This window comes from Peromyscus californicus, unplaced genomic scaffold, assembly GCF_007827085.1.
Source record: "Peromyscus californicus insignis strain IS unplaced genomic scaffold, ASM782708v3 Scaffold_10__1_contigs__length_136768540, whole genome shotgun sequence".
NCBI classification, from domain to species: domain Eukaryota; kingdom Metazoa; phylum Chordata; class Mammalia; order Rodentia; family Cricetidae; genus Peromyscus; species Peromyscus californicus.
In genome coordinates this window covers 86,519,797-86,808,154 of record NW_026294391.1, presented here as the reverse complement: position 1 = coordinate 86,808,154, position 288,358 = coordinate 86,519,797, and the positions used below count along the sequence as shown (strand labels likewise).

Sequence of the window (288,358 nt, the reverse complement as noted above, 5' to 3'; positions counted from 1 at the left end):
ACGCAGCGTCTACTTCACCCTTTGAACCAGAGGCGGCTGGCAGCGGTTTAAAAGAAAAATCTAGGTTCAGAGAGATTCCTCTGGGTTGAGTTCCAGTTTGTGGTCGAAACTGAGAATCCCAAGCTTCACAGATGCAAAAACAAAATCAGCGAACCTTTTTTTCTTCCTTCCTTTCTTTTTTTCCTTTCTTTCTTTCTTTCTCTCTCTCTCTCTCTCTCTCTCTCTCTCTCTCTCTCTCTCTCTCTCTCTCTCTCTCTCTCTCTTTCGATAAACTGGCGGCAGAGTACGTGTAAAGAAATATTTAATGCTCCCAAGAATGTTCATATTACAGGAACCCGTTGTTTTCCAGCACTTGACACATTTGAGGAGCAAGGTTACGACTCCTTACCTTCGTGGAAGCTCGCTCCACAGGCACAAAGGGCCCACCGAACAATTTCTGGGTCTTATCTCCAAATGCCCCTAGAATTGCCTCCCTCGGCACCACTTCTTTTTCTGGGATCATTTGCCAGCTTTCTCCCTCCACAGGTTTCCTAAGGAAACTGAAGGGCCGCACACATAGGAATCTTCTGCAGCGGTGCTTTAACTATCTTGTGAAAGGTTTTGTATAGAAAAGTAAAATTTCCATTTCTGAGTGTGTAACTTGAAGTCAAAGCGATCTGATTTTTTTAAAATATAATTTAAGGACTGTGGAGTTAGGGAATTAGAAGTTTCTTTTTTTCTTTTTTCTTTTTTTTAAGAGAGGATCTCATGAAGCACAAGCCTTGAACCCACTATGTAGCTGAGGCTGGCCTTGAACTCGGCAATCTCCTGCCTCTGCCTCTCAAATATTGGAATTACAGATATTCACTACCACACCACACCAACTCTCAGAAGACTTGTGAATTGGCTACTTCAGATCCAAGTATCTAAATGTCTGGGGAATTTTATAGCTAAATTTCATTTGTGTATACAATCTAAAAGTGTAATAAATATATTTATCATTTTAAAAAGGAATTTTTAGCTAAAAGGTGTATTTTAGGGATTCTGTTTAGTATATGAGAACTGCCAACATCACTCCTTTTGTTCGCTGGGACCATTATTTAGTATAGTAAAGGTTACTTCAACATAAGCACTGAATTATCACAACAATCTCATAAAACGGCTACTACTCATCCAGTCCACAGGTAGCTTACAGGGACCTGTTCCACGAGAAGATAATTTACATCCCAAGACGGGTGGCCAGGAGCGGTGCAAAGTGTTCTCGCAATACTCTGAGTAGCACAGAAATTTCGACTCGTGAATTGTTTTAGGAATTTCAACAGAATGTGTCCCTGCTGGAGATGACCAAAGGTAACCAAAGCCAGCCAGAAACAGACACAGGGGGTCAGAGGGACACGATGCAGTAGCTTAGAAACCCAGCACTACTTGATCCCAAACCTCCGGTTGGAAGCGATTCAGATAAAGCTCTGGTGCAAAGGGAAGGGACCTAGACCGAAGCAGAGCCTCAGATCCAGGCTTGAAGTCCCCTTACAACACACACACTGCCTGGAACATCCTTATTTACACCTTTGAATTAAGGCATAAGTTATAAAGTGAAGCCTTTGTAGTGAAACTTCAAAGTTGCCTGGCCTCCTGTGAACGAAGGGCTCTCGTTTGTGTTTAAGAAAAAAAAGTGAGGTTGTTAATAAAAGTGACTGTAAAAGTAGGACAGATCGTGTGGTGACAAACACAGGGACTACAATTACAAAATATTTTAATATTAAGAATATTAACACACCGTGAAGCACTTGCGCACATCTTTTGGAAAATTATACAGCCCTTTTAAATTTGACCCGCCATTTTCTAGACAGGGGGGGAAAACGGAAAAATAGTCCCAGAAAGGGGGGGGGGCGGGAAGGGCGAAGGGAGAGGCAGAGCACTCTCCCGCCTTTAGAGTTACTCCTGAATTCAAATTAGGCGCGCTTTCGGTGTAAGCGAAAAACACAGAGCAAGTTTCTGCAAAGCACCCTGCACTAAGAGCAAGCAACCCAGGCAAAGGCGCCACACGCCAGGAACCGAAGGAAGGGTCCCGCAAACCTTCTTTGGCGCGTTAAGAATTTGGCAGATTTCTGGCGCCGGTTAATTCCTAAAAAAAATCTAAATAAAAAAATACGAAGCTCTGGGAGCATTTGAAGGGGCGCACAGGGTTTCTTGCAAGGTGTCTCTGACCTAAGCGCACCAACCAGCGCCACCCAGGAATTCGCTGCAAGTTCTTCTGCAGAGGAAACTCGCTACACTCTGGGAAAGCTTCGTGAACTCTGATTTTAAATCCACCTCAGACAGCCTCCTGCCTAAACATAGGTCCAATTCAGACTCTAGGTGAGAGCAGTACGAAATCAAAAGTCCTCGAAAGCCAGAAAACTGACCCATTTTGTTAGGATGCCGGTTCCCAATCCCTGTTTCAATGTCTTTTCCTTGTGGGAAATAGATGACAAGGGGCCAGTGCGTGCTTCAGAACATTGGAAATGGAGTTAGGAACACGGGGTAAATACTTCGGGTTTTACGAGCTGATGCGAACTCGTAGCCACTAAATTGGGATTCACAACCCTGTGCAGCCCGGTCTTGCCGCTAGGGCACCCGGACGGAGTCCAGAAGTCAGTTAACTAGTTGCAAATGGAAGCAGATCTCTGCGCGCAGTGAGCTCAAAGTCTAACCGGCACTAACGCCGGCTGGCGCCTGATCACCCGCGCACCCCCTACGGGTCCCACCCACTCCAAGTTGACAGACTCCTATTTCTTACAGGGGGCGTCCAGCGGAAGCACACCACGTAAAATCTGAGCCCTACGTGCCAGCGACACTATAAAAGGGGCGTGACTCCCAGCCGAGAGCCACTCTGGACCGGGAACGGCTGCTGGCAGCACCTCTAGCCTACGTCTCCGCAGTGTCTCAGACGCCGGGAAGGAAATGGCAGAAGCCAGCGACTCAGCCCACAACGCTTCAGCCCACAGCGCTCAAACTGTGGAATATCTCAAGTGCAGCTGCACCTATTGCACTGACTTCAACAACTTGGGAGGACCAGGACCAGTGAAGGAGGAAACATTTCAGGGTCAGTGCCTCAAGGAGAACTTGGGAAGGAATTTTTTTTTTTTTGCGCGAGCGCCTCCCTGCCGCGACACCTCCCCCTCCCCCGCGCGCACCTCCCCTGAGTCCGCTAAGCCCGAATTAAGTTCCCTCGGCGAGCGCGCGCCAAACCGACGAAGCACCGCAAAGCTCGACGACCTTCATGGTCGCCATGGCTCCTTTAGAGCAGCCCTCACTCTTCCTGTCCTAGCACCCTGGGCTCCAACGCCCCGGTTTTTCTTTTTTGCTTTCTCCCTTCTCCAGATTCACAACCTAGCTTGAGCTCGACGATTTTGGCTGGCGCAGACTTCGGGGAAAATACAGAATTTGATACAACTTACTTCTCCAACTTTGGAGCTGGCCAGAAGGAGGAAGACTTGGGTAGATACCACTGTGAACTCCTAGAGGGAACTTAATTCGGGCTTAGCAGATGCAGGGGAGGTGCGCGCGGGGGAGGGGGAGGTGTCGTGGCAGGGAGGCGCGCAACAGGTGCAGTCACTGCCACCCCTCTAGAGGGAGTCCCTCACCTTCCCCTTCCCGCGCGCAGTTTGAGCGCCAACGCGCTGGTCTTTTTGTTTGTGCTTTTCCCCTTCCCCAGACACTCAGATCACCTTGGCCTCAACATTTCTGGAAGGAGCAAACTACCAGGAAAACGCAGGATTCGAACCCGCTAATGGAGAAGCAACTGCCCCTGTTGCTGAAGCACCGAGAGCCTGGGAGGGGGTCGAAAACCTTGAGCTTGGAGGCAGCTTCCCGAAGCCCAACATTCAGCAGGAGAAGGAGGCTGTTGCCCCCATGCAGCAGCCCCCGCCAGAGTCCATGCCGCAGCCTCCTCTGCGGCCCCGGGTGCAAGTTCCTATGCCCAGGGTGCAGGCCCCAGTGCAGCCTCCGCTGCCCCCGATGCAGCCTGCTGTGCATCCTCCCATGCAGCCCCTGCCTCAACCGAAGCCCCGCCGCTACCGTATCTCCTTCACTCAGCTTCAACTGCGGGAGCTGGAGGCATATTTCCAGCGCATCCAGTACCCGGACCTGTTTGCTCGGTGAGCGGGTTTTTTTTTTCTTTTTTCTTTTTTTTTTCCTGCGGGTGGTGCCTAGTTCGATGGCGGGCTCGGGGCTTTGCTGGGTTGTAGCTCTCCAGAGGCGGGAACCAGCTAGGGGGCGTCAAGAGCCTGGGATCCATCTTAGAGAGTGCGCACCCGCCAGAATTGGCGGCAGGGGGGGAGGGTTTGCAGCTCCGGGGTGGGACGACAGGGGGCGGGGGGGGGGGGGAAATGGGAGGGCGGGCTAGGGCGGGGGGAGGGGCGGGGGGGGAAGGTGGGGGCTGGGGGAGGGACGGGGAGAATGGGGAGGGACACAGCTCCGGGGTGGAACGACAGGGGGCGGGGGGAACTGGGGGGGCGGGCTAGGGCGGGGGGAGGGGCGGGGGGTGAAAGGCGGGGGCTGGGGGAGGGACGCAGCTCCGGGGTGGGACGACAGGGGGCGGGGGAACTGGGGGGGCGGGCTAGGGCGGGGGGAGGGGCGGGGGGGTGAAAGGCGGGGGCTGGGGGAGGGACGGGGAGAATGGGGAGGGACGTGAGGAGCTCGTTCGTTCGTGGTGGAGACTGAACCCGCTTTACTTAAAATGTTGGTTGGGGGCGGGGAGGAGAACACGTTGAGCCAGGAGCTCGAGGTGGAGCTGGAACCCGCTTTACTTAAAATGTATGTGGTGCGTTCAGCATAAGTTTTTTCTTTTTTTCTTTCTTTTTTTTTTTTTTTTTGCAGTTTGGCATTTTTTAAATATTATAGGAAAAAATTACTTTCCGCATTAAAACCCTTTGATTTTTGCGCGCTAGACGAGCACCACATTGGGTGCCAGTAAGGCGCAGCTACACCTGGCGCTCCCACCTTGCCCTGCAAAGTGCTGAAATTTCCTAAGTCTTTGATGCGCTGTTGGGGGAAGAGCCTACTCATTCTAGCCCGGGTGAAATGAGGGACTGGCTGGTGTACTAATGAAATCATAGCCCCTCTCTGACTTCGAGGCAGCAATCAGCCTTCAGATTGGGAACAGAAAAGAATAATTTCCATTGGTCACACTTGGGCCTAAGTAGTTTTGTGCTTCCTTCTTTGAGAGTTTACCTAGCCCTCTTAGATTAAACAGAAATATTCAGGTCCAAAGCACCTCTTGGGGGTTGAGAATTTAGCTTCGTGTTAAAAGAGTTCTTGCCTAGGAAGCTCAAAGTCCGGAGTTGAGTCCCAAGCAGCAAGACCCTGGTAGGGGTGGGGAAGTGGAAGTAGCACTTTATGGGTAACTTGGCATTTTGGTTTTTGTACAGAAGAACCTCTCAAGAAAAAGATTATTCTCGAAGATTATTCGCTGCTGTTTCACAAACAGAAAGTCATATTTAGTTAACTAACTACCAGATATTCCCCCTTTTTTAAATTTTAAATTGAAGACATAACTTGTGAATAGGAAGCCACCCGCTAAATCAAGTCTCTGTGTATTATAGAAAACTGCACTGGGAGGTGGAGTTAGATTTAATGTACATCCATATCTTTCTTTTTAGCTACAACTCCAATACTAACCATTATTTATTTTCTCCCATCAGAATGAATCTTGCCCAACGCCTGGGTTTGCCTGAATCCAGAGTGCAGGTTAGTAAATTTTTGAAAAACAATTAAGTAAGATGGGTATTCTAAAACACATTTTAGGTTATGTTTTGTCCTGGGCATTCTCAAGTTGGTGTTTTTCTGTTGTCTTTTCTGGTTTTGGCAAAAGAATTCTATATTTTGACTCTGTGTGTGTGTGTGTGTGTGTGTGTGTGTGTGTGTGTGTGTGTGTGTGTGTGTGTGTAATGCTGCGGATTGAACGCTGGGCCTCCCAAATGCTGTATAGCTGGCTACCAAGCTACATCCATGGCATTTTCCTAGCATATGTAAGGTTCAGGGCTCATCCCGAGCCCTGCAAACAAACAAAAACAGAATTAACAATTTCATATTGTTTCACTAACCTTTGAAGGATAGAAAAGTTATAAATATGTAGTCTGAGATAGATATCTTTGTAGATTCCATACAACTTCAACTTTATGAAACTACAAATAAAGTTCAAGTAACTTTTCTATTCAGAATTTTTTTCACATTTAAAGAGCAAATTTTATTTTTTAAATTGACAGAAAAACTATTAGAAGTCCAAATGATGTGCCTGTTTTATTTTACTGTGATGATCATTATATTTAATGGTAACCTAATTGATCAAGTGGTCAAGGGTTCCAGAAATGATATTGAAGTAAGCATCTGGTTATTTGGAGTCCAAAGGGCAAAGACAATTTTTTATATCTAAGATTTTGTTTTCTTTTTTGGCGGTATTTTTTAATGTAAGTTTTCTGTAATCTGACTGGAAAGTGCTCTCAGGTTTCTTATCTGTGTTAATGTGAAATATCTTTTCCATTTATTGAGGTGTTTGTAAATTTTCTATCATGAAATAAAAAAGGTAATATAAAATAAAAATATATAGGGTTATGGGGAAAATGTTAAAAACATAATTGTATCAAATAAGTATTTAATAGAAAATCTGGATAGGCTCCTTTTGTTATAGAGTGGGTATGTGGTGGAAATAGCTGCATATCTGTTTGGGGGACATATAGAAAACTGCCCCCAACAAAGCTGGCCACTGAATTAGGGCATCTAGCTCAGATTGAGAGGCCAACAAAGCAGATTTCAGGGAAAAGAAAAACTTAAGTTTTTCTGAGTGGCACGTAAGGCGTGCGCACACTCGCATAAACATACCAGCTTCTTAAGTTTTCCCAGTCTCTCAGATTTCTGAAGATGTACCAGAAAACTAAAAATAAGGAAAGAAAATGTTCTTAACTGTTTGGAAACGCCACCCCCTGAATTTCCTTCCCCCAGGAAACTTAAAATCTTGTAAACACCTTTTTTTTTTTACAAGCTTTTCATCACCATGGGGTGACAGTATTTCTAGTACAAAGGGGAAGGGAATGGTTGGGTAACTAGTTCAACACTTCTTTACCTTGTTTACCAGATAGTAGCATTACCAGCAAGGACCCCCGTAGAATTTATAAGCTACACCTCCATCTAAGGCCCAGAAAATAGTTAAAGAATATTAAAGAGGGAGAAGAGAAATACAGCAATATTTCAAACTACACACCAGGCTAGTTCTAATTTCAGTGGCAGGTAGGGTTTTTTCCTATTATGACATTACTTGTCCAATATCCTAAACAAATCTTTTTCCCTCTGATTGAAGGTTTGGTTTCAGAACAGAAGGGCCAAGTGGAGACAACTTCAGCGGACACATATATACAGAAACATGATTCCAGTTGCCATGAGTCCCCCCGTGGGCTTATACATTGATGATCAGTATGGTCCCATCCCTATTGTGGAGGTTATTTGGAAATATCACCCTGTGCTGCCACAGCCCATGGATCCTCTTATGCTGCCTCTTCCACCCATGCACCCTCCACCATTCAGGGCTCCTGTACCACCTAGGCCATTCCATCCACCTCCATTTCCCTGGCCACATGTGCCACCTAATGTTCAAGTGCCCAATGCAGCTATGGGATATGACCCCGCCCGCAATGGCCAGTTTGTAGGTCATACACACTGAAGCCTACATCAGTTTTTCCAAACTGTTTTCCAATGGGATTTATATTGTTTACAGACATTGTTAAGCATAACTCAGCGAGCACTTATTAAATGAAATGGTGTCCAAAGTTAGTGCCTTATTTTCTGTAAAGTTGCAAGTTTATGTTCAATAAAGTTTGGTTTAGCAGCATATTGGCTTTGAGAGTTATATCAGGTTAAGGGTATGGGTGTAAATTGCTAAGGGAATGAAATTTAAGCAGAATATTGAAGAGCCTCTTTTTATAAGATAGTATCCCTAGGTTACTATTTCAATAGGACATGTTTATCATGAAATTTTCCAAGTGCCAGAAGCAAGTATACATGGAGTAACACATTTTGTCTCTCTGAACATCTCACCCTCTCCATTTACATTACTATTTTACCCAGGTGAGAGCACATGCATGTGCCAGATGGTCTGGGAGTGTTGCTGAAAAGAAAGCAGTTATTTTTAAGCAGGGTTGTGTTGCCGTCAATCAAAGGAACTCACAACAAACCCTGGACTCTGGAAACATTCTAGAAAGTTCCTCACCACTCTTTGGGGGGGGGGAGTAGCAGCCAATCATCGACCAGTGTCCGAATTTTGTAAATTATTGCTTTCTAACTTGTGGAGGGGGTGGCAAATGGAGTCATTCTGGCTCTAGAGTTCTGCCATTTTAGAAAAATGAAAGCTAGCTCTCCAAGACTGGAAAGGGGCCCAGAGAGATAGATCAGAAGGTAAAAGCACTTGAGATGCAAGCCTGGCCACCTCAATTTGATCCCTGGAACTCACAACAGAAGGAAAAAAAACTAGCTCGCCACATTTGTCCTCTGACCTCCAAACATGCACTGTGGCACTCAGTGCACATCACACACACATAAATAAAAATTTAAAACATCATAAAAAGACCATAGGCTGGGAGTGGTGGCTCATATCTTCAATTCCAGACACTTCAAAAGCAGAATCAGGCAGTTCTCTGATTTCCAGGCCAGCCTAGTCTATACAATGAGTACCAGGCCAGCCAGAGAAACATACACAGACCCTGTTTGTTTTTTAAATAAAATAAATTTAAGAACCATAAGATGATATTGCTCACTTTCCTTACTCATAGGCAGGAGAGCTGGTTGCTATAGACTTCCCAGGTAAAAAGCAGAAATTTCACCATTTTATATATATATATATATATATATATATATATATATATATATATATATAACATTAAACCACCTGGACAGAATCCCAGTCCTACGGTGAAACACTAAAAGGAAATCTGCTGGTTTAATGCTGCTCCCATCAAAGGATAGTACCCTGGGTAATGTTTTAGAATAATTCTTGAAAGGCAGCACAGTCACCTCTAGAGTAATAAAAAGAAAGTGCATGAGATCATAGGTTCTCTTCTCAGAACTGAAACTCAAAAATTATCAGAATGCTGTTTTATTTATACTGTCTTTATGACAGTCTACCCAGGAAGAAAACAGCCAAAACCATTGCAGCATGGAGGCAGGGGACCAGACTCATAATTTTTAAAACGTTAAACTTTTTAAAGTAAGAGGTTTAAATGTGAATGATTGCCAATTATTTTATGAGCATGATTGTACTATGAAATTATTGTAGGTCCTTCAGATAAAATTGTTGTATCTATACCAGACTTTCCACTTACAGGAGCTAGAGACTATCACCAATCACTAATGTGGCGCAGGGGTGCACACGTGTGTGACCAGCATTTAGGAACCTGCAGAGGCAACACAGTGGGCATAGTGAGACTCCACCTCAAAACTAGAGAGAAAAAAGGAAAAGGGAGGGAGAGACAGCGAGAGAAAGTCAGATAGAAGGGGCTTGTTTGTTCAGGAAAACATACAGTTCAGTGTTTTAAATTTGTATTACATTTTACTTATTTATTCATCTCTCTCTCTCTCTCTCTCTCTCTCTCTCTCTCTCTCTCTCTCTCACACACACACACACACACACACACACACACACACACACACACACACACACACACCATGGCACTCGGTGGAGGTCAGAGGACAAGTTGTGGGAATCAGCTCTCTCATTTCACTACCTGGGACCTTCATCTGCTGAGCCATCTCACCCAACCAAATCCCAGTTTTCATGGCTCACCCAATACTTTTCATTCCTTTTCCCCCCTCCACATCTGTGGATTTCAAACATTACCCAAAGCAGTTGTCTATGTAATGGGAAACTTTGCAGCAAGGACAGCATCACTGCACCATAGGCTCCAACCCACTTCGAGGAAGGAACATCCAGGCATACCCATGTATACCCAATGTTGTCCTTTCCCAGAGATTTTGAAATCCAATCATTCTAACTTCTTGTTGTTTCCCCTCTGAACCATGGGGTTTTGGTACAAATAAAATTTTCAGGACCCCATCATGCCTTGATACCTTCAGGCTCAAAGCCAAACAGTATCCAACAAAAAATTCCCACACTTGACCTGAAGAGATGGCTCAGAGGTTAAGAATACTGGCTGCTCTTCCAGAGGACCCGGATCAATTCCCAGGACCCACGTGGCAGCCCACAGTTATCTATAACTATAGTCCCAGGGAATTGTGTATCCTCTTCTGAGCTCTGAAAGCACCAAGTACATATGTGATCCACAAACATGCAGGCAAAACATCCACACACATAAAAAGAAATAAAAAATTAAATTCTCATAATTGACTCTCATATCCAATCTGACACACACGAACATTGAACTTATTTCTTCTCTTTGGTAGCTTGGTAGCTGGGAAAGTAAAAATGTGAATACTCTTTCATAATGTATGAGGGCTTCGAGAGACATGCACACTATTTTTAAAAATCATACAGATCTCAGCAGATTAATGCTTTCTTCAGTCTAGGTTTTAAATGTTTATTATTATCATTATTATTATTAGTGTGTGTGCATGTGTGCTACAGCACATACATGGAGGTTAAAGGATAACTTGGACTCAGGTTATTAGATTTGGCATCAAGTACCTTTATCTGCTGAGCCATCTCACTAGCCTCAAACAAGGTTTTTTTTTCTTTTTGTTTTTTTTTTTTTTTGCAAGACAGCGTTTCTCTGTGTAACAGTCCTGCTGTGCTGGAACTCGATCTGTAGACCAGGCTGGCCTCGAACTCACAGAGATCTGCCTGCTTCTGCCTCCCAAGTACTGACATTAAAGGCGTGTGCCACCACAGCCTGTCTTTCAAACTAGGTTTTAACAGAGAAATATTGTGCCAGGCATGGTGGCACAATACTGTAATCCCAGCATCCAGTAAACAGAGGCAGTTGTATCACAGATTTGAGACCAATTTGTTCTACATAGTGAGTTCTAAGTCTTCTTTTTTCCAAAAGAAGGGTTGGGGAAAATATCCTAAAATAACCTCATATAAAACCTTCCTCTTAAAAAATACAGAGACAGCCAGCCAAACTAGTGGAAACCCATGAACCTCCAATAGCTGAAGAGCCCCCATGGTACTGGACTAGGCCCTCTGGATAAGTGAGACAGTTGATTATTAGCTTGAACTGTTTAGGAGGCCCTCAGGCAGTGAGACCTGGACCTGTCCCTAGTGCATGAGCCGGCTTTTTGGAGCCTAGGGCCTATGCAGGGACACTTTGTGCTGTCTTGGTGCAGGGAGGAGGGTCTTGGACCTGCCTCAGCTGAATGTACCAGGCTCTGCTGACTCCCCATGGGAGACCTTGGCTTGGAGGAGGTGGGAATGGGGGGTGGGTTGGGGGGAAAGGCTGGGGGGTGGGAGGAGGGAGGACAGAGGAATCTGTGGTTGATATGTAAAATGAATAGAAAATCTCTTAATAAAAAAGGAGAAAAAAAACTTCCTCTTAAAGTGCATTTCAAATTTCCACAAGGCAGAGATCAGAAATACATCATCCTAATATAAGGAAATTAATTTTTCATTGTTTAGAAACTAACCATCTTATATTTACCAGTACCAAGTGATTTGCAGGTATTAGTTTGGACTGAAAAGTTACAAACACGAAGTCAGGAGACTTGGTAATTATACTGTCGTCTTATAATTCTGAACGTGCTCTTGTCCTCTAAAATTGTTTTACACTGAAGAACACAGGCTGGGAAACGCTCAACAACAGTAATTGTCATCTCCAAAGTATTCAAACAGAAGGCAGGAAGTATTTGACTAGGAATAACAAGCTTTTACTTATTAAATTTAGATGTATATAACCTGGAAAAATTTCCAAACCAAAGTAATCAGAACTTTGGAGATCCTAATCTGAAAGTGATTGAGAATCAAAATTTTAAGCCATGGTTTGAACTGCAAGTACTTAGGAAAGAGGACAAAGAAGGAAGAACCAAGAAATAATTAATTACCTAAGAACAAAAGATTTGCAGGCTGGCAGGATGGCTCACCAAGTAAACAAACATCCTTACTAACAAGCCTGACAACCTGAGCTCCTGACAATCCCCAGGAGCTGCATGGCGAAGGAATTCCTGCAAGTTGTTCTCTGACGTCCATATATGAGCTATGGCATGCGCGCGCACGCACTCGAGCGCGCACGCGCGCACACACACACACACACACACACACACACACACACACACGGGGGGGGGGCTGCCCGTCCCTGCACACCCACATGCTAAATAAATAAATCATAAATAAATGTTAAAAAAGAATAAAAGTGAAGTACTTCCCTTGAAACAGGCGGGAAGATTATTATTTAACCAAGGAGGAAAATTACTATAAATATATACAAAACAGAGGAGCAGACCTTGTTTTGAATTGTTTTCAAAGAACAAACATTTGCCTTGTGCAGCATTGTACCTAATATTGGGAATGCTGTGGGCACAAGCGGATCTGTCGGGGATTTTTTTTTTCCTTCAGGAGCATGTTTATTGTGTTTGAGATGATACATCAGTGGTCTCTGAGCGACAACGGGTAAAAGGAAATCCTCTCATCACAAACTGACAAAAGTAAAACATTTTCACGACAGCATGAACCACATACTCAGAAATAGATCTGGGCTTAATACAAATGACATGATTCCTAGTCATTTACAGCTCCTTTTATAACTTCATACAGATAATGAAGTAGGCTAAAATGCACTATAATATTTAGTACACTTCAGGACCAGTATCCTTAGTACATCACAACATATATTTTGATATCCCGAAGATGCAAAACTTGCAAGTAGGCATTTTAAACGTAATTAATCTACAGTTACGAAGTTCTACTCTTGATAGCATTTACCTTTTGGGGGAGTCTCCCAGTCTCCAAAGGATAAAGGCAGAGAGTAGAAACAGATACACGGAAGTCCGTATTAGGGTACAAAGATCCGCACCACCATGGGAAGAGGCCTTCTGCTCCTTTACACTGCATACAAACATGAGAATTATGTTGTGTATCTCTTGGTCCACTGTCTATCCTGTCGTGTTCTGCCCTATTGGTCAAATACTGAGTGGCTGTGCTTCCAACCAGAGGATCCGCAGGGTTGCAGTCTGTCAAAAGGGAACAAATAGAGAGCAAAACCTTTGAAATAGTCAAAGCAGGACTCCAGTTGTCTTTTAGAATATCCAGGCAGATGATTCCCTGACTGTTGATGGGGCAGTGATAGATTCTGGTGCAGAAGGTAACCTTTGGTGGCTTAAATGGATAATCTGAAGAAAACGTGATATCCAGGGGGAAAAAAATCACCTTCATATAAAGAACCTGGTGGACCTCCATTTATAAATGTTATCTCCTTTAGGCCCAGGACTGCAGTTGGGAGGAGGATCAAGGGTGATTTCAGCTGGCTCCTTCTGAATTTTTTTTAGCACTAGTGGATAACTTAGCAGTCGCTTTGCTAGAAAATTTGGTGTTTTTCTTCTGCTGGGTGGCAGAAGGTTTTCTTTCTTCCCGTTCCTCAGGCTCTGGAGCTGCAGGGTCTCACTGCTCCGCATCTGAACTGCCACTGCTGGGGCTGGGGCTCTCATCAGCAGACCTTTGCCTATCACGGGACATCCCAAGGAAGTTATCTCTGGAAAAACTTCTCGGATGGACGCCCGCCCGCCGGGCCGGCTCGTGCGCCGCGGGGAGGGAGAGGGCGGAGGAGCCTTCTGTTGAGGAAATGAAGGCAGCTGGGGGGCGGGGGGATGGGGAAAAAAGCCGCCGCCGCCGCCGCCTAGGCTCTGGTCCAGGAGTGTAGAACGCGGGAGTCGCAGGCGGCCTTGCAGAGCCGCCCCGCGCTCAGGAGCCACAGCAGGGTGAGCGCTCCGCCTTCCTGCGAGCTCTGCAGGGACCGGGAGCTTCTCCACCCACAACCCGCTCGCGCGGTTAGCCACCCGCCGCCCGGCTAGGCTGGGCTCGGCTGGGCTCGGCTCGGCTCCTCCCGCCTGTTAGGGATTTTCATCCAAACTTTTAGGCCTGGTTCGATTACTTTCACAGTTGTTGAAGGCCTCAAAGTAAAGTACAGTGCCCAGACAAAGCCCTTAACTGTGCTTCCTGATTGATAATTCAAGTCGGTCTCACTTTAATTGTAGCCCAGGACCTTCGGTTGACAGAAGAGGAAAAGTTGGTACTAACTGGCCCAAACAGTTTGGCCAAGGAGTTCTCAAACCTTGAGTGGACAAACCCACTGGAGGAAACTGCTATGTTGATACAAATCTCATCATAAACCTCCTTTCCCAAAAACAGTGCAAGATATTTCAGGAGGGAGGATTTATTTGAGACCTCCGTACTGCCCTTCTCAAATTTTCAAGCTAGTTGGAAGCCAGCAAGAGAACGAGTCCTTAGCCCAGTATCTCTTTCCTAACAAATGCGTTTGTGGTTTCTTTTGAGGTACCTTCACACAACATTACCTTAATTTCCCATATGAGACAGATAGATGTTCCCCAGTCTCTTAGGGAAAGGTTGAGAACTGGATTCCAGCCCTATTTTTTCACGACACTGTTCCAAGAATTGCATTTTTTTTTCTGCTGAGAGACATCTGATTTAAAGGAAGGATGGGGGAGGACGCTTTCAGTCACCCTGTACCCTCCCTTCATCTTGCACAGGAGACAGCAGGGGGCTGGGACAGTGCAATGACCTGTCTAACCAGAAAAGGCCAGCCTCTGCGTAATCATGTGCTTCCCTGGGGCCAAAGACTGCCCAAAGAGGAGAAGCCGCAGCAGCCCAGGTACAGCTCAGTGCTTATCCAGTCTATCTGCCCAGAATGCTGTCTTTAAAAACAGACTGGAATCTCCTCCTCAAGCTTAGGCACCGGGCCACTTCACCTCTAGGAAAAGCAAGCAATTTCTCTGGAGGACATGCAGTATCTTGGTGTCCATTCACCAGCTCTGAACAACAGCGGCTTGAGAGAGTGATGCAGTTTGTACCCCCTCACAAAAGGCCGAGTGTGCTCTCACTTCCCCTGATCCCCTTGGAAAGCTGTCTTGCCGGCTGGCTCCACAACACATAAGCAGCAGCCAGTTCTGGGCTTGTGTTGAATTAACTTTTTTTTTTTTAAGTAGGCAAGTAGTTTGGAAACTGTCATTATACAATTTGTATTCACTTTGAAATGTTATTTATGCTTTGCCTTGATCAATGCCAGGCTTCTCAGATGTCAGTGTGGTGTTGTGGAGCCAGGACTTAAAGTAAAATTGGTCAAAATATAACTTTCAACGGCACCCCAACGGTCTGTCCGGCTCCCCATGCAAAGCATAGATCGTAAGGAGACTGGATTCCCAACATTTACTCGCAAATATTTTTAGACTCCAGGAATGCAAAAAGGTTTCTGAAAGCACACTCTGTTGTGCTTCACAAACAAAGGGACACAAGTGATTGACGAAGTGGCATACAGACATGGGTAGCATAAATGATACACCTGGACCCTTCAGAAACAGCCACCACAGAAAGCCAGGGCTTCTGAGGAATGTAGTGCTCAAACATAATTTTCCATTTCAGGTCTAAGAATCTTGGATCTTGGTTTAGATAAAATAGAAACTACTAAAATAGTCTATCCAGTTATCCTTGTACACGAGATACAAATAAATAGAGCAGAAGAGATTTTGACAGCCAGAGTAGAAAATCGGATTGTAGTGATCCACCAGAGAACGAAATCCTTGTTTGTGGCTGGGTTTAGGGAGCTCTGTGGTGAATGAGAATTGTCACATGGTTGCCGTCTCGTGGAGGTAGACAGTGCAGGCCAGGGAGGTAGTTCTGGCTATCTGGACTTAACAAAAGAAAAGAAAAATGGGAGCGGCCTCGGCGGCCTCGGAAGCGGCAGCGGCAGCGGCGGAGCAGTCTGATCTCTTTAAACCGCCCGCTGGCGCCCCCGCGCCCGCTCCCGCCCTGGCCGGCGCCAAGCAGGCGGCCCGCGACCTCGCCCTGCGGCCCCCGCCGCCGGCCGGGACATGGCAGCCAACATGTACAGGGTCGGAGACGATGTCTACTTTGAAAACTCCTCCAGCAACCCGCACCTGATCCGCAGGATTGAAGAGCTCAATAAGACAGCCAACTCGGGAATGTGGAGGGGAGGCCAAGGTAGTGTTTCTACAGAAGGCCGGACATTTCCAACAGTCTCATCGCCCTGGCTGACAAGCATGCAACCCTGTCAGTCTGCTATAGAGCCGGACCCGGGTGGGGGGCGGACACCAGCGAGGAAGGGGAAGTGGAGGAAGAGATAGAGAAGCCAGAGATGGTGGACCTGCCTGAGAAACTTAAGCCTCAGCTGCAGCATCGGGAACTATTCCTCTCTCAGCAGTTGGAGTCACTGCCTGCCACCCACATCAGAGGCAAAGGCAGTGTTACCCTGCTCAGTGAGACTGAGTCACTCGAATCTTACCTGGAGCGTGAGAATTTCTTCTTCTATTCTCTAGTCTATGGCCCACAACAGAAGACCCTCCTGGCTGACAAAGGGGAGATCCAAGTAGGAAACCGGTACCAGGCTGACATCACTGACTTGCTGAAAGAAGGTGAGGAGGATGGCTGTGATCAGTCGAAACTGGAGACCAAGGTGTGAGAAGCCCATAATCCGCTTGTGAATAAGCAGATTGACCAGTTTCTTGTAGTGGCCCGCTCCGTGGACCCTGGATTGCAGCAGCTCCGTGCGGAAGCCTAGCCTGCACATAAGTGCCATAGCAGCCTCCCGAGACATTATTACCCTGTTCCACGCCATGGACACACTGCACAAGAACATCTACAACATCTCCAAGGCTATCTCAGCCCTCGTGCCTCAGGGTAGGCCGATGCTCTGCAGGGATGAGATGGAGGAGTCGTCAGCATCAGAAGCCAACCTTTTTGAGGAAGCTCTGGAAAAATACGGGAGAAATTTCACAGACATTTAACAAGATTTTCTCCCATGGAAATCGCTCACCAGCATCATTGAATATTACTACATGTGGAAGACCACCAACAGATACGTCCAGCAGTGTCGCCTCTGCGCATCTTGCCGGACATATTGGAAGAAATATGGTGGCTTGAAAATGCCAACCCAGTTAGATGGAGAGAGGCCGGGACCAAACCACAATAACGTGAGTCCCCCTGGCATCCCAGCCCGGAGCAGTGGGAGCCCCAAGTTTGCCATGAAGACAAGGCAGGCCTTCTACCTGCATACTACCAAGTTGACACGCATTGCCCGGCGCTTGTGCCGTGAGATGCTACGCCCATGGCATGCCGCACGCCACCCCTACATGCCCATCAACAGCGCAGCTGCCTGAAGCTTCCCAGAGCCCACTGGCGCTGAAGCAGGTAGTGTGGAAGCCCCTGGAGGCTGTGCTCCGGTACCTTGAGACCCATCCCTGCCCCCCTAAGCCTGACCCTGTGAAGAGTTCATCCAGTGTGCTCAGCAGTCTGACCCCTGCTAAGTCAGCCCCTGTTATCAACAATGGCTCCCCCACCATCTTGGGCTAGAGGAGCTGCCAGCAGCACAATGGGGTGGATGGCAACAGGAAGAAGAGCCTCTTGATGCCCAGTAGGGGTCTGGCAAACCTTGGACAGACCAGGCACAAGGGACCAAGTCGGAATTTCCTGCTCAATGGGAAGTCCTACCCGACTAAAGTGTGCCTAATCCTTGGTGGCTCGCTGCCTCCTGTCAAGCGGCGGCGAATGAACTGGATTGACGCCACAGACGACGCATTTTACATGGCCACTGAGGAGAGGAGGAAAATCCGCAAGCTGCTCTCGTCCTCAGAAACCAAGCATGCTGCCCGCTGCTGGCCCTATAAGCCCAGTGCCCTGCGCCAGAGCCAGGCCTTGCCGCTGCGGCCACTCCCACCTGCACTAGTCAAGGATGAGCCCATTGTTATTGAGGACTAGGCGGCCACCTACAGTGTGGCCTGCCTGGGCCCCTCCATCAGCCCCAGAGTATCCAGTGAGGCCTGCAGAGGCCAAGCGGCCTCCCTACCCCACCAGACTGCTGCCCACCCCACCCTCTGTTTCCATCTTAGTGCGTCATCCTCCAGACCCTATCAGAAGGTGGCTCTAGGTGACATAAATGTACAGGACTGCTATGTTATATGTAATCCACCACTGATTAAACTGTCATCGTGTGGTGTGTAATGTGATATCAGACTTCCATATGTCAATTAAGTAGAATCACACTTGTCAAAAATACAGGCTCATCTGGATTGTACACGTTTTTTTTTTTTTTTTTTTTTTTTTTTTTAAAGGAAAAGCACCAGGAGATTCTGCTGTTCCTATTTGTCTTTTTACATTTTAATTTCCATTTATTTGCTTTGGCTGCTCTTTACACTGTTTTGAACTTTGTACCACCATTTAGACAGGCGTTAGCTTCATTCAGACTAACTGCCTATATCTTTTTCATCTGTTGTACTAGCAAGGAATCTGTAACCAGCCTGACTCTGCAGCACTACTGTGTCATCATAATAGATACCCATGTTATGCTCATTTCTGACCCATATTTTGCTTGTGCTATTCTATCCTTGTTCTTCCTCTAGCTGAATTATTCAGGGACTGCCTGTTTGGAGCCTGCCCTTTCTTTCACACTCCCCTCCTCCTTTTTTTCGTTTATCAAGCTCACTTACCCAGGCAGAAAATTTCCTTTCTCCCATCTTGCCAGAAAGACACTGAAATTACAGATGGAAGGTACTACAGTTTACTTTACGTGGTCTCTGGGGGTTCAAACATATTACCCACTGAGCCATCTCCCCAGCCCCAGTATCCATGTTTTTCACTGCTGATTTATCACCCAGTGTTTCCACCTGTGTGTCTAATCTTTTCTGACCCCCCATTGTTGGAGCCCACTAGGTTTCTTAGTGGCTGTACCCAGTAGGACTGCACGAGAGGGTGACTGGACCACAGGCCTGGGTGCCAGGTGTTTGCAAGGGTCTATCTAGCAAGGGGAAGATCTTTTGCTCCACCCCTTGGCATTGTTATAAATAACCCTTTGGAATAAAGCTCTGGGCAGGTGAATAAGGGATCCAGGCCCACCTAAGTCTGTCCTGTGTTTTCTCTCTCTATTTCTAACTCTCTTATCCCTCAATCCTCAAGAGTTCCGGGGGTAAATAAGTGTGGGGGCTGGTCCCCCACAGATGGCACTGGAACAGGGACAAAGAAAAAAGATAAAAAAGAAAAAAATATCCTTAGGGCTCGGCAAAATGATTGCAGGGGGCGTTGCAAGTGTAGGCATGCCGCTAAGGAATTGAAAAATGAAGGCAACAGTATTTTATTCTGGGGTGTATAGGGAAGGCAGTGAAATGCCATGAGGTCGCAGCGTTAGATCTCTCTCTCTCTCTCTCTCTCTCTCTCTCTCTCTCTCTCTCTCTCTCTCTCTCTCTCTCTCTCTCTGTCCTATTTATAAAAAATAAGGAAGGTAGAGTGTAGCAATATAGTGCAGGACCTATCCAATGTAACTAAGACTTAGGTAAGGTTTAGGCTTAAGTGAGACTTAGGTAAGGTTTATAAATATAGGTTTATGGTAGCCCTACAGAGAGTTTGCTAAGAGATTCTTCCTAATGCAAGTTAGTTAAGAGTAAGAAGTAATATATCTCTTTTAGATGTTTGCTAAGTTAGAAAAAGTACTGGAGTAGTCCTATAAAATGTAAGTTTATTATGTATGCTTGAATGATAGAATATAGACTTAAATAGGTCATAGATTTAATATAAAATGAGTAAGAAAAATGTAGGTTTAGAATATATAGGCCTTAGGTATAAGGATATGGTGAAAAAAGTAATTTAGAGTAGGTTTTCCCAACTTGGGACTCGGAGAGCAATGTCCATGGTGGACTGTGTGAACGTGGCAGTTCCAGAAAGCCACCAATAACAACAAGAAACAGCTCCAAAGACTGCCAGCTTCAGAAAATAGCAGCCAGAAGGTCACGGAAGCTGAAATCCTCAAGGCATCAGTGTCGTGCAGATGGCAGATGCACGAGGATCTACAAGCTTTCTACCGAAAGAAAGCCACGGTGAAAAATGAACAAACTAAGCTACGAGAGAGGCTACTGACAAGCAACAGTTTGGAAAGCCCTGCAGAGATGCTGCGTTGCGGGAAAGGTGAACAGCAAGATTCTGCAACCTTTGAGACAGCGAGAAAGGCGAACGGTGGAGAAAGCCCAGCGGTTTGCGTTGCCTTGGGAAAGATGAACAGCTAGCAGAGCAGCAGTGAACAGCAGAGACCAAACTGCTTCCAGGATGGGATGGAAAAGCGGTGTCAGTGCTGGACAAACAGCTGAGACACGGGGGAACTGCTGGGTGCTCCAGGCTGAACAGCCAAACCAAAACTGCAAAAACTGCGAGACACGGGGGAACTGCTGCGTGCTCCAGGCTGAACAGCCAAACCAAAACTGCAAAAACTGCTGACTGCTACGGAGGATTCCAGACCAGGTTTGCTGAGCACTTGGACTGTCAGCGGTGCAGGTAATGGATCTTTCCTCCGAAAGCTGGGGTTGCTGTGGGAAGGTCACAGTTTCAGCTCATGGCAGCTGAAGGAGCCTTGAGCCTGTGTGGCTCTAGCCTGGTCCAGGACTGGTTCAGGAAGGCTACAGACTGCAAAGCACAACGGTAGCTGAAATCGGAGGTTTCAGAGAGACTTGCTTGAACTGAGACGTTTTGATTGTGGGACTTCTATTTGGAACTGTTTGCTTCAGAGTCATTACGACTCTGACAGCTATACACAGACTTAAGGGCAGCTGACAATCCAGGCCCTGACTATGAGCGCTCAAAGGAACTTTTAGAAATGGTACCAGAACTCTTTTTGAACTTTTGAACTTAAAAAATAAAATGGACAGTAATGATTTCATTACAGTGGGACAGTTTGAATTTACTTATGCATCTATACTATATCAACAGGTGATGACTTATGAACTGCTTATGGAACTGTCTATGTGAAAACGGAACTGTTTAAATAGAAAAGTTTTTTTTAAGCAAAGGGAATGTTAATATTCTTTAGCATATTTAATTTAAAAAATATTTTCGTGTTACTTGAGTGAATTAATGTTATGTTTTGTATAGTTCTAAATTGTAAGTTGAGAGTAGGCTTGTAGAAATTATGTTAACCTATTGATATTGATGCACCATGGTTTGGTGAAGTTAAGAAAGTATTTAAGTTTAAGATGTATACATCAGAAGTTTATCCTATGTTTTGTTAGCAAGAAATATTGAGTTTGCTTTAAGATGTAAGATTGAGAAAATTGTAACTATGCATAGCAATATTTATATTAGAATTATGTTAACCTGTTTGTCTTTAAGTTTGATGCACTTGCATCAAGAATTTTTTCTTTTAAAATATAAAGAAGAGGGAACTGTTGGAGCCCACTAAGTTTCCTAGTGGCTGTACCCAGCAGAACTGCACGGGAGGGTGATTGGACCACGGGCTTGTATACCAGGTGTTTGTAAGGGTCTAACTAGCAAGGGGAGGCATTGTTATAAATAGCCCTTTGGAATAAAGCCCTGGGCCGGTGGATAAGGATCCAGACCACCCTAGTCTATCCTGTGTTTTCTCTGTTTCTCCCTCCATATTTCTAAGTCTCTTATCCCTCAATCCTCAAGAGTTCCTGGGGTAAATAAGTGTGGGGGCTGGTCCCCCACACCCCATTGCACCTATAATTAACAATAATAATGATACTGGTAACATTTTTTTCTGAAGGTTTACAACATTCCAAATACTATACTAGGCAGTTTGCATGAATTATGATTACCACTGTTTTGTGACTGGGGAAACTAAGATTCCAAGAGGTTAAATAAATGGGCCAAACCACAGCTGAGACAAGTGACTCTGATAAACCCCAAACCAGACTTTGTCACCTCAATTTATACATAATCTTTGAATCAAGCATTTCATTCAGTTTGCTAGACTTCTTAAATTTGAGAGGAAAATGGACTAATGAATGTTTTCACAATTTTCACCAAAAGATGGAAATAAACAAAAACATGGATTTCTTGCTGATTTTCAGTTCATCAGAGGACTCCAGTAAAAATAATCCATTTTTTAGCCACCCTAATGTATTAAGAATCTAACTTACTATCCCATCATGCAATATTTCTGAGTGCCATTTAAGTATGTAAAAATCAATGGATATAAACTTAAGGATTTTGCTCCTTTTATCCTTTTTTATTTTGGAAAGCCTTCATACAAATGACATTTTTCATACATTTATAACATTATGCTGGTTGTCACTCATTTCCCTCCGCTCCCCCCTTCCTCCTTTCCTTCTGTCCTTGGTAGTCTCCTTCCTCCCACCAAGTGGTGTTTTCTGGTCCCATGTATTCCATCACCCTCCTTATTCTTTTCTCCCCTTCTTCCTCCCTTTATATCAATAGCTCCTTTCTCTTTTTGTATTCTACAAATATATATATGAATATATATATTTGAATCTACAATCCATATATGAGAGATATCATTCATATTTGTCTTTCTGATTGTGGCTTAGTTTGCTGAACGTAATGATTTCTAGTCCCATTCATTATCCTGAAAATGTCATGGTTACTCATTCAACTTTACATCTATGTCCTTTATCATGTATGTGATTTGTAGTCTGCCATGTGTATTTTTTTCCCCACTCTTTGACTTTTAACTCAGCCATATGACTTGCTTTACACTTAAATTACAAGAAATGGCAGCATACCAATCTCAAAGCTAGACTTTAAGAGGCAATGCGTGTTTTTGCATTTGAGATATAATTTATATAAAATACAATTCACCAATGTACAAAATGCTTCTCTCTTCTCTCCCCTCCCTTCACTTCTGTCTCTCCCTCTCCTCTACCCCACCCTAACTGGCTTTTGCTATGTACTCCAGGTTATAATTCCAAGTGCTAGGATTACAGGTTTGCACCACCATACCAGGCCTCACAGCATGATTTCTTAAAGTGACCAAATTATTTGACATTGCTACAGTAATTTATTTTTTCACATCTTCATCAACACTCATTAATCTTTTTAAAGCTATAGTAATGCTAGTGTGTGCAGGATGATATTTCAGTGTGGGTTTGCATTTAATTTCTCTAAGACTTAATAATAGTAAGCTTTTTTTTTCATCTTTATTGACCATATTATCTTTTGAGAACTGTCTATAGAGATCCACTCTTCACTTCCCTCTTGTGCTTCTGCTATGGTCATCAGAAGGACTTTCACTGAAAATACAGTTCTTCTTTATCCTGTGCCCAGAGTAAACATACCTAGAGAAAATCTGAACCCATCAGCAGCAGTAAAGGAACTCCATACATACCTTGGAGCACAGTCTCCTAACCTAAGTGCCTTGATCAAACAGCCATTAATTAATGTTTAAAAAACAAATGCTAATTGTTGTGACCAGTTGAATTTTGTACTTTATTGTTATTCAGTATTAGTTGACTAATATTAGAAAGAAGCGAAGTAGGTGATATTACTCATTATAGAATACAATATCTGTATAGAAATTCTTTCCCTCCTACTTAGCCTCCACCAACAGGTACACATTCTCTGCAATTAGGGACACATCTCATCATGCCCTAAGTACCTTTAGAATAATTTCGTGACACAGTTGTTAGTACATTACTATCATTTCTTTCCCTGACACCACACACACACAAAAATAATAGTAAGGGGGTGAGAAAGAGTAATGGAATACATGTGACATGAAAGCAAGAGGGAGACTACCTGGGGAAAAGGAAGGGAAGGAGCAAGAAGGGGCAGTGGGTATGGGGAGGGCAGTGGGGGTTGAGAAGAATTAGAAGAAAGTATAATATGGTACATAGGAACAAAAATACCATAACAACACCCATTACTTTATATGTTCATTTAAAATTAATTTTTTAAAGTTTAAACATGTTCAAAGAAAGAAGTTCCTAAACAATAAAAATAAAAATAAAAATCTAAAAATTCAGTAAGGGAGTTAAAAGTAATTTACTAAACTAAGCATGTTGGCTCACACCTATATTCCAGCTCTCAGGACACTGAGTCAAATGAGTTCAAGGTCAGTATGAGCTACATAGTAGTAATTCCATGCCAGTCTGGACTACAGAGTAAGACCTTGTCTTAAAGGACAACTAAACACACAAAAGAGTAATTTACTGAGAGATCATTTCTTTGGTCCCTAAGATCAACTGCTTTTTAGAGCACAGATAAATCTGACAGAAAATGGGGATGACAATAGCATCTAGAAGCAGTTAATAAAACCAAAATAGCCGGGCGGTGGTGGCGCACGCCTTTAATCCCAGCACTCGGGAGGCAGAGGCCGGCGGATCTCTGTGAGTTCGAGGCCAGCCTGGTCTACAGAGTGAGTTCCAGGAAAGGCGCAAAGCTACACAGAGAAACCCTGTCTCGAAAAACCAAAAAATAAAAAAAATAAAAAAAAATAAAAAAAAATAAAAAAAAAAAATAAAACCAAAATACAATCAGCATGCATTACAAGGTGTATAGTAAACATTTTCCCAGAGCCTTTCTGTTTTTAAATTTCCCCAAGCCTTCAGAGTCTCAGTTTCTGTCAATATAAGGAATGTTGCCAGGTATAGTGGGTCACTCCTGTAGTCCCAGTATTTGGGAGACTGAGTTAGGAATGCCTTGTCCACGAGGCCCACCTGAGCTACATAGTGAGTTCCAGACCAGCCAGGCCTAGTGTGAAACTCTGTTTCAAAACAAAACAGAATATGGAATATTACTCCTTAAAAATTAACAACAAAACAAAGCATGTCTTTAACTTTAAGATGACTCTCAATAAAAAAAAGTCAGATTCAAAGCAAAGCTGGTTTCTGGTTTCTCCGCTTGAGTCTATCTCATGTAAACTTCTGAGCTGCTGAGGAACAAGGTTGAAGCACTCAAAATTCAGTGAAACTACCAAATTAACAGGCAAAAAAAAAAATCCACAAAAAAGCCAGGTGGGTTGGTGCTCGCCTTTATTCCCAGTACTCCGGAGGCAGAGGCAGGTGATCTCTGTGAGTGCAAGACCAGTCTGGTCTACAGAGCGAGTTCCAGGACAGCTAGGGCTGCTACACAGAGAAACCGTGTCTCAAAACAAACAAACAAACAAACAAACAAACACCCACTTGATCATCTTAAGTAGAAAAGAAAGTACTTTATTAAAATCTAACCGCCAAGCCACAGCTCCTCACCATGCCTTTTGGCTTGGGTGGGCAGAAATCAATCAGCAGTCCCACAGCGCCCGTGGTCTGGTACCATTATTGTGAGTGAGTACAGGGTGAGGAATTGGAAGAGAGAAAGAGGCAGAATGGTTCATGAAGTGGGGAGAGAGGCGATCTTGTGAGTGAGGTGAGGAACGGGCTGATGTAGATGGCCTGCTTGCTACCCAGGACTATGGGTGAGGTCCAGGCATGGGCTATTGCTAACGCAGCCATGGGTGTCTGTGGCTCCTGTTTCCTCCAAGGGCCCTGCAGATGCCGGGAGTCTAGGCTGCCACCTGCAGCCATGTTAGTGTCTGAAGAATGGGACCCCATACCGATCTGAGAGGCCTGCACTGCTATCGGGGGACCAAGGTGATGTCCAGGCCCGAAACGCTGCCAAATACCATGTCTGGGTCCATGATACAACCACAGGCGGGGTCTGTGTTGATAGCCTTAGCCCATGTTGCCACCAAGGGCCACTTGGACGTCAAGGGTCTGGGGCCACCACCTAGGCCGTGTCAGTATCCCAGTGCTGTGCCTCTGCTGGAGCTGTACAGATCTGAGTGGCCTGCACTACCACCCAGGGCTATGGTGTTGTCTGGGCCTGGGCTACTGACAAGGCCCAAGTCTGGGTCTGTAGCCCTACTGCAGCTGAGGTCTGAGGTCTGTCTTTGTGGCTCCTATTACCACCCAAGGCAGTGAGGATAGGGCTGCACAGAGTCGGCCCCACCCCTCTCTGGCCCTAGGGAGAACTGGTCCTGCCGCAGCACCTACCGACGACACGGCAGGAAAAACTGGTCCCAGGGTCCCAGGTCACAGAGTGGGAGAGCTGACCCTGTGGACGGTAGGCAGGGTGGGGGTGGGGTGTGTGTGTGTGTCTGAGGGCTAGGTGATCCAGCCTCCAGAATGTATGTGGGAGACCTGATCCCACCCCTCCCCTTCCCTCCCCACCTGTGACAGTGATAGAGCTGACCCTGAGGTCATGAGAATGGGAGAGCTGACAGGGTCCCTCACTGGCTGCAGCACACAGGAGAGCGGGCATTACACCTCACCTGGACCACACAGTAGAGTTGACCCTATTGGCTGGGATGCAGGCGAGCCTGCCCTGAGGGCATGAGAGCAGGAGAGGTGACCTGCCCCTCACCACCATATTCCCCCTACAGCAATCGGGAGAGTGGGTCCTGTACCTCGCCTAGGGAAAATGGTAGAGCTGGCCCTGCAGGGGTGAGTGCAGGCAAGTTGGACCAGGGGCTTGAGAGCGGGAGAACTGACTCTGCTCCTTGCTGTCTGCTGCATCGGGTGAGCTAGCTAGGGCAGTGCTGGAGTGCTCCCCCTGGTGGTGATGATGAGAGAAAGCTGGCGGGCTGACCAACCCAGCTACCACCCAGGCCCAGAACCAGGGCTATGAGTTAGCCCACCCTACATCCATCTCATCTATGAACTGCAGGAGCAGGTGAAGGGGCTGAACCTGCAGATCCAAAGCTACAGGATGACACAGGATAACAGGATATCTGAGAGAAATCCCAGTGAGGGCCCATTATCAATAATGCAGCAGAAGCCAGAGGTCTCAGACCAGACCAATGACTCAGCAATGAACACTTGCAGATAAAGATGTGTGGACTGAAGGGTATAGTGACTCACGTGTGTGTGTGCGTGCGTGTGTGTGTGTGTGTGTGTGTGTGTGTGTGTGTGTGTGTGTGTGTGTTTGGTTTTTGCTTGTACTTTAAATTTTGTTTTGTTTTGGGGGGAGGTTGCAAGGGCAGAGGGCAAATGTGAGAGAGTGGGGAGATGTGTGGGATTGGGATGCATAATGTCAAATCCACAAAGAATCAATAAAAAGGTTTTTTAAAGAATAATCTGATGACGAGGGAAAGAAAAACAGAAAGATTTAAAATAATTCTGATTGCCTTATGAAGGGAAAATGTGTACATAAAATTAGATAAATATAAGAACAAAAAACAAATAAAAATATGAAACTTAAAAAAAAATCTAACCTCCATTTTCAAAAAGATTTCTAGCTAGTTTCTTTGCTTTGTTTTAACACAGGATCCTCATTTTGTAGTCCAGGCTGACCTAGAATCCAGGTTGCCCCCACCTCAGTCTCCCAAGTGCTTCCATTACAGGTATGTGCCAACATTCCCAGCTTCAAATTCTATTGAACTTTTTCCTCTTCTTTTGAGACAGGGCCTCTACATAGTTCAGGTTTACCTACAACTCACTGTGTAACCCAGGTTGGCTTTGAACTTGAATTTATTTTCCAGCCTCAGCTTTCCAAGTGCAGGGATCACAGGAGTACACTGCCATACCTGATTCAAATTCCATTTTTAAAAAAAATCTCAGTATTACAGGAGTAGATTATAAATTCCTTTCAGCTATTGAAGGACAACTCTAACAAGCAGTTACTTACATATTAGCAATGTTGGGATGAATCAATGGGTTACCATGGGAAGTACTTTGTTAGAAGATCGGGATCTCTCTGACTAGCTTGCTCTGTGTCAGCCTTAGATACCCTCCATTACGTATGATGCAACATAAAGCCATCACCAGATGCAGAGCATATAGTCTCCAGAACTGTGAACTAAATATACCTCTATTCTTATTGAATTACTCTGTAGGTACTGTTACAGCAACAGAAAATGGAGTCCAGCACAAGAAGGCTTCACACCTTCTCTGCTCCTGCTTCTGTATAATAATATGACTCAAGATGGGGGATGTAGCTGTCTCGGTACAGTGCTTGCCTAGCAGTAACAAAACCCCGAGTTTGATCCCCAGTGCCATATAAACTGAACTTGTTGGTGCACACCTATAATCCCAGCACTTGGGGAGTGGAGCCAGGAGGATGAAAAATTCAAGGTCATTCTCAGCTACATAGTAAGTTGGAGGCCAGCCTGAGAAACATGAGACCTTTTGTTTTAAACGAGTAAACACATAAACAAACTCTTTGATTTGAGGCATCCTCCTTTTTCTCTTTCTGACAGTGCAACAGTTTTGATAAAGCTGACTGATTGAGATATACGAAATTGCCAGAGAAAGGCCACGTTGTGAATGTCCCCTCACCAAGATCAGTCCTGTTGCAGTTCTACTGTCCCAGGCTGTACCTTCTTGGCTCAGTCTCTGAAGGAGGGTTAGAATCCTGTTTGTTACTGAGTCATCTTGCTGTCTCAAGGGGACGATATATGTAGAAAACCATGTACCACACTGTATGCCTACTTAAAACCATTTAAGTCAAAACCAGTTGTGTTCACTGAAAAGACAGGCTGGCAGACGGGCCTCAATTATCAGTGTTTGCATCTACACTAGATTGTTTTGTACATGCAACAAGCAGTTGAAAGAGCAACATGATGTCTGGCAGGTCCTGAAAAGCATCCCTTGCTGTGAGTAATTTCAATTAAGCACTATCATCGTTCACGAATTTATGTTGTTTTGAATAAACATAAAAGGGCCTCCAAGATGTAAGCAGACACTAATCACTTTTAGTTCCGTAACTTCTTGTCATTTTGTACTTTCCCCGAGTTGTGTCTTAGTCATTATAGTGTCTTGGGCAGCAAAAGATTTAAATAATCTTTAAATAATTTACATGTTCCTTCTCTACTCACTCCATCAAGTTCAGCAGCTTTAAATGTGTTATGACAGAAGACTTTGAAAAAGAATTTGTCATAAATGCAAGGGGAAGATGAACTAAGACATCAAGAGAACCAAAAAACACAAGTACCTGATTTCAGAAGGTAACTTGAATATGTCTTATTTATTGCCATTTGTAATATCACCACATGTCTTAGAATTTTGACCTTGAGAGATCGCTAAGGATCATGCAGTCTCATTTACCCTTTTAGATGGGTAAATTGAGAGCTCTATCCTTCACTTGTCTCGGGCTTAGACTCTAAAGCTAGCCGCTTAAATCATGTTACACTTAGAAAATGGAAATTCTGACAATTCTGACCTTATTGACCTATTCCTCCAGTCTCCCACTTCTTTGTTCTGCTTTCTCTGTTCCCACTGGAGAGATTCACTGTTTTCATGTACTGAATTGTATTTTACTCAGACTCAGGGTCCTAACTCAGCCTGGCATCAAGTCCGGGTTATTTCATTTTGAGAGATTCTCTTCCTCTTCCTCCTCTCTTTCTCATTTTATTTTTTGAATCAAGAGCTCACTATGTAGCCCTGGCCTTTAACTCACAGAAATCTGCCTGCCTTTGCCTCCTGAATGCTAGGATTAAAGGTATTCACCATTCCTGGCCCCTCTTTCTTCTCTCTCTCTCTCTCTCTCTCTCTCTCTCTCTCTCTCTCTCTCTCTCTCTCTCTCTCTCTCTCTCTCTCTCTCTCTCTCTCTGAGGTATGATAGTGCCATAAAGGCTTTGTCCACCCAGAACACACTATACAGACCACACTGGTCTTGAACTTTCGGTGATCCTCCTGTTTCTGACTCACAAATGTTAGGATTATAGGTGTGTGTCACCATGCCTGACCTCTTTCCTTCTTTCTGTGTCATTTATCTGAAACTAGACTAGTAGCCTATTTCCAAATGCACATATTTTCACTTATCCTCACCATCACCATTAATCTCCGTGAAGTAATCTTAATATATTAGAAATTCTCCTTCAATTAATCAATTAATTCTAATTAACAAATTAGAAATGCACCCTCCTCTTTCATAGCTCTTAATTTAAATACAACTTAGGAAGAAATGTTTGATTCCAAGGGCCTTCATGCATAGGCTACAAATGCTTTACCGCTGAACTACATCCCCAGCACTCAATCGGTGAGCTTTTTATCATCATGATCCATTCGCGTATCTCTGATTCAAGCAAAGGCCATGATTTAGTATGCACCCAGTAAGCGAAACAGTGCAGTGAAAAGCTAATGTGAACCACGCATGTCAAATTCACTAGTAATCACAACTTTAAAAAATAAAGATAAAACCCAACTCTATATTTTATTTTATTTTATTTTTTTTAAAAAGCTCAATTTTTTTAAAGATTTATTTATTTATTTATTATGTATACAGTGTTCTGTCTGCACGTATCCCTGCAAGCCAGAAGAGGGCACCAGATCTCATGATAGATGGTGGTGAGCCACCATGTGGTTGCTGGGAATTGAACTCAGGACCTTTGGAAGAGCAGCCAGTGCTCTTAACCTCTGAGCCATCTCTCCAGCCCTCTATATTTTAATTATCAAAAATATCGTGCAAAGCATATAATAAAATCGTTTTACTTTTAAAAATTATGTTTTGCCTGCATTTATGCCTGTTTACTACATTCATGCCTGGTGCCCATGGAGGCCAGAAGAGGGTGTCAGCTCCCCTGGAGCTGGAGCTATAGATGGTTCTGAAACACCATGTAGGTGTTGGCATCTCAAACTGAGTCTTCTGCTGAGACATTTCACCAGTCACTCAAAATATTACTGAGATTTCCTATTCTTTTATAAAATGTCTCTGAAACCAGGTGTACCCTTTAAGTTGACAGCACACATCAATTAGGACTAGTCTCATTCCAAGTTTCCAGTAGCCCCATTTTGCTAGTGGCTATGATGTTAGACAATAAAATCTAGGAAGGAGTCTTGTGCTGGAGTTCAAATCTCAGCTCTAACTTAGAGCTGTGTGATCTGTACTAATAGTTTAACCACCCTGTGCCTAATACATCTGTAAGATATGGGAACAACAGTACCAACCTCACAGGGTAGCGTGAAGAGTAAATGGGAAACTGTACGTAGAGTGCTGGCTCATGTAGTCCAGCTCACAGGAAATGAGCCATTATTTTTAGTATTATCTTTGCAGCTACTGAAATATCTCTACAATTTATGCGTGTCTATTAAATTGAATTGAAATCTCAATGAGTTAATGGATTAAAAATTAAAATTAAATTAAAAATGACTGCTGCAGGAGCATGGTGACATACACCTGTAATCACAACACTCAGGATGCTGACGCAGGAGGGCTGTGTGTTCCAAGGCTACCTGGGCTACAAAATGTGATCTTGTTGGCTAAGTTAGGGGAATTGCCTGAGCACAGGATTGCAAAGGCCAGCTTAGATAACACAGTGAGGTCCCATCTCAAGAAAATAAAAGTGAAATACACTTATTTATTTTTTAATGGCCCCATTGGAAATATCTGCTAGCAGTCACAGATGACCAAACTTGGCCCAAACTATGATAACCTGAGTTTTTAAAACTATAAATGTCTGGGCCCACTGGCCAATGATTCTGTTGTATTTATGTACTAAGTAGTATTTCGTGGGGCTTGGACATTGTTTCCTCTGAAAGCTCTCCAGGGGATGCTACTGCACAGCCAAAACTAGGAGCCACTGGTCCAGTTATATTGTTTTAAATTGTGATTCTCTATTTTTAATTTATTTACTTTTTTTAAAAAAAAAAGGTTTTTTTTTTCATTTTACATACCAATCCCAGTTCCCCCTCCCTCCCTTTCTCCCATCCCCCACCTCCCCCAGTCCCACCCCCATCCACTCCTCAGAGAGGGTAAGACCTCCCTTGAGGAGTCAACAAAGTCTGGCTTATCAAATTGAGGCAGGACCAAGCCCCTCCCCCCTGTGTCAAGACTGAGCAAGGTATCCCACCCTAGGGAATGTGTTCCAAAAAGCCATTTCATGCACCCGGGATAAGTCCTGGTCCCACTGCCAGGGGCTCCCCAAACAGATCTAGCCACATAACTGTCACCCACATTCAGAAGGCCTAGTTCGGTCCCCTGCATGTTCCCCAGCTGACAGGTCAGAGTCCATGTGCTCCCACCAGCTTGGGTCTGCTGTCTCTGTGGTTTTCTCTATCATGATCTTGATCTCACTTGCTCCTTGATCCCTCTTCCTTCTCTTCAACTGAACTCCAGGAGCTCAGCTCAGTGCTTAGTTGTGGATCACTGCATCTGCTTCCATCAGTTACTGGGTGTAAAACCGTGATTCTTTTTCTTATTTATTTATTTTTAAATTTCTTCAAGACAAGTTCTATGTGGCCCTAGTTTTCCTGGAACTAGCCCTATAGACCAGGTTAGCTTAAAACTCAGAGATTTTCCTGCCTCTGCCTCCTGAGTTCTGGGATTAAAGGGATGTGCCACCATGCCCAGCCTTGAAACATTATTCTTAGAGAATACCCAGATCAGTTATGAGACACTTACCAAAAAGAGCAGGTTTCCAGGTTATATGGCAAGAAACAGTCAAAAGTATTTGGGGGTGGGGAGATAGCTCAGTTGATAGAGTGCTTATTACCCAAGTATGAAGACCTAAGTTCAACTCCTAGAACCCACCTAAAGATGTCAGGAATGGTGGTAGATGGCTGCAACCCCAGGGCTTGGGAGGTACAAACAGGATTCCTTGTGCTTGCTGGCTAGCCAGCCTAACCAAATCAGTGTGCTTCAGGTTCAGCAAGAGACCCCATGTCAAAAAAAAAAAAAGTGGAGAGCAATTCAGGAAGACACTGGTGCTGCCTTCTGGCCTCAACATGCATGTGCATACTTGCTGAATGCACCTACACCCACTTGCACATACTTGAACACATACACATATATGCCTCCCCCACACAAAATTGTCTGGGAATTTGAAGTACACGGAGTTTTACCTCTTGAAAACATTCCTCAGATGATTTTGCCTTCCTAGCATTCTTCCTACCCCTTCATCTAAATACACACACACACACATCTTCCAAGCTAAACAACTACACGTGTTTAGTTAGGGAGTGGCTCAAGGTCATTGGTCTCTGGACAAAAAAAGTTTCTTACTAGATTGGGGATATAGCTCAATTGTAGCATTCCTGTGTAGTGCATTCAAAGCCCTAGATTTGATCCCTAGCCCTGTACATGATAACTCCTTTCCCTATTCACTGCATCCTCCCACCTCCACTGGACCTTCTCCCAATGGCTGCTACATGGTTGAAATTTGAACTCATTCCTATGGTAAGCCCTGGTTTTTACCATATCACCCATCCCACAGCAGCAGGAGGACTTCACAGAGAAGGCTGCATCAGACACAGGCCTTGAGGGATATCGGGAAGCATTTCTCAGGCAGGAGTGGTAAGAAGATGCTAGCATTTGAGCAAGAACATAAGTAACTATTGGAAGGTCAAAGCATAGACTCCAGGAAGAGAGACTCAAAGTCTAATCCTACACCCTAGTTCCATCCATGAGCTCACCACTCCTTTCATGTCATCACCCCTCCAGCCTTTTCTGCCTTACAAAAACTACTTCATAGCTACTGAGTTAGGAGCCTCTGTTCCCTTCATTGTGGTCAAGAGAAGCCGGTACAGGAATAATAACAATTTCTCCCCTCTGCCAGGCACCTTCTGTTTGGGCAGATGTCTAGTGGCAACCATTTGATTTCTTTCCTTCCAGTCCTCTGCCCTGACAGGCTTTTCAAAGCTCTTCTTCAAGACTGCTAAGTTGTTAGAAATCACTGTTCTCACCAGTGGGTGCTCTGTTTGGTATACCTAGTTGAAGATGGTTTAGCCAGTTCCCAGGTCACATTGAAAAATAAACACACAAACTCACCTCTAAAACCTCAGTCCCAGCTGCTCTCAAGTCATCTACATGATCTTAAATCAGTGATTTTTGGTGTAGTTTGAGGAAGACAAGCATCAGAGTCACCTGGAGGAAGATATAAAATACAGATTCCTAGGCTCTACAGAGACCTACTATATCAAAAATCTCCAGGTATGGAGCCTAGGAATCTGAATCTTTTCTCCTCTCTCAGTTGCCAATTTTCTTGGTTATGAATGGGTAATGAGAATATTGAAGGGTCTATAGAAAAAATTTCAGTGGCAGTGCCAACAAAAAAATTTAAACACATCACTCTGTTTTACTTATTATCATACCGTTCCCCTTCAGTTATGAAAGACAGAGCCCAGATATTTACAGAAGTGGTGTCTTCAGATTATAATAGTTTAAGACAATTTGACTAATCTCATTATGGGACTGTATTAAGAGGAAGCAATGGAATGGTACATTGTCTTTCCTGGGGGCTATTCATTTTTTAAGCAGGAATTCTAGGAAATAAAATTTTAATGTGTAAATGGCCTCGGAATAGAATTTCAGTCCTATGACAGACTAATGGAAGCAGAGCAAGCCATTGAGATGGAAGGAAACAGAGAGAGGAAATATAGGAAAAGTGGAATAATTCTGTTGATGTGTCCTGTTGGCAATGAATTTATAAAGGGACTAAATATTTATGCTGCTCCCTTGGAGCAAGCCTTGAAAGACATTACTATGTAATGGGTAGAATTCTTCAACCTGAAACTCCTGGGCTACATTGCATCTTGCTCTTGGGAAATGGACATACCTGTAAAATGTGTCATGGATATGACTATGCTTCCAGGACTCCAGCAGGACCTTGGCAAGGACAAAAGGCTAGGTTATCAAATCCAATGGGGGTAGTTGGTGACTGACTGGATCTATTTGACAGCCTTAGTGATCCTCCCTTCTTTTGTCTTTGTGAGTATTAAGGTAAATCTATTGTTGTCAATGATGGTGTTTGAAGGGGAAAAATTTGGGTTTTTTAAGAATGAGTGGGTTTGCCTAGAGGAAGAATACCACATTTTAACTTGATAAGCCACATAATTGTGTTCAACAAGAATCTGTAAAGCAACCATTTTGCATTCAGTGTCCTGTTCAGAGATGTCTCTTTGCCCTGCCAGGTCCCCAGGCCAGGAGTAGATGACAGCCTCTTAACCGTCTCTTGCAGGCCAAAAGCTTGCATTTCTCATCTTCACTATTCCCCAATCTTAAGTGACCCATTACTCAGTAGATCACTTTCCATTAAGTGCACCTGTGTATGACTACATGCAGAGGCCAGAGGCCAATGCCCAGTGGCCTCCTGTCACTCTCCACTACGCTTTTTGAGATGGTACCTCTCTTGCTGAACCTGAACCTCCTATTCCGCTAGACTGGACAATCAGTAAACTCTGCAGACCCACCTGGCTTTTTCTTTCTGTGCTGGGGTTACAGGTGCGTGTCTCTGCTCCAAGCTTTTCTGTGAGTGTTAGGGAGCCAAAGTCATGTCCTCAAACATTTATAGTAATCACCTTATCCACTGACCCATCTCCCAAGCCCCTTCACAATCCTTCTGACTCCTGAAGTTAGTCTATTTGTTTCCTTTCTCCTTTTACTCTCTCTAAACCCTATTCCTTAGAATTTTAGAATGCAAACCTTAAGAAAGAAAATGGGTCTGACCACACACACACACACACACACACACACACACACACACACACTCAGTAGATAGACACTCAAAATGTGTTTAATAAGTGAGTGGGATACTTGGGAGATAGAGCCAGATTTTACAGGACATGCCAATGTCTCAGAAGAGGAAATGGCTTTCCAGATAGGGAGTTGGGAAGAGCAAATGAACTCAATTTGCTCATAACACAAGGGTCATGTTAGGGAACAATAAGCACTGTGATTAGAGGGACAGGAGAAATAGGAAGGAAGATCAAGGAAATGGACTGGAAAGCCACATACACTGGAATGGGGATTTTTCATGATCCAAAAAATTAGTGTGCACATAATCAAGGCAGCTGAAATTCTAGTACGGCATGGGGAGGGGCTCACAAAGCTCCATATGTGGCTGAGAAACTATTGGCAATTGGTAGAGGGAGTGTTAGTTTTCTTTGCCTGTGGCCTGTGATACACTGCCATGTTCCAGTAGATGGACCTACATCCATACACACTCTGACAACATTACATGGACTCAATGAGTGTAGGAAAGAGTCCACAAAGTTGAGAGCGAAAAGTGGATGGGTGAGCTATAGGAGTTGGGGAGGAGGAAGTAGGGGGTGGATTTGATGAAAATACATTGTTTTCATGTATGCAAATCTCAAACAATAAGTTTTCTAAAGTGCAAAAATTAGTTATTGAGTAGAACGAAATGATGGAAACAGTATTCAATGCAGCCTATCCTAAAAGAACAAACTGAACTAAAATCTGGCCCATTACATACATGCATTCCTCAAATAAGCCCTTCGTGGAAAACACAAGCTACTACAAAGAAGGCCTTGCCCTTTGTATGCCTCTCTTTCCTCTTCTGTAAAACAGGAAGCTCAAGCAATATCACCAATGATAATGACATGATTAGGATTTTATCACTGGGCAATGATCCATATAAAAACTGAATGAAAGAAAAAGAAGAAAAGGCTACAAATTTTAAAGGGAGAAAGGAGGGTATTTGGAGGGAAGGAAAAAAACAATGTAATTATATATATATATATATATATATATATATATATATATATATATATATATATATATATATATATATATATAATGTGTATAGTGTTCTGTCTGCATGTGTCCCTGCAGGCCAGAAGAGGGCACTAGATCTCATTACAGATGGCTTGTTGGGAATTGAACTCAGGACCTGAGGAGCAGCCAGTGCTCTTAACCTCTGAGCCATCTCTCCAGCCCCACAATGTAATTACATTATAACCTCAAAAATAAAAGATATAATTATAAAAAACGGGATGAGGTAAATATTATGATTGGTACCATTTTACATAACAAGAAATGGTGTGTCAGGGAGGAAGTGACAGAATTCGAATCCAAATCTGGTACAAAGTTCCATTAACCCTGTCTGTAACAGAAGCTTCCAAAATAAAATCTCATATTTAAATGTATTTTGGAGAAGGTTTCACGTTAAAAGAGGCAAAATCAGCCAGGTGGGGTAGTAGACACACGACTCAGAAAAGTGAATCTAGTTAAAGGCCTGCCTGGACTACATAATGAGTTTGAGGCCAGCTCGGGCTACATGAGACTGTCATTTAAAAGAGGGGGTGGAGCATCAAGTCAGGTTAGAATAGGACATCTGTGGGCACCACAGCATCAAATGAAAATGCTATAATTGTACTCCGGACTGACTGTAGGCAACCTGATTGTTTTGAGACACTGTGGTGAAGCATCACAAGCGAAAGTTTGTTGTTGTCGATCTTGTTTTTTTGTTTTGTTTTGTTTTGGAGTCAGGGTTTCTCTGTGTAGCCCTAGGTGTCCTGGAACTAGCTCTGTAGATCAGGCTGGCCTCAGATTCAGAGAGCTGCCTGCCTCTGCCTCCTGAGTGCTGGGATTAAAGGCAGACCAAAGGTTTTAAAAATGAAATAAATGACTTGGAATCACAGAGCAATTAGTTTCCGGGAGTATAATGTGATCAGGTTATAGAATCTCTCTGAGCCTCCACTGCCTGGTCTACTGAATAGATATGATTGGTGTAACTCCACATCTCGAAGCCGTGAAGTTTAAATATACTGGCATAGGAAGCTGCCAATGTAGAAGACAAAACATCAGTTTTAGAAGCAGATGGATATAGCTCCAAAGTTAGCTGTGTGACTGTGGATGGGATATTTTTTCCTTTCTAAATACTGTTTAGTTTTTAGGCTTTATCTTAATCATTTGTATGTGCGCATGTCTATGTGTGGGTATGTGTATGTGAATGCAGGTACCCTGAGGTCAGAGGTATCAAATCTTCCTGGAGCTGGAGTTACAGACTGTTGTGAGTCACTTGACATAGGGGTAGGGAACTAAACTCAGGGCCTACAGAAGAGCATTCTTGTCTCTCTTAACTGCTGAGCCATCTTTCTAGCCCCGAATACTGGTTTCTTTATGATGTGCAAAAACGTGAGAAATAATGCAGCTCATTCTCTTGATAAATATTTGTAAAATGCTAAGCACTGTACTCCATTTTCGGCTGAAAAGCTAAATAATCTTTGTTTTTAAGAATCCTACAGGAACTGGAGTGATGGCTCACAGGCTCACTGGCTGCTCTTCCAGAAGTCCTGAGTTCAATTCCCAGAAAACACATGGTGGGTCACAACCATCTATAATGAGATCTGGTGCCCTCTTCTGGCATGCAGGCATACACGCAGGCAGAATACCGCATACATAATAAATAAATAAATCTTAAAAAAAATAATCTTACATCCAGCTGGGCTGTGGTGGCACATGCCTTTAATCCCAGTACTCAGGAGGCAGAGGCAGGTGGAGCTCTGTGAGTTCAAGACCAGCCTGACCCACAAAGTGAGTTCCCGGACAGCTAGGGCTGTTACACAGAGAAATCCTGTCTCAAAAACAAACAAACAAACCAAAACCCTTACATCCAGGCACAGTGACATATGCTGGAAATCCCAGCACCTGATAAGCTGAGGCAAGAGGGTTTATAGGACTTTGAGTCTAACCTGGGCTACAGAATAAGTTCTAGGCCCTGCCTTGGCTACAGAATGATACTCTTTCTCAAAAAGGGAGAGAGGGAGGAGGAGAGATAGAAAGGGAGACACATTTTTCTAGCATGAAATGACAAACAGACATAATACATTAGTGCCAGTACTATGCTACAACCAGGGACCAAAGAAAGGAGTCGATAATTTGGTGTGAGGACAAGGCTGCAGAGAGGAGGCAGGGAATAACAAGATTCAAATTAGATATTTTAGGCATCATATGAAAGTGTGTTAAAGTAGGTTTAAAATGCTAAATGATGTATAGATAATAAAATTTTGTTTGCTTTCTTTCCTGTGGTACTGGGAATTGAACCCATACATACTAGGCAGCATTCTACCATTGAGCTCTATCCACAGTCCTCTTTTTATTTATTAAGGCAGGAGCTCACCACATTACCCAGGCTGGACTTGAACTTATTTTGCAGCCTCCTCAGCCCTTGAACTTGCAATCCTCCTGCCTCAGCCTTTGTAGCCACTGGGATCACAGGTCTGGAACACCAAGTCCAACTGAGATTTAGGACTTTTTAGACCAAGTCTCAAATTCTTGGCCTGATCAATCAGTCCTCCAGCCTCAGCTTCTGGGACTACTGAGTAGGAGCATGTGCTACCACACCTAGATATTTTTGTTTTACAAGTATAACACATACAGAAAGGTACAGAGGAAATAAATGCACAGTTGAATGCATTGCCACAAATTACAAATGTATAAAGTACCATGAAGTCCTCAACGGCACCTAAGGTGTTTCCCCCGATACCCACCCCCATTACTATTCCTTTCTTCTCCAAAAGCTAGCATCATCTTCACCTTTCAAACAAGTGGCCAGGAATTCAGAGATGGCTCAGTGGTTAAGAGCACTTGATGATTCTTCCCGAGGACCCAGGTTCGATTCCCAGTACTTTGTAACTTTGCCTGGGTTGATGTCTGTTCAATACAAATAGGGTGACAACAACAGACCATAAATATTCCATCCAAGTTCAAGTTGACAAACCAAGGAATTTATTACTTCTGAAGCAACAACTTCTGAAACAAGAAAAGCCCCACTGTAGCACAGGTGACAATCTCCCCAAAGGCTAAGAATGTAATATTAAAATATGCATGTATTCAGCAATAGTCAATATTGTTAAATATTGCACATCCTTCATCCCAACTGGATCTATGCTATTTTTAAGCTATGTAAATTATTGCTTGCTTTTTTAAAAAAAGACAGGGTCTCACAATGTAGCCCTGGTTGGCCTGTAACTAGCTATGTTAAAGAGGCTGATTTTGAACTCTCAGACATCTGTTTGCCTCTGTCTCCTGAGTGCTGGGATTGAAGGCCTGCACCATCACACTAGGGTTTTTTTTTTTCCCAATAATTCCACAGAGTAGATACTTTTAAATCTGTGCATGTTTTAGATTCCACCCATGTTTTTCTTTTGGAACTTGCCACTATGTTTATTTTTCACTGTTTTGGAATGAAATTAACATACAATTAAATACACAAATCTGTGGTGATAGTTTAATTTGCTGAAATGTGATTTTATTTGTATGTTAATAAATAAAGTTTGCCTGGAGATCAGAGGTCATTAGAGGAGAGCCAGGAGTAGAAGTCAGGTAGTGGTAGCCCACACCCTTAACCGATCACATGGCAGACAGAGTCTCTGTGTGGTCAAGGACACAGCCAAGCTTGGTGACCCTTGAGTCTTTTATCCCAGTACCAACCATAGAGACCAGGAGGTCTGTATAGACAGGCAGTGACGAGGAAGTCATGTGGCTGGGCTTAGAGCCAATGAGAAGGCAGAACAGGAAAGCAATAAAATGATGCAAGACACACAGGGAAAAGGTCTCTCAGGGGAAGGACGACAGCTAGTGGTAAGCTAAAGGGAGTCGTGGCTCTTGCTCTGATCGCTTAGACTTTAACTCTGTATTTGGCTCTGTGTTTCTTATTTAATAAGACTGCTTAGAATTTCGTCTACAATTGGTGCCCATGTGGCAAGAGTTCATTAAAAACCGTTGGTGGTTACAGGCCCCCGGCTCAGCCAGGGGTTACAGGCCCCAGGCCCGGCCAGAGCTATAATCGGTCTGGTCCAGCAGCACACGGTCAGAGCTGCACCAACTGTAGCTGCAGCAGCTACACACAGCGGGAGCAGCTTGCGGCCAGATCACCAACTCACCTGGACTGCAGAATTTATCCCTGATAAGTCAGAATTACCTTCACTATTTATTCAGTTATAAGATACAATCAGGAATAGGAAGCATCCTTTATATATAACTCACATCCAATCCCATATAGGTCTGCCAGGCCCTCTAGCAAAAGGTAATGATGAGATTGATAAATTATTGATGGGAAATGTGCTGGAGGCCTCAGAATTTCATAAAAAACACCATGTCAATAGGAAAGGTTTAAAAAAGGATTTTTCCATAACCTGGCAACAAGCCAAAGAAATAGTAAAGAAATGTCCTACATGTTCCTTTTACAATCAGACACCATTACCAGCAGGATGTAACCCAAAGGGTACTCAGAGGAATGAAATCTGGCAGATGGATGTGTTTCACTTTGCAGAATTTGGAAAATTGAAATATGTACACCATACCATTGACACTTATTCAGGATTTCAATGGGCAACTGCTTTGAGTTCTGAAAAAGCTGATTCTGTAATCACTCATTTGCTAGAAGTTTTGGACATCATGGGTATACCTGCACAAATCAAAACTGACAATGATCCAGCATATGTCTCTGTTAAAATGAAACAGTTTTTTGCTTATTATAATATAAACCATGTTACAGGTATACCACATAATCCTAGAGGTCAAGCAGTTATAGAAAGATCAAACAGAACTCTAAAGGATATGCTAAATCAACAGAAAGGGGTAACAAAAAACTCCAGAAATAGACTGCATAATGCTCTATTAACTTTGAATTTTCTTAATGCCAATGAGAAAGGAACAACAGCTGCAGAAAGACATTGGATAATAGAAAAAACTACAGAATTAAATCAGCCTATATACTTTAAGGATGTGCTGACCTCAGAATGGAAAACAGGATATGTGTTACATTGGGGACAAGGTTTTGCTTTTGTTTCTACAGGAGAAGATAAGTTGTGAATACCATCAAAATTGATAAAGGTTCGATTTGAGAAAGACCTCTTAATTAGAAGAGGTGATAGTTCATCAACCAGCATGACCATCCAATTTAAACTAACTTATACCATTAACACATGCTTTTTCATTTAGTCAGATATAACTTGCCAAAAGGGAACCTCCCCAAAGTTAGTCTTGGGGAAAGGTTTTTGTTTTTGTCTTTTAGGAGAATGAAGGCTAAGGAATCTGAAGAACACTGGACAAATGAGACATCTGAAGAAAAAGGACAAATCATCTAGAAAAAAGGTCCCAAGAAAAAGAGTAAAATGGCCTATTGGTATATCATCTATAAAATTTCATAAGTTTTCCTAAATGTTTGTTTCTGCTCTTCTCTAAAGACATTTAACACAAATGGTCTTCTTGCAGTCCCAGTTCAATTAAAAATTAAAGCTGGCTTTGGAGTTGGAGAATGGCTCTCTCCTTCTTTAAACCCAAGAATATTGTCAAAAGGAAAATGCAAACTCCCTGTATCATGCCAGAAGAAAGAGCCATCTTCTGATATGGGACAGGAAAAAACAAAACAAAAAAAATTAAGGGACTATTCTATTGCTACTAATCTCAATTCTTTGATCCTATTCTGATTCTTTAAACTTTTCTTAAAGTATGAATTTTATATCAAAATTTACAAGATTTATATATATAAATTTGTTAAGATATTAATGGTCATATAGAGTACTGCTTCAATTAGCTGCCTATACATGTCTTTGTGTTCGAGTCTCTATCAGTTTTCTGCAGGAAATCATGGCCAGGCCTAACATCAAATTTGAAGTCTCCAGGAAGAAGATGGGGCCCCACCACAACAATGACACATGGACAATAATAATATCATTAAGCTGACAAACATCATCTACAGATCAGCTTTGGACTACAAACTGCCCAGAGCAATTTTGAGATGGCTAGCTGAGATGATTCAGTTTCACAGACTACTTGAATAAGGACTTGGGATGAGCCCTGAACTTTGGCATTATGTAGAGACTGGACAACAAAGGATATAGATACCTTTCGTAGAATTTGACAATTAACCCAAATTTTTTCTTTTCAGAATAAAGATGCCTTTGCCCATGACCATCAGGAAGCAAGTTTAAGAACACAACACCCCCATTCCCAAAGAGGTAGTGTGGGGTGGGTGTTTTTTGGTCTTTTAATGGTTTGGGGTCTGGGATAATTTTCATTGTTTAGGAGGGATGATTACAGGTTGTTGTTAATGGTTATAAAAAGGGCTAAGCAAAGGAGATTAGATTTAAGGTTCTTGTTTTTAAAAAAAGATATATAGAAATGATAGAATAGAGGGTAGATTATTGAATCTACTCTGAAAAGTAAAGAGAAGATATAGATACAATATAGATAAAAAGATAGATTATTGAATCTACTTTTAAAAGGCAATTACTAGTTTTAAATACTTTACATTGGATTGGATTTTTGTATATTGTACACAAATTATATATATTGAGATTGATATTGTTAGTAAATGCTATACATATATTTCTAATCTTTTTCAAGATATTGTACTTATACAGTTTATTTAACAATGTAATGCAATTTGCTAATCCTTGAATGTTATTATTACCAACTATTAGGATATAAAGAAATGAAAGTTAGTAGTTAGACATTACAATCAAACTTGTAGTCATATTAGGTATGTTTTCAAGGTTGAGCAGATATATTTTAGATAGACAGGTCATCTTCAAACCCTTTAGAGATCTACAGAATATAGCATTTAAAATGTTTTAACAACTTAGAAATTTTTTCTTTTTTTATGACTATGAGACATATTGGCTCCTGACAGTACCAATCTACTTCAGAAAAAATATGGGCATTGAAGAAACTACATATGGAGTTAACTTTCATTGTGGCAAAAGTTAGCCACTGGGCAACAAGTATCCTTGAATCGACTGCTGACAAACAGGACAAAGTGGACAGACAGGACACGAAACAAAGGACTACTGATTCTTGCCAAGACAAGTGTGGTTGTGGCTTTATCAAAAGACATCTTCTGAGGCCAGGACAATATGGCACCATCCCTGAAGTGGCCTTTGCAATCCGGAAAAGGTACAGTGATCCTTTCTTCGAAGGCAGCTGAACAGGCAGTGGGCCGATGGCTTCTGATGTGCAGTGGAACAGCAGCTGAAACAGTTATTCTTGAAAGAGTAACTAAGCTGACAGAGTCTAACCTCTCAATGGTAGACTGGCATTTAAAATCATCACCACACACTTTTCTTGCTTTCCTGTTTCCCTTGAAATTTTTGTTGAGGAAATTGAGTCGTTTATCCAGTTGAAGAACTGACTATGGATCAACTTACATCCTTTCCTTTCAGCTCAGTTTATTCAAACTTGAACCAAATATGTCCTTAACCACATATAAACTAGACCATCAAAACTTGTACTTTACAAGGCCAGAGAGATGGTTCAGTGGTTAAGAGCACTTGCTGCTCTTCTAGAAAACCTGAATTTAGATCCTAGCACCCATATCAATTCAAAAGTGCCTGTAACTCCAGCTCCAGGGGATCTGACAACCTCTTCTGGCCTATGCAGGCACCCATATACAAATGGCATAAACACACACACAACCAAAAATATGAATCTTATGAAAAAAAACTTATACTTCTTCCAGCAATAGAAAAAGTACCCATTTTATATTAGTGCCAATACTGACAATTGATGGCTACTGGGAGAGGGATAGTCAGTTTTCTTTAGGGATAAGGACCCTGAGAGGTTACCCAGGCTCCAAAAGATGGTCCTACAGGTATGCACAAACAGGCATCATTGAGTAGATTCTATGTTGTTTTTTTTTCATTTATTGTTTTTATTTTCAGGAGTTGAAACAAAAATTTAAGAGTTTTTCTTTTCTCTTTTATGAGTTTTAAAAAAGAACACATGAAATTGAGAGGGAAAAGTGGGAGGGCATATATAGGAGGAATTAGAGGGAAGGGAATGGAGGGGTGGATTTTATCAAAGCACATTATATGCATGTATGAAATTCTCAAACAGGAGACTGCAACTGTTCCCTGAGACAGAGCCCACCAGCACCTGATTGGACCAAGAGGTGAGTCTTTATCCTCATACCTGAACACCCCAGCCCCTATGCTTTGGGCCCAGGGTCACAACCCTGTGCCCCACACCACCACCCATTGCAGTCCCAGTTTCAGGCCAGTTGGCAGGCAGACCTCCTGCAGGCAGGTAAGACTACCACCATCCCCCATCAGACCCTGTAACCCACAAGCCCCACCTCCCCCAAATCCCACCCACCCACCCTCTGAGACTGCAACTGTTCCCTGAGACAGAGCCTGCCAGTGCTCGATTGGACCCGAGGTGAGTCTTTGTCTAGGTGGGGCCCAAGGGCACAACCCTGTGCCCCCACACCACCACCCATTTCAGTTCCAGTCTCAAGCCAATAGGCAGGCCTCCTGCAGATAGGTCAGACTACCACCATCCCCCATCACACCCTGTAACCCACAAGCCCCGTCTCCCCCAAATCCCACCCACCCTCCAAGACTGCAAGTGTTCCCTGAGACACAGCCTGCCAGAGCCAGACTGGACTAAGAGCTGCTCCCTGGGACAAAGAGTGCATCAGCACCAATTAGACCAAGAGCTCCCACTGGACCAAGAGTATCAATCAGACCAAGAGAGCCTCCCTCAGACATAGACACCGCTTGTACCAAGTGGAGAAAGAGATGGGTAGACGCCAGTGCAAAAATACAGTCAACAACATAAAAACCAATATGGCTCCATCAGAACCTACATCAGCAAGACTTGAACATCCCAACATGGAAGAAACAGAAGAAATCGACCTTAAAAATGACCTTAAGAAGATGATATAGATCTTTAAAGAGGAAATGAAAAATTCTCTTGAAGAATCCAAGGAAAAGTCAAACAAAAAATGGGAAGAATTCAGTAAATCCCTTAGAGAAAGTCAAGAGAAAGCAATTAAACAAGTGAGGGAAACAGTTCAAGATTTGAAAACTGAAATGGAGACAATAAAGAAGACACAAACTGAGGGAATGGTGGAAGTGGATAATCTGAGTAAACGAACAGGAACTACAGATGCAAGTATAACCAACAGAATGCAAGACATGGAAGAGCGGATCTCTGGCATTGAAGGTACGATAGAGGAAATAGAATCATCAGTCAATGAAAACACTAAAGCCAACAAAGTCATGACCCAAAATGTCCAGGAAATTTGGGACACCATGAAAAGACCAAACCTAAGAATAATAGGGATAGAAGAAGAAAAATACCAACTCAAAGGCACAGAAAATATTTTCAACAAAAACAAAGAAGAAAACTTTCCCAACCTAAAGAAGGAAATGCCTATAAAGATACAAGAAGGTTATAGAACACCAAATAGACTGGATCCAAAGAAAATTCCCCTCACCACATAATAATCAAACCACTCAACATACAGAATAAAGAAAAAATATTAAGAGCTGCAAAGGCAGACATATAAGAATAACACCTGACTTCTCAATGGAGACTCTAAAAGCCAGGAGATCCTGGACAGATATTATGCAGACACTAAGAGACCATGGATGCCAACTCAGACTATTATACCCAGTAACACTCTCAATCAACATTGACGGAGTAAACAAAATATTCCATGATAAAACCAGATTTAAACACTATCTTTCCACAAATCCAGCCCTACAGAAAGCACTAGAAGGAAAAATCCAACCTAAGGAAGTTAGATACACCCCATGAAAACACAGGCAATAATAAATAGTTCCACACCAACAAATACCAAAGAAGGGAAACATACAACACTACCACCAAAAAAATAACAGGAATTAACAATCACTGGTCATTAATATCCATTAATATCAATGGTCTCAATTCACCTATAAAAAGACACAGGCTAACAGAATGGATACAAAAACAAGATCCAATCATTTGCTGCATACAAGAAACACACCTCAACTTCAAAGACAGACACTACATCAGAATAAAAGGCTGGGAAAAGACTTTCCAATCAAATAGATTTAAGAAGCAATCTGGTGTAGCTATCCTAATAGCTAATAAAATAGACTTCAAACTAAAATCAACTGAAAGAGATCGGGAAGGACATTACATATTTATCACAGGGAAAATCCAACAAGATGAAGTCTCAATTCTGAATATTTATGCCCCAAATATAAGGGCATACTAATTGTGAGGGAAGGGATGGCCAGACTGCAACCCACAGCTCCAGAGAGGCTAGCTAACAGGGAAAGACCCTAGGAGGGACACATGGATGGCCCATCGAAGAAGAAGTAGAGATCTACATGAGCAGACTGGGAGTGCGGGGGTTGGCTGAGGGTGAGGAGTGGGGCATAAGAACATAGGGAAATGGGAGGATCGAGCTGGAACAGGGGCAGAGTGGGAGGGCAGGGAGGGAGACACCATGATAGATGAGAACATCATGGGAATAGGAAGAGGCAGGGTGCCGGGGAGGCTCTAAGGAATCCACAAGGATGACCCCACATGGGAGTGCTGGCAGGGGTCTAGAGGGTGCTTGGACTGGTCTACTCTGTTGTCCAGTCTAGTGAATACCCTGTCATCATAGAGCCTTTGTCCAGTGACTGATGGAGACAGATGCAGAGATCCACGTCTAGGCGCCAGGCTAAGCTCCAGGAATCCAATCAATGAGAGAGAGGAGGGATTCTGCAGGTGGTGGATGTTGAGATCATGATGAGAAGACATGCAGAGATGACTGGCCACACTAGTGGAAGCCCATGAACTGTACAGTAGTGGCCATGGAGCCCCCATGGGACTGGAATAGGCCCTCTGGATACGGAAGACGGTTGTTTGGCTCGAACTGTTTGGGAGGCACCCAGGCAGGGGAATCAGGATCCATCCCTGGTGCATGGGCAGGCTTTTGGGAGCCTGGTGCCTGTGGTGTGACACCTTGTGCAGCCTTGGTGCAGTGGGGAGGGGCTTGGACCTGCCTAGGCTCAGTGTGCCAGGCTCTGCTGACTCCCCATGGGAGACCTTGATTTGGGGGATGTGGGGTGGCTTGGGAGGGAGGGCTGGAGGGTGGGAGGAGGGAGGAGGGGGGATCTGTGGGTGGTATGTAGAGTGAGTAGAAAATTTCTTAATAAAGAAAAATGGAGAGAAAAAAAGAAAATTCTCAAACAAAAATTAAAATGGATATGTTAATGCATGCCTATAATACCAATACATAGGTGGTGGAGACAGAAATAGCAGAAGTTCAAGATTATCCTCAGCTACCTAGAGAATTTGAGGCAAGCCTGGGATACATGAGATGCTGTGTCAAAACAGCAACAGAAACAAAAGAAAAAGACACAACATATATAAAGTAGAACAAGTGGAAAATTTAAACCTGAGGATAAGTTAGGTCTGGTGGCACAGGCTGGTAACCCCCTACGCTCAGGAAGCTGAAGGCAGAAGGATTGCAAATCCACAATCTGACTGGGCCACACACTGAGGATAGCACTAAATATTTTTAAGAAATATTAGTTGGGCGGTGGTGGTGCTTTAATCCCAGCACTAGGGAGGCAGAGGCAGGCCTCTGTGAGTTCGAAGTCAGCCTGGTCTACAGAGCGAGCTCCAGGAAAGGTGCAAAGCTACACAGAGAAACCCTGTCTTGAAAAACTGAAGGAAGGAAGAAATATATGCATTAACATAGGGAAAATACATGATTAATTTGAATTTTTAGCTGAAAATATTTCTTTCAGAAATTAAGGAAATCAGTTTGTCTCTGTCTGGTTACACCTTTTCGTCATACGTACTATAGCATTGATCTTAATTTCCCTAGCTTTTAAAGGGACTGACTGTATTTCCAGTGTGGGGAGAAATATCTTGAGGACTGTCTCCTTTAGGTTATTCTCATAGTTACTGCTGAAAAGGCAATTGTCTGAATGCACAGGACATAAACTGAATTGATACTGATGGACAAACTTGATCAGGGATGAGTCACCAAGAAAACCGACTAATCACAAATTAATGCCAACATTAAGAGACCATTCTGCCCTTGCCAGGCACATAGCCAGCTCTAAATTTATAAGCTAATATGTTCATTCTTGCTACAAGCAGTCATTATTAATTGCATGGTATTTTTTTATTTAAAATTTTTTTCATTTTACATACCAACCCCAGTTCCCCCTTCTTCTCCCCTCCCACTCTCCCCCTCCTCCCCATCCCACCCCTCTTCCACTCCTCAGAGGGAGTAAGGCCTCCCTTAGGTAGTCAACAAAGTCTAGCGTACCAAGATGAGGCAGGGTATAGTCCCTCCCCGCTGCATCAAGGCTGAGCAAGGTATCCCACCATAGGGAATGGGCTCCAAAAAGCCAGTTCATGCTCCTGCGAAAAGTCCTGCTCTCATTGCCAGGGGCCCCACAAACAGATCAAGCCACATAACTGTCACTCACATTCAGAGGGCCTAGTTCAGTCCCATGTAGGCTCCCTAGCTGTCAGTCTAGAGACCATGAGCTCCCACCAATTCAGGTCAGCTGTCTCTGTGGGTTTCCCTGTCATGATCTTGACCCCCCTTGCTCATATGATCCCCCCTCCCTCTCTTCAACTGATCTCTAGGAGCTCAGCCTGGTGCTTGGTTGTGGATCACTAATTGTGTATTTTTTGTTCTGTTTATGATCCCTTTCTGTACGTTTTGGCATATTATTATAAAGTATTAAACAAACATAAAATAACAGGATACTTTTATAGCGGCAATTAATGAGGCAATTCCATGTAGTTTATCTGATAGTCAAAAGGGGTTTATTTTGAGTTAACTTAACAAGCAAAGGGAGTTGGTTACCTGATCCAGGAGGGGTGGGCCCCGGTCCAACTTGGTTCTCTGGAGAACTCTGACTTGGTCCGCAGTACCAGCATCCAGCATCCAGGATCACAAGGTAGCCAAGAGATAGCCAGCCCATAAGCATTTCAGGTCTTAAGGGGTCCCTGTCTTGGCCACGCCCTAGGCGGGGGCAGGTACCTAGCAGTTATCTGCTGCCTACTAGGGGTGGTGCTTCAAGGGTGAAGTACAGACAACCACCCCTACATAATTTGCATAAATTTTGAAAAATGTTCTAAGAAAACTAGTGGAGAATACCAATAACTTCATATATATATATATATATATATATATATATATATATATATGTTTTTTTGAGACAAAGTTTCTCTTGTGTAGCTTTGGAGCCTTTCCTGGAACTCACTCTGTAGCCCAGGCTGGCCTCGAACTCACAGAGATCTGCCTGCCTCTGCCTCCCAAGTGCTGGGATTAAAGGCATGTACCACCGCCGCCTGTCTCAATAATATATTTATTGCTTTATCTTGTGATGATTAGGACTCACAACCTTATTAGGTATCATTATTATAATCTAAATACTTTAGAAAGAAACAGAGATCTAAAAAGTAAACATGTTAATGGCTTTAAAAAAAATACTTCCCCCAAATATGAGAAAATAGTGACAACACTCAGATTAACAAAGCCATAACTAATATCAAGTCACTATCATTCTTCATACATGCAAGACACTATTGTGGATGTAAAAGTGAAAGTGTGGACTAGCAGGGAAGATAGGAAAAGGAACCTAACTGTAAGGCAGAATGACATATAAGGTAAATAAACATAAAGTGTATATTTTAGTAGAAGAACTACATCCTAAGATAAGTTAGGGTTGCCTTAAAATGAACTAGACAAAAACTCCAGAAGTACCTGTATGTGAGCTATGGCCAGACCAGAACAAAGTCTTTGCTGATCTTTAATAAAATGACCAAAATTACGGTGTGGAAATGCTTTCCATTTAATGGAATGTGTCTTGGTTCTCTTTTGTGAAACTCTGAAAACCAGTGCAAAAGTCAGACTGTGTGTTTTTGTTTACCACTCATCCCCTGGAGCTTACCACAATGCCTAGCAATTAGTAGGCATTCCAGAAGTATTCCTCAATAAATGAATGAGGAAGCAGCATCTGTTTCCATTCGGAGAATGAGAAAAATCTGACAGAAAAGTTGTTTCATTTCTGTTCTGTAAATGATGTATCATTTACCTACTGTCAAATAATGAACTACCCCAAAATTCAGCATAACTTCTGTACTATATTATAGCAGAGTCCCTAAGACAAGATGCTGTATATGCTGAGATGGGCACTCTGTATCAGGTCTTCTCACAAGGCTGCCATCATCACAAGGATTCACTGGCAAGGATCTGTAGCTTGAGTTTTCCTGCCTGGCCCACAGTCAGGACAAATCTCTGTCACCCGCCAGTCCCACAGCCACTCAGAGTAAACACAGAGACTTATATTGGTTACAAACTGTATGGCCATGGCAGGCTTCTTGCTAACTGTTCTTATATCTTAAATTAATCCATTTCTATTAATCTATATCTTGCCATGTGACTTGTGGCTTACCGGTACTTTACATCTTCCTTGTCCTGATGGTAGCTGGCAGTGTCTCCCCCACCCAGCTTTCTGTTCTTTTAATTCTCCTCTCTGTTAGTCCCGCCTATACTTCCTGCCTGGCCACTGCCAATCAGTGATTTATTCATTGACCAATCAGCAACACATTTGACATACAGACCATCCCACAGCACTTAATGCACCAACAATGCTGAGAAACATTAGGTGACTGTCCAGGCTGCCAGCTGTCTCGGTCTACTCTCGCAAGATTCCTAAAAGTTGCTTACATCCATCTACCATTTCTCAGGTACCATTATATTCCTTCTCAGGTCTTTGATGGGATTGAAGACTAGCAGTTATAGTTACAACTTAGTAGATAAAACATATTAAGTATTAGATTCAGGTTCTTTAGGATAGGACACCTTTTGGAATGATCTTTGTAACATGCCATTTACCTATGCTCTATACTTCTCTGGACTTTAGTATGTGTTTCTTGCTTGATATTGTTTGCATTGGTTGTACTTCCATCTTATCTAGGTCATTATCCCTCATTATTCCTGGACAATATTTGATAACCATTCCTTTGTATATAGTCTTGTATTAGGTTAGAACTTTCTTATTTAGACAAAAAGGGGGAGATGTAGTGGGTAGCCATTCCAGCTTTGATCTGGAAGTTCCAACCCCCATTGAGACTTCGGCAACTGTCACGCCTACAAGGCGGGTCCAAGGGAGGCGCCTGGGGACCCGAGATCTGGATCGGCGGGCGCTCTCTCTGTGGCAGGACCCTGGATAGTGGAGGTGGACCGAGCAGAGCTCCAGAGAACACCGCTGGACTGTGATACACCTTCCCCAGACTCCGTGACCTACCTATCCCTTAATTTGTAAGTTACGCCATTAAATAAATCTCCTTTTAACTACGTGGAGTGGCCTTAATAATTTCACCAATAAGGATCTACTTTGTACCTTACTCACCTGACTGCTGCCATGGTTCTGTCCTCCACAAGATATTGCCACAGGCCTCCTCCAGCTCTCTGCCAGGTAATCTTCTCCCCAGAGTACCGCATTGCATAGGAGCTTACTTTATCAATAACCAATGGAGAGGAAAGGCCAAAGTGCTAACAATAAGAGAATAAGGAAGTCAACTGTCATGGCTTTCCTCCCATAATCTAATCACAGGAGTCATAGCCAAAAAGTGACGACTTTTGCTGTTTTGTTTGTATGGGGAGATAGAGGCATATGTTCTCTCCTGTGTCTGCTATAACAATACTTACAAGGCCCAAGAAATGAAAACAGCTTAAGTGTCTCTCAGTGAATGAATAAAGAAAATGTCGTGCACATACATGATGGAGTACTATATAGCCATAAAGAATGATGTCCTCTCAGTCAGGCACAGAGAGACAGGCCTCACTCAATATGGGATCTAATGTTTTGCAGGATGATTGTTACTATAAGGAAGAGAGCTGGAGGCAGGGCATGCCAAAGGTTGACCAAATGACAAGTTATAGTTAGATAAGAATAAATTCTGGCCGGGCAGTAGTGGTGAACACCTTTAATTCCAGCAGGAAGCAGAGGCAGGCAGGTCTCTGAGTTCGAGGCCAGCCTGATATAAAGAGTAAGTTCCAGGATACAGACAGAAACCCTGTCTTGAAAAACATAACAAAACAAAAAGAGAATAAATTCTGACATTCCATTGCTCAGTAGGATGACTATAGATAATATAATATATATTTCAGAAAGGTAGGGGGAAAGGGCTTTGAATGTATTCATCATAAAGAAATATTTGATTCATACATATTTACCCCAATTATATATTTAATAATATATACATATATCAAACCATTACAATATACTCCATAAATACATACAATTTATGTGTCAGTTAAAAGTATGTTTTAATTAAGGATGGGGATGTAGCTCAGTTGATAGGGCACTTGCTTAGCATGCATGAGGTCCTGAGTTTAATGCCCAGCATACCATAAAAATAGCAGCATTTAGGAGGTAGGAACAGATCAATGTCAGCTGGGGCTACATGAGAGACCCTTTCTCAAAAATAAAACAAAACGAAATATGGTGTCCATAGCCTGAAAATCTTGAATAATAAACAACACAGTACTGAATCACAACTCAAAGGAACTAGTGGCCCAGGAGATGGCTAGTGGGTAAAATGTTTGCTGGGTGAGCATTAAGACCTGAGTACAGGTCCCCAGTGCCCATATAAAGGCTGGGTGTGGTAGCATATGCATGTAATGCTATCACTGGGAAGGGCAGAAACAGGCAAATCCCTGGAGCTTGCTGGCCAGTTGGTCTAGCTGTAATACTGAGCTCAGGGTTCAGTGAAAGGCTCTGCTTCTAAAAATAAGGTGGATCCCAGCACTGAGGAGGCAGAGACAAACAGATCTCTGTGAATTTGAGGCCAGCCTGGTCTACATAGGGAGTTTCAGGCCAGCTCGGGCTACAAGGTGAGGCACTAACTAAAAAATAAATAAACAAAACAAGGTGGAAACAGAGGAAGAAACCAACCATCATCTTCTAGCCTCCACATGTGTATGCATTAGCCTGTGTACCTCACACATATGAACACACACACACACACACACACACACACACACACACACACACACACACACACAAAGGGAATGGGAGAAACCAGTATTTTCTAAAAGATTTCTACATGTTTCTGATGTTCAGGGGAAGAGGAAAATACTATTCCAGTGGTTCTCAAATTTAAATATGCATCAGAATCATCTAGAAGGCTTACTACCATACAGATCACTGGGCTGGAGATGTAGCTCAACTGGTAGAACACCAACCTAGCATGGATCAGAACGAGGGTTTGAACCCCAGCACCAGATTAAAAGAGAACAGCCTGCTGAACTTCATTCCCAGAATTTATTGCTCAATAGGTTTGGGACAGAGTCCAAGAATTTGGAGCCTCTTATAAGCGATTCTGATCTTGCTAGCCCATATACTTGTGTGTATGCCTGTCTTAGTGTGGAGGTATGTACATATGCATTTACATGTGTGGGAAGAAGCCAGAATTTGATGCTGAGCATCCTCCTCAATCACTCTCCATCTTATTTTCTGAAGACAGGGTCTCTGACTCAATCTGAAACTCACTGATTCAGTTAAGACTGTCTGGTCAGCAAATCCCCAGGATCCACCTCTCTCCCTCCCAGTTCTGGGATTACAGTTCTGTGCAGTTAGTTGAGCTGGGCTTTTTTTTTAAATGTGATTTTAGGAGACTGAACTTAAATCCTCACAATTACATGACACACACTTTACTGGGACACCCCTTTACCCCAACAAGTTTGGTCCCTATAGTAGAATCTTTTGATCTAGGCAGACAAAAACTGACCACCATCCAAAAAACCCCTCAAATATGCAGAGGAGCCTGAGAATAAAGCTTTTGGGGCCAACCACTCCAAAGAAAGCAAATTTACGATAAAAACTTTGGGCTGAGGGTGTAGAATGGTACTTCTACTTTTGGATTCTGAATTGGCTATATCTACATCACTGAACAGTTTGCAGCAGATAATCCCTTTCAGCTTAGGTGTAAATTCTCCCATTTTTACAATGGAAGGAGGGAGAAACAAAGATTGTGCTGTATCCACAGCTGTTCACTGGACAAAGAGCACCAGCATCACACAGGAATTTCTGACCTGAGGGGAGGGGAACAACACCTAAGAAGGCTGCTTAGATGAACTGACAGAGCATGAACCACCCCTGCAAACATCTGTTTCTATGCAGGCGAAAGGCTACAGTCAGCCTTAAAAAGACAAGGCTCTCCTTGCAGTGAATGAAGATAAAGGCAAACTCCCATGGCTGCACAAAATGCTGACAATAAAGGACAGTTGAGGGCTCGGACTCTGAGAAAACATTTATACCACTTGCATAAAGCTCAGGAAATATTGTGAGAGGAGGAAGGAAGAATACAAGAGCTGCAGGATGAGGAAGGGGGCTGCTGCAAAATAGCATTCTCTAAGCAGGCTATGCACACGAGAACCACAATCTCACAGTAGCTGTGCATCTGGCACAGGGTCCACCTAAGTCAGACCCTCCTAAGAGTCAGCTATGAAGGTAGAAAAAAACCCATGGGGCCTACCACACACTGCTGATGTGTTGGCAAACAACAGATTCTGGAGGAGGGGAGAAGCATGGCATCAAATTGTGTACCAACCTGTGAGTCCACCAGGCTCTGATGGATGGTTCTAAACTCAGGCTCACATGGACAGTCCTGATTAAACTTTCCATGGGACACTAAAGGACAAAACAAATCAATAGGGAAAAGAGATTTATAGAGGGGTGCTGGTATGGCCCAGAGGAAGATGGGAGAATGTGGGAGTGGGAAGAAAGAGGGACCAAAAATACAGAGTGTGCATGTATGAAAGTGTAAAAGAACAAACTTTACTAATAGAAAAAAAAGCAAATTTTCAAGCCCAGCCCTAAATCTCCTAGCAGCTCCAGGGCTGGCTACCATTATTGCTGGAATAAGCCTCCTGGGAATTATGATACACTACTTAAGGTTGCAAACCACCACAGTGGATGATCTACAAAATCCCTGCAAACTCTCAAGTTGTATAATTTAACTGGTAACTATACAGTCTGATAAGTTAAAATTTAAAAAAATCCAATAGTCTCAGAAATGTTCTTAAACACAAGGGGGAAAGCTAAAAACCTCCATTTCCTTATATCTTCCATATGACCCTAATGAAATAATCTTTACCATTTGGGTTAACTTTGACTAAGGAAATTCTGTGTGTGTGTGTGTGTGTGTGTGTGTGTGTGTGTGTGTGATGTGCATACATGTCTGGGTGAGTACACACATGTAGAGGGGCTAAGTGTACTTGTGAGTGCATGTATGGAGGTCTAATTTCCATCAGGTGTCTTCCTTGATTGCACTCCACTTCATTTACTGAGTCAGGGTTTCTTGCTGAATTCACTGATTCCAGCTAGTCTAGCGAGCCAACTTACTCTAAGGATCCCATCTCTGCTTCCCAAGTGCTAGGATTATAGGCAGCTGCTATGCCTATAGCCTGGCTTGTGTGGCTTTCATCTGGGCTCTGGAGATTTGCTACGGTCCTTATGCTTTCATGCCAAGCACTGTATCCACCGATCCATCCCCTCAGCCTATGAGAAGAAAATTCTTGGATATAGAGGCACATCAAACAGCAAAGACATCCTTCAAGTTACTGTGAACTATTCCCTTCCTTCTGCCTGGGAACTCAAATCATTCTATGACTTTTAACAACATACTGAAGAGAACAACTGGGAATTTGTTTATATACAAAAAGCAATAGATATGGTACTTCAATACACATGGGTGGGGGTCTATGCCTGTGAATGCAGCTCAGTTGGTAGAGTGCTTGCCTGGCATGCACGAGGTTCTGGGTTCCAGTCCTATCACTGCATAAAAACAGGTGCGTTGGTGCATGACTGTAATCCCAGTGCTCAGGAGGTAAGGTGGAGGCAGGAAGATCAAAAGCTCAGGGTAGGATGCATTCCATAAAACCTTGTCTTGAAAAGTGAGAGAAAAAGGTGAGAGAGGGCAGAGGCCAAGATACTTCCAGAACTCCTCAAGCAACAGAAAAAGTACTCATTTTATATTAGTGTCGACAACATGCAGAATTATTGTTGAAATTAGTAACAATAATGGTTATGGTTTTTATTGCAAATAAATAGAACACTTGACATTAGGAAGTATTTTTATAGATATGATTATATACATGTGTGTATAACACATATAATAGAAGTACATTTATCTCTTAAAAAAATCACAGACTGAGATGAAATTCTGTCACCTGGGTTTAGCTTTTGTAGCATTAGAGGAGCTACTCTCAACCTGTGGGTCTTGACCCCTTAAATGACCCTTTCACAGTCATTACCTGAGATCATCAGAAAAACACAGATATTTACATCACAATTCATAACAGTAGCAAAATTACAGTTATGAAGTAGCAACAAAAATAATTTTAGCAGCGGGGGTCACCACAACATGAGGAACTGTACTAAAGGGTCACAGTATTAGGAAGGTTGAGAACCCTTGCTTTAGAGGGTAGAATGAGTAGATCAATGGGGAAAGGTTAGAAAGAAAGATTGGCTGGGGTGACAAGGTTGAAGTAGGTATGCGTATGTGGGGATTCATTGTTCTAGCTACCTGAAGCTTTTTTATAGCACAGAGTTGAAATTACATAAACCCAGTCATCTGCTCATTTTAAAAGAATATATAGTAATTATAGCATCCTAATGAATGTCGAGCTAAAAAAAAAAAATCACCCCTCTTTATAAAGTGAGTGACATTGGACCTAAATCTAGTAACCGCCAGCCCACCACAAAAACCCCAGATAATGCAATATAACATTCTACTTACCATGAGATGCAAACTAATAGCAAGAGGGTAGAATATTGTCAGGTTCAAGAAGCAGAGACTCTATTAGAATCTCCTACCACGAGAATTAATAAAGAAACACTGATTCTGTAACTCACACTTCTTTATATTTGTAAGAATAGTGGTATTAAATTAAAATGTAATTCCGCCATTTCTCCCTCCTGTCTCCCCCTCCCATGTCTGACCCCACCCTCCCTCCCAAACTCATGGCTTCCTTCTTCTTCTCTAACCATTGTTGCTACATATACTTATACACAAATCAACATATAATGCATCCTACTGAATCTGATCAGTGTTGCCTCCATGTGTGTATATGTCCAGGGCTGAGCATTCAGTATTAGATTGTCTTCAAAATGTCTGTACTTGATTCTGTGTCCTAATACTGTCATTAACAGATTTATGTCGAAAGAAGAACTCACAGAGAAAGCTGCATGACAGTCTCTTTGTAATAAAAAAACTAAGAAACTGTGGGGTCAGGGGTACAGCTCAAGAGTAAGAGCACTGGTTTAACATGTTCAAGGGCCCAGGTTCAACCCCACCAAACCCATCAAAACCAACTAATGAAAGAAACTCTTGACTATGAGAAATAGTATCAGAGAAACTCTTCCACTAAACCACCAGCTTCCCAACTCTGGCAATGGTTTTAATAAAAGAGAAAACAAATGCATTTTACTTGCTCTCTCATACCAATCATTACCACCTTCGTGGGCAGCAGTTCTTAGCCACTGATTATTGTTAACTGGTGGAATGATAATGACCGCTAGAGAAACCATCAAATCTCTATAAGCAGCATGATCCACAAGAATTCTCTGTGATTGTGGAACATTAAAAAAATTTTTTTTTGTTATTTTGTTTTTATGAGACAGGGTCTCTATAGCCCTGGCTGGCCTGAAACTCATAGAGATCCAGCTGCCTCTGCTACCCAAATGCTGTGATTAAAGGTGTGCACCACCATGCTCAACATTGTGGAACGTTTTTTAGATTCTGTGTTTTCCAAAACAAAAATTAGCCTAAAGCCACACGTGGCCATTGGACACTTGAAGTATTGCTGTATGACTAAGGAACAAATTTTGAACTTTACTAAATTTCAGTTCATTTATGTAGTCACATATGTCTAAATGCCTACCATAAGTACAGTACAGCCATGGAGTACCTTAAAAAAAGAAACACACACACATACAGGTTTTACTTATTATCTAACATTTATTAAAAATGGAAGATTACAGACAGCATGAGTAAGACTGCCTTTTTCATTAAACAAGCTTAATTAATCTACCTTTGACTAATAAATGAACATAGTTACTAACACAAACCATTTTGAGAATAAGTCTATGCCAATCTGAGAAACTTAAAAAAAAAAAAAAAAAAAAAAGCTAAGATTTTTTCCAAAGCAGAAAACAACCATAGACGTCCCTCTAGTGGCAAGAAATAACATTGTTGATCAAAAAACAAACCAAAACAAAACAAAAACTTACAAAACAAAAACAAAAAAATCAGAGTGGCACCTGAATCTACACATACAACTGATCATAGACATTTCTTTTCTGGAAACTTAACTTTAAAAGATTCTACAGCAATATATAAAGAAAATAGATCGTTTTGTCAACAACAACAAAAAAACCAGCCTAATTTTCACTCACTGTGTGAATGATAATCTCTCTAGAAATCTGACCTCTTCAGAAAAAAATGTTTTGCTCATGACTTTTGGGAGACTGAGACTCTCACAAAAAAAAGTTTATAGAGTCCAATCAAACTGTGAACCAAAGATGAGGACAATTCTCTGTTAGTGGGAAATGCTCAGGGATGGAACTTGGAGAGGAGCTGATTCAGAGTATAAAGTAGTAAGCAGCAGTGGGTTTTTTAAAAGAGATAATTAAGATGGAATAATTAACACAATTCTTAATGACCAAAATGACTCCTTTTGTTCTGATATTGGGTTCAAAAGACAGTTCTGCCACATAGCAAGCTTCAGTTACAACCATAATACTTGCTTAGACATAAGGGCTAAAATATTTCATGTGCAAAGAACTCAAAATAGAAACCAAATGTGTTATAACTATCATTATCCCCTCACATAGCTTTGAGAACAACAAGCAGGTTTTATATACACTGTAGTAAGTACAGAATGTACAGAAGACTGTTGCATATACAAAATGGCATTAATATAGAATATATTTTTCAGGAACACAGGGAAAAGTCCTGGTTAACAATCTGATACTTTACAATATGTAAGACTACTTGCAGATTCTCCAAGCCAGTCACCTTCCTACTTACTTTGGTTATGATACTGATGCTACATAACTAATTTTTGAAAAGTGGCGAGAGTTCCATAATTTGCAACTCTTAACCCTCTGTGAAATGTTTCACATGTACTTGTGTTTATTGTTAATTTCTTTTGGTAACAGATTAAATTGCCAACACAAAGATTCATGGACAATATGTTTTATCTAAATTAGAGTACTCAATCAGGAAATTAAATTCACCCACTACAGGAAGAGACACTCTCAGCTCCATTCTATAAAATCCCCGAAATCTCAATGTAAAGCCAAGAGGTCAGTTTCAGTTTAAGATCAAGCAACTTCACAGAACAAGCCATGGCTCTTCTGGACAATTCAGCATCTTACCTGTGTACTTGTCATCTGTACACATTAATTATACAATTACCTTGACATAGTCAAAACAGATATGCATTAATTAAGCAATTCTTCCCCTTCCCACCCCATCCATCAGCACAAAAAAGAATACAGATTTCCACAGGTTCCATTCACCACAGAGATGTAACAGAAGAAACCTGACAATAAAGAAAAACTACTACATACTGAAATCATCAAAGACCACACTGGGTTTTCCGAGTTTAGCATGAACGTCAAATTAAAATGCAATTTGCCATTTTCTGGTCTAGGTTGAAACATCAATAACCTCAATTCAAAAATTAATTGGGCAGGGAGCTGCAAACAAACAGTACTTAAGAAATGGAAATTTAATTGTAGTGAGCCAATTTGGATCTTGAGCTGTGGCATGCAACTGCCTTACTCTTAACAACCAGTTAGAGGAATTGTCAGAGTTTCTTCTAAGTCTCATAGAGAACGTAAATTATTTTTCAGAGACCAAATTTAAATATTCCAAGGATTGTGTTCCAAATACTATACTGACAGAAATGCGTAGCTCAAAATACCCTAGAGGCTTCTTACATATTTAATAATGTTCAATTTTAAGATAAAATTTATCTCACTTCATTCAAGTTTAAACCTACTGCAATGTTACCATACTAGATTTTCACTCAAATATTTATTTCCTAATAGTCCCTTTCGAGATGGATTTATCTCTAACTTAAATATGTTGAATGTCAGTGCATTCAACATTCACACTACTATTGAACACAAAAGAATACTATCAGCTAAGTCAAACTGACTTCACCCTCCATCAATTCTCAAGAATTGAAGACAGAGTGCTAAGAGGTACTGTGTTAAAGGAGAGAGGACAGGGTGGCCCGACGATTACACAGATGAATCCAAGGAATCCCTAAAGTTAACAGAAGAAAATACCTTGCTAGATAATCTTGCTTCTCCAAGAGTTTTTGTCTAGACCCTAAAAATTCTCTTTCATGATATATGTTACCTAGTTTAAAAAGGTATATTCCCCAGACATGTCTGAGTTCCAAACACCAGGGAAGCTAAGGGGAAACGATCACAAGTTCCAGACCAGCCTGGACAACATAAGCAAGTTCAAGGCTAGACTGAAGTATATAGGGAGACCCTGTCTCAGAAAGAAAAGAAATAAAAAGTATCCTGGCCTCAGACTTTTTTCCCCCAGTGGAAAAAAATAGGTTAACTAAAACTTTACGTAAATGCAAGGCTCTTCAATAATCTGGTGGATCAAAACTAGTTTTAAGCAAATTAGTCTAAGATCTGAAGGTTTTTATTTCATTTTATACTCTACTACTACTGATTGGTAAGTTTTGTTTACTAATATCCAAACCCCATGAGCATTATATGAACCAAATTATAACATTCTGATTATTTGAGTCTGGAAAAGCCTGATATTGATGAAAATGACAAAATTCACCACCTTTAAGGCACATGAGGCTACAGAGAAGCCATGAAAAAGTCTGCTAAGAGAATCCAAAACAAACAAGACGTCTATAGAGTTTATGTAATAATATTTTTGGCTTAAATATGAAGATATACAATAAATTTTACAATTTTTAAAGCTCATCAGAATCTGGATACCTTTATACAATAATTTCTCATAATTTTTCCTTTTGAGGGAATTTACCACCTTTAAAAGCTAAACGAAAAATGAGATGTCTATGCACACTATAGGTCATTATTTTATAAGTCAGCTTCTGGGATTTAATTCAGCAATATCTAACTTACCCAAAAAAACAGAGGAACTCAACAAAACTGCCACTATCTACCACAGAATGAAGAAAAAGTATCATTTTACTCTAAGTTCTTGGTAAGATAGAATGAACTAGCCCTTTACAACCTACTACATTCTAGAACACCACCATCATTTAATCATTTGCAAAACTGTATAAAAATACATGCCATTTTGCTTAACTCATTGCTCACACTTTTAAAAGCTGTATTAAGGACTGACATACTCTTCCAAGACCCCTAATCAAAAGTCTCTGGATAAATCTGCAAAGAGGAGACTAATTCACTCCACCGTGAGTTTTGTACAGAAGACAAATTTTGTACACTGGAGCAAATTCTGGACTTCTCGTTCATTCACTTATTTATCCATACATATCTACAATCTACTTCGATCATATTCACCCACCATCTATTGCCCTCCTTTCCTTTTTCACTAGAGCCTTTCCTCTTCCCAAATAGTGCCCCCTTCCAATTTCATGAGTTGCATTTCACTAAATCTAGATTCCACATGTAAAAGAAAACCGCAATGTTTGTCTGAGTCTGGCTTGCTTTGTTTAACATGATGATCTCTATCTATCCATTTTCCTGCAAATGGCATAATTCCAGTCTTCTTTATGGCTGAATACAAACAACTATGCTCTGTATATATGTCACATTTTCTTTATTCATCTGCTTCTAGGCATCCATTTATTGACTACTGGGAACACTGAGTACTGTGATAAACATGGAAGTACAAGTATTCCTGTCATATGCTGAGTTCATTTATTTTGAGCATATACTCAGGGATGGTATAGCTGGATGACAATATAGTTCCATTTGTAGTTTTTTTTTAAAAGAACTTTCATATTGATTTCCACTGGTACAACCAGTTTATATTATCAGCAGCAGTATAAACAGATTCCTTCCTACCCTCTACTCTCACCAGTATGTGCTCTTGGTTTCCTTGATTATAGCCATTATGACTGGAGGAAGACAGAATCTCAACAGTTTTGATTTGCATTTCCCTGATTTTCCTTTTAATTGATTAAGTAGGCTTTCCATTGAAAAGGAAAAAAAGATACTGACTTGAATTTGTTTTAAAATATACCTCAAAGAGATACCAAATTTAATAAATTACCACCTATTTCAACAATTCTCTCTGAATTATCTACATGAAACATCCTAACAGATAACAGACCACAGCACAATAACAAAGACAGAAGAGACTTTGTCTTTTTGTGATAGTTTCTATTTTGGAGGGAAAAGAAAGGCTTTAATCTCTATCTCTTAGATCACAAACAAGTCCAGTAGTTCCACTTTTTCCTTTTAAATGAAAGTAGTGTTTTCAATCTCCTCCAAATAGACTTTATATTCTGGTTCTACCATTTAGAGTGAATCTGGACTTACACAAAATTTCACGACACATTTCTATAAATACACAAACCTTTACAGACATTAAAAATCTGCCAATGGCACTTTGGTAAACTTATTCAATATTGACTTAAGTTAAATCTAAGTTAAGAAGACTACATGATTTTGGGGAGCATAGAGGAATTGGTCTTAAATTATATCCGGAACCAGTTTTGGATTTTCTTCTACTGAGCATCAACAAATAAATAGTTTGCAACTGTATGATGAAAAAAATGTTGCTCTGTATCTCAATGCTGCCCATCTTTGTTGGACAACAGAAAGAGCATGTGGATACTTCCTCTGTGAGATTTTGCTAAGGCTAAGGGAAGGCGGAGAGTTCAGATGTATTTACTTCTCTTCTTTGTTCTATTTCTGTGTTGGACGGGAAAACAGAGTACACCTTTCATCAAGTATTCTAGGGCCCGACCCTAAGATCTCTTTGGTCCCTCTAAACTAGACTGGAGTACCAAAGGAGGTAGGAGGAAAGTCAGAAATACTACTTGAGCCGAAAGCACACATATTCATGCTTTTACTTTAGTAGCATTTAAAATTCTGATCTTAGTGGGCACTCAAAAGTTACAGCCAGACCACAGACCTCAGCAATGCTGCAAGGTACTAATTTTTACCCTCAGTTTCAATTCTCTAACCCTCTAAAGAAGCAAAATGAAATAAGAATTTTTATGTATGCAAAACTTTAGTAGCACTATGTAGCCCAGGCTGGCTTTGAACTAGCAATTCCCACCTCAGCTTCCTGAATGCTAGGATTAAAGGCATGTGCTAACACACCAGGATTAAATCTTCACTTTTAATTTAGTAAAATTTAAGCCTTTATATCAACTAAAAATGAAGAGATTTAAGTTGTTAATCTTTTTGAAGAACTAAAGTTAAATAGTATTGAAACCCTATTAACCTCCGAACTCTATATAGTCTTTTCAAAATATTCATTACACAATCAGTTTGCCTTCTAAATGCTATAATAGAAATGAAAATCAGAAAGCAAATTGATTGTCAGTAGTCTCGGTTTCTATCTCCTCTAGCCTGTGTAAATGCTCAAAGACTTATAGAAGAAGAGAAGGAGTCAGACTATTTCTAAGTTCATGACAATGAACTCTTTGAAAACATTGAAGAAACTCCATGATTTCACATTTAGACTTAGAATCCTATTAGGAATCCACAAAGGTATTTTCTATACTCCACTGCTTTGTAGACTCACAGCAGTTTCTGAAGTTTGGTAGAACTCTAAGTGGTCTATCAGTCAATTTTTAACATTAACCTGTTCACATGCCTGTAAGCTGTTAAACCAAATATAAAAAATTGAGATGTGCTGCATAAAACAATTTTGATGGAGAAAAACAGATAAATTATCTAGTTTAGAGATTATCTGACAGCCTAAAATGTAAGAATGCATTGGGAAAGTTTGATTGGTATCATTGCTTAATCGGAGTCTTCATTTGAAAATTAATCAACACAGCATTAAGTCTAAAATTTCGCTAGTGTAGCATTATTTTCTCAGTAGTTATTACTTGCAGAAATAATTCTCACTTGACATAAAGTATAGAAAAACAAAAAAACACATCTGATTGGAAAAGATTAGGGCCTTTTCTTATACCTTTGCATTAACACTTAATGGAAATGGAACTAAACCTAATGAAGGCACTATTGTAAACAGCAATGCATACCTTATGCGCACCCTCACCTCAAAAAAGATTCGCCCCTAGGAACTGATAATTATACTACGGCCCTCTTGAAAAAAAAAGTAAACTAAGAAATCTTATCATTAAGAAGGGAGCTGAATTGCGGACCCTACACATATAGTGACAAAATAAACTACTTGTACTTTAAAATCCCCCAAACTGTAAATGTACTAGTCTTTGAAAAGCCCACTTAATCACCATAAAGTTAAAGTAGTTAAGACATTTACCAGTGGTTCTTAAATCAGAATGTGCACGAGAATAACTTGGCATTGGTTAAAACACAGTGCTGCCCAAAATCCACACTGTCTGTGGGTCTGGGATGGGGTTCAAATGCAATTCTAACATCTTTTCGGGTGATGCTGAAGCTGCAGGTACTGGGACTACCCTCTGAGAACCACTGGCCTAAATTATGAATGGTACATCAGCACAACCGTAACCAAACTTTTGGTCAAGATACATGTAAACCAAGGAGGACAGAAGAATGCTTAGGAAGAATGCTGATAAATTCACCCTATTACATCAAAACATCAACATCTGCTTCGTGGTCTTCTTCAGTCACTTTCAAGGACAGTACCTCTTCATTAAGGAAGAGCCCACTAAGCCTCTCCTTCCGGGCCTGCCTCTGCTCCTTCAGCTGCCTCTTGCGGAAGGCCTTCTGCTGTAATTTTCGCTGCTTGGATCGTTTCTGTGAAAGCGAAAAGTATAAAGTCAGTAAGGTTTAGATATTGCTATATGCAGCCCAGGATTTTGTGGCTCAAATTCTCTATTTTCTAAAATTTTCGGAGTTAAGTTTCTCTGCAGAGTGATTCTTTTTTTTTTTTTTTTTGGTTTTTCGAGACAGGGTTTCTCTGTGTAGCTTTGCGCCTTTCCTGGGACTCACTTGTTAGCCCAGGCTGGCCTCGAACTCACAGAGATCCGCCTGGCTCTGCCTCCCGGGTGCTGGGATTAAAGGCGTGTGCCACCACCGCCCGGCTGCAGAGTGATTCTAACACCAACAAGTAATCCACTGGTTTAGATGTAAAAAAAAAAATTAAGATTCTATTTTTATGGCATTTGACTAGTGACTCTTTTGGCTAGGAAGGGTTAATACTTCATCATTTGGGCTAGCTGTGGATAACAAAATACTGTGAAGAATTGTATTTTTAAAATTGAATTAGGGTGTATTGGCATCAACACAGCAAAAAAAAAACACTGGAGCACAACACTGAATATAAAATGCGGAAAATATTGCCCAAATCCCTAATGCTTATGCTTTCAAGGTACATTTTACACCAGAGTAATAAAAATCTTCCAATGGCTGTGAAAGAATCACACCTTCCTAATATCAGGCAAATGCTATCTTAAAAGCCTGTTAGGAACCCAGTAGATACTTAATCCTCATCACTGGTAAACTAATACCAAAAGAGAATGACCACACATCCGGTGAAATCCCTTGGTAACCATCAAAGATGGCTGTTTCTTCTACTTTGACGAAAACAAAAACAATACAAAATGGGGAAGGAATCATTGCGTATCTTCTGATAACCACTGGGTTTCCAAAGAGTTAAAGAGATTCCCTTTTCATCTTTAAATTGGCTCCACTCTGTGCCATGCAAGGAACCATTCATACTCCCATGCTGAGCTACATAACCATTCCATGTACACTTCTACTTCCTTTTACAAGTGCCCAACAACAAGTTTAATAACAACAAAAGAATAGAACTAGATTACAGAAAGCATTATTATACTTTTTAATTAGTCAAGGAACAGTTAAGGTTAAAACATCAAGAAAACACTGAAAACACACACACGCGCGCGCGCGCACACGCGCACACACAACAGTTTTAGGAGCTAATAGACAGCAACATTAGCAACATAGTGAGATTCACTCAGTAGTGAGTTGCAATCTTGAGAATTAGCTATTATTTTCATATTTCCAATATTTCTTACTGAAAATGAACATAAAAATCAGAGAAGATTGAAGGTGGCATGGTTGTGGTTTAAGAGTATTGGAAAGCACTAGTAAGCCTTGAGTCCTTTCCTCAACAGCAGTGCATTCTGTTTGTTCCATCAAAACCAAAACCCACAGGCATCCAGAGAGCGGGACAATTTTTAGTTAGCAAGAGATTTAAATGAGAGCGTACTAAGGTTACTATTAGAAGGGAAAGTTTTGTATTGATGAGATACTTTACTTTTGAATCCCGAATCCGCTCTGCCGCACTTGCAGACAGGTTGCTGTCACTATGTGCTCGACTCATGTTGGCACTGGAGTTTGAAGCCGAGTTTCCCACACTGGAGCCACTGCTGCTTGCAGAACTGACCATGCTGGCACTGCTGCTGCTGGCGCTGGCGCTGGCACCGCTCACGCCACTGGTGCTTGCACAGCTGAAGTTGCTTCTCTTCCAGGCCTCCCTTGCAGGCCGCTGACGAGGGCTATGCTCCTTGATATAGTTTCTGACCTTAGGACGGACACATGGACAAGCACTGTTAAGTATTGCACCTTGATAGTCCATCCTCAAGATGCTGGAGAAAAAAACAATCATAGTGTGTTTACTCTGAAAGATTCCCAAAGTGCTTCAGATGTATAAAGGAGGTGGAATAGAAAGTCATAAGAAATATCTGCCGGGCGGTGGTGATGCACGCCTTTAATCCCAGCACTCGGGAGGCAGAGCCAGGTGTATCTCTATGAGTTCGAGGCCAGCCTGGTCTACAGAGCAAGATCCAGGAAAGGCACCAGAGAAACCCTGTCTCGAAAAACAAAAAAAAAATCTAAATATAGAAATAAATAAATACCAAGTCAGGTGCATTAACTCTTGCACTTAGAAGGCTGAGGCAGGAGGGTTGCAACTAGTTTCTGCCCAGCCTGAGTTTAATATTGCACTCTAAGCCAGTCTGGACTACAGATTGAAACTGTTTCAAAACAATACTCAAGAGAAGGGCAGGGGAGAAAGAGCATGAAGGAAAGGAAGGGTAGGGAAGAAGGGAGGAGAAGAAGGAGGACCAAAATACCAGCAGTGTTCACAACTCTAGCAAACACACAGACCTGTATTTTAAAGATATAAAATTACTTAGCAAATTCTATTGGCCTTCAGAATTTGAATTTTAAGAAAAGAACACTGAAACAGAAACAATAAAATAAAACTGATGTGGTTATACATTTTAAAAGATTTACACTAAAGATGAGTTAAGTATACTAATGATTTTATGTCTGACTAGTGTGTACTTTCCCCTAATTTTTAGTGAGGGGGATAATGGTACCTGATTTTAAATGTAACACATCAAATTACCATACTAGAGAAACAAGCTGAAATGTGGAAAAATATTCCCTGTTGTGAGAAATGAGAGATTTTTCACAAATGCTAAATGCAAGACACTAGAAGTAGAGAATTGAAAGCCTTTCAATTAAAGCATGCATCAGAGAAAAGGTGCAACAAAAATGTTATTTGGAAGGGATTGGAAGTGTGCATTTCAACACGTGGGAGAAAAAGTTCCTTAGCTTTCACTGTGCACAGGCTCTTAGTCCACAAGACTACTCAAATCCTCAGCACAGATGCCTGCCCACCTGCGAATGTTGTTAAGTAGAACTTGGAGGTTTCAGTTTTCATTTTGGCTTTGAGACATTCAGGATCTCATGTATTCCAGTCAGGCCTTGAAGTCTCTCACTAATCAAGGACAATCCTGATCCTCCTAGCTCTGCATCCCAAGTGCTAGGATTATGGAGTGTGCTACTACTCTAGGTTTTAATTAGTACTTTGAGTCTGATAATTCATCTGCTGTAAACTGAGTTAACGCAAACCTGTGCCTTAGTTCAGCCATCCTTTAAGTGGTAAAATAAGTTTCAAGACCTATATAACTAACTAAAAGCAGCTTCTAGATCTTCACTCACCAAAAAGGTATTGCTATGTGAGTCACACAAAACTTCTTAAAACCATATGCTCTCAAATATTACTGTCATTTTTTTCTTTTTCTTTGCAGTTCTGGGGATAGAATTCAGGGCTCTGTGCATGTTATACTCTACCACTGAGGTACAACTCTTAGCTTAGCATCATTTTTTTCTAATGTTACATCTCATGGCAGTGATTCTGGTCTTAATAGTATATGAGTATGAATACGATTACGTAAGCCTACATTTTATAAGATGGTGGCAACTTCAATAGGTAAACAATCTATATTTACTTTACATACCTGCTTCAGTTTTTCATCTGTGAGACAGTTAAGTTCAATAATAAACTCACTGTCAGTAGGGGAGATCTGAGCAGAAGGATCAATGATTTTAATAATATCAAGTTGCTCCCGAAGGCCCATCTCAGTACTGACTTTACGGCTCAGATACTCAATATATTCCACCTATGTGAAGAAAAATTACAACAAATAATATCATTGTTAATATCTGACCTTTACTATGTGAATTATGACACATTTTAGACATTAGAAGCATTATTTTGCCCAAGAAAGCTGATTATTTCTTAGGATCATTGCTAAGATGTCATAATTTCATTTGTTTCCTAGAAAAAAAAAACGTTAAAACTCAATTTCAGACTTATTAAGCAATTCACATAATTCAGTGGCTACAAAGAGGAAATTAAAGGAAGTTCTACATCCTCTCTACATAGAAGCTTTTTTCCACATACACTTTTAATTAAGAATGTCAACATATTTACCTGCTCATCATTTGTCATCGCACTCCAAGCAAGTTCATCTAGATTCCGGTGCTTGTTTTTCTTTTTAGGAAGCAGGCAAGGTGAACTGGGAATACTGGGTATGATGTCAGAAAGTACATCACTTCCACTGGCAATGTCACTGCCTGGTAACTTTAGAAAAGTAAGAAGTACAGGGGTTAAAGAGATTGAAAGCTGCATTTGAAAATGGAAGCATGTTTTATACATCAATTAAGAGCTACTTTAGCCATGCACAGTTGGTTACCCATGCCTGTAATCCCCATACTCAGGAAGTAGAGAGGGGCAATTAGGAGTCTGAGGACAGCCAGAGCTACAGAGCCAATCTCAGGTCACCCTAGAGTATAGAATATTGTGTGTCAAAAACAAAATAATTACTTCAATACAAGACTAAGGTAACTATACAATCAGGATCTTTCAGGTAGATCAATCCTGAACCATACCTATTTTCTACAAAAAGGACCAATGTCAGGATATTCTCTTTGAAGATATCCCAAGAAAATGTACTTTCTAAAAAGCATAGATTGTAAGTAAGAATTACTAAAATGCTAATTTAAGTTCCACTTGTCACTAAGGTTTTTAATTTATAGCCACAATATTATCAGAGCCCATAAAACATGATGAGTAAGCAGTACTGATCTCTATCACAGGAGACCTGAGCGAGCTGCCACTAACTGACTTTATTCAAGATACATAATTCCATGAATTCTTCTCAAGTGCATAGTACTGAATATATAAGAACAACTAAAGTAATTTAAAATATGCTACTAATATAAAGCAAAAACTCTTTCAAGAATAGAAACATTAGAAAAGGAAATAAGACAAAAGAAGACAATGTGTAGACAAAGGAGAAATAAAACCTAAACCCAAAACACAGAAAAATCAAATCAAATCCGATTAAAGCAAGACAAGTATCAAGACTATTATACTGCCTCTAAAAAGAGTGGATTAAACAGCTTTATTAATGTATACTTGATAAACAAAAACTACATCATGTATAATTTGATGTATTTGAACATGTATATACACCCACGAAACCAAAACATGTCACATCAAAGTGATAAGCATATAAATATCCTCTAAAATTAGTTAATTTAATGTAATATTTTTTAAGATACTAATCAAAAAATAGGTAAAATCTGGGACTGCAATGAGAGAGAGGGGAGGTATTCTGCAGGCGGGGGCCGTCGAGTTCATGATGGGAGGATGTGCAGAGATGACCGGCCACACTAGTGGAAGCCCATGAACTGTGGACTGGTGGCTGTGGAGCCCCCATGGGACTGGACTAGGCCCTCTGGATGCAGAAGACAGTTGTTTGGCTCGAACTGTTGGGGGACAGCCAGGCAGGGGGATCGGGATCTGTCCCTGGTGCATGGACAGGCTTCTGGGAATCCTGTGCCTGTGGTGTGACACCTTGCACAGCCTTGGTGCAGTGGGGAGGGACTTGGACCTGACTAGGCTCAGTGTGCTGGGCTCTGCTGACTCCCCATGGGAGACCTCGATTTGGGGGATGGGAGGAGGGAGGAGGTGGGATCTGTGGGTGATATGTGGAGTGAGTAGAAAATTTCTTAATAAAGAAAAATTTAAAAAAGAAATATATGGAGAATGAAATAAAAAATAGGTAAAAATCTTTTCTTAGCAATTTTCAAAGAATATATTCATGATTACAAGCTACATCAACTTTTATTGGTTTTTGGGTCTCTAGATATTGCAACTATATTTGACTCTGGATGATTTCTAGGCCTTGAATTTTCCAAAAGAGCAGAACTTTAGTACTAAAAACTATTGCTTTCCTATGGATTTGAAATTCTAATACATATATGGCACTATAATAGGTACAGGGGAGTCAACAGAGTGGAAATTATGCTCCTCACATGAAAATTGTATACTTTGGAAGGTAACACAATACCATCCATATACAATTGCACAATGTAGCACATGATGGACGTAAAAAGAGAGACAGGCAGATCCTTGGGGTTCACTGGCCAGTCAGCCTAGCTTAACTGATGAGCTTCAGGTCAATTAGAGACAGTATCTCAAAAGATGTGGATGGTATTCCTGAGACACACACACTAAGCCTAACAGACTGTGAATCTCGTTTGTCAAATTGACTGGATAAGGAATCAATTTTCCTTACTGGATTATTTAAAGTGGGAAGATCCACCCTAAACGTGGGTGGCAGTTCAGATAAGAGAAAGATTTAAAAGATAGAAGAAAGCAGCTTTCTTTTTGCCTGCTTGATTTCACTTTTACTAGCAACTTTGTCTAATTCTGTTGCTATTCCTGCAGCTGTATTCCTTTGCTGATATTAGAAGCCAGTTTTGGGCTTTCAACACAGACTGAAGACTAGTGGCTTTCCATGCTACGAAACCACAAAACACTGTTGTACAAGCACAAGAACAGACACCGGCATTAAGGCAATGGAATTGTGAGTCCAAAAATAAACCCATTTGCAACAGTCTGCCAAGACTACTCAATGAGAAATACAATAGACTTTTTAGCAAATGATGCTGAATTAAAAAACAACAACAACAACTAGAAATCAACACCCACAGCAATGAATTTGTATAAACTGAGAATAAAAGAGAAATTCTTCTCTAGCTATCGTACGGGGCATGTACTGAAAAACTACACAAACATTACACTCAGTGGAAAAGATTGCAAACTTTTCCTTCCAACTAGGAAAAACAGATAGGCTTTCCCCAGTTTCAGGTTTTTTTGAGGTGTGTGTGTGGGGGGAGGGAACATATGCAAATAAATAAATCAAAATACATCAAAGGCCTACACATAAGAACTAAATCTCTAAAACCCTAAGAAGAAACAGGTAATCTTCATGATCTTGGGTAAAGCACTTTTTAATACAACATCATAAGCACAATAAAGAAAAAACACATGCATAGGACCTTATCTAAATTAAAAACCATTTGCTGTACATGGTAGAAGCCTGAAAGATTTAGCACTGAGTCAGGAGGGTCCTGAGTTGAAGGCCAGCTTCTGCTGGGTAGCAAGATCCTGTCTAAATAAATTTTGTTTATCAAAGGGTGTTATTAAAGTAAAATACACTTCAAGTGAATAAACAATCTAAAAAAGGGGAAATTCCATAAAATATATATTTAGTAAGAAAAAATATAGAAAAAGGGTTTACAATTAATCAGACATCAATAAACACTGGCAAAGGATTTAAATAGGTATTTCTTTAAAGAACATATAAAAATGATGTAAGTAATGAAAAGATGCTGAATGTTAGTCATTAAAGAAATGTAAAACAAAACCACAATATGACACCACTTCACACTCACTATGATGGCTGAAATAAAAAAGATAAACATCAATATAGACCGAGATGGAGAAACTGAAATCAGCCCCAGAAAGGAATAAAGTACTGTTACAGGCTACAATATGGATGAACCTTGAAAACAGCACAGCAGATAAGAAGCTTGATACAACAGCCATATATAATCGTGTAAGTCCATTTACACAAAAAGAACGGCACATCTAAGGTCAGCAGGATAGCTCAGAGGGTAAAGGAACTTACACTCCAGCCTGCGAACCTAGGTTTGATCTCTGGGATGCACAAAGTAGAAGGAGAGAACTCACACCTACGTTGTTCTCCAACCTCCACATGTATGTTGTGGTGCATGAACCCACACATGCACACACACACACACACACACACACACACGCACACGCACACGCACACGCACACGCACACGCACACGCGCATGCATGCACGCACACACTAAAAATAATTTAAAAAAAACATATTTTAGAGATAAATCTATAGGACAGATCGGTGTTTGCCAGATGACAAAGGAAGAGAGGAAGTGAAGCTCTGTACTTAACAGGCATACAGTCCCTTTTGCGAGGTTACAGAAATACCCTGGAATTAGTGGTGATACTTATACAACATTGTGAGTATATTAATGAGCATAAAATTATATGTTTTTAAATTACTTAAATGGTGAACGCTAAGATTTTTAAGGTTAAAAAAACATGGATTTGAAGTATATTTGCATCTCTATGTAGAACAGAGTTGAAATTATACAAAAACAAAACTGGGGGCGGTGCATGTCTTTTTCCTCTTTAAAACCTTAGTTCAGTGTAGCACTCCTTATAGCACGTATATACACAAAACTGAAGCCAACTACAAAACATTATGACGGACATAGCTCTGAAAAAGAATGAGATAGTCCATTATCTGACAAAATCATACAAATATTGAATGAAATATTTGTATATGAACATCCATGCTTTGTGTATATGAACATACACCTGTATCTGTAAAAGCACTTCACTTCACAGTGGTACCCAGAAGGGTTTTTGAGACTTTTAATTTACCACCCCATGTTATTTGATATTTCATAAAAATAGTTTTAATGCAAATAATGTCTGAACCCTTTTTAAAAATAAGTTCCCACATTTAGATGACTTTAAAAATAGCAGGGGGCCGGGCGGTGGTGGCGCACGCCTTTAATCCCAGCACTCGGGAGGCAGAGCCAGGCGAATCTCTGTGAGTTCGAGGCCAGCCTGGGCTACCAAGTGAGTTCCAGGAAAAGGCACAAAGCTACACAGAGAAACCCTGTCTCAAAAAAAACCAAAAAAAAAAAAAAAAATAGCAGGGATTCCAGTTTATTTGTTGAATAAAACATGTACTATATGCAAGGGAAGCTTCTTTTTACAATCATAAAATGGATGCTCCAATAAAGCAACACACATTTTCTGATATATCATACTCATTATAATGCAGTATTTTCAAACATCTTGCCACAAAGACATTTTACATATTACATAAGCCACAAGAAGAAAAAAATTATTGTAGGTAGAAAAACATCTATATATAAAAAGTATATAAGTTGATAAACTACAGTGTACTTCTGCTAAGAGAACCAAAAATTACATGCCTTTGATAGAAATGGTTTATCATATTTGATATCTAACATAATCTGATATGTGTCTTCTAAGCACATGAATGCTATCAATTATGAAGGAGGGAGAATACATTTGCATAGTAAAGTACTGGGTATTTAATACATGAAAATCTACAAAAGAATGACTGTGGGATCAGAATTCTAAAATGGGTAATAGCAAAATTATAGAATGTCCATTCCATCTATTTCCTAACTGTACGACAAGATTTCAAAAAAATTGACTTCACCAAAACTCCAAGGTGGCATCAGTCATACTAATGAAAGCAAAGAAGGCCCTGGATGTTAAACTGGGAGAGCTGCCATACTGGATACTGATGTAGGATTTCATCCCCAAAGTCATTTCTGAAGCATTTCAGATTGGTTATGAGCAGTATTACAAAAAGAATGTCAGCACAAGCAAAGAGACCATCACTAGGGTTAGCATGGTGCTAACCTATAGCTTATGTGTGTTTCATCTACTTGGAGCTAACAACTTATGTTTCTTACAAGAAACTCAATTATGAGCAATGGTACCAGTACTACTGAAAAGGAACCAGAATAGAAGACACTCTGTACTTCTTAACATGACTTCCTGCCAGCTCCCAATCATGAAGAATTCAAATTACACTGAATCTTTTCATATCCTGAGAATTAATGTCCAATGAGAGGTGACTGGCACATGTAAAAAATAAAATTAAGGGCTGGAGAGATGGCTCAGAGGTTAAGAGCACTGGCTGCTCTTACGGAGGTCCTGAGTTCAATTCCCAGCAGCCACATGGTGGCTCACAACCATCTATAATGAGCTCTGGTGCCCTCTTCTGGCTTTCAGGCATACATGCAGGTAGAATACTGTGTACATAATAAACAAGTAAATCTTTTTTAAAAATTAACATAAATACTTGGAGGTAGGAATGAAATATTTGAAAGAAGAATTTACACCTTGACTTATTTAATAATGATGTTAACAAGTGTGTGTGTGTGGGGGGACCTTACCTGCCACTCAAAACCCACTTTATGTTACAATGTTAGTAAGAAGGAAAAAAATTCTTACCTGCCACTCAAATTCACTATCTGACCAATCCCAGTAAGTGCTGATAGAGGAGGAGACATCGCTGCAGACACTTCCTTCGGGGAATAGGTCAAAAGAAGTGAAGTCTTGATCATCCAACAGGGAATAGCAATCATCTTGATCTCCCACAGAAACCGATGAAAATAGCTCCTCGCTACATTCTGAGCTTGCAACACTTGTCCCACAAGAAGTGAGGTTCCACCTTCAAAACCACAAGAAAAATCACATCAGGAATCCCAGAACCCACACAATTTGAAGGCATTAGCAAAACCCACTTATGATATTTGTGAAGAATGTCTTTTGTAGTCTGAGGGTAGTATATTTTTTAAAGCTTTTACCCTTTAAAGAAATATACTAAGGGCTGGAGAGATGGTTTGGTTACTGTGAGGAGTATATCACAACACATACAGAAAACTAACACATACAAAAAACCCACTAAATACATGGCAGTTATTACTATTATTAAAGAATGAGGTCATCCACTTCAGGCCAGACAAAAGGAACACAAAGAAAAGGAACACAAAGTAGACAGAAGTTCAAGTGCCTCTTAAATGATTATTCATATTCTCATTCTCTCCCTCTCTCTCCCTCTCCCCCCCCCTCTCCCTTGCTCCACCCCTGTGTGTGCAGGTGCCCATGGAGGGCAGAAGAGGGTGTCAGACACCTGGAGCTGGAGCTACAGGCCACTGTTAACCACCTGAGCTAACTGACGTGGGTGCTGGGAACTGAACTCGGGTTTATGGAAGAGCAGCAAGTTCTCTTAACCACTGAGCCATTTCTCTGGCCCTTTAAAGAACTTTTATTAATGTTATATAGCCTCACTCTAAAGGTGTCTGAAGAAGATTAACATATTTAGTACACTATCGAGCAAGACCTACGACTTTAGCTTCTTGGTGCTTTTTTCCCACGTGCCCATATATTTTAGTATCCCACTTTCACTTACCACTCATTATATACTAAATATTTTAAGTAAACCATACATATATCTTACCTGACATGTTTGGGACTAGATGTGTTTTAAGACTTCAAATGTTTCTTTAATCTTTGGAAATTTTTTGTATGTACACATATTAAGATATGTTGGAGATGAGACCCAAGTCTAAATATAAAACCAATTTATGTGGGGCTGCTCTTCCAGAAGACCAGTTTTGATTGCCAACACTCACATGGCAGTTCACAATCATCTATAACTCCTTCCAGGGAGTCCAGCACTGTCTGGCCTTTACAGATACGAGGCACACTCATGATACACAGACATACATGAATTCCAACCACTCACACACATAAAAATAAACTAACATTTTCAACATGCACCCTATACACATAACGTAAAGGTAGTCTTATACACTGTGTATTTATTATGTTTATTTAAAGAGTGTGTGTGTGAGTGTGTGTGTGTTTGTGTGTGTGCGTGCGCGTGTGTGTGCGTGCGCGTGCGTGCGTGTGTGTGTGTGTGTGTGTGTGTGTGTGTGTGTGTGTGTGTGTGTGTTTTCAGTTAGAGGACAACTTGCAGGAGTTGTCTCCCCTTCCACCATGTGGGTCCCTAGGACAGAACTCAGGTCATCAGCCTTGGCTCGTGCTAAGTGCCCTTACCTGCAGGGCCATATACAGTATTTTTTTTTCCGAGATAGGGTTTTTCTGTATACAACTAACTCAGAGATCCACCTGCCTCTACCTGCGTCTCTGTCTCCTGAGTGATGGGATTAAAGGCATGCACCACCACCACCTAATGAAATATAAAGTATTTTTAATGCACCTATATTTTGACTACATCCTATCATATGAAGTCAGAATGGAATTTTCTACTTCAGTGGCAATGGTGTTCAAAAAATTCTAGACTAGGGATTTTTCCATAAATTATGTTCAACCTGTGTATTGTATGAAAGCATTTCAATCTTATATAGTAGTCAACTGAACTGAATACATCATGATTTATTTATTTTCTCAATAATAAATATGTAGGCTGTTTCCATTTTTTTATAATATTGAGATGAGTCGTGTGTGTGTGTGTGTGTGTGTGTGTGTGTGTGTGTGTGTGTGTGTGTATACTTGTGTGGCAGTAGTACAAGTAACTGAACCTAGAGATTCACACAGGCCAACAAACCTTCTATAACTGAGTTATATTCCTGGTTTTCTGGCTGTCTTTTGATACCTTTATTTTAAGGATAGATTTCACTAAGTTGCACAGACTAGAAGAGAACTCACTCTGTAGCCCAGGAAGGTCTTCAGCTTGCAATCTCTCTACCTCAGCTTTCCCAATAGCTGAGATTACAGTCCTGTGCCATCAATCCAGCTGAAATTAGCTTTTTCGTTTATAATTATTTAGCCAAAGGAAAGTTCTCCTAGGCTAGGCTACTTGAGCAGTAACTACTGGATCAAAGAATATATGTAATTCTAAGGTTCATGGTACATTTAATCAAAAAGGTTTCTGGGATGGTAAGATAGCTCAGAGGGAAAGGAAGTCTGATGACCTGAGTTCCATCCTTAGAACCCATATAAAGGTGGAAGGAGAGAAGCCCACAAAGGTGTCCTGTGACCTCCATTGTGTCTATGCCTACACACACACACACACACACACACACACACACACACACTAATGAATGAATAAATTTTTAAAATATATAAAATAGCTTTTGTTTAATTTTGGGAGTCCACAACTGACTGAGTTTCCCAGTTTGAATCTGAAGTCTATTCTGAATCAATGGAGTTCAAGCTTGTTTGCTCCAGGGCTGTGAGAAAGTCCTGATTAGCCTGCAGAGTCTCCTTGAAGGGCTGTGAGAAAGTCCTGATCAGCCCATGGGAAGGAACATACTATCTAGCTAGACGCAGCCTGCTGATGCCAGCCAGAGGTACACTGAGATAGAAAATGAAACCGCCTGCTCCTTCATGCAAGGCAGGATAAATAGTGGTTGAATGCCTGCGCTGTGCATTGCTCTACCTCTGTCCTTCAAAACTGTATATAAGCTGGCTGTGAAATAAGCTCAGGACTGTCCGGCATTGACCGGCAGTCCTCATGACTCTTTTCTGTCTTCTTTATTGTCTCTACAATCCACACGACTCTACCCACCTACCCAGCTGATTGTCGGCAGGCTCTGCCATTTAATGTGTTTAAAAATGTGTGTCTGGGGCTGGAGAGATGGCTCAGAGGTTAAGAGCACTGGCTGCTCTTCCTGAGGACCTGAGTTCAATTCCCAGCAACCACATGGGTGGCTCACAACCATCTATAATGAGATCTGGTGCCATCTTCTGGTGAGTGTATACATAATAAATAAATAAATAAATAAATAAATAAATAAATAAATAAATAAATAAAATTTTTTTTTTTTAAAAAATGTGTGTCTGGCCAGGTATGGTGGTGCATGCCTTTAGTTCCAACACTTGGATTCAAGTCTAGCCTGGTCTAGATATCAAGTTCCAGGTCAGGCAGGACTATATACTGAGACCCTGCTTCACAAAAACAAAGAAAAAACATGGATCAGCTATTTCTGTTATTTGTGTTAATGTTTCATTACTGCTTTTATGAGTATTTCAGACATTCAAAGATATAAGATATATATATACACACACTTTTGTAAATTTCCACTAGTTTTATATTATTGATCATTAAGATCAGACATATACTTAAGTTGCCTTAACAAGACCAAAGGAAATTAATCCTTAAAATAATAACTAGTATTTCCAATACTAATAAGCTCCTGGAATAATGACTTCCTGAAGAAAAGTCTATTATTAGATTGTTCCTCATCCTTCATTAAATCCAGCTTTTCTTGTATTATGTAATTTTGAAAAATTCCTCATCTGTTTTCTATGGCTACCCTTAAAATACAACAGTTCACGACTTAAAAATTTAGGCAATAGGCTGGAGAGATGGCTCAGAGGTTAAGAGCACTGGCTGTTCTTCCAGAGGTCCTGAGTTCAATTCCCAGCACCCACATGGTGGCTCACAGCCATCTGTAATGAGATCTGGTGCCCTCTTCTGACTTGCAGGCATATATGCAAGCAGAATAGTGTATACATAATAAATAAATAAAAAAAAATTTAGGCAATAAAAATTGCATGCTATATTTTCCTTTGAACTGAAGTGTAAAAAACTCTAAAGCACTGAAACACAAACACTAAACTAATTTAGTTCAATAAATAAAAGAGCAGCTGTCAATCAACCTTCATAAATATAAAATTCATCTAAGAATTCTAGAACACTTTCCTTTTTGTTGTTTCCTGTATATTGGTATGTATCAGGGAAGGGGTTTATGTAGATACGTGCATGTGTGTGTGTTTAGACAAGACAACCTCGTATCATTTTTTCAGGGACCATCCACTTTTTGTTTCGAGACAGGGTCTCGCTGGCTGGAACTCACCAAGTAGGCTAGGCTGACTGGCCGGTAAACCCCAGGGATCTGCCTGTGTCCCTCTCTCCAGCATTGGGTTACAAGTGCAGGCTGCTACACCAAGTTTTGAGTTCTGAGGACTGAACTCAGCAAGTGTTTTACCGACTGAGCTATTTCCCCAGACCCTAAAACATTTTCTAATATTACTTAGTTTTATCGTATGGTTACCAGGTAGATAATATCCTCGTTTAAAAAAATACAGCTGGGGGAACAACTCAGTTGGTAAGGTCCTCCTGTGGTGCTAATGTGAGGAACGGAGTTTTAGCTCCAGCACCCATGTAAGAAAGACTGGCACACTAATGTGAGCATGTAATTCCAGTGATGGAAGGATGCAGATAAGAGGAGCCTGTCTTGCTGGGCAGCTGGCCTGGCCCAATCAGTGAGCTCTAGGTTTAATGAAAGATCCTATCTCAAAAAATAAAGAAAACAATAAATTAGGAGCTGGAGAAATGGCTGGGTGGTTGCTCTTACAAAAGACCAGGACTCAGTTCCCAGCATCCACATGGTAGCTCAGAACCATCTGTAAACTCCAGTTCCAGGGGTTCTGACACCCTCTTCTGGACACTATGAGCACTGCATTTATGTGGTACACAAACATACATGTAGGCAAAACACTCACACACATAAATTAAATAAATAAAAATTTTAAATGTCATTTAAAAAATAAGGTGGAGAGTGATTGAGAAAGACACATGGCATCAAACTTTGTGTATGAATGAACACATATACACATACATGAATAAGGATACACATAGACACTAATAATAATAAACAACCCAACAGAATTAACCAAACAACCAGGTCTTTCTATAAAAGCTCTACATAGCAATCAGAAATTCTGTCCCAGGTGCAGCAATATACTGAGCAAACCATTTTTTCTTGTCTTCCAATCCCATGTGACTCCACACCACTCCCTACCTTTGTTCATTCACCCATTCAACAATTGTTAGTAACAGCTAAGTGCCAAATACTATCTTCAGTGCTAGAGGAAGCTGCTACTAATTGTTTTTAATTAGAATTGCCTTTCAGCTGGCAAAAATCCTGTGGAAACCTGTTTGCCTCCATGAGGAATAATGGCATTCTTCACAAAAAGCCTGTCACACTTAACAATCTAACTAGTCAATCACTGACAAGAGTTAGGCCTTTGCTTGCTTTTATACTCTTCCTAGGCTCCTCAGGGTTTCAGATCTGTGTGTAGATAGCAAGGCTCTAGAATATGGATCCTCTCGGACGCCAATGCCTTTTTTTTTTAAATCAGCAGCAAGTGAAAAGGATTCACAACTAAAACAAATAATTGGCAAAATGGAAAAATAGTACCTTTTTCTATCAAAGATTTTTAAATTCTGAATATGTATATCTAGTCTAACTTGCAAATATAATTCTTCTTATTATCTTTAAGCAATGCAGAGAAAACAAAGTGAGTAATACTTATCAACTTCTGGCAGTTGGTACTATGTGAACAAGAGGTTTATAATTCCCCTTCTAGGAATCTACTCCCTTCCCCAAATAGAAATTTGGAAAATAAAAGATGTATTACAAATATGTACAAATAATATAATTTTATTGGTTTGTTTTTGTTTTTTTTTCCAAGACAGGGTTTCTCTACCTGTTAAAGGTGTGTGCAACCACTGCCTAGCAAATAATATTATTTTAAATAGATAAAATAAATGCCCCCAAAGCATGAAAAAAACGGTATATCTCAATAATGATATTTTTCAAACTATCTATTGAAAATGGGGAGAAGATACAGTGGTTAAAGCACTTGCAGCACAAGCCCAAGGAGCAGACTTGGAATCCCAGAATAGTTAGGGTGGGATTATGGTCCACCTATCATGCTCGCATTCTGTAGACTGAGACAAGGGATGCCCAGGACAAGCTGGTTAGACAAACTAGCTGAATAGGCCAAACTCTGGTTTCGATGCAGAGATCCTGCCTGAATGAACAACATGGAGAGCAGACAAAAACAATTGTCAACATCACTTGAGCCTATACACACAAACACGCACTCACATACATGAACATGAGAGAAAAACAGGAAAGTACAACATAATTACAATAAACAGCTCACAAAATAAAATAAATGGTAAATTAAATTATATATGTGTATGTGTATCTATATCTATATAGAGAGCGATATATAGATATATATAGAGAGAGAGAGCCCCTGATCCTGTTTTGTTTTTACTTAAATAGGTGAAACATCTCTAATCTAAAAATCAAGAATTTATAGTGTCCCCAAATCCAAAACTTTTTGCAGGCAAGCTTTATACCATGAGTGGAAAATTCTACACTGACCTCACATTTTGGGATACAGTCAAAATAAAGGTCTACTAAAAATACTATATAAAATTTGCTTCAAGTTATGTCTGCAATACACATGTGAAACTTAAATTTAGTATTTAGACTTTGGTCACATCTCATTATGTATGCAAATACTGCTATATATATATATATATATATATATATATATATATATCAGAAACACATCAGATTCCAAGTATTTCAGATAAGTAACACTCAATCTGTATTTGTACACAGAAAAAAACATGAAAAGAAACAAAGTGTTGACTATGTTATCTCTGAGAAAAGAGATGTGTGGCTTCTTAAAGTGCCTTCAATTTTCTATAATGAGCTTTTGCAATAAAAATTTAAGTAAGATTCTTTTAGAGTGTTCTGATAGTTTGGAAGTCTCAATGAATGTTCAGTGTGTGTTCAGCATGGAATCATTCAAATTCACAAGCCTTTACATTTCTAAATTATTTAGTTACTTTTACATGTTTGGGTGTTTTCCTGGCATGTCTGTGTGTGCACTATATGCATGCCTGGTGCCCATGGAAGCCAGAAGAGGGCGTTGGATCCCTTGGAAATAGAGTTACAGATAGTTGTGAGCTGTCATGTGAGTGCTGGGAATGGTCCTGTGGAAGAGCATCTCTCCAGCTACTGAGCCATCTCTCCAGCCTGAGCCCTCACATTTTAGTCCACTAAGGCTGCAAAACACCAAAATTCTAACTATGAACATAACATTATGGTCAATGGAGAATTTCTCCAAAACTTTAAGAGAAAAATGTCAACAAAAGTCCCAATATTTATGGTGTTTGACTTTAACAATTAAGCTTGCTATTCAAATTTTAGTTTTATTTTTGAAGAGGAAAGCCAATAGCATTTCTTCCCAAGGCTGTTCTAGAGTACATATGGACTAAAGACTTGGTTATCTTGATAAGTAGACATTTAAATACTAAAATTAAACTGGTTGCTTTTACTCATGTCTGTGATTCCAGCACTCAGCAAGTTACAGAGTATTGTATGAGTTTGAGCCCAGCAAATTCAAGAGGACCCTAAGCTACAGTGTGCTCCAGGCTAGCTGTCTTGGGCTACAGAGCAAAACCCTGTCAAAAATAAAATTAGAAAAAGTTCAAAAATTAAGAGCTAAGTTCTTTTCTGAGGGGAGGAAGGCCAGGGGTAGATATGGGGGAGAGGGAAGGTAGAAGAGAGGGAAGGGGAAAACTGGGGGGAGGGGAGGGAGGGAAAACTGCAGTCAGGATGTAATACACGAGAGAAGAATAAAAGAACTAGGCATGGTGCAGGCCTGTAATCCCAGCATTCAGGAAGTAGAGACAGGAGGAGCAACACAAGTCCCAGGCCAACTTGGTCTTCGTAGTGAGTTCCAGGTCAGTGAGGACTATATAATGAGACTGTAATTAAAAAACAAAACCCATGAGGCTATGGAGATGGGTTAAAGTGCCCCAAGCCTGAAGAACCTCCAGTTTGATGCCTACATGGGAAAACAACAGGTGCTATAAAAGGCACAAATTGAGATGGGGATGTGGCTCAGTGCTAAAGTGCACTCCCTACACATCTCTATCCCCCAACAGTGAAAACAGAAAAAGAAGACAGAAAACAGATACTGAGATTTTTGTGGTAAGTGGCGACTAAATATGTGGTTATAAAATCTCACAACTGATCTGGGCCTGGCCTTGGTGGCACACAGTTGTAATCGCAACTGCTCAGGAGGTACAGAAAGGAATACAACTCCATGGCTAGCCTTGGTGACTCAGCAAGATCCTGTAAGGTCAGAATAAAAATATGACAAGAGATATGCAATAGTAGGAGAGCATTTGCTTAGCATGCATGAGGCTCCAGAACCACCTCTAGTTCTACAAGAACCAATCGCCCAACTGAGTAATTGATATATTCAAGAGCTCATTTCATATCTTGCCAGAAAGCACACAAAAATCAGGTAATGTCCTTACCCATACACTTTTCACAACAGTTTATGTCGGTGACAAATTCTCCTGAAAGATGAAGGTAGTTTTATTATCCTCTTTCATCTCATATTTGAGTTATAGGGCTTACCAATATTGTAGGAAGGAAACCAGAGATAGAAAGGTAGGTAAATGAAACCTCTTTTTACAATGGAAAAACCTCACCAAAAGAAAATGTCTTCAACATGCATATATATTTAACACTGACATTTTGTTTATAAATTACTCATTTTTGACTTATTAAAATTTACTCTATTCTATTCTTCCAAAATTCTAGACAAATCACATTACATCATAAAATATAGTCACAGGAAAAGGTAAATAAATACTAAGATGGAGTCGAGTAACTTAACCCAAACCTGTTTCAAGCTCCTGGTGTCAAGTGATTCTCCTACCTTGGCATCCTAAGTAATACAGACCACTTGTGTATGCCATCACAACATCTGGACAGTGAGTTCTTTAATAAAGGCATTTACTTGTGATGGAATTTACTTCCCCAAATCTAGACTGCTGGTATGGCAACCTAGGTCACAGACAAGATTCAATCTTACAGGCCATTAGTATTAGTACTGTGACTCCCTGGGTTAATGAGATTGGAGATACAGCCTGGTATCTGATAAATGAGAAGGCACAGAACTGTCATCATCACAAGGCCCTTATCAAGGGCCTTATTTAAACAGTCTGGCCATTTTCTTATCTGGTAACAAACAGGAAGCAAAATAAAGATAAACCAAATATCTAACCACTGACAAACTTTCTAGATGCAATAAAGTTTGTTTTATAATGACTAACTCTTAAGTTGAATATTCACGATCAACTACTCATATCTGGTCTATGGACTGTGGCATGACTTGGCAAATGATGTGAAGAAAAAAAAATGATGCATACAACTCCAAAATAAAAGAACTCCCCAAATTAAACCATGACCACATATATGACATAACTGTGCTTCTCCCTGAAAAGACAAGCATATGATCTCCTCAAACATCATCTTGCAGAAGGGCAAGAAGGCAGAACATTGCCCAGGGTGAATACATTTAAAAAGAAAGACAAGCCAGGTATGATGACTCACACTGGGGAAGCAGGATCTCTGTGAGTCTAGGGCCAGCCTGGGTTGTATAGTGAAGTCCAGGTCAGCCTAGGCTACAGAGCAATAAAACTTTCTCCCCACCCCCCACCCCCCCACCCCCCCCACCCCCCACCCCCCCCCCCACCCCCCGCAAAAAAAAAAAAAAAAAAAAAAAAAACAGAAAGAAAGAAAAGAGCCAGGCAGTAGTGGCCAATGCCTTTAATCCCAGCACTCAGGAGAAAGAGGCTGGCGGAGCTCTGTGAGTTCAAAGCCAGTCTGGTCTCCAAAGCGAGTTCTAGGATAGCCAGGGCTGTTATACAGAGAAACCTTGTCTCAAAAAGCCAAAAAATAAAATAAAAAATAAAAAGTAAAAGGAAAGAAAAAAGAGTCAAGTTTAGTGATATATGCCTATACTCTCAACATGAGAGACAGAGACAGGAAGATCACAAATTCAATGCTACCCTTGGCTACATGAGACCCTATCTCAAACCTCTAGACAAACACACATTAAAAATAATAATAAAAAACAAGTTATCTAGGGCAAAAATCCATTGTACATATATTACCAACTCCTTTCTACCCTACTTTCTGATGAAAAATACACATAGCTAGGATTCCTGCTTACTGTTCCAAGTCTTGGCGAAAAAAAAGTTGGGTTGGAAAGGGATATTAGAAATGAAACAGTCAATCCAGATTTGGTGGCTCTTCCTTCAATCCTAGTACTCTGGAGACCAGGACAGAACTGTCTCAAGTTCCAGCCCCGCCTGGGCTACATAGTGAGTTCCAGACCAGCCTAGACTACAGAATGAGACACTGTCTGAAATAAACAAAAATAACTAAATAAATAAGCAGACAGGAAATAGGAGAGGTAATATTTGACTTCAGAAAACGGAGCCTTAATAGGAGCCTCCCCTTTCCACCCTGGCTGCCCCTATTCTGGAAAACAGTCTTGACCTTAAATGTCTTAAGGGGTGATAACAGAGGAGAGCAAGTTGTAAAAAAACCCCACAAAATCCTCAGATGCTGGGAACGGAATTTGTATCCTCTTTGAAAGCAGTACACGCTCTTTGCCACGGGGCCATCTCTTCGGTCCCTCAAGTGTCACCCAATCCCTTACCCTTACTCACCAGATTTTGGCAGTGCTTATTCTCAATCACCAGAGATGGTAAGCTCTGAAATTATTTAAATTTACTGGGTAGGTAACTTTGTCTAGTGCTTCAAAATTTAAATCCCTTAAGCACACTTAATTTGTCAATTTTCCATGCATTTCGTTACACCATGGCTAAATAGGCTTCTCTTATTTTAAGAAAGTTCTGTGACCATTGATTTAAAAAAAAAAAAGAACTAGATGATCTAATGTTAAGTTTTTTATTTCTTTATTTTTTTTCTCAAGATGAGGTTTCCCTGTGTACCAGTCTGGCCTGTCCTAGAACTCACTCTGTAGACCAGGCTGGCCTCGAACTCACAGAGATCTGCCTGCTTCTGCCTCCAGAGTGCTGGGATTAAAGGAATGTACCACCATGCCCAGGGATCCTTTAGTTCTAATCCAAGCTTTATCACTGGCTCCAAAGGAATAGTCTATTACTGAAAGGCCTTTACCTGACTAGGAATTATGAATTTCATACTTGGTCTTTCTCTCTGAGCCTCAGTTTCTTCAGTATGCAATGGAGATTTAGAATTTTTATAAGAAACTCACTGTGGTCTCATTTTAAAATGTGTTGTGCTGCTATTCTAGATTATTCAGCTATAACACTGTTTCCCAAAACTGTGAATTTACCATTTAAAATCTCATTATATATGTAAATGCATGAGTTACACAGTAAAAAATAGATTGATTTAAGGATTGGAGGGTAATGTGCACAAAATATGGATGGATGTAACCAAATACACATAGCAAACTTGTATCAGAAAGCAGAACTGGATTCCTTATTTCTATTAACCATAGATGGATTGTTTTCCTCATCTCTTATCCACACTCTACGAGCGAGCGCGCGCGTGTGTGTGTGTGTGTGTGTGTGTGTGTGTGTGTGTGTGTGTGTGTGTGCGTGCGCGCGCGCGCGCGCGTTTTTTGTAAAGTTGAGGAGCTGGAAACATGGCTCCATGGTTAAGAGCATGTACTGCTCTTGCAGCAGACCTAAATTCTGTTCCCAGCATCCACATACAGGCTGTTCACAACCGTCTATAACTCCAGTTCCATGGAGTCTGATACCTCTGGCCACATGTGAGGCTTTGGTAACGGTCACGCCTACAAGGCGGGGCCGAGACAGGAGCCCTTAAGACCCGAAATCCGGATGGGCCGGCTCTCTTGGTTCCAGAATCATGGACGGTGGAGGTAGACTGAGCAGAGTTCTCCAGAAAACACCGCTTTCCCAGACCCTATTACCTATCCCTTACTTGTAAGTTACCCCACAAAATAAACCTCCCTTTTAACTATGTGGAGTTGCCTTAATACTACAACCAACGCACACACACACACAATTTAAAATACAATAAACCATTTTGAGGCCAAATTGAAAACCCCTTCCAAATCGCCCAAATTAGGTATAACACTTAAATGCTTGCATGTTCAGAACACTGCCTTCCAATAAAATAATTTAGATGAGCCCTCTGAAGAAGTTATTTGTACAAATCAGCCCATCTTACACTTGCTCTCCTTCCCTCACCAGGGATGCAATCCACGTGGTATGCTTTAGGAAGGAATTTTCCAGAGTTTACATTTTGGGATAGCCTACAGAAGTAACGCAAGGTGTTCACAAAGGAGGGAGAAAAAAATGACTAGTTTCTAGGCTAAGGGTATAGCTCAGTTGGCAGAATGATTGTCTAGCATGCATGAGGCTCTGGTATCAATCCACAGTGCTGCAAAAAGAAAATTATAAATTTGAACTGATTAAAATACAATAAGCTTAGTTGGACATCAAAAATGTTTGTAATCCCAGAATTTGGGAGACAGACAGAGACCAGGAATCAGGAGTCCAAGGTCATCCTCACTGCAAAACCAAGAGATCCTGGTTTCAAAGCAAAATGGGGGGGGGGGAGACTAATTTTCTAATGCTCTGGTACAATTTGGTTGAGGGTGAGGTTAAAAATTGAGAAAGAGGGGAGGTTCGAGCGTTAAAAGTGCTTTCATAAGATCCACAGATCGATTCTGGGCTCTCTCAAATCTACTCTATAGTGTGCCGGAAATGAAAGGGGTTAAACTTCTGCAGATGAACCTAAAAACCAAGAGTTGGGGTTTAGGATTCTCAGCGTACAGATGGGGGCGGGGGTCACGAAGAGGTAAAGGAGAAGATCTGGAAAGGAGGAGATCTGGAAAGGAGGAATCACTAGAGTCCAAAGAGGAAAGGGGGAGAAGAAAGAAGGCACAGGAAAACCGGTCTAAGAAAAATCAGAGGGCAGGGGGTAAAAACTGGGAGGAGCTGGGAAGAGCGCTGGTCAAAGAAAGATGGGGGAGGGGGCAGCTCGCAGCTTAGCCCCGCACGCACGAGGGACCTGGAGCAGCGGGCAGGAGCGCGACCCGGCGTCCTCCAGCCGCCTGCTGGGCTGCGGGAAGTCCGCCCCTGCTCTCGGAAGTGCTCCTTACCTGTTGGTGTGAAACCGGTGGAGCGGATCCGTGCGATGGCAGGAGGAGAGCTGGCAGCCGAAGTCGCTGATGTCCAGGCAGCCGGCTTCCTCGCTGGGGCAGGTGCCCACCCCACGAGGGGCTCCTAGGAGCGGGAAGGGTTCCTCTGGGGTTAGAAACTTCTCATAGGAAGTGGTGGCCGACGTCTCGTCGGACATGGTGGGCCGGCTCGGACTCCCGGGCTGGAGATGGGCTACTCAGGCGCTCGCCCCTTCCCCCACGCTAACCTGTCCGCGGTGGCCGCCGCCCCCGGGTGTGCTCACCACCGCAGCCGCCCGAGGAGTGAAGGGCTCTGCACAAAGGTCGGTGGAGGCCGCAGGGACCCGCCGGCCACCCAGTCCGCTTCTCCGAAACCTCGGAAGCCGCCGCCGATGCCGGGCCCAGCGAGTCACTGCGGCGCCGCCGCCCGGCCCGGCTGCCCCGCCCACTGCGCTCGCCGCCCGCTGCGGCTTCGGTCCGCCCCGCGGCCGCCACCAACTACAGGGCTGCCCGAGCCGCTGCCCTTGCCCCCTGCCGGAGTGGAGGAGGAACTGAATGTCGGTGGCTGAAGTCCGGGGCGACCTGGCTGGCCTCGTGCTCTACGCCCTCCCGGATTCCGGGATGCTTGAAGGGCCCGTGCCTCAGCCAACCTCCTTCTTGCGCTTCCCACTCGCACTCAGGAACCCAATGATAGCCAAATAACAACTGTAGCCCTTAGGACTAGGGACTTAGCCAAGGTCACACGGAGGGAATATGTGAAAAACGAATCCCAGGTGCCCTTTAACACCTGGACCACCCACCCTGTCTGGATTCTACTTGTACTGAGCTCCTGCAGTATGTGTGCCCGGCCAAAGCAATGAGCTGTAAGGGAAACGGACCACAGACAGAGGGGAAAAAATTCCCGCCTCACTTTTAAGTCACCTCACTCCAAAAAAAAAAAAAAAAAAAAAAAAACCCTGGTCCAGCCGCTAGGCTACTCAGAGCTGCTGTACAGTTCTTTTGTGTTCTGTGCTTTCTTTCTGTTGTGTACTCAGTTTGGAATGTCCTGCCAGTCTCCTCTGCTAATCCTTAAATCCCCAGCTCAAGCGCTATCTCCTAGGAGAAGCCTTCCCTACCTCCCAAAGGGGACTCCTGCTGCTATGTCCCGCAACCCTGGCTTCCGTTGATATTATGCAGCTTAACTTGTTCGACTTAAATCAACTTACTAGGTATCCCATGGTGCTCCTTTCTCCTGGCACTTTACTTTTATCTGTGTTCTAGACATGTTGATTCCAAACCTTGGAGGCATGTTTTTGTTTTAATATTCAGCTTCTCAAATGCCCCTTTAAAAAAGTATATATACATCCCTAGTTATCCCTGGAAAAAATTCTGATTAATATGGTTACATGATCCCTAAAAATAGGAAAATTGGTGGAAACTCAAGTTCCTTATATAAAATGATATGGTATTTGTATATAATCTACACACATTTTTCAAAAGACTTTAAATCATATATCTAGAGTGTATAAATGCTATGAAAATTTATGGTAATTTGTTTGAAGGATAACAAAAATCTGCATGTTTAAAGCACGTGTGTATCACTGTATGATGGGAAGTGAATCTAGGGCCTTGAGCATGCCTCACAACTGTTCAACCACAGAGCTACAACCTCAGCCCTTTCCCCCACCAATATTCCCTTCCCCAAAGTGATTAAATCCAAGAATGTGGATTTCAGAGATGTAGATAGCCAGCCCTATGTTCTGTATGCAGGTATTCACATAACAACTGAATGCAGCTGTTTTATTTAGATTATAAGAAAATGTATTGCATTGAGAATGTAGCTTTCAAAATTATCATTCCTTAAGATCTAATTAAGTTGACCAACTTAAAAACTGTACAAATGATGGTGTTTTGCCTATAGTCCTCAACGCACCAAGCCACAGAGGTCTGTCTGGGACTAGTGAGGCTGAATGCGCCATGGCTTATACAAAAGGTTTGCAGCATTTTTTTTTTAAATAAGTGTTGGGAAAGTGGAGTCCTCACATGATCCCTTATGCAGCATTCTGAGGCCCAGGAGCATACTCTGTCCAATAACTAGTATGTTTACATTTCTCAGGAAGTTTTATTTCAGCAAATATCATGAACCATATTAACTTTTTAAAAAATCTTGTACTCAGTTTGTAAGTTTACTTTCATATTGAATTTCTATAAGAAGCCAAGTGTGCAGCTAGGCAGTTTTTCTTCTCAATCCCTCCTGTGGACTGTAGATTTTGTCTAAACTATTAATAACTCAGGGTATAAGCCAGCCTATGACTCATGCTGGCAATCACTGCATTCAGGAGACTGAGGCAGGAGGATTGCCAAAAGTTTAAGTCCAGCCTGGTCTGCACTGTAGGGCCCTGTATATAAAACAACATAGTGTAATCATTCCATATCCTCACTATTGTTCACAGTGTCACAATGATGCATCAACTTCTCATCTATGGTTATTTGTACCTCCATGTTTTGAGTATTGTTTAAATCTGCACATCAGATTTCTTTGTGCTTCTTACTGTATGACAATTTGTTGGAACATTAGATGAACAGTGGCTGTGATGGGAAATCACACATCTAAAACTGTAAAACAGACAAATTTTTGTAACGACTATGATAGAAGTTATACCTAAGAATGCTGCTCAAAGTAAGGGAATAGGTTCCACGCCCAGACTGAAGTCTGTGGAAATAGCTATGAGATAATTGTCCAAACTGTCCAAGGTAAGGTGTAGTCTCCAGGGATCAAAGCACTACCTTTTTCTTTCTTGCTTTTTCTTTTCCTTCTCTCTCTCTCTCTCTCTCTCTCTCTCTCTCTCTCTCTCTCTCTCTCTCTCTCTCTCTCTCTCTTTCTACAAAGGCAAGAAACAATCTCATATCCTGAAGTAATTTTTGAACTAAGGCCTTTTCAATGACCTTCTAGGGCAAGAAATGCTTTAGTCTTGAGTGCTATCTTAAGTTTCTAAAGTTAATATAAACAACTTCCACAAACCTGGTCACTTAAGACAACAAAAATTTATTTCCACAAAGTTCTGGAGGCTGAAAGTCTGAGGTCTGGGAAGGCCACACTAAGGAGTTGCTCGGAAGAGAAATGGTTCCTTCCTTGTCTCTTTCAGTTTCTGGTGGCTGCACATACCTTCCGGCACTTGTGACTTCATCTTTCCATTACATCTTAGTCTTCAGAACATTTACTTTTGGGCATATTTGTCAGATCTGCCTCACGTCTGTGACCACACTGTTACAAGGCTTCAGGCACAATCATATAATTCAGTATAAAGTCCTCCAATCGAAATCTGTAACTGAATCTACTATTTTTGCCGTCCATAGTAATATTCACAGGTTCTACATATTAAGAAATAGATATATCTTTTGAGAGAACTGCTATTCAACCTACGACAGAGTGTGGCTTAAATCACTTGTTATTCTCTGAACCATAACAAGTACAGCTTGTCTACTTATCAGTCCTCTTAATAGGTATGAAATTATGAGGGCTGCAGAGACAAGGAACGAGTCCGCCATTTTGATCACGGGTTTAGGGTTTCAGGTGTTTTGTTGTTACTGTGGTTTGAACCCAGTGCCTTGTACATACTATAGGTAAGTGTTCTACCACTGAACTACATCCCTAGGCCAGGTTTCTGTCCCTGAATCAGAGTTCCTCCTTTATTTTCGTTGTCTTGCATTATCTATTTTTTTCTTATAAGACACATGGTATCAAACTAATGATTTCAGGGACAAGTCTAATAATAAGGATAATTTAACATGCTTTGACAAAGTAAGTATAAGGACAATAATTGAGTTACTTTCCAATGAAGACTTGAAAGGCAGAGGCAGGATGATTATGATTCAAAGCCACTGTTGGCTACATATGCAGTTTTAGGCCAGCCTGGTCTAAGTGACACCTTTGCTCAAAACAAAACAATGATATAATTTTATTATAATCTCAAAGAAAGCAAAAGTAAAATAAAACCTTGAAGCCCCCTCCTCCTCTTTGCTTTTTGATGTTAGGGATTGAACTCAGGACCTGCATGTGCTGTACTATCCTTCTACCACAGAATGAAACTCCTAGCCTTTGCTTTGATCATATTTAAAAAAAATTTTGAGACAGTTTTGATAATTAAGTTGCATTGACTGGCCTTAAACTCATATCTTCCTGCCTCAGCCTCCCAAGTTGCTGACATAGAATACAACATTTACAAATGCATAAACCTTAGAATATAAAATATAAAACAAAGTACAATTACATGCTATGCCACAGGTATATCAGATATATAGGAAAATACATTTTGAGGGGCTAGCAATAACATCAACTAAAGAAATTTAGTTATTTTCCAGCAGGTTCAAAAAAATCTTTATTCCAATCAAATAGCCTGAATTTGCTGTGGATATCTAACTGAAAAACACTGCCCTAAAAATACTAAATTAAAATAAATAAAATACAGTGACCAAGTACATATTTATTAACAGTTAAAACTGAAATTATGATAATAACACTCTGCTGTGGTTGCCTGCATTATCAGGCAGAGCACCACCAGTTCTCAGAGAAACTGTGATATCACGAGTTATCTCCCACAAAAAACACAGTTTCTGAAAATTATATAACATTTTTTTCACATTTAACATAGGCAGTGCTGACCCTCTCTTGACCTTCTCTTCTGATTGGTCAACACTTCCTATGCTCTCATCAATAGAAACAACAAGTGAATATAATTGTTTCCAACGCCTCGCTTTTGTCTTATCCAATAAGAAGTCTCTTATTCTCATCCATGAGCTTCGGAAAATATCAAAGTGGTCATAACTGGTGAAACATCATCTTGACTGGTATTCCATTCACATTTAGAAATCAGCCTTAGCCAGAAAAGAAACTGTTAGGAAACTTAAACAATTAGGATAGTTAGTGATGAGAAACAAGAGTACTTATTGGAAAATAACATAAAGCAGTTAAAACAAAATACAAGGTTTATTATGATCAAGAACCATATCTCTTTCATAACTGAGAAAACTGTTAGAACTATTGCAGGAAGGCTTTCAAAAAATCCCAACATTCCAGATAAGTACAATTTTTTTAATTTAATCAAATTTTCTTCTTATGAAAACTGTTTATTTCAGTTACCAAACCAAAAGAAATCTTTTCACAATCTGATTTTTGGAGGGCATGAAGATGAGTATATTTTTATGAACAACAAAACATTTAAATTAATTAAAATAAATTACAGCATAATGAACAAATCTAAATTAATTAAAAACAAACTAATACAAGAGGTTATGCCAAGGGAATATTTTCAAATATACTCAGAAATAGGTTTTCAGCTAAGACTGAGTCCTTTATATAGATGAAAGTTATTTGGGGGGATAATCCCAATGAAAATTATTGTCTTAGGTCTTTTATTAATGGGACAAAATTGGCTTTTATTAACAGATTAACATGGGTAATACAAGGTCCATATAATATAATATACATGTTGGGGGAAAAGTGAATAAGATGCCAGATGTCATGAAGCTTTCATGGTTGCAATGTATATTTTAAAAATCAGATTATTTTAACCTGCATTTTTCTGTCTTACCATTAGCCCTACCCAATATGTGTACATATTTATAGCATCTTCATTGATGTTCATAATGAGGGCTGCTATGTCTTGTGAATAATAATTGATTTGTTAAATTAGCACTGTGACAAAGAAGTCTGGAGACTGGTTTTTAGCTCAGTGGTAGAGCAGTTGCTACCATGTCTGATGACTTGAGTTCAATTCCCTCCACAGCTAACCAAACAAATATGTCTTGCTGTATAGCCTAGGATAGCCTGAAACTGTTGATCCTCCTGTCTCTTTGTGCTCTTAATTACTGGATTATAGGTGTGAGCCACTATGAGTGGTTCAGTGTGTGTGTGTGTGTGTGTGTGTGTGTGTGTGTGTGTGTGTATTTGTGGTATTTTTAAACTGTTGTTGTTTTGTTTTTACTTTTTGAGACAGGTTTTTAAATAATCCATCCTGGCAAAGAACTTAAGCTGAGGATGGCATTGAACTCCTTATCCTCTAGCCTCTGCCAATGAGTGCTGGAAATCACAGGAGTATACGGTAAGGGTATATTTTTATTACTTAAAAAATGATGACCTGGTCTTTTTTTTTTTTTTTTTGGTCTTTTGAGACAGGGTTTCTCTGTGTAGTTTTGGCACCTTTCCTGGAACTCACTCTGTGGCCCAGACTGGCCTCCAACTCACAGAGATCCACCTGCCTCTGCCTCCTGAGTGCTGGGATTAAAGGCGTGTGCCACCACCACCCAGCCTGGTCTGGTCATTTTTAATGCTTGTAGATTAGAGCATTCCTATTTATCAACTATTCTACTGCAGTGTATTCTTTCTGTATCTTCAAAAATCAGATTGGGATTTACAGATAAATAAATAACCAAAAGTTGATAAAATCAGTTTATGATCATTTCTAGTATAACAAGAACAGCTAACACAAAATAACTGTAATTGAACTAAAGCTTTTAACAAACACCTCTGTCGAATAATTGTAAGAAATTTTCATGTTCCATAGTGGCAAAGAATTACAATGAAATTATATATATATATATATACATATATATATATATATATAATCCTTTTCAATTTGACAGAATATGGTATGTAGGTTTCAGCAAAATAGGAGCTGTTAGAAACAGAGAGCCTCATTTTAAAGTTAGACTACATGTTCATGTTGAGAGGCCTTCACACTTGTACATTATCACACTCCTGATTCCTGGGGATGTATATAGCTTTTCTGCCAACAAAGGGAGACTACATAGGCCCTCTTTACACAGCCTCTGGAAACTGTGAGATAGATATGAGTCATACATATGTGTAACTGAAAACAGATCCTGAGCAGAGCAGGGCCAGGGGCAAGGGTCAAATGCAGGACAATGAGAAAAACAGGACAGGACAGGGGGGTGGGGAGGGACAGAGATGAAGGTAAACAGAAACTGCTTTTGTCATTATTTGAGGAGAGGCTCTGGAATAGGTTATGCAACATGAATTGGTTATTCTTAAGGCAAAGAATCCTTGTACCTTAAACCCTCACCCTCAGGCAGACATTGGACACAGGTGCACAGGGTGGTAGTGTGGTATGAATCTTATAGGCAGGGAAGCTCTTCTACAGAATGAAATTCTCCAGAGAAATGAGCAACTAGTAGTTGCTAGTAGTTTTATTAGCTAGTAGTTTTATCTAAACTGGTTATCAGCAGGGTATGTTCCCTACAATGTGGAATAGTCATACACATTACAACACAGGGACAGTCCTTAAGAATCATACCTAAAACATACAACAGAATGCACTAGTGAACATGAATGCATGCATTATATATGAGTTTGTTTCAAAAGGTACGTCATGATTACAAGTAGAGATACTTTAATGCATTTCCTTTTCTAACATACCATTTATGCACATCTTCTTTGCTCACCTACCCATTTTTCTAAGCAGGGGCACCTGGTACTGCACTCTGTGATCATGGCAAGTTGTCCAGAAGTAAAATAACTGGGTTGGTTAGGGAAATTCAAGGTAGCTAAAAAGTCTGGAGTAGGGTTCTGAGATTGAAGGTGAACAGAGTACTGCTCACCAGTCTCCTCGACTTTTTATGCATCTACCGGCCTGAGAGACATCTGCTTGTCTTCCCACTGCCAACACTTTACATTTGAAACAGAATTTTTCCTCCTCTTTCTTGGATTCTGTAACTGGACTTATACTGAACTGACCTTTGCAGCTTGACAATAGCTAGAAATAAGGAGAAAGCTGTGAGAAAAGGCCTTCCATGCTATTCCTGTTCCCTATCTTCATAAAATTAGCCACTTTTACGCAGAGCACCACAGCTTGCTATGTGTGATATTGTTGGATGCTGCAGCATTTATCTTCAATTCAAACTTACACACTTTCCTAGGTGTGTAGGCAAACGGGCCCTGAAATGCCAAGAGGGGTGGTCCCTCACAGCCTGGATGTTGAGCTTATGGATTTACCAGATTTTTACCTGAGAGCTGGGGATTTGAACTCAGGTCCTCATGCTTTCTTGCAGCAAGTTCTCTTAGTTATTGATCCATCTCCCCATCCACACCTGAGTTTATTTGCACTAAAGTATCAGTTCCAATTATTCTTGATTAGTGACAATTGGCCGAACACTCACTTCGCTGCTAGCTGACTGGAATGAATTTTCAAGCCTGCTGTTTCAAAAATCAACAGGATTAGATGGAATGTAACTTAATGGGAGAACACTAGCCCTACTATGCCTGAAGCCATGGAATCAATTTCCATCATGGAAAAAGAAACAGACAAAATCCCCACAAAACAAGTTCAAAAAGAGAGCAATGGACAGCATAGTTAAACTGCCACCAAAGTATTTTGTGAGGTTTAAGCAACAATGGTTTTTGCACTGCCATGTGGTCTGCTCCATAACTCCTCCAATAGCCGTTATTATCCTTATTATTCATGGGCACCTGAGTTAGGCAAGACTGTACTTCCACCGATTTCAAGAATTATAATGGGCGGGTTCTGGAGAGATGGCTCATCAGTTAAGCGCTCTTGTTGCTCTTGCAGAGGACCAAGGTTTGGTTCACAGCACCCACATGGTGGCTCACAACCCTCTATAACTCCAATTCCAGGGGATTCAGCCTCCTCTTCTGTCCTCTGTGGGCAACACACCCACGTGGTACACAGATATAAATGCAAGCAAGAGACCTATACATATAAAATAATTTTTGGGGGGGTTTTTCGAGACAGGGTTTCTCTATATAACTTTGCGCCTTTCCTGGAACTCACTTGGCAGCCCAGGCTGGCCTCGAACTCACAGAGATCCGCCTGGCTCTGCCTCCCGAGTGCTGGGATTAAAGGCGTGCGCCACCACCGCCCAGCCCATATAAAATAATTTTAAAAGCTAAAAATAATTTTTAAAATATATATACTTTGATATACTACTGCTTAACTTTGTGCGACAAAATGTTTCTCTTCTCACTAGCACACTAGCAGTAGGTATTGCTAGTACAGTCATTCTACAGAAGAGCAAGCCAACTGAACACCTACTTAATTTGCCTAAGACACCATGGTTGATAGTAGGTGAGTGGAGATTTCAATCCAGAAACTGCGGTTCAAAAAACTCCTATGGGCCAGGGAGATGGCTCAGCAGGTGAGAACCTGCTTGGCACACTTGCGCCCCGCCCCCCTCCCCCCCTCCCCCCGCACTTAAGGTGTTCAGTTGAAGTTACACACGAACGAGTTACAAGTTCAAGGTGAACACATCAGAAATGGCACACCGAGGGCCAGAGTTGGTCCAGCAGCTTATATGGGGCACTATAAACTATCATATAAGAAAATGAATTTCAACTTCAAAATGATTGATAACCTTGTGAATCAACCTCGAACAAATGAGAAAGGGGCAAGCCAGTCATTTTATATGCTTTGGCGTAAAAGATGCTCGGCTGCAACAGTGAGCTGGCCCGCCAAACGCCTCGCAAATCTCGGGGTCAAACCCTAACTGGAGGTTGGAGCGGGCTGGGGGATGCTGGCGGAAAGCTCGGCGGGACGGTGTCCTGGGTGGTACCGGAAGGATGCCGCGAGCTTCTCAGGGGCTGTGACCTTCCCAGAGGCCTTTGGAACCCTGTCCAGCGTGGCTACTGCCGCTGCCGCTGCCTCCGCCTCTGCCTCTGGAGGCCGCAGGGGAAAGGACAAGATGGGATGTCGCGGCACGTCTTTTGGTTCATGGCTAGAAATGTACAGCCATAAGAGGCTCAAAGAGAGGGGAACTGAAGTGAGAGGGGGAACAAGGGACAGAAGGAATTCGCGGCGACTGTTGATGACGCCACACCCACGTGTATCGCTGTTTCCGGTGTGTTGCTCTCAGTGGGGGGTTTCTTTTGTTTTCTTTCTTTTTTTTTTTTTTTAGGTTGTTTGCAGTTAGCGCCCAGCGGGATGCAAGGATGGACTCTGAAAGATAAAGCGAAGAAAAGATCTCGGGAAGGAAGTGTTGCTGGCCGGTACTCACACACCTATGTCGCGTTTGTATGAAATGATCTGGGCTCTTGTTTTTTGATTCATTCAGCCTCGGGTGGGATTGTTGTTTTGTGGTACAAATTATCGAATGCTGCTCTTGGTGTGTTCTGTAGCTTCCCTATCGTCTGTGAGCAGGGGGGAAAGTTCGGCTTTATTTTCGCACTTTACATTCTGAAGTTGTTATTTGCATTTGAATTGGAGCAATTATAGCACACAGAGTTAGGGACCTGGAGACTGCCCTGGGGGAAGGACTGGCAGAGTGCTCTCTTGGACCGCTTTCAAATCTTTTGGACAGAAAATAAAGCAAAACTTTCCTTCGGGCATTTTTTCCCTCGGGGCTTTTAGCTCCCAGTGCAGCTGTTTGGCTGGGGGTGGGTGGTGGTGGTGGGGGACAGATGGGGAGTGGAGGAGGTCAAGTAATACCTAAGGTCCAAAGAGGTTTATTGCTGGTGAGAGAATTTGCAGCACTCTGGGCATTTGAAATTCTTCTGTGCTAGCTGTTTGTTTAGTATGCCAAGTCAGTAACAGCATGAAATCTTGCGCTCATCAAAACCTTAAGCAAACTTTTCATGCTTCAGAACTGTCCAGCCTGCTGCTTTGTTAATGAGAGAACAAGAGTGCAGCAGGTAATCCAAGTTAAATTTTTCTGAGCATCCTATTTCTCTGGGAGACTTGTTAAAAACACAGACTGATGGGTGTCACTAATAGAGTTGTTTCATCAGCTTTTGTGGGATGTTTTCCAGAATTTAAGTTTCTAACAATTTCCAGGAAAAAGCACTGGACCACCATAGGACCACCGTTGGAAAACTGCTGAGCTACCATTCCTATCCAGCCTGTGTCTCTGTGTATCTGCATAGCTATGAATGTGGCCCAGCACATTTCTAGACCATAACTTCATGCCACAATGCCAAGCATTTGAACACAGCCTGGAACAGAGCTGACATGTAACTTGAAGGTGTTACTGGAGGACTTCAGTGCAAATTACCAAGTAGTGTTGCTGCTGACCTGGGTCAGAGTGCTCCCTCATAGTAACAAGAAAACATTATTTATTCTTTTATTAAAACTGAGGCAAGACCTTCTAAGTCTGTCTCCGCCTTACCCAAAGCAGTGTTACAAATTATAGAAAAAAATGAAGCACATATCAGGAAATGTGTGTCTATAGTTTGAGCTATGGATTCAGGTTACAAGAACTGGCAACTAGTTCTTCCTCCACGTACCAAATACTAGGTACCAGGACCTTTGGGTTGATCCATTACCACTACCCAAATGGTATTTCTTGTGGGGATCATAATTCCTGGGAACCCATACTAGTGGAGAACTCTAGGAAGCCTAGAACACTCCCAAATGAATTTTGTTTATATGTGACATGGAAACATTTTTGTGTGTATGTGATGCCCGTGTGTGCCAAAGGTCAACCCTGTGTCCTTCCTTAGGCACCATCCACCTTATTTTTGTTTTTGTTTGTTTGAGACAGGGTCTTACTGTGTTCCTCTGTCTGGTATCAAACTCAAAAAGATCCGCCTGCCTCTGCCTCTGCCTCTGCTTACTGCATGCTAGGACTAAAGGTGTGCCCCACCACACCCAGGCTCACCTGGTTTTTTTGAGACAGGGTCTCCTACAGGCCTGGGATTCGCCAGTTATGCTAGGCTGGCTAGCCAGCAAGCTCCAGGGCTTTGCTTTTCTCTGCCCAATAGTGGCAGGACCACCACACTACATTTTTAGGTGAGTTCTGGCGATTGAACTCAGGTCTTCATGCCTGCATGACAGGCACTTTACTTGAGTGAGCCATCTCCCCAGCATAATAGAAACAGCTTATCATTAGTAGAGCCTGGTCTGGTATACCTGTAATTTTAACACTTGGGAAGCAGAGGAAGGAAGATCACATTTTCAAGGCAAACCTGCCCTGTATAAGGAGACCTTGTCTGGAAAAAAAAAAAAAAACCAAAGAAACCAACTGTTTATAATTAGCACTGATGTAGTGATATTCTTGCAAGGTAAGCCCACCAGAGACCACCACACAGACAGTCTTAAAGGTAAAAAGAAAGTGTTTATTGCCAGCTGGCAGCTGCACGGGGAACTTGCTCAAATCATGCAGCCCTGAGCCTTATAACCCTTTGGATTTTATGCACAAAAACCACATGCTGGTTATCACACTTCAGTTAGCAAGAAGCAGAGCTTCAGAAGCAGAAAGCAGGGTTCACAAGGGACCTTAACTACAGACTAGGTCTTGGATGTGCTAGATCTTTGTTCCCATTTTGGCAGGTGTTGGGACCTACTTGCTGGGTGCCTCTAACATGGTGTCAGTTGTGCTAAGGTCTCTTAGAAGTCTATTAAGGTTTTTTAGTCATTTTTAAATTGAGTTGTTTTTTTTTCTCCTGCTTTATATAGAATTCCTTATAGATACTGATATCGAACCTCTTAGTAATCTTTCAGTTTTATTACCATCTGGATGTTGTCTCTATACTCTAATGGTTATAATCCTGTTTATCTATGGTTGCTTTTGTTGCTTTTGGGTTCAAATCTAAAAATCTTTGTAGACAATATCATTCGATTTTCTTCCTTCTTGTCTAGTTGTTTTACAGTTGGAGGTCTTTTTTTTTCCAGAGCTGAGGACCGAACCCAGGGCCTTGTGCGTGCTAGGCAAGCACTCTACCACTGAGCTAAATCCCCAACCCCCATTTGAAGGTCTTATATTTGGCTTTAACAAACCCAGTGGCTTTGTGTTGTCAAAACTATCAGTTGAGCATGTAGCATTTAGACCGTAATCCCATCACTTGGGACTGTGAAGCAGAAAGGTGACTGTGGGTTTGAGGGCAAGCAGGGATGCATGTTGACTTCCTACCAAAAAATAAAACAAAAAAAAAAACAAACAAAAGTGCAAACATAATGGACCAGTGGGGATTCTATACCAGGAACTAAGATTATAAAATGTTATAAAATGTCTCTCCTGCTTAGGTACATGATGGAAGTTAAAGAGGTACAGCTTTCGGGTTAACACATTGAACATAGTACATTGAAAGAAAGGGTTGATTCAGCAGCTAAAATGGGTCACAATATACTGCTCACTGAAGAGGAAAATGAATTCCCACTTCAGAATAAATGATAATAATGTACCTCAAACATAGATTTGAGGAAATGTCAACAAATGAAAAAAGGGTAGGCCAGGTATTTTATATGTTTTAGCATAAAAAATGCCTGGGTGCAAGTACCTGTTGGCCCTCCCAGGAACTCCTTGGGGTCAAACCAGTGATGAAGTCTCATGAAGAAGCATATTGCCATTTCTGGTGTGTTGATAAGATTGGAGCATCTTCTGGTTATTATGGTGAGCAGCTGGCGGGATCTAAGGGAGGGCAGCAGTGGACAGACTAAGGGAAGATAAGATCAGTAAGAAAGTTATTGCCAGCCAGGACACACATATCTGCGTTGTGTCTGGACAGAATGAGTTGAATGCCTTGGTTTCCAGTTCCGATGATGGTAAGTAGATTGCTTTGTGTTAAGTACCAAGTGCCAGACTCTGCTTTTATGAGTACTGCCTTTGAAGCTCTGGATGAGCAAAAGGAGTAACACTTTATTTTTGCCCTTTGCAGCCTACCAGTTGCCATCTGCTTTGAAGCACAGACACTTATAAAAATAATGGTTTGGAGGCTGATCCATATTGTATCAGGAAAACTTATCCGGAATCACAGACTGCCCTGTAGGAGTCTGGGACAGGAACTTTGATGTTAAAACGTTGGTGCATAAACATACTTTAGAAATAAATTATAGTAAAACTTTCTTTCAGGCATGTTTCTGATAAGTTTAGGTTCCCGTGCACCAACTTGGACTGACAGGCTGTAACTTTTGTCCCAACACAGCTTAATCCTGGTCAGACCACTTGCCTGTGCAATAGCGGGACACCTACAAAAGAATCTATGTTTCTTGATGATAGCTAGGGTTTCCCATTCCACATAGAGCTCGTAATCTCTAGTCAGGACGACAGTAAGACAGGAACTCAGGGCTGGGCTTAGCGCTCATGAACATTTGCAATTCACATTTTTCCCTAGCCAACTCGAACTTGCAACTGTGAACTGTGTACCTGCCCTAAACTCTAAACGCATTTTCAATTATTTTGATAATCCAATCTGCTGCTTTGTTCACTAGAGAAACCACTCTAAGTTCAGGCAGTCAAAGTTAGTGCTTCTCAGATTTCTCTGTGCCTCCAACCCAGCAAAAGGAATGGTTAGCACAAAGAGAGCTAGGTTGGTCAGTTTTGTTTGGAGGTCACCTGAATGTAAATCTGAAATAAATTCCCTGGAGATTCCACTACTATTCTCCTGATGCCTAATACAGAGCTGAAATTGGGGAGCCTGAAAGTGTTACTGGAGCCTACAGCCATAAGGCATGACCTAGATGAGAATGGTCTTCCACATGGATTATTATACATGGTAAAACCACATTATATATATACATAAATATGAACATGAATTTTCAAAGGTATTTTTATTATTTTTCAAATTATATGCATTGGTGTTTGTGTCTGTACGTGTGTGACATGTACGCAGATGCCTACAGAGGCCAGAATGGGTTGTTGGATCCCTTGGAGCTCAAGTTGTAGGTGGTTGTGAGCCACCTGATGTGGATGCTGGGAACTGAACTCAAGTCCTTTGGAAGAGCAGCAAGTGCCCTTAACTGCCGAGCCGTTTCTCCAGCTCCCATGAATCTTAATCTGCCTATAGTTTTGGCAGAATCTGGGAAACCAGAAATTGTCAGTTGTCTCCCCACTTTCCGTAGTGGTGTTAAAAGAGAAAAAGAGAGAAAACCAAGTTCAAGAAGATGGGCACGTGTGGAATAAGCTGTGGATTCACTGATGAGAACTAGGAAATTAGTATTGCTGGTGCCAGGGGACAAGGCTATGGGCTGTGGTTCATTTGCACTCCAAGCATGACATTTCCTTCAGTAATCCTGATTCGTAGCTCCCCTTATACAGGACTTCTGTATGGGATCGTAGATGTGAATGATAGCACACTAGAGAGAAAGGCAAATACATCTTATTCTCGCAGTACATATAAACTCTTGATATTTTATTTACACTATTTTCTTGTACATTGAAAAGTTGTGCATGTATATGGAGACACAGTATTATATGTGTGTAATATGGAATGATGAAATCAAGAGAAATAACTTTCTGACATCCAAAATACTGTTGTTTTCTGATGTGAACATTTGAAATGTTTTCTTAGTGATTTTGAAACTTATGGCACCTTGTTGTTAATAGTAGTCCCCATCCATTGCAGTAATCTCAAAAAAATCCCTCCGATCTAATTGAAAATTCAACTCATTTCTTCATTTCCATTCTCTATACCCTCCAGGCACATCATTCAACTCTGCTACCATGAATATGATTGACTTAGATTTCCACAACAGGTGAGAAGATAGAGAATTGGTCCTGTGCAGGCCTGGCTGTTTTCATGTCATACATATGTCATCTGTGCTGTTGCAAATGGCAGGGTAAGTGCATGTATGTGGGCATGTGTTTGCCCACACGTGCTTTAATGTAGGCACATGTGCACTGCATGCTTTTGTATGGTGGGTTCCTCCAATTGAAACATTCTGTCCAGTAGGGATTGGGAAGTCTTGTGAGCAGACAGATGTCTGGGAGAACAGAAAATTGGAAGATTGTTCAGGGCCTCACTAGCAGTATAAAAAGGAGTAAACAACTGCTGGGTTTGGAGACTGCTAAACCCAACCTCAGCGAGAAGAGATTCTCGGACTATCAAGCCACCTGCAAGCTGAAAAGCGCTCCAGGGTTACTTGCAGCCTTTGTGAACATCACCCATGTTGAGGTGGACTTTGGTGAAGTAAGTAATCTTTCACCCACACCCTTGTTAGTAACTCCAGTAAAAATTCACTGGTTCACCAAGTCAGACTTTGGTACAGTCCTTACTTTAGACTCTTGTAGGTTCCATTTCTGAGGTGAATAGATGTGTGTTTTGTTTGCAATCTTCCATATCATTCTTGAGGCCATATATACAATTTTATTCTTTAGCTGGGGCCTCTTATTGGCCTGGAACCTCTCATGTAGGCATGTGCCCTAAGGATCTTCCTCTTATCCCCATAGCCCTGTGCCAACATTTTAAAAATAGATTTAATTTATTTTATTTTATGTGTATGAATGTTCTGCTCACATGTATGTATGTGCTCTGTATGCATGCCTAGAGGTCAGGAAGGAGGGTTTCAATCCCCTGGAACTGGAGTTACAGACAGTTGTGAGCCACCATGCAGGTGCAGAACAAGTGCTCTTAATTGCTGAACTATCTCTCCAGCCCCATGGGCAATATTTTGTATGTGTGTGTGTGTGTGTGTGTGTGTGTGTGTGTGTGTGTGTGTGTGCGCGCGCGCGCGCGCACCGGTGCATACACATTCATATGCACATATATATGTACCATATGGAGGTCAGAGATTGATTTTGGGTGTCTTCAATGTCATTTTTTTTAACAGAATCACACACTGAATGAGGCACCATGATTCACTTAGTCTGACTGGCCAGCACCTGCTGGGGCTTCTGTTGTCCTGCCTCCCTAGGGGTAGGATGATAAGTTACCCCTTCAGTAGTTTTATGTGGATTTGGGAGGTTGAATTCAGATCATCATGCTTAGAGGACAAACACTTTACAGACTGAGACTTCTCCATAGTCCCCTGGCCCAGTATTCTGTGCTTGAGTTCTGGGGATAGCATTAAGGTCCTTGTTCTTGCAAGGCAAGCATTTTATAGACTTTATTACTTCAGCAACTGAGCTCTCACCCAGGTCTCAGAATTGACTTCTTTTTGAAGGCTATCAAGTGTTCCATTGTGTATATATACACAATTTTCTTTTTCCATCCATCAGTTGACAAACGATTAATTTTGCCATTTTGATAAGACTTAAGTCAGTATTGGCATGTACCCCTTCCCTTCCAGTTACCAATTTCATATCATTTGTGTATGAAAAATTCCTGGCTGGGAACATAGCTCAGTGGTAGAACTCCTTCTACCTGACATGTGCCTGGCTCTAGACTCTATTCATAAGACCCACTGTGAAAGTGGGATTTACATACATATAATGTAATCTCTTCCTTTTTTGGATTTTTAAAATAGCATAATTAGTAAGGGAAGTACTAATTTCTCCTATAATCTGCATGAGTTCCCTAGTCCATAAATTCTCCAACATTTATCTGTATCTTTGTGTAGTCATACTTTCTCGTGGGGACCAATAGTTCACAAATAATGACACGGAGACTTATTTTTTTTTTAAGATTTATTTATTTATTACATATACAGTGTTCTGCCTGCGTGTATGCCTGCAGGCCAGAAGAGGGCATCAGATCTTATTATAGATGGTTGTGAACCACCATGTGTTTGCTGGGAATTGAACTCAGGACCTCTGGGAGAGCAGCCAGTGCTCTTAACTTCTGAGCTATCTCTCCAGCCCATGGAGACTTATTAACTATAAAAGCTCAGCCTTAGCTTAGACTTGTTCCTAACTAGTTCTTATAACTTAACCCATTTTTTTTTTTTTTTTTTTTTTTTTGGTTTTTCGAGACAGGGTTTCTTTGTGTAGCTTTGCGCCTTTCCTGGAACTCACTTGGTAGCCCAGGCTGGCCTCGAACTCACAGAGATCCGCCTGGCTCTGCCTCCCGAGTGCTGTAACCCATATTTTTTAATCTACTTTCTGGCACGTGGTTTGTTATCTAATCTCCGTATTGCCCATCCTGCTTCCTCTGTGTCTGGCTGGCAACTCTGCCTTTCTTCTTCCCAGAGTCCTCTCTCTGCCTGGAAGTCCAGCCTGTACCTCCTGCCTAGCTGTTGGCCATCCAGCTTTTTATTACACCAGTCACAGCAATACATTGTTACACAGTGTACAAATATCCCACAACATCTTAGAATTTTTTTCTCTCTCAAACTGTTCAGCTACCCCATCTTCACCTATCCAAAGGAGTTTTGATTTGATGGAACACCATAGATTGGTATTTTCACTTATTCCTTTTGGGGTAAGGTCAAAAACTCATTACAAGACAGTGTTTCTCTATGTAGCCCTGACTGTCCTGGAACTCACTCTGTAGACCAGGTGGCCTCAAACTCACAGAGATCCGCATGGCTCTGCCTCCTGAGTGCTGGGATTAAAGGTGTGCACCACCACTGCCCGGCTTTTTTTTTTTTTTTTGGTTCATATTTAAAGCCTTTTAGAGACTGGCTCTTAATAGTCTTCTGAAAAACGGCAGAGAATTAGATAATTATATCTGTCTTTTACACCCTGTTGCCAACCTGAAAATGGTCAGACATATTATCAAGAATTTAATTAAGCTGCCTTCCTTTCAGGCTGCCTTCCAGAACATTGTCCAGGCAAGTTACAAAACAAAGGGAAGTCCAGATTAAACAGATGCACAACAAATAAAAACAAAGCAATCCACTGAAGTAGACATAGTGGTACAGTGGAATAATCCAAACACTCAGAAGGAGCAGGTCCATGGGCTGCTTAAAAATTACCAGTTCAGTGAGGAGCACACAGTGGTAATGTGTAACATTTCAAATAAAATAAATGAGACAACATACAAAGAGAAAAGGCAGGGAGTCAACAAAACAATAAAACCAAAGCAATTCAAAAGGCCTGTTGTGTCTTATGCCTGTTACCTCAGCACTTGGACTATCTGTTTTGAGTCCAGCCTAGGCTACAGAGTGAATTCCAGGATTTCTAGAGCTACTCAGTGAGTTGCTATCCAGCAAATATTCTCCTCCCAATTCACCTGCTTACTTCCTGACAGATTGGCCACTCAGTTTCAGAATCTGTGGTTTAATTTGTCTGTGCTTACTAGGTATGTGCTGAAAACCTGGTAGTAACCAAAACTTTGGGGATCAACCTGACTGGAGATTAGAGTAGGCTGGGGATACAGGTGGTGCACTTCCTGGCCCTTCCTGCCTGCCCTTGGAAGTACACAGAGCTCTCACTAAAGATGACCATCCTTGAGGCCTCCCAGAAGGGCCAGTATAGCCAGTGTCACTGCTACTGCCATGGAGGACATGGGCAGGGCCAGTGGAATACCATCACCAACACTGGGGAGAAGAGGAAGTGGGGAATCTCAGGGCTTTTTCTCAGCTCAGAGTCAGGCATGTCCATCCACCCAGGGACTAGAGATAGGGGAACAGAAGTGAGAGGGGGTGATGAGGAGTTGGGAGTGAAAAATGGAATAAACTCTGGGTGACTGTTGTTGATGTCCCCATGAGGTGTGTGCTATTTCCAGTGTGTTTATGTCATGGGGCACCTCTGGGTTACTTGCTGTTTGTCACAGGCAGGATGGGAAGGAACAGCGGTGAATGATGAATGGAGGGTAATCTGTGAAAATGTTGCTGTTTTCCCACACTCCAAAGTAGCATTTCTTTGGGGATTGTTTGGGCAGGAGCTCCACCTCAACCCCTGGCACCCTGGCATCCCTATACCCAAAGAGTCAGGAATGTTTGGAAGGAGTCTGGTGGAAGATCCACCTCAACTCCCCTCCCCCATCTCTTTCCCCAAACCCGCCCCTTCAAAGCCCTCCAAACACAGCTGCTCCCCCAGAGAGGCTCAGGACCATTCCCACAGGGTATATAAGCTGCATCCCAGAAAACAGACACATGGTTCTTGTGGTCTCTCATCTCTGAGAGGCCGGGGAATCACCCAGGAACACTTTACCCATTAAACCTGGGCTTTTCCTGATTCAGTCTGATTTGGATTGCTGCGTTGGCAGAGAGGCCTGTCAGGGTGCAAAAAGACTTACCATCTGGAGGTCCACTTGGGGGGGGGTGTTTTTTTTCCCCACTGGCCCAGGGCCGCGTGGTGGGAAAATACTGCTCTCCCCCACACCTGCTCTCTACCAGACTGAGATCGGCTCCTGGCTAGGTAAATTTCCTTTTCAAGTCATTGCCTAGGAGGCCCAGAGCCTCTTTGTTTTTCGGGGTGTCCTACCAGAGACATGGATGCGCCAGGCCCCCTGACCCTTTCAGAAGCAAAGGGCTGCCTTTGCTCCACCTGACCCATTCTGGAGCAAAGGGCTGCCTTTGTTCCTTGGGACCCCTTCTCCAGAAGATGTTCTGTTGAAGGGAATTTCCCATACACCACCATTTTTTGACCCAAGACTTAGCACAGTGGACACATTGTGCTAGACTTCAGGTCCCCAGCATAGACTTGAGAAACGGCACTTGTCAACCGCCCCTGTGGGGTCTTTTACAAAATCTATTCAAATTGGGGCTATCTGATATAATTGGACAGAACTGCCCTATGTCCACGGTTTTTGGGTTGGCATTCTCATCCTCCCTACAGGGGCCAATGTCTCACAGCACTGGTCTTGTTGGCTAGAGTCATGGTGCCTCCAGATTCCCGCCTATCTGGGAACTGGGATTCAAAAAAAAAATTCACTCTGACCATGCTGCCCAGGACACTGGCCCCTCCCCCACTTCCCCCAGACTCTGCCTACCCAACCCCCTCCTCCAGGGCCACAAATCTAAGACCAAATTCCTCCTCCTTACCCTTCTTCCTGTCCCCTTCTCTCCCCACTGCTCCCCCCATCTCCCAATGCCTCAACCTACACACTGGCCCAACACCCTTAAATCTTCCCCAGTTCTTCTCATACTCAGTCTCACCAGACTCCTGCCTTCCCACCCGTTTCATTTCTTGGTCAGTGCCAGATACTGGAAAAAATTTTAAAAGGCTGAGGAGGATCCCCAAACTCCCCTACAGGAATTGGTGAAAATGGCTTTTTTAAGTTTTTAATGCTCGAGAATGTCAGCCAAGTCAACTTGACAGACAACGCTGCAACAGAATATGTTCTAAGCCCAAGCCTTAGCAGCTGCTCTGAGGCCACCAGGCCCCCCACAAGGGGTACAAGAGAAGATGGCCATGAGGCTCCATCCCACCAGAGCTCAGCCTAAGTCAGCTCCTCCAAAAACTTGTTTCAAATGTGAAAAGCAGGGCCACTGGTCACGGTATTGCCCTGACCCCCAGCTGCCCAGGAGGTCATGCCCTGTCTGCTGACAGTCTGGGCATTGGAAATTGGTATGCCCCCCATGCAGGATCATCCTCTATGCCATGCCATGGAGGTCCAACCTCACCAAAACTGGCAACTGAGAACTAGTAAGCCTGGCAGAGAACTGATATGGCCTAGACCTGCTGACTCCAATTGCCCTCTCCGAGCCTGGGGTGACGCTGCAGGTAACAGGTAAGTCCATTGACTTTCTTTTGGACATGGGAGCTACCTATTCTGTTTTGACATCTCACTCAGGTCCTACAGTTCCCTCACCAATTTCTGTCATGGGGGTGGACGGGATCCCTTCCTTCCCACTTAAGACTCTTACACTTCCCTGCATTCTTGCAGGGCGAGCCTTCTCACACTCTTTTTCTGGTCATAACTGCTTGCCCTGTACCTCTGCTGGTTCGCAATGTTCTCAGCAAAAGGCCACACTCACCTTGGCCCCCACACTCTCCTGAGTGTTTCACAGGTCCATTCACAGGGGCCCTCCAGATATGTCAGCCTCTGCACCAGCTTCGAGGACACCAACCAGGTGAGAATTGGCAGGTGAACTTCACTCACATGCCCACACCTAAAGAACTCTGTTACCTCCTAACTATGGTTGACACCTTTATCCTCAGGAAAGGTTGAGAAGGCCAATGGACTCATCAAACGACAGCTCACCAAGCTCTCCACTGAACTCAGGTTATCTTGGCCCTCCCTTCTCCCCATTGCCCTTACCCATCTCTGGGTCACCCCACGCTCTCCTACAGGCCTGAGCCCTTTTGAGCTTCTTTATGGAAGGCCCTTCCTCCCCAGTCACCACCTCCCAGCCCAAACTCCCCCACTGGCCGGGTACCTCCCCTTACCTCTCTTTTCTGAGGTCCCTTCTCTGTTCCTACTGTGATCCTCACCACCCCCTCGGCTGCCAAGCTCCTGGGACATCCATGCTGGACATCTCTCTAGGCTCAAGTGGGCACCTATTCAGGATACGTGGTCTGTCCAGCAACTGGGACCCTCTACCCTCCGGTTTTCCGAGATGTCCCACTAAAGGGCCTATCTGCTCTTCTGCTCTGTACATTCATCTTTACAGTACAACTAGGGCAGATGTTAATGATCTATTTTTTTTTCCCTAGAAACTTGTCTTCTTTGCCTCCTGAAGAAACAGATGCCTAAGGTCTCCAGGATGAGAGTTAACCGGATGCTCCTCCACTCATATCTCCTGCTGAATGTGAGCTCACCAATTCCCAACTCCTCTTCCCCACGTCACCCCATGCCCACAGGAAGCAGTCAGACTTGAACTGGCATCCCTATACCCAAAGAGTATGGAATGTTTGGGTGGGAGTTCCAACTCAGCCCCTGGCACCCTGGCATCCCTATACCTAAAGAATCTGGAATGTTCTGGTGGAAGATCCACCTTAACTCCCGTTTCCCCATATCTTTCCCCAAACCCACCCCTTCAAAGCCCTGCAAACACAGCTCCTCCCCCAGAGAGGCTCAAGACCACTCCCACAGGGTATGTAAGCTGCATCCCAGAAAACAGGCACGTGGTTCTGCCGGGCTCTCGCCCTGTCTCCTCTCTGAGGGGCCAGGAATCACCTGGGAATGCTTTACCCATTAAACCTGGGCTTTTCCAATTCGGTCTGATTCGGTTTGCTGCATTGGTGGAGAGGCCTTCAGGGTGCAAAAAGACTTACCGGGAATGAATGTCTTTTCCTGATTGATTCTGCTTTTCAGACTTATTTGTGTTAGAAATTACTGAAGAGGGCTGGGGACATAGCTCAGTCATTAAAGTGCTTGTGTTCCAAGCATAAGGGCCTGCGTTCAGAACCTATATGAAAATGACTAGTAAATGTACCCACTTGTAACCACAGTGCTGGAAAAAAGCAGATACAGATAGGAAAATTATTAGGGTTCCCTGGCCAGCCAGTTTAACTTAATTGATGAACTCCAGGCCAATGAGAAAATCTGTTTCAAAGGATATGGATGGCCTCCTTGAAGATAGCGCTGGGGTTTGCTTGTGTCCTTAGATACTGATATACATGTTCACTCTCATGCTTATGAACACCCCCCAACCCCCACACATTAAAAAAATTACGGCACCTACTTCTGATGGATCACAACAGCCTGTAACCCAAGCTCTAGAAGATGGATCGATCTCTCTCTCTCTCAAAAAAATGTTAAATGTTAAAATGTTTTCTTGTTTATTTTTTTGCCAGGAGAAGGTGCCTGATAGGTGGGGACATGAATTACAGTCTGTGTGAGCTACCAGAAACGGCTGCTGGGAATTGAACCCATATCCTCTGGAAGAGCAGCCGGTGCTCTTAACTGCTGAGCCATCTCTTCAGCCTCATCATTTTTTTTTTAAAGCTAAGTTTTGAGTATTATGCTGGGCATGGTGGCGCATGCATGTAGTTTCAGCATCTGAGAGGTGATCACAGGTTATGAGTTCAAGGACAGCCTGCCCTATGTGACATTTTTTATTACTCCTCTGTAAAAAAAAAAAAAAAAAAAAGAAAGAAAAAAAAAGAAAAGCAAAACAAAACCAAACAAAAACCAAACAGGCTCCTGAGATTGCTCTTGCTATGGCCTGACCATTGGAGAGGCTCCTGACTTAGGAATTGGGCTTTATTCTTGCCCTTTACATCCTTCTGGTTGCCATCTCATATTAAACAGGGACAATCAGAGCACAAAGAGTAAGAATAAATACATTTTATCATTTGGATGGTAATTCTTTTGTTCTACCCAGATCCCAAGCTTGGTAAACAAGAAGAGGGACCTCAAGGACTGCCCACTGGCCTTTGGTGCTTAGCAGCAGGGAGCTTCTGTGACAGGTGGAAGCATCCGGTCTTGGGTACGTAGGTCACTAACCGTACAAGTGCTGCAGCGCTAAGGTGGTCAGAGAAAGTGGGGTGCTGTATCCCTTGGTTCCAGCTGGCATTAAAGCATTCAAGTAAGCATATGTATTGAGATTCCTCCATCTTTAAAAACATATGTATGTGGTCATGTGCATGCCGTGGTATGCTGGGAGAGGTCAGAGGACAGGTTGCTGGACACGTTTGTTTTTATTCTTTTATCATGAGTCTTGGGGGTCCGACTCAGGTCTTCAGGTTGGGTGGCAGTGCTTTTACCCATTGAGCCATATCTCCGGCCTCCCTCAGAATCGATTGCAGTTCTCTTGTAGGCCCAGTAAGTTGGTATTCCCTAAGCTTTAACTCGGGCCCATGTCACAGCTTTTGACTCAGGGTCTGATGCCTTTGGCCATAAGTTTTTCTCAGCCCTTTGGAATGCTGCTGGTGAGTAGGAGCTGCAGGTTCTCTTTTCTAGCTTCTTACAGGCTTTTGTGCTTCTTCAGCATCAACTCTCCACCCTGTCTTGTCTCTCATTCTGCAGCCTTGCTTCCTGCCCTGGCCAGTCTGGAACTCTTCAGCAGCTTCATATTCAACTGATAACAGTTAGCCATCTTTCTTGGCCTGATAGCTTCCGCTTGGATGATGCCCTTGCCCGTTGCTCTCTGCTGCTGCTTTGTGTTATCAGCTCAGCCTGCACTACTAAGTGTAGGTAAGGAAAGACCATTTGAGAAAAGTTGTTTATTGGGCCTAATGTTACAACATCACAAGAAAGCATAGGAGAATTTGTCTAATCAACTCAGTAAGTGAGCTCCAGCAACCTGCTTACACAGCCAGAGCCACTGAGGCTTGTGTTTTGGACCATTCATAGCCTTATTACATACCAGTGACAGAAACCTCCTTTTCTGAGCCTCAAGGGACGTGCACTCCCTCTGGGCTATATAGAAGTAGTTTGGGGGTCATCTAAGGTTCACCAGGGCTTGTGATAGCAAAACAACTGGTACAGTTTCAGACAACCCTGGGTACATTCAGGAGCAGGGGAAATCAGCTGGGACCATCCTATAGTTTTCTTAAGGGATCTGTAGAATATTCTAAACGTCTGTTGCTGGCCTAAGAGTAGTCCAGCTGGCTATGTGACTGACAGGGCAGCCAGGGCAGCAAGAGGGAGTCCAACAACTGACAGGGAGCCATATTCCCCTATCTGCTGTTGTTTTATTTACAGGAAAATTAACATCAAAAGGAGTCCTCACACTCTAAACTTAAATAATTTATCCTTAATGCTGATAGTGACTTTTTTCAGTGATTGACATGTGTCCGGTGCTCCAGTCAGAGGTGGATCCTCCTCCTTGGTCTCAGATATGTTTTGTGTAAGAAAACCTAGTGAAGATCACCAGACTGCATTGGGGAAGAGGTCTGGCACAGTTCCTTGAAGTAGTGATGCAGCAGGTTTTAAAAACAGAATAAAGATGAAAATATCCTCCAGGACATTTTCCTTCAGACCTTTGATATTCCTAGTTTGGTTCCTTGTGCAGCCACTTGGGAGAACTGAGCAGTATGCAAGCCCAAACTAGTTTTTTGTTTGTTTGTTTGGTTGGTTGGTTGAGAGTGTTTCCCATATAATGGAAGGATCGAAGTAAGGGAATCCGCCTTACCCAGCCACACAGTATCCCCTCAGAGGTACAGCCTATGATCTTGAGTTAGGTCAGCACAGTGCAGAACTCCCAAGTTTGCTGGTCTGAACATTTGACATATTTGTGTGCACTTTTACTTTGCAAAGAACTCATTTCATGTCAGGGAACTGTGCCCCTACCATGAAATTTTAATTCTTCTGAATTATGCAGCCTTCTGCTTTGTAAGCCAGCAAGTCAGTGCTATTGCAAGCAGTGTAAGTCAGTGATTCTCAAACTTCTCCATGCTTCCGAGTCAGCCACAAAGGTAGTTAAAGCATAGACCACTCCATCCCCTACAGGGGGAAATGCCAATACTACTGAGCTTAGGATCACATTAAGAGATGCTGTTATCTAAACCAATCTGAACTAAGTGAACCTTAATGTATAACCAAAGCCCCTGGCTGTGATGCTTTGGCTTTGGTCAGAATGCTCTGCCTCATTAACAGAATTTTTAAAAATTACTTATTATTGTGTGTCTGTGTGTGCATGCACGAGAATGCACATATGTGCACATGAGTGGGTATTCATAATTTTTGTGTTACCACAGGGAGTGTGTGGTGGTCAGAAGACAACTTTGTGGGCTCAGTTCTACCTTTAAAAAATAATTATTTTGGGCTGGAAAGATGGCTCAGCAGTTAAGAGAACTTACTGCTCTTGCAGAGGATCTAAGTTCAGTTCTCAGCATCTGAATGGTGGCTCACAACCATCTGTAACTCCAGTTCCAGAGAATCTGATGCTCTATTCTGGCATCTGTGGGTACTGGGAATGCAAGTGGTATACAAACATACATTCCAATTTAATGTATGCGGACATTTTGCCTGCAAATATATTTGTACCCCATGTGCATGCCTAGGAAGCCAGAAGAGGACATTGTATTCCCTGGGATTGGAATTACAACAGTTGGTGAGTCACCCTGTGGGTGCTGGGAATAGTACCTGGGTCCTCTGCAAGAGCAGCCAGTGCACATAATCTCCTAGCCATCTCTCTAGATCTTTTCTACCTTCATGTAGATATGGGACTAGGCTATTTTGCAGGCCTTTAATGGAAATATTTTTAAAAAATGAAAACTGAGTTTATTTAGAGTTGGACCCAAATTGGGGAGCAAAAATTTCTCAGTATTTCTTAACCTTGCCAATATCAGTGTTACAACTCATAGAAGAGATTATATGTACCTGAAGGTTTAGCTGTAGAGAGTAGGAGGAAGGGAGGCAGGGAGAAGTAGAATATAAGCTACTAGAAGCCTGGGAAGTCACCTTTTTCCTTAGGATTTCTCCTCAGGAAAAGGCAGTTCCTTGATTATGATATAGAAATAATTTCAGGACAAGCCAAAGTGAAGCAAAGTTAGTAAACTTATTTATTGTGTAGCTAGAAAGGCATAGGAAAAAGACAATCTATAATCCTGAGACGTGCATGGGCTTCTCAGGAGAGAATTGCCCTTATGTGTCTTTCAAATGTCTATCTTTTTGTTTGTTTGTTTGTTCTTGTAATTTATAGACCTTTACTCCTTAGCAAATGAGTCCAACTAGCCTTCACAGTGGCATACACAATAAATGTCATTTTGAAACCTTTGAAAGTAGTTATCCCTTTACAACCCCTCACATAGTGCAAAGAATAGACCCAGACATTTGATAGTTATAAATGTATTTGCATCAGGTGTGCTGGAATCTGAACGAGGAGTCAAATTCTTAAGGATATTACAGTAATTCCCAGCCCTCAAAACCACAGAATGGACCAATACTTCAGGAGTCCTAAGCCTTGTTTTGTTTTACCTTGCAAAATTGATCCTGCCTGTGACCTAGATTTCAGAACTTTGTTGAAGACACCATTAAATATGAGCAGAAGTTTGTTTCTGAAATCTTAACAACAAAAATCTCATAACACAGTAGGTAAAGATTCCCTTATATAGACAAACTGCCTTTAACTGAGAAGTCCAGAAACATCTTTAATGGCTCCTAACCTGCCAGAGGCCAACTGACTTGCATCTGTTTTACTTTCTTACCTTTGTGGGAATGTTCAAAGCCACCGTGTCTCTTATTTTCATTTATCTTTTTATCATTTTAAAACAATTTTTAAATTTAAATATATTTTGATTGTATTCTTCCCCTGCCCCAAGTTCTTCCAGAGCCTTTTCCCTCCCTACCCACCCAACTTTTCAGTTCTTTCTCAGAAAACAAACAAAAACCCAATACAAAAATAAAACCCTCCAAACCAAGAAAACAAAATAAACAATTCCAAAAAAAACAAAACAAAACAAAAAACCACCCAATTGTAACCAAATAAAAGCACTCACAAGTGCCCATATGCATGCACAGACACACACACACACACACACACACACACACACACACACACACACAACAACAACAACAACAACAACAACTGTGGAGTCCATGATAAGTTGGTCAACAACTCGTGAACATGACTCCTGTCTTGGAGTGGTTGATATACCCAGTGTTACTCTATTGGAGAAAACTGATTTTCCCTCTCCCAGGAGGCGTAAGTGACAGTTCATTTGTTAACCTTTACCCTAGTGGCTAGGTTTTCTTTCATTCATTTAAAAAAATATATATAACAAAATAAAATACAATAAGATAAAACAAAAAGTATCACATTGAAGTTAGACAAGACAAACCAACAGAAGGAAAAGAGTCCAAGAGCAGGCACAAGAATCAGAAACCCTCTCATTTGCACACATGGCCTTTTATCTTGCCTCAGACTCAAGTTACCAAACAGGTCTTTCTCCTGGTGCCAAGCAGGAGGATTCTTGCTGTGGATCATTTAACTGACAGGTCTGGCATTTTTATTGGGGGGGGGGGGCTCCTTACTAAACGACATCTCTGCATGGCTAGGCACATTGCCAGTGGTCCAATCTGAGTGAAATTAGCTCAGAGACAAAGACAGAAAGATTTTGTTGCACACTGCATAGAAAACTTTTCAACAAGTATGGTAATGAGATTCAATGTGGTGTTATGTTACATGTATATCAATGTAGGCAGTGAGATTCATCCAGATACATGTCAGTGAAAACTATTTCAGGATGAGCTTTTTTTTACTTAAGAAAAATTTTAATGCATTTTGCATACCAACCACAGATCCCCCTCTCATCCCTCCTCCCACTCCTCCTTAGCCTTCCCCTGCTGCCAGACCCACTCCCCATCCTTTCCTCCAAAAGGGTAAGGGCTCCCATGGGGAGTCAGCAAAATCAGGATGAGCTTTAATGAAGCATGTTAGGGAGCTTATAAAGTAGGGATATTGAGTAATACACACAGCAAATTTAATGTGGACATTAAGGGGGTGGTATACACATAAGACATGTTTCTAGGCATCTCATGAGGGAGAGGTATACTATGTTTTTATTAGTATATATTAATTACATAGAACAGTGGTTTTCATTATGACATTTTCATGTGTAATACACAACCTATTTTGATATTAATACCCATTACCCTCTCTTGTCTCCTTCCTCTTCCCCTCAGACTCACACATCACTAGATATGTGTGTTTTTTGTGCCTTTTAAACTGCTCAGAGGATATAATTTATATAAGTTAGGCTTAAAATTAAATAAAAAATGTGAGCTGGTTTACTTAAATAATTTTTTTTTCTAAATGTACTTGTTAAGGTGTTTTTGTAAGCATTGCAGCTTGGATGGAAAAATATTCTGGCACTCAGGAACCAAGGAATACTGTTACAGCTTTGATGGAAAAGTATTTTGGCAATCGGGAGCCAAGGAATACTACAACATCACAGTAAGCTTAGCAGCTTACAGCCCTGCTCCAGGGAAAGGCTTCCCCAGTGTAACAGCTCTGGTCTGGTAGGGGACGGTTTGGTTTCCCCAGCGAAGTTGTTACAGTTCTGGTCGGGTTTCTGGAGTGTAACAGCTCTGCTCTGCTAGGGGAAGGTTTCCCCAGCTCCGCTCAGCGCAGGCTCCGTCTCTGCTCCTGAGAAAGATGGTCTCACCCAAACCTCCTTCAAGAGATTTATTGGGAGGGAGGAATCCAGGAGAGTGGCTGCCTCAGCCAGGGTGGAAGACAGCAGGGAAGGTTACAGTTCTGGTCCGGTTTCTGGAGTGTAACAGCTCTGCTCTGCTAGGGGAAGGTTTCCCCAGCTCCGCTCAGCGCAGGCTCCATCTCTGCTCCTGAGAAAGATGGTCTCACGCAAACCTCCTTCAAGAGGCTTATGGGGAGGGAGGAATCCGGGAAAGTGGCTGCCTCAGCTAGGGTAGAAGGCAGCAGAGAAGAAAGTCGGTCACAGCAAGCTGAACAGACACAGGACTTATATAGGGATTCTTAGGGGCGGAGTTTTTCCAGGGAGAAGATTTTCAGGGCAGGAATTGGTCAGATTTCAGTCCTTGAGCCCTGATTGGCTACATCTCGTGCTCCGGGATTGGTTGGTTTTCTGCTCAGGGATTGGTTCATTTTTCCTGCTCAGGGATTGGTTACTTTTCTGCTTAGTTGGCCAGGGGCAGATATGGCTCTAGTTCCAGGACCAAAGTGTGTTTCTTTCACTGGCCCTTTTTAGCCTTTTGGCTCTAATTTCAGGGCCAGGGCATATTTCTTTCACTGGCTCTGATTCTGGGGCCAAAGTGTGTTTCTTTGGCACTGGTTTCAGAGTCAGGGCATGTTTATTAAGTTCTGGGTGCATGGCTAAAGTGTTTTTTTCACTGGCTCTGGTCTCAGGATCAGGCTGTGTTTCTTTCACTAGCTCTGGTCTCAGGATCAGGGTGTGTTTTCTTCACTGGCTCTAGTTTCAGCACCAGGGTGGGTTTCTTTGGCTCTGGTTTCAGGGCCAGGGTGGGTTTCTTTCACTGGCTCTGGTTTCAGGACCAGGGTGGGTTTCTTTCACTGGCTGGGGTCTTAGGGCCAAGGTGGGTTTCTTTCACTGGCTCTGGTTTCAGGACCAGGGTGGGTTTCTTTCACTGGCTCTGGTTTCAGAGCCCCGGTGGGTTTCTTTCACTGGCTCTGGTTTCACGGCCAGGGTGGGTTTCTTTCACTGGCTGGGGTCTTAGGGCCAGGGTGGGTTTCTTTCACTGGCTCTGATTTCAGGGCCAGGGTGGGTTTCTTTCACTGGCTCTGGTTTCAGGGCCAGGGTGGGTTTCTTTCACTGGCTGGGGTCTTAGGGCCAGGCTGGTTTTCTTTCACTGGCTCTGGTTTCAGGCCAGGGTGGGTTTCTTTCACTGGCTCTAGTTTCAGGGCCACGGTGGGTTTCTTTCACTGTCTGGGGTCTTAGGGCCAGGGTGGATTTCTTTCACTGTCTGGGGTCTTAGGGCCAGGGTGGGTTTCTTTCACTGGCTCTGGTTTCAGGGCCAGGGTGGGTTTCTTTCACTGGCTGGGGTCTTAGGGCCAGGGTGAATTTCTTTCACTGGCTGGGGTCTTAGGGCCAGGGTGGGTTTCTTTCACTGGCTCTGATTTCAGGGCCAGGGTGGGTTTCTTTCACTGGCTCTGGTTTCAGGGCCAGGGTGAATTTCTTTCACTGGCTGGGGTCTTAGGGACAGGGTGGGTTTCTTTCACTGGCTGGTGTCTTAGGGCCAGGGTGGGTTTCTTTCACTGGCTCTGGTTTCAGAGCCCCGGTGGGTTTCTTTCACTGGCTCTGGTTTCAGGGCCAGGGTGGGTTTCTTTCACTGGCTGGGGTCTTAGGGCCAGGGTGGGTTTCTTTCACTGGCTCTGATTTCAGGGCCAGGGTGGGTTTCTTTCACTGGCTCTGGTTTCAGGGCCAGGGTGGGTTTCTTTCACTGGCTGGGGTCTTAGGGCCAGGCTGGTTTTCTTTCACTGGCTCTGGTTTCAGGGCCAGGGTGGGTTTCTTTCACTGGCTCTAGTTTCAGGGCCACGGTGGGTTTCTTTCACTGTCTGGGGTCTTAAGGCCAGGGTGGATTTCTTTCACTGTCTGGGGTCTTAGGGCCAGGGTGGGTTTCTTTCACTGGCTCTGGTTTCAGGGCCAGGGTGGGTTTCTTTCACTGGCTGGGGTCTTAGGGCCAGGGTGAATTTCTTTCACTGGCTGGGGTCTTAGGGCCAGGGTGGGTTTCTTTCACTGGCTCTGATTTCAGGGCCAGGGTGGGTTTCATTCACTGGCTCTGGTTTCAGGGCCAGGGTGAATTTCTTTCACTGGCTGGGGTCTTAGGGCCAGGGTGGGTTTCTTTCACTGGCTCTGGTTTCAGGGCCAGGTTGGGTTTCTTTCACGGGCTGGGGTCTAAGGGCCAGGGTGGGTTTCTTTCACTGGCTCTGGTTTCAAAGACAGGGTGGGTTTCCTTCACTGACTCTGGTTTCAGGCCAGGGTGGGTATATTTCACTGGCTGGGGTCTAAGGGCCAGGGTGGGTTTCTTTCACTGGCTCTGGTTTCAAAGACAGGGTGGGTTTCTTTCACTGGCTCCGGTTTCAGGGCCAGGGTGGGTTTCTTTCACTGGCTGGGGCCTTAGGTCCAGGGTGGGTTTCTTTCACTGGCTGGGGTCTTAGGGCCAGGGTGGGTTTCTTTCACTGGCTCTGGTTTCAGGGCCAGGGTGGGTTTCTTTCACTGGCTGGGGTCTTAGGCCCAGGGTGGGTTTCTTTCACTTCCTCTGGTTTCAGGGCCATGGTTGGTTTCTTTCACTGGCTCTGGTTTCATGGCCAGGGTGGGTTTCTGTCACTGGCTCTGGTTTCAGGGCCAGGGTGGGTTTCGTTCACTGGTTCTGGTTTCAGGGCCAGGGTGGGTTTCTTTCACTGGCTGGGGTCTTAGGGCCAGGGTGGGTTTCTTTCACTGGCTGGGGTCTTAGGGCCAGGGTGGGTTTCTTTCACTGGCTGGGGTCTTAGGGCCAGGGTGGGTTTCTTTCACTGGCTCTGGTTTCAGGGCCAGGGTGGGTTTCTTTCACTGGCTGGGGTCTTAGGGCCAGGGTGGGTTTCTTTCACTGGCTGGGGTCTTAGGGCCAGGGTGGGTTTCTTTCACTGGCTCTGATTTCAGGGCCAGGGTGGGTTTCTTTCACTGGCTCTGGTTTCAGGGCCAGGGTGGGTTTCTTTCACTGACTGGGTTCTTAGTGCCAGGGTGGGTTTCTTTCACTGGCTGGGGTGTTAGGGCCAGGGTGGGTTTCTGTCACTGGCTCTGGTTTCAGGGCCAGGGTGGGTTTCTTTCACTGGCTCTCGTTTCAGGGCCAGGGTTGGTTTCTTTCACTGGCTGGGGTCTTAGGGCCAGGGTGTGTTTCTTTCACTGGCTCTGATTTCAGGGCCAGGGTGAATTTCTTTCACTGACTGGGTTCTTAGGGCCAGGGTGGGTTTCTGTCACTGGCTGGGGTCTTAGGGCCAGGGTGGGTTTCTTTCACTGGATGGGGTCTTAAGGCCAGGGTGGGTTTCTTTCACTGACTGGGGTCTTAGGGCCAGGGTGGGTTTCTTTCACTGACTCTGGTTTCAGGGCCAGGGTGGGTTTCTTTCACTGACTCTGGTTTCAGGGCCAGGGTGTGTTTCTTTCATTGGATGGGTTCTTAGGGCCAGGGTCGGTTTCTTTCACTGGCTCTGGATTCAGGGCCAGTGTGGTTTCTTTCACTGGCTGGGGTCTTAGGGCCAGGGTGGGTTTCTTTCACTGGCTCTGGTTTCAGGGCCAGGGTGAATTTCTTTCACTGACTGGGGTCTTAGGGCCAGGGTGGGTTTCTGTCACTGGCTGGGGTCTTAGGGCCAGGGTGGGTTTCTTTCACTGGCTCTGGTTTCAGGGCCAGGGTGGGTTTCTTTCACTGGATGGGGTCTTAAGGCCAGGGTGGGTTTCTTTCACTGACTGGGGTCTTAGGGCCAGGGTGGGTTTCTTTCACTGGCTGGGGTCTTAGGTCCAGGGTTGGTTTCTTTCACTGGCTCTGGTTTCAGGGCCATGGTGGGTTTCTTTCACTGGGTGGGGTCTTAGGGCCAGGGTGGGTTTCTTTCACTGGCTCTGGTTTCAGGGCCAGGGTGGGTTTCTTTCACTGGCTGGGGTCTTAGGGCCAGGGTTGGTTTCTTTCACTGGCTCTGGTTTCAGGGCCATGGTGGGTATCTTTCACTGGCTGGGGTCTTAGGCCCAGGGTGGGTTTCTTTCACTGGCTCTGGTTTCAGGGCCAGGGTGGGTTTCTTTCACTGGCTCTGGTTTCAGGGCCAGGGTGGGTTTCTTTCACTGGCTGGGGTCTTAGGGCCAGGGTGGGTTTCTTTCACTGGCTGGGGTCTTAGGGCCAGGGTGGGTTTCTTTCACTGGCTCTGGTTTCAGGGCCAGGGTGGGTTTCTTTCACTGGCTGGGGTCTTAGGGCCAGGGTGGGTTTCTTTCACTGGCTGGGGTCTTAGGGCCAGGGTGGGTTTCTTTCACTGGCTCTGGTTTCAGGGCCAGGGTGGGTTTCTTTCACTAGCTGGGTTCTTAGGGCCAGGGTGGGTTTCTTTCACTGGCTCTGGTTTCAGGGCCAGGGTCGGTTTCTTTCACTGGCTCTGGTTTCAAAGACAGGTGGGTTTCTTTTACTGTTTCTGGTTTCAGGGCCAGGGTGGGTGTCTTTCACTGACTATTGTTTCAGGGCCAGGGTGGGTTTCTTTCACTGGCTGGGGTGTTAGGGCCAGGGTGGGTTTCTATCACTGGCTCTGGTTTCAGGGCCAGGGTGGGTTTCTTTCACTGGCTGGGGTCTTAGGGTCAGGGTGGGTTTCTTTCACTGGCTGGGGTCTTAGTGCCAGGGTGGGTTTCTTTCACTGGCTGGGATCTTAGGGCCAGGGTGGGTTTCTTTCACTGGCTCTGGTTTCAGGTCCAGGGTGGGTTTCTTTCACTGGCTCTGGTTTCAGGGCCAGGGTAAATTTCTTTCACTGGCTGGGGTCTTAGGGCCAGGGTGGGTTTCTTTCACTGGCTCTGGTTTCAGGTCCAGGGTGGGTTTCTTTCACTGGCTCTGGTTTTAGGGCCAGGGTTGGTTTCTTTAACTGGCTGGGGTCTTAGGGCCACGGTGCGTTTCTTTCACTGGCTGGGGTCTTAGGGCCAGGGTGGGTTTCTTTCACTGACTCTGGTTTCAGGGCCAGGGTGGGTTTCTTTCACGGGCTGGGGTCTTAGGGCCAGGGTGGGTTTCTTTCACTGGCTCTGGTTTCAGGGCCAGGGTGGGTTTCTTTCACTGGCTCTGGTTTCAGGGCCACGGTGGGTTTCTTTCACTGGCTGGTGTCTTAGGGCCAGGGTGGGTTTCTTTCACTGGCTCTGGTTTCAGGGCCAGGGTTGGTTTCTTTCACTGGCTGGGGTCTTAGGGCCAGGGTGGGTTTATTTCACTGGCTCTGGTTTCAGGGCCAGGGTGGGTTTCTTTCACTGGCTCTGGTTTCAGGGCCACGGTGGGTTTCTTTCACTGGCTGGTGTCTTAGGGCCAGGGTGGGTTTCTTTCACTGGCTCTGGTTTCAGGGCCAGGGTTGGTTTCTTTCACTGGCTGGGGTCTTAGGGCCAGGGTGGGTTTATTTCACTGGCTCTGGTTTCAGGGCCAAGGTGGGTTTCTTTCACTGGCTGGGGTCTTAGGGCAAGGGTGGGTTTCTTTCACTGGCTGGGGTCTTAGGGCCAGGGTGGGTTTCTTTCACTGGCTCTGGTTTCAGGGCCAGGGTGGGTTTCTTTCACTGGCTCGGGTCTTAGGACCAGGGTGTGTTTCTTTCACTGGCTCTGATTTCAGGGCCAGGGTGGGTTTCTTTCACTGGCTGGGGTCTTAGGGCCAGGGTGGGTTTCTTTCACTGGCTGGGGTCTTAGGGCCAGGGTGGGTTTCTTTCACTGGCTCTGATTTCAGGGCCAGGGTGGGTTTCTTTCACTGGCTCTGGTTTCAGGGCCAGGGTGAATTTCTTTCACTGGCTGGGGTCTTAGTGCCAGGGTGGGTTTCTTTCACTGGCTCTGGTTTCAAAGACAGGGTGGGTTTCCTTCACTGACTCTGGTTTCAGGCCAGGGTGGGTATATTTCACTGGCTGGGGCCTTAGGTCCAGGGTGGGTTTCTTTCACTGGCTGGGGTCTTAGGGCCAGGGTGGGTTTCTTTCACTGGCTCTGGTTTCAGGGCCAGGGTGGGTTTCTTTCACTGGCTGGGGTCTTAGGCCCAGGGTGGGTTTCTTTCACTGGCTCTGGTTTCATGGCCAGGGTGGGTTTCTTTCACTGGCTCTGATTTCAGGGCCGGGGTGGGTTTCTGTCACTGGCTCTGGTTTCAGGGCCAGGGTGGGTTTCGTTCACTGGTTCTGGTTTCAGGGCCAGGGTGGGTTTCTTTCACTGGCTGGGGTCTTAGGGCCAGGGTGGGTTTCTTTCACTGGCTGGGGTCTTAGGGCCAGGGTGGGTTTCTTTCACTGGCTGGGGTCTTAGGGCCAGGGTGGCTTTCTTTCACTGGCTCTGATTTCAGGGCCAGGGTGGGTTTCTTTCACTGGCTGGGGTCTTAGGGCCAGGGTGGGTATCTTTCACTGGCTCTGATTTCAGGGCCAGGGTGGGTTTCTTTCACTGGCTCTGGTTTCAGGGCCAGGGTGGGTTTCTTTCACTGACTGGGTTCTTAGTGCCAGGGTGGGTTTCTTTCACTGGCTGGGGTGTTAGGGCCAGGGTGGGTTTCTGTCACTGGCTCTGGTTTCAGGGCCAGGGTGGGTTTCTTTCACTGGCTCTCGTTTCAGGGCCAGGGTTGGTTTCTTTCACTGGCTGGGGTCTTAGGGCCAGGGTGTGTTTCTTTCACTGGCTCTGATTTCAGGGCCAGGGTGAATTTCTTTCACTGACTGGGTTCTTAGGGCCAGGGTGGGTTTCTGTCACTGGCTGGGGTCTTAGGGCCAGGGTGGGTTTCTTTCACTGGATGGGGTCTTAAGGCCAGGGTGGGTTTCTTTCACTGACTGGGGTCTTAGGGCCAGGGTGGATTTCTTTCACTGCCAGAGGTCTTAGGGCCAGGGTGGGTTTCTTTCACTGACTCTGGTTTCAGGGCCAGGGTGGGTTTCTTTCACTGACTCTGGTTTCAGGGCCAGGGTGTGTTTCTTTCATTGGATGGGTTCTTAGGGCCAGGGTCGGTTTCTTTCACTGGCTCTGGATTCAGGGCCAGTGTGGTTTCTTTCACTGGCTGGGGTCTTAGGGCCAGGGTGGGTTTCTTTCACTGGCTCTGGTTTCAGGGCCAGGGTGAATTTCTTTCACTGACTGGGGTCTTAGGGCCAGGGTGGGTTTCTGTCACTGGCTGGGGTCTTAGGGCCAGGGTGGGTTTCTTTCACTGGCTCTGGTTTCAGGGCCAGGGTGAATTTCTTTCACTGACTGGGGTCTTAGGGCCAGGGTGGGTTTCTGTCACTGGCTGGGGTCTTAGGGCCAGGGTGGGTTTCTTTCACTGGCTCTGGTTTCAGGGCCAGGGTGGGTTTCTTTCACTGGATGGGGTCTTAAGGCCAGGGTGGGTTTCTTTCACTGACTGGGGTCTTAGGGCCAGGGTGGGTTTCTTTCACTGGCTGGGGTCTTAGGTCCAGGGTTGGTTTCTTTCACTGGCTCTGGTTTCAGGGCCATGGTGGGTTTCTTTCACTGGCTCTAGTTTCAGGGCCACTGTGGGTTTCTTTCACTGTCTGGGGTCTTAGGGCCAGGGTGGATTTCTTTCACTGTCTGGGGTCTTAGGGCCAGGGTGGGTTTCTTTCACTGGCTCTGGTTTCAGGGCCAGGGTGGGTTTCTTTCACTGGCTGGGGTCTTAGGGCCAGGGTGAATTTCTTTCACTGGCTGGGGTCTTAGGGCCAGGGTGGGTTTCTTTCACTGGCTCTGATTTCAGGGCCAGGGTGGGTTTCTTTCACTGGCTCTGGTTTCAGGGCCAGGGTGAATTTCTTTCACTGGCTGGGGTCTTAGGGCCAGGGTGGGTTTCTTTCACTGGCTCTGGTTTCAGGGCCAGGTTGGGTTTCTTTCACGGGCTGGGGTCTAAGGGCCAGGGTGGGTTTCTTTCACTGGCTCTGGTTTCAAAGACAGGGTGGGTTTCCTTCACTGACTCTGGTTTCAGGCCAGGGTGGGTATATTTCACTGGCTGGGGTCTAAGGGCCAGGGTGGGTTTCTTTCACTGGCTCTGGTTTCAAAGACAGGGTGGGTTTCTTTCACTGGCTCTGGTTTCAGGGCCAGGGTGGGTTTCTTTCACTGGCTGGGGCCTTAGGTCCAGGGTGGGTTTCTTTCACGGGCTGGGGTCTTAGGGCCAGGGTGGGTTTCTTTCACTGCCAGAGGTCTTAGGGCCAGGGTGGGTTTCTTTCACTGGCTGGGGTCTTAGGGCCAGGGTGAATTTCTTTCACTGGCTGGGGTCTTAGGGCCAGGGTGGGTTTCTTTCACTGGCTCTGGTTTCATGGCCAGGGTGGGTTTCTTTCACTGGCTCTGATTTCAGGGCCGGGGTGGGTTTCTGTCACTGGCTCTGGTTTCAGGGCCAGGGTGGGTTTCGTTCACTGGTTCTGGTTTCAGGGCCAGGGTGGGTTTCTTTCACTGGCTGGGGTCTTAGGGCCAGGGTGGGTTTCTTTCACTGGCTGGGGTCTTAGGGCCAGGGTGGGTTTCTTTCACTGGCTGGGGTCTTAGGGCCAGGGTGGGTTTCTTTCACTGGCTCTGATTTCAGGGCCAGGGTGGGTTTCTTTCACTGGCTGGGGTCTTAGGGCCAGGGTGGGTATCTTTCACTGGCTCTGATTTCAGGGCCAGGGTGGGTTTCTTTCACTGGCTCTGGTTTCAGGGCCAGGGTGGGTTTCTTTCACTGACTGGGTTCTTAGTGCCAGGGTGGGTTTCTTTCACTGGCTGGGGTGTTAGGGCCAGGGTGGGTTTCTGTCACTGGCTCTGGTTTCAGGGCCAGGGTGGGTTTCTTTCACTGGCTCTCGTTTCAGGGCCAGGGTTGGTTTCTTTCACTGGCTGGGGTCTTAGGGCCAGGGTGTGTTTCTTTCACTGGCTCTGATTTCAGGGCCAGGGTGAATTTCTTTCACTGACTGGGTTCTTAGGGCCAGGGTGGGTTTCTGTCACTGGCTGGGGTCTTAGGGCCAGGGTGGGTTTCTTTCACTGGATGGGGTCTTAAGGCCAGGGTGGGTTTCTTTCACTGACTGGGGTCTTAGGGCCAGGGTGGATTTCTTTCACTGCCAGAGGTCTTAGGGCCAGGGTGGGTTTCTTTCACTGACTCTGGTTTCAGGGCCAGGGTGGGTTTCTTTCACTGACTCTGGTTTCAGGGCCAGGGTGTGTTTCTTTCATTGGATGGGTTCTTAGGGCCAGGGTCGGTTTCTTTCACTGGCTCTGGATTCAGGGCCAGTGTGGTTTCTTTCACTGGCTGGGGTCTTAGGGCCAGGGTGGGTTTCTTTCACTGGCTCTGGTTTCAGGGCCAGGGTGAATTTCTTTCACTGACTGGGGTCTTAGGGCCAGGGTGGGTTTCTGTCACTGGCTGGGGTCTTAGGGCCAGGGTGGGTTTCTTTCACTGGCTCTGGTTTCAGGGCCAGGGTGAATTTCTTTCACTGACTGGGGTCTTAGGGCCAGGGTGGGTTTCTGTCACTGGCTGGGGTCTTAGGGCCAGGGTGGGTTTCTTTCACTGGCTCTGGTTTCAGGGCCAGGGTGGGTTTCTTTCACTGGATGGGGTCTTAAGGCCAGGGTGGGTTTCTTTCACTGACTGGGGTCTTAGGGCCAGGGTGGGTTTCTTTCACTGGCTGGGGTCTTAGGTCCAGGGTTGGTTTCTTTCACTGGCTCTGGTTTCAGGGCCATGGTGGGTTTCTTTCACTGGCTCTAGTTTCAGGGCCACTGTGGGTTTCTTTCACTGTCTGGGGTCTTAGGGCCAGGGTGGATTTCTTTCACTGGCTGGGGTCTTAGGGCCAGGGTGGGTTTCTTTCACTGGCTCTGGTTTCAGGGCCAGGGTGGGTTTCTTTCACTGGCTGGGGTCTTAGGGCCAGGGTGAATTTCTTTCACTGGCTGGGGTCTTAGGGCCAGGGTGGGTTTCTTTCACTGGCTCTGATTTCAGGGCCAGGGTGGGTTTCTTTCACTGGCTCTGGTTTCAGGGCCAGGGTGAATTTCTTTCACTGGCTGGGGTCTTAGGGCCAGGGTGGGTTTCTTTCACTGGCTCTGGTTTCAGGGCCAGGTTGGGTTTCTTTCACGGGCTGGGGTCTAAGGGCCAGGGTGGGTTTCTTTCACTGGCTCTGGTTTCAAAGACAGGGTGGGTTTCCTTCACTGACTCTGGTTTCAGGCCAGGGTGGGTATATTTCACTGGCTGGGGTCTAAGGGCCAGGGTGGGTTTCTTTCACTGGCTCTGGTTTCAAAGACAGGGTGGGTTTCTTTCACTGGCTCTGGTTTCAGGGCCAGGGTGGGTTTCTTTCACTGGCTGGGGCCTTAGGTCCAGGGTGGGTTTCTTTCACGGGCTGGGGTCTTAGGGCCAGGGTGGGTTTCTTTCACTGGCTCTGGTTTCAGGGCCAGGGTGGGTTTCTTTCACTGGCTGGGGTCTTAGGCCCAGGGTGGGTTTCTTTCACTTCCTCTGGTTTCAGGGCCATGGTTGGTTTCTTTCACTGGCTCTGGTTTCATGGCCAGGGTGGGTTCTTTCACTGGCTCTGATTTCAGGGCCGGGGTGGGTTTCTGTCACTGGCTCTGGTTTCAGGGCCAGGGTGGGTTTCGTTCACTGGTTCTGGTTTCAGGGCTGTTAGATTTTTTGCTGCGTTGTGTTCTTACCCTGCAAGGAAATGCCACGAAACACGACAGAATCCGCTAACAAGAGTTTTATTAAAGGTAAAGGGACAGAGAGTGAGCAGGCCTGCAGGAAACACGTGTGTGGAGAAGATGAGGAAGAAGAAGAAGAAAGAACCGGGAACATGGCGCCGGATTTTAAAGGCTGGGCGTGGACAGATCAGCGTCACTACTACACGCAAGTGCGTAGATCACATGGCCACGTTGCGCGCCTACGTAGCCAGTGGAACGTCACGGATCTTGGTCACGCAAGATGCCCTGACCCGGAAATGGCTATCCTGACCTGGAACTGGCTAGGTGGAAGTGTCTGTTGGGCATATGCGAACACGCCCGACCGTGGGGGCGTGTTGTAAACCTTTCATCCCTGACTCTTCCTTTTTTAAAAAAGAAAAAAATTGTGGTTGCCTGGGTATGGGGGCGACGTTTCTCTCAAAGACTGCTTCCAGCTGAATAGTGGGCGTTGGTTGACTCTTGGGGGGCAGGGGGATGAGAGGGTATCTTGTGAAGTCCTGGGATGTTGGTGGGCAGGTCCTGGAATGAAGTTCTGCCGTCCCCTCGTTCTGCGGCTGTCCATCCGTGCTGTGGCTGGGAACCCTCCGTGCTGTGGCTAGGAACCTTCTGTTTGACAAGATACTGTTGACATAGAAAAGGCTTAGAGAGAAAGAATCATTATTATTTTATTTTGGAGTTGGCATTTGTCTGAGGTAGATCTGGCCTGTCTAGATAGAGACATGTGATATTTACCTGAGGTAGATCTGGCCTTAGTACTCTGCTTAATTTTTATCTGAGACAAGCCTTATTAGAGGTAGTTTATTTAAGGCACCGGTTTCCCTTATTAGGTTAGCATTTAGGAAACGCAGGTGATCAGTTGCTGAGTATCGAACAATGATAGATTATTGTATTACATTATTCCTTACCGCCTGGATATTTTTGATGGTCCTTTTTGCCTCCGGCTCTGTGTGTCTATCTGAGAGACTGTGTCTACCTGAGAGACTGGTAGGGGAAAGGAATTGTTAGAGTCAGAAGAGTGAGTGGCTAGGAGGAGAAGTAAAGGAGCTGCTGGCGCGTCTGGGATGAGGCGAATGTGTGGAGCGAAAGAAATGGACGCTCCTACCTTAGCTAGAAGATCCCTCCCCATTAAAGGTACAGGGCAGCTTGGCACCACTAAGAATGTGTGTGTGAGAGGGATGCCTCTGAAAATGCAACTGAGTGGTGGTGTCTGATGAGGTAGATAAGGCTGTCCCCCAACCCCGACAATAGGGAGACGAGCAGGAGAGGTGGGCCTCCAAAACTCTCAGGACAGAGTAGGTAGCTCCGGTGTCCAAAAGGAACGAGATGGGGCCGCCCATTGACCTTTATAATTACCCTAGGTTCCCTGTGTGAGATGGGAGTGGCCGGGGCAGAAACCAGGCAGCAGCAGTCCTCGCTGTAAGCCAAGCCTACAAAGTCAGCTGGAGGGTGGTCTTCATCTGGCGTTCCTATGTCGCTTGGGACATTAGGACAGTCAGCTGACCAGTGACCCTTTTGGCAACACTTTGGACAAGGCTTTGTCGGTGCCCTTCATGGGCCGGTGGTGCAAGCCTGGGCCCAATGGCCTTCTCTCCCACACTTGAAGCAGGGACCAGATGGCTTTCGGGGAGCCGGTCGGGCAGTGCTTGCCAGCATCTGGCAGCTCCTTTTATGGGCTTTTTCATCTCTACCATGGAACACCTTAAACACTATCACCAGCACATCTGCCTGTGGAGTTAGAGGGCCGCTCTCCAAATGTTTAAGTTTATCCCTAATGTTAGGGAAGCTCTGTGAGACAAACTGGGTTATTAGCAGCTGCCTGCCCTCAGGGCTCTCCAGGTCTAAGCTAGTGAACTGAAGTAGAGCCTTGGTGAGCTGCTCTAGGAAATGAGACGGATTTTCGTCCTTATCTTGATTAACCATTTTTAGTTTTTCATAGTTTACTGGTTTTAGGGCAGCCTTACGGAGACCTGTCAGGAGACAGATAATAAACCTATCTCTGGCTAGACAGCCACCCTGGGTGTTATAATCCCAGTGTGGCTCTCGGTCAGGAACCGCCTCAGCTCCTGGAGGGTGTGAGAGGTTAGTTTGATGAATTTCGTCTGCGTGAATCCTAGCCTGCTCCCAAACCCGCCTGCGCTCCTCAGGAAGTAAGTTATTAGAAAGTATCATGAATATATCATGAAAGGTAAGACTATAAGATTGAGTTATATATTGAAACTGTTTAATAAAGGCAGCAGAATTAAAAGTATAAGAACCCAGCTTACTTTCTATCTGAGAGAGTTCTGCTAGAGAGAATGGAACATGAACTTTAATCAGTCCATCCACACCAGCCACCTCTCGCAAAGGGAGAACAGTGGAAGGTTTTGGATGGCTGGAATCTGGCAATTTAGCAGCCCGAGAGCGGGTGGTAGGAGGAGTGAAGTTTGGAGCTAGGGCAGGGCCTTTGGAACCGGCCGCTGCCGAGGAAGGAGCAGCTTTAGAAGAAGAATAATCTGGAAGGGGAGCGGAAGGAACGGTTTTCTAGGAGTTGGAGCTGGAGGTCGAATAGGTGGAGGTTCGTTAGCAGGATCTAGAGTCAGAGATTCCGGAGTCAGAGAATCCTCCGGTTCAGGCATAGCCAGGAGCATATGAGCAGGAGAGAAGGAATTCAGAAGAGACGGTTTAGCACTGAGAAAGAAAAATGCTATAACATAGGGCAACTCTTGCCATCTGCCTGAGCGCTGACAGTAATTAGATAACTCCCGTAAAATATCGGGATCTAAGGAGCCGCTCGGCGGCCATTTTTGTTGTTTTCTAAAGCATACTTTGGCCATTTTTTAGAACATAGACGAGTTAGCTTAGGAATCTTTATGTAAGGCATTAAACTAAGAGGTTTTAAAGCTTCAACAAGACAGCCTAACGGAGAGGAAGGACTAACAGGGTTGGAAGCCTTGTTTCCCATGTCTGCAGCAGAGAGGCAGAAAAAAAAAAAAGATAAAAAAACAAACGTGATCCGGAGCCAAGGCCCCAGGCGTCCCCAAGGCCAAGGACGGATCCCGGGCACAAGCCGCTCCTTGGCTCGTCAGCCACAGAAGCGGGGGCCCCTGCCACGTGAGGAAAGGATTCCCCGGGAATCCGGACAGCGTCTGCCGCTTCGTCAAGTCGGATGAACGTGTCGGCCCCACGTGGCCCCCAGGACGCACCCAACAGCGGTGGTCCCAACGCGAGAAATATCTCAGGCTGCAGACGTGGGAGAGGGCTAGAAATCTGAGGCCTGCGATAGGGGCCGACCGTAGCCAATGAAGACCGTGGTCGGGGGTTCCCCCGGTCTCAAGAATACTGGTGAGGTACCGGTTGTTCTCACAGATTCAGGAAACCGTTTACACTGGCCGAAAAATGGGGGGACTCACCAATCGGAGAAAGCGGTGTTGCATGGAATTTCTGCGGTCAGGCAAAATGGAGAGCGGTCTGTCGCGTACGGAGCAGAGTGTTGCAGTCCCCGGTTACGGGTTTCCAGGCGCAGGGTGCCCGGAAGCGCCCGCTTGGTTTCAGCACCAAAATGTTAGATTTTTTGCTGCGTTGTGTTCTTACCCTGCAAGGAAATGCCACGAAACACGACAGAATCCGCTAACAAGAGTTTTATTAAAGGTAAAGGGACAGAGAGTGAGCAGGCCTGCAGGAAACACGTGTGTGGAGAAGAAGGAGGAAGAAGAAGAAGAAAGAACCGGGAACATGGCGCCGGATTTTAAAGGCTGGGCGTGGACAGATCAGCGTCACTACTACACGCAAGTGCGTAGATCACATGGCCACGTTGCGCGCCTACGTAGCCAGTGGAACGTCACGGATCTTGGTCACGCAAGATGCCCTGACCCGGAAATGGCTATCCTGACCTGGAACTGGCTAGGTGGAAGTGTCTGTTGGGCATATGCGAACACGCCCGACCGTGGGGGCGTGTTGTAAACCTTTCAAGGGCCAGGGTGGGTTTCTTTCACTGGCTGGGGTCTTAGGGCCAGGGTGGGTTTCTTTCACTGGCTGGGGTCTTAGGGCCAGGGTGGGTTTCTTTCACTGGCTGGGGTCTTAGGGCCAGGGTGGGTTTCTTTCACTGGCTCTGGTTTCAGGGCCAGGGTGGGTTTCTTTCACTGGCTGGGGTCTTAGGGCCAGGGTGGGTTTCTTTCACTGGCTGGGGTCTTAGGGCCAGGGTGGGTATCTTTCACTGGCTCTGATTTCAGGGCCAGGGTGGGTTTCTTTCACTGGCTCTGGTTTCAGGGCCAGGGTGGGTTTCTTTCACTGACTGGGTTCTTAGTGCCAGGGTGGGTTTCTTTCACTGGCTGGGGTGTTAGGGCCAGGGTGGGTTTCTGTCACTGGCTCTGGTTTCAGGGCCAGGGTGGGTTTCTTTCACTGGCTCTCGTTTCAGGGCCAGGGTTGGTTTCTTTCACTGGCTGGGGTCTTAGGGCCAGGGTGTGTTTCTTTCACTGGCTCTGATTTCAGGGCCAGGGTGAATTTCTTTCACTGACTGAGTTCTTAGGGCCAGGGTGGGTTTCTGTCACTGGCTGGGGTCTTAGGGCCAGGGTGGGTTTCTTTCACTGGATGGGGTCTTAAGGCCAGGGTGGGTTTCTTTCACTGACTGGGGTCTTAGGGCCAGGGTGGATTTCTTTCACTGCCAGAGGTCTTAGGGCCAGGGTGGGTTTCTTTCACTGACTCTGGTTTCAGGGCCAGGGTGGGTTTCTTTCACTGACTCTGGTTTCAGGGCCAGGGTGTGTTTCTTTCATTGGATGGGTTCTTAGGGCCAGGGTCGGTTTCTTTCACTGGCTCTGGATTCAGGGCCAGTGTGGTTTCTTTCACTGGCTGGGGTCTTAGGGCCAGGGTGGGTTTCTTTCACTGGCTCTGGTTTCAGGGCCAGGGTGAATTTCTTTCACTGACTGGGGTCTTAGGGCCAGGGTGGGTTTCTGTCACTGGCTGGGGTCTTAGGGCCAGGGTGGGTTTCTTTCACTGGCTCTGGTTTCAGGGCCAGGGTGGGTTTCTTTCACTGGATGGGGTCTTAAGGCCAGGGTGGGTTTCTTTCACTGACTGGGGTCTTAGGGCCAGGGTGGGTTTCTTTCACTGGCTGGGGTCTTAGGTCCAGGGTTGGTTTCTTTCACTGGCTCTGGTTTCAGGGCCATGGTGGGTTTCTTTCACTGGGTGGGGTCTTAGGGCCAGGGTGGGTTTCTTTCACTGGCTCTGGTTTCAGGGCCAGGGTGGGTTTCTTTCACTGGCTGGGGTCTTAGGGCCAGGGTTGGTTTCTTTCACTGGCTCTGGTTTCAGGGCCATGGTGGGTATCTTTCACTGGCTGGGGTTTTAAGGCCAGGGTGCGTTTCTTTCACTGGCTGGGGTCTTAGGGCCAGGGTGGGTTTCTTTCACTTCCTCTGGTTTCAGGGCCAGGGTTGGTTTCTTTCACTGGCTCTGGTTTCAGGGCCAGGGTGGGTTTCTTTCACTGGCTGGGGTCTTAGGGCCAGGGTGGGTTTCTTTCACTGGCTGGGGTGTTAGGGCCAGGGTGGGTTTCTTTCACTGGCTCTGGTTTCAGGGCCAGGGTGGGTTTCTTTCACTGGCTGGGGTCTTAGGGCCAGGGTGGGTTTCTTTCACTGGCTGGGGTCTTAGGGCCAGGGTGGGTTTCTTTCACTGGCTCTGGTTTCAGGGCCAGGGTGGGTTTCTTTCACTAGCTGGGTTCTTAGGGCCAGGGTGGGTTTCTTTCACTGGCTCTGGTTTCAGGGCCAGGGTCGGTTTCTTTCACTGGCTCTGGTTTCAAAGACAGGTGGGTTTCTTTTACTGTTTCTGGTTTCAGGGCCAGGGTGGGTGTCTTTCACTGACTATTGTTTCAGGGCCAGGGTGGGTTTCTTTCACTGGCTGGGGTGTTAGGGCCAGGGTGGGTTTCTATCACTGGCTCTGGTTTCAGGGCCAGGGTGGGTTTCTTTCACTGGCTGGGGTCTTAGGGCCAGGGTGGGTTTCTTTCACTGGCTGGGGTCTTAGTGCCAGGGTGGGTTTCTTTCACTGGCTGGGATCTTAGGGCCAGGGTGGGTTTCTTTCACTGGCTCTGGTTTCAGGTCCAGGGTGGGTTTCTTTCACTGGCTCTGGTTTCAGGGCCAGGGTAAATTTCTTTCACTGGCTGGGGTCTTAGGACCAGGGTGGGTTTCTTTCACTGGCTCTGGTTTCAGGTCCAGGGTGGGTTTCTTTCACTGGCTCTGGTTTTAGGGCCAGGGTTGGTTTCTTTAACTGGCTGGGGTCTTAGGGCCACGGTGCGTTTCTTTCACTGGCTGGGGTCTTAGGGCCAGGGTGGGTTTCTTTCACTGACTCTGGTTTCAGGGCCAGGGTGTGTTTCTTTCACGGGCTGGGGTCTTAGGGCCAGGGTGGGTTTCTTTCACTGGCTCTGGTTTCAGGGCCAGGGTGGGTTTCTTTCACTTGCTCTGGTTTCAGGGCCACGGTGGGTTTCTTTCACTGGCTGGTGTCTTAGGGCCAGGGTGGGTTTCTTTCACTGGCTCTGGTTTCAGGGCCAGGGTTGGTTTCTTTCACTGGCTGGGGTCTTAGGGCCAGGGTGGGTTTATTTCACTGGCTCTGGTTTCAGGGCCAGGGTGGGTTTCTTTCACTGGCTCTGGTTTCAGGGCCACGGTGGGTTTCTTTCACTGGCTGGTGTCTTAGGGCCAGGGTGGGTTTCTTTCACTGGCTCTGGTTTCAGGGCCAGGGTTGGTTTCTTTCACTGGCTGGGGTCTTAGGGCCAGGGTGGGTTTATTTCACTGGCTCTGGTTTCAGGGCCAAGGTGGGTTTCTTTCACTGGCTGGGGTCTTAGGGCAAGGGTGGGTTTCTTTCACTGGCTGGGGTCTTAGGGCCAGGGTGGGTTTCTTTCACTGGCTCTGGTTTCAGGGCCAGGGTGGGTTTCTTTCACTGGCTGGGGTCTTAGGGCAAGGGTGGGTTTCTTTCACTGGCTGGGGTCTTAGGGCCAGGGTGGGTTTCTTTCACTGGCTGGGGTCTTAGGGCCAGGGTGGGTTTCTTTCACTGGCTCTGATTTCAGGGCCAGGGTGGGTTTCTTTCACTGGCTCTGGTTTCAGGGCCAGGGTGAATTTCTTTCACTGGCTGGGGTCTTAGGGCCAGGGTGGGTTTCTTTCACTGGCTGGTGTCTTAGGGCCAGGGTGGGTTTCTTTCACTGGCTCTGGTTTCAGGGCCAGGTTGGGTTTCTTTCACGGGCTGGGGTCTAAGGGCCAGGGTGGGTTTCTTTCACTGGCTCTGGTTTCAAAGACAGGGTGGGTTTCCTTCACTGACTCTGGTTTCAGGCCAGGGTGGGTATATTTCACTGGCTGGGGTCTAAGGGCCAGGGTGGGTTTCTTTCACTGGCTCTGGTTTCAAAGACAGGGTGGGTTTCTTTCACTGGCTCTGGTTTCAGGGCCAGGGTGGGTTTCTTTCACTGGCTGGGGCCTTAGGTCCAGGGTGGGTTTCTTTCACTGGCTGGGGTCTTAGGGCCAGGGTGGGTTTCTTTCACTGGCTCTGGTTTCAGGGCCAGGGTGGGTTTCTTTCACTGGCTGGGGTCTTAGGCCCAGGGTGGGTTTCTTTCACTTCCTCTGGTTTCAGGGCCATGGTTGGTTTCTTTCACTGGCTCTGGTTTCAGGGCCATGGTGGGTTTCTTTCACTGGCTCTGATTTCAGGGCCGGGGTGGGTTTCTGTCACTGGCTCTGGTTTCAGGGCCAGGGCGGGTTTCGTTCACTGGTTCTGGTTTCAGGGCCAGGGTGGGTTTCTTTCACTGGCTGGGGTCTTAGGGCCAGGGTGGGTTTCTTTCACTGGCTCTGGTTTCAGGGCCAGGGTGGGTTTCTTTCACTGGCTCTGGTTTCATGGCCAGGGTGGGTTTCTTTCACTGGCTCTGATTTCAGGGCCGGGGTGGGTTTCTGTCACTGGCTCTGGTTTCAGGGCCAGGGCGGGTTTCGTTCACTGGTTCTGGTTTCAGGGCCAGGGTGGGTTTCTTTCACTGGCTGGGGTCTTAGGGCCAGGGTGGGTTTCTTTCACTGGCTCTGGTTTCAGGGCCAGGGTGGGTTTCTTTCACTGGCTGGGGTCTTAGGGCCAGGGTGGGTTTCTTTCACTGGCTGGGGTCTTAGGGCCAGGGTGGGTATCTTTCACTGGCTCTGATTTCAGGGCCAGGGTGGGTTTCTTTCACTGGCTCTGGTTTCAGGGCCAGGGTGGGTTTCTTTCACTGACTGGGTTCTTAGTGCCAGGGTGGGTTTCTTTCACTGGCTGGGGTGTTAGGGCCAGGGTGGGTTTCTGTCACTGGCTCTGGTTTCAGGGCCAGGGTGGGTTTCTTTCACTGGCTCTCGTTTCAGGGCCAGGGTTGGTTTCTTTCACTGGCTGGGGTCTTAGGGCCAGGGTGTGTTTCTTTCACTGGCTCTGATTTCAGGGCCAGGGTGAATTTCTTTCACTGACTGGGTTCTTAGGGCCAGGGTGGGTTTCTGTCACTGGCTGGGGTCTTAGGGCCAGGGTGGGTTTCTTTCACTGGATGGGGTCTTAAGGCCAGGGTGGGTTTCTTTCACTGACTGGGGTCTTAGGGCCAGGGTGGATTTCTTTCACTGCCAGAGGTCTTAGGGCCAGGGTGGGTTTCTTTCACTGACTCTGGTTTCAGGGCCAGGGTGGGTTTCTTTCACTGACTCTGGTTTCAGGGCCAGGGTGTGTTTCTTTCATTGGATGGGTTCTTAGGGCCAGGGTGGGTTTCTTTCACTGGCTCTGGTTTCAGGGCCAGGGTGAATTTCTTTCACTGACTGGGGTCTTAGGGCCAGGGTGGGTTTCTGTCACTGGCTGGGGTCTTAGGGCCAGGGTGGGTTTCTTTCACTGGCTCTGGTTTCAGGGCCAGGGTGGGTTTCTTTCACTGGATGGGGTCTTAAGGCCAGGGTGGGTTTCTTTCACTGACTGGGGTCTTAGGGCCAGGGTGGGTTTCTTTCACTGGCTGGGGTCTTAGGTCCAGGGTTGGTTTCTTTCACTGGCTCTGGTTTCAGGGCCATGGTGGGTTTCTTTCACTGGGTGGGGTCTTAGGGCCAGGGTGGGTTTCTTTCACTGGCTCTGGTTTCAGGGCCAGGGTGGGTTTCTTTCACTGGCTGGGGTCTTAGGTCCAGGGTTGGTTTCTTTCACTGGCTCTGGTTTCAGGGCCATGGTGGGTTTCTTTCACTGGCTGGGGTCTTAGGGCCAGGGTGGGTTTCTTTCACTGGCTCTGGTTTCAGGGCCAGGGTGGGTTTCTTTCACTGGCTGGGGTCTTAGGGCCAGGGTGGGTTTCTTTCACTGGCTGGGGTCTTAGGGCCAGGGTGGGTTTCTTTCACTGGCTCTGGTTTCAGGGCCAGGGTGGGTTTCTTTCACTAGCTGGGTTCTTAGGGCCAGGGTGGGTTTCTTTCACTGGCTCTGGTTTCAGGGCCAGGGTCGGTTTCTTTCACTGGCTCTGGTTTCAAAGACAGGTGGGTTTCTTTTACTGTTTCTGGTTTCAGGGCCAGGGTGGGTGTCTTTCACTGACTATTGTTTCAGGGCCAGGGTGGGTTTCTTTCACTGGCTGGGGTGTTAGGGCCAGGGTGGGTTTCTATCACTGGCTCTGGTTTCAGGGCCAGGGTGGGTTTCTTTCACTGGCTGGGGTCTTAGGGCCAGGGTGGGTTTCTTTCACTGGCTGGGGTCTTAGTGCCAGGGTGGGTTTCTTTCACTGGCTGGGATCTTAGGGCCAGGGTGGGTTTCTTTCACTGGCTCTGGTTTCAGGTCCAGGGTGGGTTTCTTTCACTGGCACTGGTTTCAGGGCCAGGGTAAATTTCTTTCACTGGCTGGGGTCTTAGGGCCAGGGTGGGTTTCTTTCACTGGCTCTGGTTTCAGGTCCAGGGTGGGTTTCTTTCACTGGCTCTGGTTTTAGGGCCAGGGTTGGTTTCTTTAACTGGCTGGGGTCTTAGGGCCACGGTGCGTTTCTTTCACTGGCTGGGGTCTTAGGGCCAGGGTGGGTTTCTTTCACTGACTCTGGTTTCAGGGCCAGGGTGGGTTTCTTTCACGGGCTGGGGTCTTAAGGCCAGGGTGGGTTTCTTTCACTGGCTCTGGTTTCAGGGCCAGGGTGGGTTTCTTTCACTGGCTCTGGTTTCAGGGCCACGGTGGGTTTCTTTCACTGGCTGGTGTCTTAGGGCCAGGGTGGGTTTCTTTCACTGGCTCTGGTTTCAGGGCCAGGGTTGGTTTCTTTCACTGGCTGGGGTCTTAGGGCCAGGGTGGGTTTATTTCACTGGCTCTGGTTTCAGGGCCAGGGTGGGTTTCTTTCACTGGCTCTGGTTTCAGGGCCACGGTGGGTTTCTTTCACTGGCTGGTGTCTTAGGGCCTGGGTGGGTTTCTTTCACTGGCTCTGGTTTCAGGGCCAGGGTTGGTTTCTTTCACTGGCTGGGGTCTTAGGGCCAGGGTGGGTTTATTTCACTGGCTCTGGTTTCAGGGCCAGGGTGGGTTTCTTTCACTAGCTGGGGTCTTAGGGCAAGGGTGGGTTTCTTTCACTGGCTGGGGTCTTAGGGCCAGGGTGGGTTTCTTTCACTGGCTCTGGTTTCAGGGCCAGGGTGGGTTTCTTTCACTGGCTCGGGTCTTAGGACCAGGGTGTGTTTCTTTCACTGGCTCTGATTTCAGGGCCAGGGTGGGTTTCTTTCACTGGCTGGGGTCTTAGGGCCAGGGTGGGTTTCTTTCACTGGCTGGGGTCTTAGGGCCAGGGTGGGTTTCTTTCACTGGCTCTGATTTCAGGGCCAGTGTGGGTTTCTTTCACTGGCTCGGGTCTCGGGGCCAGGGTGGGTTTCTTTCACTGGCTCTGGTTTCAGGGCCAGGGTCGGTTTCTTTCACTGGCTCTGGTTTCAGGGCCAGGGTGGGTTTCCTTCACTGGCTGGGGTCTTAGGGCCGGGGTGGGTTTCTTTCACTGGCTGGGGTCTTAGGGCCAGTGTGGGTTTCTTTCACTGGCTCTGGTTTCAGGGCCAGGGTGGGTTTTTTTCACTGGCTGGGGCCTTAGGTCCAGGGTGGGTTTCTTTCACTGGCTGGGGTCTTAGGGCCAGGGTGGGTTTCTTTCACTGGCTCTGGTTTCAGGGCCAGGGTGGGTTTCTTTCACTGGCTGGGGTCTTAGGGCCAGGGTGGGTTTCTTTCACTGGCTGGGGTCTTAGGGCCAGGGTGGGTTTCTTTCACTGGCTCTGGTTTCAGGGTCAGGGTGGGTTTCTTTCCCTGGCTGGGGTCTTAGGGCCAGGGTGGGTTTCTTTCACTTGCTCTGGTTTCAGGGCCAGGGTGGGTTTCTTTCACTGGCTGGGGTCTTAGGGCCAGGGTGGGTTTCTTTCACTGGCTGGGGTCTTAGGGCCAGGGTGGGTTTCTTTCACTGGCTCTGGTTTCAGGGCCAGGGTGGGTTTCTTTTACTGGCTGGGGTCTTCGGGCCAGGGTGGGTTTCTTTCACTGGCTGGGGTCTTAGGGCCAGGGTGGGTTTCTTTCATTGGCTCTGGTTTCAGGACCTGGGTGGGTTTCTTTCACTGGCTGGGGTCTTAGGGCCAGGGTGGGTTTCTTTCACTGGCTGGCGTCTTAGGGCCAGGGTGGGTTTCTTTCACTGGCTCTGATTTCAGGGCCAGGGTGGGTTTCTTTCACTGGCTCTGGTTTCAGGGCCACGGTGGGTTTCTTTCACTGGCTGGGGTCTTAGGGCCAGGGTGGGTTTCTTTCACTGGCTGGGGTCCTAGGGCCAGGGTGGGTTTCTTTCACTGGCTGGGGTCTCAGGGCCAGGGTGGGTTTCTTTCACTGGCTCTAGTTTCAGGGCCAGGGTGGGTTTCTTTGATTGTCCCCTTTACCCTACAGTTTTATCAGTTGCATTGTTCAGGAATAACAGGACAAGGGCCAGTATAGTTAAATTCAAGATCACAGACATTAAAGCTTTGAGTAAATAGTTCATTTGTTGTTTTTAACCAACCTTGTTTGAAATATCTTTGGGAAAGGGGGCATTGTTTTTCTAGGCAACTTGAATTTCCTCAGTTGTGCTGAAGTTTCTTTTTCTCAGATTTTGGGGTGATGTTGTTCTTCCCTTGTTAGATATCTCCAAACTTTTCTCTGTGATTTTAAATTTGTCTCAGAATGATTCAGTCAAGCAAATTAATATAACCATTATCTGACATGCTTAGCTTACCTGAGATGAAAATTAGAAATATAATCATAGTAATTTTCAAAGTCCAATTGTAAGTAAATTTGCTGCAACTCTGTGAGTTTAGTCCTTGATTTTGGCACCAAAATGTGAGTTTTGCAACTCTGGGAAGAGGTATCCTGACCACTTGGGAATCAGGCAACAGCTGGAGCTACAGTGATGTAGCCGCTTAGAACAGCTGACAGCTGGAGGGCGAAGTATCCCAGGTGCCCTGGAGGGGAAGTTGTTCTGACTGTTTGGGAGAGTCAGACCTGGAATTGCTTCAGCAGGGAAGGGTGTCCTCGGGAGAGTCAGGGTATACATGGTGCGGTGGAGGATGGTCTCCCCACAGGATATAGCAATCCTGCTCCTCTCCTGGAGAGCTGCTACAGCTGAACTTTACTCAGTCCCCAATTAAGGTGACTTCCCAGCAGAGCTCTGCTTCTCTGGACTAAGATGTTGCTTCCTTTGCTTCACACTGCAAAAGGGAAAACCCCTGAAGAAATGTAGCCATCTCCTCCAGTTCCGGGGAAGCTTTTTCTGCTCCACCTTGCTCAGGGACTTCTCAGCAAAGTTCTGCTGTTCAGCTCCACCTCACTCAGCCCCCCTAAGGGAACATCTCTGCAAGGTTTTTTCTGCTCAGTCCACTAAGGGACATCTTAGCAAGATTCTTCTTCTCTGCGCCAGCAAAGGAAGATGTTCACACCCAAAACTCTTTTGAGAAAGAGATTTATGGGAAGGAGTCCAAGAGAGTAGCTGCCTCTACCAGGGTGGAGAGAACAGCCCACAACTGACCAGGCAGGGCAGTTTGTATAGGATGTCTCCGGGGCAGAGTCAACCAGTGATTTCTAGTTTTTTTTCTGCCCAGGGACTAGTCAGTTTTGTGAGCTAGGGGCAGAGATGGCCCTAATTTCAGAGCCAAATTGTGTTTCTTTCACTGACTCTGATTCTAGGGACCAAGAGTGTTACTTTGGTACTAGTTTCAGAGTCAGGGCGTGTTTCCTTGGTTCTGGGTTTGGGGATAAAGTGTTCATTTCTCTGGCTCAGGTCCCAAACCCAGGCTGTGTTTCTTTACCTGATTCTGGGCCCCAGGGCCAGGGTGCTACTCTGTGATTGGTTGGTTTCACAAGTCAGTTGGCCAGGGGCAGGGATGGCTCTGATCTGACTGAGCCAAACTGTTTCTTTCTGCCCTGATCTGAGCCATCTTTCCGTAGTTCTGAGCTCCAGGGTCAGGGTGGGTTTCTTTCTTTCTTTCTTTCTTTCTTTCTTTCTTTCTTTCTTTCTTTCTTTCTTTCTTTCTTTCTTTCTTTCTTTCTTCCTTCCTTCCTTCCTTCCTTCCTTCCTTCCTTCCTTCCTTCCTTCCTTTCTTTCTTTCTTTCTTTCTTCCTTTCTTTTTTTTATCCCAAATCATTTTTGTGATTCTTGTTTCTTAAGACACATAGTAATTACAGTTGTTAAAGTAATTTTTGACTGTTCTGGTTTTCTTCATACCATCTTTAAGCCACAGTTTCTGTGCCATGTGACAAAGAGCCTTGGATAAAGTCATGTGTTGGATCCAGAGGACTTTTTTCCACATTTTTCTTTTTCACTTTACTTGACTTTATTTTACCACATAGCACTTTTCACCCCTTGAGACCTTAATTATCAAAATCAGGGTGGGTTTCTTTAGCCAGCCCCTTTTCCCTACACCAATACCCTTTTATTACCATAGTGATCATTCTGAAGAGAGATCTCAAAAATCATTCCCCTACAACTGGAGAGAGAGCTCAGCAGTTGAGAGCACTGGCTGCTCTTGCAGAGGCCCCAGGTTCAATTCCCAGCACCCGCAAGGCAGCTCCCAACTGACTGTAATTCCAGTTCCAGGGAATCCGATGCTCTCTTCCGGTACCAGGTACACGCAGGGTGCACTGATGTATAGGCAGTCAAACACTCATACACGAAATAAATAAATGATAAACATTTAAAAAATTATTCCTCCTATCTAATTGAAACTTTTCCTATTTTGGCCACCATCTCCCCACTCACCCCCACTCTTTTTTCTGTCTGTGACTGTAATGGATGTAGATTACACAAAGGTGAGAACATGAAGTATTTGCAGTTCTCCAAAAGCCTGGCTTGTTTCACTTGTTTCACTTTGCAGGAGGTCCCTGTAAATGTTGTCTCTTGTGTCAGCTCCTTTTTCCTTTGAGACAGAGTCCCACTATGTAGTCCTGAATGACCTGGACTTGTCTATGGAGACCAGGTGGGTCTCTAACTCACAGATATCCTTTTGCCTCTGCCTCTCAAGTGCAGGGGTTGAAGTAACGCACGACCACAACGAGCTCTGTCTCAACTCTAGAAGCCCAGACTCTGAGTCCCAAACAAGTAGGAGGTTTTACAGCACTGTGTTTTAGACTTATTTCTTATGAGGCAATAGGGAAACCAGATAATTAGGAAGCTGAGTTAATAAAAAGAGTGGACTAAAATTAACAAGGTGGCAAGTGGTTTGTATAAGATAGATTAGTAGGGAGGGTTTTTATTTTTGCTGCTGCTGAGTGGTCTTTTTTTGGATCCAGAGACCACAAAATGAACAGAAGTGGACAGTTGTGGGACTACTGGAAGGGGAAGTTATCCAGTATATTCACTTTGGATAATCACACCTGCTTTTATAAAACAATCTTGAAGCATTTTGTCTTTTTCTTAACTGAGTATGTTAAGATCAGAGATTTGTGGAGTCTAAGTAAAAATAAAGTAAGATTAACACTGGCAAACCATTCTGTGGATAACAAGATATATTACTGTAGTGCAAAGACCAAGCCTTTGAGAAGTCCCAATATTTGACATGGGGCAGGGCAGGGGGTAGGTGGGTGGGGTGACACAGGAGGTCTAGCTGACTTTAAACTACCACCGAACATAAAGGAGAGGTGGGAAGAGTATATTTAACAACTACCGAAATGTTATTAGGGATAAATGAAAAAAATGAATGTGTAAGCACTGTTCTATTATCGTCTACAACTCCAGATCTAGCTGTTACCATTGATTATTTATTCCAACAGCGTATTCTGACAGAAGATACTGTCAATTTCATGAATTGTAACTTCTAGTTCAGTATATTGCTTTTCTTTTCATTAGTGCGTTGGAGGTATGCATTGTTAGTATCACCATGCTCCAGAACAGGAAGCAATGGAATAGCATGCTTCAATTTTTTGCTCAAGATATCATGATTTTGATCAAAAAAATGAGTGGAGAGTCCAACCTAGAAATTGTGGTTTCAAAAAGGCCCTGTGCTTCAGGCATACAGGGAGAGTTAGGTATGAGACACAAAAATGGAAAACAGAGTAGAAAGTTACAGATTCAAGATGAACACATCAGAAATGGCACATTGGAGGTCAGGATTAGTCCAGCAGCTTAAATAAATCACAATAAACTGAGAAAATTAATTCTTACGTAAGAATGATTGATAAGCTTCCAAATCAACCTAGAACACAAATTGGGGGAAAGGTTCAAGAGTGGAAAAGGGGCAGGCCCAGCATTTTGTTTTAGCATAAAAGACACCTGGGGTGCAAGAACGAATTGACTCGCTAACGTTCAGGAGCTCCTGGGGTCAAACCCTAGCTCGGGATGGTTGGAGAACCGGGAGGTGGCTCCTTCATGCTGTGTCTGAAGCATACTTCTAATTAGTGGCGATCTTCCCTTAAGCCTTTCGGGAGGGATGGGGTCAGTGCGGCAAGTGCCATCGCTGCTGAGTCCAGCTATAGGGGCGCATACAGAGGGGAACCAAATTGAAGAGAGACCACGAGAGGAAGTAAGCGCTGGGTCTAACTCGGCGACTATTGATGACGTCCCCTCAGGAGGTATCGCTGTTTCCGGTGCTTGGATACCGAGTTTTAAGGGTTTTGTGGGGTTTTTTAGTGGGAGGAGGGCACAAACTGTTGAAGGAACGTGAGATTCTGGGGAAGGAATTTTTCAGGCTCGGATCCACACTCCGGGGATCCCGTTGGGATGAATTTCGTGCAATGTCCTAGGCTTTTCGTTTCAGATTCCCACTGGTGTGAAGTTTCTGAGTGCCAAACCTGTTCCGAGTACCACTTTTGCGGCTCTTTATTCTGGCTGTTTACAGCCTGGTAGTTGCCATCTGATTTGGAGCTCAGGCACTGAGAAACTTCAGAGGGTGATCTATCTTCTGTTAGCAAAACCTACCGCAAAAAAAAAAAAAAAAAAAAGAAAAAGAAAAAAGGAAGAAAGACAGAGACTTACCGCGGACACCAAGTGCCCTCTTCCACACACATATACACAAAGTTTAAAAGAAAGGTTTTGAAGATAAGCCCCGTTACTTGGAAGGCTGACTTAGGAAGATTCCCAAGGGTGGGGGATCATCCTTTGCTACATAGAGAGTACTAGTGAGGGCTCCGTAGCAAGACCCTGTCTCAGTCTCAAACGCGTGCGGGGACACACACACACACACACACACACACACACACACACACACACACACACACACACACACACACACACACGAAGATGGAAGGAAAGGAAGGTCAAGGGAAAGAGGGAGGAAGCATTGGAGGGTAAAATGCACAGAATATTCCTCCCGGCAAGTTTCTTCCTGGTGTTATCTCTAGGTGCCACTTGTTAGAGGACTAAGTACCACTTAAGGCCCAAAGTAGTTAATTGGTGGTCAGATCATTTCCCATGTGGGAGTAGGACCCTCTTGGAGAATGAGTCTTAACCCAGGACAAGTGCTCCATTTACTCATGGAGCCTGTAATTTCATAAGAGGACATTGATGCAGGGCTCACCACCTCGCCTGCAGGAATACTTGTGTACCAATTATTTGGTGTTGGAAGCTTAATTCATAGCAAGGAACTGTGCGCCTACCAGCAAGCAATCTTCTAGTGATGTGGAATCACCAAAACCTGCTGCTGTTATCCAGAGAAGCAACTGGATAGCAGGCAATCTAAACCAGTGATTCTCAAACTTCTGTGTCTGAATCTGCATGACTTACTAAAATACAGATTGAAGTTCTCAGAAAAAGTCTGCACCTTTGTTAATGATTTTTTTTTGGTTTTGTTTTTTATGCTTGCTTGCTTTTATTTTAATTTTTTTACATACTGCATAGAAAATATCTTGTTGATTTTAGTTGTATTATTTTATCAACAAACCACACAATAATTGGTTGAAAGTGACATTTGGATTTATGCATATAGCTTTGAATAATAAGTCAAACTAATTAATATGACAATCACCTAGAATACTGTTTTTGTGGTAGGGAGATTTGTAATGTACTGCTAGCAATTTTGAAATACATAATATGTTTTTAAGTATAGTTTCCATGCTAAGCAATAGGTCTCAAAACTTATTCCTCCTATATCTGAGGCTTCCCACATTTTCACTGTCATCTTCTATTTTTATCACTGTCCAGCAAAGACTTTTGGTTTTTTGTTTGTTTGTTTTCATTTATTTATTTATTTGTTTGTTTTGGGTTTTGGGGACAGGGTTTCTCTGTGTAGCTTTGGCGCCTTTCCTGGAACTCACTCTGTAGCCCAGGCTGGCCTCGAACTCACAGAGATCTGCCTGCCTCTGCCTCCTGCATGCTGGGATTAAAGGTGTGCACCACCACCGCCACCACCACCACCACCACCCGGCTGCTTTTATTTATTTTTTATGAATAAATGTCACCACCATTCTTCATCTGTTTCCAAGAACATAGTAATTTTTAGATTCCTCAAATATGCAATATTTGTTACTTTCTCTCTACTTTTAAAGATGTGTGTGTGTGTGTGTGTGTGTGTGTGTGTGTGTGTGTGTGTGTGTGTGATGTATGCAGATGCCTATAGAGGCCAGAAGAGGGTATTGGATCCCCTGGAGCTGGAGTTATAGGTGGTTGTGAGCCATCTGATATGGGTGCTGGAAACTGAACTCTGATCTTCTAAAGAGCAGCAAGTGTTATTAACTACTGAGGCTCTTCTCCTAATCCAGTATTTGTTGTTCTTTAAAGACTTGTCATATTTCATGCGGGTTTCATCTGTATTGCTGAAAGGGAGAGAAATTTTTATAAGGAAAAAAGTGTTTTATTTTGGAGATGTGCCCCATTTTCTTTTTCCATCTGTTATTGGAAACTAGTCGGCTAATGTGGTTATTGTCAATAATACAGCAATGGATATAGGGATGAATGTATCTCTTGCATATACTTATTTCAAATTAGAATGTAGAAAAAGTGGAGTTGGGTTGCAGTCAGTGGTAGAACACTTAGCTAACAGTGGAAAGTCCTTGCTGTGATCCTTTACACCACATTTAGGTTGGAAGTGTTATATGGTTCTCTTTTTCATTTTTAGGAAGTGTATGTAGTTTTCCATAATGACACTACAAATTTACATTCTCACTAATAAAATTAAAAAAATATATGTTCCCCTTCTCCGCATCTTTTATTTAGTGTGTGCATATATGTGTTTGGGCATGGATAATGTGTGCCATAGCAGCCATGTAGAGGCCAGAATACATCTTGCAGGAGTTGGTTCTCTTTCCACCATGTGGGTCCTGAGGATTGAACTCAGGCCATCAGGCTTGGTGCTAGATACCTTTAGTCACTGAGCCAGCTCAGCAGCCCTGTTTGCAGTATTGGTTAAACCAGGGATCTTGACATGCTGGACAAGCACTCTGCCATTGTGCTACAACTCTGACCTCTCATCTTTGTGATGATAGCCATTTCAACACATAGATACAAAACAACAAAACAAAATCTTCATTTGAGTGTGTAGTTTGCGATGAGTGGAGAAATCATCCCTCTTTGGACCATATAAGCAAACTTTTTGGTTCTCCTGATGAGTCAGCTTGGAGACAGTCTCCTGACCTGCTTCCCCTGGTGTTGTAAGATTAGAGCTAATAAAAAGCTTTTCCCAAGGGGTTATTTGTATTCTGCTTATAGTAATGTGGTGTTGTGGGGTATTTGCACACTGTATGAAGATGTATTGCTGTGACTGGTGTAATTAAAAATCCGAATGGCCAAAAGCTAGGCAGGAGGTATAGGCAAGACTTCCGGGCAGAGAGAGAACTCTGGGAAGAAGAAAGGCAGAGTCCCCAGCCAGAGTTGGAGGAAGCAGGAAAGCAGGACATGCAGTATGGAAGAGAGAGACAAGTCATGTGGCAGAATGTAAGTTAGAAATATGGGTTAAGTTATAAGAACTAGTTAGAAAAAAAGCCTAAGCTAAGGCCAAGCTTTCATAATTAAAGAAGTGTCCATGGTGTCATCATTTGTGAGCTGGTGGCCCAAAGAAAAGCTGGACTCTGCACTGATAACAGGAAAGAAGCAGCAGACAGCAGCCTCAGGAAGAGCTCGCCAGAAGCTGCTGCTGTCAGAGTGGCAAGGTGGCCCGCTGCTTGCTAGCTGGAGATGCAGGCTTGTGAGGTTAGCAGGCCTCACAAGTTACAGAAGTGGCCAGGCTGCATGACGGGTAAAGGAGAAGCAGCTTAAAAGTTCAAAACGGCAGGAAGAAGCGGGTTATGGAAGTCGGGAGGCTGGGGAGCTGAGGCTGAAGACAGGTAGAAGGCTGTAACGAGCCAGAGCAAAACCGAAGGTGCTGGTTGCTAGAAGCGTTTCAGAGAGCTGTCAAACCTTAGACACCCCAAACCTCAAACTGCAACACTGGCCGATGTCGTCATAGGCCTGCTGAAAAGCTGCAATGCAAGCTGCTTCAAAGGGCTAAGGAATTCCTTGCTTCCTAGGCATAAACAAAAGCAGCACCACTTGCAGAGTAAAGGGTCCTGTCCTGATACCTTGTGTCTTTAACACTAGTCCCAGCAGTCCCTAGCTAGGCCACCAGGGGGAGTGCTTCTTGCTGACAAGGTTGAAATAATCCTGAGCCATCTAGATAGAGTTCACTGCCAGGCCTCGTGCTCTCTGAGGAGTGGATGGGGGTGGGGGGTGGGGGGAAGGTGTGTGGTGGGGAGCAGGAGAAGGGAAGGGAGAGGGAACTGTGATCGGTATGTAAAATGAAAAAAAAATTCAGATTAAAAAGAAGAAAGAAGCCAGGCAGTGATGGTGCAGGCCTTTAATCCCAGCACTCGAGAGGCAGAGCCAGGCGGATCTCTGTGAGTTCGAGGCCAGCCTGGTCTAAAGCAAAATCCAGGACAGGTACCAAAGCTACACAGAAAACCCCTGCCTCGGGGGGGGGGGGGGGGGGGGGGAGGAAAGAAAGAAAGAAAAAGCAAATTCTCACGAGTTAGCTTTATCTTCTCATATAGTCTGTGAACTAGGTGTGCATTAGGCAGAGAACTAGCACAGAGAGACTAAATTGGTACCAGAGGAAAAGGGAGATCACTCATCATGGGAGGTCACCCACCATGTCACAGGCTGACCCTTGTGATGGCAAAAGGTCCACCCCCATACAAAACCTGTCTTGGCTGACGGTACACCTTCAGAAGCCAGAGCAAGCACCTAGAGTAATTGTGTAGTTTCCTCAGTGCGTCTGCAGAGTATTCAAAATAGCAATACTGGTATATAAGGAGTCTACCAGGCCTAAGGCATCAAGCTGCCCCTTAGGGCAAGCAGGGGAACACAGGAGAAAAGCAGTTCAACAACTTCTAGTTAAAGGATCAATGATCTTGCCACCGATGTCTTTGCTTATCAAAGGAAAATGAACATCAGAAGGAGTGCTCATAATCAGAACTTACTATAGCCTGGTGTGATAACACCTCCTGACCCCCAGTTCCAGCACTCATGATGCTGAGGCAATAGGTTCATGAGTTCCGGAACAGCCAGGGGAACATAGCAAGTTCCAGGCCAACCAGAACCAAATAGCAAGCTCTCTCAAACAAACAAAAGCAAGAAAACTATAAAAGTAAATCAGCATTAGCAGTGATAATAAATTTAACTGAGTTTCATAATTAACCAGTGCCCCAAGGAGATATAAATCAGTATCATTTAGGGGTAATTCTTCATATGTCTATTGGCCACATGTATGTATGCCTTCAAGAATTGTCTGGGGCTGGAAGGATAGCTCAGCTGTTAAAGGCTAGGCTCACAACCAAAAATATAAAGAGTTTGGTTCCCAGCACCCACAGCTGTCCCTCCAGCTACCTTTATTTTTCCTGCCGGGCAGCGGTGATGCACGCCTTTAATCCCAGCAATGGGAGGCAGAGCCAGGCTCTGAGTTAAAGGCCAGCCTGGTCTATAGAGTGAGATCCAGGACAGGCACCAAAACTAAACAGAGAAACCCTATCTCAGGGGAAAAAAAAAAAGAATTGTGGCTGGGCGGTGGTGGCGCACGCCTTTAATCCCAGCACTCGGGAGGCAGAGCCAGGCGGATCTCTGTGAGTTCGAGGCCAGCCTGGGCTACCAAGTGAGTTCCAGGAAAAGGCGCAAAGCTACACAGAGAAACCCGTCTCGAAAAACCAAAAAAAAAAAAGAAGATAGAATCCTTTTTTTTTTTTTTTTTTTTTTGGTTTTTTCAAGACAGGGTTTCTCTCTGTAGTTTTGGTGCCTGTCCTGGACCTCGCTTTATAGACCAGGCTGGCCTCGAACTCACAGAGATCCGCCTGGCTCCGCCTCCCAAGTGCTGGGATTAAAGGCGTGCGCCACCAAATCATTTTTTTAACTCAAGGACAGGGAATCAGAAATGCAATTGCAGCTGATCTTTATTGGATGTCCTACAGTTTTCTGGAAGGGGGCAGCCCACAGTTACACCCGCTCTCGAAACCCTCCCACCAACCTGAAAATGGCCAGGACACATTTCATTAATCATAGACTTCCACTGGCTCCCTGCCAGATCTCTCCCCAGACACATTACAAAACAAATGAAACCCAGCCCCAAGTACACAGATACACACAAAACAAACAAAGCAAAGCCAGGACAACAGAACACAAATCGGAACGTCCACACTGGCCTGGGTAGGTCTGTCCTGCCACTGTCCAGGGAGCCAAGAATACGCTAAGATTGAAGCCATGGTTTTCAACTGAGAACCTCCCCGGAAATGCCAGGTTAGGGGTGAAAAAGGTCTCTGTAGAAGAGCTCTGGTATTTGGCACTAGGAGAAAGACATATTTTCCCCTTTAGGTAACTGGAAGCCTATGGCCTATGGCTAAATCTTCACTTGCATAGTTCCTGATTTTTGCTGCATCTTAAAAACACTTTTTAAGTATGGTATTTAATTTAGGGTCTCGCACCTACTAGGTAAGCACTCTACCACTGAGGTGTAGTGGTATGGTTTACCACTACGGTATGGTAAACCAGCTATGGCTTAATCTTTTCTGTAAGTTGTAACACTAAGCTAGCAGAGAAATTGAGAATTTCTTTCTCCTCAGCTTTGGCCAAAATTCTAAATAAATTAATTTGCTTGTTTTACATAGATTGATTTTTTTTTAATGCAGGCGAGCATTTGGGCCCAAAGCCAGGCTTTATAGCTGGAGATCCATCAGCTGGATGGACAGTACCTTGGAGGTTTTAGAATTCTAGTGTGTGGAATAACCATATTACAAGCCAGTCAGCAAGACAGACAGGCAGACAGACAGACAGACAGACAGACACACGCGCGCACACACACACACACACACACACACACACACACACACACACACATACTCACCCCTCTTGAAAATTGAGTGATTTCCCATGATGAGTGATTGCCCTTTTCCTCTGGCATTGATTTAGCCTCTCTGTCCTAACCCTCTGCCTAATGCACACCGATTCCCCTAGACTGTCTCTGTGAGGAGATAAAGCAAACTTGGGAAGTGTGGACTTTGCAGCACTTTGTCCGAAAAGTGACTGTCAGATAGGAATGACTGAATCTTATGGAAACATATGTTGCAGGGAACACATCTGTGAAGACATTTAGCGCTTCAATTTCCTTTGGTCACAGTGCTTATTTACTAGAAGTATATTTACTAGAAGTTAGAAGGGGGTGTTTGCTTATTTTTTTATCATTATTTCAGAGAAAAATATAATAATATAATAATATTTCCAATAACAAGTATGGAAGTTTCATTCCCTTAATGTGGTAGAATTCAGATCGTGTGTGTGTGTGTGTGTGTGTGTGTGTGTGTGTGTGTGTGTGTGTGTGTGTGTGTATAGTGCTGACTATTGGCCCAGCCCATAGTGCTTGCTTGGCAAATGCTTCATTACCAACATACATCTCCAACTCATTCATTACTGTTTGGGGAAGGTTAATATTCTGCCATTCAGAAAGTCCCTATGCATAGGTTTTATTCTATTTAGGGTGTAATCAATCTCATCAATCTCTGTATGAAATAATAATCTTGCTATGTGTAGTTGTTGGGGTCAGAATTTCTTAGCAGTAGTCAGAATTTAAACTGACAAAAAAATGCACAGTATGGCTTCTTGTGTCTTGAAAATTCTACAAGACTGTCTTAGAGCTGAGGCTGAATTGTGTTCATGGTCAGGCTATTGGATGAGTATCATTGGCACTGAGTGAGACCATGTTGGTTTTGCTCCTAACAGACAATTTCTTTGGCCATGGACGTACAGCTGAGCCATTCCACAAACACCACAAATAAACAATTTCAATCATCAATTACAAGTACCATTTTTGACCCTCAAGAAACTCTGTAAGATATGAGGAAGGATATGATTGACTTTAAACGCCTCACTTAACATTTCACTCAGAGGCTTTGTGCCCTCACAGAATATTTTAAGTACAGCTACAGTTCTCAGAGCAAAATGTATAGAGCAACTCAATGAAATAATACCCAGTAGCCACCAGGTGGCGAAATTGCATATGGATTTAAGCAGCACAGGCCAATAAGGGCCACATTCCAGCCTCAAGGCCACGTTTGTGCCTATATCAGGGTTTCTGTTCTGGCTACAAAAGTTAAAGTGGTGATTTTATTTATTTTTATTCCATTGGTTTTGGAACACTTCCATTCCTGTCCAAGACTGCTTTGAGAGCCATGTGGTGCTGTACCTTGCTGTACCTGCTGTGACATTCCAGGTAGAAGAGAGAAATGATGCGCAGATGTTTCCAGTTCTGCAGGTGTTGAGATTCTAGTCTGCACATCACTGCTCATCCCTGCACTTGCCACCATATGGATGGATTTAAAGGATGAGGAGAAAAGAGAAACTGACATTTTTTGAGACATCAAATACTCTAATCCTAAATATATTATAATTTAACTTAACTGCTATGAAAGTAAGAGTCTTGAAAGATTAACATTCATTTTAGAATACTTTCTTCCATACCAATAGAAGATAAGGAAATTTAAAGTGGTAATATTGATTCTATGGGAGTGTTGCAACTCTGGGGGAAGGGTATCCTGACTGGTGAGGGAGTCAGGCGACACCTTGAGCTGCTCAGACAGCTCAGGCAGCTGAGCTGTCCACTCAGCCCTGGAGGGGAAGGCATCCTGACTGTTCTGAAGCCAGGCAATACCTTGAGTTGGGGTGCTGTGGGGAATGGTCTCCACACAGGATGTAGCTAGCAATCCTGCTCCTCTCCTGGAGAGCCACTACAGCTGAGCATGGCTCAGCCCCCACTTAAAGGGGGCTTCCTAGCAGAGCTCTGCTTCTTCTATGGTCCAAGATACTGCTTCTTTGGCTTCACTCTACTAAAGGGGAAACCCCAGCAGAAATGTAGCAATCTCCTCCAGCTCCGAGTCTGCTCCACCTCGCTCAGCCCACCTAAGGGAACATCTCTACAAAGTTTTTTTTCTGCTCAGTCCACTCTGAGGGACATTTAGCAAGGTTAATCTCTGCCCTGGCAAATGAAGATCGTCAAACCGAAAAATTTTGAAAAAGAGATTAATTTGGGAAGGAGTCAAGAGATGTCTGCCTCTACCAGGATGGGAAAGAACAGCCACAAACTGAACAGAGAGGGTGGTTTATAGGATCTCTGGGGGGCGGAGTTTCTCAACTGAGAATATTTTCTGTCCAGGGATTGGTTACATCTCTGTTCAGGAATTGGTTATTTTTGTGGGTTAGGAGCAGAGAAGGCTGTGATCTCAGAGACAAACTGTGATTCTTTCCCTGGGCTTTCGTAGTTTTTTCACTATAATTCTAAGGACAGGACATATTTCTTTGAATGGCTCTGATTCTAGGGACAAAGTGTGTGTTTTTGGAACTGGTTTCAGATTCAGGGCATGTGTCTTTGGTGCTGTATGGTGGTATTTTATTTGTACTAAAATGTGATTTTAATTGTATGTTAATAAATAAAGTTGCCCAGGGGTCAGAGCTATTAGAGCCATAGCAAGAGCATGGCGGTGGTGGCGCACGCCTTTGATCCCAGCACTTGGTAGACAGAGCTAGGTAGATCTCTGTGTGTAAAAGGATACAGCCAGCATTGGAGACACACGCCTTTAATCTCAATACCAACCATAGAAGACCTGGAGGTCTGTATAGATAGGCAGTGACAAGGCAGTCATGTGTTTGGGTTTACAACCAATGAGAAGGCAGAACAGAAAGACTATAAAAACAAACATACAAAAAGTAGCTCCTTTTCGGAGAGCTCTCTTGGCTAAAGAGGATCCCTAAAGCCGGAAGGGTAAGGCTTTTAGCTCTGACCTCTTGGCTTTCTTCTCTGAATCGGCTCTGTGTTTCTTATTTAATAAGACGGTTGGTTACATCTACATTTGGTGGTGGCGCACGCCTTTAATCCCAGCACTTGGTAGACAGAGCTAGGTAGATCTCTGTATGTAAAAAAATACAGCCAACATTAAAGACACATGCCTTTAATCTCAATCCCAACCATAAAAAAACTAAAAGTCTCTACAAAGAAACAATAACAAGACAGTTACATGTTTGGGTTTACAACCAATAAAAAGACAAAACAAAAAAACTATAAAAACAAACACGCAAAAAATACCTCCTTTTCGGAGAGCTCTCTTGACTAAAGAGGATCCCTAAAACAAAAAGAGTAAGGCTTTTAGCTCTGACCTCTTGGCTTTCTTCTCTAAATCGGCTCTGCGTTTCTTATTTAATAAAACGGTTGGTTACATCTACAGTGCTGCATATATGGATAAACTGTTTCTTTCTCTGGCTCAGGTCTCAGGGCCAGGGTATGTTTATTACCCTGGTTCTGGGATGTAGTTTCAGGATGCCTGATTTTCAAATCTGTAATTGGTTGGTTTCACAGGTCAGTTCCTTAGAGGCAGAGATGGCTGTGATCTCAGAGCAAAACTGGGTTTCTTTCACTGGCCTTTCTTAGCCTTTTGATTCTAATTCTAAGGCAGGGCAGATTTCTTTCACTGGCTGTGATTCGAAGGACAAAGTGTGTTTCCTTGTCACTGGTGTCAGAGTCAGGGCATGCTTCTTTGGTGCTGCAATGAGGCATACAGTGTTTCTTTGTCTGGCTCAGGTCCCAGATCCAGGGTTTGTGTTTGTGTGTGTGTGTGTGTGTGTGTGTGTGTGTGTGTGTGTGTGTGTGTGTGTGTGTTCTCCTGGATCTGGAACGCAGGGTCAGGTTACATGATTTCCTGCTCTGTGATTGGTTGGTTTCACTGGTTAGTCAGAGGGAGAGATGGCTGTGCTCTCAGAGCCAAACTGTGTTTCTTTCACTGGCCTTTCTCAGCTTTTTGGCTCTAATTCAGGGGCCAGGGCACATTTCTTTCACTGGCTGAGATTCTAAGGACAAACTGGGTTTCTTTGGCAGTGGTTTCCCAGTCAGGACATGTTTCTGTGGCTCAGGGCTTAGGGATGAATTGTTTCTTTCGCTGGCTCAGGCCTCAGATCCAGGGTGTGTTTCTTTCCCTGGTTCTGGTCTCCATGGTGAGGTCACTTAATTTCCTCTTCTGTGATTGGTTGGTTTCACTGGTTGGCTAAAGGCAGAGATGGCTGTGCTCTCAGAGCCAAACTGTGTTTCTTTCCCTGGCCTTTCCTAATATTTTGGCTCTAATTCTGAGGCCAGTCCATTTTCCTTTCACTGGTTCTGATTCTAGGCACAAAGGTGTATCTTTGGGTCTGTTTTCACAGTCAGAGCATGTTTCTTTGGTGCTGGCTTTAGAGATAAAGTGTTTCTTTCTGAGGCTCAGGTCCCAGATGCAGGCTGTGTATCTTTCCCTTGTTCTGGGAGGCAGTTTCAGGGTGCCTGATTTCCTGCTCTGTGATTGGCTGGTTTCACAGGTCAGTTCCTTAGAGGCAGAGATGGCTGTGATCTGAGAGCCAAACTGTGTTTCCTTCACTGGCCTTTCTTAGCCTTCAATTCCAATTCTACCGCAGGGCACTTTTCTTTCACTGGCTGTGATTCTAGGGACAAAGTGTGTTTCTTTGGCACCAGTGTCAGAGTCAGGGCATGCTTCTTTGGTGCTATATTGAGGGAAAAAGTGTTTCTTTTCTTTTTTTTTTCTTTTTTTGGTTTTTTGAGACAGGGTTTCTCTGTGTAGCTTTGCACCTTTCCTGGGGCTCACTTGGTAGTTCAGGCTTGCCTTGAACACACAGATATCCCCTTGGATCTGCATTCGGAGTGCTGGGATTAGAGGTGTGCACCACCACTGCCCAGGGGGAAAATTGTTTCTTTGTCTGGCTCAGGTCCCAGATCCAGGGTGTGTGTTTGAGTGGGTTTTTTTTTTTTCTGGCTCTGAGATGAAGGGTCAGGTTACATGATTTCCTGCTCTGTGATTGGTTGGTTTCACTGGTTAGTCAGAGGGAGAGATGGCTGTGCTCTCAGAGCCAAACTGTGTTTCCTTCCCTGGCCTTTCTCAACTTTTTGGCTCTTACATGGGGCCAGGGCACATTTCTTTCACTGACTGTGATTCTAGGGACAAAGTGTGTTTCTTTGGCAGTGGTTTCCCAGTCAGGACATGTATCTGTGGCTCTGGGCTTAGGGATGAATTGTTTCTTTCGCTGGCTCAGGTCTCAGATCCAGGGTGTGTTTCTTTCCCTGGTTCTGGTCTCCATGGTGAGGTCACTTAATTTCCTCTTCTGTGATTGGTTGGTTTCACTGGTTGGCTAAAGGCAGAGATGGCTGTGCTCTCAGAGCCAAACTGTGTTTCTTTTTCTGGCCTTTCCTAATATTTTGGCTCTAATTCTGAGGCCATGGCATTTTATTTTCACTGGTTCTGATTCTAGGGACAAAAGTGTATCTTTGGGTCTTGTTTCACAGTCAGGGCTGTATTTCTTTGGTGCTGGCTTTAGGGATAAAGTGTTAATTTCTGAGGCTCAGGTCCACGATGCAGGCTGTGTTTCTTTCCCTTGTTCGGGAATGCAGTTTCAGGATGACTGATTTCCTGCTCTGTGATTGGTTGGTTTCACAGGTCAGTTCCTTAGAAGCACAGATGGTTGTGATCTCAGAGCAAAACTGAGTTTCCTTTACTGGACTTTCTTAGCCTTTTGGCTCTAATTCTGGGGCCAGGGCACATCTCTTTCACTGGCTGTGATTCTAGGGACACAGTGTGTTTCCTGGGCACTGGTGTCAGAGTCAGGGCATGCTTCTTTTATTCTGTCTTTAGGAATAAACTGTTTCTACTAGTGGTGCAGGTCCCAGACCCAGGGTGTATTTCTTAATGTGGTTCTGGTATCCAGGGTCAGACTGTCTAATATTCTGCTCTTTGATTGGTTGGTTGCACTGGTTGGTCAGGGGCAGAGTTGCTTTTGATCTCAGAGCCAAACTTTATTTCTTTCACTGTCCTTTCTTAGCTTTTAGGCTCTAATTCTAGGGCCAGGGCATTTCTTTCACTGGCTTGGATTCTAGGGATAAAGTGTGTTTCCTTGGCAGTGGTTTCAAAGACAGGGACTGTTTCTTTTGTGCTGGCTTTGCGGATAAAGTGTTTTTTCCTGTGGCTCAAATCCCCATTCTAGGCTGTGTTTCTTTCCCTGGTTCTGGGATACCTGATTTCCCTGGTCAGGGTCCCTGATTTCCTGCTCTGTGGTTGGTTGATTTCACAGGTCAGTTCCTCAGGGGCAGAGATGGCTGTGATCTCAGAGCCAAACTGTGTTTCTTTCACTGGCTTTTCTTAGATTTTTGGCTCTAATTCTAGGGCCAGGGCATTTCTTTCACTGGCTTGGATTCTAGGGATAAAGTGTGTTTCCTTGGCAGTGGTTTCAGAGTCAGGGTCTGTTTTTTTTGGTGCTAACTTTGGGGATAAAGTGTTTTTTCTGTGGCTCAAATCCCCATTCTAGACTGTGTTTCTTTCCCTGGTTCTGGGATACCTGGTTTTCCTGGTCAGGGTCCCTGATTTCCTGCTCTGTGATTGGTTGTTTTCACAGTTCAGTTCCTCAGGGGCAGAGATGGCTGTGATCTCAGAGCCAAATTGTGTTTCTTTCACTGGCTTTTCTTAGATTTTTGGCTCTAATTCTAGGGCCAGGGCATATTTTTTCACTGACTCTGATTCTAGATATAAACTGTATTTCTCTAGCACTGGTTTCACTGTCCCGCAAGTTTTCCTTGGCTCTGGGTTTAGAGATGTAAAGTGTTTCCTTCTCTGGCTCAGGTCCCAGACCCAGGGTGTGATTTTTAACCTGGTTCTGGTCTCTAGGGTGAGCTTACTTGATTTCCTCTTGTGTGATTGGTTGGTTTCACTGGTTGGCTGAAGGCAGAGATGGCTGTGATCTCAGAGCCAAACTGTGTTTCCTTCACGGGCCTTTCTTAGATTTTTGGCTCTAATTCTGAAGTCAGGGCACATTTCTTTCACTGGCTGTGATTCTAGGGACAAAGTGTGTTTCTTTGGGTCTGGTTTCACAGTCAGGGCAGGTATCTTTGGTGCTACATTGAGGGAGCAAGTGTTTCTTTCTCTGGCTAGGGTCCCAGATCAAGGGTGTTTTTTGTTTGTTTGTTTGCTTTCTCCTAGTTCTGGGATGCAGGGTTAGGTTACGGGATTTCCTGCTCTGTGATTGGTTGGATTTACTGGTTAAGTCAGAGGGAGAGATGGCTGTGCTCTCAGAGCCAAACTGTGTTTCTTTCACTGGCCTTTCTCAGCTTTTTGGCTCTAATTCTGGGGCCAGGGCACATTTCTTTCACTGGCTGAGATTCTAGGGACAAAGTGTGTTTCTTTGGCACTGGTGTCAGAGTCAGGGCATGTTTCTTTGGTGCTGGCTTTAGGGATAAAGTGTTTTTTGGTGTGGCTCAAGTCCCCAATCCCGGCTGTGTCTTTCCCTGGTACTGGGATGAAGGATCAGGGTCCCTGATTTCCTGCTCTGTGGTTGGTTATTTTCACAGGTCAGTTCCTTATAGGTATTGATGGCTGTGATCTCAGAGCCAAACTGTTTTTCTTTCCCTGGCCTTTCTTAGCTTTTTGGCTCCAATTCTAAGGCCAGCCCAATTCTTCTGCCCCCACCCCAATGGCTCTGATTCTAGGGACAAAGTGTGTTACCTTGACAGTGGTTTCAGAATTAGGGCATATTTCTTTGGCTCTGGGTTTAGGGATAGAGTGTTTCTTACTCTGGCTCATGTCCCAGGTCCAGGGTGTGTTGCTTTCCCTGGTTCCTGGCAATTGTGTCAGGTGACTTGATTTCCTGCTCTGTGATTGGTTGATTTTACTGATTGGATAAAGTCAGAAATGGCTGTGATCTCAGAACCAAACTGTGTTTCTTTCCCTGGCCTTTCTTAGCTTTTTGGATCTAATTCTGAGTCCAAGGCATGCTTCTTTTACTGGCTATGATTTAGGCACAAATTGTATTTCTTTGGTTCTGTTTTCAGAGTCAGGACATGGTTCTGTGGCTCTGGCTTTAGGGATAATGTGTTTCCTTCTCTGGCTCAGGTCTCAGATCCAGGGTGTGTTTCTTTCCCTGGTTCTGGTCTCTATGGTGAGGTCACTTAATTTCCTCTTCTGTGATTGGTTGGTTTCACTGGTTGGCTAAAAGCAGAGATGGCTGTGATCTCAGAGCCAAACTGTGTTTCTTTCCCTGGGCTTTCTTAGCATTTTGGCTCTAATTGTGATGCCATGGCAGTTTGCTTTCACTGGTTCTGATTCTAGGGACAGAGTGTGATTCTTTGGCACTAGTGTCAGAGTCAGGGCATGGTTCTTTGGTGCTGCATTGAGGGAAAAATTCTCTCTCTCTCTCTCTCTCTCTCTCTCTCTCTCTCTCTCTCTCTCTCTCTCTCTCTCTCTCTCTCTCTCTCTCTTTTGGTTTTTCGAGATAGGCATTCTCTGTGTAGCTTTGAGCCTTTCCTGGGGCTCACTTGGTAGTCCAGGAGGGCCTCAAACAAACAGAGATCCCCCTGGATCTGCCTTCAGAGTGCTGGGATTAGAGGTGTGTACCACCACCACCAAGCAGGAGACAGTGTTTCTTTGTCTGGCTCAGGTCCCAGATCCAGGGTGTGTGTGAGTGGTTTTTTTTTTCCCTGTCTCTGGAATGCAGGGTCAGGTTACATGATTTCCTGCTCTGTGATTGGTTCATTTCACTGGTTAGCCAGAGGGAGAAATGGCTGTGCTCTCAGAGCCAAACTGTGTTTCTTTCACTGGCCTTTCTCAGATTTTTGGCTCAAATTCTGGGGCCAGGGCACATTTCTTTCACTGACTGTGATTCTAGGGACAAAGTGTGTTTCGTTGGCAGTGGTTTCCCAGTCAGGACATGGTTCTGTGGCTCTGGGTTTAGGGATGAATTGTTTCTTTCGCTGGCTCAGGTCTCAGATCCAGGGTGTGTTTCTTTCCCTGGTTCTGGTCTCCATGTTGAGGTCACTTAACTTCCTCTTCTGTGATTGGTTGGTTTCACTGGTTGGCTCAAGGCAGAGATGGCTGTGATCTCAGAGCCAAACTGTGTTTCTTTCCCTGGGCTTTCTTAGCATTTTGGCTCTAATTGTGAGGCCATGGCATTTTCCTTTCACTGGTTCTGACTCAGGGACAAAAGTGTATCTTTGGTCTCGTTTCACAGTCAGGGCTGTATTTCTTCAGTGCTGGCTTTAGAGATAAAGTGTTTCTTTCTGAGGCTCAGGTCCCAGATGCAGGCTGTGTTTCTTTCCCTTGTTCTGGAATGCAGTTTAAGGGTGCCTGATTTCCTGCTATGTAATTGATTGGTTTCACAGGTCAGTTCCTTAGAGGCAGAGATGGCTGTGATCTCAGAGCCAAAGTGGGTTTCCTTCACTGGCCTTTCTTAGCCTTTTGGCTCTAATTCTGGGGCCAGGGCCCATCTCTTTCACTGACTGTGATTCTAGGGACAAAGTGTGTTTCCTTAGCACTGGTGTCAGAGTCAGGGCATGCTTCTTTTATTCTGGCTACAGAAATGAACTGTTTCTTTTAGTGGCGCAGGTCCCAGACAAAGGGTGTGATCCTTAACCTTGTTCTGGTATCCAGGGTCAGGTGTCTGATAGTCTGCTCTGTGATTGGTTCGTTTCACTGGTTGGTCAGGGGCAGAGTTGCCTTTGATCTCAGAGCCAAAGTTTATTTCTTTCACTGGCCTTTCTTAGCTTTTAGGCTCTAAGTCTGGGGCCAGGGCATTTCTTTCACTAGCTGTCATTCTAGGGATAAAGTGTGTTTCCTTGGCAGTGGTTTCAGAGTCAGGGACAGTTTCTTTGGTGCTGGCTTTGGGGATAAAGTGTTTTTTTCTGTGGCTCAAAAGCCCATTCCAGACTGTGTTTCTTTCCCTGGTTCTGGGATACCTGATTTCCCTGGTCAGGATCCCTGATTTCCTGCTCTGTGATTGGTTGATTTCACAGGTCAGTTCCTCAGGGGCAGAGATGGCTGTGATCTCAGAGCCAAACTGTGTTTCTTTCACTGGCTTTTCTTAGATTTTTGGCTCTAATTCTAGGGCCAGGGCATATTTTTTTCACTGACTCTGATTCTAGATATAAAGTGTGTTTCTCTAGCATTGGTTTCACTGTCCCGCAAGTTTTCCTTGGCTCTGGGTTTAGAGATGTAAAGTGTTTCCTTCTCTGGCTCAGGTCCCAGACCCAGGGTGTGCTTGTTTCGCTGGTTCTGGTCTCCAGGGTGAGCTTACTTGATTTCCTCTTGTGTGATTGGTTGGTTTCACTGGTTGGCTGAGGGCAGAGATGGCTGTGATTTCAGAGCCAAACTGTGTTTCTTTCACTGGCCTTTCTCAGATTTTTGGCTCTAATTCTGATGTCATGGCACATTTCTTTCACTGACTGTGATTCTAGGGACAAAGTGTGTTTCTTTGGCAGTGGTTTCCCAGTCAGGACATGTATCTGTGGCTCTGGGCTTAGGGATGAATTGTTTCTTTCGCTGGCTCAGGTCTCAGATCCAGGGTGTGTTTCTTTCCCTGGTTCTGGTCTCCATGGTGAGGTCACTTAATTTCCTCTTCTGTGATTGGTTGGTTTCACTGGTTGGCTAAAGGCAGAGATGGCTGTGATCTCAGAGCCAAACTGTGTTTCTTTCCCTGGGCTTTCTTAGCATTTTGGCTCAAATTCTGAGGCCAGGCCATTTTTCTTTCACTGGTTCTGATTCTAGGGACAAAAGTGTATCTTTGGGTCTTGTTTCACAGTCAGGGCTGTATTTCTTTGGTGCTTTCTTCAGGGATAAAGTGTTTCTTTCTGAGGCTCAGGTCCACGATGCAGGCTGTGTTTCTTTCCCTTGTTCTGGGAGGCAGTTTCAGGATGACTGATTTTCTCCTATGTGATTGGTTGGTTTCACAGGTCAGTTCCTTAGAGGCAGAGATGGTTGTGATCTCAGAACAAAACTGAATTTCCTTCACTGGCCTTTCTTAGCCTTTTGGCTCTAATTTTGGGGCCAGGGCACTTTTCTTTCACTGGCTGTGATTCTAGGGACAAAGTGTGTTTCCTTGACACTGGTGTCAGAGTCAGGGCATTCTTCTTTTATTCTGTCTTTAGGAATAAACTGTTTCTTTTAGTGGTGCAGGTCCCAGACAAAGGGTGTGATTCTTAACCTGGTTCTGGTATCCAGGGTCAGGTCTGATAATCTACTCTGTGATTGGTTGGTTGCACTGGTTGGTCAGGGGCAGAGTTGCTTTTGATCTCAGAGCCAAACTTTATTTCTTTCACTGTCCTTTCTTAGCTTTTAGGCTCTAATTCTAGGGCCAGGGCATTTCTTTCACTGGCTTGGATTCTAGGGATAAAGTGTGTTTCTTTAGCAGTGGTTTCAGAGTCAGGGACTGTTCCTTTTGTGCTGGCTTTGGAGATAAAGTGTTTTTTTCTGTGGCTCAAATCCCCATTCTAGGCTGTGTTTCTTTCCCTGGTTCTGGGATACCTGGTTTACCTAGTCAGGTTCCCTGATTTCCTGCTCTGTGATTGGTTGATTTCACAGTTCAGTTCCTCAGGGGCAGAGATGGCTGTGATCTCAGAGCCAAACTATGTTTCTTTCCCTGGCCTTTTCTTAGATTTTGGGCTCTACTTCTAGGGCCAGGGCAGATTTCATTCACTGGCTGTGATTCTAGGGACAAAGTGTGTTTCTGTGGCACCAGTGTCAGAGTCAGGGCATGCTTCTTTGGTGCTGCATTGAGGGAGAAAGTGTTTTTTGTCTGGCTCAGGTCCCAGATCCAGGGTGTGTGTGTGTGTGTGTGTGTGTGTGTGTGTGTGTGTGTGTGTGTGTGTGTGTGTGTGTGTGTGTGTGTGTGTTTTCCTGGCTCTGGAACGCAGGGTCAGGTTACATGATTTCCTGCTCTGTGATTGGTTGGTTTCACTGGTTAGTCAGAGGGAGAGATGGTTGTGCTCTCAGAGCCAAATTGTGTTTTTTTCACTGGCCATTCTCAGCATTTTGGCTCTAATTCTGGGGCCAGGGCACATTTCTTTCACTGGCTGAGATTCTAAGGACAAAGTGTGTTTCTTTGGCAGTGGTTTCCCAGTCAGGACATGTTTCTGTGGCTCTGGGTTTAGGGATGAATTGTTTCCTCCTCTGGCTCAGGTCTCAGATCCAGGGTGTGTTTCTTTCCCTGGTTCTGGTCTCCATGGTGAGGTCACTTAATTTCCTCTTCCGTGATTGGTTTTTTTCACTGGTTGGCTAAAGGCAGAGATGGCTGTGATCTCATAGCCAAACTGTGTTTCTTTCCCTGGCCTTTGTTAGCATTTCTGCTCTAATTGTGAGGATATGGCATTTTCCTTTCACTGGTTCTGATTCTAGGGACAAAGGTGTATCTTTGGGTCTGCTTTCACAGTCAGGGCTGTATTTCTTCGGTGCTGGCTTTAGGGATAAAGTGTTAATTTCTGAGGCTCAGGTCTCAGATGCAGGCTGTGTATCTTTCCCTTGTTCTGGAATGCAGTTTCAGGGTGCCTGATTTCCTGCTCTGTGATTGGTTGATTTCACTGGTCAGTTCCTTAGAGGCAGAGATGGGTGTGATCTCAGGGACAAACTGGGTTTGCATCACTGGCCTTTCTTAGCCTTTTGGCTCTAATTCTGGGGCCAGTGTACATTTCTTTCACTGGCTGTGATTCTCGGGACAAAGTGGGTTTCCTTGGCACTGGTGTCAGGGTCAGGACATGCTTCTTTTATTCTGTCTTTAGGAATAAACTGTTTCTTTTAGTGGCGCAGGTCCCAGACCCAGGTTGTATCTAAACCTGGTTCTGGTATCCAGCGCAGGGCTTTCTGATATTCTGCTCTGTGATTGGTTGGTTTCACTGGTTGGTCAGGGGCAGAGTTGCCTTTAATGTCAGAGCCAAACTTATTTCTTTAACTGGCCCTTCTTAGTTTTTAGGCTCTAATTCTAGGGCCAGGGCATTTCTTTCACTGGCTTGGATTCTAGGGATAAAGTGTGTTTCCTTGGCAGTGGTTTCAGAGTCAGGGTCTGTTTTTTTTGGTGCTAACTTTGGGGATAAAGTGTTTTTTCTGTGGCTCAAATCCCCATTCTAGACTGTGTTTCTTTCCCTGGTTCTGGGATACCTGGTTTTCCTGGTCAGGGTCCCTGATTTCCTGCTCTGTGATTGGTTGTTTTCACAGTTCAGTTCCTCAGGGGCAGAGATGGCTGTGATCTCAGAGCCAAACTGTGTTTCTTTCACTGGCTTTTCTTAGATTTTTGGCTCTAATTCTAGGGCCAGGGCATATTTTTTTCACTGACTCTGATTCTAGATATAAAGTGTGTTTCTCTAGCATTGGTTTCACTGTCCCGCAAGTTTTCCTTGGCTCTGGGTTTAGAGATGTAAAGTGTTTCATTATCTGGCTCAGGTCCCAGACCCAGGGTGTGTTTCTTTCCCTGGTTCTGGTCTCCAGGGTAAGATTACTGGATTTCCTCTTTTGTGATTGGTTGGATTCACTGGTTGGCTAAAGGCAGAGATGGCAGTGATCTTGGGGGCAAACTGTGTTTCTTTCCCTGTCCTTTCTTAGCATTTTGACTCTAATTCTAAGGCAGGGCAGTTTTCTTTCGAAGGCTCTGATTCTAGGGACAAAGTGTGTTTCTTTGACACTGGTGTCAGAGTCAAGGCATGCTTAATTGGTGCTCCAATGAGGGAGAAAGTGTGTCTTTGTCTGGGGCCAGGGCACATTTCTTTCACTGACTGTGATTTTGGCTCTAATTTTGAGGCCAGGGCATTTGCCTTTCACTGGTACTGGTTCTAGGAACAAAGGTGTATCTTTGGTTCTGGTTTCACAGTCAGGGCATGTTTCTTCAGTGCTTGCTCTAGGGATAAAGTGTTTCTTTCTGAGATAAAGGTCCCAGATGCAGGCTTTGTTTCTTTCCCTTGTTCTGGGATGCAGTTTCAGGGTGCCTGATTTTCAGCTCTGTGTTTGGTTGGTCAGAGGGAGAAATGGCTGTGCTCTCAGACCAAACTGTGTTTCTTTCACTGGCCTTTCTTAGCTTTTTGACTATTATTGCAGTGCTAGAGAATATTTCTCTCACTGGCTCGTTTTTTTTTTTTTTTTTGTTTTTTTTTTTTTTTGGTTTTTCCAGACAGGGTTTCTCTGTGTAACTTTGAGCCTTTCCTAAAGCTCACTTTGTAATCCAGGCTGGCCTGAAACTCACAGAGATCCCCCTGGCTCTGCTTCCGGAGTGCTGGGATTGAAGGTGTGTGCCATTACCGCCCAGCTGGAGAAAGTGTTTCTTTGTATGGCTCAGTTTCGCGATCCAGGGTGTGTGTTAGAGTGATTTTTTTTTTTCCTGGCTCTGGGATGAAGGATCATGTTACATTTTTTATGGATCTGTGATTGGATCGTTTCACTGGTTAGTCAGAGGGAGAGATGGTTGTGCTCTCAGAGCCAAACTGTGTTTCTTTCACTGGCCTTTCTCAACTTTTTGGCTCTAATTCTGGGGCCAGGACACATTTCTTTCACTGACTGTGATTCTAGGGACAAAGTGTGTTTCTTTGGCAGTGGTTTCCCAGTCAGGACATGTTTCTGTGGCTCTGGGTTTAGGGATGAATTGTTTCTTTCTCTGGCTCAGGTCTCAGATCCAGGGTGTGTTTCTTTCCCTGGTTCTGGTCTCCATGGTGAGGTCACTTAATTTCCTCTTCTGTGATTGGTTGGTTTCACTGGTTGGCTAAAGGCAGAGATGGCTGTGCTCTCATAGCCTAACTGTGTTTCTTTCCCTGGGCTTTCTTAGCATTTCGGCTCTAATTGTGAGGCCATGGCATTTGCCTTTCACTGGTTCTGACTCTAGGGACAATAGTGTATCTTTGGGTTTTGTTTCACAGTCAGGGCTGTATTTCTTCCGAGCTGGCTTTAGAGATAAAGTGTTTCTTTCTGAGGCTCAGGTCCCAGATGCAGGCTGTGTTTCTTTCCCTTTTCCTGGAATGCAGTTTCAGGGTGCCTGGTTTCCTACTATGTGATTGGTTGGTTTCACAGGTCAGTTCCTTAGAGGCAGAGATGGTTGTGATATCAGAGCCAAAGTGGGTTTCCTTCACTGGTCTTTCTTAGCCTTTTGGCTCTAATTCTGGGGCCAGGGCACATCTCTTTCACTGGCTGTGATTCTAGGGACACAGTGTGTTTCCTTGGCACTGGTGTCAGAGTCAGGGCATGCTTCTTTTATTCTGGCTTCAGGAATGAACTGTTTCTTTTAGTGGTGCAGGTCCCAGACAAAGGGTGTGATTCTTAACCTTGTTCTGGTATCCAGGGTCAGGTGTCTGATAGTCTGCTCTGTGATTGGTTGGTTTCACTGGTTGGTCAGGGGCAGAGTTGCCTTTGATCTCAGAGTCAAAGTTTATTTCTTTCACTGACCTTTCTTAGCTTTTAGGCTCTAAGTCTGGGGCCAGGGCATTTCTTTCACTAGCTGTCATTCTAGGGATAAAGTGTGTTTCTGTAGCAGTGGTTTCAGAGTCAGGGACTGTTTCTTTGGTGCTGGCTTTGGGGATAAAGTGTTTTTTCTGTGGCTCAAAACCCCATTCCAGACTGTGTTTCTTTCCCTGGTTCTGGGATACCTGATTTCCCTGGTCAGGATACCTGATTTCCTGCTCTGTGATTGGTTGATTTCACAAGTCAGTTCCTCAGGGGCAGAGATGGCTGTGATCTCAGAGCCAAACTGTGTTTCTTTCCCTGGCCTTATCTTAGATTTTTGGCTCTAATTCTAGGGCCAAGGCATATTTTTTCACTGACTCTGATTCTAGATATAAACTGTATTTCTCTAGCACTGGTTTCACTGTCCCGCAAGTTTTCCTTGGCTCTGGGTTTAGAGATGTAAAGTGTTTCCTTCTCTGGCTCAGGTCTCAGACCCAGGGTGTGTTTGTTTTGCTGGTTCTGGTCTCCAGGGTGAGCTTACTTGATTTCCTCTTGTGTGATTGGTTGGTTTCACTGGTTGGCTGAAGGCAGAGATGGCTGTGATCTCAGAGCCAAACTGTGTTTCCTTCACGGGCCTTTCTTAGATTTTTGGCTCTAATTCTGAAGTCAGGGCACATTTCTTTCACTGGCTGTGATTCTAGGGACAAAGTGTGTTTCTTTGGGTCTGGTTTCACAGTCAGGGCAGGTATCTTTGGTGCTACATTGAGGGAGCAAGTGTTTCTTTCTCTGGCTAGGGTCCCAGATCAAGGGTGTTTTTTGTTTGTTTGTTTGCTTTCTCCTAGTTCTGGGATGCAGGGTTAGGTTACGGGATTTCCTGCTCTGTGATTGGTTGGATTCACTGGTTAGTCAGAGGGAGAGATGGCTGTGCTCTCAGAACCAAACTGTGTTTCTTTCACTGGCCTTTCTTACTTTTTGGCTGTAATTCTGGGGCCAGGGCATATTTCTTTCACTGGCAGAGATTCTAGGGACAAAGTGTGTTTCTTTGGCAGTGGTTTCCCAGTCAGGACATGTTTCTTTGGCTCTGGGATTAGGGATGAATTGTTTCCTTCCCTGGCTTGTGTCTCAGATCCAGAGTGGGTTTCTTTTCCTGGTTCTGGTCTCCATGGTGAGGTCACTTAATTTTCTCTTCTGTGGTTGGTTGGTCTTACTGGTTGGCTAAAGGCAGAGATGGTTGTGATTTCAGAGCCAAACTGTGTTTCTTTCTCTGGCCTTTCTGAGCATTTTGGCTCTAATTCTGAGGCCAGGCCATTTTTCTTTCACTGGTTCTGATTCTAGGGACAAAGTGTGTTTCTTTGGGTCTCGATTCACAGTCAGGGCATGTTTCTTTGGTGCTGGCTTTAGGGATAAATTGTTTCTTTCTGAGGCTCAGGTCTCAGATGCAGACTGTGTTTCTTTCCCTTGTTCTGGGATGCAGTTTCAGGGTGCCTGATTTCCTGCTCTGTGATTGGTTGGTTTCACAGGTCAGTTCCTTAGAGGCAGAGATGGCTGTAATCTCAGAGCCAAACTGTGTTTCTTTCACTGGCCTTTCTTAGATTTTTGGATCTAATTCTATGGCCAGGGCATATTTCTATTACTGGCCCTGATTCTAGAGACTAACTGTGTTTCTTTGGCTGTGGTTTCCGAGTCAAGACATATTTCTTTGGTTCTGGGTTCAGGGATAAAATGTTTCTTTCTCTGGCTCAGGAACCAGATCCATGGTGTATTTCCTTCCCTGGTACTGGTATCTATGGTGAGGTCACTTAATTTCCTGCTCTGTGATTGGTTGGTTTCACTGGTTGGCTAAAGGCAGAGATGGCTTTGTTCTCAGAGCCAAACTGTGTTTCTTTCACTGGACTTTCTCAGCTTTTTGGCTCTAAATCTGGGGCCAGGGAATATTTTTGTCACTGACTGTGATTCTAGGGACAAAGTGTGTTTCTTTGGCAGTGGTTTCCCAGTCAGGACATGCTCCTTTGGCTCTGGGTTTAGGGATGAATTGAATCTTTCTCCAGCTCAGGTCTCAGATCCAGGCTGTGTTTCTTTCCCTGGTTCTGGTCTCCATGGTGATTTCCACTTAATTTTCTCTTCTGTGATTGGTTGTTTTCACTGCTGAGTCAGAGAGAGAGATGGCTGTGCTCTCAGAGCCAAACTGTGCTTGTTTCCCTGGCCTTTCTCAGATTTTTGGCTCTAATTCTTACGCCAGGCCATTTTTCTTTCACTGGTTCTGTTTCTAGGGACAAAGTGTGTTTCTTTGGGTCTGGTCTCCCAGTCAGGGCATGTTTCTTTGGTGCTGGCATTGGGGATAAAATGTTTCTTTCTGAGGCTCAGCTCCCAGATGCAGGCTGTGTTTCTTTCCCTTGTTCTGGGAGGCAGTTTCAGGGTGCCTGATTTTCAGCTCTGTGATTGGTTGGTTTCACAAGTCAGTTCCTTAGAGGTAGAGATGGTTGTGATCTCAGAGCCAAACTGGGTTTCATTCACTGCCCTTTCTTAGCCTTTTTGCTCTTATTCTGGTGCCAGGGCACATTTCTTTCACTGACTGTGATTCTAGGGACAAAGTGTGATTCCTTGGCACTGGTGTCAGGGTCAGGGCATGCTTCTTTTATTCAAGCTTTAGGAATAAACAGTTTCTTTTAGTGGCGCAGGTCCCAGACACATGTGTGATTCCTAACCTGGTTCTGGTATCCAGGGTCAGACTCTCTGATATTCTGCTCTGTGATTGGTTGGTTGCACTGGTTGGTCAGGGGCAGAGTTGCCTTTGATCTCAGAGCCAAACTCTTTTTCTTTCACTGGCCTTCCTTTGCGTTTTGGCTCTAATTCTCAGACCAAGGCATTTTCCTTTCACGGTTCTGATTCTAAGGACAAAAGTGTAACTTTGGGTCTGGTTTCACAGTCAGAGCATGTTTCTTCGGTGCTGGCAATTGGGATAAAGTGTTCTTTCTGAAGCTCAGGTCCCACATCCAGACTGTGTTTCTTTCCCTTGTCTTGGATGCAGTTTCAGGGTGCCAGATTTTCAGCTCTGTGATTGGTTGGTTTCACTGGTCAGTTCCTAGAGGCAGAGATGGCTGTGATCTCAGAGCAAAACTGGGTTTCTTTCACTGGCCTTTCTTAGCCTTTTGATTCTAATTCTAAGGCAGGGCACTTTTCTTTCACTGGCTGTGATTCTAGGGACAAAGTGTTTCTTTGGCACTGGTATCAGAGTCAGGGCATGCTTCTTTGGTGCTTCAATGAGGGAGAAAGTATTTCTTTGTCTGGCTCAGGTCCCAGATCCAGGGTGTGTGTGTGTGTGTGTGTGTGTGTGTGTGTGTGTGTGTGTGTGTGTGTGTGTGTGTGTGTGTGTGTGTGTGTTTTCCTGGCTCTGGGATGCAGGGTTAGGTTACATGATTTCCTGCTCTGTGTGTGTGTGTGTGTGTGTGTGTGTGTGTGTGTGTGTGTGTGTGTGTTTTCCTGGCTCTGGGATGCAGGGTTAGGTTACATGATTTCCTGCTCTGTGATTGGTTGGATTCACTGGTTAGTCAGAGGGAGAGATGGCTGTGCTCTCAGAGCCAAACTGTGTTTCTTTCACTGTCCTTTCTCAGCTTTTTGGCTCTTATATGGGGCCAGGGCACATTTCTTTCACTGACTGTGATTCTAGGGACAAAGTGTGTTTCTTTGAGAGTGGTTTCCCAGTCAGGACATGTTTCTGTGGCTCTGGGTTTAGGGATGAATTGTTTCCTTCCCTGGCTTATGTTTCAGATTCAGAGTGTGTTTCTTTCCCTGGTTCTGGTCTCCATGGTGAGGTCACTTAATTTCCTCTTCTGTGATTGGTTGGTTTACACTGGTTGGCTAAAGGCAGAGATGGCTGTGCTCTCAGAGCAAAACTGTGTTTCTTTTCCCGGCCTTTCCTAATATTTTGGCTCTAATTCTGAGGCCAGTCCATTTTTCTTTCACTCGTTCTGATTCTAGGGACAAAATGTGATTCTTTGGTACTTGTTTCACAGTCAGGGAATGTTTCTTTCGTGCTGGCTTTAGGGATAAATTGTTTCTTTCTGAGGCTCAGGTCCCAGATGCAGGCTGTGTTTCTTTCCCTTGTTCTTGGATGCAGGTTCAGGGTGCCTGATTTTCAGCTCTGTGATTGGTTGGTTTCACAGGTCAGTTCCTTAGAGGCAGAGATGGATGTGATCTCAGAGCCAAACTGGGTTTCCTTCACTGGACTTTCTTAGCCTTTTGATTCTAATTCTAAGGCAGGGCACATCTCTTTCACTGGCTGTGATTCTAGGGACAAAGTGTGTTTCTTTGGCACTGATGTCAGAGTCAGGGCATGCTTCTTTCCTGCTGCAATGAGGGAGAAAGTATTTCTTTGTCTGGCTTAGGTCCCAGATCCAGGGTGTGTGTGTGTGTGTGTTTTTTTCCTGGCTCTGTGATGTAGTGTCAGGTTACATGATTTCCTGCTCTGTGATTGGTTGGTTTCACTGGTTAGTCAGAGGGAGAGATGGCTGTGCTCTCAGAGCCAAACTGTGTTTCTTTCACTGGCCTTTCTCAGATTTTTGGCTCTAATTCTGGGGCCAGGGCAGATTTCTTTCACTGGCTGTGATTCTAGGGACAAAGTGTGTTTCTTTGGCAGTGGTTTCCAAGGCAGGACATGTTTCTGTGGCTCTGGGTTTAGGGATGAATTGTTTCTTTCGCTGGCTCAGGTCTCAGATCCAGAGTGTGTTTCTTTCCCTGGTTCTGGTCTCCATGGTGAGGTCACTTAACTTCCTCTTCTGTGATTGGTTGGTTTCACTGGTTGGCTAAAGGCAGAGATGGCTGTGCTCTCAGAGCCAAACTGTGTTTCTTTCCCTGGCCTTTCTTAGCATTTTGGCTCTAATTGTGAGGCCAGGCCATTTTCCTTTCACTCGTTCTGATTCTAAGGACAAAAGTGTACCTTTGGGTCTGGTTTCACAGTGAGGGCATGTTTCTTTGGTGCTGGCTTTAGGGATAAAGTGTTTCTTTCTGAGGCTCAGGTCCCAGATGCAGGCTGTGTTTCTTTCCCTTGTTCTGGAATGCAGTTTCTGGGTGCTTGATATCCTGCTCTGTGCTTGCTTGGTTTCAAAGATCAGTTCCTTAGAGGCAGAGATGGCTGGGATCTCAGAATCAAACTGGGTTTCCTTCACTGGACTTTCTTAGCCTTTTGATTCTAATTATAAGGCCAGGGCACATTTCTTTCACTGGCTGTGATTCTAGGGACACAGTGTGTTTCCTTGGCACTGGTGTCAGAGTCAGGGCATGCTTCTTTTATCTGGCTTAGGAATAAACTGTTTCTTTTAGTGGCGCAAGTCCCAGACCCAGGGTGTGATTCTGAACCTGGTTCTGGTATCCAGGGTCAGGTGTCTGTTATTCTGCTCTGTGATTGGTTAGTTGCACTGTTGGTCGGGGCAGAGAAGCCTTTGATCTCAGAGCCAAACTTTATTTCTTTTGCTGGCCTTCCATAGCTTTTAGGCTCTAATTCTACGGCCAGGGCATTTCTTTCACTCGCTGTCATTCTAGGGATAAACTGTGTTTCTTTAGCAGTGGTTTCAGAGTCAGGGACTGTTTCTTTGGTGCTGGCTTTGGGGATAAAGTGTTTTTTTCTGTGTCTCAATTCCCCTTCAAAGCTGTGTTTCTTTCCCTGGTTCTAGGATACCTGATTTCCCTGGTCAGGATCCCTGATTTCCTGCTCTGTGATTGGTTGATTTCACAGTTCAGTTCCTCAGGGGCAGAGATGGCTGTGATCTCAGAGCCAAACTGTTTTTCTTTCACTGGCTTTTCTTAGATTTTTGGCTCTAATTCTAGGGCCAGGGAATATTTTTTCAGTGATTCTGATTCTAGATATAAAGTGTATTTCTCTAGCACTGATTTTACTGTCATGAAAGTATCCCTTGACTCTGGGTTTAGAGATGTAAAGTGTTTCATTCTCTGGCTCAGGTCCCAGACCCAGGATGTGCTTCTTTCCCTGGATCTGGTCTCCAGGGTGAGCTTACTTGATTCCTCTTCTGTGGTTGGTTGGTTTCACTGGTTGGTCAGAGGGAGAAATGGCTGTGCTCTCAGAGCCAAACTGTGTTTCTTTCACTGAACTTTCTTGGATTTTTGGCTCTAATTCTGAGGTCAGGGCACATTTCTTTCACTGGCTGTGATTCTAGGGACACAGTGTGTTTCTTTGGGTTTGGTTTCACAGTCAGGGCAGGTATCTTTGTTGCTTAATAGAGGGAGCAAGTGTTTCATCCTCTGGCTAGGGTCCCAGATCCTGTGTGTTTTTTTGTTTGTTTCTTTGTTTGGTTGTTGGTTTTTACCTAGTTCTGGGATGCAGGGTCAGGTTACATGATTTCCTGCTCTGTGATTGGTTGGTTTCACTGGTTAGTCAGAGGGAGAGATGGCTGTGCTCTCAGAGCCAAACTGTGTTTCTTTCACTGGCCTTTCTCAGCTTTTTGACTCTAATTCTGGAGCCAGGGCACATTTCTTTCACTGACTGTGATTCTAGGGACAAAGTGTGTCTTTGGCAGTGGTTTCCCAGTCAGGACATGTTTCTGTGGCTTTGAGTTTAGGGTTGAATTGTTTCTTTCTCTGGCTCAGGTCTCAGATCCAGGGTGTTTTTTCCCCTAGTTCTGGGATACAGGGTTAGGTTACGTGATTTCTTGATCTATGATGGGTTGGATTCACTGGTTAGTCAGATCAAGAAATGGCCCTGAATTCAGAACCAAACTGTGTTTCTTTTCACAGTCCTATATTATTTTGCTCTAATTCTGGGGCCAGGGCACATTTCTTTCACTGGCTGTGGTTCTAAGGAGAAAGTGTGTTTCTTAGCAATGGTTTCAGAGTAAGGGCATGTTTCTTTGGTGCTGGCTTTAGGGAAAAAGTGTTTTTTGGTTTAAATCAAGTCCCCAATCCAGGCTGTGTTTCTTTCCCTGGTACTGGGATGAAGGCTTGGTATCCCTGATTTCCTGCTCTGTGGTTGGTTATTTTCACAGGTCAGTTCCTTATAGGCAGAGATGGCTGTGATCTCAGAGCCAAACTGTTTTTCTTTCCCTGGCCTTTCTTAGATTTTTGGCTCCAATTCTAAGGCCGGCCCAGTTCCCCTCACCCGCCCCCCAATGGCTCTGTTTATAGGGACAAAGTGTGTTACCTTGGCAGTGGTTTCAGAGTCAGGGCATGTTTCTTTGGCTCTGGGTTTAGGGATAGAGTGTTTCTTACTCTGGCTCATGTCCCAGATCCAGGGTGTGTTTCTTTCCCTGGTTCCTGGCTATTGTGTCAGGTGACTTGATTTCCTGCTCTGTGATTGGTTGATTTTACTGATTGAACAAAGTCAAGTATGGCTATGATCCCAGAACCAAACTGTGTTTCTTTCACTGCCCTTTCTTAGATTTTTGGTTCTAATTCTTTTGTCAGGGCATATTTTTATCACTGGTTCTGACTCTAGGGGCTAACTGTGTTTCTTTGGCTGTATTTTCCCAGTCAAGACATATTTCTTTGGTTCTGGGTTCAGGGATAAAATGTTTCTTTCTCTGGCTCAGGAACCAGATCCATGGTGTATTTCCTTCCCTGGTGCTGGTATCTATGGTGAGGTCACTTAATTTCCTGCTCTGTGATTGGTTGGTTTCACTGGTTGGCTAAAGGCAGAGATGGCTTTGTTCTCAGAGCCAAACTGTGTTTCTTTCACTGGACTTTCTCAGCTTTTTGGCTCTAAATCTGGGGCCAGGGAATATTTTTGTCACTGACTGTGATTCTAGGGACAAAGTGTGTTTCTTTGGCAGTGGTTTCCCAGTCAGGACATGCTCCTTTGGCTCTGGGTTTAGGGATGAATTGAATCTTTCTCCAGCTCAGGTCTCAGATCCAGGCTGTGTTTCTTTCCCTGGTTCTGGTCTCCATGGTGATTTCCACTTAATTTTCTCTTCTGTGATTGGTTGTTTTCACTGCTGAGTCAGAGAGAGAGATGGCTGTGCTCTCAGAGCCAAACTGTGCTTGTTTCCCTGGCCTTTCTCAGATTTTTGGCTCTAATTCTTACGCCAGGCCATTTTTCTTTCACTGGTTCTGTTTCTAGGGACAAAGTGTGTTTCTTTGGGTCTGGTCTCCCAGTCAGGGCATGTTTCTTTGGTGCTGGCATTGGGGATAAAATGTTTCTTTCTGAGGCTCAGCTCCCAGATGCAGGCTGTGTTTCTTTCCCTTGTTCTGGGAGGCAGTTTCAGGGTGCCTGATTTTCAGCTCTGTGATTGGTTGGTTTCACAAGTCAGTTCCTTAGAGGTAGAGATGGTTGTGATCTCAGAGCCAAACTGGGTTTCATTCACTGCCCTTTCTTAGCCTTTTTGCTCTTATTCTGGTGCCAGGGCACATTTCTTTCACTGACTGTGATTCTAGGGACAAAGTGTGATTCCTTGGCACTGGTGTCAGGGTCAGGGCATGCTTCTTTTATTCAAGCTTTAGGAATAAACAGTTTCTTTTAGTGGCGCAGGTCCCAGACACATGTGTGATTCCTAACCTGGTTCTGGTATCCAGGGTCAGACTCTCTGATATTCTGCTCTGTGATTGGTTGGTTGCACTGGCTGGTCAGGGGTAGAGTTGCCTTTGATCTCAGAGCCAAACTCTGTTTCTTTCACTGGCCTTCCTTTGCGTTTGGCTCTAATTCTCAGACCAAGGCATTTTCCTCTCACGGTTCTGATTCTAAGGACAAAAGTGTATCTTTGGGTCTGGTTTCACAGTCCGAGCATGTTTCTTTGGTGCTGGCATTGGGGATAAAGTGTTCTTTCTGAGGCTCAGGTCCCACATCCAGGCTGTGTTTCTTTCCCTTGTCTTGGATGCAGTTTCAGGGTGCCTGATTTTCAGCTCTGTGATTGGTTGGTTTCACTGGTCAGTTCCTAGAGGCAGAGATGGCTGTGATCTCAGAGCAAAACTCGGTTTCCTTCACTGGCCTTTCTTAGCCTTTTTATTCTAATTCTAAGGCAGGGCAGATTTCTTTCACTGGCTGTGATTCTAGGGACAAAGTGTGTTTCTTTGGCACTGGTGTCAGAGTCAGGGCATGCTTCTTTGGTGCTGCATTGAGGGAGAAAGTGTTTCTTTGTCTGGCTTAGGTCCCAGATCCAGGGTGTGTGTGTGTTTGTTTTTTCCTGGCTCAGGATGCAGGGTCAGGTTACATGATTTCCTGCTCTGTGATTGGTTGGTTTCACTGGTTTGTCAGAGGGAGAGATGGCCGTGCTCTCAGAGCCAAACTGTGTTTCTTTCACTGGCCTTTCTCAGCTTTTTGGCTCAAATTCTGGGGCCAGGGCACATTTCATTCACTGGCTGTAATTCTAGGGACAAAGTGTGTTTCTTTGGCAGTAGTTTCCAAGTCAAGACATGTTTCTGTGGCTCTGGTTTTAGGTATGAATTGTTTCTTTCTCTGGCTTATGTCTTAGATTCAGGGTGTGTTTCTTTCCCTGGTTCTGGTCTCCATGGTGAGGTCACTTAATTTCCTCTTCTGTGATTGGTTGGTTTCACTGGTTGGCTAAAGGCAGTGATGGCTGTGATCTCAGAGCCAAACTGTGTTTCTTTCCCTGGCCTTTCTTAGCATTTTGGCTCTAATTCTCAGGCTAGGGCATTTTTCTTTCACTGGTTCTGGTTCTAGCGACAAAATTGTACATTTCGGTCTGGTTTCACGGTCAGGGCATGTTTCTTCAGTGCTGGCTTTAGGGATAAATTGTTTCTTTCTGAGGCTCAGGTCCTATATGCAGGCTGTGTTTCTTTCCCATGTTCTGGAATGCAGTTTCAGGGTGTCTGATTTCCTGCTCTGTGATTGGTTGCTTTCACAGGTCATTTCCTTAGAGGCAGAGATGGTTGTGATCTCAGGGCCAACCTGGGTTTCCTTCACGGGCCTTTCTTAGCCTTTTGGCTCTTATTGTCGGTCCACGTCACATCACTTTCACTGGCTGTGATTCTAGGGACAAAGTGTGTTTCCTTGGCACTGGTGTCAGAGTCAGGGCATGCTTCTTTTATTCTGTCTTTAGGAATAAACTGTTTCTTTTAGTGGCGCAGGTCCCAGACAAAGGGTGTGATTCTTAACCTGCTTCTGGTATTCAGGGTCAGACTCTCTGATATTCTGCTCTGTGTTTGGTTTGTTGCACTGGTTGGTCAGGGGTAGCGTTGCCTTTGATCTCAGAGGCAAACTTTATTTCTTTCACTGGCCTTTCTTAGCTCTAATTCTAGGGCCAGGGCATTTCTTTCACTGGCTTGGATTCTAGGGATAAACTGTGTTTCTTTGGCAGTGGTTTCAGAGTCAGGGTCTGTTCCTTTTGTGCTGGCTTTGGGGATAAAGTTTTTTTTCTGTGGCTCAAATCCCACTCTAGGCTGTGTTTCTTTCCCTGGTTCTGGGATACCTGGTTTACCTGGTCAGGTTCCCTGATTTCCTGCTCTGTGATTGGTTGTTTTCACAGTTCAGTTCCTTAGTGGCAGAGATGGCTGTGATCTCAGAGCCAAACTGTGTTTCTTTCCCTGGCCTTTTCTTAGATTTTTGGTTCTAACTCTAGGGTCAGGGCATATTTTTTTCACTGACTCTGCTTCTATATATAAAGTGTGTTTCTCTAGCACTGCTTTCACTGTCCCGCAAGTTTTCCTTGGCTCTGGGTTTAGAGATGTAAAGTGTTTCATTCTCTGGCTCAGGTCCCAGACCCAGGGTGTGTGTTCTTTCCCTGGTTCTGGTCTCCAGGGTGAGCTTACTTGATTTCCTCTTCTGTGATTGGTTGGTCTCACTAGTTGGCTGAAATCAGAGATGGCTGTGATCTTGAGGCCAAACTGTGTTTCTTTCCCTGGCCTTTCTTAGCATTTTGGCTCTAATTGTGAGACCAGGGCATTTTCTTTCACTGGTTCTGATTCTAGGGACGAAATTGTTTCTTTGGGTCTGCTTTCACAGTTAGAGTATGTTTCTTTGGTGCTTCATTTAGGAATAAAGTGTTTCTTTCTGAGGCTCAGGTCCCATATCCAGGGTGTGTTTCTTTCCCTTGTTCTGGGATGCAGTTTCAGGGTGCCTGATTTCCTGCTCTGTGATTGGTTGCTTTCACAGGTCAGTTCCTTAGAGGCAGAGATGGCTGTGATCTCAGAGCCAAACTGTTTTTCTTTCCCTCGCCTTTCTTAGCTTTTTGGCTCCAATTATAAGGCCAGCCCAATTCCTCCCCCCCACACACACACTGGCTCTGATTCTAGGGACAAAGTGTGTTACATTGGCAGTGGTTTCAGCGTCAGGGCATGTTTCTTTGGCTTTGGGTTTAGGGATAATGTGTTTCTTACTCTAGCTCATGTCCCAGATCCAGGGTGTGTTTCTTTCCCTGGTTCCTGGCTATTGTGTCAGGTGACTTGATTTCCTGCTCTGTGATTGGTTGATTTTACTGGTTGGATAAAGTCAGAGATGGCTGTGATCTCAGAGCCAAACTTTGTTTCTTTCCCTGGCCTTTCTTAGATTTTTGGATCTAATTCTATGGCCAGGGAATATTTCTTTCACTGGCCCTGATTCGAGGGGCAAATTGTGTTTCTTTGGTTGTGGTTTCCAAATCAAGGCATATTTTTTTGGTTCTGGGTTCAGGGATAAAATATTTCTTTGTCTGGATCATGTCTCAGATGCAGTGTGTGTCTCTTTCCCTGGTTCTGGTCTCCATGGTGAGGTCACTTAATTTCCTCTTCTGTGATTGGTTGGTTTCACTGGTTGGCTAAAGGCAGAGATGGCTGTGCTCTCAGAGCCAAACTGTTTCTTTCACTTGCCTTTCTTAGCTTTTTGACTATTATTGTAATGCTAGAGCATATTTCTTTCACTGGCTGTGATTCTAGAGTGAAAGTGTGTTTCTTTGGCACTGGTTTCAAAGTCAGGGCATGTTTCTTAGGTTCTGGTGTTACAAAGAAATTTTTTTTTTTTCCCTCTGGCTCATGTCCCAAATATGCTGTGGGACTTTCACTTGTGTATAGCTCCTGAGTCAGGGTTTTTTCTTCCATCCCCTTTCATTACACTCATAGCAAACTTAAAATTCAGTCACATATCTGTTCAGTGTTCATTACTTGCTTGTGACATTTAAAAAGCACACTACCAAAAGTTTGCTGTTGGTTTATTTAAATCGTGATCCATCCAAAGTTTATCCTTTGGATTCATTTAAAGTGTGAACTATGAACTATTTTTTTGTAGAGGGAAGCTCAGGACAAGAGAAGAGCATTTATTCAGTATTCAGGTGAAATTCACTGCTGAGTCAGTTAGTTCTCATGATGGGGTTACAGATTTTTGGAAGCCATAAATACATCTTTGTCTTCAAGGAGTTCTGTCTTGTGTTCCTATGATGTTCTGTAACTATATCCGTTACTAGCCTTATATCACTAGTGTGTTTTTATCCCTCTGTCCTCTTATTTAAAGGCAGGGAGCATTTCATCGTCAACATTGCACATCTTACACATACCATAGATACTGGTACATAGTAGGAAGGAGTGTCCTTTTTTTCTAACTTGCCTGTAGTAACCAGTGAAATTTTTAGCATGGCTGTTCCATGATAAGGTTTTTATTGGAGTTAGATAAAGGTTGCTCTCTTTTTGGAAACATGGAAAATTGGACGCAGGGAGTCGTCTACTGTAGAGTTCCCACTAGAGAGGATGAAGTTCAGAACTAGGGTGATGACAGAAAAGACAGAAGGGAGATTTACTGAGAACAAGTGTGCACAATTTGGGAACCATACCTATGTGGAGAATGAGGAGCTTCAGGCTTGGGTAATAGTGATGCCCCTTGAAGATTCAGAGCGGAAACTGGGAAGCGGGTTTGAGGTAGGAGAGATCAGTTCAGTTCGGGCCATGCTAAGCTTGAGGTGACTACTAGGAATTTGCCATCTGTCAGGTTTTGGGAGATCAAAACTTAAGAGAGAAGTCAGGAATGAAAATCAGAGAGTCCTAAGTACATAGGTGGGCTTAAAATTAGATGCCATCATTCACTGACAGAATATGTACTGAAACTTTAAGAAACCCTTACATTTATCAAGTAATCGGAAAATTAGAATCCCAAGAGGAAGATAGAAAAGGAATAGACATAGAGATTAGAGGAAAACCAAGACAGTGTGGTGTCATTGCAGCCAAAGGAGGAGAGGCTTCAGAAAGGACAGAGCAGGAGCATGTGGCACTTTATACTCAGCTAGGGAGGTGATGGTAAGGAAAATTTCCATGTGGCCGAGATGTACAGGGTTTTGGCAGGATGTGAGTCCAGAAAGGCTAGTTAGTTCCTCGTATAGGCAGTTTAGTGTGTCAATTTGACACAAGCTAGAGTTATCAAAGAGGAAGGAGCCTCAGTTGAGGAAATTCCTTGAAGAAATCTAGCTGTAAGCTATTTTCTTAATCAGTGATCAATGGGAGAGGGCCCAGCCCATGGTCAGTGGTGCCATCCCTGGGCTGGGTTCTATAAGAAAGCAGGCTGAGCAAGCCATGATGAGCAAGCCAGTAAGCAGCACCCTCCATGGCCTCTGCATCAGCTCCTGCCTCCAGGTTCCTGCTCTGCTTGAGTTCCTGTCCTGACTCCCTTTAATTTTGAACATCCATGCTGAAGTGTAAGTCAAATAAACCCTTTCCTCCCCAACTTGCTTTTTGGTTATGGTGTTTTGTCCCAGCCATAGAAACCCTAAGACAGTCCAGATCCAAAAGGAGCTTGGTTATCAGATCCAAGTACTCTGGGCTCCATTTTGTAGATAATGGAGAGTCATCAGTAGTTTTCAGATAGGAATGACCTGGTCAGAATAAGGTTTACAAAGGTCAGGCTGGCGCAGCATAGGGAATCCTATGGAGGAAGAGGACTGGAGACAGAAACTATCAAAGTGAAGTGAAGGGGCACTTAAGTTGTGGAGAAAGGTACCATCTCTGAAGATCTCTAGCAGAAAAAATTGGCAAGCCCTGAAAGAAATAGGAATACTCAGTGAGCCATACCGTAAGCATTATTAATAACCATTTGAGTTATCTTGTTAAATCCTCACAATAAACCTATGAGATAGATAAGCATCATTAACGTCATTTTGTGCATGATAAAACAGGAACATAGAGATAAAGACATTTGATGAACAGAACTAGTAATTGGAAAAACCTATATTCCAAACTCTTGTGATTTGGCTAGCAGTCACCTCCCTGCTCCCTCCAGGAGATTAAACCTATGGCTTTCCCTAAGCACTCTACTACTGACCATATCTAAAAGATCTCATTAACTACCAAAGACTAACCATGAACCTAAGCAGTTCTTCAACTTGCTATCCTCCTGCCTCAGCCCTCCAAGTAGCCGGAATTACAGGCCCGTGCTCCCAGGCCTGGCTCTAACATCTGTTCTTGAGGACTTCATTGTTTTGCCTTAATTGGCTGTGGGAAATGAAAATGTTATGAGTAAGCATTTTCCCTCTCTATCATTTGGCATAGTAACAAAGCTGCTTAATAAACTTTGTCTGATCCATGGGGCAGCCTGGGTCCACATGGTCCGGGCTGCCTGAAGCATCCACATGCAGGTGCTGAGCAGTCAGGTGCCATTATGGTGAGCAAGTATATGGTGGAGAAATGGGGGAGAAAGAGAGGTGGAATGGTCCATGAGAGGTGGAATGGTTCAATGGTAAGAGGCAGTTCTGAGGAAGCTAGGGCAGTGAGGAATGGGCTGATGTTGGTGGCCTGCTTGCCACCTGGGACCAGGGTGATGTCCAGGCCTGTGCTACCACCTACGGTCATGTCTGGGCCTGCAACAGGCAGGGTCTATGTTGATGTCCATGACCCATGTTGCCACCAAGGGCATGGGGATGCCTGGGGTGTGGGATGCCACCTGTAGCCATTTTGGTGTCCGAGGGCCATGCTACCACCAGGGCCATGTTAATCTGAATGGCCTATGCTGCCACTGGAAGATATGATGACATCCAGGCCTGAGCTGCTGCAGTGGGGGGTGGGGGGAGAGTGTCTATGACCCTGCAACACCCAGGGTCTATGTTAATGTCTATGGCTTCAGTAACCACTAAAGGTTAGGCAGATGACTGGGGTCTGTTCAAACACCTGAGTCAATGTTGGTCTCCTAGGACCATGTTTCCACTGGGGCCGTATCAATCTAGATGGCCTATTCTTCCACCCGGGGCCATGGTGACATCCAAGCCCAGGCTGTGGCGAGTGGCCATGTCTGGGTCCGTAGCCTTATTGCAGCCAGGGTCTGTGTTGATATCCATGCAAATACCTGGGGTCTGGGTTGTCACCTGAGGCCAGGTGGGGATCTGAGGGTGCTGCAGGGCCATACAGATCTGAATGGTCTGCACTGCCACATAAGGTGCCATGGCAACATCTGGAACTGGACTGCTCCTGAGGGCCATGTCTTGGTCCATGGCCCTACAGCAGCCAGGGTCTCTGTGGATGGCTGTGGCTCATGATACCATCAAAGGTCATGCTGATGCCAGGGGTCTGGTCTGCTACCTGGAGCCATGTTGGTGTCCAAGTGCTACACTGCTGCTGGAGTCTTACCGATCAGAGTGGCCTGTGCTGCCACCTGGAGCCAAGGTGACATCTGACCCCAGACCATATGGCCATGCCGCCACCAGGGCCATGCCAATGTGAGCTGCCTATGCTGCCACCTGGGGCCATGGTGTTGTCCAGGTCAGGGCTGCTACCTAGGGCTCTGTCTATGCCCATGGCCCTATTTCAGCCAGGGTCTGAGTTGATGTCCATTGCTCCAGGTGCCATTGAAGGCCGTGCTGATGCCAGGGGTCTGGTCTGCCACCTGGAGCCATGTTGGTGTCTAAGGGTTTTTCTGCTGCAGGGGCCATGACGATCTGGGTGGCCTGCACTGCCACCTGGGGCCATGGTATCTGAGCCTGGGTTGCTACCGGGGACCATGTTTGGGTCCGTGGTCCTATCACAGTCAGAGTCTGTGATGTCTGTAGCCTGTGGTGCCACCAAAGACCACACGGATGCCTAGGGTCTAGCCATACCCTGTAGCCATGTTGGCGTCCAAAGGCTATGCTGCTGCTGGGGTCATGGTGTCATTTGGGCCAAGTCTGGTGCCAAGGTGATGTCTGGGTCCGTGGCCCAACAGCAGCCAGGGTCTGAGTTGATATCCATGGCTCCTGATACCATCAAAGGCAATGTTGATGCCAGGGGTCTGGGCCACCACCTGTGGCCATGTTGGTATACACAGACCTTGTTGCCATGAGGGCCATGCCAGTCCAAGTGGCCTGCACAGCCACATGGGGCTGGGCCCATACTGTTGCTGTGGGTCATGTCTGGGTCCATGGCCCAACAGCAGCCAGGGGCTGGGCTTATGTCCATGGCTTGTGTTACCTCAGGGAGTCATAGGAATCATGCATGCTGAAATCCGAGAGCCATGCTGAGTCAACCATATCCCTCACTGGCCCCAGGATAGTTGGCCCTGCCCATCGCTAGACACTGTAGTAGGAGAGCTGGTGCTGCCTTCCCCCCATGGGAGAGCTAACCCCAGCACTCGGGAGAGATGGTCCCACCCCTCACCACAGGCATGGGAGAGCTGGTCCCAATGGCATGGGCTTAGGAGAGCTGGCTCTGTCCCTCACATAAGAGGGTGATCCCAATGGCCTGGACCAACCAGCTGGGCTACGACTCAGACCCACATCCTGGGCCTTGAGTTGGCCCACCCTAACAGCTGCCCCATCTATGACTTTCTGGAAGGATCTGATCCTACAGAATGATAACCACAGGCTCCCCATGACTCAGGGCAACAACAGGATATCTGAGAGGCGTTTTGATGAAGGCCCAGTGATGACTGTGTACCAGAAGAGAGAGGCCTTGAATCAGATCAATGACTCATTGTAATGGGGCTGATTGAACAAAAGGATGTACTACATGACACCCTGTAGCTCCTGGACGCCACTAGGATGAATGAAGAGGTGTTGGAAAGATGGAGGAGTGAGGTGAGTGTTTTGTTTGGTTTTAATTTTTTTTGGGGGGACATACTGCAGGAGTGAGGGGTAGATGGCTAGGGACTGGGAGGTCAGCAGGATTAGGGTACATGATGTGAAATTTCCAAAGAATCAATAAAGAATTATATTTGCCAGGTGGTGGTGGCATACACCTTTAATCCTAGCACTCAGGAGGCAGAGCTAGGCGGATCTCTGTGAGTTCGAGGCCAGCCTGGTCTACAGAGTGAGATCCAGGACAGGTACCAAAACTACACAGAGAAACCCTGTCGTGAAAAACCAAAAAGAAAAAAAGAAAAAAAGAATTACATTTAAAAAAGAAAAATCCTTATCTGCACCCAGGTGGTGGTGGTGAACACCTTTTACCCCAGCACTCCGGAGGCAGAGGCAGATGGAGCTTTGTGAGTTCAAGCCCAGCCTGGTTTACAGAGGGAGTCCTAGGACAGCTAGTGCTGCTACACAGAGAACCCCTGTCTTGAAAAAAATAACAACAAACAAACAAAACAACAACAACAAAAAAAAACCTTTGTCTGCTAATCTGGCATTGGTCATTTTGAGATCAATCTTTTTGAGTGCCTTAACTTTTCAATACAGATCACATTTTCCTGTTCCCTATGTAAATTCAATCATTCTGGTTTGTCTTGTGGACATTGTAAAAGACTTTCTACAGACTATGGGCACCATTGTGTCCCTATGAAGAGTGTTGATATTTTGTTTATGTTTTAGTAGGTAGTCAAGTGGACAGAAATCGGAGAACACCGTCAACCTCTGTGAAGAACAAGTGGAACTGAGTTTGTTTAGCCTTTATCTAGGCTGTTTAGAGATGGTGCTACATCCGCATATTTCAAAGGTCAGCAGGAAACATGGGCAGTTACTCTGCCGAATCTGGATCCTTCCTATCAGGCTCCCTCCATTCCAGAAGTTTACCCTCCACACTTTCCAGCTCATATGAAAACCCTGAACTCTGTCCTCTGATCTTCAAGCCAGTAAGGTTCACTTTAAGCCACCACTCAGGAACATGACTTAGGGCTATGTTGTAGCTAAAAGCCTAAAAAATGGGGATCTCATCTAGTTCTGACCTTTTCTTTGAAATGCCAGTTTTCTTTGAGTTTGAGTTTCTTACTGCTTCAGGTTACTTGTCAATACTTTTATGTAGTTTTTTTTTTAATATTTTTCTCCAGAGTATACAGTTGTTATATCTGATCACAGGTTAGTTTCATAGGAGCTACTCGGGCACTAAGTGGAAATCACAACCTGTGTGGGCTGTGTTATACAACCTGTGGCACATATAACACGAATACTCTGGTGGTGCAGCAAAAATGCATACATGTTTGATTCACATGATGTGACTTGAGACGGCAGCGTTTCTAAGCATATAAAAAATGGGTGATGACATTTTCAATCGACATGCTCGGAGGAATGAGAAGTTTGACAATTGCCTGCTTGGGGGTTTTCATTAAGTCATATAGCCTCCCCATAAGTAGGTAGAGTTTCACTGCAGGCAACCCAAGTGTCTCTCCCATGAAGAGCTTCAAGGATCAAGTATTCCCTATCCTAATATCTCTGAATTAAAAAAAAAAAACAGTGTTAAACTTGAAGTAAACTGTCATTTCTATGCAGTCTATAAGTCAGATGGACAGAACAAGACTCCCACACAAGCCTCTGCCAGACCTGATGTCTATGACAGAAAGGAGTGGATCAATAGACAAGCTCTTGAAAAACTTAAATAGGGATGAGGGACTCAATGCATCTAGGGAAGAGAGTGTTAAAAATGACACCCAGATTTCTCCTTTGGGCACCTAGGCATATGGTAAATATAGGATTAAGAAGATAAGGGAAAAAATAACAAGTTTAAGGGAGAGAATGTTTTAGCTTTGGCCCTGTATGAAATATCTGTGAGGCATCTAGGTAAAATGCTCAGGAATTTGGAAGACTGGACAGAACTGTGGAATAAAGATATACATTGAGTGATAGATGAGGTTATAGGCACGGATGAAATGTCCAGATGAGAAAAGAAGCAATAAAAAGCCTAAAGGGGAGAGAATAATAAATGGGTCAGTTTGGGAAATTGAGAATTAGCTATAAAAATAAAAGGTAAATTTTAAAAGATTATGTGTAGAAGTCAAGGACGAGATTTTTCAACCCGTTAATGTTCAGTAGGTTCCAATTCTCTGAAACCAAGCGTTGTGTGGCATATGTCAGATCTGACAGCAAAAGGTTTATCATCTCACATTTGTAGTTTGAGTTCAGTGACGGGGCACAACCATTTTGTTATGGTTTCAGGAGTTCATAGGGGAGGTAAACTGCATCATGTAGTCCCTACTAACCATTCTCCCGAGTAGCCATCCCACTGTGTGGTCCCTTGCCCTTGAATTTGGTGGGTCCTCTGAGTAGTTTTAACTGAAAGTGTATATGGAATTGATAGTGCTTAACTTCATAAAGTTTACATGTAAGTGTAGCCTACATCCCTCATCAAAAAGCCTTTTAGACAGGTGTGATGTCACATTTCTTTAATCCCAGCATTTGAGAGGCAAAGGCAGGTAGATCTCTATTAAACTAGGCCAGCCTGATCTACATATTGAATTCCAGTCCAGCTAGCACTACATAGTGAGACCCTATTTACCTACCTACACACACACACACACACACACACACACACACACACACACACACACACACAAATAAATAAACAAAAAGAAGCTTTTTATAACAGATAGAGACTAATATAGAGATAGAGAGATCCACTACTGGTTAGAATGCGAAGAATGTGAAAGGAATGGAGTTGGGTACCCAACTCCAACTGATCCATCTGGAATGGAACCCTGCACCTAAGGTCCAGAGAAATCACATAAGAGGAGGTGGGAAGGTTGTCAGAACCATAAGACCAGGATATCTGTTGTTATATAATATCCCATACACATATACACATGACAGAGGAAAATGTATCCATAAACTCTCAACAGTATGTTTGCCTGAACAAAACCAGCAAGCATAAAGACACCACCATTTGGCATGCCACCACGAATAGGGGCACATATTCTCATAAGGTCCCACCTCTAGATCACAAGCTACAAGTGGCCAATGGCTGCTGAGATAGGGTGAATCAGTTTCCTCTACAGATGAGCTTTCACAGAGGTTGTCTAAACCCAAGTGGTCAATCCTAGTCATATATACCATACAAACAAAGCTAAATGTAGTTAGGTTATATAAACATGTACATGCACACATACAGATGAATATACATGTAATAATAGTAATTAATGGAGAGGCCATGAATTAGGAAGGGGGAACAGGAGGGGAAGAGGGAGGAGAGGGAGTGATGTACATGCAGTACTCACATATGAAAATTTTCCAAAAACACTTAAAAAGCCGGGCGATGGTGGCGCACGCCTTTAATCCCAGCACTCGGGAGGCAGAGCCAGGCGGATCTCTGTGAGTTCGAGGCCAGCCTGGGCTACCAAGTGAGTTCCAGGAAAGGCGCAAAGCTACACAGAGAAACCCTGTCTCGAAAGACCAAAAAAAAAAACACTTAAAAAAAACAGTATGTGTAAGATGCCTTGCAACTTTTGCTTTGGCATTTTGGTGCCATGAACAACCATGTAAGTCTAATTACCTTGCTAATCAGAAAAAGTGGAGGAGCCCAGAGATGCCATGGAAAAAAGAGCATGCTAGCTCAGCCCAGATTTCCAGGTCTGGACAGGCATTTGAATGAGGCCGTCTGAGTTCCTCCAGACCAATTAGCCAACCAGCTGGGTACCATAGTTGCTCAGTAGATAGGAAGCTGAGGAATTTTACAGTAAGTCTCATCCAGATCCTCACCTACACAATCATGAGTACAATAAGATAGTTATTAAGACCCAACTTAGGGAGTGATTTGTTCTACGACAATGTATAACTTGGACATTGGATGTTGCAGTAATGAGAGCATAAGGGGATAACCTGATAGCAGCTGGAAGGTCACATACAACTAAGGGAGCATTTTTCTGTCTTTTGCTTTTCTCCTTGTTTAATTCTTCTCTCATACATTTTTATCCCAAGCACAATTTCCCTTCCCTCCACTGCTCCCCATCCCCCTATACCTTGCCCCTGCCCCAGATCTATACCTCCTCCATTTCCCTTCAGAAATGAGCAGATCTCCCAGGGCTATCAACTGAACACAGCATAACCATTGCTGGTGGGAGAACTTCTCTTAATAGCAGTTTGGCATACTGCCAAATAAATATAATTTATTTATACCCTTATTTTTATTTTAATGTATATGTGTTTTGCCTCCATGTGTATCTGTGCACCACATGCATGCCTGGTGCCTGCAGAGGCCAAAAAGGGTGTTAAGTCCCGTGGTACTAGAGTTACAGATATTTGTGACCCATTATGTGGGTGCTAGGAATCGAATCTGGGTCCTCTGGAAGAGCAGGTGGTGCTCTTACCTGTTGAGCCATCTCTCCAGCCTCCAAAGGAACTTTTTTATAATGACAATAGATACTTGGGAATGTGTACATATTAATAGGGAAGTTCTCTATAATGATGGTAGGTGCTTAGAAATGTGTATATGTTAATACAGACATGCTACGAGAAAGAAGCATAGAGATGTAGAAGAGGGAGGAGAGAGCTAAAGTATAGGGTATCTAAGAAGGGAAGATGAGATCCAAACTCTGGAGATAGGACTAATCTTGTATATAAGAATGGTGGTACACTTAAGCTTCTAAAGAAAGAGATGCTGGTGACAGTTGTGTAGCTTGGTCTGTTTGTAGGGCCCCTAGCAGTGAGACCAGGATCTGTCCCTGGCACATGATCTGGCTTTTTGGAACCTATTCCCTATGGTGGGATGCCTTCCTCAGCCTTGATGTAAGAGGGAGGAACTTGGTCCTGCCTTAACTTGTACGCCATGCATTGTTGACTCCCATGGGAGGCCTTATCATTTCTGAGGAGTGGATGGCGGTTAAAAAAGAGGTGGGGGAGGGGACAGGAGGAGAGGAGGAAGTGGAAACCGTAGTTGATATGTCAAATAAAATTAAAAAAAATAATAAAAAAATAAAAAAAGAGATGCTTCCTCTCCCATGGATCTCTAAAAGTATGAAGCTTCCCCATGTACTAGAGTAAAGAGAATATATAAAATTTAGGTAGAAATTAATTGGTATCCCAAGGATGGTTGATATGCCCCTTATCAGGATTACTTACAAAACAGAAAGTAACTGGTATCTATATATACTTTGGACTAGCAACTGGATTACCTTCTGCTAAAGCCATTTGTGAACATTAAAGCCGCACCTCCACAGAGTTGAGCTGGTCTGGGTTCCATGGGCTTTCAGAATAATAAAGGCTATAGATTGGTTTGTGGTATATAATTGTATCACAAAAACACTTTGACTTCCCCTTTGATAGCCACAGACTTCCACAAGCTAATAAGGAAAAGATGTGTCAACAAAAAGTGGAAAAGCAACTTGATATAACATTAAACCTCTTTAAAATTATCTATTACGGAAAATTGAAATTATAACATGAATCTTAGGTGGTCTTATAATAAAAAACACAGAGCCAGATATCAGGGTGAAAGCTGAAAGATCAGAGAAGCAGAACAGCCAGCCACTAGTTCTTACCTCTACAAAATCTTCAGCCTCAAGAGAGCGAGTTCCTGTTTCCTCACGCCTTATATACCTTTCTGTGTCCTGCCATATTACTTCCTGGGATTAAAGGCATGTGTCACCAATGCCTGGTTCTGTTTCTCTCATGTAGCCCAGGGTGGCCTTGAACTCCAGAGATCCAGACAGATCTCTGCCTCCCAAGTGATAGGATTAAAAGTGTGTGCCACCACTGCCTGACCTGTATTTCCAATTTAGTGGCTGGCTCTGTTCTCTGATCCCCAGGTAAGCTTTATTAGGGTACACAATACATCACCACATTTCTCCTTTTTTGTCTAAAATAATAAAACAAGGCTATAACATAAGAAAAACTATACACAATAAGTATAATAAGTATATATAATATATACAGTCAAGAATTACATTAACAATATCCAGTCCATTAACATTTGACAAATTCAGACAAAAAACTCCATTATTTATCCTATTTTAGTGAGTCCAAAATGCACCTAGTTCACTCTCTATCCTAATTTGTATTACCAACTGAAAACTATCTTTTGACGTCTTTCAAACTTACATATTTTACACCTCTTTAGTGAGTTTCTTTTCTGAATTTGTTAACAAGGAAAACTAAACTATCTAATCTTCAACTCCCTCAGAGACCTGAGAAGGAAATAATATTACCTGAGTAAGGAGGAAGTGCAAACAAGTGACTTCCAAAAACTGTGAGAAATGAGAGAAACAGCTGGCTGCCTGGACAGTCATCCAAGATTTCTCTGCAATGTTGGGCCATTCCAGTTCATTGGAGCTCATTGTCTCAGTAGTTGGATAATCAGAATGAGGGAAACAGGTTTCTTTTAGAATATCTTTGCTCCTACCAGGACTATTACAGAGGCAATCCATTCCACTACAATAGAAAGAATAAAGAAAAATCTCAATACCATGTGATATCCATGGCCCAACTATTATGGGAAAAGAGTAAGAATATGTATGAGTCTTGTGTTACAGGGAGCCTACTGGAGATAAATACTCAGACACAGTTTATAGCCAATTAAAAGTCTTTATTCCAGCCCTCTGGGACTACATTCAGGTATTGGGGACCCAAGAGTAGCACTGAGCATTTAGAGCAAGGGGCTTATAAAGGCAAAACCCACATCTTGGTATCTTGCTTTGCACCTGCAGGGGGAGGTTTTGTGAAAGCAAGTGGTTTAACTGAAACTCAGGTAAGCTGATAGCTGGAGGGGAAGGTTTTGCACAAGCAAGCAGTTTAACAGAAGCTAAGTTAGCTGAGGCATCTTGATCTTGGTTTACTTTAACAGAGTTGGGTAATTTTCCATGGGATTCTCCATCAAAGAGGTAAAATTCTAGTCAAGCCTAATATGGCCTCAGCAAGAATACAAGATGGAAAAAAAAATCTCTGTACTGCCTTGATCTGTCACATATGTTTATCTAAAAGCAAATTTGGAAGAATATGCACCAAATAGAACTACAGGGAGGGAGGGAGGAAACTTTCACATTGACTTTTCTCCCTTCTATGGTTGAAAGTTGTTTTTTTAATAGAATATATATTTTATAAATAATATTAAAAGAAATTATTTTAAGAGGGCAAACAATAAAATGTTAGCAACTTATACAAAAACTATCAAAACAATTTCCCTGATATTTCTCTTGCATCAAGTATCCTGCCTAGCCCTTGAGCTTCTACACCACCTTGGCTTGCCAGCTCAGATCCTCCAAAATATGAGCTATCTTTTTGCATAAGATTTGATTTACTCCCTTTCATTGAACATATTTTTTCAGGTACTGGGAGGTGAATCCAAGGAACCAGGGAACTTATGCATTCTCAGCCAGACCAACCCTCTTCTCTTCAGACCTGAGCTACACAGCTTTTTACAGAGCTCCTTCCCTCCCCTCCCAAACTAACAAAGCATCCTACAGTGCCTTTCTGGTGCAAAGACCGTTCCTGCTGGGAGAGGCACTATTTGATTTTTCTCTCAGACTTCTCTCTCCTTCTCCACATGGGGGAGAGTTCCTCAGGCTACTGATTTGAGTGGAATTCTGTGCGGAGAGTCTGGAGATCTATCTTCAAGTTAAGCCTTTGCAGATGTTGATTCATTTAAACCTCATTACAGTGCTATGAAGAGCCTCCCGTTATTGTCTTCGCTTTACCAATGTGGAACTTGAAGTTTTCCCAAATGCGTATACCTGCTAAGGGAAGGAATACCCAAATCATGCCTTTCCTTCCTTTATTTACCATTCCAGGGTACAAAACCCTGGTTAACCACCTTGATACATAATATAGTATATTATAATAGAAATATAATTTCTCTAAAAGCAGAGCTATATATAGTTCAAGGGTAGACCACTTGCCTACTCTATTTAAGTCCCTGGGTTTGAGCCTTAGCACTGAAAAAATAAACTTCGTATACCACTAAGCCACTGCCTGATGAAGTCCAAAAGGTGCATTGAGAACATGACTTAATTAGCACAGCTTTGCTTGTTCAAACTAAAGCAATTATCTTCTTTTTCACCAATATATCCTTGAGAAGTTGTGTAGCCCCACCAAAGGAAGGTTTATAGTAGTCAAAAGAAGGTAGTGATGTCCTTTCATTATAGTAGGAGAACATGGAACCAGCTCTCCTCAACATCTAGAGATGTGGTATTCAGCTAGGGTAAAGATGAGGTAGTTGGAACTATGGGTTCAGAATTCTGTATACACTATCTTGAGGCAAAATTCTTTCATTGGTCTTTAGCCTGAGAGTCTGCATCAACTTTGAGGAAGAAGAATTGCTGTGATCAGTGATTGTTCCTTTTCTTAAAGGTATTCTGAATCTGGAGACCTCATTGCTGTTCCATGTTTGGGGATGGAGGGCAAGCTTTCCATACAGCTTGTTTTCACAGCAATTATAATCTCTCCCATTTATATACTTCAGAAACAATGATAGAATGTTTAAGTCACCATGATACGTATTTCCCTAGTATTACCCTTGTATGCTGAAGAAATAGGGAATAAGTGTTGAGAGTACTCAAGTACATATAATCAGATGGATCAGTCATCTTTCAAGTCAGGGATGGAAGAGAATGGACTGCTCTTGTGAGTGGTTGGTAGTCTAGATGAGATGTTATTGTGGGGTGTGTGAGGGTAGTGGTAAGGGAGACAGAAGTAGAAAGACACAAGAAAAACTATAGAAATACATGATGGGGCATGTTGACAGATGTGAAGGAGAGTCATAGATAACACTCATCTTAAGATTTTGATTGGGAATGTCATTCAGTGGTAAAGTGCATGCCTATGCACAAGAACTTAGGTTCATCTTCAGCATTAAAAAGAAACTTGTTGATTTCAACAGCTAGTGAACTATGGTAATATTTGCTGAAAAAGAAGCAACTGAAATGGAAATAACAGAGGAGCAGAATTTTTGGAATTTATTTAAATTTTATTTATTTTTAGATGTATAAGTGTTTTTTGGTTGCTTCTCTGTATCTGTACCATGTGTAGTGCCCCTGAAGGCCAGAAGGAGGCATCAGATCCTCTGAAGCTGGACTTACAGGCAGTTGTAAGCTGCTTAATGCAAGTGCTGGAAACCAAACTTGCTAGAGCCTCTGCAAGATAAGCCAGTGATCTTAACTGCTGAGCCATCCCTCCAGGCTAGGGAGCATTTTAATTTTTTTTTTAAAAAAAAATCTGTTTTGAGGGTGTTTGGTTTAAGTTGCTTATTGTTTTAATTCCAAGTGGGTGTGTGATATGCACAATTGGTTATATGAGTCTGGAGTCCATAGAAGAGACTAGAGTAGAACATATAATTTTGGAACATAGTATGAAGTACCATGGGGGTAAATACCAACCAACACACACAGAACTGGATAATAATGAAAAATCTGCCTTTCATGCAAGCTTGTAGATTCCAAGCAATTCAAGCAGTCCCTAATGGTAATTTTATGGCCAAAGGGTATATACTGTATGTAAAATGAAAGATTGAAAATAAATGCAATAATTTAATAAATAAATAAATAATAAATAATACTGTAAGGAAAAGAGACTATAGATTGGTGGAAGACAAAACAAGTGATAGAAAAATCAATTTAAAAGTCAAGTTATATGTACAAAAGACTTGCCCAAAATAAAGACAAATGCATGAACTAAAAAAAAATTTGTAGGATGTACTTAATGTCACTGAATTATACACTAAAAATATTTAAAATGTGAATTTTATATGACTCCAATAAAATGAGCAATAAAAGAGACATACCATAGGAACAGTACATAATCATATCTTTTTTTCCTGTTGTCTAAGAATTTCAAAAAATAATCCAAAACAGTGTGAAAAATTATAAGTGAAGAAAGTTATTTAAAACATGAACAATTCCTTTTTGTTGTTGTTTGGGGATGGTTTGAGATTGGTTCTCACTATGTAGCTATAGTTTTCCTTAGTTATGATAGAAGGTAAATTAGATACAGAACTTTGGACTCACCAAGATAGGATAAATAATGGAGTATTTTCTCTGAAATTGCCAAATACAAATGGATTGAACATTATAAATATAATTCTTACCTGAGAATTGTTCTTATTGTATATAGTTTTACTGTGTTAATATTAAATCCTTTCCTTTTTAGACACAAAGGGGGAAATGTTGCAGAATAATCTTTCTGTACACTGTGAATATGTGTCTTTGCCAAGGCACCTTCTGATTGGTTTAATAAAAAGCTAAATGAACATTAGCTAGGCAGGAGGTGTATGTGGGAGAGAGACAGAGAGAACTCTGGGAAGAAGAAAGGTGGAGTCACCAGCAGATGAGAGGGAATGGAAATGCAAGAAAAGTGGTAAAAGCCATAAATTACATGGCAACATGTAGATGAATAGAGATGGGTTAATTTAAGTTATAAGTGCTAGTTAGAAACAAGCCTAAGCTATTGGCCAAGCTTTTATAATTAATAAGAAGTCTCCATGTCATTATTTGGGATCTGGCGGGAGGGACTGAAAAATCTGCCTACACACGTTTGTAAAAATGTTCTTTTACCATAAAGACTCCATGAAATTACTTCCACATTGGAACATGGATTTGAGGGCACCTAAATCCCTTTTACAAGGCCATGGTCACTCAAATTTGACTCCAAATTTGACTATCTTAGATCATGTCATGAAGAAACTTTCTGATTACCTTTTACCTATAATAAGTCATAAGACACTCCTCATTCCAAAGGGATCTGTGCTGCTCAGAGAAGCCAAGAAGAATCTGAACAGGACAGTCATTGCTAGGGTTTCTCCACAGTGTAGGTGCTCTATCCCTAAAATACTAATTAGATGTGTAATAGTGAAATGCAGAGAGAGATTTATTCAATGTGACCATATTGGGAAGAGGAACAGATACCCCCAAGTCTATCTCTTGGGTACCCACATGAGCTTTAGGTTTAAATAGAGGAAGACTGGGGCAAGGGGCAGGAGGTGTGCATAATTAAGCAGGTCTCCTTTGAGTGTTACCTAGTTGACCATATTGCCTCAGTTCTGGTTCTGCAGGGTGGTCTGAAGAAGTCCTTATTGCTGTAAGTGCTTGAGAGATTCAGTCTGGCTCACTGGAGTTGGTTACTTCTATACTTAGTGCGCAGCTGTGCTATCATAGAGAATTGCCCTCATCTGAGGGAACGTCCTTCCTGTGAGGTTCTGCTGTTCCTAAAACCCATGGTGATTGTAGGTTTAGGACACTAACTTGTCTCTGTGCCTTAAAGAGAGGTGAATGACGCATGGAGGCACTCCTTGAATGATGAACATGCTTGTGTGCAGAGGTTCACAGGTAGCCCAAAGGAAAGGGGGAAAGACACAAAAAACGAAGGCAGAAATGCCAGGTTTTCTCCTCTTGGTATCTTCCTGTTGAAGGTACATAGTTTTCTTTTTCTTTTTTTGTTTTAATTATTTTGAGACTATGTAACCCAGGCTGTCCTGGAATTCTCTATGTAAACTAGGCTGGCCTTGAACTCAAGAAGATCTGCCTGCCTCTGCCTCCAGAGTGCTGGGATAAAAGCATACCCCACTACACTCAGTTAGTACGTATTTCTTGAATAAAGGAAAATTCAGTGTCCCACAAAGTGAAATAGAAACAAACACTTTGCATCGTTTTGGGGGAAATAAAAATTCACACACTTTCAGGTTTGTGTAGTTAAAAGGACGGGGAAGGAAGCCAAGAAGATGAATGACAGAGGTTTTCAGATCACTCATCTATACTGAATCTCCCAGGCAACTGCAATGAAAAAAATGGCCGTGGTGCCCACAGCATGGGTTTCTTTTGAAATTTACCTACTTTCTGAGGAAAATTATGGCTGCACAAAGTGTAAACCCGAGGAAGTCACCCAAAACCATAGCATAAGACTGTGAAAAGGTGAGCAGCCAAGGCAGAAATAATCTTATAATCTGGGATTCAGGATAGATTTGAGAGTGTTAGAGAAGAGGAAAAAGCTGTAAACTTGAAAGAGGGTTAAGGAGGATCCTCTAGCTGTGGAGGTCTGAGGGACCTAGGCAGGAAGAGGGAGGGGATTACCACCCCCCCAACACACACACACACACACACACACACACACACACACACACACACACACACACACACACACACACTTTAGCTCCTGAGATACGGAAGTGAGTGTGAGAAGCCCAGAATTATTCCAGAAGGATGCAATAAATGGGTCCCTTGAACCTTTGCCCCTGGCAAGTTCTCAGCCAAAGGATCCCAGGAACACAAGCCCTTCTACTCTCCTCCTGGTCTTGAAAGTTAAGGAGGCTGAGGCTTTTGGATAACATGAAGTGCTGGAGCAGGGGAGGTGGTAATGGGCTGTGGGATGTTCTGTATGTTAAATGTATTACTCTGATTGGTTAATAAATAAAACACTGATTGGCCAGTAGCCAGGCAGGAAGGATAGGCAGGACAAGGAGAGAGGAGATTTCTGGGAAGTGGAAGGCTGAGGCAGAGAGACGCTGCCAGCCACCACCATGAGAAGATGTTAAGATACCGGTAAGCCACGGGCTACGTGGCAACTTATAGATGAATAGAAATGGGTTGATTTAAGATAGAAGAACCAGATAACAAGAAGCCTGCTGCAGCCATACAGTTTGTAAGCAATGTAAGTCTCTGTGTGTTTACTCGGTTGGGTCTAAGCGGCTGCGGAATGGCGGGTGAGAGAGATTTGTTCTGACTGTGGGCCAGGCAGGACCAGAAAACTCCAGCTACAATAATGGGCAGAGCAAAGACGATTAACTCCTCCTTCATCATCAAGAAATGAGTGTGGCAGCTGGGCGGTGGTGGTGCACGCCTTTAATCCCAGCACTCGGGAGGCAGAGCCAGGCGGATCTCTGTGAGTTCGAGGCCAGCCTGGGCTACAGAGTGAGTTCCAGGAAAGGCGCAAAGCTATACAGAGAAACCCTGTCTCGAAAAACCAAAAAAAAGAAAGAAAAAGAAATGAGTGTGGCTTCAGCAAAGGGGGAGAAAATGATATTGGTGGGGGGAGGTGAAACAGGACCAGAGGGCCAGACCCAAGTAGAGCCAAGTAGGGTGATTCTAGCAGAAGCACTGGAAGGCAAGTTGTGAGTGCGGCATCCCAGAGAAGCCTGGATAGGTTGCATGTAGCAGCTGGCCCCTACTCCTCACTCGGGGCCTCAGCCTGAGCTCCCATTGTCCCTATGGAGTGGGCCATAGAGCCTACTAACATAACCCGAGTCTCAACCACAGACCACAGTGACCTAGGTTCTGTGTGAAACTTGCTGTCTACAATTGTTACTAGACTTCCTGTTTCTGCCTGCCTTCCATCCTGATCAGCATGAGCTCTCTCTGTCCTTGTTTCTACCTGGCCAGCTGTGTGCTTCCTCTCCCTGACATGCCAGCTGCCACAGCTGCACACTCTCTCTTGGACCTGTGCAAACCCTATTATATTGGGGTAAAACGATCCAGATTGAGGCTGCAGAGATATCTCAGCAGTTAAGAGCACTTTATGTCCTTGAAGACCTAGATTTAGTTCTAGTACCTACCCCTTAGAAGCTCCAGTTCCAGGGGATCTGACACCCTCTTCCGGCCTCTATAGGCTCATAATATATGCAGGCAAATGTCAGAGACCAAACATGGACCATGGAAAAGTACTAGCTAAGCCAGAGAACAAGCCCCTACCCTAAACCGGATGCCCCCAAAGATAAAGAACAGGTCAGGCAGGTCAGGTAGCATAGCAACAGAACAATGGGCCCTGACCAGTGACCTTACCACCTAGCAGCCTCACGACTTGCACGACTTGCACGTAGCCCCTCACCTGCACGTCCCCCTTCACCTGCACGTATGGCACGTCGTGCACCCCTTCCCTCCTCCCCTCCCCCTCCCATGCTATATAAGCCCTGCTGAGGAGAATAAAATTTGCAGCTTGATCAGAACACACTGTCTTGCTGTCTTCTCTCGTGTCTCCCCCATCCCTCTCATTCTCTCCCACAGGTGGGTCACCCCTGTTGACACCCCGCTGGCTGGGGCAACTGGCGCCCAACGTGGTGGCTCAACCCTCGCCTTGTCGGGAGTTGAACGTCCTTCTCCGGGAAAGCCCAGACGTCTGGTGGAGATATTTTTGGTGATCGTCCGTTGAGACCGCCCGACTCGACGCCCTTTCTTGACGATCCGGAGGAGAGCGGGAAGGACGAGGTTAGTCTAAATTTAGGCTTAACCATGGGATGGGGAAGTTCTTCCCATTACCTTTTTCCTTAAGGGCTTTAAAGAGGCCCTCAAGACACGAGGGATAAGGGTTTGTAAAAAAAAAAAAAAGACCTCAACAAATTCTTTAGTCACTTAGAGGACTGTTGTTCCTGGTTTCCCCAAGAAGGGACGATTGATGTTAAGGATATCCTAAAGGTTTATAAAAAAAAAAAAAAAAAAAAAAAAAAAAGATTTAGGAGACACCTAAAAGCTGCCAACCTTTTAGGGAGAAAACTGCCGTTACTTCATTCAGGGTCTTACAAGGAGGTAACACAATATTATCACACTACCAGACCTCCTGAGAGTGTAAACTAGAGTTAATGAAGTTCACTATGTTCTCCATAGCAGCAGTGTGCTGCTACAAACAGGTTTTTTGTGCTCAAACTAAATGGATCTAAGGACCAACTTGAGCCTAAACTTCTAAATTGCTAACTAGGAGCTCACTCCAGCAACCATCATTTAAATAACAATGCAAGCGCCACAGCCAGAGCCGGTTTAAAAACTAATGGCAACTCCCAGCTCTCCTAAAAAAGTGTCTTTTTCTCTCTCTTTCCTCTTTCTGGGTTGACTTTTAAGTTCTTGGTAATTTACAAAAATCTTGACCAAGTACAAGAACTTCAGTTAACTCATCGCAAAAACAGGTCCTGCTTAGGGGACGCCCTGCTAAGACCTGTATGGATTCATCAGACCTCCGAAGACGTTTGGAGGTTGGAATCTTAAACATCTGCTTTCTTCCCTCTGAACCTAACTATCTGCTATCTGCATCTCAGCTCACTTCTGCCTGTGAGTTGTCTCCACCCTTCTCCTCACCTTGCCATTTCTGGTGGCTATCTGGCTTGATACAGACTGGGTGCAGCTGCTACCAAAAAAAAAAAAAAATCCTCCTTTGTTTTACTGTGCTTATCTCATTTCATGATACTCCTTAAAGGATTTATTAATGTGTTACTCTCCTCATATATTATATTTTGAATAAGAGTTCCTGTTTCTGTATTAAAATAACTTCAGTACAAACTTAATATTTTTAAGGCTAAACCTGACAGGTATAAAACCTAAGTTCTAAGTTTATAAAGACAACTAACTTATAAATTGTTAAGAATAAGTTTACTTTAATTAAAGATAATTAAGAAATAAAACTTACTGATTGATCGGCCGACCTAAACTGTAAACTGTTAAGGATAAGTTGTACTTAAGCTATAAGCTATTAGAGATAATTATTAGGATACAAATAAAGGGTTAATCATCATAAATGATCAAATCTTCTAATGTATGCAAAATCATATTTATATACATGCTGAGTATGCTAAATTTCATATAATCAATTCATTACTTAGCCCCCTAGCATTTAAAATGTTTAAGCTTTGGACAAAACTGTCATAACCCTTATTGTCAGGGTTTTGTCCAAACTATATGCTTTGAGATCATTTAGATTATATTCCCATTTACCAAGCCTAAAAGATAATTTGCCTTGCTATCCAAATTCATAGAAAAGGTAGCTTGCCAAACAGATTTCGAAATAAACTTTGTTCTTTTATTTAAAGGAATTCACCACATTGGCTGCTCTCAGTAATCAATCACCTATATCTCCTGATAAATACAAAAATGCTTTTAGATGTAAAGTTTTTATAGGATATAAAGGATTAGATATAAAGAATGTTTAAGAACATTAAAAAATAGTTTATTATATGTGTAATGCAAGTCATTGGGATAGAAAAATATAACATATAAACATCTAGATATGTTATAAATGATACATAAATCTCAATAAGTAACCTAAAGATATTGAGGATATGCCTAAGTTAGATCTATGGATAAGGTTTTTATTGAGGTCTGAGATAGATATATAGGCTTTAAAAATAAACTTATGTATACCTTAATACAAAAGTCTATGGACCTCCTCAGAAGGGACACTGGTGCTAATTATAGGCCGTAGCTCCTCGACTGTACAAGGTTGTCCTAGGGATGTGCGATTCTGACTTTACTGGAGAGATTAAGATCATTGTACAATTCAGATTCATACAGGGCAGCGCCTAAGGGAGCTGCTGGTGTGGATTCTAGTGATATGGCCTTCTGGGTTCAGGAAATTAAATATTCCAAACAACTAAACACTTAAAATATAGGGAAAGAAGATAATTGGCTTGCTAGACATAAACATAGATGTTTCTTATATTTCAGAAAAAGATTGGCCAAGTACTTAAGATGACTATTACTTCTTCGTCTCTTACAGGCCTAGGTCAAGCTAATAATGTAGCCAGAAGGTCAGGAAAATCTAATGCTCCTATCTGGATCAAACAATGGCTTTTAAATGCTGAGAAAATTATAATTGCTACCTGTCTGGTGGAGGAAAAACTTAAATATTGGGCATATTTAAGGCAATGATTTAAGGCACCAGCCCTTAAATCACCCCAATATCTTTTTATTTAGGAAAATCAGGCTTATAGACTGTTACAGGTCCTTAAAAATTAAATAAAATTTATTAAACCCAAGGAAAGTCTCACAACCTGGCTTGCCATCTCCCAGGGCCATCCCCAGAAATAAAAAATAATAATAATAATAATCGTCATAGATATACAAGATTGCTTCTTTACCATTCCTCCTCAACCTAAAGATTGTCAGCATTTCACTTTTAACTTGCCTACTCACCCTACCATGATGGAGGCCAAAGCTGACATACAGAGCAGGAAATGCAAGTTATGTTTATCCAGGACTCATTCACTGAACAAAGTTCCTCATTATATATACAGATTAACTATCAAAACTAACTGTCAATTATAGCTTCTTCATAGTCCCTCAACCTATATGTATGTATACATGTATATGTATGTACATATATCTTACAATACATTTACTGTACAGATGGTATATTTATATCAAACTATAAAACTTGTGAGTCTATAAAATGGCAACTAGCTCTACAGGATACACCTTTTCATATGTCTGTTCAACAATAATAAATTCTCTCCCTATGGAAGCTTACCCACGAGGCTTATGTCCTTATGATTTATAGTTATAAAATAAAAAAAAGTAATACACCATTTCTTTCACGGCCTTTTAATCTTAGGAATGCCTTGAGCTCATATATAGACAACAGCCTTACATATACTTCAAGAGCTCTTAAGAATTGGTGCTTAATTTTTCATATCCTCCACTACAGGTATTCCTCATCACCACCAGGCCAAGTCACAAAGTTACACCTAAGCCTCTATGATCTCCTCACTGATATTTAAAAAGGTCCTGATGTTTTCATAATGTCAGGAGGAGGATACATGTCTTTATAGGACATTGACCCGCCTTTATGAATCCTGGATTGCCTGGTCACACCATATATTGGCAGCTGCAAGACAAAGGTGCTCTAAAGCTACCAGTCTGAATACAGGCTGTTATTTACCTCTAGATTCTTAAATATTGAGCCTTAAATATAGGTAAATTGATACAATTCCAGATCCTTTTGATGAACTGTTCATCAAAACTTATAGAAATATGATTAGAATAATTCTGTTCTAAATGTATTTTATTAATTTTTGTCAAAATATATATGAGACTTGAGAGATATATAAATGACATATTTCAGATTTCATTCTCTGGCTATCATGATGTTTTGTTGAGGCTCCAAGGACTCATAATTTTGCTCTGATAAAGTTCACCACTGTTATATTGCTAACATGTCTAAGATTTTGTCTATTAAGAAGGTTCTTATAAGCTTCAGGAGATCATGCCGGCGGTGATAGCGCGCGATCAACATTTGCCAACGCCCACAAGCCAAGAAGGACTGGGAGGAATACAACCTGACTACAGTTTATATCTCCCACCTACAAATTTTCTTTTTCTTCTCTGGGGGTGGGGTCAGACCGCCCACAATTGCAAAATTTATTGAAGGGAGGAAAGCGTAGGATGCCCCAACCCATGACTGCAGTCACTCTGGCTGTCCTCCTGGGGGTCGGGGCTGCAGGGACCGGTACTGGCATAGCTTCCCTAGTTTTATCTAATCAACATTATTCAGAGCTTAGAATTTCCATAGATGAGGATATAGGGCAGCTTGAGCGAGGCATTTCCGCCCTTGAATCCTCCCTCACCTCCCTTTCAGAGGTGGTCCTCCAAAACCGCCAAGGGCTCGACCTCCTCTTTTTACAGCAAGGAGGTCTGTGTGCCACTCTTAAGGAAGAGTGCTGCTTTTATACTGATCACACAGGAGTAGCAAGGGATAGCATGGCCAAGGTCCGGGAAGGCTTAGAGAAGCTCAGAAAAGAAAGAGATCAAGAGCTAGGCTGGTTCTAAAATTGGTTCTCTGCATCTCCCTGGCTAACCACCCTCCTGCCGTCCCTTCTGGGACCCTTGGTTGGCCTCATTCTTGTCTTGACATTCGGCCCTTGAGCCTTGTCTCGACTAACTCGATTTGTGTGCGGTCAGCTGGCCGAACTTCAGGCAAAACAAATTCAGGTTCATTCCCATCGCCTCGATCTCCATGATCGTGGTCTCGATGAACCAGATACAGACTCCATATCAGCACAGGCCCCTCTGCCCAGGGGAGGATGCACCTGTGCCTGGAGGCTGGAGCCCACTGCATAGGGGATTGAGGGTGCAGCCGGGACTGCAGAAGGCAGGGAGACTAAAGTGCTCCACCATCCTGGGTGCCTTGGATGACATGCTCTATTGCATGGCGGTTATGCAGACCCTATACCCTTTCCTCCCGAATTCAAACCCGCCCCCTGTAAAAACTGCATCGTTCCAGCCTCCTTCGGGGCATGTGGGGACGCCTGCATGGACCGACAGCCGATAATGGAACCTATCAGGGATAGAGCCTCTGTTACCCCTCTCCCGTCATGGCAAAAACATTTGGGCCTCCTTTCTTTGTTTTGCTATACGTATAGAAGGGGGAGATGTCAGAGACCAAACATGGACCATGGAAAAGTACTAGCTGGGCCAGAGAACAAGCCCCTACCCTAAACCGGATGCCCCCAAAGATAAAGAACAGGTCGGGCAGGTCAGGTAGCATAGCAACAGAACAATGGGCCCTGACCAGTGACCTTACCACCTAGCAGCCTCACGACTTGCACGTAGCCCCTCACCTGCACGTCCCCCTTCACCTGCACGTATGGCACGTCGTGCACCCCTTCCCTCCTCCCCTCCCCCTCCCATGCTATATAAGCCCTGCTGAGGAGAATAAAATTTGCAGCTTGATCAGAACACACTGTCTTGCTGTCTTCTCTCGTGTCTCCCCCATCCCTCTCATTCTCTCCCACAGGTGGGTCACCCCCGTTGACACCCCACTGGCCGGGGCAGGCAAAAAGTCCTACATTTCAAATAAAAATAAATCTTTTACAAATGCTTCAGATCCTTAGATCAGCTTTCATTACACTCTCCTGTCAGCCTTACATGAAATCACTCTCCATTAGTCTTCTTAGTATAAAGACTAATGTACCCATAAGGAAAATGCTCAAAGAAAAATATCAGATGTCATCTTCAGCCTCTGATCTCAGGCCAAGAGGTGAGGCAGAAACAGATGGACAGGGATGGCCCCTCTTTGACCCATGGTCAGACTTCACACGATACATTTGAGGCCATTGAGATGGCTCTATGAGCCTGGAGGCAGGCCAGTTAGAGGAGGCTTTGAAGAGAGACTTAGCTCATCTCAGCTTCCCAGCTTACCTCTAAGTAAAACACCCCTACTGTAACTGTTACAGTTAGTTTCAGTTTTGATCATCCCCAAAGATATAGTATGCATGACATTAAATTCGATGCTTATATAGTCATTTATTTCGAAGTCCACAATATATACTGCTTGATGAAAAAATACATATACAACAGCACTTACTTGTTTGATCACTTTTACCTATACACTTATATCTAGGCACACAGGTACAGGGAAATACATAAGACATTCACCAAAGGGCTGACAATGTATCAGGGTGAGAATTTCAGGTAACATGTACTTTTGCTTTTTTTTAAATTTTTTAAATTTTTTAAATTTTTTTCTTTTTTTTCACTTGGAAGGTTCAAAAGGATACCACTTTGTGAACAAACTAAAATCACCAGAGAAAGACACACAGGGAAACAACCATTAAGCAATCAGAGGAATGAATAAGCAAGGAATGATGGGGGGGCCATCCCTCTCCATTACATGGTATACAAGTCTGCTTTTCCTTCCCCAAGCAAACTGGTTTTGAATTAACTCCTTCCGAAGCCCACCCCATACCTGTTTCTTTCAGAATAAGTTTCTGAGGAGAGTTAAACACTGATCTGGGGCTGAATCTCACACCTTAGAATGGTGTAGAGGGTTTTGATCTCTCCATATGAGTCAGCTCCTGCAGAGTGACTATCAGATTCTCAAAAACCTGGGCCTTGTTGCTGGTGTTGTCACAGGTTTCTTTTGCGTGGCCCTCTTCACCACAGTGGGGGCAGCGGATTGGATACTTTCGCTTTCTGTTTCTCCGCAGATCCCCAGGCCCATTATTCCTTTGCCCAGAACCACTGCTAGTGGAAGGAGACTCATCATCAAAATAGTTGGGGGATTCAATAGCTAGCATTTGATCCTGAATAGTGTCTCTGCCTCTGAGGGAGGAGGACAGTGGAGGCACAGACTCCACCAGGATCACGTCTTCATCTGAGTCATCCTGGGAATCATCTATCTCTATGACATTGCAATCAGCACCGCCTATCACTATAGGCAGGGAGCCCTGAAATACGACAGGGCTGGTGGCCCTCTCCATTACTGACTCAGATCTTCTGGGCCGCTTATGAGCAAGCAAACGGTCATTCCGTTCTTCTTCCTCCCTTACAATCCTGATTAACTCCAGGAAGTCAGGAAGGCATTCCTGCTCATTATGCGCATGCATTTGGAGAAGACTCTTAAGCTTGATGCGCAGGTCCCTACTCAGCTCAGCCCCTACAAGGAGCTGGTGCAGTCGAATCCTGTTTGCGTCTCTCTCAGCAAGGACCCCTGCCTGAATAGCATTTTGCAGCTGCACCTCTAAACGGATCACATACAGGGACGGTTTCTCTCCATGTGCCTGCAGGGTGTTTAAAAATTTACCCTGTGCTGTTACACTGCTCTCAGACTCCCCAAACACCAACTTCATTGCCCTCAAAAAATCTGCCACATTTAGATCGGGATTGGAAGCCTGGAGCAAACGCATGATCTCCCGGGCAGGGCCCCTAAGGGTTCTCATCAGGCGTTTGAGCTTTTCCTCCTCAGGCATATGCCATTCTGGCAGGACCTCATGGACTTGGCTTAGCCAGTTCTCAAAGGTTTCTTCCCCCTGGGCCAGCTCTGCCCTCCCAGAGAACAGCTTCAAGTTTCTCTCTGCTATGTTGGCTATCAAAGGACCAAGACTCCTCCCCAGGGCCCTCAGCATGGAATGGGCCAAAGGCAGAAAAGCCGAATTCTGCCTTCGGCTGTTACCCATCCGAGCAAGGATGCTAGCCATGTCTGACAATTGGATATCTGAATACAAGATGCTTGGGCTCTCTGGGAACAAAAGCAGCGCAATCAGCAGCAACGTTCCTGGGCAGTATCTCCCTCGTGTTTGGGTAGGAACTGTAAAAGAAAAAAAAAAAAAAAAAAAAAAAAAGCTCAAAACCACAGTGGACTTGGAAAGAAGCTTCTAATCACATTTTCTACAGTCTTATATATTTGCCCAGTGCCCTAAAACTACTCAGCAGGAAAACTGACACTTACAACCTTGAGGAGCAGGAAGATTTCTCTGTGCTAGTGAGGCCTTTGTCAGAGCCACATTTACTCCCTCCCCACTGTACCGCCTGTTCTCTAGGAGAGGCAGCAACTGTTGCTTGGAATTCTAGCTGCCATAGCCGTTGGAGCCCATGCTAGGCTCTCAAAATAGAGGGCAATAGAGTAAGCCTCACAGAATTATGTTAATGAGTAAGGCCTGAAAAGATATTAGGTCACAACGCTCCCCTCCCCCTTTTTTGATTCTTCCCAGATCTCGAAAACTGGCCTTCACCTTTATTTAATGCAGCCTCTGCAACAGGTGCTTTCCGTGAGAGTTCTGGTCCTGGGTAGGGTTGATCTCTGTCCACAGGCTTCTCAGATCCGGGTCCTCTGAACCTCTAGGTTAGACTGCGCCACAGCAAAGGGAAGGGAAGAGAAGGAGGGTTTGAGACGTCAGAAGCTGTCTCATCCTTCCTTCAGCGACTCCATTGTTGCCAGGAGGAAAAACCCTACAGAATAAAAGCCAAAGGCCCACCCCTCCCCCAATATGCTTCACCCGGGAAACCAGCGGCCTACCAGTTCCGCAATCAGCCACACAGAATTCAAGTTTGCAATCGGCTTTGATGGGCTGCCATGGAGAAAAAGAAGAGAGGTTGGATACCCTCCCACCTCCGTATCTATCCCCGAAGAATTGAGAGAAAAGGGACTTCAGAACAGACCAATTGTGAATTTTCCCCTCTGCCCTTTGCTACCTTCCTGGAAAAAAATAAATAAATAAAATAAAAAAAATTAAAAAAAAAGAGTCCTCTCTCCAATCAAGGCAAATCCTACCCTTAGCTCACCTCCTCCCACCATGTAGCCCGATCACTGGGGTGTTCGCTTCCTTGTCTCGAAATTGCCTGTTCTGAAGCCCCAAATGGTAAGGTTTCATCCTCCCATCTCCACATTATGCGGTTGCGCCTCCCTTTCTTTACCTGGACTCCGAAGATGAAGGGCGGATGGCTGATCCGGCGCCAGGAATAGCTGTGTCGTTTCTTAGGCCCTGCAGAGAAAGGATGGCGCCTCAGCCACTGAGCTGTCTAGGCTACCCAATGGCGCTGGGCTGCCCAGCCAGGGATAACGCAGTCGCCGCCGCGGTTTCCAAGGCAGCTGCAGCTGCCCCCGCCCGCTCTCCAGTTCAGCCTGCAGAGCTGCAGCAGCTGCTTTTAGCCTCTGCCCATTGAGACAAAAGAGCGTGACGAGAGCAGTGGCGCGGCCAATCAGCGGTGCGCGGGGGCGGCCTCCCCGCAAAGCCTGGGCCAGGATGCTAATGCCTGCCAGAGGGGGGAACCTGCTGGAGGGGGCTGCGGCAGACTGGCGCGGGAGCGGGCGCGGCGTCAAGTGCAGCTCGGACTCACGGACCTGGCCCATTTACATTTCATTCGTGAGTTTGCAGCTTCCCCTCTCTTCCCTTCTTCCTATCGCCTTCTGCCTTGGCTCTCCTCCGCTGCTTTGCGACCCGATGACTTAAACACGAGGTGGGACCGAAAGCAAGTGAACAATGAGAGTTCTTCACCTTTGTATAGGGGGAAGAGGGGTAGCATTTGCTGAGAGCTTTCTGTGTGCCAGCGCGCTTGCACAGACATCTCATTTATTCTTCTCACCAGTCTTGTGATAAAACGTCGCAGTGTGCCCATTTAACAGAGAGGGGGATATAAGCACCTAGGCAGTATGGGTAGGAAGTACAGAATTAACAGCTCACACTCAAGCCCTGGCGTCTAACCCCTCTCTGGTGTCAGATTAAGGGTTAGTGGACAAAAGCCAAAATGAGGATGAAAGGACCCGTTTAGGGCTATCTAAAATTAATGAATTGTTGTCTACAACTTACGGATGAGAAAACTGAGCCACCATGAGCTTGGGCATCTTGTCCTGTATCATGCAGGACGACGCTATTAGCAAATAAGCTAATAGCGTCGGATTTTGCTAGCCGGTCTGTGGTTCTGTTGATGGCAGTGTTTTCCTCTGTGTTGATGCCAACACTTTGCCCTGCTTGTCTGCCCAGAGAGCGCATTTTTCACTCTTACATACATCTCCACAGACTGTCTCTGCAGCTTTGCTAAGGTGACAGTGGCGCTGAGGAGGGGACTGAGAAGAGATGGAAAAGAAGAGGAAGGCAACCTTCATGATACCCATTATACCAAGGAGGAAGCTGAGGCAGTTTTCTGCTCACATTTTTTACACAAAGTTAAACCACCTGTTTATAAAAACATCAGCACTTCTCTAGGACCCCAAAGGAAATCAGGCTCAGAGATGACTTGTCTAAAATCACAGGGTGAAGCCAGAGCTTTCAGTCCAGAATTCATGCTACAAACTAAAGTATGGGTGCCCAGCTGGCTATCACAGAATGATTTTTGAGGGCTTGTTAGAAATTCGCATTCCTGGCCTCCAGTTGTGGGGATGTGTGTGGCTTTCCTGGGACTGGGGATGAAAACTGTCATTTGTATTTTACCTGCAGCTATAATTGATTCTGGGTTGTAGAGAGTCTGGGAACCGCTGTTCTAAACAGCACACCATACTGAAGGCTATCAAAAAAAATGGGCCTGCCACTTAAATGTTTGTCCATAGCCTATTTGTATGAAATTTAGTCCCAGAACAGAAGTCCCTACCTCAAATCTTTCTTGAAATTGCATGCAAAGGATTTGAACCCTTCTTTCTGATGCCATCACTCTGTGAACTTTCAGATGGGCCTGTGGCCCCCAAACAGTTAAGAACCACTGCCCTACAATCTTCAAAACATCTTCCCTTTCAACACCTGCTTGAGGAAGAAGTGTTAGAAACAAAACACCATTTGACCTAACCCACACCACAGCTCTCAGCCGCTGATACAGCTCTTTCATTTCCTGGCTTAAGGATAGGTTGCTAGGCTGCCCTTCTGCGAGCTCTTCAGGGGACTTCTCCTTTGCTGGCTTTGGCATCACTGGCCCTAAGGAAGGAGCAACTCCATGGAAACGGCATGCAAGGCTGTCCAGAGTGAATGGGCCGTGAAGCTAGAGGCTGGAAAACCTGCTCCATTTCCCTTGCCTTCTGGTTCTTAGACAACAGGTATCACTTCTCCGTGTAGCTGGTGGGTAGCTAGAAGGCCCCCTAGGCAGGGTTTGCTATCAACTCCTGATGCTTGGAAGCACAGGAACGGTTTGAAACCCTGCAATTGCTGTTGGCTTCATCTTCAACCTGCTAAGGTGTTTCACCTGTTCCTGTCTGCCTTCTTATTTACAACTGTAATGACTAGACTTGTCATGAGCAATCCAAATTTGGAAGGAAGCATCATTCGTATAGTATAATCCTCCATTGTAGTCCTTCTTTGGGGGATGGAACAGTGGGGTAGAGGTGATGGAAAGTAGAGAGTGGTGAAGGCATACAGGAGGCAGGTGGCTCACCTTGTAGAGTTAGGGGTGGGTCTGGGAGTAACTGGTGGGTGTTCTTCATACTCTTGCTTCTGTTTCCTAGAACCATGGTGTTAGACCACAACCCCACAGCAGACACTTGTTCTGTGTTTCCATTAGCTTCATCACCAAAGTAAATATTATGTTGGACCTGGTGGGTAGGATCAAGAAACTAAGGATAGACCTGAGAGTTTGGATTTTAAAAAATGAAAAGAATGGATTGTGTATAGGTTTAGATGTTGAAGCAAGAACGTTTTAGAGGCCGGGCGGTGGTGGCGCACGCCTTTAATCCCAGCACTCGGGAGGCAGAGCCAGGCGGATCTCTGTGAGTTCGAGGCCAGCCTGGACTACCAAGTGAGTCCCAGGAAAGGCGCAAAGCTGCACAGAGAAACCCTGTCTCGAAAAACCAAAAAAAAAAAAAAAAAAACAGAACGTTTTAGAGCAAAGTTACCAGCAAGGTCCATTGGGATACAGAACATCTCCTATCTCTGGCCACGAGAGTGTGCACCAAAGGATGGTTCTAATGAGGCCACATTTTCCAATTTTGACAAATGAACCTTAAAAGCTCGAAGGTTAGGAGGTAAAGCTTTCAGATGAAATAATAGTGGCTACTTTTGGCAGCAGACCTCCTCTATGCCAGGAACTTTCCATCTGTTATCTCATTTAAACTTCCCAGCAGCCCTGCTGACAGAGGCATCGCGTACCATTTTTCAAAGAAGAGAAGTGAGTGTTTCAAAGAGGTGAAGTAGCTTCTGTGAGGCCATACTACTTGGGAGTGGAACCAGTGGGATGCTAGCCCAGGGCTGCCAACCTCTAGAACCCAGGAATACTTTCCTTTTCCATCTTGACAGGGAAAGCATAAATGCATCCTGCAGGGCTAGATATGCAGTTCAGTGGAAGATTATTTTCTTAGTTTGTAAGAAACAAAACAAAACAAAACAAAACCCTGATTTTGGTCCCTAAGACTAAAAAAAAGGATAAAAGAAACCATCCTAATACAATAAAGATCCTAATACAGCCACTAGAACACGTTAGCAATTTTGTCATAATTTGATCTTAGCTGCCACCACATCTTCCCAAAATAATAAAGAAATATAAAACAATAATGATAGTAAGGTTCAGAGAATTGAAGAGAATCAGTCAAGGTCATAAAACTAAGGAATGACAGAGCACAATTCAAACCGAGTGTTGTCTGACTCCAGTGTTTTGTTCTCGACAACATACATCAGTGGAGAAAATAAATGTGGCCATCATTATGACTCCTTTCTGTTAGCCTCTGCTATATCTGTTTTTTTTGTTCGTTTTATTTTGTTATTGTTTTGTTTTTCACTACCACTACCGCCATGGGCTGTTCTGTCTTCACAGAGTATATATTCCTGAAGATTAGTCAAAACCAGAGAAGTGGCATGCAGGAATACATCCAGAGTTCTTATGGGAGCCAGGGAAGGTCTTCTTCTATGAGAATGCAAAGCCTAAACATGATGTTCTAGGAGAACTTGCCCCTATCAGCATTCATTTCCCTCCTTTAGATCTCTTCCTCAGTCCAAAACACTTGCTTCCATTCTTCCACCTAACAAGACGTGACTTATTTAAGGACTGTGTCACATTCTTTCTGAGAACAGTTTTATTAACACATGTTAATTGCACATTTCAGTGCGCTGGGAAGTCTTAAAAAATCCTATGGAGAGAGTGACTCCTGACTTTTGTAGATCTCCAGCATTTGAGTGAGGCCAGTGTATTGTTGCCTTATATGAATGCAACCTGCATCAATCATTTTGAACCATCCTTCTTATGCCCCATTACCTTCCCAATCCCTAATAATTGCTCTTCTACTTTCAGATCTACAATTTTTAAGTTTCCAGATATAAAAAGAGCATGCTGTATTTGACTTCCTGTTTCTGACTAATTTCAATTAGCATGGTAGCATCCAGGCCCTTCCATTCTGCTGCAGATGACAGATTTCACTCTTTATGGCTGAATAATACTCCACTGTACTAATCTGTGTACCTCATTTCCATTATCCATTTGTTAATGGGCACTCAGACTGATTCTGTAATAATCATTGTGGATAGTGTGGCAACAAACTTGACAATTCAGGTGTCTCTTTTGTAGGCCTGTTTTATTTTTCCAGGTATATATCAGGAGTGGAATAGCTGAACTATTGGCTTTATCTATTTTGACTTTTCTTTTTAAAGATTTATTTATTATGTAGACAGTGTTTTGTCTGCATTTATGCCTGCACACCAGAAGGAATCACCAGATCTCATTACAGATGATTGTGAGCCACCATGTGGGTGCTGGGAATTGAACTCAGGACCTCTGCAAGAGCAGCCAGTGCTCTTAACCTCTGAGCCATATCTCTAGCCCCTATTTTGACTTTTTTGAGGAGCCTTCATACTGATATGCATAGTTTCTGTGCTAATTTATATTCCCATAAAGAGTATATAATGGTTGTCTTTTCTCCACATCCTTGCCAGGGTTGAGTTTTCCCTGTCCTGGACAAAATAGATTGTCCTTATCTTTCTTCTTTGACTGTGATTATTTTTATTTTGTTTTCTAGTGTCTACCCCACTAAACTCCCGTGTCCTTGAAGACAGGCACCAAATCCTATCCATCTTAAAGCCCATAGTGATTTAACAATGACTTGAAAGGTGATCAATATGTGCAACTGAGCAAAGGACTGGCTGAGAATTCCCCCAAATGAACAGATAGATGTAGGACTGAGTCTTAGGATGCCCACCTATGATCCCCGTCTCCACTAGACTAGCCTGGGAAGTCTTGGTTGTTGTCTGCTCAGCTGATTAGGTTTGTAGACACAGGAGACAGATCATAGGTTTAGCTGACAGCTGCTCAAGGCAGGCTCCAAGCCCATTCTTCATCCCATACTTTGAAATTAATGTAAGGGGGCCAGGCTCTCCTGGAGGTTTCTGTTGAAGCTTAGAATTTATAGAAGCAAGACCTCCCCAGGCTCCCATAGGAACAGCAGATAAGTTGGAGCATACTATTTCATCTGGCTGTAGCTGGTCTTCAGGAACATGTGTAAAGACAGATAAAGAGGTTGGGGATAATCTTTTTTGATACCTTTGAAAATTAAAGTCACCAAGTCCTAATTTTCAGCAACTTTGTCACATTTTATGTTACTAATCTTTACAGCAGCCTTCTGTGTTAGACCTTTTTGTCACCACTTTGTAGCAGAAGGATGTGAGACAGTGATATTCCTGCCTTTCCCCAGATCACACAGCTAAAAAAGTGGTGGAGGCAGAATTCAGTTCTAGATTTGTCCCCCAAAGTGTCTTCAAAGAAAAATCCACAAGAAAAATATGAACTTTCTTCCCTGTGTAAAATACAGATAACTAGATTTATAAAATGATGTATGAGATATTTAAGGTAAGGTGCCTCTAAATTACTGTTCACTTTTAATCCCTCAAAATTGTTTGCATAAATGGTAAAAGGAATAGGTGGTACAAAAGTGCAGCTTCATTATCAGCCAGAGGTAAAAAACAAAACAAACCCCTCCCATAGTCAGTTTTGGGGATGACTACAGAACAATTTTCCCTGCCTGATAATTCTATAACTAAAGTAAAAGAGTCTCCAAGAGGTCATGAAATTTCTAAAGTCATATAAAATGTTAATAACAGAACCAGGGTTTATGATATGGTTGTGCCAAACCATTTTCCTTCTACTAAGTCAGACTGCCTTATGGAGTGGATGAACAGATCTTTATAAAAAGGAGGGCAGGCACTGGAGTGTTAGTGAACTCAGGGTTAGAAGATGTGCAGACTCTTTATTTCATCCCTTGTTAAGGCCAAGGTAAGATTTGGAAGGGAGATCTGTGAAATGTTCCAGGCTCCTCTAGCTGTGGAGGTCTGAGTGACCTAGGCAGGAAGAGGTAGCAGATTACCACCCCCCCACACACACACACTTTAGCTCCTGAGATATGGAAGTGAGTGTGAGAAGCCCAGAATTATTCCAGAAGGATGCAATAAATGGGTCCCTTGAACCTTTGCCCCTGGCAAGTTCTCAGCCAAAGGATCCCAGGAACACAAGCCCTTCTACTCTCCTCCTGGTCTTGAAAGTTAAGGAGGCTGAGGCTTTTGGATAACATGAAGTGCTGGAGCAGGGGAGGTGGTAATGGGCTGTGGGATGTTCTGTATGTTAAATGTATTACTCTGATTGGTTAATAAATAAAACACTGATTGGCCAGTAGCCAGGCAGGAAGGATAGGCAGGACAAGGAGAGAGGAGATTTCTGGGAAGTGGAAGGCTGAGGCAGAGAGACGCTGCCAGCCACCACCATGAGAAGATGTTAAGATACCGGTAAGCCACGGGCTACGTGGCAACTTATAGATGAATAGAAATGGGTTGATTTAAGATAGAAGAACTAGATAACAAGAAGCCTGCTGCAGCCATACAGTTTGTAAGCAATGTAAGTCTCTGTGTGTTTACTCGGTTGGGTCTAAGCGGCTGCGGAATGGCGGGTGAGAGAGATTTGTTCTGACTGTGGGCCAGGCAGGACCAGAAAACTCCAGCTACAATAATGGGCAGAGCAAAGACGATTAACTCCTCCTTCATCATCAAGAAATGAGTGTGGCAGCTGGGCGGTGGTGGTGCACGCCTTTAATCCCAGCACTCGGAAGGCAGAGCCAGGCGGATCTCTGTGAGTTCGAGGCCAGCCTGGACTACCAAGTGAGTTCCAGGAAAGGCGCAAAGCTATACAGAGAAACCCTGTCTCGAAAAACCAAAAAAAAGAAAGAAAAAGAAATGAGTGTGGCTTCAGCAAAGGGGGAGAAAATGATATTGGTGGGGGGAGGTGAAACAGGACCAGAGGGCCAGACCCAAGCAGAGCCAAGTAGGGTGATTCTAGCAGAAGCACTGGAAGGCAAGTTGTGAGTGCGGCATCCCAGAGAAGCCTGGATAGGTTGCATGTAGCAGCTGGCCCCTACTCCTCACTCGGGGCCTCAGCCTGAGCTCCCATTGTCCCTATGGAGTGGGCCATAGAGCCTACTAACATAACCCGAGTCTCAACCACAGACCACAGTGACCTAGGTTCTGTGTGAAACTTGCTGTCTACAATTGTTACTAGACTTCCTGTTTCTGCCTGCCTTCCATCCTGATCAGCATGAGCTCTCTCTGTCCTTGTTTCTACCTGGCCAGCTGTGTGCTTCCTCTCCCTGACATGCCAGCTGCCACAGCTGCACACTCCCTCTTTTCAGACTCGTACAAACCTATCCTCCCCGCTATGGCCGCCCCTCCTTCCCTCCCTTCCTTCCCCACTCTTCCTTTCCTTCTTCTGTCTTTCCTGACAAGGTTTCACTTGTTTCTCAGGCAGCTTTTGAAATTCAGTTTCAAGTGTGGTCCTCCTACCTCATCCTCCCTTGTAACTCAGACTACAGGTATGTGCTACTGCATCTAGCTCTTGTTTCTTTCTTGATTGTAAAGTTTCTTCTGTGTCGTGGTCCCCAAACTGCTTCTAATACTGCTTCTCCATGTCTTAAGATTTCTTAAGTGAGGTCTTATGTTTCCCTGGTTGATCTTGATAAGTAGTTGAGGATGGCCTTGAACTTCTCTAATCCTCCTGTCTTTACTTCCTAAGTGAAGGGTTGCACACATGCAACATTATGTACAGTTTTGGGGATCAAACACAGGCCTTCATGAACAGTAGGAAAGCACTCCCTCAACTGAGCTACATCCCCTGATGATGCTATTTTGATTATCACATATGTGGATCATGACTGGTGCTTCTGGTATGCAGTGAGCAGTAGCCAGGAACACTGATCAACATCCTTCAGTGGCTAAGACAGACACTAATAAAGAATTCTCTTGCCCCAAATGTCAGCAGAGCTCAAAATGAGAAACCCCGCTGTATTATGTAGCTATACAGATAAAAGATAAAGTTTGAAAATTGCCAGGAACTGAGCCACCTCACATGGAACTTCCAGAAGCAGCTGCTCTTTCCTTCCTTCAGTTAGGGAGGAGTAGCGTCCTCATGAGACAGCTATAGTTTGTGCGTGGTTTTAGAGTGGTAGGTGGGAGGAGGTTCTCGCCCCCAAATTTATAACCAACTTTGAAAGAAAGCTTTGTACTGCAACTTTTTACCACCTTAAAAATGTTTGGATGGGGAGAGGGCTGAATCAGTAATGGGCTTGTTCTGAAAAAGTGGGGATCCAAGCTTGGATCTCTCGTACCCACATAAACATGCCAGGCATGGTGGCACATGCATGTATCCTAGTGCTGGGAAGGCAATGACAGAACCATCTCTGGTAAGCTATTATTGCCAATTGGTGTGATCCAGGTTCAGAGATATACCCTATCTCAAAAAATAAGTTGGAGACCTGTTGAAGACAACCAGCATCAATTTCTAGCCTCTACAAGTGTACACATGCATGCGCACACACATACACATGAACGCTAACATAAATATAACACACACACACACACACACACACACACACACACACACACACCGAAAACGTTGTGGGGTGGAGCCTGTGAGTCTGGTTGTACAGTTGTACACTTGCCTTGCACACATAAGGCCTGGGTTCAACCTGTAGCATAGCAAAAAGTAGTTTTGGAAAGAGAGAAACAACTTACTTATCTAGTAGATAATAAAGTGCAAAGTTTGGGGATGGAGCAACAAACAGCTCAGCAGAAGACCAAGGTTCAGTTCTTAGCCCCATGTCAGGTGACTCAAACTGGCTGTAACTCCAGGAGTTTCAGTGTCCTCTTCTGGCCTCTTGGGTGCACATGCCCAGGCACGCACGCACGCACGCACGCACGCACGCACGCACGCACGCACGCACGCAAAGCACAAATGCACATTTTTAAAATGCAAAGTTTTGTGGAAAGAATCGAATGCAATAGGTTTTTAAGCCCTCTTTCCCCCTTTCCACGGTTTTCAGTCATAAGTTTTTGAATGTTTGAATTTTACTGTGTCACCAAATACCACAGCGGTGACTGTCAAGGGAAATCAAGTACAATTTTGATTTAAGGTTGATGAATTATTGATTTCCTAATGGCATGTCTGTTCTTAGGAACTTTCAAAAGTATTTCCTGACATGTGAGTTTCTCATGGTTCTGTGTCAGACCAAACCAGGAAAACACTTGCGAAGACATGGACATGGTCAGCCTAACTTCTTGTTTCCTTTTGCTAGTTTCTTCCATCTGCATCCAGTTGTCCTCAGCATGGAGGAGCAGAACAACTCTGCTGGGAAGGAGCTTCAACACAGGACACGAGCAGAAGTTCCAGGAAAGAAAATCTGGCACTCACAGGCCTACACCCTTGGGGCCATTTCCAACTTTATGTCTACTTTTCTGACCTTTCCTATCTATAAGGTTGTGTTCCGGCAGCAGATCCATGCTATGGCAGTGTCAGAGGCTGTGAGACAGCTTTGGCATGAAGGCCCTCAGTACTTCTACCGGGGCATCTACCCCCCTCTTCTCTCCAAGACCCTGCAAGGGACTCTGTTGTTTGGCACTTATGATAGTCTGCTGTGCTTTCTCTCCCCTGTTGGGCCCCACTCCCTCGGACAGCGCTGGACTGCAGGGCTCATGTCTGGTGTGGTAGAAGCTGTGGCACTCAGCCCCTTTGAAAGGGTACAAAATGTGCTTCAGGATGCTCGCAAGCAAGCTTGCTTCCCTAGCACCTCCAGCATTCTCAAGGAATTCAATTCATATGGGCTTTGGGGGCGGCTGTCACTGGGCTATTATCGTGGTTTCTGGCCAGTCCTTGTCAGAAACAGCCTGGGAAGTGCTCTCTATTTCTCCTTCAAGGATCCTATCCAGGATGTGTTGACGAGGCAAGGCCTGCCCCATTGGGTTCCTGCTTTGGTGTCTGGTAGTGTCAATGGAACGATCACCTGCCTGGTTCTGTATCCTCTGATTGTGCTGGTTGCCAATATGCAGTCTCATATTGGCTGGCAGAGAATGCCAAGCCTGTGGGCCTCTGCACAAGATGTGTGGGACACTCGAGGTCGAAAGATACTCCTGATTTATAGAGGAGGATCTCTGATCATTCTCAGGTCCAGTGTGACCTGGGGCCTTACTACTGCTATCCATGACTTCTTGCAGAGAAAGGCTCACACCAAGAAAGAGATGAAAGACTGACTAAATGAAGTGTGACCAGGGCATCTTTGTTCTAAGTCTTCACTCGTTGGTTGTGTATAGTATATTTCTTTGGCTTGGTTCCCTAATACAACCGTTACTTAGTATCTGTAATCTGTTGCTGCATGGGAGAAGCTCCTAACTTTTCACCTGTTAGTCACAGACAAAGCCTATCAGATTCCTTAGTCAAAGAAGGAACATCTCCCTAGTCTATACTCAGCTTCAGTAGCCTCAGAACCTGGAGCCTTTAAATAAGCTGTAGCCCAGAATAAATATAATTCCTTTAAGGATTTTTTTTTAGTAAGAGGATACTTTTAAAGAAGACCCTACTTGGGTACTGTGCATCTGAGATCTTTCTACGTGTCCTCCTGACCAAACCAAGTGGAACTCCAGTTTCAATGAACTTGTACTAGACTTGGAGGAAAACTTGAGAGATGCCTATATTTTCCTGACATTGCTCACTGCCTCTACCACAGCCACTCTTACTTCAAGCCATGGGTTCCACTTTCGGGGTACCTGCTCTGATTACAAACCCTAGATTAGGTTCACTTCAACCATCTGGTACCACAAGAACTGATGATGATGCTGGAGATGGGAATGAGGAGATTTGGTGCCTGGGAATGAGGAGATTTGGTGCCTGGATAGAACAAATAAAGGCTTTGAAGTAAGAGATTGAATTAATTTAATCACATGCCAAATAGAGAAAAATATTATTGTAGATGGTTTGTTGTTATCAGTTGGAACTATTTTTTTATAGATAGTAAAGTGATTATGTTGCCTACAAACCATTTAAGTTTCCATAAGAAACCAGGAACTAACATGACCATATCTCTTCACAATTAACTGCTAATTTTGTTGATGTGAACAACTATATAGTAACCACAGCATAATGATCTTAGCCTGTCATTCAGAGCCATTGCCAATATGGACCCCATATAACTTTCTGCACATTACGGACTGTATAGGCTAGCCAAATGCAGTGCTTTTCTCTCCCCAGACATTCCAAGATCTCACCCATGGCCATACTCTGGCCCACACTGTCTCTCTACAGGAACTGCCCTCCCCACACACTAAAAGGCCTCCAATTTCCAAAAGTCCAGCTCCATTGCTACTGTCTGTACGGAGCCCCTTCTCTATATTCCCCGACCTGAATGTGACATAAGTTTTGTGATATGTGATACCCCTTCCAGCCGTTCGTCAACATGCACTGATTCCATCCCATGTAGCCCCATGTTCCTGCTGTTCTTCAATACCTCCTACTACACTTTCAATACTTCTTGAAAGCAGGGATTCTTGTATGCATTTTTAAATCCTCCATTGTGCCTCGGTGCTCAGTAAAGTTGGTGAATTATTGAATTGATTATCAAGCTGTGATATGGTCTATATCCTCAGGGTGCTATCCCTATTACATGAAGATAATGTTACTGACTCATTGTCAATAAGACACATGCCTTTGGGATGTGTTTGTTTTCTTTTAATAGTGGATTTAGTTTTGTGCTAATGATGATGCCAATGAAAACAGTAACAATAATAATAAAATTATGTTCAACCAGAATATTTGGTGAGTTTGTGTTATTTACAACATGCTCGCTATTATAACATTAGCACCAAAATTTTACAAGCAGAATCACATTGCATAGCTGTCCTACCCCTTTTATCTCTAGAATTTTTAGTATTTCCAAGATGGCATGTGTTGCAGTTCTTGCTTTATATGTGATATCATGATAAATTCCTCAACCTGCACCTCCTCACTGAACTAAAGTTGTCCTTTATAATGACCCACATGTCTAGAGATGAGAATTCATCAGACTACTATAGGCATTAAAGACAGGCTTGTTAGGCTGTAAGAATGCTAGTCTTTGCCAAGAAGGTTAACAGAAAACGGCCTTCCTGAAGTGCTGTAGATGAACTTCCACACAGTAGATGTGAGTGGGCTGGGACAATGTTGTTAGACTTTCTTACCTGCAGATTCTGCATCCTTGTATTTAATAATTATGGCCAAATATATTTTGGGGGATTACATATGTAGCCGGAAGTTTTGTCCTCTCCCGCCCAGCACTGAGGTCCTGCAGCTGCTTATAAAATAATCATTCCAAGGCTTAATATTAATTATCAACTTGTATGACCTATGGCAGGCTTCTCACTAGCTAGCTCTTATAACTTAACCCATTTCTATTTATCTATAAGTTGCCACGTGGCCATGGCTTACCGGTATTTTCACATCTTGCTTCTCCTGGAAGTGCTGGTGTCTCTTCTGCCTCTCTGCCTTCCTTCTTCCTGTCTCTCTCTTCAGTTTCCCACCTAGCTATAACCTGACTTGCCATAGGCCAAACAGCTTTATTTATTAACCAATCAGAGCAATACATATCCACAGCTTATAGAAAGACATCCCACAACATACATATGTTTTGAACATGTGCAACTTTTTGGCTTGTTATTCATTCAAACAACACAGTATAACAATCATTTACAGAGCACTTAGCCTGTATTAGATACTATAAATGAACTAGAAATGACTTAAAATATATGGGATAGAGCAAGGCATGGTGGCACATATCTGTAATCCTTACTAGGGACGTGGGGCTGGGAGGATAAGGAGTTTGAGGGAACCGTAGGCTACACAGTTCCAGGACAGCCTGGGCTGCATAAGGTTGTGACAAGTCCTCCCCCTTCTCCACAAAATAAAATATGAACCCAAATAAAAATAAAATGATAAAATGTTATTAGTTGGGAAGTTTCATGCAAATAGAATTACACAATTTTTGAAAAATACAGGACTTCAGCAGTAACTGGTTTTGATATTCCCAGAGAGTACTGGAACCAAATCCCCATGGATACTGATGGATGTCAATGCTTGTCCACTCAAAAAAGTATAATACATACTCAGACAAAGAAAGAAAAATTAGCAGCTAGTTATGCTTATGTCTAACTTCCAGGAGAAAATATTGTTCATAAAGATGTGTAACTAGCTGAAGAGCAATAATGAGCACCATTCCCCCATATTTTTATCCAAAAGATGCATTTATCTCCAAGTACACTGTGGATTTGCCAATGTCACTGTGTCAATCCATATCCTTTTCTTCTCTCTAACAATTTATTAGAAATAAATTTGAGCTTATAGATAATTTTCATTAATAATGGTTAAAGGACATCTATATATCCTTTACTCAGGTCAACCTATTAACACCTTATCTCATTTGCTATATTATATGAGCGTGCATTCTGTCTATACACAGAGAAATATTTTTCCTAGACTGAGAATTGCATACATTTACTTTGTTTGTTTGTTTGTTTGTTTGTTTGGATAGCACTTCTCTGTAGCCCTGGCTGTCCTGGAATCTGCTCTATAGATCAGGCTGGCCTCGAACTCAGAGGTCTGCCTGCCTCTGCTTCCCAAGTGCTGGGATTAAAGGACTACACCACATTGCCTGGCCCATAATTCATTTTCAATGTTTCTAGCTATAATAGTCATATATTCAAGTTCTTTTAAAAAGACCATCTTTTATCTCTATGATAATTCTATAGGGCTATAGTTGAGTGGTAGAGCCCTTACCTAGCATCCTAAAGGATATCCCCAGAACCCCAAAATAAATAAATGCATAAAAATGTAGCTATTGCCAAATGATTTTTGACCCCGGATCTCTAGCCCAGGCCAGCCTTGAACTCCGTATATAGGATAGCCTTAAACTTCTCATCTTCCTGCCTCTATCTTCCAAGCTCTAGGTTGCAGGTGTGCACCACCATGCCCCATTTATGTGGTGCTGGAGATAAATCCTTGCATATGCTTGGCAAGCACTTTAACTGAGCTACAGTGCCAATCCTGATTGCTAAATATTATAAAATGAAAACTCACATAACATGTTTTAAGACTAATTCGTGGTAATTGTTTAAATTTACTCTAATCACTTTATGCATACTTGAGTTCTAAACGTGTACATTGAAATTCGAAGCTATGGAATTATAAATGAAGATTTACAACCAAAGTGTGGCATAACTTACGTGCTTTAAAAAAAAATGGTTCATGTAAAAACCTAGGCAATATTGTAAAATTACGTAGACCTACCAATTTCTTCCCACTTAAATCTTTTCAGAGAAATTTAAGGCTGCGATTATTGTGTTGTGAATTTAAATGTCAACATTAATATTGCATTTTGTGATGATAATCTAGCCATTTTTATGATATTTGAAAAATTACTTTTAGGACTTGAGATCAACAAAATAAGGAGTTAATAAATATGGGTTTAAAGACTCATTAAATTCAGAATTTAACAGCAACGTACAAGTGGGCTAAAATAGGCAAAAATATACAAAATATGATTCAGCCATAAGGAATTACAATGTGCGTACATAAACACAGGTGTTTCTGGGATATTTTTCTAAGAATGGAATTACTACTTTGTGTAGTGTGCACACTTCCAATTTAACTGAATGCTGTCTAACATTTTCTAACACCATGCACGAATTTCCACCCTTACAATCCATGTTTAACAGTTTCTGTTGCGCCACCTGCAGGCCAATATTTGGTATTACTTGACATTATTTTTCCAACCCAGTGGAGCTTAAATGAAGTCTCCTGCTTTGACACTTCTGATTATCAATACTGTTAAGCATATTTTCAAATGCCTGGTGGACATTAGGATTTATTCTTTTGTGAATCATTTATTCAAGGATTTTGACAGTTTCTCCTGTTGGATGTTGTCACTTTTTCAAATTTATTAATGGGAGTTATTTCTTCTAACTTCAGTCTTTGGTCTTTTATGTATGTAAAAGACAGTCTTCCTCACTTGGTCACTTACTTTGTCATTGCCTTTATGTTTTCTTTTGATAACTATAATATGTCACATTCTTAGTCTGTTCTTTCTGCGGTGATTTGTGTGTTTCCCCAAAGAAATCCTTCTTTGAATATATATTCTTAGGTTTCCCTTTCATATTTATTTCTCCAATATACTTGGAATTATTTTGTGTAAAATGTAAGGGCACTGGCTGGAGATAGAGTGCTTTCCTAGCATGGAAACACTATGAAGCTAGAGGTCCATTTTCATATTTTCTTGATAAATATACAGGCATCCTAATATCATGTGTTGAAAAGCCTTTTTCTCCATACTCATTTGTGATGAAATCCTACCAAATATGAAGCATTTGAGCCGGGGAGTGGTAGCACATGCCTTTAATCCCAACACTTGGGAGGCAGAGGCAGGCGGATCTCTGTGAGTTTGAGGCTAACCTGGTCTACATAGTGAGTTCCAGGACAGTCAGGACTGTTTCACAGAGAAACCCTGTCTCAAAAAACCAAACTAAACAAAACAGAAATGAAGCATTTGTATATTCTTCCAACAACTTACAGCCTTGCTGTTCTGTCCCACTGTTTTCCATGTCTGAGTTTGTGCCATCCTGCCATTGCGTTATTACTGCAGCTTTAAAAGGAAGTCTTGGGCTGTAGTAGGGTAAGTCTTCCCACATTCTTCTTCCTCCAGAGTTTAACTGTTCTCACTGTCTACAAAAACAAGCACAGAGATTTCATTTTCTCCAAAAGATGCTGAAACTTTCGTTTTAGCATAAGTAGCTATATTTATGGGCTATGGCTACAATTCTGTGGTAAAATATCTATCATCCAGCACTCAAAGACCCTCTGCCAATCTTCAACACCATGACAAAGAAACAGAAACTACTATTTTAGTATGAACACGTTTGAGAATCTAATTTTAATGTTTCTCAAAGTTTCATGTTATTTAGTTATATATGTGTGTGCGCGCATGTGCACAACATACTTATTATTTTATCTGCGTGTGTGTGTGCATGTGTTCATGAATGCATAGGCAGTGTACATGTGTGGATGCCAGGGCACAACAAATGTCATCCATCTTGTTTTTTCTTTCTAAGACAAGGTCTCACGTTGGCTTAGCACTTATTAAGTAGCCTAGGCTGGCCGGCTGGCCAGTGAGTCTGAGGGATCAGCCTGCCTGGTGCCAAGATGAAAGGTGTGTGCCACTGTAACTGACTTTTTTCGTATGTGCCCTTTGGGAACTGAACTTGGGTCCTTATGCTTGTTCAGCAAGTACTTACTGACCTAGCACTCAGCCCCTTCCTCACAATTTCAGAAATGCTTTGGTTTTATTAGTCTCTCCTCTGCCCCCTCTCTGGTGTGTGCATGGGGGGGGGGGGTCAAGGTTGAATGTCTTCCTTATTGATCCCCACCTTACTTCTGGAGACAGGATCTCTCACTAAACCTAGACGCTCTCCAATTTGAACAGACTGGCTTTGCTAACAAACCTTCGGGATGGGCCTGTCTCTGCTACCAGCACTGCTGGTACTGTTGTGGATTGCCCCAGCTGGCCTTTTTTAATATTTTTCTCTTTTTTAAATTTTATTTTGTTTAAATAACACCTCTTTCACTTGTTTTACATACCGACCGCAGTTTCCCCTCCCTCGTCTCCTCCTGCCCCCACCCCTTGCTTCCCATCTACTCCCATCCCCTTCCACATGGCGCTAGGGATCCAAAGTCAGTTCATTGTGCTTGCGCAGCAAGAACTTTACCCAGTGAGACAGCTCCCCGGCCCTCGTTGCTCATGTTTTTACAAATGATTGACAACAAAGGACATATTCATGAAAGAATTATGTTTCTTACAAATAAAGCGTTTCTCTTTCACTTCAAGAATATATATATATATATATATATATATATATATATTTGTCACAGAATCAGAAGTAATCAAAGCAAAAATTTGACATAATAATAAGTCACATTAATCAGCATGGAAACTTTGGCCATTTACCTCTCCTTTAGATCCAGTGGACTACAGCTCTCATCAACCTATGCGAATAAGATAAGATGCACACAGCTACAGTAAAGAGGAGGTTCCTTTTTCAAAACATGAGCTAACGGACACACCCACCAGGCTGTAATGCAACTTAATTTTGTAAGTGAATGCAAATCAGACATCTACGGTCTCCCTGTATAGCCCAAGCTGGTCTGGAACTCATCATCCACCTGTTCCAGGCTCCTGCACACTGGGATTCCAGGTGTGAGCCACTGCAGACACTACTGCACTGCTTTGCCTAGCCATACACTGATGAAGCTGTGATCGGCACTTAGAAGCTGAATATGCCAAACAAGCATTGACTTCTTTCTTAGTCCCACGAGGGAACTAAAAGCTGGATGGAAGCCCAATACCTCTGCCTTCATTTGGTATAGCTGCCTCCTTTACGCTGCTGAAGGCACAGACATAAATGATTGTCCTTAGCCTTTTCTCTTGAGTCACTTTGGATTTCCAGAAGAACATAAGCACCCATGACAAACCGCCCTGATGACAGAAATTATCCATGATGTACCTGAGAAGAAGTAACCATCATCCGAGGACTGTGCTGGTTTGAATGAGAACGACCCTCATAGGCTCATACGTTTGAATGTTTGTTTCTCAGTTGGTGGAACTGTTTATGAAGGATTAGTATGACCTTGTTGGAAGGGGTGTGGCCTTACTAGAGGAGGTGTGCCAGTGAGGGTGGGCTTTGAGATTTCAAAATCCCCTGCCAGGCCCAGTCTCCCTCTCTCTCCCTCCTGCTTGTGGATCAGATGGAAGCTCTCACCTACTTCTCCCACAGCATACCTGTCTGCCTGCTGCCATGCTGTCCATCACGATGGTCATGGAGTAAACTGTAAGCAAGCTCCTAACTAAGCACTTTCTTTTATAAGTTGCCTTGGTTACAGTGTCTCTTCATAGCAATAAAACAGTAACGAAGGCCGGGGGTAGTGGCGCACGCCTTTAATCCCAGCACTCGGGAGGCAGAGCCAGGCAAATCTCTGTGAGTTCGAGGCCAGCCTGGTCTACAGAGTGAGGTCCAGAAAAGGCACAAAGCTACGCAGAGAAACCCTGTCTCGAAAAACCAAAAAAAAAAAAAAAAACCAGTAACTAAGACAAAAACCCTCCCCATCTCCCCGGAAGCAATGAGGACATTTTAGGGACACCTTGTGAGAAAGAGGCTGAGATAATTATGGGCAGATTTACACCTTAACCAGGACAGTGAAATTCCAATTTTCCGTCCATTTAAACCTAAGGCTCACTGTCCTGGCTAGTTTTATGTCAACTTGACACAAGCCGGACTCCTTTCCTTGTTCCTCCTCTCAATGTGGCCACATTCTCTGCTTCGCACCAAAAGAAAAAAACAAAGGAGAGAAAAATAAAATAAACCAATGGGTTTCATTACAAGAAAGTAGTGGTAATTCTGAAGATTCTTCTGCCTTTATAGAAATTAAAAATACCTTGTTTGGATGATGTTTTATCATCCTTCAGGGTTGCTCAGTGAAAATACGACCCAAAGGCAATAGTCAAGGTAAAGAGTCATCGGCGCCCTACATTTTTGGCACACACAGTAATAACATGAAGGGGTACTCAGTGCCCATAGCAGGCTGTCATTCTCAACAATACTCCATTATGAACTGAACATAGGATGAGGAGTATGTCATGACAGTAAGTTGTCAGTCTGTCTCATATTAATCCACAAACTGAATAGTATTCTAACAAATGCTGTCAACAGGTTTTTGTTTTGTTTTGTTCTTTTGGTTTTTCCAGACAGGGTTTCTCTGTGTAGCTTGGAGCCTGTCCTGGAACTCACTCTGCAGACCAGGCTGACCTCAAACTCACAGAGATCCGCCAGCCTCTGCCTCTTGAGTGCTAGATGAAAGGCATGCGCTACCACCACCTGGCTAACAGGTCTATTTTTTAACACAGATTTTTTTATAATTTACTTTAATTTTATATATCAGCCACGAATTCCCCTGTCCTCCCCCCCCACCTTCCCCCTAGCCCACCCCCCATTCCCATCTTCTCCAGGGAAAAGACTCCCCTGGGGATTCAGTTCAACCTGGTAGATTCAGTCCAGGCAGGTCCAGTCCCCTCCTCCCAGGCTGAGCTAAATGTCTCTGTATAAGCCCCAGGTTCCAAACAGCCAGCTCATGCACTAAGGACAGGTCCCGGTTCTACTCCCTGGGTGCCTCCCAAACTGTTGAAGCTAATCAACTGTCTCACTTATCCAGAGGGCCTGATACAGTTGGGGGCTCCTCAGCTATTGGTTCATAGTTCATGTGTTTCCATTAGTTTGGCTATTTGTCCCTGTGCTTTTTCCAACCTTGGTCTCAACAATTCTCATTCATACAATCCCTCCTCTTTCTCACCGATTGGATTCCTGGAGCTCCACCTGGGGCCTGGCCATGGATCTCTGCATCTGCTTCCATCAGTCATTGGATGAGATTTCTAGCACGACAGTGAGGGTGTTTGGCCATCCCATCACCAGAGTAGGTCAGTTCAGGCTGTCTCTCGACCATTGCCAGTAGTCTATTGTGGAGGTATCTTTGTGGATTTCTGTGGGCCTCTCTAGCACTTTGCTTCTTCCTATTCCCATGTGGTCTTCATTTACCATAGTCTCTTATTCCTTGTTCTCCCTCTCTGTTGTTGATCCAGCTGGGATCTCCCGCTCCCCCAAGCTCTCTTTCCCTCGACCCTTGCCCTTCATTACCCCCACTCACGTCCAGGTTGTTCATGTAGATCTCATCCATTTCTCTGTCATTGGGAGATCCCTGTGTCTTTCTTGAGGTCCTGTTTTCTAGATAGCCTCCCTGGAGTTGTGAGTAGCAGTCTAGTCATCCTTGTTCCACATCTAGTATCCTCCTATGAGTGAGTACATACCATGTTTGTCTTTCTGTGTCTGGGTTACCTCACTCAGGATGATTTTTTCTAGATCCATCCATTTGCCTGCAAACCTCATGACATCATTGTTTTTCTCTGCTGAGTAGTACTCCATCGTGTATATGTACCACATTTTATTTATGCATTCTTCAGTTGAAGGGCATCTAGGTTGTTTCCAGATTCTGGCTATTACAAACAATGCTGATATGAACATAGCTGAACAAGTGCCCTTGTGGTATGATTGAGCATTCCTTGGGTATATGCCCAAGAGTGGTATAGCTGGATCTTGGGGGAGATTGATTCCCAATTTTCTAAGAAAGCGCCACATTGATTTCCAAAGTGGCTGTACAAGCTTGCATTCCCACCAGCAGTGGAGGAGAGTTCCCCTAGCTCCACATCCTCTCCAGCATAAGCTGTCTTCAATGTTTTTGATCTTAGCCATTCTGGCAGGTATAAGGTGGTATCTCAGAGTCGTTTTGATTTGCATTTCCCTGATGATTAGGGATGTTGAGTAATTCCTTAAATGTCTTTTAGCCATTTGAGTTTCCTCTGTTGAGAATTCTCTGTTTAGTTCTATAGCCCATTTCTTAATTGGACTGTTGGGCATTTTGATGTCTAATTTCTTGAGTTCCTTATATATTCTGGATGCCAGCCCTCTGTCAGATGTGGGGTTGGTAAAGACCTTTTCCCATTCTGCAGGCTGTCGCTTTGTCTTGTTGACCATGTCCTTTGCTTTACAAAAGCTTCTCAGTTTCAAGAGGTCCCATTGATTGATTGTTTCTCTCAGTGTCTGTGCTACTGGTGTTCTATTTAGGAAGTGATCTCCTATGCCAATGCGTTCAAGACTACTTCCTACTTTCTCTTCTAGCAGGTTCAGAGTAGCTGGATTTATGTTGAGGTCTTTGATCCACTTGGACTTAAGTTTTGTGCACGGTGACAGATATGGATCTATTTGCAGCCTTCTACACATTGACATCCAGTTATGCCAGCACCATTTGTTGAAGATGCTTTCTTTTTTCCATTGTACAGTTTTGGCTTCTTTGTCAAAACGTATATATTCTTAGGTGTGTGGATTAATGTCAGGGTCTTCAATTCTATTCCATTCATCCACATGTCGGTTTTTATGCCAGTACCAAGCTGTTTTTATTACTGTAGCTCTATAGTAGAGCTTGAGGTCAGGGATTGTGATGCCTCCAGAGGTTGTTTTATTGTACAGGATTCTTTTGGCCATCCTGGGTTTTTTGTTTTTCCATATGAAGTTGAGTATTATTCTTTCCAGGTCTGTGAAGAATTGTTAACACAGTTTTTAAAAATCGATTCTTTGGGAATTTCACATTGTGCACCCCCATCACACACGTTTCCAAGTCCCTCTGTATCCACTTCATCCTTGTAGCATCTCCTTCTAAAGGAAAAAAACTTAAAAAGAAATAATAAAAATGAGAAATAAAAAATACAAATACAAATGAGGATATTAATTAAAAAGAAAAATAAAAAACAAAGCAACAAAAAAATTACTTTGCTCCTCCATCTTTCCCACCTCTTCATCACCTCTTCATTCACCTAATGGTACTGGGAGCTGCTGTGTATCATGTAGTATAAGCTTCTGTCCAAACAGCTTTACTTGCAAATGTTCATCGTGTCATGTGTTGTTGGTCAGGTTCAAGGCTTCTGGCCTCTGGCACACCATCAATACTGGGCCCTCACCTAATCTCCTCTCAGACATCCCTGAGTCATGGAACTCCTGCAGCTATGGTTCTTCATGCTTTCCAGCAAATCATAGATGGAGAAGATGCCGGGGAGTGCAAACTCAAAGTCCTGGATATGTGCCTATGTGGTAGCTGAGTTGGTCAGTTGGGTGGCTGGTACCACCTCCCTCAGGTGAGGGGTAGAGCTAGCTTTCCCAAGTGCAGTGGCCAGCTCTCCTATGAGGGGTGGAACCAACTCTCCAGTGCCAAGGTCATTGGGATCCAAGATCCACTGTCCCAGGGCTGGCAAGGGGTCAAGTCTCTGATGGAGGAGGCTCTCCCAGGGCCAGTGAGGGGCTGGGCCAGCTCAGCATGGCCCTTGTACTTCAGCATATGGTTCAATACATGGTTCACACAGGCCCTTGTGGTAACACAGGCAATGGACATCAGCACAGACCCCAGCTGCAGCAGAACCATGAACACAGAAAGGGCCATCAGCAGTAGCTTGGGCCCAGATGTCACCATGGCCCTGAATGGAAGCACAGGCCTCCTGTATTGGCATACGCCCAGCAGCAATGTAGTCGCTAGACTCCAAAATGGCCCCAGGTGTGGGCCCAGACCCCGGTGGCAACATGACCCATGGATATCAACACAGACCACGGCTGTGGTAGGACCATGGCAACCATAGCCCAGATACTATGGTGACAACACAAGATGCTCAAGATCTGTATGGCCCCAGCAGCAGCATAACCCTCAGCTACCAACATGGCCTCAAGTATCAGCTCAGATCCCAGGTATTTGCATGGTCCATGGTGGCAACTGGAGCCATGGACATCAATGACCCGTCCCGCGGGTCAGGTTATTGGGGAGACCCGAGGAGGCACCTCCTGAAAGATCAATGGGGGCGAGAGAGAAAGGAGACCAGGCGCATAAGGGAAGACAGAGTCAGTCTGAGTCGCGTCAAGGTCTCGTTTATTGACTGGGTATTGAGGCTTATAAGCAGGGCTTCAGGCAGGGAGGGGGAGCAGGGGAAGCAAAAGGAGAGAAGAATGGAAAATTCCTAAGGAAGGGTGAGGTCGCTTTGGTCCCAGGCCCCTGCAGCTGGCTGATTAGCACGTACTCCAGGAAGTTGTACAGCCTGCGGTTAGGCCAGGAACCTGTTTTTGCAAGGTTTGATAAAGTAAGGAAGGTCACACAAAATTCAAGACACAGCTGTCCGGAGTTGGGCCCCAACACATCAACACAGATCCTAGCTGAGGTAGGACTGTGGACCCAGACATGGCCCTCAGCTGCAAGTTAGATAAGACATCTCCATTCCCCATCAAGTGGAGGACAAACAGGCCCATTCCACACTGCCTTCACCTCTTCAAATCTGCCACTCTCTACAGAACATGAACCATTCTGCCTCGATCTCTCTCCCATACCCCACTATATATTTGCTCAGCATAATGATGTAATTTCTGTATAGAAATTTTGAGCTGCGAGTTGCATTGTTTCACCCCCTTGTATACAATTCTGCATTGACAGGCAGGAACAATATAAAAAAAAAATCCTCCTAGTCAAAATGCAATCTCAACCAAGAAACAGAGGCCCCATCAAGACCCTATTGATCCTCCAGGAAGGGTCAGAGGAGCTGCTATTGCCACTGTGCCCTTGCACCACTCTGTGCCAGAGATGCCTACCATTACCAAAGAGTCCACCACCATTTGTATCTCCATCAAAGCTTGAGAAACCCAAATCACTGGGAAGGTGCCTCTGTTAAGCCCAGAACCAGCATCCTGCCCTCCATATGTCACTTTGAGATCAGGGGCCCTCTGAGTAGATGGCACAATACAGAAGCATCCAGGGAGGACAGGTTGTGTCTTTATTACCAGCCTTTCTCCACTACCAACCTGTTCAACTGGAAGCACCATACCCCCCATACTCTATGGAACTTCAAGCTACTACAGACTTTGTAGAGTCCATCTTTCTCCCCACCTGTAGATTCCCCATCTAGAGTGGCTACCACCAGCTCCCACTGACTCTTTCCAACACCAAGGAGTGGCAAACAGTAATGACTGAGGCCTGGAAATGGTTGGTGGTTTGTTTCCCAGCAGGAAAGTTAAAGGCAGAGTCATGGGTCAGGGACCCCCTTCCAGAACAAGATCACCAAAACAAAACAAATTCAGACGGTGATAGAGCCAACTTGGAAAGACATTAATAGACTCATCCAGAAGAACTGAAACGAGCAGCAAGGGAACCTACCAACATGTCAAAAATCACTGATATCCTTCAAAATCCAGAAGAGAGTCTATCTGATTTCTGTGAGAGACTATGTGATACAATCTGCCTATATATCTGCTTTGACCCTGAGACTTCTGAAATTGAATCAATGAATGATGAACACTGCTTTACTGTGCCTGGCACAAGGTGATATTCTAAGAAAGCTACAAAAACTTAGGTAGGGATTTGCTGATATGAATAGCATCCAACTACTAGAGGTAGCCAATAAGGTGTTAAAAAACCAGGAACAAACTACAAAAAGAGAAACAGACAAAAAGATGAAACAAAGCAGCCCTCCTGGTGACAGGCACATCTGAGCCCAGACCAGGGCAAAGGAGAGCAAGGCCCAAGCCTCATAGTCCCTTTCAGAAATACCCATGTGTTTACTGCAAGGAAATCATGGACTTGAAGAATTAATGTTCCAATAAACTTACACTATGGGTGAAAACAAAGGACCAGAGGCCAAAGGAGGACCATGCTCCATGCCAGGCTGAGTGCCACTCCCCTTGCCACAGCAAACTTCACTGGGCTGGCCAGTTCATAAATTTTAGCTTCTGTTTCTAGTTTAAATTTGTCTCAACAGGTCTCTACTTGTCTGGTAGACACCTCCAAGCTTCAGTTGTTGACTACACTGCTCCAGATGACTATGAGCTCTGGACTTGCTAAAAGCTGACATAGACCAGCCCAGCCAATGTTATTGTTCCCTGTCTCTACAGCTGGGTCAGATAGTAACATGCTTCTGACAGATGCCCCATGCCCAGCCTTTGACTAGCCTTTCAACCTTTTTGGTGCCCTGAAATGGTGCCCCAATGCCAGCTTGAAGCAGTTCCAGAAGAGACTATGTTGTCCCATGTTCTCTGCCTAAAATAGGTTGAAATGCTGGATCAAAAGGAAACTCCCTGGCATAGGGGCAAGATGGCCAACTATAATACCCATTGACATAACAGGAAAATAGGTTCAGAATTGTCAATTGATAAATTTATTAACTGAAATGGCTCTGTAGGAAGATAAAACACTTGACTTTCTTTGTGCAGAACCAAAGAGATATTGTATAAGATTATAATCTGGTTGTACTCAAAGATCAGAACTACAGGGCCTAAAGAATGGCAACAGATACAGATGTTGCTGCCCTAGAAAAATCTGTTAGCTAACAGTTCTTAGGTCCCAATACCCTTGAACCCCTGGACAGATAGAACTCATGATCTGGTCCTGTCATTGGTACTTGTGAAGGGGAGAAATGTGGGGGGGGGCACCAAAACAGCTTGACCACATAGCTGCTGTGACAGGCTTAGAGGCCCAGACATAGCTTCTGGCAGGCAACACCTGGACTCAGGAAAAGCCATAAGCTGGCTCCACCCAGTGGGGCCTGAATCTAAGAGGAAATACCTGACATTCCAAGCATTCCCTATACCCCTAGACAAATGTCAGCCAATCAGGGTCCCAAATCCTGGAAATCCCCTCACCCCAACCTCTGCTATGATAAAAACCCCACCCTGCCTGGGTTCTGGACTCTCTGCTCTCACCTCTGTGTCAGACAGAGAGTCTAAGCTCTGAGTTTGAGAATAAAGGCTCTTTGCTTTTACATACAGGATTCAGTCTCTGTGGTGGTCTTTTGGGGGTACCCGCAATATGAGCATAACAGACTCATTATGCAGAGAGAGGATTATATTTTGGAATAGATTTTCTTAGCTCACAGTAAAAAAAAAAACAAAAACAAAAACAAAAACAAAAACCTATATAGAAAAGTTTCTGAACTAATCATAAAGGGAAGATTAAGACTTCGTCAATTGTCAGGTATGGATCCAGCTGAGATTGTGGTACCCTATACCAATACTGAAATTAGGCAATTGTGGGAGATTAATGATGATTGGTAAAAAGCTTGTAGTAATTTCTTAGGAAAAATTAACAAATATCCAAAAAGTAAGAAAATTCAGTTCATAAAAAAAACCTGAATGAATTCTTCCCTGCATAATAAAAAGAGTACCTATTTCTGGGGCTCTTACATTAAGAAACACTATGTTAATAATATTAAAGAAAAAAGTTTCTATTACTTGACAACAGGCTAAGGAAATCATAAAAATCTGTCCTGCTTGTTCTTTTTATAATCAGGTTCCTTTACCTGCAGTAACTAATCCTAAAGGTACACAAAGGAATGAAGTTTGGCAAATGGATGTATTTCATTTAGTAGATTTTGGAAAATTAAAATATGTTCATCGTACCATTGACATTTATTCTGGGTTCTAAAAGGCATTTGCTTTAAGTTCTGAAAAGGCAGATTCTATAATTACACATTTATTAGAAACAATGGCTGTAATGGGCTTATCAGCACAAATTAAGACTGATAGTGCCCCAGCTTATGCTTCCAGTAAAATGAAACAATTTTTTGCATGCTAAAATATAAAATATGTTACCAGGATACCATACAAAACTACAGGACAAGCAATTTTTGAAAGATCCAATCACATTCTAAAAGAGATGTTTGCTAAACAGAAGGGGGATATGAGGACCCCCAGAGATAGACTGCATAATGCCTTACTAATTTTAAATTTTTTAAACACCAATGAAACAGAAAAACATTTGAATTATGAAAAGAATTGCTGAATTGAGTCAGCCCATGTATTATAATGTTTTAACATCAAAATAGCCCAGGGGAAGTGTTAAGGCCGAGGTTATGCTTATGTTTCCACAGGAGATAATAAATTGTAGATTCCATTGAAATTGATAAAAATCAGCCATGAGCAAGAGACATCTCCAAGATGATGCAGATGCAGCAATGCCTCTGCCCAAGTTGAGACACAGGAGACCTTTGCAACAAACAACTAATCCTTCCACCTGGGGACAGCTTAAGAGTTTGTGTGATAAAGGAGAGACAATACTTTGCATGACTCACAAGCCTCTAAATGCTACAAACTTACTTCTTGCCATGCTTTCCATGGTAACGGTGCAGGTAAAAGGGATGGATCATGATTTCTAGGCTTTTATCCCCAATCCTCCAATTAACTTAGCAGTAAGTTGGGCAGATATGAATATTCCTGTAATGGTTTATCTTGGCTACCTGGTCCTTATGACAACCGAGGTCCTGCTCAGCCAATGGAGGAGGGTAAAGTGTTTGACAATTATACCGTTGGAGTACAAGGAATTCCTATTTGCATGGGAAATGGAATTCAATACCTAAAAATAACCTCTAAAATATGGTTATTCATAGTCAATACTACCCAAGATTATCATAATAAGCTTTATATGCTTCATGCATCTGGTTTTAAAGGACAAGAGATTAATGCTACTAATTCCGTAAATCTACCTTTCTGAGAGATGAGGGTTATCAGCAAGGAATCTGACTGGGTACACTGCCAACAGTGTAAGAGTGAAAAAACTCGAGTGCTAATATCTCCAAAGGAGACATCAGTGATTGGAGCCCTTACTGCTCCCCTCAGAGAAAGTATTCTCACTCAGAGTTAAGATTGAAACTGTATAATTTGAATGGAACTGTGGAAATCAGTGCTCCAGTTAATGAACCTATTCGGTGGCATGGAGTTGGAATGGCAAGCCCCCTCCTGCAATTTGGCGATTCAGTTCAGACTAACTTGTGGAAATTGGCAAGTGCCTTCCACCTCTTAAGGCGTGGGAAGGAAAATTAAACATTAAGGATGATAAGTACACTCTTCTTTTTTTTTTTTCTTTTTTCTTTTTTTTTTGGTTTTTCGAGACAGGGTTTCTCTGTGTAGCTTTGGGCCTTTCCTGGAACTCGCTTTGGAGACCAGGCTGGCCTCGAACTCACAGAGATCCGCCTGGCTCTGCCTCCCAAGTGCTGGGATTAAAGGCGTGCGCCACCACCGCCCGGCAATAAGTACACTCTTTTAGACTAAATCAAAGCCATCCTTTTATGGCATGGGCACCATTACCTTACTTGCTACTTAAAGGGCCTGTACAATGGCACCCGAATAAATACAGCATTACTTGTGAATGCTGTACCCTTCATACCTGTGCTAATTCTAGTATGTCTTTAAATTTGACCTTTGAAAGTTTATATAATCTTAGAACAAGGCCAGCAATCTGGATACCAGTGAAGTTGTCATGGCCATGGCAAGACTCTCTCGTGAGGATCCTAGTACAGAAGCTCACTGAAAGAATATTAAAAAAATACATTGAATGGGTGAACTGGTGGTCGCAGTTATTACAGGAATCATTGCATTGACAGCCACAGCAGCAACAGCTGGAGTGGTGCTTCATAAAGAAATCCAAACCGCTGAATTCATTAGAGATTGGCATAAACATTCAGAAGAACTGTGCACTAAACAGAATAAAATTGATGAAATAGTAAATGAGTTAGCTGAGTTAAGGCAAGCTGTTGTATTGTTAGAGGATCAGTTAGAAAATCTGAAGCAGATAAAATTAAAATGTGATTAGAATGTTTCTTCTTATTTTATCACACCCTTGAGATTTAATGAAAGCAAGTATGATTGGGATAAGGTTAAGATGCATTTTTTGGACCACCCTAATTCTTCTCAAATGATTTATGCTTTACAGAAAGAAATTAAAGAAACTTTTGCAAAAAAGTTACCTGATACGACAGGAATGGACATTATGGAAAGTCTTGCAGATACCACAGCCTCATTCAATCCTACGAATCACTTTAATAGATTTCTTATCCTCGCAGGTGTTGCTCTTGTTCTAGCAATAGTAACTTTATTTGCTTTAAAATATGTTTTGGTCTACTTACGTAAGATTGTAAGACAGAAAAAAAGACTATATTTACTGTGAGGCTGCATAACCTTCAAGATAATTGATTTTTGTATAAAAGAATGGGGGATCTGTAGCTGCACTCCCACTGGGCTACACCTGGTCTGGGCTCCAGAGAGTAGCACCTAGCCCTAATCCATCTTTTGTTTAACTGATACCTTTTGTTTCTTTTGTTGCCCTATGTGAATCTTGTCTCAGATACAAAGGCCTAAGCAAAACTTGGTTCAGAACCGGAAAACTGTGGTACCCGATGATTTGAGGAATTTGCACTGGCCATTATATTTTTGGGAGCTTCTTTCAGGTTGTTTTGAACATATGGAAATTAACTGGCTAAACTGTAAATATAGAGAAAAATTGCCCTGGGTGAAGGGAAAATTTTTCAGTTCTTAAGAGACTGGATCCCCTGCAGCTGTGAAAGGCTCAATTCATTCTTAAGGTGCCTCTGAGTTTTCTTTCTGTGTGAACCCACACACCCATGTTGTGACACTTAGCAAAATATAAGTGTAATCATACAAGCAAACTTTAGTTTTGTAGATAAATTTTCATGTTTTATATCTCTAAGATGTAGTCAAATATCATCTCAATATATGAGAACTATGAACAAAATTCTGTAACTTTTAACTATATTTTTGCTTGGCTGATCTGAAATCCAGTATGTTATCATTTAAAAATTGAAACAATATAGACATATTATTGTTTTTGCTTTTTCTTGCTAGATCTTTAAAATGCAGTTAGTTTTTTAAAAAAAAAAACTGCATAAATGGTTATTTTTGTTTCATTTCCTTATTAAGTAATTAAAATGCAGTGGTGTTGACATTTCAGCATGTGATAGGAACGAACTAAATTTTATACACTTTTGCTATATCCTTGCAATGCAGTGTATTCCCATTTCAATACATTCATAACATAAATACGCTGCTAATTAATTGGTTTGACATGCTTTTTTATTATATCTTGAACAAACATGCTTTTCTATGTATGGTAATCACATTTTGGAGTATCAAATATAAAGGACTCCACATTCATATTTGCTACACAATATTATAGCAATTGTAGCAACTTTAACAGAAAAGAAACAGCAGAATATTCAAACATAATCATGTATACCATGAAGGAAGAGTTATGCCATGTATCCTAAATGTCTCCCAAGCTAATATGATAAAAGGTAGTCTCAAGTTGATGGCTCCATGGCAGGTGGGTGAAAATTTTGAATAGGTTAGTTCAAGAACAGTTTCCAGGGCAGGTGGTAGAAACTTTAGAGCAGGCTAGCTCAAGGATGCATATCAGTGTAGTCCCACTCCTGAAGGCTGTACAGGGACTCAGGCTCCGGCTCTCTCTGCTTCCTGGCCTCATGAATTGAAAGGATCTCCCTCGACCACAAGCTCTTTACCATGTTCTGCCTTGCTGAAGTTCCAAACCAGTGCAACTAAACAATCATGGTGAAATGTCTAAAGCAGGGAAACAAAGTTCTCTTCCGAACTAGTCTATTATGTCAGGCATTTTGCACAACGACAGAAGGCAGACATCAAGCAGATGTTTGAGAAAGCCTCCAAGATGGTAACATTGAATCCATGAATTCTGTTGAGAAGAGTCAACATCATAGAGTTCACTTTACATCGAACAGACCATGTAACAAGAACAAGGAAGATAAATCGGGGCCCAAGAGTGTAAAACAACTTTCTTCTATGCACTAATGAACAGTGGAGGAATAGATAAACCACAGAAACATTCAGACTCTGAGTGGCTTGAGACAGGGACCTTGTCTTGTTTGTCTGTTCATTCTTGCTGCCTACAATAATATCGCAAACCGATCCTTGGTAAATGAGTATGAAATAAAAACTGAGCCATTCAATGGGTAATGGGCACAGATTCTTTTTCTCACTGTTAAATCCAGATGGTTTTCTATAAGCAACTGAAAACATCTTAATAGAGAAGCTTAATACAACTCAGGGGATAAAAGCATCAGTTTCAATAACCACCTGCCCTCCAAAAACATATCTAGGAAAGGTTAGAGTGTCATGTCTGGTGTCAAGTGCCCAGAAGTAAATCTCAGTGAGGACAAGGCTGTGGTAATTTATGATGTAGTCTTTCCAACTCTTCTACCTAAAACTTTAGTAGGTAGGATGAAGTACTATCAAGAACAATAGTCAAGAGACACACAGACACTCTCAGATTCCTCCATCTTCTTCTAAGTTATTCTCTATAGAAATCAGTTACATACCTATATTTTTAACTGTATTTTGCTACAACATAATAACCTTATATAGTCAGTCAATGGGATCAAGAAAAAACATTTAATACTTAAAGGGAACATGTCAATGTGAAACTGTGTTGGACTGTAAATTTAATCAGAGAAAGTGATCCAATGCATGTCGTTCCTTTTTGCCTCTTGTAGCATTCTTTTCAATTGTGCCTGCACATCAGCAAGCTTCTGTCGATCTAAACTGTCCTGAAAGTGCCATCTCCTATAGCAATGCACAGGGATAGGACAAAACACATATTTAAGCTGCACCAAGGATGTTAAGTGCTCAAGAATCCTCATTAGCATAGTCATGGTAATTGGATTGGAGGAAAAGTTGAGGATTCGGAGTTGAGAACAGCGACTTAGTACGGAGATGAGAACAGAGATTGTAGAGTCTGTTAAAAGGCAATGATTGATTGCCAGATGTTGCAAGGTGCTAGAGTTATTCTGCAAGAGGTTATAAAGGGGCTCACTATCTTCCCAGTTCATTGGGTTGTTGCTGATATTCAGGAGCTTTAAGTGGTTGGCTTGAGGGCACTCAGACAGAAACTTGAAGTCGTTGTAAGAAAGTCCACAGAATGGTAGATGTAAGAATTCCAAACTAGCTGGTAGGACTCTGCAGGGAGGAAACAGAAAAGTATTTCTGAAAAATGAGGACTAGAAGAGGGGAACTATATATATGAATCTGAAACAAACTACTTTGTACATGGATTGCACCAGCAGCAAATGATGTGAGCTTTCACGTACTTAGTAGACTTGTGGGTCTATGAAAGACACTTTACCAACCAGACAAGTAATATTTTAACCTTGACACTGTGTACAATATATTGTTATACAGTTGTGTGAAAAACTTGGTGAAAAATATTATCTATTAAGTAATTACTGAGCTAGTTCACCTGCTCAGAAGAGATAGGACAGAGGAGCAACGAACTGGAAGCTCCCTGTGGCCAGTCCACAAGTGACAGCCTCTACAGTCACGGCCTGAACCTTGGAGATTTTCCTAATGCTCTGACATTACTGTCTATGGGTAGATGGCTATGTGCACCTGTGCCCAACCTGAAGTCTTTCTCTCAATTCCTCCTCTTCCTCTCTCGATGGCCAGAGGAGGACTGCATTGTTCTTTCCACCTTTATACTTCTGGAATGAGCACACTGCCCGCACATGCTCAGCTGACTAAGGTTTTTGTAACCCCATTTTCTCTTCAACTACAGAAAGATACCCTTCCCTATCTGTTTTTAAACTCCCAGCATAGCCCATGCTGAGGTGGAAAGAGAAAGGGCTATAGGAAGCTTAAGAATATCGAAGAATTATTTCTCTCATCTTAAAAACAGGCTATTATTGGAAACACGGTATCCATCCCATGCCCTTACCTCAGGACATTTTCAAGATGATCTGTGAGACAGAAAGAGGACAAGTTGAGCTCATTGAGATGGTCCATACGCCCAAGCTCAGAGATAAAATTTCGAAAGGCTTCCCCATTCAAAGACCTACAAGTGATTTTACACAGACAAAGTCTGTCCAGGTGCACCACCTGAGCCAGAAGGGTGGTGACCTCACTCAGAGAAGCCTGGTCAACTGCCAGGTGATCAATACATTTCAGATCCAGATGATGTAGGGTATTTCTACAGTCACACAATTTGTCTATTTGCAAATCTCGGCAGCACAGGTGCAAAGAGCCTGAGCTCTGCTCTACTTTATTCAGAAGCAGAACCAGAAATTCAGTTTCCCTTAAGGTTCTACCAAGGGAAAGGTTCACTAATAATTCCATAGCCTGCTTGGAGGACTGAGCCCCAGGTTCTGAAGTAGTTGCCATACTACACTGGCCTTCGATTTTCAAGATAGAGTGCTCAGAGTAAGCACAGGAGTGAAAACAGGCAGGTGACTTAGCACTACTCTCCGGGCAGATGATCTTGCAGCCAAAATCCTGCCTTAAATCTAGGATCCTCAGTTTAGGGCTCCTGCAGGGAAAAGAGAACACAGAACACTAAGAGGTAGCAAACATTAATGTAACTGAGCAGGATCACTGATAACACGTACTGACAAAATCATCTTTTTTTCTTTTTGTTATTCCATATACCAGCTACTAGCAAGACTTTCTTATTCAAATCCTGTATCCTTTACTATTTTCTATGATCAACTAATGCTCACAAGTCTTGCTATTCCTGTCTTCCACGAAACATTGTCATTACGTATCTCTATCAACAGTAGCCTCACTCACATCTATTACAAAATTAAAACCCTCTGTAAGACATTAGAGTTTTTAAGATAACTTCAACTGATGTACCAACCACCTCACATTGATCTTCAGCGTTCACCATTAACTAACTGTGAAAGATTATCCAGTCCTCTCTTGTAACAGGCTACAGGATAATGTTTTGCTATCTTGCCATATACCCATTATACACATTCTTACTGAAAAGCTGAGTTCTTGGCAGTAACACCTGAAGACCATCAAGCATGTCTTTCAGTTCACCATGTTTCTTGTATGCTTAATTTTCTGGCGTGGAGACAAAAAAGGGCCAAGCTCTTACCATTGCTGTCAGTGTCTTCTCATGCCCATCCACTGAGGAAGCAGCAGTGGACAACAGAACAAAATTATCAGTAAACAGTACACACTATTTTCTCTTTTATTCTCCACCAATCCTCAGCAGTCTTAACACTCATGTCCTTCTTTTATGTAATAATAACACCATAATGCGAATCCATCAACAGTGCCCTCAATCGCTTACATTCCATACCCAACCTTGTAAGACACTTGTTCTCAAAGTGACCTCAAGCACTGGACCATCAGTCCCATAGTCTTTTTCACTGTTTCATTTTTTGCATACTACCTTTGGAAGAATAGCAGGCTGTGGCATAACCGCCTGTGTCTTAGCACATCTCTATTATAATACAGGGTCTTACCTAGAAGCCGAGTTCTGGACAGGTAGGAACTGAAGACTCTCGACCATGGCTTTCAGGAGTTCCCGCTGGGACTCCCGTGTCCTTAATGATCCAATGTGGAGACACATAAAGGGCCAAACCTTCACCATTGCTTTCACTATATTCTTATGGCCACCCTTGAAGGCAGCAGAGAACAATGGAACAAAAAGCTCCCTTGGGATCTCCTCGAGAGCGTGAATTGCTGCAGGCTCATTATTCAGTAGATGCTGTATAGCAAGATTCAACAGTGTGGGCAGTTCCTTGTTGTCCATCTTAAAGAACCTGCAGGAAGGTGAGAAACATTAGAAAACTTGACAGATGGCCACAGAATCTTCTTTGCAACCACTGTTAGCAATATACGTAACTATTTGTAGAATAAATAAAACAGTCATTTCTGGATACCTGCCTCTATTTGTAGGCAAAAGAAATTGGTTTGTGAATGTATTAAGGTCTATTTGTGTATGAATAGACATAAAACCAACTCCTTTACATATGTGTATACATAAATATTTGTAAGTGATCAAATACCAACAGAAATGAGCACTAGGTTAGCAGAAGACAATTTTGGTCGCTTAGCTACATGACTTCTGATATTTCATCTCAATAGTATATAAGCCATCAAAAAGAAAGGGTAAATCTATACGAAAGTGATTCTATCATCATTCGCTTGGAAATATAAAATACTAAGACATCCAATTAACTGTGATTAAAGAAAAAAAAGAATGACATTCCAGCCCATGACTTGTCATACTTGGATCACTTTTGTGGCATATGAAGACACACCAAAATTGCAAGAGATATGCATGAAGAAGATGGTCAGGGGCTTCAAAATGACCTGAGCCTATGGCCAGAAACACCAGTCCCAACATAATCCTAAATACAAAAATGTATCCTAAAGATAAAAGGAGAACCAGTGTAATGAAGCAACTCTCCCAGAGCTGTCCAATTAAATCCTTATGTTCTCTCCCTTACGTAGTAACAGTCTACTGAAAACAGAACAGACATTCTAAGCATCTAGTAAAGGTGCCACATCAGGTGTTGAGTTGGAAAAAGAACTATATGACATGGTTAGTGTAGACTAGAGGAAGGTAAGGAAATACAGAGTGAATTCCATTAAGATATGTAATTAATATATCTTAAAAATGAATGGACTTGTTATTTTGATTTCTTTATATATTTTGGGTTCTTTATATATTTTGGAGATCAGCCCTCTGTGTCAGGTGTGGAGTTGGTGAAGATCTTTTCCCATTCTTTAGGCTGTCCTTTTGTCTTACTTACTGTGTCCTTTGCCTTAGGACAAAGAAGCTTCTCAGTTTCAGGAGGTCCCATTTATTAATTGCTGTTCTCAGTGCCTTTGCTACTGGTGTTATATTTAGGAAGTGGTCCCCCACACCAATGCGTTCAAGGATCAGAATCCATCCCTGGTGCATGAGTGGACTTTTGGAGCCCACTACCTATGATAGGACACCTTGTGCAGCCTTGAGGCAGGGGGAAGGGCTTAGACTTGCCTCTACTAGATGTGCCTCTCCATGGGAGGCCTTGCCTTCATGTGGGGGACAGTGAGGGGGTGGATTTGAAGGGGGAGGCTGGTGGAGTGTGAGGAGAGAAGAGGGGGATCTTTGATTGGTGTGTAAATGAATGAAAAAATTTTCTTAATAAAAAATGAACGGACTCAATGTGGAAAGAACAAAAAAAGAACTAATCTCAAGGTTGGTTGGGAAGTGATGGGAGAGCTGAAAAGTGTAGTGAAGGGGAGTTGAGGAGGTGAATATGTTCAAAATATACTGTATGAAATTCTCAAAGAATTAATAAAATTATTTAAAAAATAAGTGAGTGATGTCATATAATGAAAACTTGAAACTACAGTCTTTGAAACAGTTTCTGAGAAAGTGTAAAGTCAAAGAGGGTGTGAGAATCATCCAAAGAAATCTGGTAATTATGGGGAAGGAAACAAAAGGGGGAAATTAAGAATTTGACAAAACAAAAAGAAACACAGAATCAGAATATTCATAACTTACCCCTTTAATACCCAAAACAAAGAACTTACTGTAAAGAGTTGTCCTCAGACCTCCATAGAGCTCTTTGACATGTACTCACCTGCACTTAAACACATCATACAAACACACAAACAATAATTTAAAACTAATCCAAAATCAGAGAACAAACAAAACGGAAGTGTCAGGTTAAGAAAAGGTAAGACCTTAAAGATTCAGCAACCTCCTCTCTCGCACAGGCTGTCTTCTGCTGGGTGGGAATCAAGAATGCCTTGAGATCAAATCCCCAACAAAAATATCAGGGTCCTTTCCTTCTCAACTCTTAAAACACATATGAGATAATTGCATGGACATCAGCAACTTCATAATTTACAAACTGAAGAGTCTCTGGAGAGAGGGAGCACCTGCACCCTATAGGTATAAAAGCTATTAATACATAGCAGAGGTTCGTGGGACACAGAAAAAAATGAGAGCTCCTAAAAGGAAGAGAATTGTGTCAGATAACTGACCTTTGACTGGTCAGGGCTCAGCACCAACCTAAAAGTCAATAGAGGTGAAAAAGTCCAAAGTCAGTTCTCAGTTGGCATACTCCAGTAGTGGACCTAGAAATAAGCACCGTTAAGACTTGGACATTTAAAACACTTGTTTTTGTCAATTATGTTCCCTCCTTTTCTTTCCTCTATGCTTCTGTATCATTGCTACTTTACAGCATTTTCAAACCTTCTAGGTTTTATCCTTTCCTTACATTTACCTAGCTGGGTTCACACATTTGTAATTATGCACTCCTATCATTGTCTCTTCCTCTTTCCCCTCCTCTTCCTCACATGCTTCCCCTTTTTCCTCCTCCACTTTCTTTTATTCAACATTGCTTCTTCTTAGGTTCCTCCCACCCTACTCAGTTCATTTAGTTCATTTACTATAACCACATGGACCCCCATACAGTTTTAACCTCATAGTTCACTGCACACTGTTTTTGATTCCTGTTCTTTTTTCGTTTGGGCTGGGCAGTTGGAGTTAATATTTCATGTCTTTTTATGGACACGGTCTACACTGGTGTCACAACTGCTACAGTGGTGACTTTTGTCTTCTGTGAACAGTACTGGAGATTTGGCTTGCAAAAGGAGGCTGCTCACTAGTTTCTCCAAATAAAACTTGAAGAGAAACCAATAGTAAATGATGAAGAAAATATAACACAGAGGCACAAGTAATATGAAAAGCAGGAAAAATGATCATAGCCCCTCAAATGATGAAACTAAAGGTGATGAAGTGGTTGAAAGGCTGGGCTAAGAATTCAAACTCCACATGAAAAGATATTATGTAATATCAAAGAAGATACAAAGTAGCAGGTGAAGGAATCCAACTAAGGACATGGAGATGCAAACCAAAAACATACATGAGAACATCAGCAAGAAATTGTGAGTTTGAAAACAAACAAAAAATAGAATTATTAGAACTAAAAATAAAAAATACAAACAAAAAGCAGTATAGAAAGGTTCACCAGTGTATCAATATCAGTTAACCTAAAGAACATTAAAACTGGAAGAAAGACTGAAGCAAATTATACCTTTAAACATCAACAACATAAAAATAAATAAATAGTGAAGGCAAAACTCAGAGAAGACCTAACTCAGGTCATGCAGCCTGCTCACCAGCCCACATTAAAAACATCATGATCAAGTTGGGTTCCTATCAGAGACATGGGGTAGTTCATGTTACACAAATCAGTAAAGACTATACAGCACATAAATACATTCAGAGCAGAGATCAGAGGATGATCTAAAATATGCAGAAAAGTGTGCTTGCTTAAGCAGGGCACATCCTAAAACTGGAAAAACACACAGAAAAGACCTTGAAAAAGCTAAAGACCGGTTAATGACAAAAGCCCTGAAGAGTCTAAGAGCACACCTCAACATAAAATGGTTCTCCATAACAAACCTGTAGCTAACATTATACTAAACTGTGAAGACCAGAAACCATTTTATCTAAAGTCAAGGAATAAGACAATGGGATCTGCTCTCTAAAACCCTTTTCAATATGCTGCTTGAAGGATTTGCCCACAGCAATAATACAAAAGAAGGAAATAAGTGGGATAATGTAAAAGAAGAACTTAAATAATCTCTATGGGCAAGTGATGTGCTCATATGGTTACAAGAATACAAACACTCAAACACAAACACTAGTATGTGCTTAACACTTCCACCAAGGAAGGAGGCTGCACAGCAGCATAAATACTGTGCAGTCCATAGTGACCCCAAACCCTGATACTGAGGAATAAATCAGAAACACAATCCAATGCACAACGTTTTCAAAAATTTACAATACCTGGGCACAAACCTAACGGATGGAGTGAAGTACTTCAACAATCAAAACATTAAATCACTGAAGAAATGGAAAGAGACACTAGAAGAGCGAAAAGCTTCCCACTCACATAGATTAGCAAAATGACTATGTTACTGAAAGTTACACACAGATGCAGTGCAATGCCTTGCAAAATCCCAATTATATTTAGCTCAAAGGAAACCAAGTCCTAAAATTCAGGGGCAAAAACAACAGACCATAAGTAGCCACTGTAGCATGAATCTTAACAGTTCTTATTAATAAGATCAAACCCGAGGTCAGTTATTGGGGTAAATGCTGGAAGGTCAGAGTACCAGAACAAGCCACAGCTATCTCACCTTGCCAATTCCTCAGCTGGTCCTGTTTCCTCAGCCTGGAAGCTTCTGTGTCCTCATCCCAATGGCTCTCAGCTGAACTGCTGCTAGAAGCCTGAATGCTTAACCAGCCAAAATGCTTAACCAAGCCAAATGCCTAACCAGCCAAATACCTTTAGTTTCTGGTCCTCACGTCTTATATATCTTTCTGCTTTCTACCACCACTCCCTGGGATTAAAGGCTTGCTTTCTGGGATTAAAGGCGTGAGTCACCATGCTTAGCTGTATCCTAGAACACAAGGATTTCTGTCTCTGGAATGCTAGGATTAAAGGCGTGTGCTACCACTGCCTAACTTCTATGTTTAATATGGTGGCATGCACAGTATTTGGGGGAATACAATACCACAAGCCACAGCAATGCTGGGGGTGGGACAACACCTGCTCTCAGATTACACTATGGAGCTAGCAACAAATATGAATGCTCCTGCAAAAAGAGAGAGATGTAGACCCCTGGAATAGTATAGAAGACTCAGAAATAAAACCATACAGCCACAGCCACAGCCACTTATGTATTTTTAAAGATGCAAAAAAACAAACACAAAGGAAAACTGCTTTCACAAATGGAGTGGGTAAAACTGGCTAACTGAATCTAAATCAATCATCATTCATCCCGTCCCTCACTCCTCAAAACTAATTCAAAATAGATCGAAGGTCCTAATGTATGACGGGACACACTGAAATCTGTAACAAAACACGAAGGAAACATTTTAAGATACAGGTGTGGCACAGTCTTTCTAAAAAAGGGACCCTGGAAACAGCTCAAAAAATAACAAGAATTGATGAATGAGATTGCATGAAATAAACACGCTTCTGCAAAGCAAGGACGTAAGTAACTGTGAAGAGGCAGACATCAGAATAGCAACCATGCTTTTCCACTATACATCTGACATGATTAATATTTACAACCTATAAAGAAGTCAAAACTTAATCACCAAATAAAGGAATCACCAAATCGACAAATGCAAATGCACTCAACAGTTCTCACGGGAATACAAATGGCCAATAGATTAATTAAAAATGTTAATCATAGCCATTAGATAAATGTTCATCAAAGGCATACCGAACCATACTTTCCCCAGTCAGAAAGGGGAAAATCAAGAAAACAAGTAAGAACAAATGCTGAAGTGAATGTAAGGAAAAGGAACAGTTACACTTGGTGGTGGGAATTTCAAGAAGACATATATAACATGTGTTTTCTCATATTCAGTATTTAGACTTAAATAACTGTTCACACATATATGTAATATATATGTAGATATGCACATAGTAGTTCCTTACTTATGTTGACCTTATTTTGTCCTCCACCCATCTTGCTTTTTCTACAATCCCTTACTCTACCCAAGCAGTCCTCATTTTATTTTTTATTACACATGTACATTACATGTAATGAACTATACATATATGTATGTAAGTGTCATAACAACATGCAGCATTGTTCCCACTGTGTAAAAATTGTAAGTGAGACACCTCCAAATCGACAGAAGTCTGGAAAGTGTGCCTGACCAGGAATCTTCACATATGTTGAGTTTGTAAAGTCCAGTGAAGACTGAGGAACTGTCCTACTAAAACTGACTATGGAGGAATGATGACTAAATTCACTGAGGTATCTTGAATGGAGTCCTGGAATTCAATGACAGTATTATTTGAATAAATCTTCTAATTCAAATGAAATATGTAGTTAACTTATTAGCCAGCAATCTCTTTGTTTTTGGTAATTTTTTAGATGTATAAGTTATGTATACTAGGGAAATCTGGGTGAACATTTTCTTATGCACCTAAAGTCAATTTATAAGTTAAAGGAAAATAATAAATAGGTCATGTTCTGAGATACACAACTGTAACACCACAATTAAAGAGACAGAAGCAGGAGCATCATAAAGGCCAGTGAGTGGTTACACAGCAAGTGTCTGACAAAGTTCCAATGCATTTCCAAAGTTCCAGAGCTCATTATACTAAAGGAAATCACACTCATCTACATTGGTTATGAAACATAGGTACATGAGAATGTACTTGCTCTTCAGATGTGAAAACAAGTTAAAATAATCAAATACTGTAGAAAGAGAAACACATATCTACACAGTTCAGTCCTTACTGTTTTAAAGGACTCACATATAAAAGACATCTCACCACGTTATCCCAGGTTGATGAAGAACTCCAAATCATTATACCACAACTGTGGAAATGCCACCAAGTCCTTCTCAGGAATATAAATCTTTGAAGAGGAGGAGGAAGGATGTATGGAGAACTTTAAAGAGGGAATAGGAAATAGTCACATAATTGAAGCTACCACCATCTCAGGAGAAACCACTACCTCCTGAGAAACTGCCACCACAAAAGAAACCTATGCCACACGTGAGCCGATTCAAAACCCCTGAGTGACCACCCATCAAGATCACAGATTAATCCCTCTACCCTAGCCATTAACCTCAAACAAAGACTATTGTAGTTTACCTAAATGTGAGGGTCCGTTAAGTCCTCTGACTTTCCATGTCCTCAAGAGTAGCGCCACCCATTTTCTAAGAGACATTCCCCCCGCAGTCTTGATGGCAATTTCCCTCGTAACTGTTGGGCCTTCTCAATTTAAAGCAGTCGCTAGGGCATTCTGATTGGCTCCTCAGAGGTCAGGGGCCTTGTCTCTAGATCCTTCTGTTATGCTGTACCATGGACCGCATTGCCAGCAGGTTCAGAGTATCTGCCCATCCGCCCCCCTAGATATTCTTAGATAAGAACTTTACCTATTAAAAAATTAATCTATGAGTGAGACATAACCACTTCCTGGCTACAGTTTCTACAAGGCCAGGTCTCAAACTCAGATAATGAACAGTCAGAATTAGTGGGCACAGTAGCAAAAGTTTTTCATTTAAAACTCACTTATTGGAAAACAGTTCTAACTTAGCACTTTATTTTCTCTTGACAAAGAAACTTACCAAGGTGCCTTTAGTCAAAAAAAATTTGAGAAGCTGGACAGGATCTTTTCTTGGAAGCTAGACAGGATCTCTTCCTGGAAGCTGGACAGGATCTCTTCTTGTTTAAGACAAAACTGAGGAGCAAAGGGACATATTACTTCCAAAAATAAAACTACCAAGAACAACAACAGACAGTAGATGAAATGAATCCTGGACAAGGTTTTGAAAAAAAGGTGTTCTGATCTCTCTGCAGAGAAACCATTATATTACTTATCTTGATAATTCAAGAAGGGTAGACTATCCACTCATCTTAGAATATTACTGTCAGTAAAAATGATTGTCCCTGTGGTGGTTTGAATAGGAATCATCCCCAAAGACTCGTGTGTGAATGCTTGGCCCACAGGGAGTGGCACTATTAGGAGGTGTGGCCTTGGTGGAGTGGATGTGGCCTCGTTGGAAGAAGTGTGTCATTATGGAGGCAGGTTTTGAGGTCTTATATGCTCAAGCTAGGCCAAGTGACACAGTCTCCTTTTTTTTAATTAAGAGATTTTCTATTAGTTTTACATATCAACTACGGATTCCCCGTCCTCCCTCCTCCCACCTCCCAGCATTCCCCCCCAATCCACCCCCCATTCCCACCTCCTCCAAGGCAAGGTCTCCCCTGGAGAGTCAGCAGAACCTGGTACATTCAGTAAATGCAGGTCCAAGGCCCTCCTCCCTGCACCAAGGCTGAGCAAAGTGTCTCACCATAGGCACTAGGTTCCAAAAAGCCAGCTCATGCACTAAGGACAAGTCCCGGTCTCACTGCCTGGGGGCCCCCTAAACACTTCAAGCTAAACAACTATCTCACTTATCCAGAAGGCCTAGTCTAGTACCATGGAGGCTCCTTAGCTATTGGTTCACAGTTCATGTGTTTCCATTAGTAAGGCTAGTTGTCTCTCTAATTTTTCCAATCATGGTCTCGATATCTCTTGCTCATATACACAGTCTCCTTCTGCTGCCTGTGGATCAAGATGCTTCCTGTCATGATAATGGACTAAACCTCTGAAACTGAAAGCCAGCCCCAATTAAATGTTTTCCTTTATTTGTACATGTCTTAGTCAGGGTTTCTATCGTTGTGAACAGATACCATGACCACAGCAACTCTTTATAAAGGAAAATATTTCATTGAGATGGCGGCTTACAGTTTCAGAGGTTTAGTCCATTAGCATCATGATGAGAAGCATAGAAGTCAGTGCTCAGGCAGACATGGTGCTGGAGAAGGAGCTGGTACATATTAATATGCAGGAAACAGGAAGTAGATGGTCTCACTGGTACAGTAGCTTGAGTATAGGAGACTTCAAAGCCCACCCCCACAGTGACACACTGCCTCCAATATGGCCACATCTACTCCAACAAAGCCATAATTCCGAAGTGTCACTCATTTTGGGGGCCATTTTTTTAAAAACTTTTATTTTATTTAATTAAATTTCTTGGTTGAAGGAAATATCATATTCATATATGTGTAAAGGGAAAAATAAGCAATCTTGAGCACAAATTTCTGGAGTATGACCATAAGATAAAATATATCTACAGGCAGAAAAATGAGGTGAGATAAAAACTTAAGACACAGAAAACAGTCATAAAAATTAAAGCAGACAATTTCCTGATTCTACAGAAAAAAATAAATTTTAATCACAAGAGGCATTTAGACTCTAAACAGATATAACATCTCTAAGATGTAAAAGAAGTAAAATGTACTGCTATAGAACATGGACAGTATGCTAAGACTAAAGAATGAAGACAAAACATTAAAAGCTGCAAAGAAATATCCATGTCACTTACAAGTGACAACGATTCAGAATAACATCAGACTTCTTGGCAGAAACCTGAAAAGCCACAAAAATAGCAAATGATGTGTTTTAAGCATTACAGTAAATAAATGTCAAGTGTGATTATTATATCCAGTAGTTATCCCCTAAAGTCAGTGAATAAAGATTTTCCACAAACTCCACAATCAGTTGCTACCAAGTCAGCATATCAGAAATATATTTAAAGGAATCCTACATAGAGAGGAGGAATAAATAGAGTGTTAACTGTGAGAACACAGAAAATAATTGATTTCATGATAGTAAAAGATGAAGAAGATTATAGAAAAAACTTACAATTCAGTAAACAATCATGTGCCTAGTACAACGAAGGGAGAATAACAAGGCCAATTAATATTTGAAGAAACCATGAAATCAACCAAAAAATTCCTTGATTAAAAAAATTCTCTTAATATTAATCTTAATTATAATGGTCCTAACTATTGAATCTAAAGATACAAACTAGTTGACTGCATTACAGAGAAGCCTAGATGTTTGGTGCCTTAGGGAAATGAATTTATTTGTCAAATATAAGTAAACTCTGAAAACAAAAGGGCTGAAGTCAATATACCAAGCTCTTGGAAGCAGAAAAAAAAAAACAGGTCTAGTTATATGCTCAGATCTGACAAAGTAGATTTCAAGCCAAAAAATTATTCAGAATATATAGACAACCAATAAATATTTGGAATAACCCATCAATATGCTATCATTACTATAAATAAGTAAGCACTGAATATTGGTATACCCAGTATCATAAACCAATACTGTAGCTACTCAGCAATGACAATACTCAACCCTTGTCAGTAGACAATTAATCCAAACATAACAACTGACAGTTAACACAGACATAATGCACTATAGATCAAATAGACTTAGACACTGTGCTGGTTAATTTTTGTCAAATTAACAGAAGCTAGACTCATAAGGGAAAAAGGAACTTCAACTCAGAAATTGCCTCAATCATATTAGCCTTTAGGCAAGTTTGTGGGGCATATTTTTAATTAACGTGGGAGCGCCCTGCTCTGATGGAGATGCCACTCCTGGGCAGGTAGTCCTGGGTTGTATAAAAAGGCAGCTGAGCAAACCAAGGGAAGCAAGCCAGTAAGCATCTTTTCTTCATGGTTTTTGCCTCCAGGTTCCTACCTTGAATTCTTGCCCTGACTTCCCTGGATGATGGACTTACAAGCTGGAAGGTGAAATAAAACCTTTCCTCCCCAAGTTGCTTTTGGTTATGGTGTTTCTCACAGCAACAAGAAAGCAAACTAGGGCAAGTATCTATAGAATATTACATTCAATAGCTACAGGATACAGATCTTCTCAGCAGCCTATGGAATATTCTGTGATATAGATATTAATTTAGGTTCCTGAGCAAGTAAAATTATTTTAAAATAAAAACAATATTTTCTATCTCATCAGATCATAAAGCAATAAAATTATAAATCATTATCAATGGGAAATAACAGAAATGAAACAATCCAAATAAAATTAAACATTACATCCTAATGATTAGTAGCTAATTGAAGCAATCTGAGAGGATGTTAAAAATTCCTGAAATCAGTTTAGGGGAGTCTAAGACACTCTCCCAAGGAATATAGGCCACTGCCATTGCCCTCAGTTGCCTCCCAGGATCTGAAGGTATGACCCTACTGTGGAAGACACCACACACTTCAGTCCCAGGACTTGGAAGAACTGAGCTGGAACCAGCCTCCAAGTCTCATCCCTAAGGACTAGTTCTTACGGTATTCAATGGTGCTATGCAAGCTGCCAACAGAGAAAAGCAGTCAACAGTCATATGTAGCTTTAAGCCCACTGTCTCAAGTTATTTTTCTACTGCTGTGAAGAGAAACCATGACCAAGGAAAAATATAGGAGAAAACATTTAATTAGGGGTTTGCTTAATAGTTTCAGAGGCTTAGTCCATGACCATCAAGGTGAGGAGTATGGTGACAGGCAGGCAGGCATGGTATTGGAGCAGTATCTGAGAGCTTACTTCCTGATCTGCAGGCAGGAGGAGGACAGAAAGTGAGAATGGGCCTGGAATTGGCTTTTGAAACCACAAAACCCACATCCCAGTAACACACTTTCTCCAACAAGGCCACAACTCCTAATCCTTCCTAAATCGTTCACCAACTAGGAATGAGACATTCAAACACTTGAGCCTATGGGGGCCATTCTCATTCAAACTACTACAGTCTACACCCTGGCCCCCATAGGCCTGTAGCCATATCATCATGCAAAACGCACTCAGTCCAACTTCAAATGTCCCCACAGTCTTTCAGTCTCAAGACTGTTTACAAGTCCAGAGCCCAAAGTTTCTTCTGAGACTCAAGGTAATCTCTTAACTGTAAGTCCTGTAAAATCAAAATAAAAAATCAAATTACATACTTCTAACACTTAATGGCACAAAATATACATTACTACTCCAAAAGAGAGGAGGAAAGGGGCCATGTGAAGAAATACTGGATCAAAGCAAGACTAAAACCCAGCAGGGCAAATTCTGTATCTCTACGACTGATGTTAAAGGGCTTATTAGATGGATCTTCATATCTCTCACTCCTCCTAGTGTTATTGACTACATCATTGGCTTTCCTTAACAATGGAGCAAGATTCCACAACCCCTTTATACCTGTATCTTCCATGAAAAAAAAAAAAAAACAGAACCATGTGGCTTACAGTACCAAGTTCTTCTGCTTACCTGGACTAAAACCTGGCCCCATCCATAACTTACATTAATAGAATACCCTGGTAGCAGAAAACCAAAAGTCCTGCTGAGACTGTCTTGATGTCATTGCTCAACTGTTATCAGTCAACCAAACTCATATCTCAGGGAGAATTGTTTGTTAAGACAGTTCTCAAGATAGCCTGCTGTTGTGGAACTATCTTAACTATGAATATGTATTAATCTCATTGGCTAATAAAGAGCCCACTAGCCTATAGCTGGGCAGGAGGAGGTTGGGAGGGAAAACCAGACTAGGAGGATTTGCCAGTCAGATGCAGAATGAGTCGGGCACACAAAATGGGATAAAGGTAAAAGCCACGTGGCAGAATGTAGATTAATAGAAATGGGTTAATTTAAGTTGTACGAGCTAGTTAGTAATAAGCCTGAGCTATTAACAGGGCATTTATAATTAATATAAGCCTCAGTGTGTTTGAGAGTGGCTGTAGGATAGGAAAACTCCACCTACAGTCAGGTTTGCTTGAATAAGAAGTTTCAAAAGAAGGAGTTCATATGTATCCTCTGCAGCTCTATCAACTTCCTTATATTCAGGCCCTCTGCCCACTCCTATAAGAGCCCTGACCAGCTCCTTCCCCTTCACACAAGTTCCATTCCCATGGGAAAGTCGCTGCCCCCTGCTGCTGTGCTAATAAACAGTTTCATCTGTTGAGAGCAGACTTGGGTCTCTTTCATGCCTTTGGTTCCTTTTTTTTCCCCCTAACATTTTGGTGTGGAAACCCAGGAGCGTTTCTAGGATCCCTGCCCTCTGGTGGCTCTAACCCTTCTTCTAGGACCTTCTTGACTTTATTACCAACCTTGACCATTCATGGGACTTGGGACTTGGGGAACATAGATACCCTCTGAACTCATTATATAGGCTAAACAGATAAGCAAGGCCCCAATTAAGTGCCTTGGTCATATCTCTTCACAGCAATAAAACAGTAACTAAGAGGAACAACAATACAAATAATCAATGAAAAAAGATGGTTTCTTTAAAAGAGTGACAAAAACCTTAGTTGAACTAAATGAGAGAATGAATATATAAATTAGTAAAAATAGAGTTAAAAGGGGGACATTACAAAGAAACACCAATGAAATTCTGAAAATGGTTAATGAACATTTGAAAACATATTCACGAAATATCTAGAAGAAATGGATAATTTCCTAGATACAGAAGACATAAACAACTTTAAAGATCTATAAAAATCAACAAGATGAAAGCACCTCCCAACAAAGAAAATTCTAGAAACACATGGATGAAATTTTATCAGACCTGAAAAATACTCCCCAGACTACTTGATAAAACATAAAGGAAATGCCAAACTTCTCCTGTGTGGACAATATACCTTGTTCTATAACCTAGTTCAGACTAAAGTTTTTAAAAAATGAAGTTTCTGTGATGAACATTATTAATAGATTATAATCTAATAATAGATTAATAGATTCCAATAAAGTCTTTATAAAGTGAATTTAATAATATATTTTAACATCATGATCAATTTGGTTTATATTAGGTATGCAAGGATGTTTCACATGTAAATAGGTTTGGAGTCAGAGAACATGTGATGATCTTACAAGTGCAAAACTGGCCTTTATCACAAAAGCCCTGAAGAATCCAAGACTATCAGGAACATATCTCACCATAAAAAATCTCTACATAATAAACCTATAGTCAAAATCATATTAAACTTGGAAACCTTAAAAGCATTTTTCTTAAGTCAGGAACAAGAAAACATGGACCACCCTCTCCAGTCTTATTCAATATACTGAATGAAGTCTTAGCCCACTGTAGTAGGACAAGAGAAAATAGTAAATGATACACAAACAGCAAAGGAAGGTGTCTAATTATTCCTAAGAACATTTGCTATAATCCTATAATTAAAAGACTCCAAACACTCCAATAGAAAATACTTAGATTTGATAAAAGCAGCAATTTGATAAAAGCAGCAAAAAAAATCAGTATTACAAAATAAGTGCAAACATTGGTGGCTTTTCCATGCCAATAACCATGACATTGACAAATAAATCAGAGAAACAATTCCATGTACAATAGCTCAAAAATTAAATACCAAGGAATATACCTAAATGAGGAAGTGAAAGACTGGAACAATCTGATTTAATAACAGTGAAGAAAGAAATTGAAGAAGACAGTAGAAGAGGAAAAGACCTCCTACATACAGGAACCACCAAGTAAATATTAGCTGCTTTCAAAATGTATCACAGAGCAAAAGAAACAAAAACAGCATGTTATTGCAACAAAAAGAGATGTGTAAGTCACTGGAATGAAATAGACAACTCTGAAATAAGACCATATATCTATGAATCACCTGATTATAGGAGAAAAAAAAGTGCCCAAAACATCCACTTGAGAAAAGAAAATTGTTTTTAACAACCTTTTGTAGTTTTTGCTAGTTTAGCAAAACTAGCCATCTAAACGTAGAGAGATTAAACTGTATCCCTGTCTTTCTTTACAAAAATAAATTCAAAATGGATCAATATTCCTAATGTAAGATGCGACATACTAAAACTTCTATAAGAAGATATGAGAAACACACTTTAAGATACAGGCACAGAAAAGCCTCTTTAAAACACATTCAGGAAACAATAGCAAATACTGGCAAATTAAATTGCATGAAATTAAAAAGCTTCTGCAGAGCAGTAGAAACAATATAGTGATAATCGACAGAATGGTAATATTTTTTAGCTATACATTTTACAAAGAATTAATAGAATCTTTAAAGAACTTAAAACATAAATACCAAATAGAGAAGCCAACACACTGACAAATGACTAATCAACTGGACAGATCTCAAAAGAAGAAATACAAATGGCTAAAAAATATAAATGTTTAACTTCCTTAACCATAAGAAAAAATAATCAAAAGTACTTTGATACACCAAAGGAAAACAAATGCTGGTGAGGATGTGAGGGAAAGGAACTCTTATAAAAACACTGGTGAAAATATGAAAATCTTTATGGAAGATCCTGAAAAAATAAAAACTGGAACTCTCTTACTTTTCACACTTATCACCCAAAGCAATCTAAATGAACACACCATAGAGATACCTGCACATTCAAGTTTCTTATGTTACTTTTCACAATAACCTTGGAATGGAATCAGCCTAGAATTCCATCAACAGATGAATGGATCCAAGAAATAAGGTGTACATGTGAAATTATTACTAAGTGATAAAGTGAAACAAAATGATGCCATCTGTAGATAAATACACAGCACTGAAAATCATCAGTTTACTCAAATCATCCAGTCTCAGGAAGATATATTACATACTTGCTCTCACAGGAAGAACCTAGATTTAAATATGTAAATATATATTCATATATACACAAAGATACGCAATGATAGTAGAAAAGGGTTTGTTTGAGTGAAGGAAGGAGAACTATATTAAGAGACTCAAGGGACAAGAGAGGGCACTGAGAGGGACAGGAGCAAAGGAACATGATATACATACTGAAAATGTCATAATTCACATTTTGTATAATAATCTGTTTTTTAAGGGATGTGCTGTGGAATAATCCTTCTTTACACTGTGAATATGGATTACTCTCATTAGTTAATAAAGAAGCTGACTGGCCAGTAAACTGAACAGGATAAGGTTAGGTGAGAAAGCCAAACTGAGAATGCTGGGAGGAAGAAGGGCAGAGCCTGGAGTCGGCAGCCAGACATAGAAGGAGCAGGAGATGAACATGCCATGCTAATAAAGGTACCATCATGTTGCAGAACATAAATAAGGAATGTGGGTTAACTTAAAATGTAAGAGCTAGTTAGTAATAAGCGTGAGGAATTGGCCAAGCATTTGTAATTATTATTACAAATACTAATTTGAGCCTCTGAGTGAATATTTGAGAGCAACTGATGGACAGGAAAAGTCTGACTACAAATGGCATCCAATAAAAAAGCTGACTGGCCAATAACTGAACAGGATAAGGTTAGGTGAGAGAGTCAAACTGAGAATGCTGGGAGGAAGAAGAGCAGAGCCTGGAGTCGGCAGCCAGACACAGAGGGAGCCAGAGATTAACGTGCCAAGCTAATAAAGGTACCATCATGTTGCAGAGCATAAATAAGGAATATGGGTTAACTTAAAATGTAAGAGCTAGTTAGCAATAAGCCTGAGCTATTGGCAGAGTATTTGTAATTAATACTAAGCCTCTGAGTGATTATTTGAGAATGGCTGCTGGACAGGAAAACTCTGACTACAGACGAACCCACAAAACTTGAATAAAAACAATTCCTGACCAGTATTCTTTAAACATTTCAGGCTTATACCCCTGGATGGGACTATGGAGAAATATGACAACCACATTCAATGAGGTATCCTGAATAGGATCCTGGAATACAAAGGGAATACTTCTGAAATAACATATATGTGGGAATAATTGGACTCAGTAGGTTATCAAAAACAAAAAGACACCAAGATGAAGCCAGGAGGGGAACATGTTGGAGAGGGGATATGGGAGGAGTTGTAAAGGGGAAATGGGGGTGGATATGGTCATATTTCATTGTATACATGTAGGAAATTCTCAATAAAGAAAATTTATAATAAAAAGTAAAGGATAACACTGAAAAATGGAAATAAAATCTGTAATAACCCATTTCAATGCTAATCTCTTAGTTTTGACATTTTATGGCATTATATGATGTCTCTCAGTAGAGATATCTGGGAGAACACATTTTAGAATTGTAAAATTATTTGCTAAATGTTTTAAAGATAAAAGTCAGGGAGGCAAACACTTCTAACTCTCACATTCAGAATGCAAAGACAGAAAAATCATAAAGTTTCTGACAAGACTCAGCAGGAAACTGAAAAAAGTTCTAAATGCCTTTGAAACCAAAATCACACTCATCTCCAGCATGTATTTGTATTTCAAATGTAAAAGCATTTAAAAATACATATTAAATAAACTGAAAGGGAAATAAGTATCTTCACAGCTCATTTTCCTACCATTTTAAAAGCTTGACGTATGAAAACTAATAAGACTAAGATGCAAAGAAAGAAAAAAATGTTTTTTAAGACAAGGTCTCACCACGTACCCAGGTTGATGCAAAGGGGGAAAAAAGTAATATATATTTTTTAAAACAAGGACACACCAGGTACCCAGGCTGATGCAAATAATGATGGGTTTTTGTTTGTTTGTTATTGTTGGTTACTTGGGTTTTTCTGTTTTTGAGGGTTTTTTGCTGTTGTTTGTTTGGGTTTTTTGTTTGTTTTTTGTCTTTTTTTTTTCTAAGACCCCATCGTGTTTCCAGGCTGAGGCAGAACTTGAAATCTGCTTGCTTCAGACTCCGATATGCCACCACACCCAGCTCAGAAGAATAAATCTTTAAATAAGAGGTTAAAGTATGTGCAAAGTATTTCTAAAAAGAGAATATGAAGCAATTGGTCACACAGTTGAAGTGACTCACATCTCAGGAACTAATGCAATGAGCGTGCAAGGCAGATTACTCCAGCAAAAGTAATGGAACCCAAGTCTCGAGAGAACAATGCCACACTGTTAAGAAATCCAGTGAAACTGTTGGTTAATCCCATAACAGGTTCAATTTTAAAAAAGAAACTGCCATTTATTTACCTGAGTGGGAGAGTGGGATGAATCTTCCAACTTTTTCACCACCTCAGGCGCGGCAGCTGCGTATCTCCGGACCAGACCGCGAGGTCTTCCAAAAGCTGTGTGAGGTCCCCAACAGCTCCTTTCTAAATTTAGTGCCGCAACTGGAGGACTCCGATTGGCTTAGCTGGGGTCAGATGGACTCCGATTGGCTTAGCTGGGTCAGCTGGACTCTGATTGGCTTAGCTGGGTCAGCTGGACTCCGATTGGCTTAGCTGGGTCAGCTGGACTCTGATTGGCTTAGCTGGGGTCAGATGGACTCCGATTGGCTTAGCTGGAGTCAGCTGACTTCCCCCAACTCCCTCTGCGCACTTCCGTTCACGAGGCTCTGGGCCTCAAGTCATGTTTAGGTGTCTATGCACTTGCCTGCGTCTTTTTTGGTTAAAAGTTATATGTGGACCTTATGAGTGTGACTTCAGCACTGCCTGACTGGAGGATTCTCCCAAGCCAGGTCTCAAGCTCAGGGACCAAAAGTCAGATAGAGTGGACAAAAGAACAGAAGCTTTTCACTTAAAAATCAGGCCTTTGCCGGGCGGCGGTGGCGCACACCTTTAATCCCAGCACTCGGGAGGCAGAGCCAGGTGGATCTCTGTGAGTTCGAGGCCAGCCTGGGCTACCAAGTGAGTTCCAGGAAAGGCGCAAAGCTACACAGAGAAACCCTGTCTCGAAAAAAAAAAAAAAAATCAGGCCCTTGCTGGAGACATGGTTCAGTGGTCCACAGCCCTGGCTGTTCGCCCAAAGGCCTCAGGTCGGAAGGATACACATAATGGCTTACTACATTAGGTACCTTGAGTTTCCTCGAATCTACCACACTCTTTAGGCCTCCATCAAGGACTGATGCCCTCTTCTGGCTTTTGTGGGCACTGCATGCACATGGTGAAAAAAAAAAAACCAAAAAACATGCATTCATGCACAACGCCATACTGTACATCAAAAATATATTTGTTACAAAACACTCTCATACATTAATGTCCCTAGTTCTCTGATGTATATAGTAGTGGGACTATCCCCGATACATAGCTATTTGTGGCATTTGGGAGGCAGAAGCTGACGGAGATGAGCCTGAACAGAGTAGCAAAAACCAGTCTTTGATCCCAGCACTCGGGAGGTAGAGGCAGTCGGATCTAGATGAATTTGAGGCCAGCCTGGTCTACAGAGTGAGTATCAGGACAGCCAAAGCTACAGAGAAACCCTGTCTCGAAAACCCATAAATAAACAAACAAACAAACAAATAAATAAAAACCGAAAACAGGCTGGAGAGATGGATTACTGGTTAAGACCCCTCCTGTTCTGTGAAGGAACCCCGGTTCATTTGACAGCAGTCATATCGTGTCTCACAATCATACATAACTCCAGTTCCAGGAAATCCAATGCCTTCTTCTGACCTCTATGATCACCAGGTAAAAATTCACATACATAACATAAATCTAAAAAATTTTAAAACACAGAAAATAAAAGTTACTCTTAAGTCTAAAATTTTGACAAATGGTTCTTATTTTCATCAATTGCTTTTTTCTGGCAGGTGATACAATCATTTTATTTTTCTTCTTAAATTTCTTAATATAGTGAAATCATTAATATAGTGATCTCATTTTCAGAAGTTGAGTTACTGGATAGCAACCACTTTGTGATGCTGTATTATACTATGTGGGTTGATAGATCCGATTTACTAATGTTTTCCTGAGTATTTTTACAACTATGTACAAGAATACTGGTCTATTTTTTCTTCTGACAGTTTTGGTTAGGTTGTCAAAGAGAGTTTAGTATCATAAAATAAAACAGTAAGCTGGTCATATTTATATCCTTGAAAATGTTCTGTAGACTAGATTTACTTCATCTTGAAATTTTGTTGGAATTTACAAGTTCATTACTGTGGACCTGGAAATTATCATTATTGCACTTGAAAATTTTTTCAACCATAATTTAATATTTTTAATTACTTGAAGGTTAATCAAAATTTATGTTCTTTCCTGGGTATGTTTGTATCTTTCAAAAAACTGCTGTTTTGTCTAATTTTCAAATTATTTATGCTGTTTTTAGTGTTTTCTTACTATAATAATTTTTTATTAGTTCTGTAATAAAACCTTACTTTCATTTCTAAGAAGTTTTAATGTGTGTATTTGTCATACAATATGATGCCTTTTGATGTGTGTGTGTGTGTGTGTGTATGTTGTGTACCATGTTCAAATTTTGTGTGTGTGTGTGTGTGTGTGTGTGTGTGTGTGTGTGCTAGAGATTGATGCCAAGTGTCTTCCTAGATTGGTTTCCTCATTATTTCATCAAAACATGATCCCTCACTTTAACCCAGAGCTTACCTAGCCAGTTAGCTCTGGAGGTTCTCTATCTCTGCCTCCCAAGCACTGGAATTACAGATGGACTGCAATGCACAGTGGGCATTTTGTGTGAGTGAGTGTGTGTGTTTGTGTGTGTGTGTGTATGTGTGTGTGTGTGTGTGTGTGTGTGTGTGTGTGTGTGTGTGTGCCAGGACTCTAACTCAGGTCTTCATGCTTTTGTGGCAAGTGAATTATTGACTGAACTATCCTCCCAGCCCCCATAATAGGATGTTATATCACACACACACACACACACACACACACACACACACACACACACACACACACACACGATATATATATATATATAATGTTTTAGTCACTGTTCTATTGCTCTGAAGTGAAACCATGACCAAGGCAACTAAAAAGGAAATTATTTACCTGGGGACTTGCTCACAGTTTCAGAGGTTTCATCCATTACTGTCATGATGGAGAGCATGGCAGCAAGCAAAGCAGGCATGGTGGTGGAGAAGTAGCTGAGAGCTACATCCTGATCTACAGGTAGAGAGGCAGAGAGCCCGGGCTTATCATTGGCTTTTTGAAACCTCTACTCCCACCCCCAGTAACATGCTACTTCCAACAGGGACACACCTTCTAATTCTTCTTAAATAATGGTCTCCTTGATCGTGTTACAACTCAGATGTGAAAGGTATTCTGGCAGTTGGGGAACAAAGAATACCACAAAGTCATACCAAACAACAAGTCTCACACAAGAGATTCACTGGGAGGGAAAAACCCAGGAGGATGGCTGCCTCAGCTCTGCTCATGCAAGAAGCATCAACTGAGCAGAAGAAAGGGTTTATATACATTTTGATTTCCAGGGTCACCTGAGATTGGAGGGATTATATGGCCTATTCTTGGGGAAAGTTCATGAATTGGTGGAATTTTTTTCTGTAGGGCATGGCCTGGTCACTCTCCTACCTTGAGGGGGCCATTACATCCCTTAGGGTCTGGGGGAGCATGGCCTGCTCCTCAAGGCAGGGGTGGGGAGTTAGGGGGTGGCAGGATGGCCACTCACATGCCTTAGGGGGTCAGGCCTGACACTAGAGTAGTCTGGGGGTGGAGACTGGTGGTCAGAGGTCTCCAGGGGCATCTCTATGTGCAGCAGGGAAATCTTCCTTCACCACCCAACTTTGTATGAATACCTCACTGATGACTAAGTATTCAAAGTTATGAGTCTATTGGAACCATTTTTTTTTTTTTTGGTTTTTCGAGACAGGGTTTCTCTGTGTAGCTTTGGGCCTTTCCTGGAACTCACTTGGTAGTCCAGGCTGGCCTCGAACTCACAGAGATCCGCCTGGCTCTGCCTCCCGAGTGCTGGGATTAAAGGCGTGCGCCACCACCGCCCGGCTTATTGGAACCATTTTTAATCCATCACATTTCATCCCTGGCCCCCACAGGCTCATAGCCATATCATAATGCAAATATCCATTCAGTCCAACTTCAAAAGTCCCCATAGTCTATAACAGTCTCAACACTGCTTGAAAGTTCAAATTATCTTCTGAGACTCCTGGTAATCTATTAACTGTAATTCTCTGTAAAATCAAAATCATTAAGCAGATCATGTACTTCCAACATACAGTGGCACCGCCTATACATCTCCATTTCAAAAGGGAAGAAAGGGAGCATAGTGAGAAAATACTGGACCAAAGTAAGTCCAAAAGCCAGCAGCACAAATTTCAGATTCTGTATCTCCATGACTGATGTCAAAAGCTCTCTGCAAATCTCCAACTCCTTCCAGTTTTGTTGACTGTAACATACTTGTCTCTCTTGGGCTGATTCTACACCTAGTCTGCAGCTCTCCTTGGCAGATATCCCAGAGCTCTGGCTCCACCTTCACAGCTTCACAAAATGGCCTCTCCCAGCCTCCATTCAGGGAATGCAAGTTCATGTGCCTGGCCTCAGGTGCTCTCCTTAGGCATAGAGGAAGATTCCACAACCTCTATCTTCAATCCTTGACTCTGAAGCCAGAACCTTGTGGCCAAAACTGCCAAGTTCTGATGCTTGATGGGGCTGATAGTTTTCCCCCTTGCCCAACTACATTTGCATCAGATTGCTGTTGTTTCTGGTTTTCTTCACTGCTGTATCTTTTCTTTAATTGCTTTCCACAAGTTGGAAGTTTAGCTGGACAGGGTCTTGCTCTGAGGTCACCACTCCGTTTATTCCATTTAGCATCAGGCATTTACTTAAACTTTTTATCCCGTTGAGTACTGAACTGAGCTCAATTATACTTCCTAATGTTCCTCCAGAAATTTGGACAAGGGCAGAAATCAGCTACATTGTTTGCCAAAATATCACAAGAATGGTCTCTAGGCCTTAGTGCTATTCTTCTCCTCTGAAACTTCTTGAGCTGGACCCACATTGCTCTCAGAGCTACTGTCTTCCATCCTATCAGCACAGCCCATTAAGCCCCACTTAAGTGTTCAGCTGCTTTTCTTTCCAAAGTCCCAAAGTCTTCCATAGTCCTCAAACAACAGCGTGGTTGGGCATTTCACAGTGAGATCACAGTCTTTAGTACCACCTTCTGTCTTAGTCACTGTTTTATTGCTGCAAAGAAACACAATGGCCACAACAACTCTCATTAAGGAAAGCAATGGGGGCTTCCTTACAGTTTCAGAGGTTTAGTCCATTGTCATCATGGCAGACAATGTGGTAGCAGGCATGACAGGCATGGTGCTGGAAAAGTAGCTGAGAGCTACATCCTGATCTGCAGGCAGAGAGTCACAGAGACTGGGCTTATCATGGGCTTTTTGAAACCTCATAGACCACTCCCAGGGACACCTTTTCTCTAGTAAACCACATCACCTGATTCTTCTAATCCTTTCAAATAGTTCTACTCCCTGGTGACTAAGTGTTCAAATATATGAGCCTATTGGGGCTGTTCTTATTAAAACTACCACATTCCTAAAATTATTACTAATGTTAAGAACTGTGATGATTAGTGTTAATTATTAAATTTCTCTTCCTTTAGCTGATTTAAGCTAATATTTTTCCTTTGGTTTTCATGGATACTATTTCTAGTACAAGCAGTATCATAGAATACTTAGTCTTCTGATTTTGACATTTCATTTTCTAAAATGTATTTTAAGATTAATACATTTTATATAATATAGACATATTTGTTTTCTTAAAATAGGTTAATATTCAGTTGCATAGATACATAGCATTTTACTTATATTTGTAAGTTGCTGATTATGTGCTATTTATACTGTATAGTTTTGTGATTAGTGTTGGTATAAATATTTGAGTAAAAGTATTTAAAATCATGTTTCTAAATAGTTTCAAATGAAGATATACAATCACCAGCAGAGACATGGAAAACAGCAGCATAATTAACTAGCAATGAAATTCAACTTAGAATCTGTGAAAAATCATTTTACAACTGTGAGTGTGGCTATTAAGAACAGTGTAAATAAAACAAGTATTAGAACAACCGGTACACTTTGAGTGAGAGTAAAAATTACTCCAGCTATTATGGGAAAAGATATGTAGGCTTCTTTGATACAGAGAAATAAATATATGAATTGATGAAGCATCCAATCCTGGTAATATTCTCAAAAGTACTTTCACATTTATTTATTGATTGATTTAAGACATTTTTATTCATTTTACATACCAACCACAGATCCCCCCCTTCCCTTCTTCTGCCCCTCCAGCCTTCCCCCAACCCACCCTCCATTCCAGCAGAGCCTGGTACATTCTGTAGAGGCAGGTCCAAGGCCCTCCCCCTGCCTCAAGACTGTGCAAGGTGTCCCCCCATAGGCAGTGGGCTCCAAAAAGCTCATGCACCAGGGATGGATCCTGATCCTATTGCCAGGGGGCCCCTTAAGCAAATCAAGCTACACAACTGTCTCGCTTATGCAGAAGGCCTAGTCCAGTCCCATGGAGGCTCCATAGGTGTTGGTCTTAATTTCATGTGTTCCCACTAGTTTGGTTTGGTTGTCTCTGTAGATTTCCCCATCATGATCTTGATGCCCCTTGCTCATAGAATCCTTCTCTCTCTTCAGCTAGACTCCTGGAGCTCAGCCTGGTGTTTGGCTGTGGATCTCTGTATCTGCTTCCATCAGTTACTGGATGAAGGCACTATGATAACAGTTAGGGTGTTCACCAATCTGATTACTGGAGTAGGCCTGTTCAGGCACCCTCTCCACTATTGCTAGTAGTCTAAGCTGGGGTCATCTTTGGGGATTCCTGGGAACTTCCCTAGCACCAGGTTTTTCTCTATCCCCATGATATCTCCCTCTATCATGGTATCTCTTTCATTGCTCTCCCACTCTGTCCCTGTTCCAGCTCAACCATCCTGTTCCCTTGTGTTCTCATCCCCCATCCCCTACATTGCCCAACCCTGATCCCCAGTTTACTCCAGAGATCTCATCTATTTCCCCTTCCCAGGATGATCCATTTGTCCCTCTTTGAGTCTTCCTTGTTAGCTAGCTTCTCTGGAGCTGTGGGTTCTAGTCTGATTATCCTTTGCTTTACAACTAGTATCCATTTATGAGTGAGTATATACCATGTTTGTCCTTCTGAGTCTGGGTTACCTCACTCAGGATATTTTCTAGTTCCATCCATTTGCCTTCAAATTTCATGATGTCATTATTTTTTACTGCTGAGTGTTACAGTACCATGTGCAGGAGATCTAGAACACAAACTTTATGCTGAGATTAGGAAAGTCCATTACACATTCTAGCTTATGGTACATTTGCTGATTATATAGTCTGTAAATATTTTACTTTTTTTTCGTTCAGCAGCATGGCAAGGATAGTTTATTGAGTATCCTGTGATTTTCATGAGTCTGATTCCTCCAGAGAAATGTGTACACTGTCTCGGACCAGAAAGATGCATTCTTCAGCCTCCCGTGGTGGAGGTGAGTCAATCCATCGATGCTTTTAAATGCATAGACTCACAGGGAGGTTACAGCGTGCAATGTAACTGGACCAGGTTGCCCCAAGGATTTAAAGACACTAAATAATGATCTCCTGCCCTTCTGTAAGAGGTTCCCCAGGACCATACCCTTATGATATATACATGACCTTCTCCTAACCCCTAAAACTAAAACAAATTCTAGAAGGGCCACAGAGGGACCGCTGCAAGAGTTGCAGACCGTGGGCTACAGAACGTTGGCTGAGAAAGCCCAGTTTTGTCCATCAGAGTCTACCTATCTTGGCTATCAGCTGAGAGGAGGCAAAAGGCCTTCAGATCTCAATTCCAACAACTAAGAGTCAAGTTTGAGAGTTCCTAGTTGAGGGTAGGTATTGCTGCCTTTGGATACCAGAGTCTGCAGAAATAGCAAGGCCTCTATACACCAGCATAAGCTGGCCACTGAACTCCTAATCTGGACTGAGACTAAACAAAAGGCTTTGAGTCTTTAAAACAGCTCTGACTTCGGCTCCAGGCCTAGCACTTCCAGATATCTCAAAAATATTTTCATTTTTTTTGTTCATGAAACAAAAGACATTGCAAAAAGGGTTTTAATCCAGACTTTGGGATCATGAAAATGCCCTGTGAAATACTTGTCTAAACAATTGTACCCTGTATCCACCAGTTGGTCCACTTGTCTAAGACCTGTGGTGGCTACTGCTAGTCTATATAAACAAACAAACAAACAAATTAAATCTTAGTCAAGATCTTATACTCACAGTACCCCACACTGTGGAGGTCCTCCAACAAGGACCACCAGAACACTGGCTGTCTAATGCCTATATGACCCAGTATCAGGCTGTACTCCTGGCTCACCCTCCAGTCCAATTTGAAAAACCCACCACCATCAATCCTGCTACCCTCTTGCCTGATGACGACCTGCAGGTGCTCATCCATGGCCATCACAAGATGAAAGATGAAACCAGGTAGCTGGAAGCTGCAGTAGTTACTTTAACTGGAATGCTTTTGTTCCTCAGCTCAGAGAGTAGAAGTGATCGATCTAACCCTGGCTCGAGATGGGGAAAAGGAAAGTTCACCAACATACACATGGACAGTCGCTGTGCTTTTGCTACTATGCATGTCCATGCTGTGACTGATAGAGAAAGAGGGAGTCTCACCACTAGGAGAAAGGACATTTTAAAGAAAAAGAAAAAAATCTTGGCCCTCCTAGAGGCTATTTGGCTTTCCCTACAAATTGCTGTTCTCCAATTCTGAGCTGCTGAGGTGGCTGCCTGAAAATGACCTTAAGATCAGTGGGGCCTATTGACATTCTAGAGATACACCCTGACTTGGTGCTGCCTGAGACACCATGGTAAAGAAGAAATGGACAGCTCAAACCCACAGGATGATGAAGGACACCAGAAGCAAAGATCATTGTCCTAGTTAGGGTTTCTATTGCTGTGACAAAACACCATGACCAAAAAGCAAGTTGGGGAGGAAAGGGTTTATTTGGCTTACACTTCCAGATTATAGTCCATCATTGGAGGAAGGCAGAACAGGAACTCAAACAGGGCAGGAACTTGGAGACAGGAGCTGATGCCGAGGCCATGGAGGGGAGCTACTTACTACCTTACTTCACATGGCTTGCTCAGCCTGCTTTCTTATAGAACCGAGGACCACCAGCCCAGGAGTGGCACCACCACCACCAGGCTGGGCTCTCTCCCATTGATCAGTAACTGAGAAAATGCCTTACAGCTGGATTTCATGGGGGCATTTCCTCAACTGAGGCTCCTTCCTCTCTGATGACTCTAGCTTGTGTCATCTTGACACACAAAAACAGCCAGTACAATCACTCTCCAAGAAACACCTGGCAGGACTCTGGGAGCTGACCTTCACCAGGCCACTCATCTGGGGTCCACAAAATTTTCTGAGTTTCTCAGACCAAGGTATGTTATACCTAGACTGGACAACACAGTGTGGGATGTCACAGCCAGATGACAGGTTTGTGCTCAAGTAAATCCAAAGCAGAGAGCTCTTACCCAGGAAGGGGTCCAAATGAGACACCAACACCCCCAAGAATTCTGGGAAAACTGAATTCACCAAGATTTGGTCTGTTTGGGGAGGATAAATGTACTTGCTAGTTTTTATAGATATCTTTTCCAGGTGGGAAGAAGCATTTGCCACAAGGTTTGACACTGCTCCTCCAGGAACTGGTCCCATTGCAATGGGGTCTGACAAAGGCCTGGCTTTTATAGCCAAAACCTCTCAATTAATAGCTAAAGCTTTAGGGATAGATTGAACACTTCATTGTGCACATAGACATCAGAGTTCTGGCCAGCTAAAAACAATAAACAGGACATTAAAAGAAACTAACAAAACTCTCATTAGAGTCTACAACAGAATGGATAGGCCTCCCTCCTTGCTTGGCTTCAGCATGCTGAACACCATAGAGGGAGGGATTTACCCCGCTGTGGGATTATGTTTGGAAGACCTCCCCCACTGCTTCCCAGGCTCAAAGACCAGCAGTTGGAAACCTCTCTAACCATTCCTTTCTCAAGTCACTACCCACCCTCCATTCCTCCCATAAAGGCTATTCATTGGACTATCCAAGAGACCCAGCCAAACTCTGAATCCACCGCCTGTTTCCCTCTGTTCAAGTCCCATCATACTGTCTGGGTCAAGCAAGTAACCAAAGGGGCTCTGGAACCAACTTGGAAATCACCCTACATGGTGATTCTCTAAACTCCTACAGCTGAGAAGGTAGCCGGCATTACACCATGGATCCACCACACCCAGGACAAAAAAGTGGAAGGCACACACAGTGTTGCCAAATGGACTGTCTGCAGACTATGGACCCATTAAATTAAGGTTTCGTTGAGTCTGGGCCCTTGCACTCCCTGGCCCTCTACCTCCTCCTGAGACTTGTGTTTGGGATGAATACAAGGTTATGGTCCAACCCCCACGGCCCTCAGGCCTGGACCTGGGAACTAAGAAAGAGAGATATAAGGAAGGTGATTGCTAGTGTGACTACAAACCAAAAACCCATTCCTATCTTGACCTTTACATAATAATACCCATTTTCAATGTCTTGTAACAATTCTATGCATGCCCTCCAGCTTGGCCCTCTAGTTGCCAGACACAAGTGAGTTTCCATTACAAAAATTGGGTTTGTGAAACTGAGGCTTCCTGAAAAAGTCCTTCAAAAGATTCTGGCCTTTGGAAAATGGGAAAAACCTGGGTAATCAGACTCTGTGCCACAGGGAGGGACCCTAGGGATAGAGTTAATCATTCTCAGCCAGAAATAGGCCATGATTGCTGGTTATGCTTAAGACACCTGGCCCCTGTACTACATAGGGATAGGAACTACCCAGACTGTCAGCCCATTGACTGACAGAACTCACTGTGACTGGGGGCAGCCCAAATTAAGTTAGAGGACTTAACCTAGGCATTTTCTCTTATCTTAATGCCTGCTATTCTGCCTTGAAGGTTAATTCATCTGGATAACGATGATATTCCTGAGCCCCCGAGATTACTTGATGGGCATGTACCAATGGTTTAACTAAATTTTCTTCTGTTGTTCCTTTCCAAACTAAGTAGACAGGTTGATAAGGACCTAAAGATATTAAAAGTTTCCATTTCTGAGTTAAAACAACAGATTCCCTTACTGAAGTGGTCCTACAAAATTAGAGAGCACTTACTTCTCATGGAGACAAGGGGACTATGTACAGCTTGGGGGAAAACCTGTTGTTTCTATGATAATTGATCAAGAGTAATTTTATAAAAGACTTGCCATGGTTAAAACAAAACAAATCAAAACAACAACAAACTAAAAAAGAAAAAGAGACAAAGACATAAATCAGATAATTCAATTCTGTCTTCTTAGCCCCCCTGGCTAACTACTCTATTATCAGCACTGGATTGGCCTTTAATTATCATTCTGATTGGATTAATGGCAGGCCCTGCATCTTAAACTAGATGGACAATTATGTTTCAGTTCATTAAAATTAATGATCCTTAGGACTAACTACCCTCTTTATAGCAGGATCAGTCCACAATTTGATTCATTCACTAAGACCTGTGGGGAATGTAACAGGGCCCCAGACCTTAGTAGGCCTGCAGTCCTTAGCACAACTGACTCCATGATGGAAGTACCATTCAGGCTGTGAAACTAGGCACGTAGACAGCACCACGTGACAAAACTAAAACAAAGATCTAATCCGTTAAAGTCCATAGTTCTGGGAAAGTCTCTAAGTGTATTAACCTTGCTTTTTGGCTTCTGTAGTTCTGCTTTTGGATAACTGTTCTTGTTAACTGAAGTATGTCAACCAAGAACATGATTTTTGTGCTTAAAAGCTCACCCTGAGGCTGGGTAGTGGTGACGCACGCCTTTAATCTCAGCACTCAGGAGGCAGAGCCAGGCAGATCTCTATGAGTTCGAGGCCAGCCTCGTCTACAGGGTGAGATCCAGGACAGGCACCAAAACTACACAGAGAAATCCTGTCTAAAAAAAAAAATAAAAAACAAAACAAAATAAAACAAAACAAAAACTCACCCTGAGAAAGGCTCAGAGCTGAATCCCGAACAGCCACCCGGTGTAGTTGTCAGCTGGTGAACAAAGGCTTTCTTTCTATAGGCTTAAACTCTTGTCTGAGTTGTCTCCTCTGGTGGACACACCACAACAGTAACTCAGATCTTCACTGCTCTCTCCCAGGAGACACTGGGGGAAGGTACTGTCCAAAAGTCGTTGCTTTGCCACTTATTATTATTAATCATTACTATTGTCTTTTCTGTTGGCTGATTCACACCTGTGTATGATGTTTTGAACAAGGACACACCATCCCATTCTCTCCCTTGCAATTCCTCTTCTATCCCCAAATACAATTCCCTCCTTAATGTATTTTCTTGATATGGTGTCCCCCAATGTATTGTGCACCCTAAAAAACTTACCTGGGGTCAGAGAACAGAACAGCCACTGGATTAGGCATAGAGGCCAGAAAATGGTGGCACACACGCCTTTAATCCTAGGATTCTTGAGGCAGAGATCCGTCTGGATCTCTGTGAGTTCAAAGCCACACTGGAAACAGCCAGGCAGGTGACACATGTCTTTAATCCCAGGGAGTGATGGCAGGAAGCAGAAAGCTATATAAGGCGTGAAAACCAGGAACTAGAGCTGGTTAAGCTTTTAGGCTTTTAGCAGCAGTTCAGCTGAGATCGATTCAGATGAGGACTCAGAGGCTTCCAGTCTGAGGAAACAAGACCAACTGAGGAATTAGCAAGGTGAGGTTAGCTGTGGCCTGTTCTGTTTCTTTGATCTTTCAGCGTTCACCCCAATACCTGGCTCCAGGTTTGTTTTTATTAATAAGACTGTCTAAGTTTCGTGTTACACCAGAGATTCCTTTTAGTGTGGCCAGTATGTGCATGGAAGTAGGACCATCTGCTGGAGCACAGGTAGCCTCTCAGGAGCCTCATATTTGAAGAAAACTGGCTCTCTGTAGTGGGTAGCCATTACCCACTACAGCTCTCCCTTTCCCAACAACCATCAACTGTCAGTAGTTCTCAGCTAGGGGCAGGAATTTTTTTTTTCAGAATTGGAGGAATGCCACCCCATTATTTTTATTAAAAGATTTTCTATTCATTTTACATAAAAACCACAGATTCCCCTCTCTTCCCTCCTCTGGCCTCCCAGCCTTTCCCCACAACCCACCCCCCAATTCCCACCTCCTCCAAGGCAAGGTTTCCCATGGGGAGTCAGCAGAGCCTGGTCCATTCAGTTGAGGCCAGTCCAGGGGGCAGGAATTCTTGACTTCCTTCCCTCTTCATGCTGGGATTTGGTATGATTTAATCTTATGCAACTCTTGTACATATAGTTCCATCAACTGTCAGTTCATATGGTGCAATTACCCTGTTGTGTTCAGAAAACACTGTTTCATTGTAGGAATCCACTGCCTCTAGATTTTAAAATCTTTCTGCCCCTCTTTTATGACAATCCCTGAGCCTTGGGAGGAGGTAACTTCAGTCTACATAGTTTTCATTTTCTGTTTCTTGTGGGCCCTGAACCACTGGCTCCCACATCTGCACTATTAGCAGGTCAGGGATTAGAACAGAGGTCATTGATCATAGGTTCAAAACCACTGGTCATCACAGTATAGTCCCTCCCAAAGGCTATAAAAAGCCAAGAATATATCTGCTTCCATGAGTTACTGGATGAAGGCTCTATGACGACAGAGTATTCACCAATCCGATTACTGGGGTAGGCCAGTTCAGGCACCCTCTCCACTATTGCTAGTAGTCTAAGCTGGGTCATTCTTGGGGATTCCTGGGAATTTTCCTAGCACCCAGTTTCTCCCTTTCCCCATGATGTCTCCCTCTATCATATCTCTTTCATTGCTCTCCCACTCTGTCCCTGTTCCAGCTCGACCATCCCGTCCCCTTATGTTCACATCCCCCATCCCCTACCCTCTATTGCCCCTACATCCCCAGTTTATTCATCAGGATCGCCTCTGTTTCCCTTTCCCAAGGTGATCCCTACATCCCTCTTTGGGTCCTCCTTGTTTCCTAGCTCCTCTGGAGCTGTGGGTTGTAGTCTGATTATCCTTTGCTTTACATCTAGTATCCACTTATGATTGAGTACATACCATGTTTGTCCTTCTGAGTCTGAGTTACCTCACTCAGGATGACATTTTCTAGTTCCATCCATTTGTCTGCAAATTTCATGATGCCATTGTTTTTTACAGCTGAGTAATACTCCATTGTGCATATGTACCACATTTTCTTTATCCATTCTTTGGTTGAGGGGCATCTAGGTTGTTTCCAGGTTCTGGCTATTATGAATAATGCTGCTATGAACACAACCAAGCACCTCCCAGGCTGAGCTCCAGGAGTCCAATTGAAGAAAGGAAAGAAGGATTATATAAGTAAGGGGGATCAAGAGCATGATGGGGAAATCTACAGAGACAACTGAACCAAGCTCATAGGAACTCATGAACTTCAGACCAACAGCTGTGGAACCTGCATGGTACCAGACTAGGCCCTCTGCATATGGGAGACAGTTGTGTAGCTTGATCTGTTTGAGGGGCCCCTGGCAGTGTGATCAGGATCTATCCCTGGTGCATGAGCCGGGTCTCTGAAGCCCATTACCTATGGTTGGACACCTTGCTCACCCTTGATGCAATGAGGCAGGGCTTGGTCCTGCCTCAACTGAATGTACCAGGCTTTGCTGTTCCTCCATGGGAGGACTTACTCTTTTGGAGGAAGGGATAGGGGGTGGGCCAGAGGGGGTAGGGCAGGGAGGTGGGAGCAGGAAAGGAGCGGGAGGAGAGATGAGAGGGAGATTTGTGGTTGGTATGTAAAATGAATAAAATTTTTTAAATAAAAAAAAAGTCAAGAATGCGGAGTACAACTCCTTCAGTTTGGCCCTGAAAGCTCAGATATTAAAATCTAACTGGATAAGATGTAGCTGTTTAATGTCAGGCTCCTAAGTGGGCAGAGGAATGAATGTATTTGTCAAGAAGGAATCATGGACCCCAGGCTAAAGCTGTGGAAGAGGAGGGGAACTGAACTTGGCCAACAATTTGCCCCTTAGCCATCAAATTTCTTCCACGACATCATCAGGCCTTGCTATGGCAGGTGTGCTGAGGTACTAAAATGAGCAGAGACAGCCACCCAGCAAACTAGACCTGGGGAGGGGGCGTGGCAAGCCAGGACCTGTCGTCCAATCAGAGAGGCCTGTGAACGGTTTACATCAGAACCGTCTGTCCAATCATAAAGGGATGGGCGGGGTGCAGGGGTGGGACCTGTTGCAGAGTTCATAAGCCCGTGGCTGAGTCCAGGAACACCAGCCTGGTCCTGTAGCTGCAGAGTTAACAGTTGTCTTGATACGTGCCTTGGAGCCAGCAGGTAAGATCCTGTGGCCCTGTGGGGCCAGTGCGGTGGCAACTGCTGGCGCGTGTGCGCTAGCGCTTCCGTACTTTCAGGTGGACCGCGTTCTGTCTGCGCATCTGAGTTCACAGAGGCTTTGTTTCTGGGGAACGCAGAGTAGCTCGGAGGAGGTAGTGAAGGCTGGAAGGAGAGTTGGGGCGACTGGGAAATGGCCTTCTAAGGTGGCTCCTGCCCTTCTGCACCTTAGGCTGGCGCTGGGCAGTGGCAAGTTATTTGTAAATGGCACAATCCAGACAAATGCCCCAATCCAGACAAATGCCTCTGCCCCGCCCTGCAGTTACAAACGTGTGAATCCCAGTTTCCCCAGCTTTTACCTTGGCACTGTTCACCCAGTAAGGAAGGACCTTAAGATACGATCGATTGAACCGGGTGGTTTGAGACACATGGAAGCTTCGGAGCTGGGGCTGGGTGGGGTAGAGAGCTCTCTGGACTGCCCTGGTCACTACATTGTGTCCTACTCCCGCTAAGATAGGTCGAGGCACTCACTGAAGAGCTCTGCCTTCTTATCTTTGAAAATGGGATTCAGCTGTATTTGGCGGTCCACATTCTACTAAAGTTTTGGAGTCTTGATCCGAAATAGCTGGATTTTTTCTTTCTTTTTCTTTTACACATTCCCTAAGGCTATAAGAAGGTATTATGAGACTTGTAATTGACAGTGACTAGGTTAAATCCTCCTCACTCCTACTGTAGTGCTCTAATATACTGACTTTGGACATTCAGTGGAAATTTGTACAGCACTGTGTGCCACTCTTTTAGTGTGTGATGCTCACCAGCATTCCCAAATACCCTAAAAGGAATTGACTAGAAGGTGAAGATGCTCATAGTCCCATTTTACCTTTGCTGGATTTTAAAATTCAGGCTTTAATTTCCCCCTGGGTTTCTAGAATATCTTGCTTTCTAGAGCATCTTCATCTGCTGTCATTTAATGCCACCAGAAATGGACCAATGCTTTGCAATCAGAGTACTCTAAGAAAAGCATGACTTTCTAAAATTGGTTGCTGTCTTGTTGAAAGTCACCATGCAAAATATTCATTGATAGTAAAATTTTTTAACTGTTATTCTTAATCTGATCATAGTTCTAGTAGGTAACTTATTATTTTCTTGGTCTTTCTTTTAGTCAAGATGAGTGACAAGCCAGACTTGTCAGAAGTGGAAAGATTTGACAGATCAAAACTAAAAAAAACTAATACTGAAGAAAAAAATACTCTTCCATCGAAGGAAAGTAAGTAGCGGGGGGGTTTCTACTTGAGAGGAACATTGGTGAAAGTTGGCATAGTCAGTTAAAAAACCTATGTTCTATTAAACTTTCTATTAAACAAAGTAAATAATAAATAGTACCCTATTATACTTAACAGTTTAAAATAACCAATAGCTGATTTTATTACTGGGGATATGTAAGTGTTACTGCATAATAGGAACCAGTAGTAATAGTAATAGTAATAGGCACCAGTAGTATAAGGAAAGAAAAACTACTTTCTTGTTGAAAATTACAAAAGTCACATTAAAATCAATCTTGGAATATTTGACTTATCACTAGGAAAAACCCTATGTGTACTTTTAATCATGTGGTGTTTTTCTGCATCTACAAATTTGAGCCTGTGATGGTGTCTTGCTCATGAACTCTGCAGATGCTGCCCCTCTGATCTATTCTACCTAATGATAAATAAAATGGAATAAGTTCAGATCTCAAATACACTTGTTGTTCCCAGACTCGGGACCCCTGTTACTTGGTAGAGTTACATCTTACTGGAGGACCTCAAAAAATATTTCACGAATGCCATGCTATGCTTTTTGTTACACCAACATTATTTGAGAGATCCCAAACTAGACAAAACTGTTTTAAAGTTTCCCTCTTGTATTGTGGTATATGTATTGGAAGGAACCACTTCATTTACCTTTTAGTCTCAAATAATGGCAACAGCATAAATCTACCTCAAATGGAATGTAAAACTCATAGTTTAAGTAGATAACAATTTTAGTATAATTTAACCTTAATATGATTGATGTGTACTCTCATATCACTCTGTGAGTATTTGGGGTTGTACCTTGGTATTCTGATTTTAAAGCGTATATGATAACCATTTAAAGATTTAGCACAGATTCTTTTTTAATGGTGCTGGATTTCAAACCCCAGGTCTTAGTTCATGCTAGGCAAGCACTGTATGACTGAGCTCCACCACACAGTCTGGTAGTAAAGAACTCTAGGAAGAAACTAAATATATTAGAAAAAGTCTCTCCTAACGATATTTTTATGTTTCTTTTTTCCCTAGCTATCCAGCAGGAGAAAGAGTATATTAAAAGATCATAAAATGAAGACCTCCTTTCCAGAGCGACTTCCAACATTGTCTGGCAGTCTTGGCTTTAGGCTTGTAGCAGTTGTAGAAATTTTAGGCAGTTACTGATGGATTCTCACCTTTACCACCTTGGCTGATGGGTCACCATTTGCCAATGATCATTAAATTTGTCTTTAAACTGCCCACTGGTGTGTAAATTCCATTGTCAATAGTCTCACTACCGTCGTTCGCCTTGTATGTGGTTTTTCACTTGCTGCAAGACAAGACAATTTGTGAAGTTGTATGCTATTGCAGCTCCTCCAGTTTATTTTCATTTCTCATGTAACACTAAATTAAGTAGAATCTCAAAGTTCTATGGTACATTCATGGTATTCTAAGGCATGAAATTACACAAGGGTACTTTTTTTTTCAATTAAAAGTGATGGGAAGAAAACCTCTTGAGCAGATTACACATATGTTAAATGTAAGGTGGGAACGAGAGCTAATGCCCTTATTTAGATATGAAGGGATGGAAACATAGGGCCTAAAATGATCTGTGTAGGATGTAAAAAGATAACTTGCTTTCTTGAAGGTATTTTTCAGTTTCATGGAAACAACCAAACCTACAGTTTGGGGAGGTGGCAGGAGACACTTGCTAAAACACACCATATGAAAGACAACAGGGTCTTCTATTCAGTGTACACTGAGATATATAATATCTGCTAATGACTTGTATTACTTATTCTCTGTTCTGGTCCTAGCATTGAATAGAGTTTACTCTCTTATGAAATGCAGAACACTTGCATTTTGATCCTCTTAGTGAACATAAGTGCTATTGAATTAAATGCATTCTCCCAGTTCATAAGAATATTTTTTTAGCTCCCAATGTGCTTATACCTGGTGGTAGGATCTTTTAAAGGTAATTAAAGTTAAATAAGGTTCTAAGAGTGAAGCCTTTTAAAAAGAGGGAGTGGGGAGAGGAGGCAGGACAGACACAGACAGACAGACACAGATTTTGTAAGGATGCTGAGTACTTATACAACTGAAAATGAACATGTTCAGCAGCTGATCCTGCTGGACCTTGGCCTGGACTTACAATATCTAGACCTGTGAGCCTTTACATTTCAGTTGTCTAGACGACCTAGTCTACAGTTATTTTGTTAGAGAAGCTTGAACTGACTACTATAATTAGGAAAACACATAAATGACCATGCCTCAATCCTTACCTTTAATATCTTTACCACTTCAAATTCATAAACCAACCACCTAAATATCACCAAGTAGAAATGTCCACCACCCAGGATAACCATCCAGACTGATCTTAATTTACATATCCTCTTTTTCAAAGGTTACCTATTTGTAACCTAACACATTAATCTGCTTTATCCTTTCTAGGGGCTTATATCCTTAAATAACAATGTGGTCATAAGAAGTGGAAGTGATTTTGTGAGTTATCATAAAATTCCACAAGCAAAAAAACTAGGAGGGTCAACTAGGACCAAGTACAAATGTGGTAATGCAATCACAGTAGCCAGAGTGTACTGTAATGGGAGGAAGGATTTGGACCTTAGAAATAACCATATTGGCCACTCATACTCCTAGCCTGCAACAGTATTCCAGAGTCACTTGGTCCTTTGTAGTGACAAGCTTGTGCAGTACCCAAACCTGGCTCACTATAGCATCTATACAATAGTTCTGGGGCTATTTACTGGAAACTCACATAGTATAATTAATTTGAAGTGAGATGGTAAGTGTGCCCCCCATATTCAAAGTTTTCTTAGATCCTTTAACCCAAGTTACATGGATGGGGAGGCATCTTGATTCCAGATATGTACATGCTTACTCATTAAATTTCTAGATCCTGATTCAGGCACACAACACATTTTTTAAAATCTTTGAATAGGTTATTTGAAAATTTTATATCATGTTATGCACCCATGATAGACTCATATTCACTCCATTACCCTTTTGAATTTTTCTTAATAGTATTTTTACTATGAAATATATTCCAACTTATCACCTCATATTTCCAACATTAGCCAGCTATATCATGCAAGAAACAGTAGCTTTCAGATAATCACTACACTTCACACTGAGGAAGGTCAAAGGAATCATGAACATTGTCAATTAGGCTGGAGTTAGATGACAGCTTCTAGTTGTATTTGATAACCAGCCTTTTATTTTAAGATATAAGAACTAGATAGCAAGAAGCCTGCCATGGCTATAGTTTAAAAATAATATAAGCCTGTGTGTGTTTATTTGGATCCAAGTGGCTGCGGGACAGGCAGGTGAGAGAGACTGTCTTGACCACGGGCCAGGCGGGACACAGGAAAACTTCCAGCTACAAATTCATGGAGTAATTCTACCCTGGGTAGAACAAATGTCAAACCAAGTGGAATAGGTGAGAAAGGAAAAGAAAGGCAGCTGCTAAGTGAATACTAATGCAGTAATGAAATGGGGAAACCAATGGCTTATCCAGCATAGATTTGCCATGATTAATTGAATACACAATGTTGGGCTACTCTTGTAGCTATAGTCACTTGCCCTACTAACAAAAGGGAAACTTGCCTCCTGCCAGTAAACAGATTTCATGTTAGGACTGTATAGCTATTATTCACAAAACTGTCACCAATAAGGCCTATAGCCTGAAGCAGTTAGGAGAAAATGAATGTGTAGAATTGTCATCTCATGCAGATTCATATCATTTGAAAATTAGGGATCAGTGTTTTTATACCTTTATTTTGTCAGTGCACATGGGTGACTCTTTAAAATAGAAAAGAGTGAAACTTAGAAAATATTCTAGAAATTAATCAAAAGATCACCCCCCCACATACACACCAAAATAATGTTATTCTCACTGTACCTTGGGAAGTGTCAAATATTTTATTTAAGAGTCTTAGGCATAATCTCTAGTGTCTGTGCAAAAGAAATATAGGAACCTCATGTAACACCCCAAAGTGCTAAGGCAAGTGAGTTTTACCAACACCCTGGAATTAGAAAAATAAATATTCACACCTTGGTGTCATACTGTAGAAATATGATTGAATTTAGCCTTGTAAAATACCTGACATGAACAACTTAAAGGAGGGAAGATTTATTTTAGATCACAGGCTCAGAGGTTTCAGTCCATCATGGCCAGGAGAGTATGGCAGAGCTGCTGGTACTCTTTGCTTTTTCCTTTTATTCTGTCCCAGTTTTCAGCACATGAGATAGTGCACCCACATTCATGTTCTTTCCCCTCATTTAAACATACCTTGAAACATTTTCACAGATCCACTAAAAAGTAAGCTCCTCTATATCCTAGATGATTTTAAATCTAGCCAAGTTGGCAATTAATATTACCCTTCATATACAATTACTTCACTTATCTTTCCATTAAACAAATATCTGAGAGCTACTGTTCAGTTTCTTGCATGATATGGCTAATGTTGGAAATATGAGGTGATAAGTTGGAATATGTTTCATAGTAAAAAGAATACTATCAAGAAATATTCAAAAGAGTAATGGAGTGAATATGATCAAAGTTCTTAATGTGTATATATTAAAACTGTTGGAATAAAACCCACTATTTTGCCATTTGTGGTGGTTCATGCCTATAATCTCAGCACTTGGGAGGTGGACACAAGAGGAGCAGAAGTTCAAGGCTAGCTAGAGCCACATCAGATCCTCTCTCAATGAACAACAACAACACTCTGCACTATTTCATAGAATTAATATACAATATTTTAAAAAAGATATACTCAGTCTCAACATATGGTATTTGGACACATTTGGTAAACTGTCTAATGAAAATATCCAGGAATGCAAAAAAATGATTTTAAAAGACCTTTTTGTTCTTTTTTAAATATAAAAATATGTTATTAATTCTTTGAGAATTTCATACAATGCATTTTGATCATATTCACCCCTATTCATCCCTTTAACTCCTCTAAAATATGCCCCACCTCTTCTTCCCCCAAAATCTGTGCCTTCTCTTTTATTAAGAACCTATTGAATCCAATTTGTGTTGCATAGTCTCCTGGGAATAAAGGTCATCCATGTTTGACCTACCAGCACCCACACGCTTAAGGAAAACAGCCCCACCCACCTCACAAAGCCGTCAACTGTCCATATCTCTTCAATTAGGGCCTATGAACTCCTTCCTCTCATGCTAGAACATTAACTTCTTTGAGCTTGTGCAGGAAACCACAGCTACTATGAGTCATGAGCACAGTTCATGTCATGTTGAGAAAACTTTTTTTTGGTCTTCCCTAACTTCTGAGTCTTCCAATCTTTCCACTTACTCTTCCAAGATGGTCCCTGAGCCTTAGACGAGGGGGAGGTTGGCAAAAATACATTTATGGCTCCAATCTGAAATGTCTCCTTCAGGTTCATGTTCTGAATCTTCAATGCCCTGCTGACTTTGAGAAAGTGGGACCTGGAAAGCAGAATTAGTTCAATTGGGCTGTTTAGATAGGCTTCTAATGCCAGCTTGCTTGCTATGATTCCTGGATACCTATGAAATAAAGAGCCACCACGGCACACTATTGCCAGAATGGACTCCACCAATACCTTCCTTGTCATGGTGGACTCTGAAACTGTGTGCCGAAATAAATCTTTCCTCGTTAAGTTATTTTTGTCAGGTATTGTGACAGTGATGAGACAAGTAGCTAATACAAGCCATTTATTCACGCTCATGCTGCATACCCACCCAACTAATCCAACCCGCGTTCTCCCTTTATTCTAGAGTGGCAGTGAATGATAAATGAGGAAAGATACTATGTGGAATGATGAATCATGCCAATCACACATACCCCTTTTTTGAGACAGGGTCCTTGTGTGGCCAACAGTAGCCAGGTATTCATTTCACAGCCCAGGTTGACCTCAGACTCATGATTGTCCTGCTTTAGCCTTCTGAGTGTAGTGTAGGGATTGTAGGCATGTGCCACATGCCCGGCTTACTTTCATATTCTTTACAATTATTTAAAATGTATTATTACTCATCACATATGCTTAAAGGATATTGCTGTGGAATAATCCTCCTGTACACTGTAAAGATTTGTCACTCAAATTTGTTTAATAAAAAGCTGACAGGCCGGTAGCTGGGCAGGAAGTTAGGTGGGAAAGCCAAGCTGAGAATGATGGGAAGAAGGAGAAAGGTGGGGAGTCAGGAGTCACCAGGCAGATGCAGAGGAAGCAAGATAAGAATGTTGTACTGAGAAAAGGTACCAAGCCACATGGCTAAACATAGATAAGAATTATGGGTTAATTTAAGTGTAAGAGCTAGTTAGTAATAAGCCTGAGCTACTGCCACATTTATAATTAATATAAGCCTCTGTGTGATAACGTAGGAAGTGACTGCTAGGTATTTGAGAGTTGCTGGTGAAACAGAAACCTCCACCTACAGGATATTCTTTTAATTTGAAAATATTTTCCATTAATTTGATTGACTTTCTCGAAGAATGTTTCATGGAGAATTAGATTGACATTAATTCCCCCTAATAGCTCTTATTCACCCACACATTAAGTATACATGTAGCATCTAAATGTTGTAAGGAAATAGTTTTAAACTTGGAAGATGTTTAAGAATTCTTAATACTTACATAAGCATCCTCATTTTTCTCTGTGTTTCTGCCTTCTGAAGATTTTGACCAGATCTAGAAGTGAGACAAAAAGAAAGGGGACTGTAGTGTAGAGATAAGCACTGTTGAATCTGTTAGAATTCCTGAGTGTTAATGATGAGCTATTTAAATTAGTACTGTAAGTGCTCCCACTGTATTCGTTTTTCTGAACTTCAGCCCAAGTGTTGGGGGGATAGGGTAACTTGACTTTGGAACTGGCAGCTGTTGGACTCTCTCTTGCTGCCCTGGTTGTCTTGAGCAAAAGGACTGTCCAAGAGTCAGACAGGCTGCTTTTACGCCATTCAGTGCTGTTTTACTCCATGGCATTCTTGAAAAAAAAAAAAAAACTACACAGTAGGGAGCTAGGGTGGTGGCTCAATGGACAAAGTGCTTGCTGTGCAAGCAGGAAGACATCAATTTGCAACCCTAGAACCCAAGCTAAGCAGGATGCTGGAGCCCACATTTGCCAAAGGGATGCTCCCGTGTTGAAATGAAAGGTGAAGACAGGAGATCCCAGGAGCTTTCTTGCCCGTTAGCCTGGCATACACAGAGGTGAACAACAAAAAAAGAGACCCTGGAGCCAGTGAGATGGCTCAGCACTTAAACACACTTGCCATGTAAGCCTCATGACTTATTTCGATCCCTGGAATGCACAATGAAAGAATGAACTGACTCTCAAATGTCCTTTGACCTCCACATGTGCACTATGGTATACACACCCCACAAAAGTCCAATCCCCAAATAGTAAATAAATAAATAATTTTTTTAAAAGGAGACTCTGACTTCCACAGGTGTGCTGTGCATATACATGCCTGCACTTACACACATACAGACAACTCTCTCTTCTCTCTCTCTCTCTCTCTCTCTCTCTCTCTCTCTCTCTCTCTCTCTCTCACACACACACACACACACACAGACACACACACACACACACACACACACACACACAGACACACACACACACACACACACACACACACACACACAGCTCAGAATATATGAAACTCTCAGAAAAGTCCAGAGAGAAAGAGAGAGGGAAGGGAGCGGGGAGAACACTCACTATTAAGGTTAATTGACCTGGATCCTTGAAGGCCTAACCTCAGTCATGACAAGATTCTTTTTTGCCTTACTCATGATGTTTATCTGGGTAGAATCAAAGGACCCAGCCACCTGCTTGCTAATGGAGACAAGAAGTGTATACCCAGGGCCTTTGGTTCCAGTAGTAATATACTGATCAAGTCACTGAGATAGAGTTTAAATCGGGGAGAACTACTCTTGGAATACAGTAATTTCTGAGTTGAAAGATAAACAGACCAAATGAGCCACTGAGATTGTGGATTTGGGATGTTCCAGTCACATTCTTTCCAGGAATCAGAGCTGAGGTATTTATACCTTATGAAATATCTGTAAGGGTTATTTTTCTTTTCAAGAAGCTCAGAGTATGCCATCAGCGAGTTGATGTTGTCCAGAGACCCCTATGCATTCTGAGGTATCTTCAAAACTTCTTTTTTTGGTTTTAAGATTTTATTTTATTTATGCTTGTGCATATGTGTCTATATGAAGAAACACACACATGTGTATTTGAGTATATATTCCTTTGTGCACATGCAGAGGCCAGAAGAGGGCGTTGCAGTCCTTGGAGCTAGAGTTACAGTCATTTGCAGGATGCCTAGCCAGTTAGGGGATGGTGGTGCCAGGATCCCAAATCTGATCCTCATGATTATGCAGCAAGTGCTCTTAACAACTGAGCTATTTCTCCAGCCCCCTAAACTTCCTTTGTTAAAGGTAACAGGATGATTCTAGGCCTCAAGACATTCTATGGTGACTGGTCAGCCTCTTGCTGAGCAAAAGGACTAATCAATCACATTAAACACCTCCTCCTAGGTAGCTTACTGGCAAGCTTGTTGCAAGATAACATTCAGTCAGATGTTAGGGCAGGGTGGGAGGGAATGCCACAAATAGTCATGGGTCCCATGCTTCAGCAGTTACCATGATGTGTTCTTCACAGCTAATAGCATTGCCATGGGTGATGGCTGATCCAGTCTTTGACACATCTTCTGAAGAGGTTCTTGTTTCCCAAGAGCCTGAGAAGATTAGCTGGAAAACTTCAACTAGAAGACAAGGCACTTCTGCTATAACTGCCATCACTGCTGCCCCAGACAAAGAGAATTTTGTTACTCATTTCCCAAAGGCACTAAGGAAAGTTCATGGAGGCTTCAGCCTTTCCCAGAAGACTGTAAATAACATGGACTTATTTGCAAAGAGCATGCTGTTTTCATTTTTGAAATATGTCTTTAATTAAAGAAGAACCACATCACTTTGCCCCTCTTTTTACTCCTTTGAGCTCCTCCCAGCTACTCTGCCTTGAACCTCTCCCATGCTCCACCCCACAGTCTCAAGTTGATAGGCTCTTTTTCTTTGATTATTATTGTTATGTATGTATGTATGCATGTATGTATATTCATGAGAAAAATATATAAATATCACATGTTGGTCCGCTTAGGCTGACTGCTCTACATTGGACAACTAATAATGGGACTCATCCATTGCTGGGGAATGTAGTTCTACTTCTCCAACCAGTCATTAGTTGCCTGTAGTTCTTTGTCTAGGGTTGTGACCCTATAGAATTTTTTTCCTTCCTTGTTAACCTATCTGTTGATCTAGTCATTGTTCAGTTCTTATTTATGTAACTATTCCTAGGAAAGAATGTTTCACAGCTGACTTCCTAGTATTCTGGTCCTTACAATCTTTCTGCCACCTCTCTCATGATGTTCCCTGAGCTATGGATGCAGGAGCTGTGATGTAGATGTATCTTTTGGGACTGGGCTTCCCACAATCTGTTGAGCTCTGCATTGTGTCCAGTTGTTCTTTTCTATAGTGGTCTTTACTGTTGTAAAGAGATGCTTCCCTGATGAGATGTAGCTATACTTATTTGTGGATATAAGGATAAGATGTAGAATGTATTAAGGGATTATGCTGGTCTAACAAAGTGGAGGTAGTAGATTCTTTTCTAAGGGCCATGTAGCCCTGGGAAATTGGCTGGTTTTCCAGTACCAGGCACAATTCCCTTTCTGTTGAGCGATCCTTACATCCAACCAGAGAGCTGTTGGCTGCTACCAACATATGGGCATCACTTATTGCACCTGTATACGTATTTACCATGCTAGTAATTTTCATGGTTCATAGGTGTGCAGCTGAGTAGGGCTATTTAATTGCTTCCCTCCCTTTGCAGCTTGCATAGTATTTTCTGGAATCATGAAAAGCAGACTAAAGGAAAGAGGCTTTCAGATCAGATCCAGCTCCTATGTCAGATCATCCAAGTCCTGTGTCCAAAGTCCTGCATCATTTTTCGAGGTACATGTTTTGACCAGGTTTCCAGCACCACCTTCAGAGACATCTAAACTACTGTGTGTTTCCTGTGGCTAGGAGATATCTACAAATATGCTGTGTCCAAGGGCACAATGCCCCTCATCAGGCACATCACTGGCATGTGAGCCACCTCTAGACACCCAACTAGCTAAATCCAAAGGCTCTTTTTAGAGGCACCACCTGGCCTAATAGGACTGGGACACTGGCACAGGTGTTTGACTTGGGTTTAGGAGCATGGGTGTGTGTGTGGGGGGGAGATGCTGCTGTTTCTTTAAGAATTCCTTACTAAATTAAATTTCATCACTTCTGTCACTTATTTCTAGGTCACCCTTTCTAAGGACTGATCAGTTATTTATTTTTATAACAATATTTACATTTTGTGCTGCCTTGTTTTATGTCAACTTGACATAGCTAGAGTTTGTCTGAAAGGAGGGAACCTCAACTGAAAAAAATGACGCCGTGTGATAGGGCTGCAATCAAGCCTGTAGGGTATTTTCTTAATTAGTGATTGATACGGGAGGGCCCAGTTCATTGTGGGTCCTGGGTTCTATAAGAAAACTGACTGAACAAGCCAGTAAACAGCACCCCTTCATGGTCTCTCCATCAGCTCCTGCCTCCAGGCTCCTGCCATGTTTGAGTTCCTGTCCTGACTTCCTTCAATGATGAACAGTAATATGGAAGTGTAAGCCACATAAACCCTTTCCTCCCCAACTTGCTTTTTGGTCATGGTGTTTTGTGACAATAATAGAAACCCTAACTAAGACATGTTGGTACCAGGATAGTAGGTTATTGCTGTGACAGACTTGACTGTTCTGGGGGATAATTGTGGCAGGACAATTGTGTTGAGATCTCAGTGGACTATTCTGTAGGATCTTGGAAGATAAGAATGTTGAGAGCAGTGGAGACTATGGAGTCCTGGCTTATGAAATTTCAGAGGGAAACAAGGACTCTACTGGGCCATATGTGTGAAGAATCTATGGTGTTTGGTCAGCTGGAACTGAAGAATCGGCTGTGATTAACAATAGACCAGAACCACTAAAATGAAACCTTTGTTTTACTGGTTAGCTGGAGCTGAGAAATTAGTGGTAATTAGGAAGAGACCAGCATCACTGAGGTAAAATCTTCTGCAAAGTGTTTCCTGAGAGTCAGCACACAGAAGCTGTGTTCCAAAGGCTGTGAAAGTTGTTGCTGGCAGCCAAGCTTGGTAGTATAAGAGTCACCCAGGTGGTACTGGTTTTGCAGGCATGAAGGGGTCATGGAAAGCATATGTGGCTTGGCACTCTGAGAGGCCATTGGTGAAGGTTTAGCCCCAATGGTAGTCGAAGGCCCAGGATTGAAGGGGTTATGCAGAGAAGTTGAGGCTTGGCACCATGACGAGAGACTATAAGAGGCTATTAGTAAAAGTGCAGCCCCGTTGCAGCAAGGGACCCTAGCATTTGGAGATGCCAGTACCATGGGATGACGAATAAGAAGAGCAGAACAGTAGAATGGAGCCAGCTGGAGCCTAGAAGACAAGCTGTGTGTGCTGCAGAGGACAGAGCCAGAGAAGTGACCCAAGCCCCTTGGAGGAGCCCAGAAGATCGTGAGTGAATTGAGTTAGTTATACACTTGGAGTTTGGCTTTGCTTTGCTTTGCTTGACTGTGACCTGATTCTTCCCCCTTGAAGTAAGAAAGTATTTATTTTTGATTGGACAGGAGCCCACAGCTGAGAGACTTTGAATATGAAAAGACTTTGGATTTTAAAAAGAGATTGGCTATTTTAAAGAGACTGAATTTTTTAAGTGTTTGAATTTTTAAACTGTGGGACTTTTAATATTTGGAAGTTTATATTGTAATGTTGATATTGGGGAAGATCAAGAAAGGAGAGGTTATGGTTTAACAGTGTTGTGTTTGTGTGTCAAGTTGGCAAGGAGTCAGTCAGTTGTGCGGGTTAGTTTTATGTTAACTTGCCACAAGCTAAAATTATCTGAAAGGAGGGGACCTAAGTTAAGAAAATGCCTCCATAAGATTTGGCTGTAGAGCATTTTCTTAATTAGTGATTGATGGGGAAAGCCCAGCCCATTATGGATGGTACCATCCATGGGCTGGTGGTCCTGGGTTCTATAAGAAAGCAGGCTGAGCAAGCCATTTGGAGCAAGCCAGTAAACAGTAGTCCTCCATGGTCTCTGCATCAGCTCATGCCTCTAGGTTCCTGCCCTATTTGAGTTCTTGTCTTGGCTTTCTTCAATTATGAACAGCAATATGGAAGTGTAAGCCAAATAAACTCTTTCCTCCCCAAGTTGCTTTTTTGGTCATGGATGTTTCATCACAACAACAGAAACCTTAAGACACCCTTTTCACTCTCTGATTACCCTAGGGATGTGGGGTAGAATTATCCAGGAGTACTTAATAGGTAATACAGCAACCAGTAAAGATGCAGATGCAGATAAAAATTAAGCATCCCCAATCAATTAAAAACATGTTCCATACATAGAATTGGCTTACTATAAAAATAAAGATCCACAAATGACATAGCTAATCCAAATTTCCAGGAAACAATATATGTTTCAATCTTCCTACAGTCAGAGATTCCTACTATAAATGTTTTAGAAATTTAGAAAAACATCTTAGTTTTTTTTTTAAAAAAAACTTTATGTTGTAGAGTTATGCGTGGGTGATGGGACTATTCCATGAGCACATGCCAAGTCCTAACTTCTGCTGGTTCTGCTAATCAAAGACCTGTAGCCTCTGGGTCATAGCCATTGGCTCCCTCACAGTGGTTGTTGGGATCAGCAGTAAGGGCCTCTCTTTGAATTTCAGCCTAGCGGTTAGTGAGACACAGAGTGTGAATCTTTGCCTGTATTTTTTTTTTTAAAGTTGATTATTTGTAACTTAGGTGATTTAAAATTTGAATCCAGAGCTGAGCATCAGACGCATTTCTTGCCCTTTGTGTGAAATTGTGAGAAGGGCAAGCAACTAAGGAAACTAGGACCTTTTTTTTTGTTTTACTCTTCTCTTCATTTAAATGTCAATATTGATGTTGTGTTTTCTAGTACAGTATGAATAAATCTTTATATATTATTAGTTCTTTCAGAATTTTGTACATGTTTGAGAATTTCTCTTAATCCAAGCAAGTTGACAATTGAAAATGACCATCACAATAATCTATTAGATGAATCTGATGGTGATATAAGGGCTTTGCCCTTGTAAATTCAGGATAGGAATAGGAATAATCATTATATAACCCACAGTGGGTATGTGAATTGAAGCATAATGGGACTGATAGGGATAAGACTGAACAAGAGTGAGCAAATAATGGAGTTGAAGGGTGGAAGTGAATCTGAGTAAGTGTGATTATTTGCTTCAGTGGTTGGTTGAGTAAAGGGCACTCCTAGTGAGCATCATTATCTATTGGTGTGGTTCACTGAAAAGCAAACCAAGGGAAAGCATTAATGCTTATTGATTTTTGAAGTGCTTATATTGGTCCTGTGGGATAATGGGTTGAGAAACAAAGTGTATGTACACTAGGCCAAGGCGTGAAAGGGTAACTGCAGGTGGGGCAGTTTGTGTTGAGGTTGGAGTCATCAGATCTTCAGCCAGCTGTTATCTCTTCAATTTTTAATCAGAGAATTG

General features: G+C 43.2%; 6 protein-coding genes, 1 long non-coding RNA gene and 2 pseudogenes across 27 annotated transcripts; 5 read left to right on the top strand and 4 right to left on the bottom strand.

The window, feature by feature from the left end:
* The first annotated feature begins 2,922 nt into the window (after positions 1-2,922).
* On the top strand, positions 2,923-7,675 carry Esx1 (ESX homeobox 1). Its single transcript, XM_052749168.1, has 5 exons — positions 2,923-3,064; positions 3,343-3,459; positions 3,677-4,118; positions 5,664-5,709; positions 7,316-7,675. Exons 1-5 carry the CDS (start codon positions 2,923-2,925, stop codon positions 7,673-7,675), a joined length of 1,107 nt encoding a protein of 368 aa, XP_052605128.1.
* A 5,344-nt stretch (positions 7,676-13,019) lies between these two features.
* On the bottom strand, positions 13,020-13,627 carry LOC128115563 (ubiquitin-conjugating enzyme E2 E3-like; annotated as a pseudogene).
* A 2,364-nt stretch (positions 13,628-15,991) lies between these two features.
* Positions 15,992-17,288, top strand: LOC128115559 (metastasis-associated protein MTA1-like; annotated as a pseudogene).
* Positions 17,289-58,343: 41,055 nt separating this feature from the next.
* On the bottom strand, positions 58,344-88,987 carry Fam199x (family with sequence similarity 199, X-linked). Its single transcript, XM_052736526.1, has 6 exons — positions 88,553-88,987; positions 75,236-75,455; positions 69,263-69,412; positions 68,787-68,948; positions 66,794-67,060; positions 58,344-65,307 (listed from the first exon to the last, which is right to left on the bottom strand). Exons 1-6 carry the CDS (start codon positions 88,747-88,749, stop codon positions 65,137-65,139), a joined length of 1,167 nt encoding a protein of 388 aa, XP_052592486.1. The 5' UTR covers positions 88,750-88,987; the 3' UTR covers positions 58,344-65,136.
* A 9,190-nt stretch (positions 88,988-98,177) lies between these two features.
* On the top strand, positions 98,178-203,130 carry LOC128109290 (uncharacterized). Of its 16 annotated transcripts, none has more exons than XR_008217781.1 (11): positions 98,186-104,070; positions 104,184-104,420; positions 109,642-110,130; positions 110,219-110,282; positions 110,714-110,808; positions 111,797-112,431; positions 112,971-113,138; positions 183,377-183,573; positions 184,306-184,429; positions 197,616-197,816; positions 198,509-203,050. It is a non-coding gene; the product is annotated as an uncharacterized LOC128109290 (long non-coding RNA). The 16 variants fall into 16 exon arrangements; XR_008217799.1 differs by lacking the exon at positions 198,509-203,050 and having other exon boundaries at positions 98,187-104,070; positions 109,642-109,787; positions 110,068-110,130; positions 197,616-198,496; XR_008217794.1 differs by lacking the exon at positions 198,509-203,050 and having other exon boundaries at positions 98,189-98,592; positions 103,932-104,070; positions 197,616-198,494.
* A 465-nt stretch (positions 203,131-203,595) lies between these two features.
* Positions 203,596-206,698, bottom strand: Zcchc18 (zinc finger CCHC-type containing 18). The gene is made up of 4 exons (XM_052736418.1): positions 206,505-206,698; positions 206,107-206,158; positions 205,823-205,938; positions 203,596-205,398 (listed from the first exon to the last, which is right to left on the bottom strand). The coding sequence occupies exon 4, from the start codon at positions 205,286-205,288 to the stop codon at positions 204,122-204,124; it is 1,167 nt and encodes a 388-aa protein (XP_052592378.1). The 5' UTR covers positions 205,289-205,398; positions 205,823-205,938; positions 206,107-206,158; positions 206,505-206,698; the 3' UTR covers positions 203,596-204,121.
* A 127-nt stretch (positions 206,699-206,825) lies between these two features.
* On the top strand, positions 206,826-218,606 carry Slc25a53 (solute carrier family 25 member 53). 5 transcript variants are annotated; one of them, XM_052736430.1, is made up of 4 exons: positions 206,843-206,953; positions 208,420-208,611; positions 214,277-214,344; positions 216,103-218,606. In XM_052736430.1, exon 4 carries the CDS (start codon positions 216,134-216,136, stop codon positions 217,052-217,054), a length of 921 nt encoding a protein of 306 aa, XP_052592390.1. In that variant the 5' UTR covers positions 206,843-206,953; positions 208,420-208,611; positions 214,277-214,344; positions 216,103-216,133; the 3' UTR covers positions 217,055-218,606. The 5 variants fall into 5 exon arrangements, with proteins under 5 accessions (XP_052592379.1, XP_052592383.1, XP_052592390.1 ...); XM_052736419.1 differs by lacking the exon at positions 208,420-208,611 and having other exon boundaries at positions 206,826-206,953; XM_052736423.1 differs by lacking the exon at positions 214,277-214,344 and having other exon boundaries at positions 206,842-206,953; positions 208,425-208,611.
* Tmsb15b (thymosin beta 15B) lies at positions 206,848-275,975 on the top strand. 2 transcript variants are annotated; one of them, XM_052736459.1, is made up of 3 exons: positions 206,848-206,953; positions 274,622-274,726; positions 275,775-275,975. In XM_052736459.1, the coding sequence occupies exons 2-3, from the start codon at positions 274,627-274,629 to the stop codon at positions 275,810-275,812; spliced, it is 138 nt and encodes a 45-aa protein (XP_052592419.1). In that variant the 5' UTR covers positions 206,848-206,953; positions 274,622-274,626; the 3' UTR covers positions 275,813-275,975. The 2 variants fall into 2 exon arrangements, with proteins under 2 accessions (XP_052592419.1, XP_052592409.1); XM_052736449.1 differs by lacking the exon at positions 206,848-206,953 and adding an exon at positions 273,355-273,462.
* On the bottom strand, positions 237,763-240,854 carry LOC128109208 (melanoma antigen preferentially expressed in tumors-like). The gene is made up of 3 exons (XM_052736417.1): positions 240,565-240,854; positions 239,031-239,618; positions 237,763-238,276 (listed from the first exon to the last, which is right to left on the bottom strand). Exons 1-3 carry the CDS (start codon positions 240,852-240,854, stop codon positions 237,763-237,765), a joined length of 1,392 nt encoding a protein of 463 aa, XP_052592377.1.
* Positions 275,976-288,358: the final 12,383 nt, after the last annotated feature.

Coding starts and splice junctions, on each gene's coding strand:
- Esx1 (XM_052749168.1), top strand. CDS start 2,923: ATGGCAGAAGCCAGCGACTCAGCCCACAACGCTTCAGCCCACAGCGCT. Junction 4,119..5,663: donor TACCCGGACCTGTTTGCTCG/GTGAGCGGGTTT, acceptor TTCTCCCATCAG/AATGAATCTTGCCCAACGCC. Junction 5,710..7,315: donor TGCCTGAATCCAGAGTGCAG/GTTAGTAAATTT, acceptor CTCTGATTGAAG/GTTTGGTTTCAGAACAGAAG.
- Fam199x (XM_052736526.1), bottom strand. CDS start 88,749: ATGTCCGACGAGACGTCGGCCACCACTTCCTATGAGAAGTTTCTAACC. Junction 69,413..75,235: donor ATAGTGAATTTGAGTGGCAG/GTAAGAATTTTT, acceptor ACTTTTCTAAAG/TTACCAGGCAGTGACATTGC. Junction 68,949..69,262: donor CGATGACAAATGATGAGCAG/GTAAATATGTTG, acceptor TTCTTCACATAG/GTGGAATATATTGAGTATCT.
- Zcchc18 (XM_052736418.1), bottom strand. CDS start 205,288: ATGGCTAGCATCCTTGCTCGGATGGGTAACAGCCGAAGGCAGAATTCG.
- Slc25a53 (XM_052736419.1), top strand. CDS start 206,834: ATGCTAATGCCTGCCAGAGGGGGGAACCTGCTGGAGGGGGCTGCGGCA. Junction 206,954..214,276: donor GGCCCATTTACATTTCATTC/GTGAGTTTGCAG, acceptor CTTGTTTCTCAG/GCAGCTTTTGAAATTCAGTT. Junction 214,345..216,102: donor CCTTGTAACTCAGACTACAG/GTATGTGCTACT, acceptor TCCTTTTGCTAG/TTTCTTCCATCTGCATCCAG.
- LOC128109208 (XM_052736417.1), bottom strand. CDS start 240,854: ATGGACAACAAGGAACTGCCCACACTGTTGAATCTTGCTATACAGCAT. Junction 239,619..240,564: donor GTCCAGAACTCGGCTTCTAG/GTAAGACCCTGT, acceptor TTTTCCCTGCAG/GAGCCCTAAACTGAGGATCC. Junction 238,277..239,030: donor CATCTTGAAAATGTCCTGAG/GTAAGGGCATGG, acceptor TCCTCCCTGCAG/AGTCCTACCAGCTAGTTTGG.
- Tmsb15b (XM_052736459.1), top strand. CDS start 274,627: ATGAGTGACAAGCCAGACTTGTCAGAAGTGGAAAGATTTGACAGATCA. Junction 274,727..275,774: donor TACTCTTCCATCGAAGGAAA/GTAAGTAGCGGG, acceptor TTTTTTCCCTAG/CTATCCAGCAGGAGAAAGAG.